Here is a 288,358-nt window from a genome sequence, read left to right on the forward strand (position 1 = left end):
GAAAGGTTGCCTATGAGTTGAGATGGTTCTTAGTTAGGACCATTTGAACAGAACCAGTGCAATTTTGGGCCTTATGTTTTGTGACATATTTCCTCATCAGTGAATTTACAGAAATCCAAATTAATATGTGTCAGAACAATATCTATTCTCAAGAGATAATATATGCAAAAAGTGAACAAATGGGAAGGGCAATCTTTATTTTATAAAGGATATACCTTTATACTTATCATAAAAAATCAGAGCAGGCAGCTTAGAGGAGAGAAAAACTCCTTATACCCCCTAATTAGAAAAAAAGTTATAATCAGATATCATCATTGTAAATCATTTTGTCTGTCAAAAGGAAGCCTTTCACCTCTAAGTGGAAAAGTAGTGATTGGATTCTCTCTGTAGATGAGCGTCTTTTGTCTTCCTTTACTAAGATTGGGATAGGGTCAAATTGAATATCTTCTGGAATTTGAAGAAAAATTTAATAAAAACATTTTTATAGCAAAGAATCCATCCAGGCAATATATAATTATTGCTTCTTATTAGAGAATAAAGAAGGTTTGCAGGAAAATGTTCTTTAATTTGTATCTATAGCTATTTTCTATTTATATCTATTTTATCTATTTTCTGTTTATTTTTGTTTCTATTTATATCTATTTTTTAGAGTTAATACATTCCTTCATTTCAGAAGAATTTAGTGATATCCCGTTATGTTTCAAGCACTCCTCCAGCCTCTAAAACCACATCAAAAAATAAAACAGGAATTCTTTCCCTCCAGAGTTCATATTTTACTAAATATTTCATTCCTTGATTTGCCAAAAGTATCAATTCATTGATTTGTAAATGATCAAATACATGAATTTCCTCTGATCTTTTATTTAAAACTTCTAAAACATGGCTTTGTGTAAATGTTTGCTATAATACTGTTGCATCACTCTCTAAATCTGAGTTAAAACCTGTTATTGTATCAGAACCACTATAACTTTAAGTTACATATACGGAGATTGCGTATTCTTAGAGACACAACAGTTTAATGTGTGCATGCTAAGTCCCATCAGTTGTGTCCAACTCTTTGTGACCCCATGGACTGTAGCCAGCCAGTCTCCTCTGCTCCTCTGTCCATTAGATTCTCCAGGCAAGAATACTGGAATGGGCTGCCATGCTCTCCTCCAGGGAAACTTCCCGACCCAGGGATCAAACTAATGTCTCTTATGTCTCCTGCATTGGCAGGCAGGTTCTTTACCACTGGTGCCACCTAGGAAGCCCCCAATAATCAAATACTAAGAAATATTTCAGATACAGGTTTGTGTCTATACCATTTATATACCTACATATATATCTATATATATCTAGGTAGGTAGATACTAGATATCAGTAAAAGTATAGATAGAGATAGAGATAGCAATTATCTTGCAAGAAATGGTAATAAAACTACTGATGATTTATTTATTCAGCGGACCTTTATCTGTCCTCCAATATATACAAGACATTAGTAAAAGCATTGTGACAGTTTAGGTAGATAAGACTCCTCTGACTTTAAGAAATATAAAGTCTAGTAGATGAGATCAGGCTTATATACTAAGGGTGGGGTCAAGATATAATACATTAAATGACATATAAATTCTAGAGTTGAGATGAGCCCAGGGGATGGAGGGATTATTGATTATAGTTTAAGGGACTGAGAAAGGCTTAATAATTGAACAGGCTATTTGCGGAGCTTAAAATATCCAAATGCTTCAGTCTAACGCTATTTTATTAGATCTTTACCAGAAGGATCTAAAGTCCTTGAGAGAACTTAGCTCTAATATATCCAAATCCAGTTTCAGAGTCTTTCACTGGGCCTTGATGTTGAAAGTGAATATTCAATTGAAGGTAACTTTCAGTTCACCTTCTGAAGTCAGTACAAAAAGAAATGAATTTTTCTCTAATGCTTAGTGACTTCTCTGCCTGCCTCTGAGACGTTTAAAAGGTTTCAGAGAATCAGTAGTCCCACAGTTTTTGTTTTGTTTTGTCTTTTTAATGAACCTGAATAATCTTGGATTAAAAAGAATTGGGTCATTTTTAAAAGGATGTGGAGAAAGAAAAGCACACATGTACACCTGAAAAAATAATTTTTCATGTACTTTCCCACAGTGTATTTTAAAGGCAGAGTGGAGAAGAGAGCTTACCTTCATCCTCTGCCAAGTACAGTGCTGACAAGCCTGGCTCAGTGATCCAATCACATGCACAGGGTCATCAAATTAGTTGTCCCTGGTTTCAGTTTTCTAGGTGCAAATTAGAATAACATAACCAGGAAGAAATAGAATATCTTAACAGACCCATCACAAGCACGGAAATTGCAATCAGAAACCTTCCAGCAAACAAAAGCCCAGGTCCAGACGGCTTCACAGCTGAATTCTACCAAAAATTTAGAGAAGAGCTAACACCTATCCTACTCAAACTCTTTCAGAAAATTGCAGAGGAAGGTAAACTTCCAAACTCGTTCTATGAGGCCACTATCACCCTAATACCAAAACCTGAGAAAGATGCCACACAAAAAGAAAACTACAGGCCAATATCACTGATGAACAAAGATGCAAAAATCCTTAACAAAATTCTAGCAATCAGAATCCAACAACACATTAAAAAGATCATACACCATGGCTAAGTGGGCTTTATCCCAGGGATGCAAGGATTCTTCAATATCTGCAAATCAATCAATATAATACACCACATTAACAAATTTAAAAATAAAAGCCATATGATTATCTCAATTGATGCAGAGAAAGCCTTTGACAAAATTCAACATCCATTTATGATAAAAACTCTCCAGAAAGCAGAAATAGAAGGAACATACCTCAACATAATAAAAGCTATATATGACAAACTTAATGGTGAAAAATTGAAAGCAATTCCCCTAAAGTCAGGAACAAGACAAGAGTGCCTACTTTCATCACTACTATTCAACATAGTTTTGGAAGTTTTGACCACAGCAATCAGAGCAGAAAAAGAAATAAAAGGAATCCAAATTGGAAAAGAAGAAGTAAAACTCTCACTGTTTGCAGATGACATGATCCTCTACATAGAAAACCCTAAAGACTCCACCAGAAAATTACTAGAGCTAATCAATGAATATAGTAAAGTTGCAGGATATAAAATCCACACACAGAAATCCCTTGCATTCCTATACACTAATAATGAGAAAATAGAAAGAGAAATTAAGGAAACAATTCCATTCACCATCACAATGAAAAGAATAAAATAGGAATATATCTACCTAAAGAAACTAAAGAGGACACTAACAGATGGAGAAATATACCATGTTCATGCATTGGAAGAATCAATATAGTGAAAATGAGTATACTACCCAAAGCAATCTATAGATTCAATGCAATCCCTATCAAGCTACCAACAGTATTTTTCACAGAGCTAGAACAAATAATTTCACAATTTGTATGGAAATACAAAAAACCTCGAATAGCCAAAGCAATCTTGAGAAGGAAGAATGGAACTGGAGGAATCAACCTGCCTGACTTCAGGCTCTGCTACAAAGCCACAGTCATCAAGACAGTATGGTACTGGAACAAAGACAGAAATATAGATCAATGGAACAAAATAGAAAGCCTAGAGATAAGTCCACGCACCTATGGACACCTTATCTTTGACAAAGGAGGTAAGAATATACAATGGAGAAAAGACAATCTCTTTAACAAGTGGTGCTGGGAAAACTGGTCAACCACTTGTAAAAGAATGAAACTAGAACACTTTCTAACACCATACACAAAAATAAACTCAAAATGGATTAAAGATCTAAACATAAGACCAGAAACTGTAAAACTCCTAGAGGAGAACATAGGCAAAACACTCTCTGACATACATCACAGCAGGATCCTCTATGACCCACCTCCCAGAGTATTGGAAATAAAAGCAAAAATAAACAAATGGAATCTAATTAAAATTAAAAGCTTCTGCACAACAAAAGAAACTATAAGCAAGGTGAAAAGACAGCCTTCAGAATGGGAGAAAATAATAGCAAATGAAGCAACTGACAAACAACTAATACAAAAAATATACAAGCAACTCCTACAGCTCAACTCCAGAAAAATAAACGACCCAATCAAAAAATGGGCCAAAGAACTAAATAGACATTTCTCCAGAGAAGACATACAGATGGCTAACAAACACATGAAAAGATGCTCAACATCACTCATTATCAGAGAAATGCAAATCAAAACCACTATGAGGTACCATTTCACGCCAGTCAGAATGGCTGCAATCCAAAAGTCTACAAGCAATAAATGCTGGAGAGGGTGTGGAGAAAAGGGAACCCTCTTACACTGTTGGTGGGAATGCAAACTAGTATAGCCACTATGGAGAACAGTGTGTAGATTCCTTAAAAAACTGGAAATAGAATTGCCATACGACCCAGAAATCCCACTGCTGGGCATACACAGCGAGGAAACCAGAATTGAAAGAGACACGTGTACCCCAATGTTTATCGCAGCACGGTTTACAATAGCCAGGACATGGAAGCAACCTAGATGTCCATCAGCAGATGAATGGATAAGAAAGTGGTGGTACATATACACAATGGAGTATTACTCAGCCATTAAAAAGAATATATTTGAATCAGTTCTAATGAGGTGGATGAAACTGGAGCCTATTATACAGAGTGAAGTAAGCCAGAAAGAAAAACACCAATACAGTATACTAACGCATATATATGGAATTTAGAAAGATGGTAATGATAACCCTGTATGCGAGACAGCAAAAGAGACACAGATGTATAGAATAGTCTTTTGGACTCTGTGGGAGAGAGAGGGTGGGGATGATTTGGGAGAATGGCATTGAAACATGTATAATATCATATAAGAAATGAATTGCCAGTCCAGGTTCGATGCAGGATACAGGAAGCTTGGGGCTGGTGCACTGGGATGACCCAGAGGGATGGTATGGGGAGGGAGGTGGGAGGGGGTTCAGGATTGGGAGCACGTGTACACCCGTGGCGGATTCACATTGATGTATGGCAAAACCAACACAATATTGAAAGTAATTAGCCTCTAATTAAAAGAAATAAATTTAAATTAAAAAAATAGAATAACATAAAGCTAAGTCATTACTACTCTCCACCATTTTCTTTTTTTTCTGGATGAGATGTCAAGGCTTATCTTGCCTGATGTTTTCATATGATTGGGTTGAAGTTACGTATTTTTGATAAGAATATCACAGAAGGGATGTGTTCTCAGTACATCATATCATTGGGTACAAAACATTAGCTGTCATAACTGGTGATGTTAACATTTAAAACACTTTTTTGAGAATTGTGGTTAAAGTCACATCATGTAAAACACACTATTTTAACCATAAAGTTCAATGGCACTAAGTACATTCACATTGCTGTGCAACTCTCACCATAGTCTATCTCCTGAATTTTTTACCTTCCTAAACTGAAACTCTGTCCCCATTCCTGCTCTGCACCTTTCCAACCCTTGGCATCTACCAATGTACTTTCTGATTCTATGAATTTAACTATTCTAGGTATCTCTTATAAGTGGAATCAAAGAGTATTTGTCTGGACCTAATGCATATTGCAATAAATTTTTAAGGTTAACTTAATATATGTCCTACAAACAGATCATACCTTCTTTTTCAGTTCCCCTGTTCTATACAGTAGGTTCTCATGAGTTATCTATTGTATGCATAGTAGTCTGTATATGGCAATCCCAATTTCCCAATTTATGCCAGCCCCCTTCCCCCCTCTTGGTGTTCATATGTTTATTCTATATGTCTGTGTACCTATTTCTGCTTTGCAAATAGGTTCATTTGTACTGTATTTCTAGATTCCACATATATATGTGAATATATGATGTTTATTTTTTTCTTTCTGATTTAGGTGATGCTAACTTTGACTGCTTATTTGATATGGTATATGTCAGGTTTGAAGGCAATGGCACCCCACTCCAGTGCTCTTGCCCGGAAAATCCCATGGGCGGAGGAGCCTGGTGGGCTGCAGTCCGTGGGGTCGCTAAGAGTCAGGCACGACTGAGCGACTTCACTTTCACTTTTCACTTTCATGGTTTGGAGAAGGAAATGGCAACCCACTCCAGTGTTCTTGCCTGGAGAATCCCAGGAATGGGGGAGCGTGGTGGGCTGCCATGTATGGGTCGCACAGAGTCGGACACGACTGAAGTGACTTAGCAGCAGCATGTCACGTTAAAACACTCTAATGTTACTGTTTCTACATTATGTACTATATTGATAACTATCTGGGGAGAGATACTTTGACACTATACCAATATCCCAGATCTTATTTCTACTCAAAAGGCTGCATAGTAATTTTATCATATAATCTTGCCATCAGTAATAATTGTTGGAAAGTCCTAGTAGAAATTTTTAGTTTTCTTCATTTTTTATTTTTATAAGGAAGAGCTGTCCCTTCTCTCACATCTGTTTACATATCTAATTATTTATAGTAGTTGCATGCATGAGTATTTATATTATATAAATGGGTTCTAATCTAATATTATCATTATTCATCTTATTGCTCAGATTTTTCCAGGCTGGTCATTGGTGCTTTTTCATACAGTTTTCTGTCCCCATCTCTTTCTGAACATTATCTTCCTTTTGAAACCATAAGATTCTCCAGACTAATTTTGTATTTTTCCTTCACTAGACCTGAAATCAATACTTCTCTAGGAATCTCAAATTCTTTTTATTGGAAAGAGCTATATAAATACTAAGATCTGAATGCTTGGTGTGCTCATTGCTGCTGGGGTATCATTGATTCTAGAACTTTTCACATACTAAACTTCTATTAAGTTCATGCACATAGAAAATATTTAGCTTCATTTCTGTATCTAAATATTTGTATATGTATATTAATAACCATGAGTTCATAATATTTCCACTTACAGTTCAACTCCACAGGTCTTATTCTAAACTTTTTCTTTAATATTTTATTTCTTTCTCTGACATCAAGAAACTAGGCTCTCATTATCAGCAATTAACTTAATTTTTCAGCCCTATTATATACATAAATTGACCTCAGAACTCATAACTCATATGCATTTGAGAAACAAATTTATTAAGCATAGTATACTACTTGTCTACTATTCTTTTTATCTTTAGCCTCATATTATTCAAAATACTATTTCCCAGATTTTACCACTAGCTCCACCTTGGGACTTCCCAGGGTGAGTTAGTGGTAAAGAACCTGCCTGCCAGTGCAGGAGACATAAGAGATGTTGATTCGATCCTTGGGCTGGGAAGATCCCCTGGAGGAGGGCATGGCAACCTATTCCAGTATTCTTGCCTGGAGAATCCCCAAAAACAGTATAGCCTGGCAGGCAACAGTCTGTGTAGTTGTAAAGAGTTGGACATGGCTGAAGTGACTTAGCACATTTTCCATAATTAGTTTTTTTCTTTCCCACTCTCTACATTGTGGTTCGTTATTATCTGTAATAAATTTAGGTTCTTATATCTTGGTTTGTATTTGAATATGTATTTATGTTACATTTTTTAAAAATTTATTTTAAATTTACAAACAGTAAAATTCACTCTTTTGGGCATAAACTTTAAAAATGCATGGAGTAATATATCCACCAACATAGTCTTGGCACAAAACAGTCACATTGAGGTCTCCCCATACATTCCCTTGTAGTTAACCACTTTGTTTTCCCCCAATCTATGGCAAGTACTGATCTGTTTTATATCTCACTTATTTGGCTTTTTCCAGGAATGTCATAGAAATACAGATATGCAATATGCTGACCACTGGTTCTCAATGAAGGAAAATTTTGTTTGCAAGGAATATTTAGCAATGTCCGGAGGTATTTTTGTTGACTGTAGTGGAAGTGGTGTTACTGGCCTCTAGCGCATGGAGATCAGTGGCTGTTCAGGTCCTCAGTCGTCTCCAACTCTTTGCGACCCATGGACTGCAAGCTCTCCAGGCTTCCCTGTTCTTCACCATCTCCTGAAGTTTGCTCAAACTCATGTTCATTGAGTCAATGATGCCATCCACTCATCTTATCCTCTGTTGCCCCTTCTCCTCCTACCCTCAATATTTCCCTGAATCAGAGTGTTTTCCAATAAGTTGGCTCTTCACATCACATGGCTGAAGTATTAGAGCTTCAGCTTCAGTATCAGTCTTTTCAATGAATATTCAGGACTGACTTCCTTTAGGATTGACTGGTTGATCTCCTTGCAGTCCAAGGGACTCTCAAGAGTTTTCTCCAACACCACAGTTCAAAAGCATCACATCTTTGGCACTCAGCCTTCTTCATGGTCCAACTCTCACATCTGTACATGACAACTGGAAAAACCATAGCTTTGAAAATACATACCTTTGTCAGAAAAGTAACGTCACTGCTTTTTAATATGCTGTCTAGGTTCATCAATGCTTTTCTTCCAAGGAGCAAGAGTCTTTTAATTTTATGGCTATAGTCACCATCCAGAGTAATTTTGGAGCCTAATAAAATGCAATCTGACACTGTTTCCACTTTTTCCCTTCTATTTGCCATGAAGTGATGGGACCGGATGCCATGATCTTAGTTTTTTGAATTCTGAGTTTTAAGCCAGTTTTTTCACTCTCCTCTTTCACCTTCATCAAGAGGCTTTTTAGTTCCTCTTTGCTTTCTGCCATTAGGGTGGTGTCATCTACATATCTGAGGCTGTTGATATTTCTCCCAGCCATCTTGATTCCAACTTGAGCTTCATTCAGCCCAGCATTTCCCATGATGCACTCTGCAAAAAAGTTAAATAATCAGGGTGACAATATACAGTCTTATTGTACTCTTTTTCCAATTTTGAACCAGCCCATTGTTCCATGTAAGATTCTAATTGTTGCTTCCTAACCTGTATACAGGTTTCTCAGGATGCACATAAGGTGGTCTGGTATTCCCATCTCTTTAAGAATTTTCCACAGTTTTTTTTTTTTTTTTTAATCCACACAGTCAAAGTCATAGTCAGTGAAGCAGAAGTAAATTGTTTTTCTGGAATTCCCTTGCTTTCTCTATGATCCAAAGGATGTTGGCAATTTGATCTCTGGTTCCTCTGTCTTTTCTAAAGACAGCTTTCTTTTCAAGCTTGCATAGTATATCTGAAAGTTCTCAGTTCATGTATTGTTGAAGCCTATCTTGAAGGATTTTGAGCATTACCTTGCAAACATGGGAAATGAGAGCAATTGTGTGATAGTTTGAACATGCTTTGGCATCATCCTTCTTTGGGATTGGAATGAAAACTGACCTTTTCCAGTCCTGTGGCCACTGCTGTTTCCAAATTTACTAGCAAATTGATTGCAGCACTTTAAGAGCATCAGGATTGCTCCTAAATACTCTACAGTACACAATTACTCAGCCCCAAAATTCAAATTCAATAATGCACAAACTTAGAATCTTTGATGTGGATTTTTTTGGATCTAGTTTCTTTCACTTTACAAAGTGTGTTTACGATTCATTCATGTTGTATGAATCAATAGTTTGTTCCTTTTGGTTTTCTTTTTTTTTTTTTTCTTTTGGCTTTCTGATTGGTATTACATTGTGAGTAGTATTTCAAATAGGTTACTTAACCATTCAGTGGGAAGGACATCCTTGTTGTTACCAGTTTTTGGCAGTTATAGATAAAACTGTTAGAAACATTTGCATGCATGTGTTGTGTGGACATAAGTTAAATTTCTCTTTGTTAGAGTAGAATTGTTATTGCTTCAGTCTGTGTCTTTTCATTATTATAACTCTTTAGTGGCACTAAAATATTTATATTTTTATAGAGTCCACTTATTATGGATCATGCTTTGTTATATCTAAATATTCTTAATCTAAACAAAGCTTATGCATATTTTCCCTGAATTTTTATCTACAATTTTTTAGTTTTATTTTTTAAATTTGTCTGTGCTACATTTTAAGTTAACTTTATAAGATTCAAGGCATGAGTTGAAATTCACTTTTGTGCATATGGACATCCAATTTTCAAGTTCCAGTTGTTGAAAAGATTATTCTTTCTTTACTGAAATGTCTTTCTCCAAAAATCTGTTAGTATCCATTATATAGTGGTTAAAAAATCAATTGATTACATTTGCATGAGTCAATTTCTAGGTTTTCTATTTTGTTCCATTGATCTATGATTTAGTGACTAGCTTGCTGTCTTAATTAATCTAGTTTTTTAGTAAGCCTTGATATCTGAAAGTATGTCAATTAACTTTTTAATTCTTTTTAAAAGTTATTTTGATTATTCTAATTTGTATTTCCACATAAATTTTAGAATCAGATTGTTGATATATATTTAAAAGAAAAATTCTCATTGGAATTTTGATATTACATTTAATTTCTAGTTTAACTTGTAGAGATGTGAGTTCTTAATGAGTCTTCAATGAATACAGAATAGCTTTTGCTTTATTTTGGCCTTCTTCGATTTATTTCAATAAATGCATAATTTTAAGCATATAGAAACCTACATGTGTTTTTTTTTAAGTTTCCATGTTACTCTTTCCATACAACTCACCCTTTCCTCCCATCTCCCCATGTCCGTAAGTCTATTCTCTATGTCTATTTCTCCATTGCTGCCCTATAAATAACTTCTTTGGCACCATTTTTCTAGATTCTGTATATATGTATTAGAATATGATATTTATCTTTCTCTTTCTGACTCACTTCACTCTGTATAATAGGTTCTAGGTTCATCCACCTCATCAGAACTGACTCAAAAGCTTCTGAATTCTTTTTCAGGTAGTTTGCCTATTTTGTCTTCATTTATTTGAACTTCTGTGTTTCCAGTTTGTTCCTTCATATGTGTAATATTTCTCTGCCTTTTCATTTTTTTTTTTTTTTTTTTAGTTAATGTGTTTGAGGTCTCCTTTTCCCAGGCTTCAAGGTTGAATTCTTTCTTCCTTTTGGTTTCTGCATTCCTAAGGTTGGTCCAGTGGTTTGTGTAAACTTCATATATATATGGTGAGATTTGTGCTGAGTTTTTGTTTGTTTGTTCGTTATTTCTCTGATGGGCAGGGCTGAGTGAGGTGGTAATTCTGTATGCTGTTGATTGGGTTTGTATTTTTGTTTTGCTTGTTGTTTAGATGAGATATCCTGTACAGGGTGCTACTGGTAGTTGGGTGATGGCAGGTCTGGTTTCCTTTGTGAGTTCTCACTATTTGATGCTGCCTAGGGTTAGTTCTCTAGTAATCTAGGGTCTTGGAGTCAGTGCTCCCACTCCAAAGGATTAGAGCTTGAACTCTTGAAGAGATGCTCCAACTCTTGGCCATCCTAGAGAGGGTTTGGTCCAGGGGCAGGATCCTCCAGGGCAGGACCATAGCTTGTCTGGAGCAAAATCCTGGAGAAGCACCTCACCGTGTGCAGCAGAGAGTGGGCAGAATATGGAAGCCTACCTGTGTTTTTAGTAAATATGTAAGTATTTTATTATTTTGGTTCTATTGAAAATGGTGGAGTTTTTGTCTTTAAAATATCTATTACTTATTTCTAGTATATAGAAATATAGTAACCTTTTATCTTGAAACATTTAAAAATTTACTTATTGGTTCAAAATCTGTAAGGATATCTGGGATTTTATATGGAGATAATCACATTTATGAAGAGAGACATTATAATTTGTTTCTTTTCAACCCCATATCCCTTTAATCTTAACTAAGACTTCCAGTATTATATTTCCTTGTTTCCAATCTTGGCTGAGAACTTTCCATCACCAAAATTATGATGTGTTTAATATGTTTATGTATGTCCTTTAATAAATTAAGGAAGTTTCCTTCTATTCCTAATATGTGGTTTTATTTTCATGAGTAGATATTGAATTTTTTTCAAATGTTTTTCTACACCTATTGAACTGATCATGATTTTTATTTTTTAATATGCTGCTAATATTGTTAACTTTATTGATCAGTTCTTGAATCTTGAACCAGACTTATAGTCTTAGGATAAACTCCCTTTTCTTATAATGTGTTATCCTTTTTATATGTTTTTTGGAATAAATTTGTCAAAATAGTTTGCAAAGAGTTTTACATCCATACTTAGCTGGCAGGGGAGATACCATGATCACGAAGGTGGTTTTCCCAGGGCGAGGCTTATCCATTGCACTCCGGATGTGCTGACCCCTGCGATTTCCCCAAATGTGGGAAACTCGACTGCATAATTTGTGGTAGTGGGGGACTGCGTTCGCGCTTTCCCCTGGAAAAAAAAGAAAAAAAAAAAAAAAGAGTTTACATCCATATTCATGAGGGATCTTGATCTGTGGTTTTATTATAATGTCTCAGTCTAGTATTAATATTATAATAGTGTTGATCTTATACAATTTGTTGGGAAGTGTTTTACTCTTTAATTTTATGAAAGATATTGTATGGCATTGGTGCTATTTTCCTTAAAAGTTTCATAAAGTTTACCACTAAATACCTCTAGTCTTAGGAGGATTTTTTTTTAAATAAGTTTTTCATTACAAATTAAATTTCTTTATCATTTGTCTATTGTCTTTTAGTAAGGTTAGATAGATTGTGTCTTTCCTAAAATCAGTCCATTTTAACAAAATTTTCATATTATGGAAAACCATTTTTAATAGTATTCTCTTACTATCTTTTATTGTGTATAAGTTCTGAAGTGAGGCTTTATTTTTCATTCCTGGTGTTGCTAATTTTGTCTTCATTTTCTTTTCAATTTTGTAAAAAGTTTCATTAATCTTACAAGAGTTTCATCTACTTTATTAATCTTTTCAAAGAACTAACTTTTTGTCTAATTGACCCCTATTATTTTTCTTTTTAAAATTTCATTACATTCTACTTTTATCCTTATGATCTGCTTTTTTCTGATTACTTAGGGTATAAGTGCTTGTCTTTTTCTAGTTCCTAAAGTAGAAGCTCGGAATACTCTTTTGAGATCTTTCTTCTTTTTCTTTTTAAAAACAGAAGCATTGAATGCTAAATTTCCTTCTCAGTACTGCTTTAATTACATGCCATAATTTTAAACAATTTATTCTATTTTAATTGAAAGATAATTGCTTTTTCAGAATTTTGTTGTTTTCTGTCAAACCTGTCAAACCTCAACATGAATCAGCTATAGGTATACATATAATCCCCTCTTTTTTAACTTCCCTCCCATCTCCCACCCCATCCCACCCCTCTAGATTGATACAGAGCCTCTGTTTGAGTTTCCTGAAACATACAGCAAATTCCCATTGGGTATCTATTTTACAGATGGTAATGTAAGTTTCCATGTTACTCTTTCCATACATCTCACCTCTCCTCCCCTCTCCCCATGTCCATAGTCTATTCTCTATGTCTGTTTTGAATGAGATCCTTGCTGGGTACAATAAGCTTGGTTATAGATTTTTCCCTTTCAGTCCTTTAAATATATCCTGCCATTCCCTTCTGGCCTGAAGAGTTTCTGCTGAAAGATCAGTTGTTAAACATATGGGGTTTCCCTTGTATGTTACTTGTTGCTTTCTCTTGCTGCTTTTAATATTCCTTCTTTGTGTTTAGTCTTTGTTAGTTTGACTAGTATGTGTCTTGGCATGTTTCTCCTTGGGTTTACCCTGTATGGGACTCTTGACTGACTATTTCTTTTTCCATGTTGGGGAACTTTTGAACCATAATCTCTTCAAAAATTTTCTCGTACTCTTTCTTTTTCTCTTTTTCTTCTGGGACCCCTATAATTCGAATGTTGGTGCATTTGATATTGTCCCAGAGGTCTCTGAGACTGTCCTCAGTTCTTTTCATTCTTTTTACGTTATTCTGTTCTTCAGAAGTTATTTCCACCATTTTATCTTCCAGCTCACTGATTCACTATTCTGCTTCAGATGTTCTGTTATTGATTCCTTCTGAAGTATTTTTACTTTTAGTAATTGTGCTGTTTGTCTCTGTATGTTTGTTCTTTAATTCTTCTAGGTCTTTGTTAATTGATTCTTGCATTTTCTCCATTCTGTTTTCAAGGTTTTTGATCATATTTACTATCATTTTTCTGAATTCTTTTTTAGGTAATTTGCCTATTTCCTCTTCATTTATTTGGACTTCTGTGTTTCTAACTTGTTCCTTCATTTGTGCAGTATTTCTCTGCCTTTTTATTATTATTTTTTTAAACTTATTGTGTTTGAGGTCTCCTTTTCCCAGGCTTCAAGGTTGAATTCTTTCTTCCTTTTGGTTTCTGCCTTCCTAAGGTTGATGCAGTGGTTTGCGTAAGCTTTATATAGGTTAGATTTGTGCTGAGATTTTTTCCCTCCCTCTGATGGGCAGGGCTGAGTGAGGTGGTAATCCTGTATGCTGATGATTTGGTTTGTATTTTTGTTTTGTTTGTTGTTTAGATGATGTGTCCTGCACAGGCTGCTACTGGCGGTCGGGTGATGCCAGGTCTGGTATTCAAGTGGTTTCCTTTGTGTGAGTTCTCACTATTTGATACTCCCTGGGGTTAGTTCTCTGGTAGTCTAGGGTCTTGGAGTCAGTGCTCCCACTCCAAAGACTCAGGTCTTGATCTCTGGTCAGGAATGATGATTCCATAAGTGATTTGTTATGGCATTAAGTGAGATTAAAGCAAATACCCAAAAAATGAGCAACCAAAGATGAACCCCAGATAATGGCAGTTACAAAATCAAGCAAATAATAATGAAAATAATGGAATATACATATATACATATATACCCATAAGCAAAATAAAAAAGTCCAACAAAAATAAAGTATAATAGTTTGACCTGGTGAACAGAGGAAACCAAAAATTATATCTACCAAGTTAAGAACAAGACTAACAAAAGCACAAACTAGAAAACAAAACTAATTCAAAGTGCCAAGTGGGGAATAAAGCAATGAAAACAAAACAAATATTTTGAGAAGAAAGAAAAGAAAGAAAGAATAGATATGAAAATTTAAATAGAGGTAGTTGAAGAAAATAAATGTACATTAAAGATTAACTGCAAGAGGGAAAAAACAGTAGGAAAAGCAAACAAAGGAATAAATGTTGAAAATATGCTAATAGGTATAGATATTAAAAATTAAAAATAAAAAAGAGAAAATAAAAAAATAGGAAGAGAGAGAAAAACAAAAGGAAAGCTCCATAGAACTGCAGAAGCCCAATGGAGAAGCAGAGGTTTATAACAATAAAGTGTGATTGAAGACAAAATACAAGAAGCTCAAAAGATTAATTAGATTTCATAATTCCAATAAAATCGACAGCTACAATGAGGGTTGGGGGGAGAAAAAGAAAAAAAATCCAAAAGAAACTACAAGAACAAGTCAAAACATAAGAATAAAAAATGTTTTTCTTGAGTCACTGCTGTCAGTGTCCTTTCCCTTGCTGGGAGTCACAGTCCACTTCACCTCCCTAGAATGCCCTCCAATACTGTACTCGTCTCTGGACCTGCTGTGGGGGAAGCTCAGATTCTAATCTGGTCCTACTACTTGTGTTCTTGCCTCCAAGGTACAGCTATCAGAACTAGTGCATTTTCTTTTGTGGGAGCTCTGAATATCCTTTTACATATTTCATAGACACAGAGTCTAACTAGTTGATTGTGTGGATTTAATCTACAGCTATTTCTGCTTTATTGACTATGCCAAAGCCTTTGACTGTGTGGATCACAAAAAACTGCAGACAATTTTGAAAGAGATGGGACTACCAGACCACCTGACCTGCCTCTTGAGAAACCTATATGCAGGTCAGGAAGCAACAGTTAGACCTGGACATGGGACAACAGACTGGTTCCAAATAGGAAAAGGAGTACGTCAAGGCTGTATATTGTCACTCTGCTTATTTAACTTATATGCAGAGTACATCATGAGAAACGCTGGGCTGGAGGAAGCAGAAGCTGGAATCAAGATTGCCAGAAGAAATATCAATAATTTCAGATATGCAGATGACACTACCCTTATGGCAGAAAGTGAAGAAGAGCTAAAGAACCTCTTGTTGAAAGTGAAAGAGGAGAGTGAAAAAAATTGGCTTAAAGCTCAACATTCAGAAAACTAAGATCATGGCATCTGGTCCCATCACTTCATGGCAAATAGATGGGGAAACAGTGGAAACAGTGGCTGACTTTATTTTTTGGGGGGCTGCAAAATCACTGCAGATGGTGCCTATGGCCATGAAATTAAAAGACACTTACTCCTTGAAAGGAAAGTTATGACCAATTTAGACAGCATATTAAAAAGCAGACACATTACTTTGCCAACAAAGGTCTGTCTAGTCAAGGCTCTGGTTTTTCCAGTAGTCATGTATGGATGTGAGAGTTGGACTATAAAGAAAGCTGAGCACCAAAGAATTGATGCTTCTGAATGGTGGTGTTGGAGAAGACTCTTGAGAGTCCCTTGAACTGCAGGGAGATCCAACCAGTCCATCCTAAAGGTGATGAGTTCTGAGTGTTCATTGGAAGGACTGATGTTGAAGCTGAAACTCTAATACTTTGGCCATCTGATGCAAATAACTGACTTATTTGAAAGGACCCTGATGTTGGGAGAGATTGAATGCAGGAGGAGAAGGGGACGACATAGGGTGAGATGCTTGGATTGCATCACTGACTCAATGAACATGAGTTTGAGTGGACTCCAGGAGTTGGTGATGGGCAGAGTGTATTGCAGTCCATGGGGTCGTAAAGAGTCAGACATGACTGAGTGACTGAACTGAACTGAACTGAATCTACAGCTTGTAGCTGGTGGGAAGGTTTTGAATCTTCTTCGTTAGCCACACTGCCCCTGGGTTTCAATTGCAGTTTTATATCCACCTCTGCATGTGAATCATCCACTCGGGTTTGATCCTGAGGCTACCCTGGAGGACTTGGGATTGTTCCTATTAGGGCCAGGTGCAGAGGTGGTACAGCTTCTTTGGTAGCAGGGGTTCTGTCTGCACCAGGTATTTAGGGGCATTGGCAGCTAGGGCAGCAGGAAGTATAGCGGTCTAGGAGGGTATGGCAACCTGAATTGGTCCATACACTCCAGTATTCTTGTCTGGAGACCCCCCGCCCCCCCTGACAGAGAAGCCTGGCAGGCCACAGTCCACAAGGTCTCAAAGAGTGGGACGTGACAGAAGCAAAGCACATGCAAAACTTTTTTTTTTTTTTTTGGCCTGTGGCAGCTCTGTCCCAGTGAGGGCTGAACGTGAAGGTAGCACAGCTTCTTGGGTTGCGGGGACCCTGGCAATGCCAAATGTTCAGGGACACAGACAGCCTCAGGTCCAGGAGTTATGGTCCTATCAGAGTATTTTTTCAAGCCTCTGGTAGCTGGTGACCAGAAGGCCTCTTTGCCTAGTCTTTCTCCATAGCTCCATCCATTCAGGCACCTAGAAGGCTCCCTTGCCTAGGTTACTTCTCTGTTGTTCCACACATCAGGTGCGTAGAAGAGCCTTCCTGCCCCCCGGTTGGGGTCCTACTCTGTAGATCTGCACGTCAGGCACTTAAGGGGCACCCTGGGTGGGGTCCTACTCTTTAATTCGCTGTGTCAGGTGCTTGATGAGCCTGTTTCTCTATTGTTCAGCTGCCAATGCTGGCATGTGGGGAGAAAGAAGCTATGGTGATGGCTCCACCTCCTATGCATGACTCAGCAGTATCACCTTGCTTCCATGGTTGCCTGGCTTTCCTCCACAGGCATTTCCCACCACAATCTCCTTCCTCACATCCCCTAGGTCTGTCTCTCCACAGTCAACAGCAGCCCTCACACTTGGATTGCTCCACAATCCCTAAGCTCCACCTTCCAGCCACTGCGCATTCCAGGGAACATGCATCCCTGTCCAGAGTTCATATGGCGGCAGTGAGGACTGTCTGATTCATTCCATTTAGGTTGACACAGATCAGTTGTTTCACGCTCAGACTTGAATGTTTCTCCTCTGACTCAGACAATTGCCCTGATGTGGGGATCTGACCCGTGCTTCAGTTCCCCAACCCACTGAGGACAGGTCCAGTCTTAGTAACACTCCTGTTTTTCCCCTAGTTCCTTCATCCTAACGTGTTTTTGCATGGTTCTATATATTCTTTACTGTTGGTCAGGTACTCCTGTCTGCTCCCATCTGATGTTCTGCATGCACTTCTGTGTCTGAAGGTGTATTCCTGATGTATCCATGGAGAGAGACGTACTCCAAGTCCACCTACTCCTCCACCATTTTATTCTCCCCTCATTCCGTGAATTTTTGCTTCATTTTCATTCAGCAAAAAAAATTTTTTTTGTATCTTTTGAGACCTATTTATTGATCCCATGTTATTTGATAGTGTATTATTTAATTGTCAAAGTTTAATTTCCAAACATTTGTGGATTTTCCATATATTCTTCTGTTAGTGATTTCTAGTTTTCTGTTATGATCCAGTAACATATTTTTTAATGTTTTCTAGTTCTTTAAATCTGTTAATGTCTGTTTTATGGTCCAGAGGGACCCAATAGAATATAATCTACTTTGGTGAATATTCATTGTGTATCTGGAAAAATAAAAGTGTACTCTGATATAGGGTGAACTGATTTATAAATATAAATTAGATAAAGTCAGTGGGTTGTGTTCTTTAGGTGTTCTGCAGTCTTACTAAATATCTACGTACTCGTTCTATCAATTCGTAATGAAAGATAATTGCAATCTTCAACTATAAGTGTGAATTTTATTTCTTCTTCTTCTCTATCAGCATTTATTGTATCTATTTTGAAGCTCTGTTGATAGTTACACATTTGTTTGGATTTTTGTCTTCTTGGACAATTGCCCGGTTAATCACTATGTAAGTCCCCTTTAATCTGTAATGAGATTCTTTGTTCAGACATCTATTCTAATGGATGTTAATCTACATTAAACTCTTCAGTATCCTGTTCAACTTGGAGATTTGTACCACTTCCACCACAGCTACTATTTCCCTTCTCTTTTCTGTACCAGCTTGTGAGTTTTCACAGAACTCTAGTCTCTTCTAGGAGCACTTGCTGAGGGTTATTTAAAAAGAGCTGAAAGAAATGTGGAGAGTCCCATGGACTGCAAGGAGATCCAACCAGTCCATTCTGAAGGAGATCAGCCCTGGGATTTCTTTGGAAGGAATGATGCTAAAGCTGAAACTCCAGTACTTTGGCCACCTCATGAGAAGAGTTGACTCATTGGAAAAGACTCTGATGCTGGGAGGAATTGAGGGCAGGAGGAGAAGGGGATGACAGAGGATGAGATGGCTGGATGGCATCACTGAGTCTATGGACATGAGTCTGAGTGAACTCCAGGAATTGGTGATGGACAGGGAGGCCTGGTGTGCTGCCATTCATGGGGTCGCAAAGAGTCGGACACGACTGAGCAACTGAACTGAACTGAACTGAAAGAAAATGTGAGTTCCTCCTACATCTGCACTTACCATGCTCACCTGCCAGTGTACATACTACCAGTTTATTTTCTTGCTAAGTTCTTCTTATTGTTATCTGATAACTGTTTCAGCTAGGCAAGGGCTCATATTCTGTTTCTCCCTGTTGACAGGTAACTGTTTCTTCCCAGATGTTATGTTAGCTCATTGCCCTGTGAGTTTCTTTGTCATGATTTTAGGAAAGTGTATGGATTTTTTTGTACATTTTTCTTAAGGTAAAAAAACATTATTTTCAGCATTTACAGTGGAGTTTAAACTGAAAACTGGAAATCACTTTAAGTTTTAAAATTTTAGTGACTGTATTATTTAATTTCTAGAACATTTATTTTCCTTAGTTGTATAGATATTTTAAGAATCATATACACTTTAAATATTATTCTTTTATTATGGTGATTCTAATAATCTTTTTCTTATATCTATTGGCTTTTTCCTTCATGGTGGTTTGTCATCCTGTGTGATCTGTGATTTTGAATATGAACTCATCTCTGGCAAGAGGTCTTTTTCTTTATGCCCAGCTCTCTATGGTGCATTGTGGATGACCTAAAGAGCCTTTTTTGTTCTTGTTGTTTGCTCTGAGCAAACTCTGTGCAGAGAATAAATTTAGAAACTAGCCTGGGATTTTTATCATCCATAAGTGAGTTTTGCTACTTCTATTCACAGCCTTTGCCACTTCCATAGACTCCTTAGTTTTCCTTAGCCAGTTAGCAATTTTTCTAGGCTAGTTTTTACTGAGGAAAATCTTTTGAGGCTACCAGTTTTATAGTGGGGTCAGACATCCTCTTCCCCAAAGTTCTTAGACTATAATTTCTCAGCACTCAAGCTCTGGTCTTAGTTTCAACAGAATGATCTGATACGCTTGTGTTGTCTGGCATGAGCTTAAAATTTCTGTGCTGGCTTGTTGGAAATCGTATGCACCCAGTTTATGTATCTCCCCAAAGTCAATTGATGATGGTGTTCTGCTCAACTGTAGTGATGGCCTTCTAGGAAATTTATCTTACAAGAGGGACACGGTTGCTAGTGATATTTATGGCAGTGTCAAAATGACTAGGTTTCACCTGTGGTTAATTAGAAAATTCATGGATGCTGCACTTGATCATTATGGGTGAAATTGTTCATTATAAGCATTGTGATGAAGAGTGCCTGCTTTATTCCTTGTACAGGGTAATGATTTTTTATATTGTGTCCAGCATTTGTAAGTGTTTATATCAGGTGAGGCAGGCCTTTCCATAGCAGCTTAGTCGACCATATAAATTAACACTCTAGGAACCCACAGATCATCTCTGTGACAATCAATTCAGCATTTGCCAGGAATCGGTGTCAAAATCACTGATCTAAATACTTTTCAAAATAGGCCTTTTGAAAATAGGAAGAAAGATTGCAGGAGAATTAGGACTCTGAAGTCAAGTTGTCTGGGCTTGAATCCCATCTCTATTACTCAAAAGTTATGTGAATTTGAATAATTTAAGTCATTTTGTGCTAGTGTTAGTCCTCTATTGAGAGGATTAAGTGAAAAAAATATGTGTAAAATATTAATATTGGTTATCATTTTATTCCTTGCCAATCTCATGCTCTCTATTTATACACATCATGTATATCTGATAAAATCAGTGTGTGTAGTTGACCCTTGAGCAAAGCCAATGTTAATAGTGCTGACCCTCTGCACAGTTGAAAATCTGCATATAACTTTATTGACAGCCCTCCTTACCCATGGCTCTGCATCTGTGAATGCAAACAACTGCAGATTGTGTAGTACTGTAGTACAAACATGGGCTTCCTTGGTGACTCAGATGGTAAAGAATCTGCCTGCAATGCAGGAGACCTGAGTTCAATCCTCAGGTCAGGAAGATTCCCTGGAGAAGGGAATGACTACCCACTTCAGTATTATCTAGAGAATTCCATGGTCAGAGGAGCCTGGTGGGCTACAGTCAATGGGAAAAGAGTCAGACATGACTGAGTGACTAACAACATAACGTGACACAAACTTATTGAAAAAAATCCTTGTACAAGTGGACCTCTGCTGTTCAAGGGTCAACTGTATATATTCATACTTATGTGTGTTCTTAGTTGCTCAGTCATATCTGACTCTTTGCAACCCCATGGATTATAACCCACCAGACTCCTCTGTCCACGGGGATTCTCCAGGCAAGAATACAGAAGTGGGTGGCCACTTCCTACTCCAGGGAATCTTCCCAACCCAGGGACAGAACCCATGTCTTCTGCATCTCCTGCATTGGCAGGTGGGTTCTTTACTACTGAACCACCAGGGAAGTTCCGTCTATATCCATATATATATAAATATATATATATCAGTTCCATGGCCTCACTTAAACAAATACCCTTAATCCCTGCCACATGAGATGTTTAAGCTAATTTATAATAGCAAGGAAGTCCCTTATCACCTCATTATCAACCTTCACTTTTAATTTTTTTCTCAACAATGTTTGTCTACCTTTCCAGGTTGACCATCATTTTTTTTTAATTGAAAAACTGGTACAAAATATCTGAAGACTTTACATTTACTCTGTTGTCTATTTTATATCGCTGACACCAATCTGCTTTCTCCTTCTCTAAGCACTCTTTATTATGATAGAGTTTTCCACTCTGTTTTTTGCTAGGCTTCCGGTGAAAACAATAAAAAACAATTATATGCAGTTAATATAAAATAAGATATAACATGCTTGAGCCTGATTTGATAAAAGAAGCATTAGAATAGGAGCAAGCCTTCAGATTTATTATCTGGATCTGGATCTTTTACTCTTTATGTGACCTTTGGGAAATCATCAAAATTAACACCTATCATACAAACAGAAAGGGTTGGTGTTTGAGTTAAATGAGAATTTTCTCAGTGTATGAATAGGCATTGGGTTTCCCTGGTTGAGAATCTGCCTGTCAATGCAGGAAGCATGGGTTCAATCCCTGGGACAGGAAAATTGAACCCACTCCAGTATTCTTGCCTGGGAAAACCCCATGGACAGAGGAGCCTGGCAGGCTACAGACCATGGGGTCCCAAAGAATTAGACATGACTTAGTGACTAAATAACAACAACAGCATTCATAGGTACTAATTTTTTGAGGAGCAAAAATATTGAAATTCTTCAGTAATAACAAAAGAAATATGCCTAGACTTTCTCCAAAAATTAATAAATTTTAATTTGTGTTTTTACCTCAAAGTAAAAATAATATAGAAACATATAGTTTTTTTTCCTTCTCAATTATGCCATATATTTTCCCTTTAAAAAATAAGTTTTTAACTTATATACTTATGTAGAGATATCTAAAACATATATTTTGTTTAATTTTTAATGTTTTTTGAAATACATATATATATATATATATACAATACATATCACTCAACATTAAAATTTTGAAATATATATTGATATATACATTGATTAGTTTTCATTAACATAATATCTTATGAATATGGCATATATATAAGTGATTATATATCACTTCACCAACTGATGAAAATAGTTTTTACTTTTTTGTAATTACATAGAATTCTTCAATCAATAATCTTTTGTTCAAATGCCCAACCTTACCTATATTTAGCAGTGCAATTAAGAGAAATGAAAGTAAAATGGTCTCTTAATGACAGAGAAACCTGTATCATCTCTACAAATCACCTCTGTTTTGAATACAGCAAATTAAATTGCTCCACATTGTGAGTAGAAAATGTCACTTTTTCTCGTCTGCCAAATTTTCAAAAATATATCAAAAGGTTTTATATATATACATCTACTTTGAACAATTGACAACGACTCTACCAAATCACTTATAGATAATAAACTCTTATTATTATTACAGTTTAGTTGTACTTTTACATGAGTTAACTTTATTGGATATCTATTAGGTGCTTTTACTGATAACAAAAAAGAAATATATCATAGATGTCTTAAGAAGCATGGATTTTTCAGCAATAGAATATGTATTATGTGATATGAGAATACAGAGGAAGGAGAGAGAATTTCAGATGAAATTGTTATAGAAATGTTATTGAGAAAGTGATTTGAGTCATACCTTGATATTTGGTTTGATGCAGAGAAGAATTGAGTTACCCAATATATCTGAGAACACTGAAAACCCAAATCTATAGACTAAAATGGACTGTGCATAGAATTCAGAGCAGAATTTTTAAGTGGTGAAGCAGACGAAGACATCTAGGTTAGAGCTTTATGAAAAGCTAAAAATCCTGGGCTTTAGTTTTTAGTGACAGGGGATATCTGGGAGAAAAGAGTATTTGAAGGAGAAAATGATATGATGTAATTAGTATTATAAGAATATAATTGATAAATTATAATGGTGTTTAATCACAAATAAGTTTCTATAGAAGATTTTGTGCTTTTGTACTCTATTAGGCTTAAATTCAGTTTAGGTTAACTATATAATATGGCACCCCACTTCAGTACTCTTGCCTGGAAAATCCCATGGACGGAGGAGCCTCGTAGGCTGCAGTCCATGGGGTCGCGAAGAGTCAGACACTACTGCGCGCCTTCCCTTTCACTTTTCACTTTCATGCATTGGAGGAGGAAATGGCAACCCACCCCAGTGTTCTTGCCTGGAGAATCCCAGGGATGGTGGGGACTGGTGGGCTGCCGTCTATGGGGTAGCACAGAGTCAGACACGACTGAAGCGACTTAGCAGCAGCAAACACGTTTAAAAAATTTTTTTTTTATTGTATGATGTTTGCTTTACAATATTGTGCTGTTTTTTTGCCATACATCAACCTGAATCAGCCACAGGTATACATATGTCCCCTCCCTCTGAAGCCTCCCTCCCATCTCCCACCCCTCAAGGTTGTCACAGAGCACTGGGCTGAGCTCCCTGTGTCACACAGAAGCTTGCATGTTTCCATGCTACTCTCTCAATTGGTCCTGCTCTCTCCCTCCCACACTATGTCCCCAAGTCTATTCTTTATGTCTGCATCTCTACTGCTGCCCTGAAATAGGTTCATCAGTAACATCTTTCTAGATTCCATGCACATGTATTAATACACAATATTTGTCTAACATACTTCACTCTGTATAATAGTCTCTAGGTTCATCTATCTTATTGGGACTAATTCAAATGTGTTCTTTTTTAAAGCCAGGTAACATTCCATTTTATATATGTACCACAATCTCTGTATCCATTCGTCTATCAATGGACATCTAAGCTGCTTCCATGTCCTAGCTATTGTAAAAAGTGCTGGAACGAATGTTGGGGTGTATGCTTCTTTTTCAGTTATGGTTTCCTCAGGTATATGCCCAGCAGTGAGATTGCTTGGTCATCAGTTCAGTTCAGTTACTCAGTCGTGTCCGACTCTTTGTGACCCCATGAATCACAGCACGCCAGGCCTCTCTGTCCGTTACCAACTCCCAGAGTTCACTCAAACTCATGTCCATCGAGTCAGTGATGCCATCCAGCCATCTCATCCTCTGTCGTCCCCTTCTCCTCCTGCCCCCAATCCCTCCCATCATCAGAGTCTTTTCCAATGAGTCAACTCTTCGCATCAGGTGGCCAAAGTATTGGAGTTTCAGCATCAATCCTTCCAGTGAACACCCAGGACCGATCTCCTTTAGAATGTACTGGTTGGATCTCCTTGCAGTCCCAGGGACTCTCAAGAGTCTTCTCCAACACCACACTTCAAAAGCATCAATTCTTCGGCACTCAGCTTTCTTCACAGTCCAACTCTCGTATCCATACATGACCACTGGAAAAACCACAGCCTTGACAAGACTGACCTTTGTTGACAAAGTAATGTCTCTGCTTTTCAATATGCTATCTAGGTTGGTCATAACTTTCCTTCCAAGGAGTAAGCGTCTTTTAATTTCATGGCTGCAATCACCATCTGCAGTGATTTTGGAGCCCCCCAAAAATAAAGTCTGACACTGTTTCCACTGTTTCCCCATCTATTTGCCATGAAGTGATGGGACCAGATGCCATGATCTTCATTTTCTGAATGTTGAACTTCAAGCCAACTTTTTCACTCTCCTCTTTCACTTTCATCAAGAGGCTTTTTAGTTCCTCTTCACTTTCTGCCATAAGGGTGGTGTCATCTGCATATCTGAGGTTATTGATATTTCTCCCGGCAATCTTGATTCCAGCTTGTGCTTCTTCCAGCCCAGCGTTTCTCATGATGTACTCTGCATATAAGTTAAATAAGTAGGGTGACAATATACAGCCTTGACATACTCCTTTTCGTATTTGGAACCAGTCTGTTGTTCCATGTCTAGTTCTAACTGTTGCTTCCTGACCTGCATATAGGTTTCTCAAGAGGTAGGTCAGGTGGTCTGGTATTCATATGGTAGTTTTATTCCTAGTTTTTTTTAAGGCATCTCCATGCTGTTCTCCACAGGGTCGCAAAGAGTCAACACAACTGGCGATGGAACTGAACTGATACTGTTTTTCATAGTGGTTGTATCAATTTACATTCCCACCAACAGTGCAAGAGGTTCCCTTTTTTCCACATCCTTTCCAGCATTTATTGTTTGTAGATTTTTTTAATGATGGCCATTCTGACCGGTGTGAGGTGATACCTCATTGTAGTTTGATTTGCCTTTCTCTAATAATGAGTGATATTGAGCATCTTTTCATGTGTCTGTTGTCCATCTGTATGTTTTTTTTTGTTTTTTTTTTTTTTTGAGAAATGTCTATTTAGGTCTTATGCCCATTTTTTGATTGGGCTGTTTATTTTTCTGGTATTGAGCTGCTTGTGTATTTTGGAGATTAATTCTTTGTCAGTTGTTTCATTTGCAATTATTTTCTCCCATTCTAAGGGTTATTTTTTAATCTTGTTTATTGCTTCCTTTGCTGTGCAAAAGCTTTTAAGTTTAATTAAGTCCCATTTGTTTCCTTTCATTTTTATTTCTGTTACTCTGGGAGGTGGGTCAAAGAGGATCTTGCTGGGATGCATGTCAAAGAGTGTACTGGCCTATATTTTCCTCTAAGAGCTTTATAGTTTCTGGCCTTACATTTAAATCTTTAATACATTTTGAGTTTATTTTTCTGTATGGTGTTAGAAAGTATTCTAGTTTCATTCTTTTATATGTAACTGTCCAGTTTTCCCAGCAGCACTTATTGAAGAGGTTGTTTTTCTCTATTGTATATTCTTGCACCCTTTGTTAAAAATAAGGTGGCCATAGGTATGTGCATTTATCTCTGGGCTTTCTATCTTGTTTTTGAATAAACTAAAGTGTTGAGAACTTGGGAATAATGAAGTTTGCTGGTTTAGATAATCTTAATAAGTCATTTGGAGAAGGAAATGGCAACCCACTCCAGTACTCTTGCCTGGAAAATCCCATGGACAGAGGAGCCTGGTAGGCTGCAGTCCATGGGGTCGCTAAGGGTCAGACATGACTGCGTGCCTTCACTTTCACTTTTCACTTTCATGCATTGGAGAAGGAAATGGCAACCCACTCCAGTGTTCTTGCCTGGAGAATCCCAGGGAAGGGGGAGCCTGGTGGGCTGCCGTCTATGGGGTCGCACAGAGTCAGACACGACTGAAGCGACTTAGCAGCAGCAGCAGCAGCAATAAATCATTTGGAATATGAATTTCTAAAATTTTGCATTTTTATGTTATCAGCACAGCATTCCAAATATGGTTTTTAGCTAATATCAGAATCATAATAGCGAACAACACTAGAGGGTTATTGAAGAGGCTAAGTATAGGAATTGATAAATTTGGTACAAGTGAAGTCTTTTTACTGATATTTACACTTTTAAACCTGCCAGGGAGATCTTAATTAAAATGCATGTTGAAAATCCCATGTTTTCTAATATCAGTGTTTTGATAAAGTACATTTCAATGTCATGAACATATATTATTCATAACACTTTAAAAAAATAAACCCTAGCATATGCTTTACAACACGAGTTTTCTTTTTTTAATCATTCAAAAAATCCATTGCTCTTGCTTATTCCATAAGACTGCAAAAGGAAAGAGATGCTGTTTTGTCTCCCTCTTCTTGTCTGTGACTACCATGTAGCCGGATGAACTTGATGTAAGTTCTCACTCGTCTAGACAAGTTAGGAGCTTCTAACTTTTCTCCATAATATTCCTATGAAGGAAAAATACCTGTTAATACAATTTAGAAATTTGTGGTGTACTTTGAAAACAAACATGATTCTTGGATGAATGAAAAAGTAAACCATAAAAGCAAGGAAGACATGTTACCAGCATTTGGTATCTCTAGTGCTTAACCAGAATATATAGAAATAGCATTATAAAGTAATCCAGTCTTATAGGGTAACCAGCTTAGTTTTAAAACTAAAAGTCTCAGAAAGTCCCTCATTCCTGGGCAAAGTAGGATAATTAGTCATTCTAGAATTGCTGGCAATTTTTTTTAATGTTACACATGAAGCAAAGTTTAGATATAAGAAGAATTTATATATAAAACTTTGGCAGGCCAGTGGTTAAGACTCTGTGCTTCCACCACAGAGGGGGCAGAGATTTGATCCCTGGTGGAGAACTAAAATTCCACGTGTTTCTCATCATGGCAAAAAAAAAAAAAAAAAGAGAGAGAGAATATACATTTGATCTTTTTTCTTTGAAACTCATAGAAATCCCTATCAATATTACTCACTTGTAAGTGTGAATGTTTCCATCATCAATTAAGAGAATGCTTATCAAAATGGGCACTTATGGTGAATTTTGAAGTCCCACTGTATTAAAAGGACATAGGAATTGAGTTGAATATTTAACAGGTTCTCAAAGTTAAACTTGTACCTTTTATTTCTTTATATTCATGTAATACCTAGCAATAGATGATTGTAGAATATTTTGGATTGATAGAAAGGAGAGATATTATGAGAATAGGCCTAACTTTAAGGTGGGCATCAAGGTGACTGGCAAACATGCATAATTTCCCATAAAATAACATTGGGGAGCAAGATTTTCAGAGACAGATTATATTGCTAGACATTTTTTCATATTTTAATGAATAATATTTAGAAAGTAGGAAGGCAAATATTTAGTAAATTTCTTATTTCTCTCAGTTTCTACAAGACAAAAAGAGAAGAAGATATCTTTATCCAAAAGACACCCTGAGAAAAGACTTGCAACCTTAAAAAAGCCTTTTGAATATTTCCTAAACAATTCTTCTGACTTAATTTAGGTGAAGAAAATGTCTAAAGATGCTTTTGTGCCAAATATGAGAGATATGCTGCCTGTTTCTAATCATCAAAGGCAATTTATAGAAAGTTAGCCCACTATTCCGATTAAATACAAATTTTACTCAGTGGTTTAAGCCACATTACAACTACCATAAAACAACTTGAAAATGTTATTATGTCAAAATTAGAAAAGCATCAAATTAAAAGAAAAGCAATATCCTTCCACACTAAAGCATAACAGATACATCATTTATTTCCTAAAACTACATTCTTTTTCTCAATTAACATTCTTCTCAATACATAAAATATAGGTTAAACCATGATGCTCAGCTTTAGTTTTGACTCATTCTCAAATCATTGTAATGACTTAGGACTTTTATCATCTTGCCCCACTTCTACCATCATTAATTTATATGAGGTATTTGCCAGCTAAGGCACAAATGTCGCTAAAACAATGGATTTCCCCCCTTCTAGCTCCCCCTCCAATATATATCACATTAAATGGTAAACCTAATCTAGCTAAAATTTATCACGCAATATCTGAAAAACATGTGGATCTTTCCTTCCTTCCATACAACTTAAGACTCTGCCTAACCTCCATCTTTGTTCTTTTTACTTTTCAGCACAAAATCACAGTCCAGGAAGGTTAATTTTCACATCTACCCTAATTCATTTTTTTTTTCTAAATCTTCTTTACTTCCAAACTTATTTTCTTCCTATCTACAGAATAGAAATAAGTTATTTACTGCTCTCAAACTCTAGGATGTTCTCCTCATCCAACTTTACCCTCATAGATAAGTCTCATCACTTAAAATGTATAATTAGACTCTGAGACAAAAGATTTTTATTCTCTAGTTGTTTTAATGTTTGTAATCTGTTCCACCCCACCCCCAAATGAGAAATTCTATACCTTAAATACATAGAAGTTAAATTTTATATTGTTTGTCACCATTTGCATACTTAGAACCCTTCCAGGCATGTAATATGTAAGTCAGTAGTATACTTACTGCTTTAATGACTGAACTATAGTTTCCAATCATAGACAAGAGTATGGTGTTCAGGGAAAACATGACTTTTCTGTTAGAGCCACTAGAATAAACTGAAGTACAATGTTTAGAACTAAGACAAGATACTAAATGTTAATACTTATTACTCACCACTGAAGAACTTTAGGATAAATTTTGTTGTGTTTCCTGGATTTTATATGTTGAGTTTCCTTCTGAGACTTTAGAAAGTCACTTGATTATTGATCTGTCTTCTAAGTTTATAAATGACAAGTAATAATTTTAAAAGATAAAGCTATAAGGAGTGTCAGAAATCAAGCAGTGTAAGTGTAACATCGGAGAAGGCAATGGCACCCCACTCCAGTACTCTTGCCTGGAAAATCCCATGGACAGAGGAGCCTAGTGGGCTGCAGTCCATGGGGTCGCTGGGGGTCGGACACGACTGAACGACTTCACTTTCATTTTTCACTTTCATGAATTGGAGAAGGAAATGGCAACCCACTCCAGTCTTCTTGCCTGGAGAATCCCAGGGACGGGGGAGCCTGGTGGGCTGCCGTCTGTGGGGTCACACAGAGTCGGACATGACTGAAGTGACTTAGCAGCAGCAGCGGCAGCAAGTATAACATGGTATTTGAAAATTTCAAATTAGACAAAATATAAAATGTGTACAAAATAATTTTTAAGACTATGTAGCAAAAATTGTTTTTAATATGAAAAATTGTAAGGCACACAAAATTTGAAAACAACCCCACAGTTACTACATACATAAAATATGTGAAATACTCATAATTAAGAAAAAGTTAAATAACTGAAAGGAAAATGAATTATAACAGCATATCATAAAAAATAAAAAATACTGTAGGTAAATTATGGAAATAAGTCATGAAAAGAATATGACAAATCTATTTGTGACACTCTGGAAAACACATCTCCATTTATTTTGAAATATATGTATATAGATGTGTGTATGTGTACACATGCATGCAAACAGAAATTTTCTGAGAAGACACATAAACTATTATCCCAGATCTACTCTAGGAATTTGAACCAGATGACTGAGATGAGAGGAAAATTAACTTTGTAGTATATATATATATATATATATTCTTAATCTTTATAATTTTTGCTGTACAAATACATTATTTTATAAGTACAAACTGTTTGACCTATTATGCATCTATAAGCTATGTATCTACTTAGAAATTATATATCCATAAACTAATTTCATGTATTTATGAACCTTATATACTGAATGTTATGTATGTGTGAATACGGGTGTACACATACCTATATGAGTATGTGTATGACTATATACACACACATTGTACAAGTGTACATATACATGTATCAGTTCAGTTCAGTTCAATCGCTCAGTCGTGTCTGACTCTTTGCAACCCCCGTGGACTGCAGCACGTCAGGCTTCCCTGTCCATCACCATCTCCCAGAGCTTACTCAAACTCATGTCCATTGAGTTGATGATGCCATCCAACCATCTCATCCTCTGCCGTCCCCTTCTCTTCCCGCCTTCAATCTTGCCCAGCATCGGGGTCTTTTCCAATGAGTCAGTTCTTCGCATCAGGTGGCCAAAGCAAAGTGTTGGTGTTTAAGCTTCAGCATATACATGTATGTTTGCTTTTTATAAAGGTTATAAATGGATATTTATTTACAGTATATATATATATATATATATACACACACACATTAATATGTATACAGAAAAGTCTGTAAAGTGGAAAAATATTTAGTGTTTGTGATTCTAACTTAACCAGTAAAAGATTGAAGAGGTTTTGACCTACCCATGTTAATTTTGACAGCATATTAAAATGACCTGAGATTAGAATCTATATAAGTCAGTGTAGGGTCACTTCCACATTTTTCGCTATAAATACATATTTTTATTTATATAATGTGACTTTAGATTTACTTTCTCACTTTCCCTTTTGTAATTGTTGTATCAGTGAAATTTTTGTGTGATATTTTTCCTTTTTAAAAATTTTTTATTTTTGGCTGTGCTGGGCCTTTTTTGCTGTGCAAAGTGTCTCAGGTTGCGTTGAGTGAGAGCTACTCTCTAGGTGCGATGTGTGGGCTTCTCATTGCGGTGGCTTCTCTTAATGTGGAGCATGGGCTCTAGGTGCCTGGGCTTCAGTAGTTATGCCTCCCCGGCTCTAGAGTACAAGCTCAGTAGTTGTGGTGCATGGGTTTAGTTGCTCTGCACCATATGGGATCTTCCCAGACCAAGAACTGAACCTGTGTTTCCTGCATTGGCAGGTAGGTTCTTTATCACTGAGCCACCAGGGAAACCTGGTATTTTTCTTAAATATTTCCAATTCATTACATTTCATCTCTAATTGAATTTGGTTTTTAAATTCTTATTTCTCATCAATTGTTCATGTCCATTACCTTCCACAAAAGTGAGGTTTTAAGGTAGTTTTTTCTTTGGTCTTATTCTGCTTTGATAAAGTTCTAAAGTCAGCAAGATAACTTCGCATTTTTATCACTTTTATCAATTTTCTTCCCAGGTGTACTTCCACTTTGGCTGGTTTTTATTGGCACCAATGTGGATTATTATATTGAAAATTTGCATGAAAATATTAGAAATACTATTTTCTAGGATTCCCTCTGGAAAATGTTAAAGGTAGCCTAGCCATTTCTTAATATCAGTTTACTTACATGGAAATTGCATGAGAGGTTTCAATTGACTTATATAGCTTAAGAATTTATTAAGGGAGCCAAGGATAGATATTATGGAAGTAAATGACTAAATGTTATATATATTTGTAAGAAGGTGTTGGCATGGCAAACCTAAATCACAAACATTTCAATATCGCTGAGGTAAGTTTTTCTCAAGTTTCAGGAATGTACATATGGGTGTGGTAAAATACAGATGACTACACATTTTTGGCTTTTTCTCTCATTAAGCAGTGAGGACTGATTCGCTTTCTTATATCTAGAATGCTCTTACCACTTCTTTGGCCAATAGAAGGCTGTGGGCTTCCAGGATTCTGGGCATCCCAAGGTTAGGTCTTAGAGTCACAGTATTCACCCTGGCCTTTTGGGATATTTGCTTGAGGTAGACAGAGGGAAGAAACCACCACCCACCAGATAAGAAGCCTGACTACCTGAGACTACTGTACTGTGAAGAAGCCCATGCTGTAAAGAGGCTCAAGCTAGATATGTGAAGGTGTCACATGAGGACAGAGTGAATGCCTTGTCCCAGATATTTCAGAAGACCGACTTATACATCAGACATCTCTACATGTGAGTGTAGAGACCATACTGAACATTTCATTCCTAAAATATGTGAAGCTGACTGGGAACAAGAAAGCCAAATGTTAGTCAGAATTGAGGCCCTATATATGAAAAGGTAGTCCAGAGGAAAAACTGGTAATGCCTTTGTTCAGAAAGCATGCAGAGATCTGAGACACCCATAGGGAGATGTCTCCTGACACTGGGAAAAATAACTATTATATTGGTGATTATTTCACACACGTAACTGAACAGGAAACAGTGAAGATGAATATCTTTTGTTGTTCAGTCACTCTGCTGTGTCTGACTCTTTGAGACTCCACAGAAGGCAATGGCACCCCACTCCAGTACTCTTGCCTGGAAAATCCCATGGATGGAGGAGCCTGGTAGGCTTCAGTCCATGGGGTCACTAAGAGTCGGACACGACTGAGCGACTTCACTTTCACTTTTCACTTTCATGCATTGGAGAAGGAAATGGCAACCCACTCCAGTGTTCTTGCCTGGAGAATCCCAGGGATGGTGGAGCCTGATGGGCTGCCGTCTCTGGGGTCGCACAGAGTCGGACACGACTGAAGTGACTTAGCAGCAGCAGCAGCAGAATGCAGCACTCCAGTCTTCCCTGTCCTTCAGTATCTCTCAGAGTTGTCTTAAACTCATGTCCATGGAGTCAGTGATGCCATCAATTCTCATTCTCCGTTGCTCCTTCTCCTCCTGCCTTCAATCTTTCCCAGAATTAGGGTCTTTTTCAATGAGTTGGCTCTTTGCGTCAGATGGTCAAAGTATTGGAGCTTCAGCATCAGTCCTTCCAATGAATATTCAGTGTTGATTTCCTTTACGATTGACTGGTTTGATCTCCTTGTAGTCTGAGGGACTCTCAAGAGACTTCTCCAGCACCACAGTTTAAAAGCATCAATTCTTCAGTACTCAGTCTTCTTTATGATCCAACTCTCACATCTGTACACCACTACTAGACAATCCATAGCTTTGACTATACAGACTTTTGTTGGCAAAGTGATGTCTCTTTTTAATGTGCCTTTTAAAGTGCTGTCTAGGTTTGTCATAGCTTTTCTTCCAAGGAGCAAGAGTCTTTTACTTTCATGGCTTCAGTCACCATCCAGAGTGATTTTGGAGCTGCCAAAAATATAGACTGTCACTCTTTCCATGTTTTTCCCATCTATTTGCATGAAGTGATGGGACTGGATGCCTTGATCTTAGTTTTCTGAATGCTGTGTTTTAAGCCATCATTTCCCACTCTCCTTTTTCACCATCAAGAGGCTCTTTAGTACTTTCTACCATTTGGGTGATCTCATCTGCGTATCTGAGGTTTACTGATATTTCTTCCTGCAATCTTGATTCCAGCTTCAGCTTCATCCAGCCCAGTATTTCTCATGATGTACTCTGCATATAATTTAAATAAGCAGGGTGACAATATACAGCATATATTCCTTTCCCAATTGTGAACCCGTCCATTGTTCCATGTCCAGTTCTAACTGCTTCTCCTTGACCTGTATACAGGTTTCTCAGGAGGCAAATAAGGTAGACTAGTATTCCCATCTCTTTAAAAATTTTCCACAGTTTGTTGTGATCCACACAGTCAAAGGCTTTGGCATAGTCAATAGAGCAGAAATAGATGTTTTTCTGGAATTCCTTTTCCTTTTCTATGATCCAACTAATGTTGACAATTTGATCTCTGGTTTTTATGCCTTTTCTAAATTCAGCTCGAACATCTGGAAGTTCTCAGTTCACATATTGGTGAAGCTTACCTTGAAGGATTTTGAGCTTTACCTTGCTAACATGGGAAAGGAGTACAATTGTGTGGTAGTTTGAACATTCTTTGGTATTTTCCTTCTTTGGGATTGAAATGAAAACTGACCTTTTCCCACCTGGTGGCCATTGCTGAGTTCTCCAAATTTGCTGGCATGTTGAGTGCAGCACTTTAACAGCATCATCTTTTAGGATCTGAAATAGCTCAGCTGGAATTCCATCACCTCTACTAGCTTTATTCATAATCTTTAGATTTTATTGGATAGGAAACCAATAGTTATTCACTGATAGTATCAAATATAGTTTCTTTATGAAATTTTGAAAAGCTTTAAAGTTCTGTACATGACTTTTCATAAATCATCTGAGTTTTTTTCTAGTTATGTGTGCAAAGTGAAATTCACCATAGAAAATTATTCAGTTGTCTCTTTAAATATTACTGCACTGTTAGGGTGGGAGATAGCAAAATTTAAACAAAATATAAAGAGAAATAATGTATTTTAAAAATTCATTCATGTCATGAATAGATACCTGTCCTAGGCTTCTGAAAAGCTATTTGTTTTAATTTATCTTTAATTGGAGGATAATTCCTTAACTGAGGAGCTATTTACACCACCACTTCAGCACTATCACTCTGAGAAAAAAGTAAGAATATTACTATTAGCATATATCCTCTATTGGATGTCACAGTTGGATGTTTCATAATGTTAATAACATTCAATGTGGAAGAATAACATCAACTGAGGATGGGAAAAAGATTTATTATTTTCTGCAGTTGATCTGGTGGCTCATATTTCAAAGAATCCACTTGCAAAAAAGGAGACCTGGTTTCTTTTTTTTTTTTTTTTGGTTTTTTCTCCAATTTTATTTTATTTTTAAACTTTACATAATTGTATTAGTTTTGCCAAATATCAAAATGAATCCGCCACAGGTATACATGTGTTCCCCATCCCGAACCCTCCTCCCTCCTCCCTCCCCATACCATCCCTCTGGGCCGTCCCAGTGCACCAGCCCCAAGCATCCAGCATCATGCATCGAACCTGGACTGGCAACTCGTTTCCCACATGATACTTTACATGTTTCATTGCCATTCTCCCAAATCTTCACACCCTCTCCCTCTCCCACAGAATCCATAAGACCGTTCTATATATCAGTGTCTCTTTTGCTGTCTCGTACACCGGGTTATTGTTACCATCTTTCTAAATTCCATATATATGCGTTAGTATACTGTATTTATGTTTTTCCTTCTGGCTTACTTCACTCTGTATAATAGGCTCCAGTTTCATCCACCTCATTAGAACTGATTCAAATGTATTCTTTTTAATGGCTGAGTAATACTCCATTGTGTATATGTACCACAGCTTTCTTATCCATTCATCTGCTGATGGACATCTAGGTTGCTTCCATGTCTTGGCTATTATAAACAGTGCTGCGATGAACATTGGGGTACACGTGTCTCTTTCCCTTCTGGTTTTCTCAGTGTGTATGCCCAGCAGTGGGGTTGCTGGATCATAAGGCAGTTCTATTTCCAGTTTTTTAAGGAATCTCCACACTGTTCTCCATAGTGGCTGTACTAGTTTGCATTCCCACCAACAGTGTAAGAGGGTTCCCTTTTCTCCACATCCTCTCCAGCATTTATTATTTGTAGACTTTTGGATTGCAGCCATTCTGACTGGTGTGAAATGGAGACCTGGTTTCTATCCCTGGTTCCAGAAGATCCCTTTGAAAAGGGAATGGAGACTCACTCCAATATTCTTGCCTGGAGAATTCCATGGACAGGGGAGCCTGGCGGGCTACAATCAATGGGGTCACAAAGAGTTGACCATGACTGAATGACTAACACTTTCACAGTTAAATTAAGTTACTGTTAAGCAAACTAAGACTCAAATTTTCATGTCTACATGTATGTGATAAAGAAGTATTGAACACTATTGCTGTCTCTATAACTGGAAACCAAGATGCAAGGTAATTTTGGTTATTTGGTTAAATTATCAATGTATGATCCATGGCGTGTAGACTAGAAAAGGCTCATCAAGATCAGAGGGCAGGGCATCAGCACTTGTGGAACACTCTTAGTTGTAAGTTCTAAAGCAGATTTTTCCTTCTCAAAACGTGCTAGCATCTATATGCAGGTTTACAGAGACTTAGTTCCTCAGAACTGATGACAAACAGCATTACCTGTGAGATTTTGTTCAGTGTGGATGAAAGCTCTGAAAAAAGTGAGTATTATCAACTCACAGATAATGATTGTGTGTCCTTTCAGAGTACTATGTGAAGAAATGTACAGTGACTAAAGTTTATTTGTTTTGAAGGAAAAATATTCTCATAATTTCTGAGCTGAAAATAGGCTTTAAAAGAATCTTGATGCTATCTTCAACTGACATACTAGTGAATCTTAGTGATGTATTTTGAATCGTGAAGAGTCTGATTTACTTCTTCAGAGAAAAACTACTAGAATTTGTTTGTTAAATATATCAGTATTTTAAAGATAGAGTTTGACTGTATTATAATCCATTTGTATATTGCACTCTTTTAAAATATTTGCAATAAAGTTTCTGAAGAGCAAAGAAAGTAATTCTGATTAAGGTTTAACTCCTACCACTCAATCATTGTTTTTTGCCCCTCAGAAACTTTATTATTCATATTTTAAAATCACATTTGAATTATATACCACAGAATATGAAAAAATAATTTTCCAGGCCAAATTCTCCCTTATTTAATATGTTCATCAAATTAGTGTATACAGAGGACAAGTTTTCTTCAATGAGAAATCATTGTGCTATTCTCAGGCTTTTTTTTAAAAATAATGATGCCCAGAAAGATGACAAAGCCACCAAATGTTTATGCTGAATTATTGTGAGTTAAGGTTTTCTAACTTAATAGAAGAAATATAAGAAACAAAATCCATCAGGTGTGGACATTCACTTATAGCTATTTGCCGTTAAACTGAATATAGGAGTCATGATGAAAAACGTTGTGCAATTTATCCAACATTTATGTGAGCCCACTTTTGTTATTACCATTACTAGTGACTATTAGAATTTTCAATATATTTTTATCCTTTAAAAATGGAGATTTTTGTGCTAAATTTTTTGTTTTGTATGTTCATTAAATGTCCAGTGGATGTTTAAAATCTGAGAAACAATCTTCTGTTAGCCTCCTTCATGACACTATCATGATGGCACACCAGAATGCCTCTTCTCTCAGCATGGATACTTGTTGGAGAATTCTTTTTAACAGGTTTTACTCATGCACCAAAAGTTATTCGAATGTCCCTTCACCCTTTTGCTCTTTCCTGACCACATTTATCAAGAGATTCATGACTGTGTAGAACATTAATGCTTATATCGATTTCTGGTTTTTAAGGTCAGTTTAGTAAAACAGTGAGTGCTTATTAGGTACAAGCTATGTATAACAAGCCTTCTTTTTGCAGTTATTTTTATACATAAAAACAGAAAAAGCGGGCATGCTTTTGTTTTAAAAAAAAAAGGAAGGAGGAGAGTGTGTCTTTCAGGGTTTGTTCCAGATAGAGAGGCCCTGGGTGTGACACAGGTGTGTGTGTGCTCAGTTGCTCCACTGTGTCAGACTCTTTGCGTCCACATGGACTGTAGCCCACCAAACTCCTATGTCCATGGGATTCTCCAGGCAAGGATACTGGAGTGGGTTGCCATTTCCTTCTCCAAGGGATCTTCCCTGACCCAGGGACTGAATCTGTGTCTCTATGTCTCTTGCATTGGCAGGCAGATTCTTCACCACTAGCACCACCTGGGAAGATGAGTGATTTATTACAGGGATCTGACCTTACACAATCACAATTATTGGTGAAACTTATTGGTTAAATATGCATCTGCTTCTGAAACTTGGCCTGAAGTCCACAAGGCAGCCATTTTGAAAGAAATGATGAGTGTGATGCAGGTCTATTATTATTTCGAAGCCCTCTACAAAGAAGTCTTGCTATATTCTATCTATAATTTTGAATAGAAACAACAGCAGGCTTCTATTTTGAGGTTAAAAACATCATGATGATGAGTTATAGAAATAATGAGTTATAGAAAATTTTAGATAATGAAAAAAAAGTCAGTGGACTCAGCAGATCTTTACAGTCATGCCAATACTTCTTTCCTGTTCCTACCATTCTAACTATGAGTACAAATGGGCTCAGGAAGTAGGAAACCCTATGTAATGGCATGACTTACAATACTAACATGGAATCCATTCATTGTTGTTCTTCCTTTTTAGGGACCAGCTCTGAAACTACAAGTTACAGACAGTAGAGGAGGGAAATGATTCATAGAAGAAAGAGAGAGAATGACAGCACTAGCAAAAGTAGGAGGTAAGAAGTTTCAATAAAGAGTTTATGTAGTTGCTGGCTAATAATGTGGATTAGGTAGTGGGTTATATGAATGAGTCTTCATAAAATTCAGAGTTGGAGGGCACAAAGGTATTTGTCTTTCTTTTTTTTTCTTTAATACTCTCTAAGGTAGGGACATGGAACAACAGACTGGTTCCAAATAGGAAAAGGCTGTATATTGTCACCCTGCTTATTTAACGTCTATGCAGAGTACATCATGAGAAAAGCTGGGCTGGATGAAGCACAAGCTGGAATCAAGATTGCTGGGAGAAATATCAATAACCTCAGATATGCAGATGACACCACCCTTATAGCTGAAAGTGAAGAGGAACTAAAAAGCCTCTTGATGAGAGTGAATGAGGAGAGTGAAAAAGTTGGCTTAAAGCTCAACATTCAGAAAATGAAGATCATGGCATCTGGTCCCATCACTTCATGGCAAATAGATAGGGAAACAGTGGAAACAGTGTCAGACTTTATTTTGGGGGGGCTCCAAAATCACTGCAGATAGTAATTGCAGCCATGAAATTAAAAGACGCTTACTCCTTGGAAGGAAAGTTATGACCAACCTAGATGGCAATATTCAAAAGCAGAGACATTACTTTGCCAACAGAGGTCCATCTAGTCAAGGCTATGGTTTTTCCAGTGGTCATGTATGGATGTGAGAGTTGGACTGTGAAGAAAGCTGAGTGCCGAAGAATTGATGCTTTTGAAGTGTGGTGTTGGAGAAGACTCTTGAGAGTCCCTGGGACTGCAAGGAGATCCAACCAGTACATTCTAAAGGAGATCGGTCCTGGGTGTTCACTGGAAGGATTGATGCTAAAGCTGAAACTCCAATACTTTGGCCACCTGATGCGAAGAGTTGACTCATTGGAAAAGACTCTGATGCTGGGAGGGATTGGGGGCAGGAGGAGAAGGGGACGACAGAGGATGAGATGGCTGGATGGCATCACCGACTTGATGGACATGAGTTTGAGTGAACTCCAGGAGTTGGTGATGGACAGGGAGGCCTGGCGTGCTGCAGTTCATGGGGTCGCAAAGAGTTGGACACGACTGAGTGACTGAACTCAACTGAAGGTAGGTGTGACTGAGAAGGATGAGAAATTCAAAGAGCCCTTGAGTATAGACAAGTAGGCATGGAGTGCCCACCCCAAGTTTGTAGACTATTTCACAAGATTTTTGAGAAAGACTGAACATCTTGACAAATCCATGTAAGAACAATCATGAGAGTAGGGCTTCCCTGGTAGTTCAGATGGTAAAGAATCTGCCTGCAATGCGGGAGACCTATATTTGATGCCTGGGTCAGGACGATAGATCCCCTGGAAAAGGGAATGGCAACCCACTCCAGTTTTTGCCTGGAGAATCCCATGGACAGAGGAGCCTCGTGGGCTACAGTCCATAAGGTCACAAAGAGTTGGATATGACTGAATGGCTAACACACACACACACAGTAATATACAAAGCAGTGACCTATACATTAACAAAGGACCTTCCCCCATTCCATTTTCTCTACACTGCATAGTCCCCAACAACCTGAGGAAGAATGAAAAAAGTATTGGAAATTCTGAATTAGCAAATCTTAAATTTTAAATTCTTGGATTTATTAACATTAACTAAGCTTTTGTTTTCTGCCTTTTGGCATAACATAGTTGCTGAGTAGGGATCCTACAAATATGAGCCCCACATATGCATCTGGCATTGTTTATTCACTGGGGATATGTCAGTGAACAAAGTAAAAATATTTTTTTTTCGGAGAAATGAAGATAATATATACATGGTAATATACAGAAATATAAAAAACACATAAAAGAATATAAAGAGAAAATCAGAAAATTTTATACATTTATATTTAGAGAAATATTTAGTGATTATGGTTTTAATGTTTAAAGATAATATAGAAAGATAGTTATGTATATAAACTACAGTCCTACATGCTTTCATTTTATAATATTAACTTATACTAGTTGTTCAAAAGACATATAGAAAGTGAAAGTGTTGGTTGCTCAGTCTTGTTTGACTGTTTTGTGAGCCTATGGACTGTAACCCACCAGGCTCTTCTGTCCATGGAATTTTACAGGCAAGAATACTGGAGTAAGCTGCTGTCCCTTCTCCAGGGGATCTTCCTGACCCAGGGACTGAACCACGGGTCTCCTGCATTGCAGGCAGATTCTTTACCATCTGAGCCATCTACCCTAAAACACATATACCAACAAAAGTACAAAAATACCAACATAATTTTGAATGCTGTTGAATTACTGAGGAGAAAGTGTTTATGAAGAAATGCATCATGGTTAGGTCAGTGATATCTGACATAGATCTATAGGGCAGGAAGGATTTAGGCAGGCATAGAAGGGGATGAGTGGTGTCATTCAGTGATGAAGATACATAGGGCCAAAAAAAAAAAAAGAATTCAAAGCATGTGATTTCACTGGAGTAGAGGACTTATGAAGGGAATTAGCATGAAAAAAACATGCTGGAAGTGATTTGAAAGGATCTGAATGTGAGTGGAATGAGACTTTTGAGTTTCATTGTTTTCCCTAGCTTGGATGTATATATCTTTCAGGGCTTCCCAGATGGCACTAGTGGTAAAGAACCCACCTGCCAATGCAGGAAACAAAACGAGATCAGGGTTCAGTCTGTGGGTTGGGAAGATCCCTAGGTGGAAGAAATGGCAACCCACTCCAGTATTCTTGCCTGGATAATCCCATGGACAGAGGAGCCTGGTGGGCTACAGTCCATGGGGTCACTAAGAGTCAAACACAACTGAAGGGACTTAGTGCACGCATATGTCTTTCCATGAGTTTCTGGTGGGCTTTCTGAAAAACTATTGGAATTTATGCACATTTTAATAGACTGATTTATTTTACAATGTCTAACACAATCACCATAGCAAGTTACAGAAAATATTTTTCTACCATTTCTAAATGAACATAAATAATGTTTAAATATCATAATTTTATACAGCCTAATTCTATAGGTAGAAGACTACTGAAAAGTTATATCAGCTAATTAAATAGTGTATTCCCAATGTATCTACCCTATATTAGACATGAGTATAATAAAACATGTATAATAAAAACATCTTACTTATAAGCCAAAATATAAATGTTATTTAAGGATATATAAGGATTTATTTTTAATAAACAAGTATATATATAATAGCTTCAATGGCAGAATTGTGTTTTAGAAAATACCATAAAATTTTTAGGACTAAATCAACCTGGGCTTCTCAACTTGTGTTTTAACCACTTGAGTCCTATATTTCTTATCTATAAAATGGGGATAATAATGTCTGATTCTTTATTATTTGAAATGCTAGACATCAAAATATCTTTCTCCCTTAGCTCAGATACTTCTGTTCTTGTGATTTATTTGTCATTAATTCCTTGATAATGGCAAACACTCAAGTTCAGTTTTAAAAACAGTTCCTTATGCTTGAAGGCAGGAAGTTGATTTAAATAACTTGTAGATCATATGATTTCACTTTAAAATTGTAAAATAGTTACATTAAAATGTATGATTCCCATTTTACTTTCATCATACATTTTTTTGCCCCATGGTATCACGGTGGACTATTATTCAAACTTGAAGTCAATTTTAGGAAACACTGACAAAATTTACAGAGTTGTTTTTCTATATTTGAAAGATAAGAAGAAGCAACTCTTCCTTTTAATAAATTATTTTTTAGAATTCTAGAATTTTACTCTTATGGAAATGACTTTCCCAAAACTGTGCTGTCACCTACAGAAATAAGTTTATGTGCTTTTGGTCTTTCTACAGAAAATTAAAATTTAAAATTTTGCTTAGAACAATCACAACAAACATTTATTGAATTAAAAAAATTAGCAAACAATTATGTTTCTGTTGGATAGGTAATAGAGATGAAATAGGCTCTGATTTACAAATGGTCATTCATGTGTCTATATTTGTAGAAAAAATGTAGACACTATTCTATTAAAACTAGAATTTTCTAATTTTCTAACACAGCAACTATTGATTTATTTACTTCACATTGTAAAAATAGGTGTGAGTGATCAACAATTGGTGGATCAAATTATTCAAGTTCTAAAATATAGGAAACCTAGAAATTTATAAAGATACATTATTGAAAGCTTAATTGCCTTTACTTGGATTTATCACAAAAGCTTTGATTTATTGAAGGTAATATTGGCTTTCTTTTGTCAATAATTGGTAATAAAATGATGAATGGTTGATTTTACACACATCTTCAAGTCAAAAAGACAATTGTCTTACTGATCTTAAAATGAATGGCACAATAATTATTATAATTATTACAGATACTCTCTTATGATTGAATTTTATAGCATCATAGTTATAAATGTGATTGATATTGAAATATGAAATTATAGTTACGAAGTTATGACAGTAATGTTCTTTTCCTTACTATTACTGTTAAGCTATAATATTGTCATTAAGCTTGGCATTAATGAATAAATGTAATCATCTTTAAAAGAAGAAAAAAAAATAGTATGAATTATATAGTCCTCAGTGTTGGACTCTAAAGAGTTAGTTGTCGTTGTTTTGTTTTAATGGAAATACTACACATTTCTTCCTAAATCCAGTCTTCACACAGAACAGCTAATAAACTCATGTAATTCCCCTACCTCAAATTCCTTGATGGTTTCTCATTACCCTTTTATTATGATCTCTAAACCTCATATGATTTGTCCCTGACTCACGTTGTAACCTGAATTCTCCCTTCTCTGTCTCACTAAGCTCTAGCCACGATGACCTCTTTCTTCTTCTTTGAACATGCCAATCTTGTCTTTCAGCTTTGGTACTTAGCATTCCTCCTCCCCCAGATTTTTGCTTGGTTGGCTCTGTTGTATTGTTTAGGTCCAATTTATGTCTCCCCCAGCCCCAGTGCAAAATAGACGCCTCACCTTCAAGTCACTAACATGCCACTCAATTTTATTTTTGTACTTAGCTTTATCTGAAATTATCTGTTTTTTTGTTTGTTTGTTTACTTGGTTTCCCAGTAGGATGTACATTTTATGAGAAGAGGTACCATTTCTGTCTTGTCACCACTCTATTCCCAAAGCCTAAAAAAGAGAAGATAATTAATATGTGGATTCAGTTCAGTTCAGTTCAGTCACTCAGCCGTGTCCAACTATTTGTGACCCCATGAATCGCATCATGCCAGGTCTCCCTGTCCATCACCAACTCCCAGAGTTCACTGAAATTCACGTCCATCAAGTCCGTGATGCCATCCAGCCATCTCATCCTCTGTTGTCCCCTTCTCCTCCTGCCTCTAAACCCTCCCAGCATTAGAATCTTTTCCAATGAGTCAACTCTTTGCATGAAGTGGACAAAGTACTGGAGTTTCAGCTTCAGCATCAGTACTTCCAAAGAACACCAAGGACCGATCTCCTTTAGAATGGACTGGTTGGATCTCCTTGCAGTCCAAGGGACTCTCAAGAGTCTTCTCCAACACCACACTTCAAAAGCATCAATTCTTCAGTGCTCAGCTTTCTTCACAGTCCAACTTTCACATCCATACATGACTATTGGAAAAACCATAGCCTTGACTAGACGGACCTTTGTTGGCAAAGTAATGTCTCTGCTTTTGAATATGCCATCTAGGTTGGTCATAACTTTCCTTCCAAGGAGTAAGCACCTTTTAATTTCATGCCTGCAACCACCATCTGCAGTGATTTTTGAGCCCAAAAAAATAAAGTCTGACACTGTTTCCACTGTTTCCCCATCTATTTGCCATGAAGTGATGGGACCAGATGCCATGATCTTCATTTTCTGAATGTTGAGCTTTAAGCCAACTTTTTCACTCTCCTCTTTCACTTTCATCAAGAGGCTCTTTAGTTCCTCTTCACTTTCTACCATAAGGGTGGTGTCATCTGCATATATGACGTTATTGGTATTTCTCCTGGCAATCTTGATTCCAGCTTGTGCTTCTTCCAGCCCAGCAGTTCTCATGATGCACTCTGCATTATTTAAATAAGCAAGGTGACAATATACAGCCTTGATGTACTTCTTTTCCTATTTGGAACCAGTCTGTTGTTCCATGTCCAGTTCTAACTGTTGCTTCCTGACCTGCATATAGGTTTCTCAAAGGGCAGATCAGATGGTCTGGTATTCCCATCTTTTTCAGAATTTTCCACAGTTTACTGTGATCCACACAGTCAAAAGCTTTGGCATAGTCAATAAAGCAGAAATAGATGTTTTTCTGGAACTCTTTTGCTTTTTCCATGATCTAGCGAATGTTGGCAATTTGATCTCTGGTTCCTCTGCCTTTTATAAAACCAGCTTGAACATCTGGAAGTTCACGGTTCACGTATTGCTGAAGCCTGGCTTAGAGAATTTTGAACATTACTTTACTAGCATGTGAGATGAATGCAATTGTGTGGTAGTTTGAGCATTCTTTGGCATTGCCTTTCTTTGGGATTGGAATGAAAACTGACCTTTTCCAGTCCTGTGGCCACTGCTGAGTTTTCCAAATTTGCTGGCATATTGAGTGCAGTACTTTTGGAAATCAATCAAGATCTATTATTTTAAGAATGTGTTACTAAAAGTAGGGATCACACTGCTTGCTATTCTAAGCCAATAAAGAGGCAAGGATGGTCGAAAGGAAAGTTTGCTTTATTTTGGAGGTCAGCAACCTGGTGGGGATGAGGGCTGGAGAAAGGTGCAGAGGCAGACTCCTGTCAAAGGCCTACTCCCTCAACACTGACAATCAGTAGGCAAGAGCTTTTATAAAGAAAGGGAGGTACCTACATTCAGAAACAGCAGTCTGCTCTGACAGTCATCTTGAAATTGATCTTGCAGTGGTCTGATCAGGATCATCTTGTTTATGCACATTTATTCTTCAGTCAAGGGTCAGTTTGCTTGTCTTCTTGGCAACAGTCTGGTCATCATGTAGTTAACTTCTTCCACTTGTTGGGGGTTTCAATATCTATAAGATACTGAAAGATATATAAAACAGCTCAAAAGGAGAGGATCAGAGTATTACCTATAGCTTTTGAAGAGGTATTAAAAGTCCTTGACTTTGTTTAATGACTAAATTATTAATATTTGGTCTCATTTGACTGTTTTCCTTTGTTTCTGCATTTTTTTCACTTATCTGATTAAACTTATTCTTTGGCTAAAGGTTTTCTGCAGACAAAATACAGGCTGAGGTCTTGGGATCAAGGATAATAGGACTGTGCTCCATTTCAAAAGGACACATCAGCAGAGTGACCGTTTTGACTTGAGGTTGACCAGTGAAGTGAAACCATTTGCTTCATTCACTTTTGAAGTGATTCTCATTAGCTTTGCATGCTAAGTCACTTCAGTCATGTCAAATTGTGTGTGACACTCTGGACTGTAGCCCACCAGGCTCCTCTCTCCATGGGATTCTCCAGGCAAGAATACTGGTTTGGATTGCCATGCCCTCCTCCAGGGGATCTTCCCAACTCAAGGATCAAACCCATGTCTCTTACATGTCCTGCCTTGGCAGGCATGTTCTTTACCACTAGAGCCACCTGGGAAGCCCTAGCTTTAGTCAAGTAGTAGTCAAATTAGTTGCATGTCATTTTTAGGGTACTGTGTTTAAGAAAAAAGAAGAAACTTTAAATAAATTCAGCTCTCTCCAACATAGATTTCCAAAGTCACATCAACTTGAGGAAAGAAAAGTGAAGTTTTGTTTTTTTTTTTTTTTTAATATAATTGCTTTAAAATGTTGTCTTAGATTCTGCTGTACAACAGTGTAAATCATCCATCAGTTCAGTTCAGTTCAGTCACTCAGTCGTGTCCGACTCTTTGCGACCCCGTGAATCACAGCACGCCAGGCCTCCTTGTCCATCACCAACTCCTGGAGTTCACTCAAATTTGATGACTCATGTCCATCGAGTCGGTGATGCCATCCAGCCATCTCATCCTCTGTCGTCCCCTTCTCCTCCTGTCCCCAGTCCCTCCCAGCATCAGAGTCTTTTCCAATGAGTCAACTCTTCGCATAAGGTGGCCAAAGTACTGGAGTTTCAGCTTTAGCATCATTCCTTCCAAAGAAATCCCAGGGCTGATCTCCTTCAGAATGGACTGGTTGGATCTCCTTGCAGTCCCAGGGACTCTCAAGAGCCTTCTCCAACACCACAGTTCAAAAGCATCAATTCTTCGGCGCTCAGCTTTCTTCACAGTCCATACGCATACATATATCCCCTCCCTCTTCGACCTCCTTCCTCCTTAGTTATCACAGAGAACTTTGCTGAGCTTCCTCTGCTTTACAGCAGCATACACTACCAGAAAAGTGAAGTATTTCAGGCATGTTGCATGTATATATGAACGTACTCTTTCTGCTGCCCTGTGGCATGTGTTATTTTCCTTCTTTCTGGGACCCCCTACATTGCACTGCCCTCCAAACAGCTTTGCAGTACTTTCTGCCATGTGCTGAAGCTGTCACTGCTGCTGCCAAGTCATTCATTGCCAGTCCTGTATGCACAGGGTGGTTCTGCCAAGTCACAGTTGTGCATGTCCCCTAGAGCCCCGCAAAGGCCAAAACATGCAGCTTTCTTCACGGACAATGGGAGAATACCCTCTGTCCCTCCTTTGGGTGCTTCTGTTAGCTAAGTTCCCATACCAAGTTCACAGCTGTTTGGGTTCAGAGCATCTTTCTTTATTGGGTTTGGTTTTGATAATGGTTTACATTTTTTAATTTGTTAGCCTTTTCCTTTGTTTGCTGATACCGAGTCTCTCCAAAGAATTCAAGAGTAATTCCTTTAGGACTTTTTCAGATAACACAGTAACTTGAGGGAGGTAGATGTGCTACTTGGAATCCTGTCTCCTCTATGAGAAATTGTACTAAGTCAGATTTGTCTGTTGTTTGTTTTCCTTTCTTTGACCCTCATCCAGTTACACCCCGGGCAGACCTAACCACCCCAGAACTCTGATGTCAGCAGTTTTTAAAGTACAAGCAGACAATTGTGAATCTTGAGATAAAGACTGCCTGATTTCAAGTTGATGGTCCTACTATATACAAATGGCTTGTTTTGTAAAAACAGTAAAATTCTGTTTTTGACTCACTGAAATCCACTAAAATACCTTTGTTGTATGTCAAAATTCATAAATATCATTTATTTTTGTGAGTCTTCTGCCCTCAGGGCTGTTTGGAGACATTCAATCAGTGAATAAATTACTAAATTAAGATTGTTGTTAATACCATCAAGGAAATATACAAAGTACATCATTGTTTCCTTTTGCTTTAAAATGGATATTATTTAAAAGTGAAGATATGAAATTTCTCAATGGCACCCCACTCCAGTACTCTTGCCTGGAAAATCCCATGGATGGAGGAGCCTGGTAGGCTGCAGTCCATGTGGTCGCTAAGAGTCGGGCACGACTGAGCGACTTCACTTTCACTTTTCACTTTCATGCTTTGGAGAAGGAAATGGCAACCCATTCCAGTGTTCTTGCCTGGAGAATCCCAGGGACGGGGGAGCCTGGTGGGCTGCCGTCTATGGAGTTGCACAGAGTTGGACAGGACTGAAGTGACTTAGCAGCAGCAGCAGCAGAATAAAGATACATTGGACTTGTCACACAAATTTGAACTTCACTCACAGCTATATAATAAGGCTTTCTTTTTATAAATCACAGGCTCTCTTGAGACTCAAATAAAAGAGAGTTTTAAATTTTCTATTTTTAAAGAATAATGTAAATGTTAGTTGTTGTCCATCCTTATCTTGTGGGCCAGAAATTAGAGTTTTCATTTTATAGAGGAACTGCAAGAGATCCACAGAGATTTCCTAGAGGGCTCTGGTGAGGATTCTGGGGCAATGGAGGAATCACATGGGAAAAGAATGCTACTGTTATTTTGTGTTACATGATACTGAATACGAGCAGCAAGGAAGCAAGGTCCCGGCAGTCTCAGTAGCAAGATGAGGGTAGTATACTTGCTATTCACAGACAAAACAGATTCCCTACCATCAAAGAGCTTACAGTTGAGTATAACTAATTGGAAAAGCATATGTTGGAGATCACTTTGGGAATAGCTGAATAACTTATGAGGATATAGAATTAAACCTATTAACAAAGAAAATCATTGAGGGATATTATGGTCCCTAAATCAGTCGTTCCTTGCCGTGTGATTCAGGCCAAGTCATGGCCCCATCCAAATGTGGAGTTTCCCAAAGTTTATAAATTGAACTGTCACAATTATCTGGATTTCCCTGGTGGTTCAGATGGTAAAGAATCTTCCTGCAATGCAGAAGACCTGGGTTTGATCCCTGGGTTATGAAGACCCTCTAGAGAATGGAATGGCAACCCACTCCAGTATTCTTGCCTAGAGAATCCCAAGGTCAGGCTCTAACACATCATAACTAACCATCTCAGCAGGATCTTCCCATCTTGTGGAAAGCAAGAAAGTATAAAGAAAGAAACCATTGATATTTTTCTGTACAAAAATTTCCTTAATATTGCTATTCAAATTAGGTCCTAAGCAACTCACTGGTGTCCAATTAGGAAAGCTTCCGGGACCGATATTTTGCAAATCATTGGGAAAATACATCTCATCCTTTCTAATGTCTCCTTTTTCTCCTAGAGTGAAGATTCTTAAGAGCTGAAGGAAGAGGTACCCCAGGGAGCACTAGACAAAGTCTGGAGATATTTTGGATTGTTATAACTGGGGAGATGGTGTGTGTGTGTGTGTGTGTGTGTGTGTTGCAGGAAGTGGGAGGGGTTTCTAGTATCCAGTGGGTAGAGGCCAGCAATGCTGGTAAACATGCTGACAATTCATAGGACAGCCCCTCAAAACAAAAAACAGTGTGGCCTAAAATGCTAATAATGTAAAGGCTGAGAAATCTTTGAAAGTTTACTTAATAGCAAAAGTCTCAGGCCATTAGTGGAGGATGGAAAAGAATGAAAGGAAGTCATTTATGCAGATGACTGGTCACATATAATCATTCTTGCTTTAAAAATACTGAGAGAAGAATGATAAACATCAAGTTATCTGTCTGAAATCATCTCCAAATCTACTTTGATATTAATCTCAGTATACTGAGTATCAGGCCTTTGTAAATATGAATATGATTCCTTTGATAAATGTAAAGCACCCAGCAAGCACAATGATAGATTATTTTCCTTCCACAACAACCATGACTGTTCATTGGCTCTATTTTAAAGAGTGAACTCTTTATTTTATATATTTTGGGCTGTGCTGGGTCTTCATTACTGCGTGGGCTTTTCTCCAGCTGTAGTGAGTGGGGCTACTCTCTAGCTGTGCACAGGCTTCTCATTGTGTGGTTTCTTTTATTGTGGAGCACAGGCTCTGGGGCACAGTGGGCTCCAGTTGCTGCAGCTCCTAGGCTCTACAGCACAGGCTCGTGTGGTGATTGGGTTTAGTTGCTGCACAGATGTGGGATCTTCCTGGGCCAGTGTTTATACCCTGTGTCTCATGAATTGGCAGGTGGATTCTTTACCACTGAGCCACCAGGGAAGCCCAAAGTCCATTAACTCATAACTTCAATATAAGTTTAGATGATAGAAGACCCAAATGTATTTTAATTTATAAGACTTGACCCTTGCCTTTCTTCCAACTATTCCTTGTGTGATTCAGTTATATAGTTATTTACAAGTTCAACTTCAGTGGCTGTTCATCCCTTCATAATTATAAATTAAATGATACAAGCTTATGTGAATATTATTCTGTTCAAATTCCACTGGTAATTAAAATGTTATGTAAAGATTAATTTTTCCTCAAATTGCTATGGCATGTTAGCTCAAGGAAATGATTGTATGACATCTTTTTTTTATTCTTGTCACTAGGAACCAAAATAAACATGAAAATATTCACGCTTACAAGTTTGTTTTCAATTAATGTAAACAACCATATGAAAGTTTAAAAAAAAAAACAAAAAAAATAACCCCTAAAAATAAAATGCTAGTAATTTTGTGATTGATCTTTTTAATTTAGTTTCATTTATTAGAAATAAATGAGTTCAGGAAGAGAATTAATTTATTTTCCTCTTTACTTTTTCTATATTTTTTTTTTTACGAAGTTCCAAGTCAGCTTCATTATTTAGGAGTTTTTACATATTCTTTATTTGCCAAGATAATAATTTAATTTCTTTAATTTGCCTCTGATTATTCTTTCTATTTTTCAATAAATCATAGGTAGACAAATATCAAGTTGTTTTTCTGACAAATCAAACTTTGATATATTTTCAATGGGATATTTGTTTAATATTTAAACACTTATATTTTAAGTCTTTCCATAGATTTTCTATTGTTTCTACTATCACTTAAAAAAAAAAAGTGTTGTCAGTAAAGTTTTTTTCTGGAGAGTGAGGAACCCAAGGAATCCCTAAATATTTCAGGGGTTCATACATTTAAATTTATATATAGGAAAGCGATCTATAAAAGGACAAGATAGCTCATAGATTTCAGTAGATGGAAAGCTACACACTTTAAGCCACATCAAGCTAGATCACTTGGTTGATTAGGCTCATTTTCTATCTTCTGTAGAATTATAGGTGAGAGTCTTGCTAAGCTTTCTACCAGTGCATGATAATTTTTTATTCTTCTAGTTTCTAACAAGATTTTCCTCACTCCTCACTGATAGCCTCCTTAAAGTCCAAATTTTATAAATAATGCTTTCAAGCCTCTTTAAATGTTTACTAACATTAGTCTCAAAGTTCACAGCCTTATTCTAAAGCAGTGTTCATATTATGAGTGTTTGTGATGGTAACACTACGGTTCTTAGCAAAATCTATGTTAGTTCTTTATTGTTATGTAACAAATTATCCCCAAACTCAGCATCTTTAAACAACAAATATTAATTACCTCACACTCTCTGTGGGTAAGAGATTTAGGAGTACCTTAGCTGGGAGGTAGGATTCCAGAGTCGCTTATGAAGTTGCTATCAAAATAATGCCTTGGCTGCCATCATCTGAAAGTCAACTGGTGATGGGTGATCCAAGTCCAAAGTGGCTCACTAGCCGACACTGGTAAATGTGCTCATGTCTTTGCTATGTGGGCCTCTCCATGAGTTGCCTGAATTTCCACATGACATGGCAGCTGACTACTCTTAGAGGGGGTAACCTGAAGAGAGACCAAGAAGGACCTACAACAGAAGTTGTGGTCTTTACTATTCTAACCTGGGAACTGGCACACCATCATTATGCCCTATTGGTCATCCCGACCAACCCTGATGATTGTGGGATGAGTTTCCACAAGAGTAGGAATACGTGAAGCAGGAAAATTTGCAGGCCAACTTGAAAGCTGACTTCAACATACTCCTTGCAGTCTGCGTGTCCCTCTGTCCCTGACCCTGGGGGAACCACTGGTTTGCTTTTTATCACTATAAACTAGTTTGCACATTGGAACATTTTTTTCTAAAAATTAATATGCATTCTTTTGTGTTTGGATCCAGTCATTTGGCATAATTTTGATATTTATTACAGTGATGAGTGTTATCGATCATTTGAGTTTTCACAAGTATTCAACATTTACTTATTCTTTGACATTTGGATTTTTGCAAGGCTTTGCATATTATGAACATTGTATATTATGAAAGTTCCTGTAAATATCTGTGTCCACAATTTTATGTAGACATATGATTTTATTTCTTTTGGACAAGTGTGCATGATGGAGTCCCATGGTAGGTGCATAATTAACTTAAAAAAAACTTTCAAACTTTTCCAAAATGTTGTACCATTGTACAGAGATATTTGAGTGCCAATTATTCCACATCCTTGACAGCATGTGGTATTTGTATGTCTCTTAAGTTTAGCCATTCTAATGTCTATATAATGGTATCATGTTTTTACTTAAATCTGCATTTCCCTGTCAGTTGAGCATGCTGAACATATTTTCATTTGCTTAGTTGCTATTTGTATAACTTATCTGATGAACAAGGCATGGTATTAAAATCCTCTGCACTTTGTAAGACTGTTTTATAAATTATGAATGAAAGTTCCATGTAAGAAATGGTATTGGAAATATTTGCTCTCATTCTGTGATTTTCTTTTAATTTTCTTAAAGACTTTCAAGAAAAATATTTCACATTTTAATAAACACCAATTTTTCAATATTTTATTTTATGTTTTTTAACAAATTGGTCCATACTCTAAGGCTGTGAAGATTTTGTCTTAAGTTTTCTTGTCAAAAAGTTTTATAGTCTTAACTTTTACATTTAGGTATATTCTCTTTTTTGAGTGAATTCTGTGTATATTTTCATGTCAGTGGTTTTTTTTTTTTTTTTTAATACAGATACCAATTGTCCTATCAAAAAGTTTTAAGATATCCTGAAAAAAGTTTGCCTTAAAATCCTACTTAAGAATCATTTGACCATACATTTTTAACATCTTCTGTATTCTGTATTGTCCAGTTGAGCTATATGATCTTTATTATGCTAATACCACAAAGCCTTAACTATCATATGCCTTTATATTATTTTAAATTACTGTAAGTCATCAAAACTTAATTTTCTTTAATAAAATTGGTTAGACTTTTCTGGATCTTTTTTATCTCATTATGAATTTTATAATAAGCTTATCAATTTCTTTCAAAAAATTGATTGGAATTTGGAGGGTGGTGGTATGATTGCTTTCAATCTATATATCTGTTTGGAGAGAAATAATATATAAATAATATTAAGTTTTCTGCTTAATGAAATAGTATCTCTCTTCATTTATTTAGGTCTTTAATATCTCTCAGCAATATATTTTAGATTTTAGTGGAGATGACTTGTATACATTTTCTGAAATTTTAGGGTTTTTTTTTTTAATACTATTGCAAATGAAGTTTCTATAGTTTAATTACCAGTTGTCTGCTGTTAGTATACAAAATACAAGTGATTTTTAAAAATTATTTTTATTTGTTTATTTTTGGCTGTGCTGGCTCTTCACTGCTGTGCAGACTTTCTCCAGTTGCAGCGAGCATGGACTTCACACTGCAGTGGCTTCTCCTGTTGCAGAGCACGGGCACTAGAGCACACGGGCTTTAGTAGTTGCCGTTCCCTGGCTCTGGAGCACAGGCTCAGCAGTTGTGCGAGAGCTTAGGTGCTCCCCAGCATGTGGGATCTTCCCAGATCAGGGTTGGAACCCATGTCTCCTGCATTGTCAGGCAGATTCTTTACCACTGAACCACCAGGGAAGCCCACAAGTTTTGTTTTTTTTTTTTAAGCTTAACAATGCCCCTACATTAGTCTGGGTTCTCGAGAGAAACAGGCCCAGTAGAAGATTCATATATAGATACATAGATTTATTGTAATTGGCTCACATACTATACCTGAGAAATCCCATATCCATCATCTTCAAATTGGGGACCAGGAAAATGGCATAAGTTCTAGCTCAAGTTTCAATATAAATGTCAGGGAACAAAGAAAGAATGCTGATGGTGTAAGTTCCAGTCTGAAGACAGAAGACTGATGCCCCAGCTCAACTGTCAGGCAGAGAGAATAAATATTCCTTTCTTCATCTCTCTGTTCTATTTCAGACGCTCATTAGAACGTGATGCCCATCAACATTGGGGAAGCAATCTGCTTTACTCAGTCTATACCTTCTAATGTAAATCTCATCTGGAAACATCTTCACAGACACACTTGAAAATAACATCTAGCCAAGTATCTGGGCACCCCATGATCTAGTCAAGTTGACATATACAATTTACCTTCACAGCTACATTTAATCCTTAGTTTAGTCATTATTTTATTAATATAATCCTTAGTATTGCTATGGTCAACACTCATGCCAAGCAAAAAAAAAAAAAAAAAACCTGGAAACTCAAACATTGTTGGTCCTTTCTTCCAAATTTGGGCCATTCGACATAGACTGCTTTAATTTGTTCAGTTTCTAAACCTCAGATAGTTGTGGGTATGTGTTTTCTTTGTATTTTATCATGAATTGTAGCTGCTAGCTGCAGCAGGCTTTTCATAAGGTCACATTCTACTATTCTAGAAGCAGAGTGCTACTATTGCTTAGTATTTTACCTTCAAACTGATAACACATTCCTGGAAGGCATTAAAATGAAAATTATGAGGTTGGACGACATTCTCTGCTTTTCAGTAGTAAGAATTAAATGGGGACTCAATACAACTATATCTTGAAAATCATATCTAATATAAGTTCTATGATCTCCCAAGATGCTTTCAAGAGAGTGGCTGAGTGGATTTGAAGATAGACTTGAGAGGTTCAATTCAGTTGTGTGTCATGATATACAAGGAATGTGTATGCAAGGAATGGAAGAAGAAAGAAATAGAGTCAGCTTACTGGTGAGAAAAAATATATAAGAATATTGGCAGAGAACACTTGAAGGATATAGACAATTAGGTCCTTGGTTTAGATGTGTGTAGGGTGACAGCAAATTTGGAAAGCTCAGCAGTGGCCACAGGACTGGAAAAGGTCAGTTTTCATTCCAATCCTAAAGAAAGTCAATGCCAAAGAATGCTCAAACTACCGCACAATTGCACTTATCTCACATGCTAGTAAAGTAATGCTCAAAATTCTCCAAGCCAGGCTTCAGCAGTACATGAACCATGAACTTCCTGATGTTCAAACTGGTTTTAGAAAAGGCAGAGGAACCAGAGATCAAATTGCCAACATCTGCTGGATCATGGAAAAAGCAAGAGAGTTCCAGAAAAACATCTATTTCTGCTTTATTGACTATGCCAAAGCCTTTGACTGTGTGGATCACAAGAAACTGTGGAAAATTCTGAAAGAGATGGGAATACCAGACCACCTGACCTGCCTCTTGAGAAATCTGTATGCAGTCAGGAAGCAACAGTTAGTACTGGACATGGAACAACAGACTGGTTCCAAATAGGAAAAGGAGTGCATCAAGGCTGTATATTGTCACCCTGCTTATTTAACTTATATGCAGAGGACATCATGAGAAACGCTGGACTGGAAGAAGCACAAGCTGGAATCAAGATTGCCGGGAGAAATATTAATAATCTCAGATATGCAGATGACACCACCCTTATGGCAGAAAGTGAAGAGGAACTAAAAAGCCTCTTGATGAAAGTGAAAGAGGAGAGTGAAAAAGTTGGCTTAAAGCTCAACATTCAGAAAACGAAGATCATGGCATCTGGTCCCATCACTTCATGGGAAATAGATGGGGAAACAGTGGAAACAGTGTCAGACTTTATTTTTCTGGGCTCCAAAATCACTGCAGATGGTGACTGCAGCTATGAAATTAAAAGACGCTTACTCCTTGGAAGGAAAGTTATGACCAACCTAGATAGCATATTGAAAAGCAGAGATATTACTTTGCCAACAAAGGTCCAGCTAGTCAAGGCTATGGTTTTTCCTGTGGTCATATATGGATGTGAGAGTTGGACTGTGAAGGCTGAGTGCCAAAGAATTGATGCTTTTGAAGTGTGGTGTTGGAGAAGACTCTTGAGAGTCCCTGGGACTGCAAGGAGATCCAACCAGTCCATTCTGAAGGAGATCAACCCTGGGATTTCTTTGGAAGGAATGATGCTAAAGCTGAAACTCCAGTACTTTGGCAACCTCATGCAAAGAGTTGACTCATTGGAAAAGACTCTGATGCTGGGAGGGATTGGGGGCAGGAGGAGAAGAGGACGACAGAGGATGAGATGGCTGGATGGCATCACTGAGTCGATGGACGTGAGTCTGAGTGAACTCCGGGAGTTGGTGATGGACAGGGAGGCCTGGTGTGCTGTGATTCATGGGATCGCAAAGAGTCAGATACGACTGAGCGACTGAACTAACTAACCAACTAGGGTGACAATGATAATGTGGAAAAAATGGCCATAATAATTTACAACTAATGTTTATTATTCTTTTGTGTGTCAAACATTGTGCTAAATTCTTTACACATTTTTTTAAGATAGCTTTCACAGCAATGTTGTGAGGAGGGAGCTGTAATTATCCACTTTTGTTGCTGCCATTCATTCTCTCAGTCGTGTCTGACTCTGCATCTCCATGGACTGCAGCATGTCAGGCTTCCCTGTACTTCACTTTACAAATGAGGAAATCTATATGTAGAGAAATTAGCCAATTTGCTCAGACCCTAAGCTAGTAGAGAGTATGAATTTAAACACTGTGTTGCACTTTAGCTATTTTTAAAATGCTATACATCAGATGTTTGACTCAATATCTCATTGTGGTGCTTACCCAACAAGTCATTTTTCTATATATCCCTGTCACTAGGGCTAGGATGACATACTGTCACTTCCTATTAGCCCACATTAATGAGTCAGATACCACATTATAGTCACGTCTAAAAGGACATTTTAGCCATCCAGTCATGTAAACTTAGGATTTCTTTTTCAAAATTACTTTCTTTGTACTTCTCTGAAAATCTTGTCAATAGAAATAGCTTTTTGTTTTATCTCAAGCGCAAAATCTATGTGCCAGGTGTTGGCCTTGTTAAATTGCGGGTTAAAAATGCTTACGTGAATTGCTGGAGGAAACAAAAGTTGATTCCTCTGCTTCGACAATTAATGTTATAAACTGAAGCGTGTAAGATGTGAAAATGAAAGGACATGTCAACTAAAATTGGAGTCAGGAAGACCAGTAGAGGGCGCTCTCTCGCCCTCAATTCAGTTTAGTTCAGTTCAATCGCTCAGTCGTGTCCGACTCCTTGCGACCCCATGAATCGCAGCATGCCAGGCCTCCCTGTCCATCACCAACTCCCGGAGTTCACTCAGACTCACGTCCATCGAGTCAGTGATGCCATCCAGCCATCTCATCCTCTGTCGTCCTCTTCTCCTCCTGCCCCCAATCCCTGCCAGCATCAGAGTCTTTTCCAATGAGTCAACTCTTCGCATGAGGTGGCCAAAGTAGTGGAGTTTCAGCTTTAGCATCATTCCTTCCAATCATCAATTACCCCAAAGAAAGTGTTGATTATTGCAAAGGGAAGACGTCAGTCACAGGCTTCACCAGAAAGAGAGGTATCTTGCATTCCAAGATGGGAAGTATGCAACTACTTTACTATCCAAGCAGGAGGAAGGAAGACTTCCTTCTTGCCCATTAACAAGTCCAGACAGTGGGAAATGCTGCAGCTAGGCCAATGAGAAGCCACGGTCATCTGACCTTTGACTTTCCTTCAAAGGACTTTTAATTTTTTTAAATTGCTGATGACTCTTTTCTTGTCTCACCCTCTCTCCCTCTCAGTATGAAAGGTTTCCATGTTGTATAACCTCATTTCTCTGTTTGCCAGATGAGATGCTGCCTAATTCATGAATCGCTTAATAAAGCCAATTCAAATTTACTCAGTTAAATTTTGTTTTTTAACAAAAGTCAAGAGCAGCATGTACAGGCAAGCTAATTTGTACAAATATTGAGTAAGAAATAAATACCAGAGCTTAGGGAAACAAAGGTGCTATTAATAGGTGTAATCAATTTTTAAATTTTTCTTAAAATTCAGATTAAAGGAAAAACAATTGGTAACCTAAAGAGTAACTGTTATTAACTAAGAGCTTTGAAATTTTCCCTGCCTGGAAAATTAGATTTTTGTCAGCTTTATATGAGGGTGAATTCTGAGCTTATTTGTGTGTTAAATTTCTCTCCTGCTCTTTTCTCAATTGTGTATTTACTTTGTTAGTTTTTCTATCTAATATGAAGGATGTGTATCCAGCTGCCAAAAACTTCTTCTGCATACTTTTAAAAATGTTTTCTTTTAAAGATGAAATAAAAGAATGGCATAGTACAACTGTATCTTTTATATAATTGTTAGCATTGGTTTATTTGTTTGGACAATACTTGTAACTATTTTCATTACACAGGGACTTTATTTTTCTTCTTCCTTTTGGAAAGGATGAATCTATAGCATACCTCAAGAAACAAAATAATCCATGTCAGGATGTTATGTTTAAAGTTATATAACAAGCTTAAGGTTTCTTTCAGAAGAATACAAAAAATGTCACTCTCATTGGAATTAAGTGGCCATTTCAATCAGGTAGAGTTATAAAGATTGTCTTTAAAGAACTGATGAAATAACACATAAGGTCTATGTAAGTCTCTGAATGAATGAACAGCATGCTCTACTCAGTAAGATTTTTAGACTCCTTTCTCTGATAAAATAGAGAAGAACTGAACAAGAGATAGGCCTTCAGACATAAAAACAGATCATGTTCAGATCTCTTTTATCTGCCTACTGGTAGTGGCATTATGTGTGATAGGTTGGGAGAGGAGTTGTTCAGTCACCAAGTCATATCCGACTCTTTGCGACCCATGGACTGTAGAGCACCAGGCTCCTCTGTCCTCCACTATCTCCTGGAGTTTGCTCGAATTCATGTCCATTGATTCAGTGATGCTCTCTACTCATGTCATCCTCTGCTACCCTCTTCTCCTTCTGCCTTCAGTCTTGGAAGGTGAAAACACTTAAAGGAAGTTTGTCCCCACAGAGGAGTGAGAACACGTAGTTTCAAGTGACAGGAAGAATAAAGGGTGTGTGCTAAGTCGCTTCAGTTGTGTCTGACTCTTTTTGACCCTGTGGAAAGTAGCCCACCCCTCAGTCCATGGGATTCTCCAGGCAAGAATACTGGGGTGGGTTGCCATGCCCTCCTCCAGGGAATCTTCCCTACCCGGGGATCAAACCTGTACCCCTAAAGTCTCCTTCATTGGCAGGTGGGTTATTTACCACCAGCACCACCTGGGAAGCCCCTCTAAAGGATAAACTTGACCTTTGTCTCTTCATAAATGATTTATTTCAAGTGTAAGGCAGAAAAAAGTTCTGTATGAACCATACCAGAAAATGAAAGACTAAGAATACGGCACTGGAGTCAGATGGTCTGGTTTTGAATCCAGAGTCAATGCTCAATTTCGGACCTCTTTGTGCCTTGGCAGCCCCATCTATAAGATGGGCCTAATAAAAGTAGTTAGTCCATAGGATAGCTATAGGAATTAAGGCATATAATTCACACAAGACATTTAGAACACTGCCTAGCACTTACTAATAAATTAGTAAATACTGTTGTTATTATAAATTCCACATTACTCTTTTCAAAGTAAAAATTTTTGTTTGAACTACCCAAATATGCTTGATATTTATACTATTTTCCTCAGTTTCTAGTCAGTGGACAAGAAGCCTCTCAGAGATGCTGTCTCCCACTTAGAGTAACGAGTTCTATTTGGAAAGTTATGTTGAGTGGAGGAGCTAACACAGGTGCTTGTCAGGGTAAAGAGAAAAGCTGAGGATTTACAGTGACAACAAAAGACTTGGTTGAAGTATCCATGGCAAGAAAGAGAAAGGCGGAGGGAGAGAAGGGAAGGAGGGAGGAAGGCATAAAAGGAAAGAAAACAGAAAAACGGATTCCTGGTAATGCTATAATATCTGGAACACTCTCAAAAGAGAAGTCTGGATCCAGTGAATGCATATTTACGCTGCTCTATAAATGGTCACATCAGCAGTACTACATGTGCTGTGGGAAAGAAAATATCCATGGCACTGCTGGAATACAGCATTCAGTATTAAGCATTTGGTAGATTACAGTGGCTAGTAATCCCCTTCCCCTCAAAAACATCCTCTAAATCTATTACTAATACTGACACCATTTGTGTAATAGAATAAACATCTCTTAGTTTGCAGTTTTTAACAAAATATTTCACTGGAATCAGTCTGGGAGGGACTTAGCATATATTCTTTACACGGTGTTGTTCAGTCACCAAGTCGTGTCCGACTCTTTGCGACCCCATGGACTACAGAATGCCAGGCTTCCCTGTCCCTCACCATCTCCCGAGTTTGCCCAAGTTCCTGTCCATTGAATTGGTGATGCACTGGACATATTCTTTACATACAGAATGTTAATGTTTTTTAACTTCATAATTTAGAGAACAGTAGAGAGAAGGGGAGAGCAGTGTCCAAGCAAACACTGCCCTGGCAAAGTTGAGCAGGTGAGGAAGACTTTACTCAAGGCTATTGCAGCAGGATGCACCCTGAGCTCAACTCTGCTAACAAAGGGCCTGGGAGTTTCTAAGAGCAGGGATGGGTGACGAGAAGTCAGGGGCAGAATAGAGGCTACCTGCATTTGCTAACTGACCTCACCCTAAAAGAAAAGTGAACTTCTAAATGTTTTAGAGACAAGAAGTATTTTTACAACTTGGAGTGAACGACCTATTGAACTGGGGCTCTTGCCCTCTGGCAGAGACTGGAAGAAGAGACATTATCTTCCTCGAGGATTACGTTTCAGCGTGATGGCTCCTAGGTCCTTAAGACAGTGTCAGGATCCAAGGTTAGCAAAAGGCCTTTAAAAAGATTGACATGTTAAGGGGGCAAGTGAAGTATTCAGTTATAACTCTAAGAAAAGGAAGAGTAGAGACCTCTGTGGTTAGACTGTCTTAATAATTTAAGGACTTTAGTAAGAGGAAAGTCAGGGGCCTAGAGGCAAGAAGAATCCTGTCAAAAGGGTAGTCAATCTGAAGGAAATATTAAGACCATCTTGGTTGGCTAATGGTGGTCCTAGTAAGTGTTAAAAGGAAGCTTTATTAGGTCAAGATATTAAGCCTCTGACATTTAAACAATTTATCCCTATCTCTGTATATCAAGTCCTCTTAAAATATCCAGTCAAGCATCCTTTAAAAGTTGTTAGTTTTTAAAACATGAAATTTATACAAAAAGTAAATATTTGTTCTAGAGCATTAACTTAGTAGAAACTAGAAGAGAATGGAAATATTAACAGTGATTTGAAAATATCAAAGTACTATATAACTGTCAAAATGCCCCAGTAATGGAGAAGGATAGAATGTGTCAATATTTATAGCAAATTGAGAGTTTAATTAAATACAAGGATTACTTCTTTATCGATTCAGTTCAGTTCAGTTCAGTCACTCAGTCGTGTCCAACTGTCTGCGACCCCATGAATCGCAGCACGCCAGGCCTCCCTGTCCATCACCAACTCCCGGAGTTCACGCAGACTCACGTCCATCGAGCCAGTGATGCCATCCAGCCATCTCATCCTCTGTCGTCCCCTTCTCCTCCTGCCCCCAATCCCTCCCAGCATCATAGTCTTTTCCAAAGAGTCAGCTCTTTGCATGAGGTGGCCAAAGTACTGGAGTTTCAGCTTTAGCATCATTCCCTCCAAAGAAATCCCAGGGCTGATCTCCATAGTTAAATATCAGACACATACTTATAACAATCTTCCAAATACACCATGTTGGACTCTTCCTTCATCCAATTGTTAGTGAGTCCCTTTGTATGTCCTGGCTAGATTCAATAACTTTGCAATTCCTTTTTTTAAAACAAATCAAAACAGAACAGTTTCACTTTAGTATAGAGATTAAGTCCTATTAAGTTAAACACTTGAATTTCCACCTCTTCTCTTCCTCGCTGCCTATCCTAACTAGGTTTATCTTGATTTAGGGCTAGCATAAAGGGGAGGCAGGGTTAATCTTTTTATAAACCTCTTTATATTCCTCTCCGCTTTAAGGTGTGTTGCCAGGATAGAGACAGAGGGAAGAAACAGAGGGATGTGTAAAAATATCCAGTTGGTAAGCTTCTTGCTCTCTCCTTGCTGGGCATAAACACATTCTGATTATCTTTGTGACTGTCAACTAAAAGGGAGCAGGCAACAGTTCCAACAAGCGTCATACTAAGTTTTTTTGGAGAGTTATTATACTTGCTGCTTCTCTACAAGCGTGTGTTATCTATTCCTCCACATCTTTCTGCTGACCTTATCTGGTGACATTCATGTCTCCTCCCTCTAATATACACTCTATATCCCAGTGCTATGGGAGTCCCAACAAAGTTGGAGCCCCGAATTTATCTAGCTTTCTTAACCAACAACCCAGATTGCATTGGCTTTTAGCTTTTACCTTCTTCTTCTTCTTTTTTTTTTTTTAGAAACAGAACTTATTGAGGAGCATCTAGTTGTATTCTTATTTGAGATCCCCTGGGAAATAACCCAGTTCTCTTTCCGCCTGATCAGTTAGTCCAGGGACAGATCATCAAGTAGAGACTTTCAAACCCTAATTGATACCCTCACCCATAACAAAATGCTACTGTTCACTTCTTTTAGGGATTGCTTCTTTGTATGAGTGATTCTCTATGGAGCTCATTTCTCTTGGCTTTTGGAGGCATGCTGCTGCTGCTGCTAAGTTGCTTCAGTTGTGTCCAACTCTGTGTGACCCCATAGATGGCAGCCCACCAGGCTCCTCCGCCCATGGGATTTTCCAGGCAAGAGTACTGGAGTGGAGTGCCATTGCCTTCTCCTTTGGAGGCATGGTAATAGCTAATAACCACTGCACTTACCAAAAACCTAATAACATCCTTACTTTGCAGTAAGTTGACTTGAGTTGGACTAGGTAGAATGGACATGATTTTAATAAGGCAGTTTTTAATAATGCTGCTGGGATGTGGCTTATTTCAATTGATGGTGACTTTCTACACTTGAAAGGGGTAGAACGTAATGATTTTTGCCTTCTATTTGGGTCTTAGGCTAATTTCTTGAATAGGAAAATAATCTCATTGGCTGTGTGGTTAGATGTAAAATATTTCCTCCCAGGATTGTTGAATGTACTAAATGAGATACTGAAAATCAGGCTTAATGTGTGGAATATTCTGGACACTCAATATAAGTTACCATGATCATACTTCTCCCTTGTATCTTGATATTCTTTCTTACTCTGGCCTTTGTTATACTGTACTATTCAGATTATCTTACCAGTTTAAAATTGGGGGATTTTCTAGTTCCTTTAGTGAAAGTTGCTCAGTCGTGTCCAACTCTTTGTGACCCCATGGACTAAATACTGGAGTGGGTAGCTTTTCTTTTCTCCAGGGGATATTCCCAACCCAGGGATCGAAACCAGGTCTCTTGCATTGCAGGCAGATTCTTTAACAGCTGAGCCACCAGGGAAGCCCATTTCCTCTAACTCAGGGGTATGCACTGAAATTTTAGCCTTCATTCACTACCATGAGAATATATATATATATATATATATATATCCATATTTTTTCTATATACCATTTCTTTCAAGTTCCAGATTTGTAAGACAAACTGTCTCTGCAGTCATTTCAACCCATTCTCATCTTAAAAACCAAAATCTCTTCTAGACCGAAGTACCTTTTTCCACAGTGATTTCTATAATTTCTGTCTTTGACAAAATTTTTTCTCTTGAGCGATTAGGAGGAAAAAACTCCAAATTCTCTGTGAAATTTTCTTTTCTATAATCCCCCAAATTAGCCAAATACTAATTTTACTAATTTGTATCATTGACCAAGTTAAGTTATTCCTTATTGTCACTTCTTACAGCAAACGTTAAAGGCAAACTCTTACAAACTCATGTATGCATGATTGTTTCCAGCCCACTCCAGTCCTTTTGCCTGGAGAATTGAAAGGACGGGAGAGCCTGGTGGGCTGCCGTCTATGGGGTCGCACAGAGTCGGACACGACTGAAGCGACTTAGCAGCAGCAGCAGCAATGTAATCCGTTCAAATTTTCAGATCATACTGCTTAATGCTCCTCTAAACCAATCTACATTAATCAATAAAGTCACCCTCCTGTCAAAAAGGAAACTTCGAAGTTTTTCCTTTTCTCAAGACAAAGTTTAAACTTCTTGATATAGCAATCCAAGATTCAAATCTCTAAATCAGCCCCCAGACTTTTTCCCCTGAATCTCTACTTCAGCTGAGTTGGTCTGTTCACCACTTCTACAGTATGATTTTCTCACTTATACATAGACTATATTCCTTTTTTTCATCTTAGCTTAACCGAAGCCTGTCTTTTAAATAGCTAACGCAAGTTTTACACTTCCAGTGAAACTTTCCAGCTACTGCTGCTGCTAAGTCACTTCAGTCGTGTCCGACTCTGTGGGACCCAAAGGACGGCAGCCCACCAGGCTCCCCCGTCCCTGGGATTCTCCAGGCAAGAACACTGGAGTGGGTTGCCATTTCCTTCTCCAATGCATGAAAGTGAAAAGTGAAAGTGAAGTCGCTCAGTCGCGTCCGACTCCTAGCGACCCCATGGACTGCAGCCTACCAGGCACCTCCGTCCATGGGATTTTCCAGGCAAGGGTACTGGAGTGGGGTGCCATTGCCTTCTCCAGGCTACCATCCTCTAAACCCTTAGAGGACCTGTTGCCTGATGACGTTTTCCTTAAAACTTCTTTAGGAGTTTAATATGTTTTAGGCTCCTTTTATTTGTTCGGCATCCATTATTTCATTTAATTCCTCCCAACATATACATATTGTATCTTTTGTCTTTCAGATAGAACCTGCAAGTGCAAGTTAGTCGCATAGTCGTGCCCAACTCTTTATGACCCCTTGGACTGTAGCCTGCCAATTTCCTCTGTCCATGGAATTCTCCAGGGAAGAATACTGGAGTGGGTTACCATTTCCTTCTCCAGGGGATCTTCTCGACCCAGGTATCAAACCCCCCGCTCTCCCGCTTTGCAGGCAGATGCTTTACCAACTGAGCCGCTAGGAAATCCAAGGAGTCAGAGGTGGCTGGGGGAAATTGCTGCCACCTTGTGGAAGCGTTCTGTAACTACAACCGCCCCTCTAGCACTTACTGGCACCTCTATTTTTCAAGCGTTGGGGTTTGTTAATGACAGCTGTCCTCGGGACATGTCTTGGGGCATCAATTGCAAAAATAAATTCCAAACCCAACCAGCTTTCAAAATACCAACAAGCTTCTTTATATGGCAAGTCCAGGATTCAAACAATGGTGTGTCTGATTATAAAGTCTTCTTATTTCCATTACCTCATATTGAGATATTTGAGAGATCAAAATAAATGGCGATGAAGAAAATGACTTTTAATTTCATGACTTAGAATAATGTTTCAGTAGAATATAGGGGGCTACAAGTGGGTTAAAAAGTGCTAACCTGTAAATGGGTACTAAAGAAATGAAGTATTAAATTAGCATTTTGACTCATTCTATATCATTTTACTCCCTTTACAGAAAAAAGGAATACCTAAAATTGTTCCATGTAACTGCCTTAGGGCTTAAAGGAAAAAAGAAAAGGGGTGGAGAAGGAAAGTAAATAGAAGGACTTTCTAGATAAAATAAAACTATGTTGAGAAAGTCATTTTGTGGATAGCCATTTTCACGGAGGACATTATATTATTAGATATGCTTTAGTTAAAGTAAAATCAAATAGCAGCATATCACAGATAATAGTGTTATAGTAGCACAGAAACTATATATGTCTCCTTCCAAAGACCTTTGCTATACATTGTCTTATGTTTGCCACAGGACCATTAAAAAGCATGGCTAAATGAGAATTGAAATTCATGGAAGTGTGCCTAAATTATTTCTAGAAAAGTTAAAAAGTACCAGAGCCATTAGGGTTTAAAATTAATGTGTGCATTTTTCTTATTAATAATTATGCCCATTTAAAACAACCATTACTCCTATAATGTGAATTTAATGAGAAAAATATACGAGAATATTATTAATTTTCTTTCTGTTAATTTAAGAAGACCTTTTGCTGGCATCTGATGTAGGTATCATTAATAGGAAAAAATCAAAGTCAAAAAAGTTGATAAGAATTCAAAAGTAAGTTTAACTCACATATAGCGTAACAGCATACTGCCATTAGAATATTAGAAAATAGTATACATATACATGTGTCTGTGCTGTGCTGTGCTTAATTGTGTCCAACTCTTTGAAACTCCATGGACTGCAGCCCACTAGGCTCCTGTGTCCCTGAGGATTCTCCAGGCAAGAATACTGGAGTGGGTTGCCATGCCCTCCCCCAGGGGATCTTCCCAACCCAGGGATGAACCCGGGTCTCCCACACTGCAGGCAGATTCTTTACCGACTGAGCCACCAGGAAGGCTCATACATGTATCTACTCTTTTCCAAATTCTTTTCCCATTTAGGTTATTATGGAATAATGAGTAGAGTTCCCTGTGCTATATATGCTATAGAGTAGGTTCTTGTTGGTTATCTATTATCCTGAAGTAATTTCAGAACAGAAAAGCCACAAATACAGTACCAATAATACAGGGGTACTCTCTATCAAGATTCCAGGAGAATTATTGTTTTTATTAACACTTAATTAATTTAACTTTCTTTATTATTGGTTCTTTTTCCCTGCTTCTCTCACATTTTCTGACCTCTTTGAGAGTAACTTGCAGAATCATGCCTTTTACCCCTAATTCTTCAGTGTATATTTCCTAAATAAGGATATTCTTATACAAAGCCACAGTACAGTTATCAAAATAAGACAATTAGCATTGATACTATATTATTATATACATACCTTATTCAAATTTCCCTTAGCAGCATTTTTTTCCAAAAATAATGCTATATGAAACTTGCTATATTCATTTGTTTCTGGTAAATTTTAAGGCTTCAAGAAATGCTGTTCTCATACTAGAAAGTTACTCTGATATTTTTAGTAATGGAAATCTCCCCACCAGTAAAACTCATCTAATCTTAAAATGCTGTTAAGTAGATTTTGAACTGACAGACTCAATTTAGAAAATATAGACAAAATTTGAGGTTCAAATATAAATGAAAAATAAAAAGCATCACAGACTTCAAATGGCAAACTAAATCTGCTGTAATACTACCACTTAAAAATATGGCTATCATCTGTTATGCATGTTATTCATTTCTCTTCAAGGGTATATGCCAGCAATCTTCTGCACATTTCTGGAAAAATATGCACAGTCAAGCTGCTCAGGTTTAACTTCATTCTTTAGCTATTGGTTAACATGGTTCAAAGTTATTTATGTTGGATTTTAATAAACTAAAAATGAATAAGACTTAGAGCACAGGTCAACCAATAAGCTTTTTAATTTAGCCTTAACATGTAACCCATTTCTAGAAAGTTTTATTAGGTCTTATTCCTAAGACCAAGTTACCCTTTCTGTTATTTCCAAGAGCAAATCTATATTCCAAGCAGTTAAAAGCCAGCATTGTTTTTCTCTACGGGGATTCTTTCCTGGATAACTTGCCCAGTGCCTCAGTCTTCTAATAGACTGCACTCCTATTCTGAATTTGAAGCATTCTCTCCAGGAAATAGTATATTTCTTGAAATCTCCCCTCTCTTACTGAGTGCCTCGTTTTTCCAATTATCATCACTATCACCATCTGTACTATCGCCACTGCTGACCTTTACTGAATATTTGCTGTGTGCCAAATGCTTTAGCTACTTATTTTCATGTATAATCTCAATTAATTTTCCCAACAACATGAAGGTCATTAGTATTTATTCACTTTACAGATGCCAGGGCTGAGGCCCAGAGTTTAACTTACTAATCCATTGTCCTAGACAACTAAAATGTATGGTTAGAATGTATCCCAAGTGTATGCGGTGCAAAGCAGAGCCAAAGCTCTTCCATTCTGTCTTTTCTCAGCTACAAGATCCCCACTGCCATGGCCTCTCACCCTCCTGTCAGGCTTTGCCAAGCAGCTACCCTACCAACCCTTGCTTATTTTAGGTAACCCTGACTGCAGTGTTCCCTCCACTTCGGCATACTCTTTGTTATCTGAGGTTGATTTTGTCCTCACTTAACTGGAGCCATAAATTTGAAACCTTGTTCATTAGAAATGTCTGCCAAACTGTGCACCATTAGCCTATCCACACATGGCACATAATAAAATGTCGGGGTAAAAAGAGAGAAATCTGAGCATACTGCCACAGAAAATGATCAAATCACAACAAAGAGACAAAGGAAGAGAGGATCAAAGGAATTTCAAAGCAGCCAGAAAGTAATAAAATGGCCCACACCCATTGATAATTACTTTAAATATAAATGGACTAAAATCTCCAACAGACATAGAGTGGCTGAATGGATGAAAAACAACAGCAACAAGACTCAACCCTACGCTGCTGCTAAGAGACTCACCACACAGCAAAAGCAAAGGCAGCACAGGAAAAGGCAAATAAGCGGGACAAGAGCAAACTAAACAGCTTCTGCGTAGTTAGGAAAACCATCAGCACAGTGAAAGGACAACCTACCAAATGGGAGAAAATATTTGTAAATCATATCTGAGATGGAATTAGTACCCCAAATGTATAAAGAACTCATTCAACATAATAGCCAAAACAGCTCCCAAAATCTGATTAAAAATAGGCAGAGGAACTGAATAGTCAATTTTCCAAAGAAAACATATGAAGGGCCAACTGGTATATGAAAAGATGGTCCACATCACTAATTATCATGAAATACAAATTAAAACCACAGTAAGATATCACCCCATGACTAACACAATGACTTTCATCAAAAAGACAAGAGATGACCAGGGTTGGTGAGGATGTGGAGAAAAGGGTACACTTGTATACTCTTGATAAGAATAAAAATCAGTGCAGCTATATGGACAGTATGGAGAATCCTCAAAAATTTAAAGCTAGAACTACCATGGTCCAGCAATTCTACTTTTGCATATATGTTCATGGGAAACAAAATCACCATCTCAAACAGGTATCTGCAACTATCTCAGAGATATCTGCAAGAATATGTGTTATGGACATCACCAAATGGTCAACACCAAAATCAGATTGATCATATTCTTTGAACCAAAGATGGAGTAGCTCTATACACTCAGCAAAAACAAGACTGGGAGCTGACTATGGCTCAGATCATGAACTTCTTATTGCCAAATTCAGACTGAAATTGAAGAAAGTGGAGAAAACCACTAGACCATTCAGGTATGACCTAAATCAAATCCCTTATGACTAAACAGTGGAAGTGAGAAATAGATTTAAGGGACTAGATCTGATAGACAGAGTGCCTGATGAACTACGGATGGAGGTTCGTGACATTGTACAGGAGAAAGGAATCAAGACCATCCCCAAGAAAAGAAAAGAATGAATGAAAAGAAATAGAGGAAAACAAAAGAATGGGGAAAGATTAGAGATCTATTCAATAAATTAGAGATATCAAGGGAACATTTCATGCAAAGATAAGGGTTGATAAAGGACAAAAGTGGTAGGGACCTAACAGAAGCAGAAGATATTAAGAGGTAGCAAGAATACACAGAATAACTGTACAAAAAAGAGCTTCATGACCCAGATAATCATGATGGTGCAATCATTCACCTAGAGCTAGACATCCTAGAATATGAAGTCAAGTGGGCCTTAGAAAGCATCACTATGAACAAAACTAGTGGAGGTGATGGAATTCCAGTGGAGCTATTTCAAATCCTGAGAGATGATGCTTTGAGAGTGCTGCACTCAATATGCCAGCAAATTTGGAAAACTCAGCAGTGGCCACAGGACTGGAAAAAGTCAGTTTTCATTCCAATCCCAAAGAAAGGCAATGCCAAAGAATGCTCAGACTATCACACAGTTGCACTCATCTCACACACTAGTAAAGTAATGCTCAAAATTCTCCAAGCCAGGTTTCAGCAATACGTGAACTGTGAACTTCCAAATGTTCAAGCTGGTTTTAGAAAAGGCAGAGGAACCAGAGATCAAATTGCCAACATCCGCTGGATCATGGAAAAAGCAAGAGAGTTCCAGAAAAACATCTATTTCTGCTTTATTGACTATGCCAAAGCCTTTGACTGTGTGGATCACAATAAACTGTGGAAAATTCTGAAAGAGATGGGAATACCAGACCACCTGATCTGCCTCTTGAGAAATTTGTATGCAGGTCAGGAAGCAACACTTAGAACTGGACATGGAACAACAGACTGGTTCCAAATAGGAAAAGGAGTATGTCAAGGCTGTATATTGTCACCTTGCTTATTTAAATTATATGAGAGTACATCATGAGAAACGCTGAACTGGAGGAAGCACAAGGTGGAATCAAGATTCCCAGGAGAAATATCAATAACCTCAGATATGCAGATGACACCACCCTTATGGCAGAAAGTGAAGAAGAATTAAAGAGCCTCTTGATGAAAGTGAAAGAGGAGATTGAAAAAGTTGGCTTAAAGCTCAACATTTAGAAAACTAGGATCATGGCATCCGGTTCCATCACTCCATGGCAAATAGATGGGGAAACAGTGGAAACAGTGGCTAACTTTATTTTTCTGGACTCCAAAATCACTGCAGATGGTGATTGCAACAATGAAATTAAAAGACACTCCTTGGAAGAAAAGTTATGACCAACCTAGACAGCACATTATAAAACAGATACATTACTTTGTCAGCAAAGGTCCGTCTAGTCAAGGCTATTGGTTTTCCAGTGTTCATGTATGGATGTGAGAGTTGGACTATAAAGAAAGCTGAGTGCTGAAGAATTGATGCTTTTGAACTGTGGTGTTGGAAAGGATTCTTGAGAGTCCCTTGGACTGAAGGAGATCCAACCAGTCCATCCTAAAGAAGATTGGTCCTGGGTGTTCATTGGAAGGACTGATGTTGAAGCTGAAACTCCAATACTTTGGCCACCTGATGCGGAGAGCTGACTCATTGGAAAAGACCCTGATGCTGGGAAAGATTGAGGGCAGGAGGAGAAGGAGATGACAGAGGATGAGATGGCTGGATGGCATCACCAACTCAATGGACATGGGTTTGGGTGGATTCCGGGAGTTGGTGATGGACAGGAAGGCCTGGTGTGCTGTGGTTCATGGGGTTGCAAAGAGTTGGACACTACTGAGCAAATGAACTGAACTGATTATATACATTAACTAAGACATGGACACAATTTAAATGTCCATGACAGATGAATGGATAAAGAAACTATATATGTAAAATTCAGTACCCCAAATATGTAAAGAACTCATACAATTCAACAGCAAAAAAGCCCCCAAACCAAAAAACAATCTGATTAAAATATGGGGAAGACCTGAATAGACATTTTTCCAATGAAAACATACCAAAGTCCAAATAATACAGGAAAAGTTGGTCAGTCATTAAAAAAGGAAATCCTGCTAGTTCTGACAGCATGGATGGACCTTGATGGCATTATGCTAAGTGAAATGAATCAGATAAAAACAAATACTAAATTATCTCACCTTCATGTGGAAATGAAACAAACAAAAAAAAACCAAACTCAGAGAGAACAGCATGCTGGTTGCCAGTAGTGGGGGATGGGTAGTGGGAGAAAGGTGTCAAAAGATACAAATATCTAGTCCTAAATATGTTCTGGGGATGTATTGCACAGTATGGTGACTATGTTTAACAATATCATTGTATATTGGAAAATTGCTGAGAGAGTAGATCTTAGAAGTTCTCATCACAAGGAAAAAATTTGTGAGGTGATAGATGTTAACTAAACTTAATGTAGTAATCATTTTGCAGTATATAAACATATCAAACTATTACTAATAATATAAAATATATTACATGATACATAATATATTACATAATATGATACTTAACATATTACACATTATATATCTAATTTTATCTAGACAATGTCAGATAAAACGAATGCAATGTTATGTGTTAAGAATAAAGAGAACGTTGGACAAGAGGTTGGAATTGGCAGGCATTCTGTAGCTGGTTTCTTCTGTTGCTGTCTGTTCCTTTTTTCTATTGTCCTTTATTTATTTGTTTGTTTTTTGTTGCCCTTATTATTTGGTTTTTTTTTTTTTTTTTTGCCCTTAAGATATAAATTTGGTTTGTGTAAACCCTAACCCCAAGTGAAGTCACAAAATCTGACTTAGAACCCTAGCACGTCACTTATGAAAATTTATTGACCCCCTCCCTTACTATTGCTTATTTTTTTCTGGAGGTTAAGTTCTTTATAAAATGTGTATCAAAAAGATTTCTAGTATAATTTACTCTAGGATATTACTTCAAACACTACTTTCATATCTAATTATCTTGAGAGTAGGAAGAAGGGGCTTCTCTTGTAGCTCAGTTGGTAAAGAATCTGCCTGCAGGGCAGGAGACCTGGGTTCTATCCCTGGGTTGGGAAGATCCCCTGGAGAAGGAAATGGCAACCCACTCCAGTATCCTTGCCTGGAAAAATCTCACGGACAGAAGAGCCTGGTGGGCTGCAGTCCACAGGGTTGCAGAGTTGGGCATGACTGGGTGACTTAGCAGGGCAACTAACACTTAGGAGGAAGAAACTTCCATATAAATAGAGCTTTTCATATTGATTGAATGAAATCTTTGTAGTTAAGTGGGATTACCTATTAAAGACTGAATTTTTCTTGCATTTTCTTTTCTTTTTTAAGAGATTCTCACAGAAGCTCCTTAGAGTGTAACTTTAATTTCCTCTTTGCCCTGACTTGGTGGCTTGATTTACATAATTCATAATTTTGATTCATATATAAGTCATTTGCTTTTCCCCCTAAATCCAGAGAACTTCCAAATGCAAAGATAGTGCCTGTGAGCATGCACGTGCTGACACCTAAAAGCAAATAGGAATTAATAATACATACAGGCAAAGCATGTTTAATTTACAAAGTTAGACCTGCATTTGTAAGGTTGTGTGCCTGCTGACATTACCTCTACTAATTTTTAATGAGATGGTGAGAAGCTTGGAAACTGTATCAAATTCCTTAGGACAGAAGGGCAAAAATAAAATGGGCTGGGATCAATTTAGAATATTCTGTATTCTCAAAAGGCTTGCCTGGTCGTACTGTAGGAAAGGAATATAGAATACATGTTAAAGAAAACTGCATAGTAAATGTTTTCACATGAGTGGATTTGAGTGATTTCTTTTTATTAGAAACAACGTATTTATAATACTGAGTCTGTGCAGTCACTAAAGCTTAATGGTTTAAAATATAGATAATTGTAGATACTTACATGAAGAGAAAGTGTTATTTTATTTTTCTTTAATAGTCTTTTGGGGGCTTTTTAAAAAAGCTTCAGTTTGAAGAGCTACTTAAAATAGATCTCTAAAAATAACAAGTAATAAAATCAAACACCAAAAAAATTGCATTATATCCTGGAAAATCACCTGAATATTCTCATCTGGGGAAAATTTTTATAAAAATATATGTGTTTACATTGATATGTACTATAGAAATATAATTTCCTAAATAAAATAAAGTTAAAAGCAAATTATATACATATATGTATACAATGTTATTTTGATATTAAACTGTACAGATATTATATGAAGAAGAAGTTATTAAATAAGGTATTTTTTATTTGCAACTGCACCAAATGATTTTCATACCTTTCACTGAATAAGGCTACCAAATGGTCAAATAAATATTTTAAGGCAATTAAAATGATAAATATCAAATATTTTATAGATCTAGTGTTATTTAAGCAACAAGAAGTAATTTTTTCAAGTCAAAGTCTATAATATTCTCTTAACAAATCTCTCATTTTCCAACACCCTTGATGTCCAAAATATTTTTCATTTCCTCTGAAAGAATCCATTTCTGTGTATCTGTGTTGCTTTTGAGCTCTATAATGATCTTTTAAACACAGGAAATGCTTTTGCCCTGATTTGGAGGATGGGAGTAGAACAGTAGTTATTTATTTCATGCTCAGAAGGTTGGAACAAGGGCTTTTGTAATTCTCAGGTGTTACCACTTTTCTGCTGCCTCACTCACCACCGGGCAGCAGGCAGAGGAACACACCCCCTTGCCCTGGATCCTCCTCTAGCTTTGCTGACTGCTGGGTCAGTGTGTGCTTAGCACTGTGAAGAGTGACAGCTTCTGAGACTCAAGGTTCCTGTCTATCCTGGTTTCCAGCCAGATGTGCTCAGGGACTCCACACCATGGATTGGGGGTTTAAGCTTGGTCTTGCTCTCCCCACTTTACACATTTTTCCTGCTTCATTTGCCACCCTGTGGACCTCAAGCAACAGAAGTAAACACCTCACACTATTTAACCACCCTGTGTTTAAAGCTTAGTCATTCTGCTTTTCTGGTTGACCCTTAACTGATTCAAGCATAATCATCATCAGAAAGAGTAAAAGAGAAAATAACACTGATAAAAATGGAACCTAACATCATAGAAATGAGTAGCCATAAACTATTTTTAACTATTTTAAATTTACAAGAACCTTTATTCCTTGACATTTAAATGTTCCAGACAACTTAAAGGCACCTATAATTAAGCCACTGCTTCCTACCTCTGCTGCTGCTGCTGCTGCTAAGTCGCTTCAGTCGTGTCCGACTCTGCGCGACCTCATAGATGGCAGCCCACCAGGCTCCCCCGTCCCTGGGATTCTCCAGGCAAGAACACTGGAGTGGGTTGCCATTTCCTTCTCCAATGCATGAAAGTGAAAAGTGAAAGTGAAGTCGCTCAGTCGCGTCCGACTCTTAGCGACCCCATGGACTGCAGCCCACCAGGTTCCTCCGTCCACGGGATTTTCCAGGCAAGAGTACTGGAGTGGGGTACCATTGCCTTCTTCTAGATTTATCTTATCTGTGATTTTCTACCTGGAGTTCTACAAATTATATTTCCATTTTGTTGGCTGGAATTCTATTGGGTTCTATAAATTGCAGCACTAAGGGATACTAAATGGCAAGAGAAAGAAGGATTTGCTTTTTCCCGTTTGTTTGCTGTTTTGCCAGCGTTGCCCTAGTGATGGTTCACTGCTTTGGCAACAGTAAGCAGCTACAGTAGCCAGCTTCTTCCATAATCCTAGAATCAGTTTACCAAAACCTTTCATAAGAGCCAGCCAGCCAGCTCTATCCTTCCGTGGAAGTCTCAGCTCTCTTTCAACAGAACCTTCCTCTTAGCTGTTGAGGCACTAAAAAAAAAAAAAAAAAAATTCCCTCCTTAGAATTCTGAGTATCCTTTCTTTAGTCCTTCTGAGTTCTTTAAATTCTCCCTCAAATGCTTTTGTTTTTTCTCTGAATCCTAGCAATGGTAGCTACTTCTTGTGTCAGTTGAATATTTATTTTTTCATTATTCCAACACTTGTTTAATGAAGTCCCTGTATTTAAATTATCTCTGTTGAAAATAGTGCTTTTTGAATTCTGACTAGGATGTAAGTGGTGCAAGACAAATACAAATTCCTTTTTAAAAAGTATTTTGTATAGGAACATCATTTACTACTTTATGAAATACTGTATCAAAAGCTAAAACTTATTATTTGGATTTTATATGCAAACCCAGAAAAACTGTGTGACCTTTATTTAGGTAGTTAACAAAGAGTCACAATACTGAGTTGAAGTAAATCAGAGTATTTTTGCATTGTTCTACATGACTACAAAATAAATAGCTTAATATTTTATTACTGATTTTCCTTTCCAGATTTTACTGTAGTAATCCATTTATATGTCAATTTTTGGTTTATCACATGATTCATTTTTGTAATTTCTCAGTTATTCTTTGTTTCATTAATATGAACATATTAGTGGAATATACTGGAATGGGATATTTACTTGTATTCCACAATAATTGAATAATTATTTAATTGGAAAGTTTTCTTTAAGCTTACTCTTTTACTCTTATGCCCAATAAGTAAATTATCATTTAAAACATTTTAAGTAAGAGTTACATCAAAATCATCAGCATTCTAAAACAATTAACTACTGAAATCATCATTCAAAGGCCCAAATAATTTTCATTGCCTTTTAAAATTATATAGTGGATGAATATTTACCTTGTTTGAACCAGTTGCTATATCTGTAGCTGCTATTTCTAACAGATTTTTTTTTTCATGTGAACAGACCATATTTTAACACTTTATCAAGGTGTTATTTTATGGATGGTTGCATTTGCACTTTGTAGTAAATAATATATTGGATTATAGAGGTATGAAATGCCACCTCTCTGATGTGTTTGAAACAGACAGTGAGTAAAATAAATGTATTTTATTCTGAATTTCATATATATAGATGTATGTATAATGTCATTGAGTTTTCACTTGCTGGAGAAGGATAAAAGCCCCTTCAGGATGTGTGTGTGTGAGTGTGTATAAGAAAGCAAGAAGGAAACACGTGAGCTGCTGAATACTATGGAAATAAAATTGTGGCATTCAAAAATGAAGGGAAAATGTCAATTTACCTCGGGCCCTGAAAAACAATCTTTCAAAAGCTCAGACATGACCATTTTAAAAAGCAGTGATCTTTAAATAGGTTGGACTATTAGTAATATATGTATACTTCCTTCTGTTTTTTTTTTTTTATATTTTTGGTAATTATTTTGGGGGTTTGCATTTCTAAAAAGTACACATAAAACCATTTTTAATTATGAGTCTTATTTCCTGGGTTATGAACATGCCTAAGGAACAAAAACAGTATCACAAAGGAAGTCTTGATGTCTTAAAGATGAAAGGTCAATTTTTAAAGCGCCTTCAGAATGAAAAATAAGAATTTTATAGAGAAGTTAGAACATGACAACAACCCAGTTGTGCCTGGATTAGTTAGCAATGTGGAATATTTAAAACTCAACTTGCCCCCAGTTTTTTTGTTGTTGTTGCCTTTTAAGTCAGTCAGTCTTTCTCCTATCACGTGTGTACATGGAAACAATGTCTTCTGACAGCTTTAGCATTATATGAGCCTTACCTCTTAGAATTACATATTAAGAGGCTTTTACCACTAACTTTAATATGTCAACTTTCAGAGAGGGACTGATTGGCTCTGTTTGGCTCAAATGATCTTCTCTTTAACCAATCACTGTAAACTACAGAAAGAGGCACTCTGATTGAGTAAGTCTGGACTATGAGTTTAACCTGAAGTCAGATTACATATGTCCTCTCTATATATATTTATTAACTTTTATAAAGGTAGTAAGATGCCTGTGATGTACAGGCATATCTCAGAGATGTTGCAGGTTTGGTTCCTGACAGCCACAATAAATTCATTGCAATAGAATCATATGAATTTTTTGATTTTCAAGTGTATACAAAAATTATGTTTACACTGTAGTCTATTAGCTGAGAAAAGGGGAAGCAAAAGGCAAAGGAGAAAAGGAAAGATTATCCATCTGAATGCCGAGTTCCCAAGAATAGCAAGAAGAGATAAGAAAGCCTTCTTCAGTGATCAATGCACAGAAATAGAGGAAAACAACAGAATGGGAAAACTAGCAAAGCAATGCTCAAAATTCTCCAAGCTAGGCTTTGACAGTACATGAAGTGAGAACTTCCAGATGTTCAAGTTGGATTTAGAAAAGGCAGAGAAACCAGAGGTCAAAATGCCAATGACCATTGAATCATAGAAAAAGCAAGAGAATTCCAGAAAAACATCTACTTCTGCTTTATTGACTACAACAAAGTCTTTGACTGTATGGATCACAACAAATTGTGGAAAATTCTTCAAGAAATGGGAATATCAGACCATCCTACTGGCCTCCTGAGAAACCTGTATGCAGATCAAGAAGCAACAGTTAGAACCAGACATGGAACAATGGGCTGGTTCCAAATTGGGAAAGGAGTACTTCAAGGCTGTATATTGTCATTCTGCTTATGAGGGCTTCCCTGGTAGCTCAGCTGGTAAAGGATCCACCTGCAATGTGGGAGATCTGGGTTCGATCCCTGTGTTAGGAAGATCCCCTGGAGAAGGGAACAGCTACCCACTCCAGTATTCTTGCCTGGAGAATTACATGGACAGAAAAGCCTGGCGGGCTACAGTCCATGAGGTCGTAAAGAGTTGGACACGACTGAGTGACTTTCATTTCACTTCATGTAGAGTACATCATGTGAAATGTGAGGCTGAATGAAACATAAGCTGGAATCAAGATTGCCGGGAGATAACCTATCAATTGATATGATAACATATCAATAACCTCAGATATGCAGATGACACCACCATTATGGCAGAAAGCGAAGAGGAACTAAAGAGCCTCTTGACAAAGGTGAAAAAGGAGAGTGTAAGAGCTAGCTTAAAACCCAACATTAAAAAAACTAAGATCACAGCATCCAGTCGCATCACTTCATGGCTAGGTGTAGCTAGGTGAAGTAATATAAAGCACAATAAAACAAGGTATACCTGCACTATAATACTTAATTTCATATTACCCTAAGAGAAGAAAGAGAAACAAAAAAGTCTGATCTAGTTGGCTTTTGTATTAATAAATGGAGAAGTCATTTATTTCATTTAATATGATTTGTCAAAGTTCAATTGCTTTTTTCCCCAAGTTTTTAGCTCTCAAATAACAGAATTACTAGCCCTGTGAGTAAAGGTTAATTCTTTTTAATGTTACCATTTATACTAATTAAGATGATATTTTTTGATTTTATAAAAAGTACATGAACTGATCAAATATATCTGTTTCATATCTATTATTCCATTTTGTGAATGTGCTTGAAAACTAGTGTGCTGTGCCTTTAACATGGCTTAGCTAATCATTACTGGAACACATAGTTCAGAACTTTACATAATCTAGATTTTCTTAATCATAAATTATTCATTTGGAAATATTTCACAAGAGGAAACGCTGAACTCCTAAATATCTTATAATAGGCAGTTGAAATCCTGTCAATGATTTTTTAATCACTGAAGTAAAAACTATTTAAAACTGTTTCTATAGCACATAATATGAACCACTGATTTATTTCTAAACATTACTGACTTTATCATTCATTTTAATGGCATTATACTTAATCACCTTATTTAGACTATAAACTTTGTAAAGATGTATATGTTTGTTAAGCACTGACCGTCGTAGGATATAACATATATGGATGATTTCTACTGGCCTTCATGTACTGAATGTGCTATAGAGGAGCCATGTATGTAACTCCATTTTACCATCCCTGGTCTACTCCATGATAAGATGTCATCTGTCAGACCCTGAAAGTATTCAGGAAAATCATTGTTTCCATGAGATACCTATGATTCAAAAGGAAATCAACAGCTTAATTTTAATAATTTAAGCACAGACTTAGTTGCTCTGGGGCATGCAGGATCCTCCCAAAACAGGGAGTGAACCCATGTCTCCTGCATTGGCAGGCAGACTCTTTATCACCGAGTCACCAGGGAAGCCCGAAACCACCTATTTTTAATAAGCTGTGCCAAAAATATTCATAGAATATATAGACAACAATCTTTCTTTGCACAGGTTACTTCGGGGGATTTTATCCCCAAGAATACTGAACATTCATTAAAGAATATTTCTATAAGGAATTTAAAACAATCATATCCCAAATTGGTGATTCTGTGTTTGCCAACTTTCAAAATTGTATTCTGTGTATTTAAAATGGTATTAAATTTAAGAAAGATAATTAACATAACATTTGATAAGGTGCCCAGATACAGGGAACACAATCAGCTATTCGGTTATATTATTTTCTGCACCGCATTCCTTTTTGTCCCAAGTATGACTTTTGCTTCCACTGCTCGAGATTTACCCCAAATCAGTACTCTTGCCTGGAAAATCCCATGGACGGAGGAGCCTGGTAGGCTGCAGTCTATGGGGTCGTGAAGAGTCAGACACAGCTGAGCGACTTCACTTTGACTTTTCACTTTCATGCATTGGAGAAGGAAATGGCAACCCACTCCAGTGTTCTTGCCTGGAGAATCCCAGGGACGGGGGAGCCTGGTGGGCTGCCGTCTATGGGGTCGCACAGAGTCGGACACGACTGAAGCGACTTAGCAGCAGCAGCAGCAGAAGTACATAACAAAAAGATTCCTCTTTACAAATGTTAAATCCTAGCTCATTTTCTTCTGAATCCACCAGCCCCACAGCTTTTCCTTTCTCAACATCAATGACAGGGCTGTGAAACAAACAGTTGTCCCTCCATGATTATTATTATTATTTTTTTTTCATTATGTTCTACAGACCGTCACTTGCTCTTATAAATTCAGGTTGAACTGAACAGGCTGAAGAAGTTCAGTTCAGGGTCAAGCTCCCTGAAATAGCATGAAATTGTGCATTGCTGGAAATAGAGGGTTTAATCTTTGTGCCAAGGGTCATAAAACAGAATCATCTGGTCTTTCAATCATTACTCTTCCACTGCAGCTAGTTCCTAGACTATTTGTAACTTTCTCTGGTTGAAAAAAAATAAATGAAAACTGTCATTTGGTTAAAAACAGCAAGGGAAAAGTGCTATAACCTACCTACTATTTGGACTTGATTTACTGAAGTTCTGCTTCACTGACATATTCAATAAATTGCAATTAGTCGTCACAGACTTAATATTCAAAAACCCATGGTTACTGGAGTATGCTTTGTAATATTCAGTCATGCAAACCAGGGCAATATATTGATGCACATGTGGTACATATTTTAGTGACATTATTTCTATTTGATTTGATGTTCTCGCTGCACAGCGATATTTCAGCAGTTCTAAAAATGTCCTCCTTTGTAGTTCACAACATAAAAAATCACTTTTTCAACATCAGGCAGAAAGTAATAGAATTATGCTTGAAGATAACTAAGGGAATATCATGAAGCTAAACTATAGAAGAATAGCTTTTTAAAGCTTTTTAACAAACATTTTTGAGGTAGTGGTTATAATTTCCTGTACTGAATGGAAATCATACTCCATTAATTGCATTTTTTATATAACTAAGAAAAAAATACAAATATGGAAAAAATACAGGAAGAATTAGTCTAGGTGGTAAATAGATTGTTAGTTACATATCAGTTGACATTTTCCTGAATTTCCCTTATGATAAAAGCTAGAATATTATTGTGAGGGTTATATTGTATTTTATGATTTTGGCCACTTTAGAGTATATCTGTTGGAGAAATAATTATTTTAGGGTTTATCCTTACTTTAAAAAATCACGACTGTATGTGAAACGCTCACACATGTGCGTGCACATGCACACACACACACACGTGCACAAAGAATGATAAAGGCTCAATCACTTGATGTTCTATTTCTGCCTTAAGCTACAAATGTATCTCTTTAATTTTTTTTTTTTTTAATAGAAGCCCATATAGTAGGAATAGTTATGACTTTCTGTGTCTGAGGACACATGCTGGATTTCTTCCTATCCTTCTGTAATATATATATTCTTTTAATTGTGCACAGAAAATAAAATCAATCAGGCATGATGTACTTGAACATATCGTTTTTTGGCCGTAAGTCACTAAAAACCCATATTCTCTGCTTTATCTCCTAGCGTGAATTCCTAATCACCAGTTTTTACTAAAGATAGAGCCAATGGAATGCTGTTTGTTTGAAGATTATTAGACAAACATTAGACAAACAGAGCATTAGACAAACAGGGAATTTAAATGGACTATAATTTGCTTTCAGGTGTATGTACCCACTCTGGGAAAATGTATTTATTGAAAAATCAAAGTTAATTCAAAAGATGTTCAGAAACTCTGTGATCTATGAGTAAATTGACTAGAAACTGAAAAAAAAGAGTAAAGCATACCTGAAAATTAAAAAAAAAAAAAACTTTCTAAAATGAAAGTGAGTTGGGTATATTTTACTTAGATTCTTAAGATATGTATTTTTATTTTAATAAATTGCAAAATCATCTTTATTTTTAGTAAATATATTTTTTCTATACATTCTTTTTTTACATAAACAATTGAGGATTTAAAATTACTAGTTTATCTAGATTAAACTTTAAGTCTAAAATCTTTAAATATTTCATAATTATCAATGAAAAACCTTTTTCTTGATATACAAGTACTACTCAATCTTTGGAAATATGTAAAACTGCAGAAAATCATGTATTTACTTCACAATATTTGACTTGTACTAAGCATACCTTTGGAAAACTTTTGTTTTCCTTCTTGGGTATGGTATTTTTCTACTTTCTTTAAGTAGTAACATTTTAAAATATATATTTAGTTTCAAAAATATTTCAAAAATATAGTTGAATGAGTTGATGTGCTGAAATTTAATACATAGTAGTTGTTTCAAATTCATCATAGATGTATTTTGTAGAGACACTTAATTGAAAACATTTTTATTTATTCAGATATTTCCAAATATACAAGCTGAATGTTTTCATGAGGGATGAGTAATAATATAACATGTTTTTAAAATTGCTGCTAATAGTTCAACCTCACAGTCTTTGTTGTGAAAAGTAAAGAAAAAGATTGTTTTATATTCATAGGATCTCTGCAGCAAACTTAGGCTGACACAAATTTTATGTCTAGAAGGCAGATTTGACTGTTTAAACAGTAATTTGAAATAGCATTCACCAGCTTTATGAAACATTACTGTGCCCTTTATATTTATAATTTTTTCCCCCTTGATCTCTATGCCTTTTTAGGGTCTCAATCTGTGAGTTATAGTTTGGAATGTTTCATATTAGGTTATTTGCCCCAAAATTTAACGAGACGATTTTGCTTGACCCCTCTTTTCAACCTATTCAGATGGCACATTTTTATAAAAGTAAAAAGATTGTTTTCTAGGCTAGTCAGAGATGCTGTTGTCTTGTAAAAGTTCACTTTTATTTTTTTAACCTGTCTCTAAACATTTCTTTATATTTAATTCAGTGGTGTACAATTAGACTATTACAAATGCTAATAGTCTAATAGTGCTACTGATTCCTTTAAAATTCAGAAGAATGTGCCTTTCACCAAATCATAATATTGCAAGTGAATGGTTTTACATCATACCAATTAGATTGTCTTACTTTCTGCCTAGTTATGACTTTATAAATCAACAGTGCCCATATTCAAGGAAGACTTTCTCTTCTGTGTGAATATGTGAGTAGTTTAAAAGAGGTACTTGTTTAAAACGTTTTTCTGTAGCATTTCCTTTGGTTAGTCTCCTGATTTTTAACTATGCTCTTTTTCATTCAATACCAGTTCTCATTTACTTCTTATAAGATTCATCTTTGTCAAAGAATATTTTTATAAATGAGTTGCTAAAATAATAAAGATAACTGAATTTTTAAAAAAGGAGTAAGGTGACATAAGATGCTCCCCATGTCCAGTCTTAAAGATATCTCATCATATCATGTATGTCTAAATCTTAGAGGTTTGATTTAATAACATTATTATATTTGCACACAAACATATATAAGTTTTGGAGAAGGAAATGGCAACCCACTCCAGTATTCTTGCCTGGGAAATTCCATGGACAGAGGACAGAGAAGTCTGGTGGGCTATAGTGCATGGGTTTGCAAGAGTCAGACACAACTTAGTGACTAAACCATATATATGAGTTTATGTATATATATTATAGTACATATCAAATATACAATTATAAAAGAAAACTAATGTTCAGATCAGATCAGTCGCTCAGTCGTGTCCAACTCTTTGCGACCCCATGAATCGCAGCACGCCAAGCCTCCCTGTCCATCACCAACTCCCGGAGTTCTCTCAGACTCACGTCCATTGAGTCAGTGATGCCATCCAGCCATCTCATCCTCTGTCGTCCCCTTCTCCTCCTGCCCCCAATCCCTCCCAGCATCAGGGTCTTTTCCAATGAGTCAACTCTTCGCATAATGTTAGCATTACTTTTATAAAAATGTGGAAAAATTATAAAGGAGATGGAAAATAAGTTTTCAAGTTATAGAATTTAAAAGTGGTGTTTAATTGGTGCTTTCTAAATGTTGCTTCTCTTAATTTCCCTTTAAAATTGGTAGCAATGTATAGAAGCACAAAAATCCAATACCCTGAAGAGAAAACTGCATCATTATAAATATTAGAAATATTTAGGACTAATATAATTGATGAATCTGTTTTGTTTTACTGAGTGCATTTTCTGTATTAGGAGGTGTGCTGGTGCAGGGGCTCTGAGGAGGAGTAACCATTCATCCAGCCCTCAAGATTTCTACACTAACAAAATACAATTAAAGTGGATAAGTGCTCTTTTTCATGAAACTAAATTTAATTATTTCTGACTGTCTGGGGATATTATTCCCCTGGAGAGATGACAGTTCATAAATTAAAACTCTGTTTTCTACTTAAATGATTGCATGCAATCACATAGTTATGACTTCCACATTAGTCCACTATGGCAATGAAAAGAGAGTTTTACAATTTGGTGAGAGGAATCTTCTGTGACAAATTGAGGTCCTAATCAGTGAATTTTTTCTTTCTGTAATTTTCCTATAATTGCCGACATTCATCTTGCACTGAGTATTAATGAACACTAACTTTTTATGTAGTTTAAATTGGACAAAAATAATCTATTATAGGTTGCTTGCTCAGTGTGAAAGAACATTTATTTTCTGTTCAAATGCTATATGTAACTATTTGCATCAATTTTGCTTTTAATGAGAATCCTTGGAACTAAGATTTAAATATCTTCGAACTAAATAAGTTGAAGAGTTTAATGATTAAATTAGAAAATTTTAATTTCTTCCTGCAGACATTGTGCAAATCTTTTAACTATTTTCTGATCGTTCTGTGTTAATTCAAACAGAATAATATTGTACACTTTTAGAGCATAGGTCCAAAGCTTAGCTGCCTTGGTCTCAATGTATGTATTTACTCCTTCTGGGATGCCCTTCCTGAGTCCACACTATAGATTTGGATATTCCTTGTAGATTCCCCTCTGATGTCTCATGCTGCTTCTTTTCAATTCTTGCTATTTATTTTATGCTTCTTTATGGACAAGCAATGCACATGTCTTATTCATATTTTGATCTCTTGTGCTTAGGAATGAGAAAATGATCATCAATGTTGCAATATTATGTTTTGTTTTTGTTCACAAGCTTTAACAGCTATTTCATTGAATTATGAGACTCTCTTGCTTACTGTTTTGAGAGGAATAGCTTAATTTGAAAATGAATTTCTTTTAAAATATTCTAATATTTGTAATATTAAGTTGCACCTAATTATGTCTAATGAACTTGACATATTATTAGGATTTGTATATTTAAATAGTCCATAAAGATCCATGAAAAAGACATGGAGGGGACTTCCTTGGTGGTCCAGTGGCTAAGACACCACGTTCCCAATGCAGGGGGCCCAGGTTTAATTTCTGGTCAAGGAACTAGATCCCACATGCCACAACTAAAACCTAGCACAATCAAATAAATAAACAATAGGGTTTTTTTTTTAAGACATGCATGATGAAACAGAATTATTCAGAAATGTATTTCAGGAATCCAATTTTCATACTTTTTTGAATTATTTGTATTCAAAAACATGAACATTGATAGTTACTGCTCTATTACAGTGGGCCCTAAAACGTAGCAGTGGCAAATGGTTATTCATAATTGTCAAGCCAAAGACCAAATCCTATGTGGAAAACTATTTGGAGAGATTAACAAAGTTAGTTATGTTAAGTTAGTCTTAATCTTCAAGAAAATAAAACTCAGTAAAGAGATGTTAGGTATGTGAGAAATGAACAAATTGACTGGTTCAAGGAAGCAAAGGTGGGAGGAAGGACACATCTGCTTACAATGTAATTTTAAGAATTAGAAACACTCACCCAACATACAATCTTTTGCCTGAAAGAGAAATATATTCCGTGTATCAAAGGGACATCACACAAGTTATCAAGTCATATCACATCTTTAAAAATTGGGAAATGTAACTGCCAAGATCTTTCTCTTATAACTCCCCAGCCTCTGTCAAAGACACACCCTACCTCCTATTGTGAATCAGCAGCCAGACTGCCCAAGTTTGAGGTCACACGCCAATGCTTTCTCTGTGAACTTAAACTGTCTACACTCAACTTTATTCTCTGTAAAATAAAAATTGTAATAATTTATCTATATTGTAGATTTGTGGTGAGTACTAGGTGAATTTATTCAAGTAAAGCTCTTAAAAGAATGCCTGGCAGGTAGAAAATTCATTGTAAGTGTTTACTACTCTCCCCCGCTGGCGGGACCATTGTTTAAACTGGTAGAATCTTTAGTATACATATGGCACACACATACACAAAAGATTACCAGTTGAATTTTGAATGTCTAAGATGACATGTTTTTTCCTGTCTTTTTACTACTAATAATGAACTTTTATAACTTGCCGAGGGACGAAATTCTTCTTTCAAAATTTATTTTCAGTTCAGTTCAGTTCAGTTGCTCAGTCATGTCCAACTCTTTGCGACCCCATGGACTGCAGCACGCCAGGCCTCCCTGTCCGTCACCAACTCCTGGAGTTTACTCAAACTCATGTCCATTGAGTCAGTGATGCCATCCAGCCATCTCATCCTCTATCGTCCCCTTCTCTTCCCGCCTTCAATCTTTCCCAGCATCAGGGTCTTTTCAAATGAGTCAGTTCTTCTCATCAGGTGGCCAAAGTATTGGAGTTTCAGCTTCACCATCAGACCTTCCAATGAATATTCAGGACTGATTTCCCACTTTAGTTCATTTTATGTTGAAGTATGTGTGTATGTGCTCAGTCGCTCAGTTTGTGTCTGACTCTTTGTAATCCCTTAGACTGTAGTCTGTCAGATCCTCTGTCCATGAAATTTTCCAGGCAAGAATGCTGGAGTGGGTTGCCATTTGCTACTCCAGGGGATCTTCCTGACCCAGGGATTGAACACACATCGCTTGTGTATCCTGCATTGGCAGGCAGAGTCTTTACCACTGTGCTACTTGGGAAGCCCTTAGTGAAGTATACTTGATATATTATGTCTCACATGCACAGCAAATACATATATATATGTACATACATATATATATATATATACATACATGTATATTCTTGTGTGATATATAACTTGTGAGATGTCTCTTTGATACACGCAATATATTTCTCTTTCAGGCAAAAGATTGTATGTTGGGTGAGTGTTTCTAATCTTTAAAATTACGTTGTAAGCAGATATGTCCTTCCTCCCACTTTTGCCTGTCTTGAACCAGTCAACTTGTTCATTTCTCACATCCATATCAGTTCAGTTCAGTTCAGTTCAGTCGCTCAGTCGTGTCCGACTCTTGGCGACCCCATGAATCGCAGCACGCCAGGCTTCCCTGTCCATCACCAACTCCCGGAGTTCACTCAGACTCACGTCCATCGAGTCAGTGATGCCATCCAGCCATCTCACCCTCTGTCGTCCCCTTCTCCTCCTGCCCCCAATCCCTCCCAGTATCAGGGTCTTTTCCAGTGAGTCAACTCTTCGCATGAGGTATATATATACAAACATACATATTCTTTTCAGATTCTTTTCCATTGTAAAGTTATTACAATATATTGAATATAGTTCCCTGTCCTATACAGTATGTCCTTGTTGTTTGTCTATTTTATATATAGGAATTTTAATACAAAATTCCTAGTTTATCCCTCCCCTCCCCTTTGGTAACCATACATTTGTTTTATATGCCTGAATCTATTTTTTTAATAAATAAGTTCACTTGTATCACTTTTTAAGATTCTGCATATAGATGATATCATATATTTCTTTCTCTTACTTCACTTAACATCTTAACCTCTAGGTCCATCCGTGTTGCTGCAAATGGCATTATTTCAGTCTTTTTATGGCTGAGTAATACTCCATTGTGTTTGTGTGTGTGTGTCTGTGTATGGATGCTTAGGTTGCTTCCCTGTCTTTGCTTTTGTGAATAGTATTGCTGTGAATATTGGAGTACCTGTATCTTTTTTAATTAGAATTTTTGTTTTTACCAGATATATGCCCAGGATAGGGATTACTGGATCCTACAAAGACATTTTGATGACGACTATTCTGACAGATTTGAGATATCTTGTTATTTTGATTTATGTTTCTCTGATGATTAGAGATGTTAAATATCTTTTCATGTGCCTGTTGGCCACATGTATGTCTTTTGGAAAAAACTTCTGTTGAGGTGTTCTGCCCATTTCTTTTGCCATGTACTTTCAGCTTTTTTGTTTTTATAACTGAAGTATAGTTGACTCACAATATTGTGTTAATTTTTGCTATACAGCAAAGTGATTCTGATATACATACATATATTTACACATTTTAAAAATATTGTTTTCCATTACGGTTTATCATAGGATATTAAATATAGTTCCCTGTGTGATACAGTAGGGCTTTGTGCTTGATTCATTCTATACACAATAGTTTTCACCTGCTTAGCCTAAACTCCCTCTCCATCCCTTCTCCAACCCCACTCCCATGGCAACCACAAATCTGTTCTTTATGTCTGTGAGTCTGTTTCATAGATTCCACACATAAACGAAATCATATGGTGTTTGTCAATCTTTTTCTGAGTGAATTCACTTAGTATGATAATCCCTAGTTGCATCTATGTTGCTGCAACTGACCTTATTTCATTCTTTTTTATGGCTGAGTAATATTCCATTGTATATATGTACTACACATTCTTTATCCATTCATCTGTCAGTGGACACTTTGATTGTTTTCATATCTTGATTATTGTGAATAGTACTGCTATGAATATAGGGGTACATGTATCTTTTTGAATTGTAATTTTGTCTGGTTATATGCCCAGGCATATAAGCTCAGGAGTGGGATTACTTGATTATATGGTATTTCTGTTCTTAGTTTTCTGAGGAAGCTTCATACTGTTACATTTCTATATAAATTTGAAAATTTTTTGGTTTTGGTCTGTAAAAAATGCCTTTTGTTGATTCTTCTTCAAATAGATGGTGAACAATTTCTAAACTCAATTTTTTGAAAGTTTTAGTGTGAATTTATGTCAAGTTTGAGATACAGTCAGATTCTGTTTAACGTCTGAAGTTCATTCACTAAGTGCTGCTTTACTTGCCAGCAGAAGAGCAGTATTTTCACATATTTAAACTGTTCAATGACTAAGATAACAAGACCCCAAATGAAAACTTTCCTATTTACTGAAGCAAACAAAAATGACCTCCTCCAAATATTATACAATAGAATCACCAATGGCACAATCACAATGCCAGAACTGCATTTACTTTCCTCGTGTACATAGGATGGCCTTTCACGGCTATGTAGTAATTACAAAAATATGCAGTACAAAGTCAAATGACAGGCTTATGGAGTCACTTTGAGTTGAGCCCATCTGCTGGGTACTTCAGTTGTCCTAAGATATATCCTTAGATACTTAAATCATCTCTTAAATAACTTTTGTTCTCAGCAAACCATAAGAGAGAAAAAAATAATCCAAGTGGTTTATAAGGGAAGGCGGGGCAGAGAGGGGATATGTCATACTACCTTGGAGCTAATTTCTTAGCATTCAGATTTAAAAAAAGTGTACACACACACACACACACCCGTGCCTGGATCACCAGAGTAGCCTTCTCTATTCTTGACCACTACATTCTCTTCACCTTGATTGACCAATTGTTAAGATTTAATATATTCATTTTCTCCCCTCCCTGCCTTTCCTCCCTCAATTTTTTGGGATTTAGTTGCATACTTAATAACTGTTCTTTCTTAAATAGTCCATCATTTGTTTTTAAGAACTAGGACATTCTCTTACATAGCCACAATGCAATCATCATGCTTTGAGAATTTGACACTGAAAGAATACTGTAATCCAGGATATCGTCCATATTTAAATTTCCTCCGTTTTTTCCTAGCTGGTTCTTTTCTTCTTTTGGATTTAATCAAGGAAAAATCTCTGCATTTGATTTTCCTGTTCTCAAATATATTTCCATATGACAGCCACAGTAATCTTTTTTAAAAGCCTCAAATGCATTATGGCATCTCTTTGAATCTTTTCATTGAGCTTAAAATGAAATACAAATCTCTTATTTGTTAGCTCTCCAGTTCCATCTCATTCATTATCCACCTCAAATTATTTTTCAGTGATAATGAATTAATTTATTTTTCCAGAAATCACTTTCCTGTCTGTTATGTCAATAGCTTTGTGAATAATGTTCCTCCTATCATAGTATTCTACTTTAATTTCTCTTTTCACTTAGATAACTCATCCACGTTCTGATGCTACAACTAAGACATTATTGCTGGTGAAAAGCACCTGCCAATATCAGACTGAGTTTGGTGTTCCACTTTGTGCTCACATAGCACCCTATAGTTACAGCTAATGAGCATTTATCACGTCCTTTGGAGTCATCTGTTTACTAACCAGAAACAGTCTAAGTCTTTTGAAGAAAGGAAACTGACGCTTTGTTCACCACTATATACCTCAAGTCTACTGAGTATTTTTCCCACAGTTATTTCAATGAGTGAACATAAACACAAAAAAATCATAACTGCTACTGAAAACCCTAGGGCTAAATCTGGATGAAATTATAATTGAGCAATCTGTAGGAGTCCTAGGTTATTTTCAAACTTAGAAACAGGACTGAAAAATTAAGTTGTTACTGTTATCTGGGGTCCAAAAATATTTTCACAATTTATCCGCTTTTTAGTTACTGAGTATACTTGTGCTTTATTGTTACACTGTAACCATAACATTGTTCATGTACATACTGTAACACTTACTTTAACACAGAACTATAAAAGTTTGTCTGAACTTCAGGATTTGAGACAACCCAAATCCTCACCTCTTAGAGATCTGAATTCAGATCTGGTAATTAAATTTTAGATTTAAAACTTGTTACCAAAGTAGAAGATTCCCAGGAAAATGTGACTATTATTAAGTTAAAAAAAAAAAGAAAAAAAAAAAACTTCATTTGGGTAGATGAAAATAATGACTACAAGAAGACAACTCATTGGGTCTTCAGGGGTAAATTTTAACACACAACTCTAAATTCAGTTAGACTAAGACATATTCTTTTAAAGCAATACCTCCAACTTTTTTTTTTTTTAATTTTGAGGAATATTTAGTATCTAGGTTTAGGTAATAGGAGCTTTTATTTTTAAAAGTGAACAACTAGTTACCTTATAAGTTTATACTCTTCCTGATTTTTATTTAATCTTTGCTCAATATGCAACAGGTTAGTTTGTCAAATATTTAGCAAAAGAATGAAAATAATTTGCTAGTTTTGGAAAATTATTCACTCAACATTTTTTCTTCGTATGTAAATATTAAAACAAATCCATTCTATAGATTTTGGTTGCCATCATCTGAAATTTTATTTAAAATTGAATTAGGGCTTCCCTGGTGAGCCAATGGTTAAGAATCTTCCTTGCAATGCAGGGGACACTGGTTCGCTACCTTGTCTAGGAAAATCCTACGTGCTGTGAGGAAACTAAGCCGGTGCACCCCAACTACTTGAACCTGCACTCTGGAGCTCACCAGCCATGACTACTGAGACCACGTGCAGCAACTTCTGAAGCCCGCCTGCCCTGGAGCCTTTACTCCTGCAACAAGAGACTCCACCGCAATAGGACGCCCACACACAGCAATGAAGAGCCAGCCCAGCCAAAAAATAAAAAAAATGGAAGTAGTAGCATGGTAATTACTTAATTAAAAAGGTAATTGTCAAATTAAAACAAATATGAATAGCCAAAATTTCTTTTGAGTTTTAAAATTAATTAGTAATGGTGTATATGGTGTATGTATTTATTGCTTGTGTAATTTTATTTTTTGATTATTCTATTTGTGGTTGTACACTTAGTATAAATGTCTACCTAGTATAAATTGAAAAAATGCATTAATATTTAATTAATGTGCCTAAATGTAAGTATTCTAAGAAACAAAGTAAATTTTCACCATTTTGTACATAAAAAATATAGTGATTTATCATTTTATACATATGATAAAATGTTTGCTAATTTACCAGAGTTTACCAATTGTTTGACTATCCCACTGATTCTACTCTCAGAGGCACAAAATTAAAGAGAAAGTAATTCTTTAAAAGTACACCTATGATATAGTTCATAAAATATAAATTACAATCAACTTTAAATTTCTGCACAAAGATTTTTCAAGAACCCACTATGTTATTCCATAAATTATACAAGACAGAATTTTAGCCTGAAATATTTTTATGAAGCAGTTGTCCCAGTAAATTCTGGTACCTAAAAACCTATGTGAAAGTGAAAGTGAAGTCTCTCAGTCGTGTCCGACTCTTTGAAACCCCATGAAGTGTAGCCTACCAGGATCCGCCGTTCACGGGATTTTCCAAGCAGGAGTACTGGAGTGGGTTGCCATTTCCTTCTCCAGGGGATCTTCCTGACCCAGGGATTGAACCCTGGTCTCCCTCATTGTAGGCAGACGCTTTATGGTCTGAGCCACCAGGGAAGTCCAAAAACCTATGTAAGACCCTGATAAGAGCCAGTTTTGGTCTTAATCCTATCAAGATACTAGCTGAGAAGGTTAGTTTTAAAGTGAAGAACTAAAGTTAGAACTAGGCAGAGGACATCTGACCTAGCGTTTCTCAAACGCTTCAGAGAAACAAATGTTTCTTTAAAAAGTTAGATTCCCACAGATAAAAGAGATTTTATAATCATGTTTTGTAAGCAATATGAGAACTTTAGTTTTCATATTAACTTTAGTTTTAAAGTGAAGAACTAAAGTTAAAACTAGTTGTAACTAAAGTTAGAACTGGGTAGAGGGCCCTATTCCTAGGGCAATGAAAGGATTTATATGGGTAATTAGTGAGCCAAAAATATCCAGTTTCATTTCTTAGGTTGTGCTAAAGTTTGTTCTTGCAGTAAAGTTTCAAATTCTTCAGATAAAAGAGGATATTATAAAATTGTATATTACATAAAATCTAAACATTAAAAGGAAAAGAGTACAAAAGTCATGCTTATAAAGGAGAAAAAATAAGTACATTTCATCTTATTCAAATATGGCTCTTTTTCCAAATTTATTTTAAACTTTGATCTGGTTAAGAGCTGTAGATCATTCCACCTATAGGATATTTTGATTTGGCTGCCCCTGTATAACTCAGTTTTATGTCCTAATGTAAATGACTATGCTTCTCTCTCAAAGCTCTTTTCCAGAAATTATACCACCATTCATCTGACCCAGCATTTCCCAAACACTTCAGAAAAACAAGTGTTTCTAAAAAAAGTTAGATTCCTTCCTGTGGATTAAAGAGATTTCATAATCATGTTTCATAAGCAATATGAGAAGATAACCACATAAAGTTGGCAAAACTCTTCTGATTAAAAATTAACAATTCTAACCCTAGCAAAGTCTGAAAGATGTGATCTTGCTTGAAAGATACAGAATTTCTATATGAGGTTTTCTATGAAGAATTTTCTATAAGAGGTTTTCTGAAGAATTTCTATATGAGGTTTGTTAGCACTTTTAGGATACGAAATGCTATAAATTATCTGTGTAGGACAATGATACAACCCTCCTTGCAACACAAAACTTTATTAAAGCCTGCAGATGTTGTACTATTAATATATAGATGTTGTTTTGAAGACTAAGTGAATCAAAGTTTCATGGATACTAAAAAAATAGGATAAAAGATTACTAGATTTCTTGGATGTTGACCTAGCATTTGAATTTTTAAAAAATAACTGAAGAACAAGGTGACACAAGTTTTCTCAGTAACATCAGAAACTATCTTACATTCTCCTTCGATGGCAGTTAACTTCCTTTGCTTATAATGCTAACTACTGCCTACATTTCCATCCACAATCCATCCTCATCTCACCCTCACTCCCACCTCATCTTCTGGAAATTTCCTACATTACAGATGCTAAACTGATTACCCATCATATTTTCTGTGAAGATTTCCCTGGGCCACATCAGGCTAAACTAAACCATTATAGTCTCTGGTAAATCTTTTTGTTATACTGTAAGGTCTGTGATGGTGGAGACTGTATTATATTTATCTTTATACTTTATTCTGCACTTCATTTCCTCATTTATGAAACAGATAATAATAGGACTTATCTAAAGGGAGTTTTCCTGATTAAATTAAAAGGGATATATAAATTGGTTTAAAGAATTTTGGGTACATGAAATAAATATGTTTTAAGTCTATTTAACTAGCTGTCATACATTACTACTATTATTTGATCTAGTACTGGGAACAGCATCTCTCATGAAGTAGGTGCTGACAATGTTTACTCACTGAGTTAATTAAAATAACTCAAAGAAATATTTGAAGGAGAGACACAATGATAGAATAGAAGGATTTGAGCTTACCTCATCCCATGAAAACACCAGAATCACAACTAACTGCTAAACAACCATTGACAGAAAAGACTCACACCTACCAAAATAGATATTCTACAATAGAAGATAAAGAAGCAGCCACAATGGGACAGCAGGAGGGGCACTTTCACAACAGAATCAAATCCCATACCTGCAAGATTGGAAACCCACAAACTGGAAAACAATTTACCAGGGTCTCCCACATGAAAGGGAAAGTTGCTCAGTCATGTCTGACTCTTTGAGACCCCATGGACTATACAGTCCATGAAATTCTCCAGGCCAGAATACTGGAGTGGGTAGCCTTTCCCATCTTCAGGGGATCTTCCTAACCCAGGGAATAAACCAGGTCTCCAACATTGCAGGTGGATTCTTTACCAGCTGAGCCACAAGGGAAGCCCAATGAGTGAGAGTTTTGATCCTTGTCAGGCTCCCAAGCCAAGGTGTCCAGCATAAAGAGGAGGAAAAGCCCCCAGAGTATTTGGTTTTGAAGGCCAGCAGGGCCAGAGAGAAGGAGCTCTGTAGGACTGGGGGAAACAGAGACTTCATTCTTGGAGGGTGCAGACAAGGTTTCAATGCACTGGGACCCAGGGCAAAAGCTTGAGCCAGTTTTACCTGGGGGTCTTAGAGGATCTCCTGGGGAAACCAGGGTCAACTGTGGTTCACTGTGGAGGCAAGGACACTGGTGGCAGATGCCTCAGGGATTGTTCATTGACCTGAGCTCCCACAGAGGTCACCATTTTGATATCGGGAACTGGCCACACTGACAGCCTTCAGGCTCCAATGCTGGGGCATTCAAGCCAAATAACCAACAGTGTGGGAACACAGCCCCACCCTTTAGCAGATGCTGCTGCTGCTGCTAAGTTGCTTCAGTCGTGTCCGACTCTGTGCGACCCCATAGACAACAGCCCACCAGGCTCCCCCGTCCCTGGGATTCTCCAGGCAAGAACACTGGAGTGGGTTGCCATTTCTTTCTCCAGAAAAGAAAGTGAAAAGTGAAAGTGAAGTCACTCAGTCATGTCCAACTCTTCGCAACCTCATGGACTGCAGCCCACCAGGCTCCTCCATCCATGGGATTTTCCAGGCAAGAGTACTGGAGTGGGGTGCCACTACAGATAGGCTGCCTAAAGTTGTCTTGAGCCAATAGTTGTCTCTAAACAGATGCCTTGACACAGTCTTGCCACCAGAGGGACAATATCCAGCCCCACCCAGCAGTGGGCATGCACCAATCCCTCCCACAGGGAAGACTGCACAAGCCCCTGAATCATCCTCACCCACAAAGGGGTGAGAAAACCAAGAAGAATCACAATGTTGATCCTGAGGAATGGAGACCAGAGACACAGAACGGTAGACAGAATGAGATGGCAAAGAAATACGTTCCAAATGAAAATATGAAACTCCAGAAGAATGACAAAGTGAAGTGGAGATAAGCAATCTACCTGAAAAGGCATCCATAGTAACAATAGTAAGGATTATCCAAGATCTTGAAAAAAGAATGGAGTTAAAGACCAAGAGTAAAGAACACTAGAAATGCATTCGAAATTAACAGTAACAACTTAAAACTATCTTGTGTGTACATATGTGTGTACATATGCACACAATACATACACTGCCGTATCAGAAGTTCATGGGGAGGGGAGTGAAGGAGAGGGTGCAATGAATGGAGAGAGTTGCATAGAAACATGTACATGGCCATTTGTAAAACAGATGAAAGTGAAAGTCATTCAGTCATGTCCGAGTCTTTGCAACCCCATGGACTATAAGTCCGTGGAATTCTCCAGGCCAGAATACTGAAGTGGGTAGCCTATCCCTTCTCCAGGGGATCTTCCCAACTCAGTGATCAAACCCAGGTCTCCTACATTGCAGGTGGATTCTTTACCAACTGAGATATCAGGGAAGGCTGCAATAATAGATAGCCAGTGGGAATTTGCTGTACGACTCAGGGAACTCAAACTGAGGCTCTGTGACAACCCAGAGGGGTAGGATGAGGTGGGAGGTGGGAGGGGGGTTTAAAAGGGAGGGAACATATGTATACCTATGGCTGATTCATGTTGATGTATGGCAGAAACCAACACAATATTGTAAAGCAATTATCCTTCAATTAAAAATAAATTAAAGAAATATATATATAAAAGTTCATGGTAACTGCAAACCAAAAATTTACAGTAGGTAACACACGGGAAAGAATTCAAACACAATACTAAAGTGAAATTGAAGTCACTCAGTCATGTCCGACTCTTTGTGACCCCATGGACTGTAGCCTACCTGGCTCCTCCGTCCATGGGATTTTCCAGGCAAGAATACTGGAGTGGGTTGCCATTTCCTTCTCCAGGAGATCTGTCCAGCCCAGGGATTGAACCTGGGTCTCCCTCATTGTAGGCAGAAGTTTTACTGTCTGAGCCACCAGGGAAGCCAACAATACTAAAGATAGTCATCAAATTACAAAAGACAGAAAAGATGAAGGGAAGAAAAAAGACCCACAAAAACAAATCCAAAGCAATTGACAAGATGGCAATAAGAATATACATATTGATAGTTACCTTAAATTTAACTTGATAAAATGCTCCAATCAAAACACAAACTGTTGAAGTTAAACAAAAACAAGACCTATATCTATACTGTCTACAAGAGATCCACTTGAGACATATGAACACATACAGACTGAAAGTAAGAGGATAGAAGAAGATATTCTACACAAATGGAAATCAAAAGAAAGCTGATATGAATAACAATATTCATATCAGATAAAGTAGACTTTTTAAAAAAGACTGTTGTAAGAGGCAAAGAAGAACACTACATAAAGATCAAGAGATAAATCTAAGGAGATAAAAGATTTTAAATATATATGTACCCAATATAGGAGCAATCCACTATATAAGGCAAACACTAACAGCCATAAAAGGAGAACTTGACAGTAACAATAATAGTAGAGGATTTAACACCCTACTTACATCAGTGGGAAAATTGTAAGACAGAAAATCAATAAGGGAATACAGGTCTTAAGTGATAATTAGGCCAGATGGACTTAACTGATATTTATAGAAAATTCTATACAAAAGCAGCAGAATACATAACTTCTCTCTCTTTTTTTTAATAAATTTGTTTATTTATATTGGAGGTTAATTACTTTACAATATTGTATTGGTTTTGCCATACATCAACATGAATCCACCATGGGTGTACACGTGTTCCCCATCCTGAACCCCTCTCCCTCCCCCCTCCTCGTACTATCCCTCTGGGTCGTCCCAGTGCACCAGCCCCAAGCAACCAGTATCATGCATCAAACCTGGACTGGCAATTCATTTCATATATGATATTATACATGTTTCAATGCCATTCTCCCAAATCATCCCACCCTCTCCTCTCCCATAGAGTCCAAAAGACTGTTCTATACATCTGTGTCTCTTTTGCTGTCTCCCATACATGGTTATCATGACCATCTTTCTAAATTCCGTTATATGTGTTAATATACTGTACTGGTGTTTTTCTTTCTGGCTTACTTCACTCTGTACAATAGGCTCCAGTTTCATCCACCTCATTAGAACTGACTCAAATGTATTCTTTTTAATGGCTGAGTAATACTCCATTGTGTATATGTACCACCACTTTCTTATCCATTCGTCTGCTGATGGACATCTAGGTTGCTTCCATGTCCTGGCTATTATAAACAGTGCTGTGATGAACATTGGGGTACACGTGTCTCTTTCAATTCTTGTTTCCTCAGTGTGTATGCCCAGCAGTGGGATTGCTGGATCATAAGGCAGTTCTATTTCCAGTTTTTTAAGGAATCTCCACACTGTTCTCCATAGTGGCTGTACTAGTTTGCATTCCCACCAACAGTGTAAGAGGGTTCCCTTTTCTCCATACCCTCTCCAGCATTTATTGCTTGTAGATTTTGGATCACAGCCATTCTGACTGGCATGAAATGGTACCTCACTGTGGTTTTGATTTGCATTTCTCTGATAATGAGTGATGTTGAGCATCTTTTCATGTGTTTGTTAGCCATCTGTATGTCTTCTCTGGAGAAATGTCTATTTAGTTCTTTGGCCCACTTTTTGATTGGGTCGTTTAATTTTCTGGAATTGAGCTGTAGGAGTTGCTTGTATATTTTTGAGATTAGTTGTTTGTCAGTTGCTTCATCTGCTATTATTTTCTCCCATTCTGAAGGCTGTCTTTTCACCTTGCTAATAGTTTCCTTTGATGTGCAGAAGCTTTTAAGTTTAATTAGGTCCCATTTGTTTATTTTTGCTTTTATTTTCAATATTCTGGGAGGTGGGTCATAGAGGATCCTGCTGTGATTTATGCTGGAGAGTGTTTTGCCTATGTTCTTCTCTAAGAGTTTTATAGTTTCTGGTCTTATGTTTAGATCTTTAATCCATTTTGAGTTTACTTTTGTGTATGGTGTTAGAAAGTGTTCTAGTTTCATTCTTTTACAAGTGGCTGACCAGTTTTCCCAACACCACTTGTTAAAGAGATTGTCTTTAATCCATTGTATATTCTTGCCTCCTTTGTCAAAGATAAGGTGTCTATAGGTGCGTGGATTTATCTCTGGGCTTTCTATTTTGTTCCATTGATCTATATTTCTGTCTTTGTTCCAGTACCATAGTGTCTTGATGACTGTGGCTTTGTAGTAGAGCCTGAAGTCAGGCAGGTTGATTCTTCCAGTTCCATTCTTCTTTCTCAAGATTTCTTTGGCTATTTGAGGTTTTTTTGTATTTCCATACAAATCGTGAAATTATTTGTTCTAGCTCTGTGAAAAATACCGTTGGTAGCTTGATAGGGATTGCATTGAATTTATAGATTGCTTTGGGTAGTATACTCATTTTCACTATATTGATTCTTCCGATCCACGAACATGGTATATTTCTCCATCTATTAGTGTCCTCTTTGATTTCTTTTACCCGTGTTTTATGGTTTTCTATATATAGGTCTTTAGTTTCTTTAGGTAAATATATTCCTAAGTATTTTATTCTTTTCGTTGCAATGGTGAATGGAATTGTTTCCTTAATTTCTCTTTCTGTTTTCTCATTGTTAGTGTATAGGAATGCAAGGGATTTCTGTGTGTTGATTTTATATCCTGCAACTTTACTATAGTCATTGATTAGTTCTAGTAATTTTCTGGTGGAGTCTTTAGGGTTTTCTATGTAGAGGATCATGTCATCTGCAAACAGTGCGAGTTTTACTTCTTCTTTTCCAATTTGGATTCCTTTTATTTCTTTTTCTGCTCTGATTACTGTGGCCAAAACTTCCAAAACTATGTTGAATAGTAGTGGTGAAAGTGGGCACCCTTGTCTTGTTCCTGACTTTAAGGGAAATGCTTTCAATTTTTCACCATTGAGGATAATGTTTGCTGTGGGTCTGTCATATATAGCTTTTATTATGTTGAGGTATGTTCCTTCTATTCCTGCTTTCTGGAGAGTTTTTATCATAAATGGGTGTTGAATTTTGTCAAAGGCTTTCTCTGCATCTATTGAGATAATCATATGGCTTTTATTTTTCAATTTGTTAATGTGGTGTATTACATTGATTGATTTGCAGATATTAAAGAATCCTTGTATCCCTGGGATAAAGCCCACTTGGTCATGGTGTATGATCTTTTAATGTGTTGTTGGATTCTGATTACTAGAATTTTGTTAAGGATTTTTGCATCTTTGTTCATCAGTGATATTGGCCTGTAGTTTTCTTTTTTTGTGGCATCTTTCTCAGGTTTTGGTATTAGGGTGATAGTGGCCTCATAGAATGAGTTTGGAAGTTTACCTTCCTCTGCAATTTTTTGGAAGAGTTTGAGTAGGATAGGTGTTAGCTCTTCTCTAAATTTTTGGTAGAATTCAGCTTTGAAGCCGTCTGGACCTGGGCTTTTGTTTGCTGGAAGATTTCTGATTAGTTTCAATTTCCATGCTTGTGATGGGTCTGTTAAGATTTTCTATTTCTTCCTGGTCGAGTTTTGGAAAGTTGTACTTTTCTAAGAATTTGTCCATTTCTTCCATGTTGTCCATTTTATTGGCATATAATTGTTGATAGTAGTCTCTTACGATCCTTTGTATTTCTGTGTTGTCTGTTGTGATCTCTCCATTTTCATTTCTAATTTTATTGATTTGATTTTTCTCCCTTTGTTTCTTGATGAGTCTGGCTAATGGTTTGTCAATTTTATTTATCCTTTCAAAAAACCAGCTATTGGCTTTGTTGATTTTTGCTATGGTCTCCTTTGTTTCTTTTGCATTTATTTCTGCCCTAATTTTTAAGATTTCTTTCCTTCTACTAACCCCGGGGTTCTTCATTTCTTCCTTTTCTAGTTGCTTTAGGTGTAGAGTTAGGTTATTTATTTGACTTTTTTCTTGTTTTTGAGGTATACCTGTATTGCTATGAACTTTCCCCATAGCACTGCTTTTACAGTATCCCACAGGTTGGGTTGTTGTGTTTTCATTTTCATTCATTTCTATGCATATTTTGATTCCTTCTGTGATTTGTTGGTTATTCAGCAGCGTGTTGTTCAGCCTCCATATGTTGGAATGTTTAATAGTTTTTCTCCTGTAATTGAGATCTAATCTTACTGCATTGTGGTCAGAAAGGATGCTTGGAATGATTTCAATTTTTTTGAATTTACCAAGACTAGATTTGTGGCCCAGGATGTGATCTATCCTGGAGAAGGTTCCATCTGTGCTTGAGAAAAAGGTGAAATTCATTGTTTTGGGGTGAAATGTCCTACAGATATCAATTAGGTCTAACTGGTATATTGTATTGTTTAAAGTTTGTGTTTCCTTGTTAATTTTCTGTTTAGTTGATCTATCCATAGGTGTTAGTGGGGTGTTAAAGTCTCCCGCTATTATTGTGTTATTGTTAATTTCCCCTTTCATACTTGTTAGCATTTGTCTTACATATTGCAGTGCTCCTATGTTGGGTGCATATATATTTACAATTGTTATATCTTCTTCTTGGATTGATCCTTTGATCATTATGTAGTGACCATCTTTGTCTCTTTTCACAGCCTTTGTTTTAAAGTCTATTTTATCTGATATGAGTATTGTTACTCCTGCTTTCTTTTGGTCTCTATTTGCATGGAATATCTTTTTCTAGCCCTTCACTTTAAGTCTGTATGTGTCCCCTGTTTTGAGGTGGGTCTCTTGTAGACAACATATATAGGGGTCTTGTTTTTGTATCCATTCAGCCAGTCTTTGTCTTTTGGTTGGGACATTCAACCCATTCATGTTTAAGGTTATTATTGATAAGTATGATCCCATTGCCATTTACTTTATTGTTTTGGGTTCAAGTTTATACACCCTTTTTGTGTTTCCTGTCTAGAGAATCTCCTTTAGCATTTGTTGGAGAGCTGGTTTGGTGGTGCTGAATTCTCTCAGCTTTTGCTTGTCTGAGAAGCTTTTGATTTCTCCTTCATATTTGAATGAGATCCTTGCTGGATACAATAATCTGGGCTGTAGGTTATTTTCTTTCATCACTTTAATTATGTCATGCCATTCCCTCCTGGCCTGAAGAGTTTCTATTGAAAGATCAGCTGTTATCCTTATGGGAATCCCATTGTGTGTTATTTGTTGTTTTTCCTTGCTGCTTTGAATATGTGTTCTTTGTGTTTGATCTTTGTTAATTTGATTAATATGTGTCTTGGGGTGTTTCGCCTTGGGTTTATCCTGTTTGGGACTCTCTGGGTTTCTTGGACTTGGGTGATTATTTCCCTCCCCATTTTAGGGAAGTTTTCAACTATTATCTCTTCAAGTATTTTTTCATGGTCTTTCTTTTTGTCTTCTTCTTCTGGGACTCCTATGATTCGAATGTTGGAGTGTTTAATAGTGTCCTGGAGGTCTCTGAGTTTGTCCTCATTTCTTTTAATTCGTTTTTCTTTTTTCTCTCTGATTCATTTATTTCTACCATTCTATCTTCTAATTCACTAATCCTATCTTCTGCTTCTGTTATTCTATTTGTGCCTCCAGAGTGTTTTTGATCTCATTTATTGCATTATTCATTATATATTGACTCTTTTTTATTTCTTCTAGGTCCTTGTTGAACCTTTCTTGCATCTTCTCAATCCTTGTTACCAGGCTATTTATCTGTGATTCCATTTTGATTTCAAGATTTTGGATCATTTTTACTATCATTATTTGAAATTCTTTATCAGGTAGATTCCCTATCTCTTCCTCTTTTGGTTGGTTTGGTGGGCATTTATCCTCTTCCTTTACCTGCTGCATATTCCTCTGTCTCATCTTGTTTATATTGCTTAGTTTGAGGTGGCCTTTCTGTATTCTGGCAGTTTGTGGAGTTCTCTTTATTGTGGAGTTTCCTCACTGTGAGTGGGGTTGTACAGGAGGCTTGTCAAGGTTTCTTGGTTAGGGAAGATTGTGTCGGTGTTCTGGTGGGTGGAGCTGGATTTCTTCTCTCTGGAGTGCAATGAAGTGTCCAGTAATGAGTTATGAGATGTCAATGGTTTTGGAGTAACTTTGGGCAGCCTGTATATTGGAGCTCAGGGCTGTGTTCCTGTGTTGCTGGAGAATTTGCTTAGTATGTCTTGCTCTGGAACTTGTTGGCCCTTGGGTGGTGCTTTGTTTCAGTGTAGGTACAGAGGCATTTGATGAGCTCCTGTCAATTAATGTTCTCTGGAGTCAGGAGTTCTCTGGTGTTCTCAGGGTTTGGACTTAAGCCTCCTGCTTCTGGTTTTCAGTCTCATTTTTACAGTAGTCTCAAGACTTCTCCTTCTATACAGCACCATTGATAAAACATCTAGGTTAAAGATGAAAAGTTTCTCCACAGTGAGGGACACCCAGAGAGGTTCAGAGAGTTACATGGAGAAGAGAAGAGGGAGGAGGGAGTTAGAGGTGACCCGAATGAGATGAGGTGGAATCAATAGAGGAGAGAGCAAGCTAGCCAGTAATCACTTCCTTATGTGCACTCCACAGCTGGACCACTCAGAGATGTTCATGGAGTTATACAGAGAAGAGAAGAAGGAGGAAGGAGACAGAGGTGGCCAGGAGGATAAAAGGGAGGAATCAAAAGGAGAGAGACAGATTCAGCCAGTAATCAGTTCCCTAAGTGTTCTCCACTGTATGGAACACACAGAGATTCACAGAGTTGGGTAGAGAAGAGAGGGAGTAGGGAGGAGACCGGAGAAGGCAATGGCACCCCACTCCAGTACTCTTGCCTGGAAAATCCCATGGATGGAGGAGCCTGGTAGGCTGCAGTCCATGGGGTCGCTAAGAGTTGGACACGACTGAGCGACTTCACTTTCACTTTTTCACTTTCATGCGTTGGAGAAGGAAATGGCAATCCACTCCACTATTCTTGCCTGGAGAATTCCAGGGACGGGGGAGCCTGGTGGGCTTCTGTCTATGGGGTCACACAGAGTTGGACACGACTGAAGTGACTTAGCAGCAGCAGCAGCAGCAGGGAGGAGACAGAGGTGACCTGGTGAAGAAAAAGGAGAGTCCAAAGAGGGAAAGAGAAGTCAAGCCAGTAATCTCACTCCCAAGTAAAAATGGGCACTTAAGATTGGGTTCTTAAAGGTACAAAATTGACAACAAATACCAAAAAGCACAGATTAAAAATCTAGAGTTTGGAATTTCAAAAATACAATATTAAAGAAAAGAAGAAAAAAAAAAGAAAGAGAAAAAAACAAAGTCACAGAAATTATTTTAAAATATATATATATATATGAAGTTTACTTTTAAAAAATAGGGTCTTTTTTTTTTTTGCAAAGTAACAGTAGGTTATAAAAGTGAAAATTAAAGGAGTAATAGAAGACTTAAAATTAAAAAAAAATGATTGTAAAATAGTAAAATATATCTAGGACTTTCTCTGGTGGTGTTGTGGGTATTGTGGGGTCAGTTCATTTTTGGATAGTTCCTTGGTCTGGCTGCTGTCTATGGGGTCGCACAGAGTCGGACATGACTGACGTGACTTAGCAGTAGCAGTAGCAGTAGCAGTAGCAGTAGCAATAGCAATAGCAGTAGCAGTAGCAGTTGGTCCGGCTTATATTTCTCAAGATCTATAGGCCCCTTCCCATGTAGTTGGTGCTAATGACAGGATTTTAATCTATTGCACTTGTCACTTCCAAGGTGGTTCCCTCTGTTTTAGCTTCTTCTGTTTGCTGGTCTCTTCAGTGCCTGATTTCTGCCCTGATACAAAGGGGACGGTGGTGGACACTTTCTTTTAGGCTCACTTGTTCAGTCGCACTGTGGGGAGGCAGGGATGCTGCAAACAAATAACACTGGTGTGTGCTCGCAGTGCCTCAGCCACACTGGGCCTGCCCCTGCTCATGGCGCATGTGCCCTCCCTGTCCACACTGCTCAGGCTCTAGGTTGCTCTGCCGGGAACCGTCCGAGGCCAGCCCTGGGCTCCATGCACCTCCCGGGTCTAAGCCGCTCAGGTTCAGGCACTCGGGTAGTCCTCAGAGGTGCAGACTCGGTTGGGCCTGCGTTTTGTGCCCTTCCCAGGTCCGAGCAGCTCAGGTGATGAGGTGTTTGGCGAGTGTGGTCGCTGCGGCTTATCACCTCCCCTGTCCCTGCCACTTGGTTTTCTGGGTGTACAACCAGCGCACCTTCTCAGACAGATGTTGACAGTCCAGAACCCTAAGAAGTCTTAGTTAGCAAAGAAGCCTGCTTGCAGTTTTGTAGATAATGTCTCTCTGGGGCTGCAATTGCCCCCTTCTGGCTCTGGCTTCCTGGCACTGGAGGGGGCAGGTCTGCAGCCGGCTATCTCTGTTCAGTCCTTTGTTCTCTGCATGGGCCTAGCGGTGTCTTAGGTTAGGGCTGGCTTTAAGTGTGGTAGCTATCCAACAGTCTGGTTTGCTAGCCCAAGTTAGTTCCCTCAGATTGCCCTTGAGGCATTCAGGCCCAGTCCACACTCTAAGCAATGCAGCCCAGGCCTCCCTGCCCAGCCCCTGCTTGCCAGTGGCAGGTGCAGGCATCTGTGCTGCTTCTCCACTGGGGGAGTTACCATTAGGCTCGTAATCTGTGACTTTTAATTATTTATTTATTTTTTCTCCCTGTTATGTTGCCCTCTGTGCTTCCAAGGCTCGCCACAGACACGGCAGTGAGAGTGTTTCCTGGTGTTTAGAAACTTCTGTCTTTAAACTCCCTTCCTGGGATGGAGCTCCATCCCTCCCTCTTTTGTCTCTATTTTTTGTCTTTTATATTTTTCCTACCTCGTTTCGAAGACAAAGGGCTGCTTTTCTGGGTGCCTGATGTCCTCTGCTGGCATTCAGAAGTTGTTTTGTGGAATTTACTCAGGGTTTAAATGTTCTTTTGATGAATTTGTGGGGGATAAAGTGGTCTCTCCATCTTATTCCTCCACCATCTTAGACCACCTCCCCTGGAATGTCAGAATACACAACTTCTTAAGTGCACATGAACATTCTTCAAGATAGATCAAAGGCTGTGGAACAAAGCAATACAATCCTACCTCAGGAAGCAAGAGAAATCTCAAACAACCAAACTTTACAAATAAAGCAACTAATGAAAGAACAACAACAAAAACCCAAAGTTAGTAGAAGGAAAGAAATAAAAAATCAGAGGAGAAATAAATGAAATAGAGACAAAGAAAACAATAGCAAAGATCAATGAGATTAAAATCTGGTTCTTCAAAAAGATAAACAAAATTGATAAACATTTAGCAAAACTCATTAAGAAAAGAAGGGAGAGGGCTCAAATTAATATAATTAGAAATGAAAAAGGAGAAGTTACAATGGACACCACAGAAATACAAATGAAGGACCATAAGAAACTATTACAAGCAACTATATGCCAATAAAATGGACAACCAAGAAGAAATGTAAAAATATTTAGAAAGGTAATCTCCCAAGACTTAACCATAAAAAATAGAAAATACAAAGATACCAATCATAAGTACTGAAATTGACACTGTGATTTTCAACAAACAAAATTAAAGAACCGGTTAGCTTCTCAGGCAAATTCTATCAAACATTTACAAAAGAGTGAATACCCGTCCTTCTGAAACTCTTCCAAAATTGCAGGGGAAAGAACACTCCCAATCTCATCCTATGAGGCCACCATCACCATCACCTTGACACCAAAACCAAACAAATATGTTACAAAAAAGAAAATTATAGGCAAGTATCACTGATGAACATACATACAAAAATCTTCAGAAAAATACTAGCAAGCCAAATCCACCAATATAGTAAAAGAATCATTAAAAGTGGGATTTATCCTAGTGGTATAAGGATTTTTTTAAATATTAACAAATAGAATTAGAGTTTTATTCTTCACATCAACAAATTGAAGAATAAAAATCATATGAACATCTCAATAGATGCAGGAAAAGCTTTTCATAAAATTCAACACACATTTATTATAAAAACTCTTCAGAAAGCAGGCCCAGAGGAAGCCTACCCCCACATGATAAAGTCCATATACAATAAACCGTCAGCAAACATCATTCTTAAGGGTGAAAATCTGAAAGCATTCCCTCTAAGATAAAGAACAAGACAAGGATGTACACTCTCACCACTTTTATTCAAGATAATAGTTTTAGAAGTCCTAGCCACAGTAATCAGCAAGGAAAAAGAAAAGGAATCCAAACTAGAAAAGTAGTAGTAAAACTATCACTGTTTGCAGATGACCTGATAATATATATAGAAAATCCTAAAGATGCCACCAGAAAACTACTGGAACTCATCAGTGAATTTGGTAAAGTTGCAGGATTTAAAGTCAATGCACAGAAATATCTTACATTCCTATACACTAACAATGAAAGGTCAGAAAGAGAAATGAAGGAAACAACCCTATTTACCATCACATCAAAAAGGATAAAATAAATAGGAATTAATAATACAGACAACACACTGTGGAGAGGGTGTGGAGAAAAATGAACCCTTGAACACTCTTGGTGTGTATGTAAATTGGTACTACAATAATGGAGAATAATATGGAGGTTCCTTAAAAAACTAAGAACTACCACATGACCCAGAAATCCTACTCTTTTTGAATTAAGTAATAATTTAAAAAGATACATGCACTCCAGTGTTCATTGCAGCACTATTTACAACAGCCAAGACATGGAAGAAAACTCAATGTCCATTGATACATGAATGGATAAAGATGTAGTACATATATGTAACTGCTGCCGCTAAGTCACTTCAGTCGTGTCTGACTCTGCGCAACCCTTTAGATGGCAGCACACCAGGCTCCCCTGTCCCTGGGATTCTCCAGGCAAGAATAGTGGAGTGGGTTGCCATTTCCTTCTCCAATGCATGAAAGTTAAAAGTGAAAATGAAGTCGCTCAGTCATGTCTGACTCTTAGCAACCCCATGGACTGCAGCCTACCAGGTGCCTCCATCCATGGGAGTTTCCAGGCAAGAGTACTGGAGTGGGGTGCCATTGCCTTCTCCACATATATGTACAATGGAATGTTATTCATCCATGAAAAAGAATGAAATAATGCCATTTGAAGCAACGTGGATGGACCTAGAGATTGTTATACTGAGTGAAGTCAGACAGAGAAAGACAAATATGACATCACTAAGATGTGGAAGTTAATTAAAATGATACAAATGAACTTATTTACAAAATAAACATACTCACAGGCTTAGAGAACTTACAAGTCTTTCTCCCAAAGGGGAGAAAGGTGGAAGGAGGGATAAATTAAGAGTTTGGGATTAATAAATACACACTACTACATCAGGAGAAGGCGATGGCACCCCACTCTGGTACTCTTGCCTGGAAAATCCCATGGACAGAGGCCTGGTAGGCTGCAGTCCATGGGGTTGCTAAGAGTCAGACATGACTGAGCGACTTCACTTTCACTTTTCACTTTCATGCATGGAGAAGGAAATGGCAATCCACTCCAGTGTTCTTGCCTGGAGAGTCCCAGGGACAGGGGAGCCTGGTGGGCTGCCGTCTATGGGGTCGCACAGAGTCGGACATGACTGAAGCAACTTAGCAGCAGCAGCAGCAGCAGCAGCACTACTACATATAAAATAATCCACAAGGACCTACTGTATATAGCACAAGGGACTCTACTCAATAACCTTTAATAACAGAAAAAATCTGAAAAAGAATTCATATATGTAAATGTATAAGTGAATCATTTTGCTGTACACCTGAAACTAACTAAATATTGTAAGTCAACTACAAAATAAAACAAATTAAAAAAATAAAAGCACTGAGCAAAAAAAAATTCAATTTATGGCCATATAAAAAGATTTTGTAAGCTTGAAGTTAAGAAATTCCAATTATTTAGTAATCTGCTTGAGCTCCTTTTACAGAATTTGTAATAAAGAAAATCACACAGTACATTGAATTTCACTCCTCTGCTTAGAAAAATGGCAATTTCTGCCTGAGGATGTGCATAGAAAAAACGCAGCTTTTCTCCTATGTGTTTCTCCTTTAAGTCTCACGTTACTACCATACTCATAACACTTATGACACCAGATGTGTAGGGTTTTTTCCCCACATGAAGTAATTATAGGATATACCAGCTGTGTATCCTATAATTTAACTCAATTCTAACACTGTTTATCTGAAGATAGCATCAGTTTCCACAGGTTAAGAGTTGCATCCTACAAGACCATGAGAAACAGCAAAGGAATGTCTCATGTAAAGATGGACACAATAAAGGACAGAAACAGTATGGACTTAACAGAAGCAGAAGATATTAAGAAGTGACAAAAATACACAGAACTATATAAAAAAGATCTTCATGACCCAGATAACCACAATGGTGCAATTACTCACCTCAAGCCAGACATCCTGGGATGCAAAGTCAAGTAGACCTTAAGAAGCATCACTATGAACAAACCTACTGGAGGTGGATGGATTTCCAGATGAGCTATTTTAAATCCTATAAGATGATGCTGTGAAAGTGCTGCATGCAATATGCCAGCAAATTTGGAAAACTCAGCAGTGGCCACAGGACTGGAAAAGTTCAGTTTTCATTCCAATCCCAAAGAAAGGCAATGGCCAAAGAATGTTTTAACTACCACACAATTGCACTCATCTCACACGTTAGCAAAGTAATGCTCAAAATTCTCCAAGCTAGGCTTCAACAGTATGCCACCAAGAACTTCCAAACGTTTAACCTGGATCTAGAAAAGGCAGAGGTTACAGAGATCAAATTGACAACATCCGTTGGATCATAGAAAAGCACAAGAATTCCAGAAAAACATCTACTTCTCTTTCCTTGACTATGCTAAAGCCTTTGACTGTGTGGATCACAATAAACTGTGGAAAATTCTGAAAGAGATGGGAATACCAGACCACCTTACCTGCCTCTTGAGAAAGCTGTATGCAGGTCAAGAAGCAACAGTAAGACCTGGACATGGAACAACAAACTGCCTCAAATTTAGAAAAGGAATATATCAGGGCAGTATATCGTTATCCAGCTTATTTAGCTTATATGCAGAGTATATCATGTTAAATGTAGGGCTGGATGAAGCACAAGCTGGAATCAAGATTGCCTGGAGAAATATCAATAACCTCAGACATGCAGATGACACTACCCTTAAGGCAGAAAGCAAAGAGGAACTCAAGAGCCTCTTGATGAAAATGAAAGAGGAGAGTGAAAAAGCTGGCTTAAAACTGGGAACATTCAAAAAACTAAGATCATGGCATCCAATCCCATCACTTCATGGCAAATTGATGGGGAAACGATGGAAACAGTGACAGACTTTATTTTGGGGGGCTCAGAATGGTTCCAAATAGGAAAAGGAGTACGTCAAGGCTGTATATTGTCACCCTGCTTATTTAACTTCTATGCAGAGTACGTCATGAGAAACGCTGGGCTGGAAGAAGCACAAGCTGGAATCAAGATTGCCGGGAGAAATATCAATAACCTCATATATGCAGATGACACCACCTTTATGGCAGAAAGTGAAGAGGAACTCAAAAGCCTCTTGATGAGAGTGAAAGAGGAGAGTGAGAAAGCTGGCTTAAAGCTCAACATTCAGAAAATGAAGATCATGGCATCTGGTCCCATAACTTCATGGGAAATAGATAGGGAAACAGTAGAAACAGTGTCAGACTTTATTTTTTTGGGCTCCGAAATCACTGCAGATGGTGATTGCAGCCATGAAATTAAAGATACTTACTCCTTGGAAGAAAAGTTATGACCAACCTAGATAGCATATTCAAAAGCAGAGACATTACTTTGCCAACAAACGTCCATCTAGTCAAGGCTATGGTTTTTCCAATGGTCATGTATGGATGCAAGAGTTGGACTGTGAAGAAAGCTGAGTGCCAAAGAATTGATGCTTTTGAACTGTGGTGTTGGAGAAGACTCTTGACAGTCCCTTGGACTGCAAGGAGATCCAACCAGTCCATTCTAAAGGAGATCAGCCCTGGGTGTTCTTTGGAAGGAATGATGCTAAAGCTGAAACTCCAATACTTTCGTCACCTCATACGAAGACTTGATGTATTGGAAAAGACTCTGATGCTGGGAGGGATTGAGGGCAGGAGGAGAAGGGGATGACAGAGAATGAGATGGCTGGATGGCATCGCTGACTCGATGGACATGAGTTTGAGTGAACTCCGGGAGATGGTGATGGAAAGGGAGGCCTGGTGTGCTGCGATTTATGGGGTCGCAAAGAGTCGGACATGACTGAGTGACTGAACTGAACTGAAAATCACTGTGGATGGTGACTGTGGCCATGAAATTAAAAGACACTTGCTCCTTGGAAGAAAAGCTATGACAAACCTGGACATCATATTAAAAACTAGAGACATTACTCTACCAACAAAAGTCTTCTAGTTAAAGCTATTGTTTTTCCACTAGTCATGTATGGGTGTGAGAGTTGGGCCATAAAGAAAGCTGAGCACTGAAAAACAGATGCTTTTGAACTGTGGTGTTCAAGAAGACTCTTGAGAGTCCCTTGGACTGCAAGGAGATCAAACCAGTCAACTCTAAAGGAGATCAGTCCTGAATATTCATTGGAAGGACTGCTGCTGAAACTGAACTTCCAATACTTTTGCCACCTGACGCAAAGAACTGACTCACTTGAAAAGACCCTGATGCTGGGAAAGATTGAAGGCAGGAAGAGAAGAGGATGACAGAGGATGAGATGGTAGGATGGCATCATCTACTCAATGGATATGAGTTTGAGCAAGCTCCAAGAGTTGGTGATGGACAAGGAAGCCTGGCATGCTGCCGCCCATGGGATCGAAAGAGTTGGGCACAACTGAGCGTCTGACTGAACTGGGTTCTCTGTCAAAAATCAAGAACAGAAATAGGAATGTTATTTACTTACTCTTTCATGGGGTGATTTTGTGTGTGTGTGTGTTCTGTTGCTAAGTCATGTCTGATTCTTTGTGACTCCATGGACTGCAGCATGCCAGATTTCCCTCTCCTTCACTATCTCCCAGAGTTTGCTCAGGTTCATGTCCATTAAGTTGGTGACGCTATCTAACCATTTCATCCTCTCCTACCCTCTTCTCTTTTTGCCTTCAATCTTTCCCAGCATCAGCGTTTCCTAATGAGTTGGCTCTTCACATCAGTTTTAAAGATTGAAATTCAATAGATCAGCCACTGTGGCCACTATATCTCTCTTTGTGGCTTAATTCTATACAACCTACTTTGCTCAATACCATTCAGTATTTTCTATTAGGGAAGAAAGTGTTCAATATTATCCACATTTTGATTATGCATATTGAAGTTCTTTCATGGTAACATCACAAGATGGGAGAAAGAATTCGCAAACATTCTTCTCCTGAGAGGCATCAACTTAATAACAATATACTGTCTAAAAAGAATTTATGAGAACTCCAGACACCAGCTAAGTCACAATAGCCCCAGACAAGAATAGCCACATTGAAATGCTGAAAATAAATACATAAATAAAACAACTATTATTTTTTACACATGATCTCATTTTCCCCAAGCCAACAAATCTGAGCTTATGGGGAGAAAAAGCCCAATTGGTGCCTCTTCCATTGTTGACAAGAAGAAAAAAGAAATGCACTTTCCAGCTTTTCAGGGGGCTGCCTGAGGGACTGGTTCCTGCCTCATCTAGCACAGAGCATTGCTTGTAAACTAGCATGTTTTGATGCCCAGAAGGAACTAAGAACAGAGAGCTCTGCAGCTTGTTGCAGCATCAGAGAACCTGCAGTACCATAGACAAACACAAGAGAGAGCAAGAAATTACAAGCTCCTAAGAAGAAACTTACGAAAGGATATGCACCTAACAGAAGCAGAATATATTAAGCAGAAGACTGGTATTATACTAAGAAGAGGTGGCAAGAATACACAGAAAAGCTGTACAAAAAGGTGTTAATGACCCAGATAACCAAGATGGTGTGGTCATTCACTTAGAGCTAGACATCCTGGAATGTGAAGTCAAGTGGACCTTAGGAAGCATTACTACAAACAAAGCTAGTGGAGGTGACAGAATTCCAGCTGAACTATTTCAAATCCTAAAAGATGATGCTGTGAAAGTGCTGCATTCAATATGCCAGCAATTTGGAAAACTCAGCAGTGCCAACAGGACTGGAAAAGGTCAGTTTTCATTCCAATTCCAAAGAAGGGCAATGCCAAAGAATGTTCAAACTACCACACAATTTGTGCTCATCTCACATGCTAGCAAGGTAACACTCAAAATCCTTAAAGCTAGGCTTCAACAATACATGAACTGAGAACTTCCAGGTGTACAAGCTGGATTTAGAAAAGGCAGAGGAACTTAAGGTCAAACTGCCAACATCCACTGGATCATAGAGAAAGCAAGGGAATTCCAGAAAAATACCTACTTCTGCTTCATTGACTACATTAAAGCCTTTCACTGTGTGGATCACAACAAACTGTGGAAAATTCTTCAAGAGATGGGAATACCAGACCACCTGCCCTGCCTTCTGAGAAACCTGTATGCAGGTCAAGAAGAAACTGTTAGAACTGGACATGGAAGAATAAACTGGTTCCAAATTGGGAAAGGAGTACATCAAGGTTGTATATTGCCACCCTGTTTATTATTTAACTTATATGCAAAGAACATCGTGTGATGCACAAGGTGGAATCAAGATTGCTGGGGGAAATATCAACAACCTTAGATATGAAGAGGAACTAAACAGCGTCTTGATGAAGGTGAAAGAAGAGAATGAAAAAGCTGGCATAAAACTCAACATTCAAGAAACCAAGATCATGGCAATTGGTCCCATCACTTTATGGCAAATAGATGGGGAAAAATTGGAAGCAGTGTTAGACTTGATTTTCTTGACTCCAAAATCATTGTGGATATTTAATTAAAAATTTTTAATAAGTATGAAAGAAGCTCAATGACCTACCCAGAGACCACAGATAGATATCTAAAGAAAATCAGAAAATCAGGAAAGTGGTGAAAGAACAATAAAGCAAATAACCAGCAGGCAATATAGAAATAAATCCACAAAATGGCAATAGTAAGCTCTTTCTCAGCAGTAATTATCCTAAATGTATATGGATTAAATTCCTTAATCAAAACACAGAGTAGACTAAATAGATAAAAAACTTATATTTAACTATATACTATCTACAAGAGATTAACTTTATATGTAAGGACACGTGCAGAATAAAATTGAAAGGATGGAAAAGGATATTCCATAGAAATAGTAACCAAAAGAAAGCAGGAGTGATAATACTTATATGATACAAAGCAGACTTTCAGTCAAAAACTATAAAGAGACAAAGGATATTATATAATGATAAAAGGATCAATTCAACAGGAAAATATAACAATAATAGATTTATGTGAATCTAACATGGGTTCCCAAATAAATGGTGAAAACACTGACAAAATTGAAATAGAGAGTAACACAAAGCAGTAGATTTCAACACCTCACTTTAATAGTGGATAGAACAATCAGTTATAAGGTCAGTTAGGTAACATGACGCTTGAACAGCAGTGTAGATTAATTGGACCTAATAACCTCAGATATGTAGATGACACCACCCTTATGGCAGAAAGTGAAGAGGAACTAAAAAGCCTCTTGATGAAAGTGAAAGAGGAGAGTGAAAAAGTTGGCTTGAAGCTCAACATTCAGAAAACTAAGATCATGGCATCTGGTCCCATCACTTCATGGGAAATAGATGGGGAAACAGTGGAAACAGTGTCAAACTTTATTTTGGGGGGCTTCAAAATCACTGCAGATGGTGATTGCAGCCATGAAATTAAAAGACGCTTACTCCTTGGAAGGAAAGTTATGACCAACCTAGACAGCATATTCAAAAGCAGAGACATTACTTTGTCAACAAAGGTCCGTCTACTCAAGGCTATGGTTTTTCCAGTAGTCATGTATGGATGTGAAAGTTGGACTGTGAAGAAAGCCGAGTGCCAAAGAATTGATGCTTTTGAACTGTGGTGTTGGAGAAGACTCTTGAGAGTCCTTTGGACTGCAAGGAGATCCAACCAGTCCATCCTAAAGGAGATCAGTCCTGGGTGTTCTTTGGCAGGACTGATGCTAAAGCTGAAACTCCAATACTTTGGCCACCTGATGCGAAGAGTTGACTCATTGGAAAAGACTCTGATGCTGGGAGGGATTGGGGTCAGGAGGAGATGGGGATGACATGACAGAAGATGAGATGGCTGGATGGCATCACCGATTCGATGGACATGAGTTTGAGTGAACTCCGTGAGTTGGTGATGGACAGGGAGGCCTGGTGTCCTGCAATTCATGAGGTCGCAAAGAGTCGGACACGACTGAGCAACTGAACTGAACTGAACTGAACACAGTTACACAATATTCCACTCTAATACGGAAGAATACACTTTTTTTCTTAAGTGCACATAAAACTTCTTTCATGATAAATCACGTTAGGTAACAAACGAGTCTTAAGAAATTTAGGAAGATTAAAATCATACCAAGTTCTTTTCTGACCAGAACGGCATGAAACTAGAAAGCAACACTAGAAGAAAAACTCACAAATATGTGAAAATTAAAAAAAAAAAAACACAGTTAAACAACCAATGGATTAAAGAAGAAATCACAAGGGACTTTAGAAACTATCTTGAGATAAATGAAAATGAAAATAACAACAAAATTTATGAGCTTCATAAGTGAGTAAAAGCAGTACTAAGAAGGAAGTTTCTATCAGCAAATACCTACATATAAAAAGAAAAAAGATCTCAATTGTACAAGCTAATTTTAAACCTCATACAGTCAGAAAAAGAATAAATTAAGCTCAGCAGAAGGAATAAAATGATACTAGAAAGGCAAAACAACAACAACAAAAAATCAACAAAATAGTTAAAAAGAAATTGACAAGCCTTTAGAAAGCTGACTGAAAAAACAGAAGATTTCAATAACAATATCAGAAATGAAAGAGGAGCTATTTCAACTGATACCACAGGGGAAATAATACGTACCAACAAATTGGATGTTAGAAGAAATTAATAAATTCCTAGAAACATACAACCTACAAAGATTTAATCAAGAAGAAATAAAACCCTGAACAGACCTGTCACTACACTAGTAAGGAGAGTAAATCAATAATCAAAAATTTCCTAGAAAAATATTCCCAGGACATGGTGCCTTCATTGGATAATTTAATGAAACTTTTAAAGAAATACACCAATCCCTCTCAACATCTTCCAAAAATTTGAAGATGGAGCACCTTAGAATTCATTTTATTAGGCCAACATATCCCTGTTACCAAAACCAGATGCAAATAGTCTAAGAAAAAAAAAAAACCTGTAATATCCTTGATAAATACAGGTTTTAAAATTCTCAATAAAATACTAGACTGAATTCTACAGCACATTAAAGTAATTATACACAATTATCAAGTGAGATTTGTTTTTGGAATGTGACGATGGTTGAACATATTAAAAAATATATTAATATACTACATTAACAGTTCAATTCACTTCAGTCCCTCAGTTGTGTCTGACTCTCAAAAAATTAGTTGTGTTTTTATATATACATATAACCATGCATACATATACCTATTATTTAAACTGTGTTGTTTATGTTTAAACATCAGTTCTTTCCAAAAGTTCCATTCAATATTCATTTTATCATAGAGTTCTAATACGTATTATATAAACTGCCATTCAAGCATTTAAAATATCCAAATAATTGACACAGCTGATATATTATAGAACATGACACTTTATAAGCCCAGTAAAAATATGCTGGAGCATTGGGCTACCTGGAGATTAAGAGGGTTAAGTGACAGCAGGAGTGCTGATGCATGGAGTTTTTCAAAGTGTTTCACTTGATATTTATGGATAGTATTAGAGATGTTTTTGAGAAATACTTTTGGTAGTTTTAATGACTTATATGAAGATTTTCATAAAAAAAGCGAACATGAATTCCTTCAATATTTCATTCCTCTTTTACATCTACTGTGTTAGGAATTGACAACATTAGTGCATGCATCAACTGAACATAATAAGCAAACCACTCTATGGAAAAATTTAAGAGAAACAATATTAAAATCATCAGGAGTTTTCACCTTATTTTTTAAATGGTATAGTCTTCATTTTGTCTATTTTATCTGATCAAAATTAATTTGACATTTGTATTAATTTGACATTCCTCCAAATAATTTCAATACTTAATTCAGATAGCAACTTTCATTATTTTTCTGAAATGAAGCATCTTATGTGGCCATTTTCAAGGCTGGCATATCTACTGCAATTAAGCAGCATTCCATAAAAATCTCCTGAAAATGAATCACACCTCTCTTATAGTCTGCTCAGATATGCAAGCTGACCCAAGTCTAATGGGTAAGCTAGACTGGTTTCCATTAATCTTGGGAACTGACCATCGTTTAATTTCTGATTATTGTTCCACTCTAAATAGGTCAAAGTCAGTACCCTCTTACTCATTCGTGCTATTATCCAAGTAAAAACAGCTTTACAGTACTGAGGAAGAGGTGAGTAATGCAGGTTTTAGAAAAGGAGAGCCTGTGGGGTTGTTCAAGCTCTAGGCAGTTATTTGGAGCTCTGCTGCTGTTCTAAACACGGGCAAGTCAAGCCAGCGAATAACTCTGTTAATTCTCTCTAATTTTTCCCATAATGGCCTCAATGCTTCATTAGAACTATGACATTAAAAGCCAATATATTTTATAGTATATTTAATTTTTTACATGGCATGTGTGATAGTTAATTTCACTTTTCAACTTGGCTAGGCTATCAATCATACCCAGTTATTTAATCAGAAACTAACCTAGGTGTTACTGTAAAGGTATTTTGAAGTTGTGGTTAACATCTACAATTAGTTAACTTTAAGGAGATTAATGTCAGTAATGTAAGTGGGCCTCATCCCATCAACTAAAAGACCTTAGAACAAAAACAAGTTTCCTGCAGAAGAAGAAATCCTCCCTCAAAACTGAAGCATCAGCAACTGCCTGTTTCTAGTCTGCCAACCTTCCCTATGAATTTCAAACTTTCCAGTCCCCTGCCCTGTTGTCTAAGCTAATTCCTTAAAATACCTCTCCTCTCTCTCATAGTGAGAAAACTGAGGCTCAGAAACATTTAGAAGCTCACCTAATGTCATGCAATAATTAAGTGGGAACAGAGAAACACAATATAAGCATTCTGATTCCGAAGCCATTTTATTCCCACTTTACCAAACTTCTTCACCATGTAACTCTAACTTAGCTATTAATTTCATCATTGCCTTATATCACTCTGGATTACTGTAAGTTTTTTTTTTTTTAATTTAATTTTATTTTTTAACTTTACAATATTGTATTGGTTTTGCCATATATCGAAATGAATCCGCCACAGGTATACATGTGTTCCCCATCCTGAACCCTCCTCCCTCCTCCCTCCTCATACCATCCCTCTGGGTCATCCCAGTGCACCAGCCCCAAGCATCCAGCATCGTGCATCGAACCTGGACTGGCGACTCGTTTCATGTATGATATTATACATATTTCAATACCATTCTCCCAAATCATCCCACCCTCTCTCTCTCCCCCAGAGTCCAAAAGACTGTGTGATTACTCTAAGTTTTAAGGGCAAAAATATTTTGGTGTGTGGGAAGAATATTGAGTAGGACTTCTAAAAGACATGCAAATCATATTCACTTTTAATATAACAAGAGACTTATAAATTCAAAAAATATTTTTGAACCCTGTTAAGAATAATCTTGCAATAGAAGGAGCTACTCTGGAAAACATTAGGGTAGTTCAAAAAGTTTAAAAACAAAAATCCAGGTTTCTGAAATCTGCTTTTAGTATGACTGAACAAGCTCTTATTGGACTGATCCACCTAGAGATAAAAATGCTGAATTCTGGGCAGAAAAAAAAAAGAAAATTCAAAACAAAACACCCTTCTCCAATTACTAAAAAGTGGAAAAAATGCACTCAACATCTATAGGAAAATAAGCACACAGTAAAGGGGAACAGGAAATGGAGAGAATCTAATTTCTATGGCTTTTAGACTAGAAGAAAGCTGCAGCTAACAATTCAGAGTCTAAGACTCCAAAGGAAGAATCAAAGAACAGAGTGTGGGGCAACAATATCTGTTGGAGAGTAAAACAGTGGTGAGTAGGAACTTTGGGTGAACCCAAGCTTCTGGAAAGAGACAGCTTGGGCAGGGGGACTGCATGTTGTGGATATAAAGTGAGCTCAAATTTTTGGCTGACTCACAGGAAACAATCTCTTGGCGATCTAACTAAAAATAAAAGACCTGAACTAAAATTTTAGCTGCTACCCCAAAAGCATAATGTATAGTTTGTAAATAATCAAGTTGCTTCTTGAAATAAAAATAAATAGCAATACTTCTCAGAGAAATATAGCATAATCTGGGTGTGCACAGCATAATTTTCACAATGTTACAGACACAATCCAAAATTACTTGCAATAAAGTAAGCAGGAATATGTAACTTAAATATCAACATAGAAAGCCTCAATATGAATTATTTTAATTATTCAGACAAGGATTTTAAAGTAGTTCTGTTAACTCTGCACAATGATTCTAAAGGAAAATATCCTCATAATGATCGAAGACAAAGAAAATTTCCAAAAAGATGCCAACAATGAAAATTTCACTGCATGGCTCACCACAAAAATGGAGACAACAGAGGAAGTCAGTAAACTTGAAGATAGATCATTAGAAATTACCTAATCTAAAGACAGAGAGAAAAAAGGATAAAATTAAAAATTCAAAAGAGGTTTATCATATGTTTAACTGGAGTCCCAGAAGAAGGGAAATACAGTGAGGTAGAAAAAACATCTGAAAAAAGTAATATTTTAAAATTCTCCAAATTTGTGAAAGTCACAAACTAATAGTTTCAAGAAGTAAAGAAATCCCAAGAAGAATAACCAGAAATAAAACTGGGCCTAGACCCATTGTAATGAAATGGCTAAAATCCAAATGATGAGAAAACTGAAAATGCAACCAGAAGTTACATCATATGACATACGAAAAAAATAAAATTGAATTAACAATTGCTTCTTATCAGAAACCATGAACACAAGAAACTGTGAAAGAAATATAATAAAAGGTGAATTGGGGAGAAACAACACAACACAAAAACAACCAAAATTCTCTATCTTATATTAATAAAATGTCCTTTATAAATGAAAGTGTAATAAAGATGTCTTCAGGTTAAAACAAAAAATAAGAAAACTTGTAACCAGTATTCTTACACTACAAAATTATGAAAGGAAGTTATTCAGGCTAAAGGGAAATGATACTAGTGAAAACTCAGATATTCTGGAAGTAATGAATCACTCTAGAAATGGTAAACATATAGATGTAAGTAAGTATAAAAGAGGCTTCCCTGGTTGGTAAGCCAGAAAAGAGGCTCAGTTGGTAAAGAATCTGCCTGCAATGCAGGAGACCCAGGTTTATTCCTAGGCCTGGAAGATCCACTGGAGAAGGTTTAAGCTACCCACTCCAGTATTCTTGGGCTTCCCTGGTGGCTCAGCTGGTTAAGAATCCACTTGCAATTTGGGAGACCTGGGTTGGGTAGACCCCTGGAGAAGAGAATGACTACTCACTCCAGTATTCTAGTCTAGAGAATTACATGGACTGTACAGTCCATGGGGTCGCAAAGAGTCAGACACAACTGAGCAACTTTCACACACACACACAAGTATAAAAGACTGCTTTTTTCTTAATTTCTTTAAAATACATATTATACATTAGAGATATTAAAACATGGCCTTGTAGGGTTTATGCAATATGTAGAATTAATATATATGAAAACTACAGCATAACATGAATTTGAGCAAATTCTGGGAGATAGTTGAGGACAGAGGAGCCTTGTGTGCTGCAGTCCATGGTGTTGCAAAGAACCAGACGCAACTTAGCAACTGAACAACAACAAATAACATGAAGTGTGAAGCAGGGGTCAGCATATTAGGGCCTATTTTTATAAATACTTTTATTGCAACGCAGCTATGCCCATTCTTTGATATGCTATCTACAGCCACCTTTGTGCACCAATAACAAACAAACTGGCAAAAAATAAACCTGTTGTATTTACATGCCTCTAGAATAAAAGATGGAAGGAGGCCAACAACCTATTTAATTGTTATGTTGCTATACTTTACAAGAAGTGGTATGACAATAAGTCTAAGTAGACTGAAATAATAAGGTTGCATACTGTAATCACAAAAGCAAATTTTAAAATAATATGAAGTACTGCTAAAACTCTAATATATAAATTCCCATTTGGAATTCTACATTAATGTTTAATTCATCTAAAAGCATGCAGAAGAATGGAAGAGAGGAGCACAAAAAAAAGAGGTTAAAGAGAGAACAAATAATAGAGTGTTAGATAAAACTCCACCATACTAGTAACTACGACAGTAACAAAATAAAACTTCAATTAAAAGAGATTATCCAAATGAACTAGAAAAAAAGAAAGACCAAACCTTATGCTGTCTCCAAAATACACACTTCAAATACAAGCAAGCTAAGAGCTAGAAAGTAGTTAAATGGAAAACAATGTACATTTGATACTCATTATTTATAGATTCAATATTTGTGATTTTGCCTACTTGCTAAATTTATGTGTAACCCCCAAATCCATACTTGCAGGACTTTAATAACTATTTGCAGATACACACAGAACACAGCAAAACTTCATTTCTAACATGCATACTACCAATAGAGGTCAAAACAACATTCTTCCTTCTTATTTTTATATCTCCTACTATAAATATATCAAGCAAAGTACATCATGCAAAGAGCCAGGATGGATGAGCCATAATCTGGACTCAAGATTGCTGGGAGAAATATCAATAACCTCAGATATGCAAATGACACCACCCTTATGGCAGAAAGCAAAGAAGAACTAAAGAGCCTCCTGATGAAGGTGAAAGAGGAAAGTGAAAAAGATGGCTTAAAACTCAGCATTCAAAAAACGAAGATCATGGCATCCAGTCCCATCACTTCATGGCAAAAAGATGGGGAAACAATGGAAACAGTGACAGACTTTATTTTGGGGGGCTCCAAAATCACTGCAGATGGTCACTGCAACCGTGAAATTAAAAGATGTTTGTTCCTTGGAAGAAAAGCTATGACAAACCTAGACAACATATTAAAAAGCAGAGACATCACCTTGCCAACAAAGCTCCATCTAGTCAAAGCTATGGTTTTTCCAGGGTTCTAAGCACATGGTGTATTGATGAGAGAGTTGGACCATCAAAAACGTTGAGTGCCAAAGAATTGATGCTTTTGAACTGTGGTGTTGGAGAAGACTCTTGAGAGTCCCCTGGACTGCAAGGAGATCAAACCAGTCCAGCCTCAAGAAATCAGTCCTGAATATTCATTGGATGGACTGATGCTGACGCTGAAGCTCCAATACTTTGGACACCTGATGAAAAAACTGGCTCATTGGAAAAGACCCTGATGCTGGGAAAGATATTGAAAGCAGGAGGAGAAGGGGATGACAGAGGATGAGATGGTTGGATGGCATCACCGACTCAATGGAGATGAGTTTGAGCAAGCTCTAGGAGTTGATGATAGACAAGGAAAGCCTGGTGTGCTGCAGTCCATGGGGTTGAAAAGATTCAGACATGACTGAGTGACTGAACTGAACTGAACTATAAATAGGTGGGCTTCCCAGGTGGCTCAGTGATAAAGAATCCACCTGCCAATGCAGAAGACACAAGTTCAATCCTTGGGTTTGGAAGATTTCCTGGAGGAGGAAATGGCAACCCACTCCAATATTTGTGCCTGGGAAATACCATACACAGAGGAACCTGCAGGAGCTACAGTCTTGTATGCACAAAAAATTAGACATGATTTAGTGACTAAACAACAATAATAAGGATCTTATTTCTTGTCTATTTAGTGTCATGATTTTTATTTTTATGTGTTTTTTAATGGTGACCTAGCTATGTACACCAGGGTTCCCTGGTGGCTCAGACGATAAAGAATTCACCTGCAATGTGGGAGACCTGGGTTCAATCCCTTGGCCAGGAAGATCCCCTAGAGAAGGAAATGGCAACTCACTCCAGTATTTTCTCTGAGAAATCCCATGGACAAAGGAGCCTGGCAGGCTACAGACCATGATGTTGCAAAGAGTCACACACAACTGAGTCACTAAGCACAGCATAGCAGCTATGTACAATGACCTCCAAGCATAGTGATTAAGTGTTGTCCACGGTTCTAAGCACAAGGAATCTGTTATATGCATTATGGAGAAAATACATTTGTTACATCAACTTCCTTCAAGCATGAATTATAGCAGGGGTTCCCAACCTCTGGGATCTAATCCTGATGATCTGAGGTATAGCTGATGTAATAATAAGAGAAATAAAGTTCACAATTAATGTAATGTGCTTGAATCATCCCAAAACCATCCTCCCCTCCCTGGTCTGTAGAAAAATTGTCTTCCACAAAATTGGTGCCTTGTGCCAAAAAGTTTGGGGACCACTAAATTACAATGCTGTTAGCCTAAGTAAAACGTAGAAAGCCATAAAAACTGACATAAAGGCAACAAAATAAAAAGGAAAAGGAAAATAGAATGATAAGTCATTATAAATATCTGTATTAATAAGAAAACTTTCAGATCACTAAAGACTTTGACTGTGTGGATCACAATAAACTGTGGAAAATTCTTCAAGAGATGGGAATACCAGACCACCTGACCTGCCTCTTGAGAAACCTATATGCAGGTCAGGAAGCAAAAGTTAGAACTGGACGTGGAACAACAGACTGGTTCCAAATAGGAAAAGGAGTACGTCAAGGCTGTATATTGTCACCCTGTTTATTTAACTTCTATGCAGAGTACATCATGAGAAATGCTGGGCTGGAAGAAGCACAAGCTGGAATCAAGATTGCCATGAGAAATACCAATAACCTCAGATATGCAGATGACACCACCCTTATGGAAGAAAGTGAAGAGGAACTCAAAAGCTTCTTGATGAAAGTGAAAGTGGAGAATGAAAAAGTTGGCTTAAAGCTCAACATTCAGAAAATAAAGATCATGGCACCCAGGTCCCATCACTTCATGGGAAATAGATGGGGAAACAGTGGAAACAGAGTCAGACTTTATTTTTTTGGGCTCCAAAATCACTACAGATGGTGACTGAAGCCATGAAATTAAAAGACGCTTACTCCTTGGAAGGAAAGTTACGACCAACCTAGATAGCATATTGAAAAGCAGAGACATCACTTTGACAACAAAGGTTCGTCTAGTCAAGGCTATGGTTTTTCCTGTGGTCATGTATGGATGTGAGAGTTGGACTGTGAAGAAGGCTGAGGGCCGAAGAATTGATGCTTTTGAACTGTGGTGTTGGAGAAGACTCTTGAGAGTCCCTTGGACTGCAAGGAGATCCAACCAGTCCATTCTGAAGGAGATCAGCCCTGGGATTTCTTTGGAAGGAATGATGCTAAAGCTGAAACTCCAGTACTTTGGCCACCTCATGCGAAGAGTTGACTCATTGGAAAAGACTCTGATGCTGGGAGGGATTGGGGGCAGGAGGAGAAGGGGACAACAGAGGATGAGATGGCTGGATGGCATCACTGACTCTGATTACCCCTCCTAATTGTCTCATACAATTAACTTGAATAAGGATTGAGTTTAAAAAAAAATCAGATATCTGTAAATAATTTCAATTGATAAGTGCATAGAAACTCATTGAGTTAATCACAAAATACCAAATAATAATTTGTGGTATGATGGTTTCCATTCATTTTACAACATATTTTCTATGTCTTGCTATAATTTCCCTTTTTCAAAGAACACAAACACCTATTTAGTTTCTCAGTGTACATCTTCCAATATGATATAATAGTTACTATCAAATGTGTTTTTTCAAATTACTTTAGCTATATTTTGAGACATGAATTCCATAGTTAAATACGTATGGCAAACCCTTTATAATTTACCTACATTTGTAAGTCCAAAAATTATTTAAATCTATATTTGGAAAAATTCAGATCAGTGTAATATGTGAAATAGTTTAGCTCTGAAAATTTGTGTATCGTTCAAATTCTCAAACTGCTTTATTGTGTTGTAAGTTTTTATTTAAAAAAATGGGGATTTCCATTAGTGGGTAGAATTGCTAACATTTGAGATAAAAGAAATCTCTATTTGAGTTATACATAATAGGCAGAAGAATCTTTGAAAATGGCCTGTGGATGGCAGTGTTTTGGTATTCCAGAAGATAACTATCCCAAGTTGTTTTCCTTCTATGATTCATGTTTATATCTTGTCTCTGAATCATATATAAAAACAACCAGCTGAGTGTATGTTGTCAGCTAGTAAGCATTTTTTAATGAACCAGACCTCACTTTTGTTTGTACATGCATCAATGTTTATGGTTTTATTTCAGAACATCGCCAGAATAAGGAGCATTTTGGCCAAGAGAAAATTAAATCAGCCAGTGATGAGAACTCATGAACAAGAACAGGCATCTCTAACGGTTCACTAGCTTATTTTATCTGTTGCTCTATTTCTCCTCTGTGTAGTGTGTTGTGAAGTGTATGATTTATTCATAGAAGACACTGTCACTGTCGAAGGATTGTACTCTCAAACCACTAAAAAATCTTGACAAAACCCATTAAAGAAAGGGAATAATAATCAAGCTATCACTGTATTTACAGACCATGTTTTATTTATTCCCTTGAATAAATCCTACTTATCGTTAAATTTGAGCTACATGAAAATGCCAGTGTGCAACCATTTTGAAACTACAAAAACTGGCAACTTTATATCATTTAAAGTAATTTATCAGATTTCAGTCTGTCCAATGCTGATGGTTCTTAGTGTTTCATTTCAGTATGAGAAACCAGTAATAACAGAAGTATTATCTGCATAACAGTCACAAATGAATGTTAGCCATAAGATAAATGCATTGGTTATAAAAGTGAAACTAAGTTTTATTTAAGGAATCATAATAGGATATCTGTCATGAAGGAAACATGTCTTTTATACTACTGGGTACAACTGTCTACACCTGTTTAGTGTTAATCTCGAGTTACAGAGTTTCAATTCTGGAAAATATGTAAAACTAGTTTATTAGATGTTTGAGGTTGCTGTAACAAAATACCATGTACTTTGTGGCTTTAAACAATTTAAAAAAATTATTGTCTCACATTTCTGGTCTAGAAGACTGAAATTTAGAATGGTCAGATCTGGTCCTAGATTTTTCTAGCTTCTGGTGGCTGCCAGCTTCCTTGACTTGAGACTAATCTCCTATCTCTGCCTCTGTCTTTACATTGCCTTCTCTCCTATGTCTGTTTTCTCTTCTGTGTGTATTTTTAAAAGGATACATGTCATTGGATTTAAAACCCAACCAGGATAATATAGAATGATATCCTCATCTCAAATCCTTACCTCAATTACATTTGCAAAATCCTTTTTTTTTTTTTAATACAAACTAGGCAACATTAACATGTTACTTTAGGGAACTGAGACATGAGCATACGTTTGTGGGGGCTATTATTCAGTCCACTACAGTAGTCCTGAGTTTCCCAGGTGGCTCAGTGGTAAAGAATCTGTCTCCAGCGCAGGAGACCCAGGTTCAATCCCTAAGTCAGGAAGATTTCCTGGAGAAGGAAATGACAACCCACTCCAATATTCTTGCCTGGAGAATTCCATGGACAGAGAGCCTGGCAGGCTATAGTCCATGGGGTCACAAAAGAATTGGACACAACAGCTAAACAACAGTAGTCCTGGATTTATTTTGAAGAACTCATATGATTCTTAAAGAAAAAAATATTATGGTACAGTTTTGTTTTAGTCTGCTTCTACTTATAATTCACTGTCAATCTGAGGTCTAATGAAGCTCTTTATCCATATTCACTTTCCAAAAAATAATAATAATAATTAAGAAAACTTCCAGAGCCATACCCAGATGAGGAAAAAGCAAAAGACAATTAAAAAGCACTTCCACCTCTACCATATGACTTGCTGGTCCATGAAGTCTTTGGTTCTCAGTGGGATAAGGAGCTCTCACCAGAATCTAAATCTTTACCAAGAAAGTCCTGCTAGGAAGAACATGTCAGTTGAAAACAAATAGTAATCTTAGAAATATAAGTGATTTACATTCTGGTGTAAGCTGTCTACCTTGTAGCAGACTGAAAATGGTTCACAGAGCAGAACAATGTGCACCATTGTTTTAGAGGGTTTTCTAATAAAGCTGCCTTGTAATTTTTCAGTTCTATAAGAGGATGTATTCTTGTTTGAGTAACAGAGATAAAAGTCTAAATCTTGTATGTAGTGTCTTTTAACTTTTGATGTCAGTTTGTAAAAACCTCTGTTGTGATATATGTATTTACTTTTTCAAAGTAACCACCCTAAGGTCTTAGTATTGTATCAATCTTATTTCTAACTTGATATTTTAAATTCAGGATTCCTCTTTCCCACTGGATTCATTATTTCCTTATCCTTAAATACTATCTTGTCTTTCTGCTGATTCTTAAATAACAAGTGATTAAAAATTGACTTGTGATCATGCTTTTTATACTTCCATTCAGATGAATCCAATAATATAAAACTATCTAGAAATATTTGTATATAACTTCTCCCTTTCCAATTAGTAGACGTATTTTCACTGTTAGATTCATAGGAGACAATTAGTATTTCACAAATCAGTATGAATTACTTCATTTATTTATTCAAGAAGCATTTCTTGATATTGTGGATACTGAGCATCATTAGGCATATTTTACTTTCAAGGATTAGCAGACTGGTAAGGGATATGAAGAAATATACTTATGGTTATAAAAAAAAAAAGTTGTAGTTGGATAACTACAAATCCATGAGAGAACATAGGGGGAATTCCTAATTCAAGGTGAAGGACTCAAGATTTCCTAGAGGAGATGGCTCTCCAGGTATGTATATATATATGTATGTGTGCCTGTGTGTGTGTGTGCATGCACACTAAGTCACTTCAGTTGTGTCCAACTTTTGGTGACCCTATGGACTGTAGCCTGCCAGGCTCCTCTGTCCATGGGCTTCTCCAGACAAGAATACTCGAGTGGGTTGCTATGCCCTCCCTTCAGGGGATTTTCCCCACCCAGAGATCTAACTTGTTTCTCTTATGTTTCTTGCATTGGCAGGTGTGTTCTTTACCACTAGCCCACCTGGGAAGCCTCTTGAAGCAGGTATGAAAGAGCAATTAGGAATTCCTCCACTGCTGAACGCTCCTTGGCCATTATCTACTATTTTAAAACAATGGTACTTTAGTTTGACTACAAAAAAAAAAAGTAACTCTAACACTTTATTCTTTCCCATCCAGATCTGGGATGGTCTTTGGAACAGTCACAGATCAGCCTGGTTACCTTCAGAAGCTAAAGATCTGGAAGGATGTAGCAGAAGGTATTTAAGGGAAGTGGAAGAATGCTGCTACTACTACTAAGTCACTTCAGTCGTGTCCGACTCTGTGTGACCCCATGGACTGCAGCTTACCAGGCTCCTCCATTCATGGGATTTTCCGGGCAACAGTACTGGAGTGGGGTGCCATTGCCTAGGCAATGCTTTACTTCTTTTATATTAATAATACATCTTGACCTATGGACACTGTTATTCCCATAACCTTTTTGAAATTAAAAAAAAAAAAACAAACACCTTAGACTTCCCTGTTGATCAAGAATCGGCCTTGCAATGTAAGGGACACTGGATCAATTCCTGGTCTGGGAAGATCCCACATGCTGCGAGGCAACTAATCACGTGTGCCACAACTGCTGAGCCCAAGCTCTAGAGCCCACAAGCCTCAACAACTACAACCTCTGTGCCTAGAGCCCATGCTGAGCAACAAGAGAAACCAGCACCAAGAGAAGCTGGTGCAAAACGGAGTAGCACCCCGCCCTCACTGCAACTAGAGAAAGTCTACGTGCAGCCATGAAGATGTAGCACAGCCAAAAACAATAAAATAAGTACATAAAAATTTAAAAATGTATTTAAAAAAAGACAAGTGGTGCATATCAGACTGACAAAAGTAGCTTACAAACCAAGGGACATCAAAACTAATTGTGATTACTGCAACTTCTTGCCTTATGTATCCCCCTCCAGTGTTAGTTTCCCTGATCACAAGAAGTAGTAAACTCTTAAACACCTTTTCTTATTGACAGCTTGTATTGATGATGCTTAGGGAGCAACCATTTGACAAGATTCAATGCCAAAGGTATGTCTGACAATCGTGATTTAGCAAATTCATAAGCAGCATGGTTTGGGCCTGGATTTAAAGATAGAATAGGACCCTTGCCTTGATTTCTAAAGTCTGAATTTTTGATTCAGTGGGATGATGGGATTCCCTCCAGGATAAATTTTGTGAAAGCAAAGTGTGAAACTAGATGGAACAACTTTTTGTTGCTGTTGATGTTGTTACTGGCACACTGATTTACTGATTAAAGGGGAATTGCTGTTCAGGCAGCTGGATTGGCAACTCAGTATGTGGTTTGCTTATAAGCCTGTGAACACTTGAGAAATTTCTGCTCCTACTAGTTAAGGATTTTATCTTTTCTTAATCATTAAAGATGTGTTTGCATTAGCATATGGAGTGAAATACAAAGGGTCCGTTTTAAATAAATGAAACAATTTGTCACTGCATGTGACAAGACTTCCTCCCTGTGATAATGAATACTTGTATAGGAGAGGAAATGCAAAGAACTGGGAATTGAAGTACAAAGAAGGAAGCTGAATCTCACCATACTGAAGACAGAGCTTTTGCTTTTAAGTATAAATTTACCATTTATTATGTTCCTCCAGTGAAATAAAGGTATTGTTCATTGTGTATTAACTACGACCTTGAAAATCACAAAGGAATGTACACAAAGGAGAAAAAATGAATTAGTCTTAACAATAAAAGATTTTCTTTAAGTTATCTAAAGTAAAGTGAATCTTTAAGGCTTTGTAAAAATGAACTTTGACTCCTTTGCTAATTATCAAGTAGAAATTCCCATAACTATTTGCCTTACAAAGTTAAGTTTCCAATCCATATCGCACTTGAAATAAAGTTTATTAAATGACAGGATTGTTCTGCTGAATTATTTCTTAAACTTATAGAAAGGAAAAGTTTACAATTATTTCCATACATAAAATGGGAATAATCATACTCTGAAGAAATCTAGCAAAACAAAAAACAGTAGAACAGTTGCTATATTTTATATTGTACAGCATCTTATAACCCAACACTGTGTAAAACTCTGAAATGTTAAATTATTGTTTATAAAATAACTATAAATAGGATTTGAAAAAGGAAAAAAATTATCATGAGAATTACCTGTTAGAGTCTGACTATGAGAATAAGACCTTACATAATTATGTGTCAGGTGAGTGTATTCTCCATGGTTCTGTCTCGTCATAGCAAAGATTTGGAGTGACAGACGTTAAAGCCCTCGGCACGTCACAGCTCTCAGGTCTTGGACGGACAGTGTTATAGCTCTTCAACAGATCAGTGTTATAGCTCCGTGTTACAGCTCTATTTTATTTAGAAAATAGCAGGAAAATCCATCCTTGAGGCGTGAGGGCATGCTGACCCAAAGACGCGAAGATTAGAGTCAGGGGAGTGCATGAGAGCGTGGGGCAGGGGGCAGACAGAGAGAGACAAAGAGTGCGCACCTGTGGGAGAAAGAGAGCTGGCTCCTCTTTTGTGTTTTTTCCTCCCCCCCGCTCCCCCGGCCTGACCTATGTAAATTGGGCTAGCCAGGAGTGCTGTTTGTTCTACCTGAGGTCCTCACTCAGGTCCTCAGACCTTTGACCTTCGTTTGTTCTATTTTCATGGGCTTTTCCCTTCCTTGTCTTTTAGCCACCACCATTTTGGACTCCTGTTTCCTATTTTAACTACCTAACATGTGGAAAAGACTAGAGAAGGAAAGGTATGAAAGGGAGATTTGGGAGATCGGGGGAAGTCACTAATCAGTACTACTACGTAACTGACGTGAGCACAAAGTCAGGAATTTCAGAGGATCCTGGGAAACCAGTCACATCCAGCTACAAAATAAAATGAGGACGTAAAAGAAGTTAAGGAAAAAGGATAGGGCAAATTATTCAAATTGCATTACTGTTCCTTTTAAAGGTCTCTAGGCAAACATCTGATGGTGGGCTTTAATTGCTGTTAATCAGCATGGCTCGCCATGATAAGACTAAAACAAGATGAAACCTGCTTTTTTCTGTCTCTCACAGCATCTAATCCAATGATCTTCAAAGGGGAAAAGCAGCTGCTTCATTTCTGCCTCCCAATTCTCAAGCAATTCCTTATCTACCAACTTTAATATAGAACATATAGGGCACGGACTTCTGAAAAACATAATTTTAGCTTGAAAGTTAGTCGCTCAGTCATGTCTGACTCTTTGTGACCTCATGGACTGTAGATTTCCAGGCTTCTCTGTCCATGGAATTCTCCAGCCAACAATACTGAAGTGGGTAGCCATTCCAACCTCTTGGAATGGGATCTTCCCAACCCAGGGATGGAACCTGGGTCTCCTGAACTGCAGACAGATTCTTTACCATCTAAGCTCCCTTAACTTTTAATAAGTTGACAAGAGTACAAACTGCCACAAAGTTAAATATAAATTATAAATACTTTTAAGTATTTATAGTAATAATTAAATGCATTAAAATTTATCTTGTACTGACCACATTTCTGCTTTTGCACTTATAAGAAAGTATAAATTTACACATGATATAAATGTGTGTGATGTTAGTAAATTTGGACTGAATTTAATAGTATCTGAAAACAATCTATTACAGAAAAAGGTAGAGACAGCTACAGTGAGGTCTAAAAGAATAAGCACATTTATTATCTGTCACATTACAGAATTAATAGAAAATAGTTTCTTTGATATACTCCAAGTTAGCAAAATTATTACAGAAATTACTCTAAAAACTATCTTAGGCAAACTGATCCACAGGGTGATTCTGCATGGCAATTGAATTAGAGTAGAATGAAGACTACATTTGTCCAATTCACATCTTCCTGTATATGGATAGATCCTCCTATACAAGTATTCACTAGAAGCCCAGAATGAGGATAGCTTTTGAATGATTTTCTTATTATGTGAGGATCAATGAGGGAAAAATTAATCAGAGCGAAATAATAAGAGGAGGTAAGATTTTTTAAAATCTTATTTCATTTTTAATTTTCCTCAATTAAAAATTTTAATTGTACAAAACTTTACAATAAGTATTCATAACTCTACTTAGAATGACAAATTGTTTAAAAGGAACATATTTGTTTTATCTATGGATAGATGGATAGAGGGATGAATGGGTATTTAGATAATGCACAGATAATAGATAAACAGACAAATAGATGATACAGTGAGTTTAAAACAATGACAGAAGTTTTCAGCTTCTCATGTCAAGAGATGAGGTTGGCTTCCAAACCTGTGAATCTAGGATGGTCTTATGTCTTGTTTTGACCAATAGAATTCCATATAAGTGCTATCATGTGAGTTATGAATCTAGGCTTTGATATTTCCTCTCTTACTGTTAAAATTTTTCTATCATTTGAACCTGTTCTAGCCAACCTTCTGAGAGGCCAAATAGAGGAAAATCAAGGTGCTGTAGTCAACAACCAGACAACCACTAGGAATGTGAATAAGATGATCTCAGATCATCTGTTCCCAGAGGAGGTGATACATGTCAGTGTCATGAGATAACCCAGGGAGAATGAGCAAAATTATCCATCTGAGCTTTGATCCAATTGCTAATCAGAAATTTGGACATTAATAACTGATTGTTATATTAAGCCAATGCACTGAGTTTTGGGTGGTTTGTTTACAGAAAACAAATGGATACTTTATTTTAAGCCATTTGTTAGTGAGCAGCAGACCAAATAATAAATATTTCACCCTTACAATTTAGCATACTAACTCCCAAGAAGAAAAAAATCTATATAATCCTAGTGTGATCACAGTCAAGAAATTTAACTTTGAACAATATTACCTAACATACATTTTAAAGGTTTCCTATTCCAATAATGTTCATATTACCTTCATTTTTTATTCCAGTATAATCAAGGATCAAAGAAAAGAAAAATCCTAAGGATGCCTCTAGAAAACTACTAGAGCTCAGTAGTGAATTTGATAAAGTTGCAGGATACAAAAATAATGCACAGAAATCTCTTGCATTCCTATACACTCACAACAAAAGATCAGAAAGAGAAATTATGGAAACAACCCCAATTATCATTGCAACAAAAAGGATAAAATACCTAGGAATAAATCTACCCAAGGAGGCAAAAGATCTGTGCTGAGAAAAACTATCAGATACTGATGACAGAATACAAACATGACACAAACAGATGGAGACATACCACGTTCTTGAGTTAGAAGAATCAATATTGTGAAAATGACTGTACTACCCAAAGCAATTTATAGATGCAATGCAATTCCTATCAAATTACCAATGGCATTTTTTACAGAATTAGAACAAAAAATTTTACTACTTGTATGGGAACAAAAAGACCCTGAATAGCCAAAGCAATCTTAAAAAAACAGAGCTGGAGAAATCAGGCTCCCTGATTTCACATTATACTTCAAAGCTACAGTAATCAAGTCACTATGTTACTGGCATGAAAACAGAAATACAGATCAATTGAACAGGATAAAAAGCCAAGGGAGAAATCCATGCAACTGTGATCACATAATTTATGACAAAGGAGGCAAACATATATGGCGCAGAAAAGACAGTCTCTTTAATAAGTGGTGCTTGGAAAGCTGAACCATATATGTAAAAGAATGAAATTATAGGGACTTCCTTGGTTGGTGATGCAGTTGTTAAGATTCCATATTTCCAATGTAGATAGTACGAGTTCAGTTTCTGGTAAGGGAACTAAAATCCCATATGTGGCATGGTGCAGCCAAATATAAAAAACAGAATTAAATTAGAACACTCACTAACACCATATACAAAAATAAACTCAAAATGGATTAAAGACCTAAATGTAAGAGTGGATACTATAAAACTCTTAGAGGAAAACATTACAAGAAGATCTTTTTGACTCACTTCTTAGAGTAATGAAAATAAAAACAAAAATAAACAAATGGGACTTAATTGAACTTAAAAGAGTTTTCACAGCAAAGAAAACCATAAATGAGATGAAAAGACAACCCTCAGAATGGGAAAACATATTTTCAAATGAAGCAGCTGATAAGGGAGTAATCTCTAAAATACAAAAACAGCCATGAAGCTCAAAAAGAATCTGCCTAAAATGCAGGAGCCACAGGAGGCATGGGTTCAATCCCTGGGTCAAAAAGGTACCCTGGAGGAGGAAATGGCTACCCACTCCAGTACTCTTGCCTGGAGAATGAACAGAGGAGTTTGGCGGGTGACAGTCTATGGAGTCACAGAGAGTTGGACACAACTGAAGCAACTTAGCATGGCATGGTACATGAAGTTCAGTGTCAAAAAATGTGTGGAAGCCCTAAATAGACATTTCTTCAAAGAAGACATACAGATCACCAAGAAGCACATGAACAGATGTGCAAGATATCACTAATTATTAGGGAAATGCAAATCAAAGCTACAATCAGATATTACCTCACACCAGTCAGAATGGCCATCATCAAAATATCTGCAAACAATAAATGCTGGAGAGGATGTGGGAAAAAATGGAATCCTCTTGTACTATTGCTGGGAATGTATGGAAAATATTATGGAGGCTCTTTAAAAAACTAAAAATAGAATTACAATGGCTGTGGCTTAGTCACTAAGTCATGTCCGACTCTTGCAACCCCATGGACTGTAGCCTGTCAGGCTCCTCTGTCCATAGGATTCTCCAGGCAAGAATACTAGAGTGGGTTGCCATTTCCTTTCCACTACGATATGACCCAGTAATCCCACTACAGAGCATATACCCTGAGAAAACCCTAATGCAAAAAGACACATGCACCCCAATATTCATTGCAGCACTATGCACACTAGCTAGGACATGGAAGCGAATTAAATGGCCATTGACAGATGAATTAAAAAGATGTCATACATATACACAATGGAATATTGCTGAGCCATAAAAAGGAACAAAAGTGGGTCATTTGTAGAGGAGTGGATGGACCCAGAGTCTGTCATACAAAGTGAAGTAAGTCAGAAAGAGAAAAACAATTATCATATATTAACACATGTATGTGGAATCTAGAAAATAGTACAGATGAACCAATTTGCAGGGCAGCAATAGAGACACAGACATAGAAAATGGATGTGTGGACGCAGGTGGGGGGGGGTGGGATGAATTGAGAGATTGGGTTTGAGGTATGTGTAAAGCATATGTAAAGCAAATTGCTAGTGGGAACCTGAAGTGTACTACAGGGAGCTTGGTTTAGTGCTATGGTGACCTAGATGGGTGGGATGGGGGTGGGGGGTGGGAGTGTGGGAGGGAGGTTCAAGACGGAGAAGATGTATGTATAGCTCATCCACTTCATCGTACAGCAGAAATGGACACGACATTGTAAAGAAATTATCTTCCAGTTAAAAATAAGTTTTTTAAAAGGCACAAACTTCCAGTTATATGATAGGTACTAAGAATGTACTGCAGTATAAATATTATTAGCACTGCTGTCAGTTATATATGAAAATCACTAAGAGAATAAATCCTAAGTGTTCTTAACACAAGGAAAAAACATTCATTTAAAAAGTAAAATATTTTATTATCTTACCTTGAACTCTACACAGAATAGTTCAACAAAAAGAGGAGGTTAATATATGATCCAGCAATCCCACTCCTGGGCATATATCCAGACAAAGCTATAATAAAAAAAAATACATATACTCTATGTTCCTAGCGGCAATACTCATAGTAGTCAAGATATGGAAACAACCTAAATGTCCATCAACAGATGAATGGATAAAGAAGATGTGGTGTATATACATATATATATATATATATATATATACACACACACACACATACATACACATACATATATACATACATATACATATATATATACATACATACATACATATATATATATATATATATGTACAATGGAATACTACTCATAAAAAGAATGAAATAATGCCATTTTCCGTAACATGAATGGAACTGTAAATTATTATACTAAGTGAAGTAAGTCAGAAAAAGAAAGACAAAGAAAGACAAATACCACATGATATCACTTAGATATGGAATCTAAAATATGACACAAGTGAAGTTCTCTACAAAACAGAAACAGACTCATAGAGAACAGACATGTGGTTACCAAAGGTGAGGAAGAGTGGTGGAGGGATGGACTGGGAGCTGGGATTAGCAGATGAAAACTATTACATATAGAATGGATAAACAACAAGGCCCTACTGTTTAACACAGGGAACTGTATTCAAAATCCTGAGATAAACCATAACGGAAAAGAATATAGAAAACAAAGTATATATATATATATATATATATATATATATAATTGAATAACTTTGCTGTAGTCGGACACGACTGAAGCAACTTAGCAGCAGCAGCAGCAGCTGTATAACAGAAATTCACATTGTGAATCAACTACACTTTGATAAAAAAAGTCAAAAAAGGGGATTAATTTAATATTAGAGAAATCGAAATTATAAGAAAATCTTCCATTGATTGCTCATTACCTTATATACTGACATAGGCATTTGTCTTTTAATTTGATCCTTTATAATTTAGCCATTTGGATTTCCATAAAACTTTGGGATGACGTCTATATAAGTATTAACTCCCAAGAACCACTAATGCAATGTATTATTACATAGGTTGTCTGGAAAATGGTCAATGACAAATTTCTAAACAGTGTTTAGTCCAAAGATAATCTCAGCAATAAATAGTAAAGTAAAGTGTTTTTGAAATGTACTTATCTATAATAGTTGATAAATAGAAGAATTTAGGAAAATAATACTTATCTCAGATATCAGAATATGAAAAAGAATATGAAAATTATATAAAAACCCACTATAATTCTATCACCCACAAAAAACTGAATGTTTTGCTCCAGTTGCTTTTAAATTTTAACATCAGAATGTACAATTTTTCATAAATTATGATCATATTGAATGTATTTTTTGATCTCTAAACTTTTTTCTTTTTACATTGTATTAGGAGAATTTCTAACAATAAAATTTAATTTTTAAAAACCCAGTTAATGACTTTTCCAAATGATTTAGCATTAATTCAGTTAATCAATAAAGTTTTGAGAAATTTCAACTGTTGATAATTTAGTATTATAAAAAAATGCCCACAATGGATATATAGAAATATGAACAATTGTATTTTTAAGCTGATTTACTGATTCAGAAAAGTATTGTTTAGAAAGAGTATGTGAACTTAATGTCTCGCTAAAAGATTATGGTATCTTCCTATGTACACAGTATTATTATTTTACATCTTTTTATTCAGTAGATAAAAATGGCATATTTCTGTTTTTCACTCGAATTTCCTTTAGTACAAAAACAGCAATTTCATAGTGCAATTTATATTTCTTTTTTAGTATTTTCAGAATTTTAAAAGCTTAACCTTTTTGAACAACTGAAGTTAAATTTATATAGAAAAACATACAAAATATTGAGTGTTAACAAATGCATATACTCAAATAAACACCATTACAATCAAGGTATAAAAGCTTTCTCTGATGACAAAAATTCTCATGTCCCCTTCAAGCAACCACCATTTTGATTTCTAGCCAAACGGATTAATTTTTCCTGTCTTTGATCTTCATATAAATGAAGTCATAATATATCTATTATTTGTGTGTGGCCATTCTATCAAGTTTGAGGTAGTACCTCATTGTGACTTTGATTTCCATTTCTCTGATGATCAATGATATTGAGCATCTTTTCAGGTACCTATTTGCCATCTGAATGTTTTCCTTGGAAAAATATCTATTCAGATCCTCTATTTTAAAATTTGTTTTTCTGCTGTTGAATTTTATGAGTTCTAAATATATTTTGGATATTAACCCCTTGTTAGATATATGATTTGCAAATATTTTCTTCCATTTCATAGGCTGCCTTTTTTAAGACAAAGGGATTTAGAGAAAGAAAAGCAAAGTTGGAGGTAGCACACTTCCTGATTTTAAAGTTAGTTTTACAAAGTATTACAGAGTACTTGTAATACAGAGTATTACAAAGCTAGTTCAACAGTAAGATACTGTCACAAAAAAAGACTCATAGACTAATGGGATAGAATAGAGAGCCCAGAAATAAACCCATATAGACATGATCAATTAATTTTTGACAATAGGGTCGAGAATATACAATGGAAAAAAGACAGTTTCTTCAATAAATGTTGTTAGGAAAACTGCAGAGTCATGTGCACCTATTTAGTATTCTGGACTAATCAATTAAATTTAATATAACAGTCTCACTGGAGATGGAAATAATAATCAGTTCTGCAATTTAGAAAGACTCACATTGAAACTGTGCAGAAGATGGACACAAGGGCAGGAGCAGAGAGGAATCAGAAAATGAAGGCAAGATATTAGACACAAAGCTTTAAAGAATTATTATTATATTCACAGTGTAATTGAGATTCAGAAGCAGAGAAATGGAAATAGGATTAGAAAAGGGATTTCAGAGAGATTCAAACAATAGAAGGAATGGTAATTACTGAAAGACTTTTAAAAGTAAAATAAGAAGTCAAAAATGATGTTTGGAAGTTATTGGTTGTTCTGATGTTAGCATTTTGACAAATATCAGGAAACAGGAAACAATAATTTTAGAGTGGCTGAAGAAAAATTAGATCAATTTTGAACTTAAAACTGTATGGCCTTTGGATGTGGCCAACTGGAAATATGAAATAACAGTATATTTTAATTTCATGTAGCTCTTAAAATATTTTCTCAATCTCTGAAATTACACAATCTTAGTACAGAAATATCCAAAATAGAAGCAAATTGGGCAACCTAAAGAATTTAAGAATAATGAAATAACATCTCACAGATGTATTCTCTGGTCATTCTCTTCTTTGGGGAATACATATTTCTAAGCTACTTAATGTTGACTCCACTATTACTTTTTTCCGCTTGAGTCTTCTGTTTTCTGTCCTGGTCAGTCCTTTTGCTCATTCCAGTTCGCCAGTACATTCAGTGAATAGGGCTCTCAAGTAGCCTGTCAAATTCAATTAACTGAAGCAAGCTGTCCATGGTGACACTTGCTGTAGTTAATTGAGAAAACCAGCATAAAGGCACCCTTCAGAGTATTCTGTAATTGAGTGTGAAGTCTCATGAGATCAGTTGCTCAATTCCAAGTGTATGGAGTTTTGGGTGGGATTTGGGTTGTTTCATGGAAACCATTTATGAATTTGTTATACGCTATGCCTAAAAATCTATGTACCAACAGATTTGCTTTCAAGAGACGTTGCTTGAGAAAACTATCAGTTTTCTGTGTCATTAGAATGTTTCATCTTCTTTTTTTCTTCATTTATCCCAACAGCTATTTCAGATTTTTCCTTTTTCCTTTCTCTTAACTATCCATAAAAGAAAATTATTTTAACCTTCTATAATGACCAGTGAATTGAGCATAGTTGTAGTCTAGATAATAATGATAAAGATTTAATAAAAATAATATATTTTTGAAAAATTTGTGTCCAACATTAGATATCTTCCATTTTCATAGTGTTCAGGTCCATTAACTCAATCTATTAAAATAGAGCATATTTGAATATGCAGAAATAGGCTACAACATTGTTAATTGAGTATAATATGCTATTCTGATATTATTCAGCAATCTGATTATCGTCCACTTAATAAAATTCCTTAGTTTTCTTCCCTGGGTGCCAGAATAATTCCCTGGTACCTGACAAAAGCTTAAATTAATCACCACTAGATGGTAGCCTTGTCAGGGATCATTGATCCATAAAGCAATGCCTTGGATGGTTCTGATGAGACAAGAAGAAAATGCACGTATCATAATTACCACAAATCCAGCACAGAATGAATGTAGAGTAAACACCAGTCATTATTTTCAGTTTTAAATTAATGTTATTGAACATTTACTGCATATTAGTCAAGGTATCAGATAATTTAAAAACTAATTTAATAATCAACTATTTAAAATCTTTCAATTTTATATTTTTATTGAACTTTGATTATTTATGTAATTAGTCAATTATATAGCCACACATTTAATTTTATATACTTTAGAAAATTATTTTAACAATCATTTGGTATTAATTATAAAAGAAAGGAAGCAAAAAGCAAAGGAGAAAAAGAAAGATATATCCATTTGAATGCAGAGTTCCAAAGCAAGGAGAGACCAGAAAGCCTTCCTCAGCGATCAATGCAAAGAAATAGAGGAAAACAATAGAATGGGAAAGACTAGAGATCTCTTCAAGAAAATTAGAGAACCAAAGGAACATTTTAGGCAAATTACTGGGCTCCAAAATCACTGCAGATGGTGATTGCAGCCATGAAATTAAAAGACGCTTACTCCTTGGAAGGAAAGTTATGACCAACCTAGGCAGCATATTAAAAAACAGAGACATTACTTTGCCAACAAAGGTCCTTCTAGTCAAAGCTATGGATTTTCCAGTGGTCATCTATGGATATGAGAGTTGGACTATAAAGAAAGCTGAGCATAGAAGAATCGATGCTTTTGATGTGTGGTGTTGGAGAAGACTCTTGAGAGTCCCTTGGACTGCAAGGAGATCCAACCAGTCCATCCTAAAGGAGATCAGTCCTGGGTGTTCACTGGAAGGACTGATGTTGAAGCTGAAATTCCAATCCTTTGGCCACATGATGCAAAGAGCTGGAAAAGACCCTGATGCTGGGAAAGATTGAGGGCAGGAGGAGAAGGGGATGACAGATGATGAGATGTTGGATGGCATCACCGACTCAATAGACATGGGTTTGAGTGGACTGCAGGAGTTGGTGATGGACAGGGAGGACTGGCATGCTGTGGTTCATGGGGTCACAAAGAGTCGGACACGACTGAGCGACTGAACTGAACTGAACTGATAGAGACCTTTTAATGCAACAAATATTCTGTAAGGCTATTAAATGAATTTTAATTTTTTTTTTTTTTACTTAAACACCTTCCTAATGTTTTGTGACTGTCAAAGCTCAACATAAAGCTTTTCTCCAGTTACTCACCACATTCATTTCACACTCTCATACTATTAGTGATCGTATTCTCCTATGTTGTAATGTTTCATGATCACAGCAAACTGTGGATAATTCGTAAAGAGATGGGAATACTAGACCACCTGACCTGCCTCCTGAGAAATCTGTATGCAGGTAAAGAAACAACAGTTAGGACTGAACATGGGGCAACAGACTGGCTCGAAATCAGGAAAGGAGTATGTCAGGGCTGTATATTGTCACCCTGCTTATTTAACTTATATGAAGAGTACATCATGCGAAATACTGGACTGGATGGACAAGCTGGAATCAAGATTCCTGGGAGAAATATCGATAACACCAGATATACAGATGACACCACTCTTATGGCAGAAAGTGAAGAAGAACTAAAGAGTCTCTTGATGAAAGTGAAAGAGGAGAGTGAAAAAGTTGGCTTAAAACTCAACATTCAGAAAACTAAGACCGTGGTATCCGGTCCCATCACTTCATGGCAAATAGATGAGGAAACAATGGAAACAGTAAGAGACTTCATTTTCTTGGGCTCCGAAATTACTGCAGATGGTGATTGCAGCCATGAAATTAAAAGATGCCTGCTCCTTGGAAGAAAAGTTATGACCAAACTAGACAGCATATTAAAAAGCAGAGATATTAGTTTACCAAGAAAGGTCCGTCTAGTCAAAGCTATGGTTTTTCCAGTAGTCATATATGGATGTGAGAGGTGAACTATAATCAAAGCTGAGCACCAAAGAATTGATGCTTTTGAACCGTGGTGTTGGAGGAGACTCTTGAGAGTCCCCTGGACTGCAAGGAGATCAAACCAGTCCATCCTAAAGGAAATCAGTCCTGAATATTCATTGGAAGGACTGATGCTGAAGCAGAAACTCCAATACTTTGGCCACCTGATGTGAAGAACTTACTCATTGGGAAAGACCCTGATGCTAGGAGAGATTGAAGGTGAGAGGGGAAGGGGATGACAGAGAATGAGATGGTTGGATGGCATCACCAACTCTATGTACATGAGCTTGAGTAGGCTCTGGGAGTTGGTGATGGACAGGGAAGCCTGGCGTGCTGCAGTCCATGGGGTCACAAAGAGTCAGACATGACTGAACAACTGAACTGAACTGAACTGAATGTTTTATGCAGTGAACCAAAATAAAGCAAAGCAAAAGAAAACAAACAAAAACTCATGGATCATGAACTCCTTTCCAGACTCTGCTGAGGATACAAAAATGGATGATCCTTTCCTTAAATATAAAAATAAGTTTTAAGTATCTCCCTTCCATTTTAATTCCCTGATCTTACAAATTCAAAGTATATAAATTTAGATATACATACATAAAGACATTGAAGATTTATAACATCCACTAGATATGAAATATAGGAAGTAACAATGAATCACAAAGTATCTGATTCTAATATTTTAACATTAATCCTTTAATTAAAAAAATTAAAATCATGTATCTATGTTGTAAAAATATCACACTAAATATTACACACATTCAGATAAGAAAATTCTTCCTTGCCCATCACACTGTATACCCCAGAAGAAGTCACTCATTTTTTTCTTTCTTTTATTGTAACCATAGCACATAAATATTAATACATCAATCTGTATCCAATCCTGTTTTGTGCTAGTCACTCAGTCATGTCTGACTCTTTGTGACCTCAGGGACTGTGCAGCCCTCCAGGGTCCTCTGTCCATTAAATTCTCCAGGCAAGAATATTGGTGTGAGTTGTCATTTAATTCTCCAGAAGATCTTCCCAACCCAGGGATTGAACTGGGTCTCCTGCATTCAGGAAGATTCTTTACTGTCTGAGCCACCAGGGAAGCCCATATATGTGAATATAAGTAGATATATTTATGTATACTTGTATATATTTGTGCACATGCTCAACTATCAGTTCAGTCGCTCAGTCGTGTCCAACTCTGTGATCCCATGAACTGCAGCACGCCAGGCCTCCCTGTCCATCACCAACTCCCAGAGTCTACTCAAACCCATGTCCACTGAGTCAGTGATGCCATCCAACTATCTCATCCTCTGCATCCCCTTCTCCTCCTGCCCTCAATCTTTCCCAGCATCAGGGTCTTTTCCAGTGAATCAGCTCTTCACATCATGTGGCCAAAGGATTGAAGTTTCAGCTTCAACATCAGTCCTTCCAATGAACACCCAGGACTGATTTCCTTTAGGATGGACTGGTTGATCTCCTTGCAGTCCAAGGGACTCTCAAGGGTCTTCAACACCACACTTGAAAAGCATCAATTCTTTTGCTCTCAGCTTCTTTATAGTTCAACTCACATCCATACATGACTACTGGCAAAACCATAGCCTTGACTAGATGGACCTTTGTTGACAAAGTAATGTCTCTGTTTTTTAATATGCTGTCTAGGTTGGTCATAACTTTCCTTCCAAGGAGTAACCGTCTTTTAATTTCATGGCTGCAATCACCATCTGCAGTGATTTTGGCGCCCAAAAATATAAACTCAGCCACTGTTTCCACTGTTTCCCCATCTATTTGCCATGAAGTGATGGGGCCAGATACCATGATCTTAGGTTTCTGAATGTTGAGCTTTAAGCCAAATTTTTCACTCTCCTCTTTCAATTTCATCAAGAGACTCTTTAGTTCTTTTTCACTTTCTGTCATAAAGGTGGTGTCATCTGCATATATGAGGTTATTGATATTTCTCCCAGCAATCTTGATTCCAGCTTGTGTTTCCTCCAGCCCAGCATTTCTCATGATGTACTCTGCATATAAGTTGAATAAGCAGAGTGACAATATACAGCGTTGACTTACTCCTTGTCCTATTTGGAACCAGTCTGTTGTTCCATGTCCAGTTCTATCTGTTGCTTCCTGACTTGCATACAGGTTTCTCAAGAGGCAAGTCAGGTGGTCTGGTATTGCCATCTCTTTCAGATTTTTCCACAGTTTATTGTGATCCACACAGTCAAAGGCTTTGGCATAGTCAATAAAGCAGAAGTAGATGTTTTTTCTGGAACTCTCTTGCTTTTTCAATGATCCAGAGGATGTTGGCAATTGGATCTCTGGTTCCTCAGCCTTTTCTAAATCCATCTTGAACATCTGGAAGTGTACGGTTCATGTATTGCTGAAGCCTGGCTTGCAGAATTTTGAGCATTATTTTACTAGCGTGTGAGATGAGTGCAACTGTGTGGTAGTTTGAGCATTCTTTTGGATTGCCTTTCTTTGAGATTTGAATGAAAACTGACCTTTTCCAGTCCCATGGCCACTGCTGAGTTTTCCAAATTTGCTAGATATTGAGTACAGCACTTTCAGTGCATCATCTTTCAGGATTTGAAATAGCTCAACTGGAATTCCATCACCTCCACTAGCTTTGTTCATAGTGATCCTTCCTAAGGCCCACTGACTTCACATTTAGTATGTATTTGTGCAAATGCTCAAATATTGCTGAAATAGTGACTTTTCAGAAGTTGATTTTGCTAGTGCATTTTGCTCAGTTTTTTTTGGGTTGTTTGTTCTTTTTATATTCATTGGTAAGAGATCTCTATATATTGTTAATATAAATAATTTTTGTAATTGCACATTTCAAATTTTTATGCCAGCTTTCCACTAGTGTTTTTTATTTCATCATTAGTTCTTTCTTAAGTAAAGATGGATAATTTTATGTTATAAAGTCTCATATGTTTATTTACATATAGTATATATAGGGTCATTTTTAGGAAAACTTTCCACATTCCAGCACTACAAAATAAAGCCATCTGCTTCCTTTAGTATATTTATGCTCTATTATTTGTATATAACAAGTTTCTAATGAATTAAAGATATAAAGCTTTGAACAGTTTAGCTTTTGTTTTTTTCCAAATATGCGATCAGATGTCCAAACTCTCATTATTAAATAGTCCATCTTTCTCCAGCTAAACTTAAAAGCCAATTTACCAAATAGTCAACTAATTTATATGCCTTTGAATGTCTTTCTGACCCAATTTCTGTTCCATTTATTTATGCTTATATTTTCAAACCAATCAATACTAACTCGTTTTAATAAAGTTGTTTAAAAAATTTTTAAGATAGCTATTTAATGGACTAATTCTTTGGATACGACTGAGAATCCCAATTCCTATGATAGTATAATAATTAAAACACTGTATATCAGAATCTAATATTTAAATATAAAGCCAATGGGACTTCCCTGGTGGTACAGTGGATAAGAATTTTTTTGTCAAGGCAGGGCATATGGGTTCAATCCCTGGTCCATGAAGATTCCACATGCTGTGAAGCGACTAAGCTTGTGTGTTACAACTACTGAGCCTGTGGCTCTAGAGCCTCGTGCCTCAACTACTGAACCAGTGTGCAGCACTGAAATCCCCAAGCCTAGAGCCTGTGCTCTACAATAGGGAAGCCACCACAACGAGAAGCCCATTCACCACAGCTAGAGAGGACCCATCACTTGCCACAGCTAGAGAAAGCCCACACGGCAATGAAGACCCAATGCAAACAAAGATAAATAAATAAACATAAAGCCAATGATCATAGGAAAACATGGCCTTAAACACTTAATCATATACTATGTACATATTCACACACACACACATATATATAAGACAAATTAAATCTCCAAACTTGGGAAAATTATTAAAAAAATAATAAAGATAAAATCTCATTACTGAAGCAAAGAGAGTAAATCAAGTTAAATGATATTTAAAATATATATATTAGACAAATGTTCAGCTCAGTAAAAAAAATGCATAATTATACAAAGTGTATAAAATGTATATTTGTTGCAATTTTTAGTAGAAATTTCATATATGCCTGATTTGCTAAGTTTTTATTTTTTTAATATCAAGAAGAGTTGTTGGATTTTGTAGAATAATTTTTCTGTTGATGAGGTAAGTTGCATTGATAGATTTGTGAAGGTGAATTGCTTTTATAGTCAGAAGATTAGTACTACTTTATCCTGATATTGAAGGCAGGAGAAGAAGGGGGCCAACAGAAGATAAGATGGTCAGATGGCATTAGTGACTGGATGGACATGAGATAGAGCAAGCTCCAGGAGTTGGTGATGCACAGGGAAGCCTGGCATGCTGCAGTCCATGGGGTTACAAAGAGCTGGACACCACTGAACGACTGAACTGATCCTGATATATTGTTTTTGGCACTCTTCTTGATTTTGTCCGAAGACATTTTTATCTGGAGTTTTTTTAGGTTTATATTTATAAATTTAAAAGATTACAAGTTATTGTCACATTTTTCACTTTACATAAATGTTGTACATTTCTTTGAAAATTAGTTGGATATCTTTCACACTTCCTCTGTGAAATATTTTGTGCAAATTATGAATTAATTGCCCTTGAAGATATGATAAAAATGCTTAAGAAAACTCTTTCTGAAGGCCCTTATGAAATTTTTGAATGTAAGTTCAAATTCTTTAATGCTCATATTTCATTTAAGTGTGCTGTACTTTTTGAATCAAATTTGGTAATTTAAAATTTCCTGGAAAGCTATCAATTGCACTTAGGTTTTCTAATTTATTGGCATACAGTTTATTCTGGTTATTGTTTCAAATCTATTTTCATTTCTATTTACCAGTTTTGATTTGATTTCTTTCATTCTTAATTGTATTTATCTGTGCCTTCTCCTTTTAATTCCCTATAACTATTATTGCTGGACATTTGTAATTTTTTCTTCAAAGAACAAGCATAAAATTTAATCTTTGTTTTTGCATCTATTTTTTAATATCTGCTTTATCTACATTATTTGCTTGTATGAATTTTCTTTCAACTTGTTCTACTGTGAAATTTTTTGTAGTTATTTTCTGTTTTCAAAAATATTTTGTGATAAATTTATTTTTTGCAGTATATATATCTACAGTTTTCATGAGTTTGACAAAGATTTTCTTAAATATTACTTTATTTTAATGTGGCTATAATTGATAAATTTTTATTTCTATTTTTCTGACATTGCTTCTTTTCAGACTTCATGGCCTATTTTTATTTATAGGATGTCTTTTAAAAATAAATGTTAATAATTTTATTAGTATATAGTATGATCAATAAAGTTAGTAAGATAAAAAAAACAGGGAGGGAGTAGTATTATTGTCTTAGTGGAGGAATCTGAGATATTTTTAGATAGCTTATAATGTTATTGTGTAAAGCTGTATTTAATGTTCATCTTAAAAACATAAAAGGTTTCTACAACAAAAAAGAAGGCAAAGTCTTAGGTGCTCCTTATGTAGTGATTCCTTATGCACTCAGTTTTCTACAATTCTTTAAATTTGAGAAATCACAGAAAAATATATGGAATTGTAATAAATTACTGGGCCACCGTCTGACAACTCTCCTAATTTTTATCAAAAGTGTTAAACTTAAAAGCTTCTTCACAACAAAGGAAACTATAAGCAAGGTGAAAAGACAGCCTTCAGAATGGGAGAAAATAATAGCAAATGAAGCAACTGACAAACAACTAATCTCAAAAATATACAAGCAACTCCTGCAGCTCAATTCCAGAAAAATACACGACCCAATCAAAAAATGGGCCAAAGAACTAAATAGACATTTCTCCGAAGAAGACATACAGATGGCTAACAAACACATGAAAAGATGCTCAACATTACTCATTATCAGAGAAATGCAAATCAAAACCACTATGAGGTACCGTTTCAAGCCAGTCAGAATGGCTGCTATCCAAAAGTCTACAAGCAATAAATGCTGGAGAGGGTGTGGAGAAAAGGAACCCTCTTACACTGTTGGTGGGAATGCAAACTAGTACAGCCACTATGGAGAACAGTGTGGAGATTCCTTAAAAAACTGGAAATAGAACTGCCTTATGATCCAGCAATCCCACTGCTGGGCATACACACTGAGGAAACCAGAAGGGAAAGAGACACGTGTACCCCAGTGTTCATCACAGTGCTATTTATAATAGCCAGGACATGGAAGCAACCTAGATGTCCATCAGCAGATGAATGGATAAGAAAGTGGTGGTACATATACACAATGGAGTATTACTCAGCCATTAAAAAGAATACATTTGAATCAGTTCTAATGAGGTGGATGAAACTGGAGCCTATTATACAGAGTGAAGTAAGCCAGAAAGAAAAACACCAATACAGTATACTAACGCATATATATGGAATTTAGAAAGATGGTAACAATAACCCTGTATACGAGACAGCAAAAGAGACACTGATGTATAGAACAGTCTTTTGGACTCTGTGGGAGAGGGAGAGGGTGGGATGATTTGGGAGAATGGCATTGAAACATGTATAATATCATATATGAAACAAGTCGCCAGTCCAGGTTCGATGCACGATACTGGATGCTTGGGGCTGGTGCACTGGGACGACCCAGAGGGATGGTATGGGGAGGGAGGAGGGAGGAGGGTTCAGGATGGAGAACACATGTATACCTGTGGCAGATTCATTTTGATATATGGCAAAACCAATACAATATTGTAAAGTTAAAAAATAAATTAAAAAAGTGTTAAATCAGGAGGGTTCAGGATGGGGAACACATGTATACCTGTGGCGGATTCATTTTGATATTTGGCAAAACTAATACAATTATGTAAAGTTTAAAAATAAAATAAAATTTAAAAAAAAGTGTTAAATCAGAAAGAATATCATTGCAAAAGAAATCCAGTGGGAAAACAAAGCCAATAAGAAAAGTATCACTATTTCCAAGAACAATATAGCTAGAACATACAAAATTCAACATAAGGGGAAAAAAAAAACTGATTTAACTGTCTCATTCATTGCCCAAATTTTTGTACACATGCACTGTAGGGCTACTGTGTTGCTTGATAATGTTCACCAAAGAATTTATGCATATATTCTAAAGATTAGAGGGCAGATATTCTACATTCAGAAGAAAAGAGAGAGATGAGTTTTATCTGAAGCAGAAAACTATAAAATATCCTCACTTAGAACACTTTAAGATGTTTAAATGAGTTACAGGGAGAATACCTAACAGGAAATTTAAGGAAAATAAAAATTACAGTTTAATATGAAACATCACTGCTTGTAAATATCTCTTCAGGATAGAATTCAAAATGCCATATTTATAGAAACATTCTTTTTTTAATCTTACAAAAGCATTCCACATACTCAATATAATCCTTTTTGCCAGTATGAATAAAATATAAACATTGTATGAATGAAGGCATGTGGAATTATTTCTCTTTATACTATTAAAAATCAGGAATCCCCCTGTAAAATAGTTTTTAGGTGACAGAAGTGACTTTTCTACCTTTATATTTCTATGTGTACCTGTTTCACAGGACCTTATAAAACTGTTTATTATGAGTACTGCAGAGGACTAACACAGTTATTATTGGATAGATTTGAGTATCTAGAGTTAAGCTAGTAGCTGAAATGAATTAAGATTTTAATAAGACACTTTATTCTTCAGTTAAGGAAACAAAAATTTGAGAGTGAAATCTGTAATATTATAATTCAAAGATGCTCATAAGTTGTTCTAATTTATGTTTTTGCTGTGGTGCTGGGGATTAGAACAACCTCGTGGTTGAATGTGTTTGCACTGCATGCGGGGTCATTGTTGTTAGGTGGGTAAGTCATTCTTTCATGGTCATTGTATCAGTGTTGGTCATTAGTTCAGTGAGCAATATGCTATAAACTCTGTTCCAAGCACAATGTTAGGTGTGTGATCATTCATGCATGTGCTTTCTAGCTTTATCACATTCTGAACCCAGTCTTCTTTTGTTGTCAGGTGCTTTGCTAGAAAATTGAAGAGCTGGATAATGCATTTGGACTTCAGATTTGGGAGAGAATAGAAACCATAGTTTGTTAAAATGTAAACATGCCTAGATTGTTGGCAAATGGGTTTGGAACTTCCTGTCAGGTACTTTAATGTTTTAATAATGGGGGAGGGGAGAGGTGGTGTGAGATGATTTGAGAGATTGAGATTGATGTATGTAAACTGCCATGTGTGAAACAGATATCTATTGGGAACCTGCTGTATAGAGCAGAGAGCTCAGCTTGGTGCTCTGTGGTGACCCAGATGGGCGGGATGGAGGCGGGAGGTGGGAGGGAGGTGCAAGAGGGAGAGGATATATGTATACATATAGCTGACTTATTTTATTGTACAGCAGAAACTAACACAACATTGTAAAGCAACTATACCCCAATTTAAAAAAAAATAAATAAATGAGGTTGAAGCTTTGAGTTAAGAAGATTCTCTTTGCTTGATCTAAATCAAGTTTCTTTGTCTTTCAATTAATAATTCCATCAGAAGTAACTTCAAATGTCTCACAATTACTTTCCTATAATCATTCTTATGTGCTCTTTAGTTTTCTATATCACTAATACCATAATTGGTGGTAAGCTACTGTGATGATTTCTCTATAAGCATACATCAGATAACACAAAGAATATTAGAAAGTTAACTATTTGAAGTACAAAAGAATTTCATTGAATTGTTTACAATAAAGGAGCTAGTCAGTAAATATACATTTTTCATGGCCAAACATTACTCGAAAATAGTAAAGGAGGGAATTAAAATATACTTAATACTTCCACAAATACTCTTTACATTAAAACATAAAATAGAAATAAAAATCATCTGTATGAACATCCTCATCCATATATAATAATTGAAGATTGAATTGCATAATCATTATTTATGATTACATCAATTATTTCTTTGTATTTTACTTGAATTCTACCCTATGAAAGAATAGTAAGCAGTTTGGATGTTAAAGAAGCTGAAACCATTGTGGAAAGAGAAAGCATAGATGAATACTTATGGGGTAAGGAGGGACATTTAGAGATTCTGATTTGGGAGAATGTAAACTGAGCACCATTTACTGCTTTAAGCATTTTTCCTTGTATATATGCCTTCACCAGCTTAAAATTTTGTATAAAAACAGGATTGTGCTGGACAAGGTCAATTGTGTCTGCATTAAGAAAATAGGTACATTTTTAAATGAGAAGAGATCAATGTAAAATACTATAATAAGGATTATAAAATAGAAAGAAAGGTAAGATTTGAAATCAGCTTGACTTACAAAGTGATAACAACACGTACTTGTGAAGCTAGAATGATAGCAATTACTTTTCAGAGAGAGAATAACCTCTATTTCTGGAGGTGAAAATCATTATATATTTACATATTAGTTTAGTTTGACCTCTAAGTGTCTGTTTTTACATAGCTAACTTTGTAAATTCACTCAGGTTCATGTATTCTTCATTTACTGTATGTTCATGATTAAGCTTAAACTTAATGTAATTAGAGCTCCAGGGTCAATACAGGGTCAGATGAAAATCCTGCTAATGAAGACAATTATTTCAGCAGAGCTCAACTTATGAACTGTTTACTCTTTTCTGAATCAGGAGGTATTATGGTAGAGTTCCAGTCAGCAAAACCAGGGCTTTGTAATAGTAAAATGTCCTCTTGTATCTTACTACATATTCCAAAGTTTGCCTCTAGAGGGGCCAAATCATTTTCTCAGAAGGCTATTTATACATGCAAGAAGGCAATAGGAGTTCAAACTCCAGTCTTTTGAATTTTATTACACTTACCTCACAATTAGAAGAAATCTATTTAAAGGCTACTTTCCATATATTGCTGTGTAGTAAAATATGTTGACTATTATTTATAAATTAATCATAATTCATGTGATCACATAGTCATCATTACAAAAGAAAATGAAAGTAAAAAAGCTAAAATAATTTTGTTCAACAGTCTCGAAAATTTTTTATTCAAACATTTCCTAATATAAGCTCTAGCATATGATTATTCATTATGGTAAATTTAATGACCACTTCACTTCTGATTTCTGCTGTACAACATCCAACAGCTATTGAACATGGATATATGAGAATGTCAAAGTATTTTTATATGAATTACTTTATGCAACCACTTCATTTTGTAGAGGATGTCTAAATACTGGAAGGACTGATTTATCTAGTATCAAGTAATTCACTGTGAAAATATGATTACAGCCTACATCTTTTGATTTCCAGATTAAGATTTATTCCTCTACATAACACTGTATCTTGATACTATTTTAAATTCTTGGTCTGTAGATGACTTAACATGGTGATTTTTCTGGAGTAATGTCAGTTTTCTTTCCAATCCCAAAGAAGGGCAGTGCCAAAGAATGTTCAAATGATGGTACAATTGTGTTCATTTCACATGCTACTAAAGTTATGCTCAAAATCCTTCAAGCTAGGCTTCAGCAGTGAACCAAGAACTTCTAGATATACAAGCTGAGTTTAGAAAAGGAAGAGGAAGCAGACATCAAATTGCTAACATTCACTGGATTACAGAGAAAGCAAGGGACTTCCAGAAAAACATCTACACATCTGCTTCGTTGACTAGACTAAAGCCTTTGACTGTGTGGATCACAACAAACTGGAAAATTCTTCAAGAGATGGAATACCAGACCACCTTATCTGCCTCCTGTGAAACATGTATGCAGGTCAAGAAGCAAGAGTGAGAAGCAGGCATGGAACAGTGAACTGGTTCCAAATTGGGAGAGGAGTGATCAGGTTTATACTGTCACCTTGTTTATTTAACTTATATGCAGAGAACATCATGCGAATGCCAGGATAGATGAATTATAAGCTGGAATCCAGATTGTTGGCAGAAATATCAACAACCTCACATATGCAGATGACAGCACTCTAATGGCAGAAAGTGAACAGGAACTAAAGAGACTCTTGATCAGGGTGAAGGAGGAGAGAAAAAAACTGGCTTAAACTCAACATTCAAAACACTATGATCATGGCATCCCATTACTCCATGGCAAATAGAAGGGAGAAATGTGGAAGCAGTGACAGATTTTATTTTCTTGGGTTTCAAAATCATTGCAGACAGTGACTGCAGCCATCAAATTAAAAGACACTTGTTGCTCCTTGGAAGGAAAGCTATGACAAACCTAGACAGCTTATTAAAAAGCAAAGATATCACTTTGCTGACAAAAGATTGTATAGTCAAAGCTATGATTTTTCCATTAGTCATGTAAAGATATGCGAGTTGGACCATAAGGAAAGCTAAGTGCCGAAAAATTGGTGCCTTCTAATTGTGGTGCTGGAGAAGACTCCTGAGAAGTCCCTTGAACTCTCAAGGAGATCGCTCAAGGAGAACTCTCATGGAGATCAAACCAATCAATCCTAAAGGAAATCAATCCTGAATATTCATTGGAAGGACTGATGCTGAAGCTGAAGCTCCAACACTTTGGCCACCTAATGCCAAGAGCAGACTCACGGGAAAAGACCCTGATGCTTGGAAAGATTGAGAGCAGGAGAAAGGGGTGACAGAGGATGAGATGGTTGGACAGCATCACAACACAAAGGACATGAATTTGAGCAAACTCCAGGAGATGGGATGGTGAGAGACAAGGAAGGACTTGGCCTGCTGCAGTCCATGGGGTTGCAAAGAGTTGGGCAAACAACAACAGCAAATGCAAATAGGTAATTTAAAAAGAAAAAGAAAATGAATTCCTCGTTTGAGGGCTACTTAAATCTTTGACAGATAGCTGATAGCCCAGTGTAGGGGCTTCCTACACTGGGGCTTCCCTGGTGGCTTTGTGGTAAAGAATTCCTCCTGCAATGCAGGAGCTGCAAAAGAGTGGGACATGACTTAGCAACTAAACAAAAACAAAGGGGTGACATTGCTCTTGATGTAACACTTTGATGGCTCATTTGATTGTGTGTTGTGATTTCAGCTTAGAATTTAAAATGTTGCTTGAAAATAATTCATGAACTAAAAAAATATACATCGTGTATAATATAACAAAATATAAAACCTGTAGTATCACTCAGGTGATAAACACATTTCTAGAAATTTCAAAAGCAAAATAGTAAATAAATGTATAGGATTCCTCTCTGAGCCAGGAAATTTTAAAATACAAATTGGTCATACATTCAAAAGCTGGCCCAGTAACATTATTCAATTTTGTTTTCAATTAGAAGCACAGCAGTACCAATAATATAGCAAAGAATTACATCCCCATTGAGCCAGCAGATAAAATTTTTCCACTAGTTCTGTAATACCTCAAAAATACTTCCCCACATCCATCTGAAATTTGTTTCTGTATTTTTCATGCAATTGCTATTTGTAGCTAAAATAGAGGCACAAAAGGGCAGATAATACTATTCTATTACCCCATCAAATATGAATTGCCATACTAGTCACATCAGACTAGAAAGAAATGTGAAAATAGAAAGCTGAATGTAAATTATCTGGACCAATTTCTAGCTTATGAATATATTTCTTTATGAATATACAAAAGGAGAAATTGCAGGAAAAAAGCACAACGAACTGTGAAAACGTTCTGGGTTCAGGTCTTTTTTAAAGAGATAATATTGCTTAAATGGATAGTTTAATTTTATTTGAAAAAGATCAGTCTATCTTCTATGGTTTAAATATTTATTGTTTAGTTGCTAAGTCATGTCTGACTCTCTTGCAGCCTCACGGACTATAGGCAACCAAGCTGTCCTGTCCATGGGATTCCCCAGGCGAGAATACTAGAATGGGTTGCCATTTCCTTCTTCAGGGGATCTTCTTGACCCAGGGATTGAACCTCTCCTGCACTGCAGGTAGATTTTTTACCACTGAGCCACCAGGGAAAGTGAAAGTGAAGGTGCTCAGTCACATTCGACTCTTTGCGTCCCCATGGACTGTAGGCTACAAGGCTCCTCCCTCCATGGGATCTTGCCGACCTGGGATCGAACCCGGGTCTCCCATATTGTGGGCAGATGCTTTAACCTCTGAGCCACCAGGGAAGCCCGAGCCACCAAGGAAGTCCCTGCATATTTATGTCACCCTTTGGGAGGTGATTAGGTCATGAGCACAGAGCCCTCATAAATGACGTCAGTGCCCTTATTAAAAGTGACTCCAAGTGACTCCCAGCCCCTTCTGACCTATATAATGAGAAGTCTGCAACTTGGAATAGGGCCCTCACCTGACCATCAGTTCAGTCGCTCAGTCGTTTCTGACAATTTGCGACCCCATGAATTGCAGCATGCCAGGCCACCCTGTCCATCACCAACTCCTGGAGTTCACTCAAACTCACATCCATTGAGTCAGTGATGCCATCCAGCCATCTAATCCTCTGTTGTCCCCTTCTCCTCCTGCCCCCAATCCCTCCCAGCATCAGAGTCTTTTCCAATGAGTCAACTCTTCACATGAGGTGGCCAAAGTACTGGAGTTTCAGCTTTAGCATCATTCCTTCCAAAGAAATCCCAGGGCTGATCTCCTTCAGAATGGACTGGTTGGATCTCCTTGCATTCCAAGGGGCTCTCAAGAGTCTTCTCCAACACCACAGTTCAAAAGCATCAATTCTTCGGCGCTCAGCTTTCTTCACAGTCCAACTCTCACATCCATACATGACCACAGGAAAGACCATAGCCTTGACTAGACGAACCTTTGTTGTCAAAGTGATGTCTCTGCTTTTGAATATGCTATCTAGGTTGGTCATAACTTTCCTTCCAAGGAGTAAGCGTCTTTTAATTTCATGGCTGCTGTCACCATCTTCAGGGATTTTGGAGCCCAAAAAAATAAAGTCTGACTCTGTTTCCACTGTTTCCCCATCTATTTCCCATGAAGTGGTGGGACCGGATGCCATGATCTTCGTTTTCTGAATGTTGAACTTTAAGCCAACTTTTTCACTCTCCACTTTCACTTTCATCAAGAGGCTTTTTAGTTCCTCTTCACTTTCTGCCATAAGGGTGGTGTCATCTGCATAGCTGAGGTTATTGATATTTCTCCCGACAGTCTTGATTCTAGCTTGTGCTTCATCCAGTCCAGCGTTTCTCATGATGTACTCTGCATAGAATTTAAATAAGCAGGGTGACAATATACAGCCTTGATGTACTCTTTTTCCTATTTGGAACCAGTCTGTTGTTCCCTGTCCAGTTCTAACTGTTGCTTCCTGACCTTCATATAGGTTTCTCAAGAGGCAGGTCAGGTGGTCTGGTATACCCACCTCTTTCAGAATTTTCCACAGTTTATTGTGATCCACACAGTCAAAGGCTTTGTCATAGTCAATAAAGAGGAAATAGATGTTTTTCTGGAACTGTCTTGCTTTTTTGATGATCCAGCAGATGTTGGCAATTGGATCTCTGGTTCCTCTGCCTTTTCTAAAACCAGCTTGAACATCTGAAAGTTCACAGTTCATGTATTGCTGAAGCCTGGCTTACAGAATTTTGAGCATTACTTTACTACAGTGTGAGATGAGTGCTGGATGGCCTCACTGACTTGATGGGTGTGAGTCTGAGTGAACTCCAGGAGTTGGTGATGGACAGGGAGGCCTGGCATGCTGCAATTCATGGGGTCGCAAAGAGTCAGACACGACTGAACGACTGAACCACTGAACTGAACTGAACTGAGATGAGTGCAATTGTATGGTAGTTTGAGCCTTCTTTGGCATTGCCTTTCTTTGGGATTGGAATGAAAACTGACTTTTTCCATGCTGGCACCCTAAATTTGGACTTTCAGCTTCTAGAACTGAAAGAAATAAAATGTTGTTTTTAAGCCTCCCCGTCTGTGGTATTTTGTTATAGCATCGTAAATGGATTAAGACAGTCTCTTTAGAGATTTCCTGTATGAAAACAGTCCCAATTCTGTTCGTTAAAACATTTGGGAGAATGGCATTGAAACATGTGAAACGTCATGTATGAAACGAGATGCCAGTCCAGGTTCAATGCATGATGCTGGATGCTTGGGGCTGGTGCACTGGGACGACCAGAGGGATGGTGTGGGGAGGGAGGAGGGAGGAGGGTTCAGGATGGGGAACACATGTATACAAATTAAATAATTTTCTATTAAAGAAAAAAAAAATAAAAAAAAATAAAAAAATAAAGAAGAGACAGCTAAGTGCAGGAAAAATACATTAAGGAGGAATTTCCTCATTAAAAAGCAAAATGCTAATCTTTAATTTCAAATTTGGGTCTCTGAAATGTTATATTGTCACCAGAAATAATAATAAACTGTATATTCGATAAGTTCTGTATTTATGTGATTAGCTCTGTAAGAACAGTCTTATGGACTCTGTGGGAGAGGGAGAGGGTGGGAAGATTTGGGAAAATGACATTGAAACATAAAATATCATGTAAGAAATGAGATGCAAAAAAAAAAAAAAAAATGTAGTACTCTTCAGGCCCTTGATTTGAAAAATTTCGTTTGTGTTTGTGTGCTTAGTCATGTCTGATTCTTTGCGGTCTTTTGGACTGAAGTCTGCCAGGCTCCTCCGGCCATGGAATTTTCCAGGCAAGAATACTGGAGCAGGTTGCCATTTCTTACTCTAGGGAATCTTCCCGACCCAGGGACCAAACCTTCATCTCCTGCTTGGCAGGCGGGTTCTTTACCACTAGGACTACATGGGAATACCTAGAAAGTCCATTGAGTTCACAGTGCATGGTTTCCCAAGGTTTGAACTACTTTTATACACTCTATATTTTCAACATCTTCAATCCAAAGAGATCAATCACAGCTTAAACCTTGCCAAAAGTAAAACAGTGTTTACTAGTTTACTGTATTCTACTGGATTAACTGTGATTCCTGTAGGATCTATCAATATTCACAGTTTGCCTGAAATTCAGATATCTGAACAGTGATATCTAGAGTCAAGTCTTTTTGATAATGATTCTTTAAAATTATATTTCATATATTATAAAATTATGCCTTTTAAAAAGTGCAACACTGAATCAAATGAGATAGAGCAACTGCATGTATTAGCCAGGAAAAGCAAATCTATAATTGAAGGTGAGGACAGTTGCTTGAAGAAAATGCATAAAGCATCACATAATAATGTACTGAATCTCTAGGCTAGATATTTATTCTTCCTCTTTTTAATGTTATCTCTTTATCCATTTTTATTTTTATTTATTTGCATTCACTAGGACAAGTTCCCTTCATGTACTGGTTATAAGTTCCTTATTATGTTCACATTGCACCTGGTAACTGGTCATAAATCTTAGTTTATGAATAAAAATATCTGGATGAAATTGGACCTAGTAGGCATAAATGGAGAAGGAATTGGAGAAGGAAATGGCACCCCACTCCGGTGTTCTTGCCTGGAGAATCCCAGGGACAGGGAAGCCTGGTGGGCTGCCGTCTATGGGGTCACACAGAGTCGGACACGACTGCAGTGACTTAGCAGTAGCAGGCATAAATGGATAAAGTATAATGAGACATTTTAACAAATGGCCTGGATATAAGACTATCTCAAATGACTACTTGTGAGAATAACTTTTCTGGATACCAGCAATAAAAATTTACAGTGAAAAAAATCTTATCCATAACCCACCCTCATAAAATATATAAAATAGTACAACATTATGTAGAGCCTGAGTGAAATAAGATTTTATTAATATACAAGCACTGAATCAATGAAAAGACAAATCATGCTTTGCTGGATGGAAGGCCTAAGAATATAAAGATCTCAGTTCTAGTATTTACTTATTTAACTTGAGGTCAAAGTGTCTCAAATAATAATAATCTCAAAATGTCATTTTTTCTTATTCAAAAACTAAGGTGCTTCTAAAATTGTTCTTAAATAAGAGGCAAAAATAGCTACAAATAGTTTGAAACAGGGTAAAACTAAAATTTTCCTACCAGATATGAAAACACAACTCTTTGCGACCCTATGGATTATACAGTCCATGGACTTCTCCAGGCCAGAATACTGGAGTGGGTAGTCTTTCCCTTCTCCAAGGAATCTTCCCAACACAGGAATTGAAACAGGGTCTCCTGCATTGCAGGCAGATTCTTTACCAACTGCTATGCGCTAAGTCACTTCAGTCGTGTCCGACTCTGTGCGACCCCATAGACGGCAGCCCACCAGGCACCCACGTTCCTTGGATTCTCCAGGCAAGAACACTGTAGTGGGTTGCCATTTCCTTCTCCAATGCACGAAAGTGAAAAGTGAAAGTGAAGTCGCTCGGTCGTGTCCGACTGCTATAAGGGAAGCCCATTTAACCAATACTGTAGTTAAAAGAGGGCTTCCCAGGTGGCGCTAGTGGGAAAGAACCCATCTGACAATGAAGGAGCGGTAAGAGAGATGGGTTCTTTCCCTGGGTTGGGACGATCCCTTGGAGGAGGGCATGGCTACTTACTCCAGTATTCTTGCGTGGAGAATCCCCATGGACAGAGGAGCCTGGCAGGTTACAGCCTTGTATAGGGTCCATAGAGTCATAAAGAGTCAGACACAACTGAACCGACTTAGCACACATACACACCCATAGTTAAAAGAAGTTGAACTATTTTAAGAATAAACAGGAATTTAACACAAACAGAAAAAGATAAGAAGAAGCAACATTATTATCAGCATTTTTGTGTTAGAGTTAATCATATTTTTAAGAACTTGGAAATTAGCTTACTCTCAAAGAGCTGAATTGTGAAATTAGCATATACTTAAGCATATAAAATGACCGTAAAGTAGTCATACAATTTGGTACATTGTAAAGTATCAGTTGACTAATGACAAACAAAGCAAGCAATTTTGGGGGTTTTGGGGGTTTTTTACCATGTCCCTTGGCTTGCAGGATCTTAATTCCCAACCAAGGATTGAACCCAGCCCCAGGAAATGAAGGCTTCCCTGGTAGTTCAGTTGGTGAAGAATCTGCATGGAATGTGGGAGACCCAGATTCAATCCCTGGTTCAGGAAGATGCCCTGGAGAAGGAAATGGTAACCCACTCCAGTATTCTTGCCTGGAAAATCCTATGGACAGAGGAACCTGGCAAGCTACAGTCCATGGGGTCTCAAGAGTCATACATGACTTAGTGACCACCACCACCAAGAAGTGAAAGCACAAAGTCCTAACGATTGGACTTCCCGGAAATTTCCATCCCAGCCATTTTTTATCATTTTTCTGAGCTATGTGCCCCTCTGCCTTATTGAAATAAAAGCACTGATCCTGGTGACATGAGTGCATGGTCATTGTGGCAGTTAACACTTCTCACTATAAATAAATTCATTGACATATGACTTTGGGTACCAATCCTGTGTGAATTTGATTTAGATATATCATTCCTAGAAGAAAAACCTATTTTTGATGTGTTGACAAATCAGGACTTGGATGATGGCAAGCAGAAAGTCAGACCCTGAAATACAGCAAATTCATCATGGAATTGCCTTTCTAAGAAAAGCTGTAGGAGCTGCCTGATAGCTTTCTTTTGACTATGCCTGACTTGACTGCTGGCGCACATGATTTTCTTTAGTAAATATCATAGTTGGTGAAATTTTGTTTCATTCAGTAAAATACATTGAGAAATTAGCAAGAAATTGATGCATTCTCTCACATTCACAAAACAATTCCAATTGTAAAAAGTATTAACTGAAAAAAAATGAACAGTTTAAAAAGCTGGAAACAATGTAGGTGAATATTTGCCTTATTTCTGAATGGGAATAACACTCTGTATGTCAAAATGATAGAATGTATCATAAAATGAAAGATTAATAGACTTGACCTAAAACATTAAAAATATATGAATAAAAAATTAGAATACAAGATGAAAATAAAATATTAACTATTGGTAATCAATAAAGCAAGCAGATAATACCTAGAGTCTATGAGGATATTCTAAAGAAAGTGTCAAAACCCACAAATAATGGAAATGACAAATGTGGAGAGAGTTCACAAAAGAAGAAATACATATGATTAATAAATTCATGAAAATGTACTCATTCTGATAGAAAAAAAGTGCAAATTAGCAGAAATGAAGTAAAATTTTAAACTATCAAATTAACAATAATTAACAATATTTAAAGCTTCAGTGATACAGGTCAACTATCATACTGCTTGTTCAAAAGTAAAATAATTTAAACTTTTTGGAAAACAATTTGTTGATATTTATACAAGTTTATTGAACTTTTCCAAAAAAGGGAAAGAAAAGTAAATTTTTTTTCCTACAGGAAAGAAAACATTTCTAACTCAGGCAATGTAGGGTACTCATTCAAGTAAAAAAAATTTAAAGAGCTGAGACGTCCCTGTTGGTCCAGAGGTTAAAAATCTCCCTTGCAGTGCAGGGGATGTGGGATGGTTCCTGGTTGGAGAACCAAGATCTCCAACCTTGGTGGGTGGGTTATGGGGAAGATTTTTTTCACTGTAAATTTTTATTGCTGGTATCCAGAAAAGTTATTCTCACAAGAACTCACATGCACTGCGACTATTGAGCCCACACGTTCCGGAGGCCCAACCCCACAACTAGAGTGTCCAGCACTGCATCCAAAGATCTCACACAAAGCAACAAAGATCCCACTTGCTGCAACTAAGACCTGATGCAGCCAAAGAAATAAATCTATTTTTTAAAGAGAAATTCTAAATATGTAAATCTGTACTGCTTGTATTTCAATGGTACTGGGGCCTCTGAAATTATTGCCAAGCTATTTTCAGAACAGGTTTGAAGGCAAATCTAATCTTCTCTGGATCTTTCACTCTCTCTCGCTCTCTCTCTCTCTCAAGGTGGTAGTGAGGAAACAGATAAGGAACTAGTTCTCTAAGATGGAACATTCACACACACACATATACACACACTGTAGCTTGGATTCTTTGGGAGCATACAAAGAATACACATATACACACAGGGGTTAATTCCCAGTGTTGAGGTTCCTGAGTGCTCTCTACAAAGTAATTCATTTTCATAATAACACATTATTCTCACTCTGTTGATTCACTTTTCCTTCCTTCTCTTCTGATCAGTTCATTACAGCAGGTGGCACATTCTCATAGATAAATGTCAGACATGATTTTAAGAAGAGAAATGATTTTTAAATATTTGGAATTTTAACATACAGTATTATAATTCTTCCTTGGAGACTTTTTGGAAGTGTTAGAGATGTGGTGTTTGCCAAGGGTGTGCCTGTGGGGAACGTGCAAGAAGGAAGCAGATTTGACTTCAGTAATTGTTGAGGTAATCAGTAGCTTTTACACCCCATGAAACATGTTCATGTTTAATACAAGTTCTGTCATATCTAGTATTAGACTCAAATCTCTCTGTGTGCTCTGTGGTACAGAAAGAGCATATAACTCAGCAGAAGACACATGCCTGCCAGATCTTGTATTCCTCAATCATTAAGGATTTCAATGTTTCCCAAAAGAGAAATTTTGTATTTAAAGGATTTAGATATGTTTATTACATTCTTTTACACAAAAAAGATTTCTTTTGAATCTAGGTTCTACCACCTCATGGACAAATTATTTATCTTGCACATGTTTCTCATCTGTAAATGATGATGATATTCCACTGGGTTGTAATGACAATTAAGTGATGATACACTAGAATGTCTAATGCAGATGGTAAATAATAGATGTTTTATTGTCATTACTATTATTGTTATTATCATAATTATTACCTGTTTATTAAAAAACAGTGGGAGATTAGAAGATAGAATCCAAAGCCACCCATAATATAGTTATAATCCCTGGGAGACTTGATATAGAGAGGAGCATAGACAGATTGAGGTAACATAACTAAGCACAGACTAGGGAATGAACTAACCAGCTTCAAGTTTCCAAATCATAACATTTTAAATAAAATTGTTTCCAACTGTAAGATTTCTCTAGAAGGAAGTACTGTTTTCTGTTCAAAGGGCTATTTGAGTTTGGATTGGACTTTGAGGGTGCATTTTCCTAAAACAGTTCAGTTTAGTCACTCAGCCGTGTCCGACTCTTTGCGACCTCATGAATTGCAGCACGCCAGGCCTCCCTGTCCATCACCAACTCCCGGAGTTCACTCAGACTGACATCCATCAAGTCAGTGATGCCATCCAGCCATCTCATCCTCTGTCATCCCCTTCTCCTCCTGCCCCCAATCCCTCCCAGCATCAGAGTCTTTTCCAATGAGTCAACTCTTCGCATGAGGCGGCCAAAGGACTGAAGTTTCAGCTTCAGCATCATTCCCTCCAAAGAAATCCCAGGGCTGATCTCTTCAGAATGGACTGGTTGCATCTCCTTGCAGTCCAAGGGACTCTCAAGAGTCTTCTCCAGCACCACAGTTCAAAAGCATCAATTCTTCAGTGCTCAGCTTTCTTCAGAGTCCAACTCTCAAATCCATACATGACCACAGGAAAAACCATAGCCTTGACTAGACGGACCTTTGTTGGCAAAGTAATGTCTCTGCTTTTCTATATGCTATCTAGGTTGGTCATAACTTTTCTTTCAAGGAGTAAATATCTTTTAATTTCATGGCTGCAATCACCATCTGCAGTGATTTTGGAACCCCAAAAAATAAAGTCTGACACTGTTACTTCATTATATCTTTTAATATGCTTACACTGCTGGCTCAGATGGTAAAAAGTCTGCCTGCAAAGCAGGAGACCTGAATTCGATCTCTGAGTTGGGAAAATACCCTGGAGAAGGAAACAGCAATGCACTTCAGTATTCTTGCCTGGAAAATCCCATGGATGGAGGAGCTTGGTGGGCTACAGTCCATGGGGTCGCAAAGAGTCAGACATAATTGAGAAACTAACACACTTCCAAGTAAATGTTCAAAAGTGTGAACAATTATAACACTGCATTAGCCCATTTGTGTGTGTGTGTGTGTGTGTGTGTGTGTGTGTATATATATATATAGCTTTTTCTGATTATAAAAGCAATATATATGTTTCTTTTTTATTAAAGTACAGTTGATTTACAATATTATATTTGTTTCAAGTATACAGCATAGTGCTGTATTTTGACAGACTATACTCCATTATAGGCTATTACTGCCTTCATGGATCACAGCTTTGTCATGGTGAAAGGGCTTGTGTAACTCAGTGAAGCTATGAGCCATGCTGTGGAGGTCCACCCCAGACAGGCAGGTAATATTGAAGAGTTCTGACAAAATGTGGTCCACTGAAGGAGGGATCAGAGAAGGCAATGGCACCCCTCTCCAGTACTCTTGCTTGGAAAATCTCATGGACGGAGGAGCCTGGTAGGCTGTAGCCCATGGGATCGCGAAGAGTCGGACGTGACTGAGTGACTTCACTTTCAATTTTCACTCTCATGCATTGGAGAAGGAAATGGCAATCCACTCCAAAGTTCTTTCCCGGAGAATCCCAGGGACAGAAGAGCCTGGTAGGCTGCCATCTCCGGGGTTGCACAGAGTCGGACACGACTGAAGCGACTTAGCAGCAGCAGCAGAAGGAGGGATTGGCAACCCACTCCAGTATTCTTGTCTGGAGAACCCCATGGATAGTATGAAAAGGCAAAAAAGATATGATACCAGAAGATGAGTCCCACAGGTCATAAGGTGTCCAATATGCTACTGGGGAAGAGCAGAGAGCAATTACTAATAGCTCCAGAAAGAATGAAGCAGGACCAAAGCAGAAAGGACACTAACTTGTGGATGTGTCTGGTGATAAAAATAAAGTCCGATGCTACAAGGAACAATGTTGCAGAAGAACCTGGAATGTTAGGTCCATGAATCAAGGTAAATTAGATGTGGTCAAGCAGGTGATGGCAAGTGTGAACATCAACATTTTAGGAATCAGTGAATTAAAATGGATGGGAATGGGTGAATTTAATTCAGATGACCATTACATCTACTACTGTAGGCAAGAATCCCTCAGAAGAAATGGAGTAGCCCTCAGAGTCAACAAAAGAGTCTGAAATGCAGTACTTGGGTACAATCTCAAAAATGACAGAAGAGCCTGATGGACTACAGTCCCAGGGGTCCCAAAGAGTTGGACATGACTGAGCATATTTAGTAAAATTTAAACTGTTATCTAGTTATTGTAGGAGAAACTAGTAAATTATCATCGTAAAACCTGTATAGATTCACAAAAACACACTAATATTCTTTACTTGCTTAATTCTGGACAATTTCTGCAAAGCCAAGGGTTACCAGTGCAGAGCCCTTTTCCATGTGGGCTCAACCCACAATACAGGACAAGTTGGGGGTCAAACTGCTCCAAGTTAATTTCTGGAAATTCTTCTCACTGAATGCTCCTCATGGTTCATGGAAGAATCGTGATCTGAAGAAGAGGAGTAACTGTGATCGCCAAGCCTGGATAAACCTGTCTCCTCTGAGGAGGGGCACAAAGCTGGATCTTGTTTGCCAGCAGATGGTGAGCCAGTGAGCTGGATGACAAGGGGAAAGGCACTTCTTACCCCTGAACCTCCAGGACCTTATCTCTATAATGATGTCATTATATCACTTCTTCAAATCCTGTCCAGTAAGAAAAATTGATGCACCTAAGTTTCTATGAATAGTCTCTAACTGAATCTCTGACTTTTCTAGTCAGAGATGTAAAAAACAATCCCTTTGCGCTTGAAGACTATTACATTCAATAAAATGCTTACAAGGGATTCTGAAAATGTCAATGTATTATTCACTTATTTTTAATTTTTTTCCTGGCTTAAAATAGAAAACATCATCTTTCTAACTCTAAATCTTTTGTCTTTTGCTATGAGTGGGGGGGAAAAAAGTTAATAAGGATGAAGAAAGAGAGGGATGGAGAGTGAGAAGAGAGGAGGAGAGAAAGAGAAATAGATGAACTTGTAGCATTACAGGAAAAAAGATAAAAGCTAACTATGAGCAAGTTTGAGATGGATTGCATTTTCCATTTAGGTTAGGAATTTCACTTACTCAAAATGTTTTTTGAAGCAATCAGATATTTAGTTAGTCCAAAGAAAGAAAATGTATGTCTTCTTCAAAGAATGAATTAGGTTCTGATTAATGAATAGCAAAGAGCTAGATAATTTTAATTTTATACTAAATTTCATGACATTGAACACTCTTGATAGAAAAATCAATCATGTGAAATACCTCCTGTCTTCAGAGAGAGAATGATTAAAAGTTCTTCTGAAGAGAAAAGCATTACATTTTAAATAATTGAAAACAATTTTTAGACAATTTGTCTTCCTTTACAATTGTTTTCTGAATAAAGGCTTAGAATAAAAATGGAATTGCACATTAGAATTATCTTTCCTGAAAAGAATATTTTCAGGAAAGGATCAAGGGAAGGGTAAAATAGGGAGGTATATGAAGGATTTGAAAATAGGACATGGTGACAAAGAGCACAGTTATTTGATAGAGAAAAATGTGTAGTTTTTGATGTTGTTTTGGATTTTGTTTTAAATTTTTTTGTTGGAAAATACAATCACAGATGTCTGGAGTGATTGTAATACAACTTTAAGATTGTTTGATACTATGAAGGGAAAAGAACTAAGCATAAAAGTAATAGGTGTGATCAAACATATAAGAACAATTACTGTCCCAGAAATGGACAGATGATGGAAGATTAAAAAAGCTAGGCAGGAAAGCAATTTGAATAGTTTCAAGATCAGTTGGTTTTAAATATATTCTTCTTTTCAGAAAAGGGAAATGACTTCAGAAATGTATCCATAACTCTATCTGATGCTACTGTTAAGGAAATTTCACTAGATTCTCTGAAGAGTCTCTTCATGTTTTTCTGTGGAAAAGAATTCTTAATCCTAGAATTTAACTTATCCTCCTCTACTCTGAAATTTCTTTGAAAGTAAGAACAGGGCATTTTTTTCCTGTTTAGCTAATCCCTACATAGTATTTAGTGAATAAATATTTGTTTAATGGATTTTAAATTATGCAGCTTTGATACTTTTTAATTTTTTATTAAATTAAGAATTCGAAATATTTTAAGATCATATGGCATTATCCACTGGGATGATCAAAATAATCTTTTTGACAAGCATACTATTTTGTAACCACATTATTCCTTATTTCATGCAGTAGAAATCATCTGAATGTATATAATTAGTTTGATTTGAGGGATATCTTCTACTCTAAATCCAACTTGCTATGCTTTACTATGATTAATATATGGAAGATGATGAAAATTCTCTTAAATGATAGAAAGGATTTTATACCAATGTAAAAATACCACCCACTTAGAGAGGACAAACTGATACTCACATGTTGCATTACTGTCTGTCAGCAGAAAGATCAATTTCAACGCATTTGTCTAAAGACAGTGTCTATGTGACTATTTGAACATTACATTGTATTTTTCTTTATTAGGAATAAGCAACACTAGTGAAAAGTATTAATAGTATGCAGTATCTCATAATCCGAATGTGAATTAAGCAAAAACAGAAATCTGTGCTTTTCAAGGGAATCCCAGGGGGCATTAGTGGTAAAGAACCCATCTGCCAATACAGGAGATGTAAGAGACATGGATTCGATCCCTGTGTTGGGTAGACCCCAGGAGGAGGAAACAGCAATATCTTCAATATTCTTGCCTGAGAAGTCCCAAAGACAGAGGAGCCTGACCAGCTACGGTCCACGGAGTCGCAAAGAATCAGACATGTCTGAGCACACACGCATGCTTTTCAATCTTTAGCCTCAGTCACACGGTGCTTGGGATTAAATATATATGTTCATTTATGAAGGAAAAGAAATAAATTATAGAATGTGTAAAATTTTAAAAATTATCAATAATTGGATCTAAAATTAGAGTTAAATATGGAGTTTGTAATATTTTTAAGCTGCCTAGAAACAAACTTTACTCATAGCTTTCAAATATGTTGTTTAATATTAACCTTTCAAGAAAAATTTAAGAATCCATTATTACTGAAATTAACTATAAAAAGACAGCAAGTACATTATTTCTTTGTCTAGGCTAGAGCTGGGCCTCAGTAAATATAAATGAATAAAGAGTTAATGTTTACCATGTAAATAATTTAATGAAAAAACTAAAATAAAATTAGCACATGAAAGGGAGCAGTCTCACTGAAAAGATGTGAAATGTAGAGTCAGTGTATAGCCTCCCCTATGAAGCTGTCCTCAGTTCTCCTAGAAAACATGAAGAGTTTACTCTTTCTTCTTCATGCACCCCTGTTTTAGTATATATTAGCTTGAATCATAATTATTTGCATGCCTTTTTCCTTAATAAGACTTTAAATATTTTGTGAGAAGAGCCATTTCTGTATTCCTTCATGTATCCTTATTACCTAAAATAAAGATGTATTTATTAGATGCTAACAGCACGTATTTGTGTCTGTGTGCACGTGCTCAGTTGTGTCCAACTCTTTGTGACCCCATGGACTATAGCCTGCCAGGCTCCTCTGTTCGTGGAATTTTCCAGGCAAGAAGACTGGAGTGGGTTGACATTTTCTATTTCAGGGGATCATTAGAACCCAGGGATCGAACCCATCTCCTGCATTAGCAGGCAGATTCTTTACCACTGCTCCACCTGGGAAGCCCAGCACACATTTAATAGAGGTTTTAAAAAGAATTATTGAGAGATAAAAGACACAAGAAAGGAAAGACTTAAGAATCTCATAAATGTTAATATTTTCATATATTTGCTGTGAAGTATAAGACAAAGGTTAGAGACTAAAAACAGCTCATATTACATCTTAAAAGTATGTCCTATGAGGGTTGCTAGTGTTTTCACCACCTCTGGCTTTGTAAATAGTTCAACAGGGAATGCAAGAATAGCTTGTGTGGTTTGTGGAGAGAGAAAAATGTTAGGTAATTAATTTGTAGCCTTGACTGGATGAAAGATGTACTCTAATCTTAGTAAATGTTTATTGCAAAGTAATCAGGCTATCGTGTGCTAAAATATTTTCTTGAAACAAAATGTTGTGAACATTTTATCTGCAACCGATGAGTTTCCTGTGAATTATTAAAAGGCAAAACAGGGGGAAATTGTTTAGTTAGCAAACTAATCTATACTGCATAGACTGTAAATTTCTAAAAAGCGCAACCTTTCTGCTAAAGATCTTAGGTCACTACATTCATATTTTGATCTCCATGACATTCAGATAACTGGTTGAAATGTTAAAAATTCAGTCAATGCTGAAGTTGTTTATACCCATCTTATGCCAAACATCTAGTCTGACATTTTGGACTAAATTGTCTGAATTGATCGTTTGTCTTGACATCAGATACACTGATATTCACACATACAAACATACACACACACCCATATACACATACACCTATACACATTTAAACAGTGGCAGTTTTTCTGCTTTATAATAGTTTTTATTCATTGTAGAAAAGTACAAAATTCCATGCAACTGTGAATATGACTAGTTCATAGCATGAGATGATCTTCTTAGGTTGCAAGCAGAAAATAATTTTTAAACTTCTCTAATTTCAATTTCTGGGCATAGAATGAAATACCAGGCTTTTTCGTTATTTTTTGAAATTACCAACTCTGATCATGTTAGTTGCAGAAGCAGATTTTCGGTAATTAATCTCCATCCAGTGCATAAACAAAAATTCCAAATTCATACCTTCAATGAATGTGAATGCTTGCCTGCCTCAGACTGGGAAGCCTATCCTGACAAAGGGCATGGCTGCCTCTGTCTGGCTCTGACTTCTCTCCCTCCTGCTTAGACTGTTTTTGATTCCTCCAGAGTCAGGGCAGAACATCAGGTGAACAGATCAAGCTCTTAATTAGCTGGATCAATTGCAATCTGAGGTTGGCTCTCTGTATAGCAGGTGGACAATTCCTAGCTCTTTTTCACGAGTTATCCTGGGATTTCTCAGAGATTATCTTCAGAAGGACTACTCTGATCTCTGACATAGACCTGCCTCTTCTCTGTATGGTTTCTCAGCCTGCTCTTCAGGCTTTCTGGCAGTGCCCCTTTCATTTCATTCCCTTAGTACCTAGTAGTCTTGTTGGCGATGTCCCTTATAAGGTGACTGCAGTCAGTCACTTTGACAGGGTCCACATTTGGACCCTGGGAACCACAGGCCTTTGCCTAGTCTTCATTGGAAGTATAAAACTCACTGAGGATAGCACTACATTCTTATTCCTTACCAGATCAGAGATGCTCCAGACACATAACCTTGCCTCTTGGTTTGTAAAGTGTGTCAAATGACATACACTTTGTCTCTCACATTCTAAGATTACGCTCTGAATGTTCACTAGAGGCAATGAGAAGCCATCTCCATGTGCAGAGCATAATAACAAATCTCTCAGAAGAGAAACTTACCTTACCTCGTCCTCTCAGCCTCCTAAACACCAGCCTCTTACATAAAAATAGCTGGGCTAAATAGGCTGCGTTTAGCAAAACTGGATTTGAATTATTCCCTTTGTGAATCCTGCAAAGGAGGTACAGTGACTCTTAAGGATGCAAGGCACATTAGAAACAATTCAGTTTCTCTTAGAATCTGTAGCCTCTGTCAAAATGCAGAACAAAGAGGAAAATTCGCTTTTAATGTTCAATTACATAAAGAATCACTGCACATGTTGCCTATTTTTCACTTTCTCCCCATTAATACAAATAAAACAGTTCATACTATAGATAGTTATATATCATTAATTGTTATTTAAGAGAACATGATTATGTCCCCATGTTACTAAATATTTATGCAAAATGGAATTGTTTAAATGATTGAATAGTATTATTGGATTGGGTGTCTGGAGAAATAGACGGTTTCTGAGCCATATGGAGCCACATCTTAACCAGTTAAAGGGGACACTGAGCCATCCAATGACTGAATAGATTTCTGGATTGGCTCATCCAGAGAGAAAGTGAGTGTTTTCTAAGTGTAGGTGGGTGTGAGATAATAGGGGGAAAAAACTACATATATATATATATATATATATACACACACATAATCTCTGTCCCTAGTTGCTGGCACAGAGCTCCTAAGAACTCTTGTAATTTCTTTAGTAATAAGAACTCTAGGAACACTTTAGTTCTAATAACTGTCTTTGTCCCTGACAGGGATTCTAAAACCCTTTTAAATTCCTTAGTAATAAGAGCACTGGGAGCATCTTTGATTCTAATGAGACAACTCTTGGTGGGTTCCTGGATAGGGGCTGGTCACCAGAAAGGTCAAGCTATGATTCAGTTCATTTCAGTTGTTCAGTCATGTCTGATTCTTTGCAACCCCACGAACCGCAGCACTTCAGGCCTCCCTGTCCATCACCAACTCCCAGAGTCTACTCAAACCCATGTCCATTGAGTCAGTGATGCCATGCAACCATCTCATCCTCTGTTATCCCCTTCTCCTCCTGCCCTCAATCTTTCCCAGGATCAGGGTCTTTTCAAATAAATCAGCTCTTTGCATCAGGTGGCCAAAGTATTGGAATTTCAGCTTCAACATCAGTCCTTACAATGAACAATCAGGACTGACTTCCTCTAGGATGGACTGGTTGGATCTCCTTGCGGTCCAAGGGACCCTCAAGAGTCTTCTCCAACACCACAGTTCAAAAGCATCAATTCTTCAGTGCTCAGCTTTCTTTATAGTCCAACTCTCACATCCATACATGACTACTGGAAAAACCATAGCTTTGGCTAGATGGACCTTTGTTGACAAAGCAATGTCTCTGCCTTTTAATATGCTATCTAGGTTGATCATAACTTTCCTTCCAAGGAGTAAGTGTCTTTTAATTTCATGGCTACAGTCATCATCTGCAGTGATTTTGGAGCCCCAAAAATAAAGTCAGCCACCATTTCCACTATTTCCCCATCTATTTGCCATGAAGTGACGGGACCAGATGCCATGATCTTAGTTTTCTGAATGTTGAGCTTTAAACCAACTTTTTCACCCTCCTCTTTCAGTTTCATCAAGAGGCTCTTTAGTTCTTCTTCACTTTCTGCCATAAGGGTGGTGTCATGTGCATGTCTGAGGTTACTGATATTTCTCCCAGCAATCTTGATTCCAGTTTGTGTTTCTTCCAGCCCAGCATTTCTCATGATGTACCCTGCATGTAAGTTAAATAAGCAGGGTGACAGTATACAGCCTTGATGTACTCCTTTTCCTATTTGGAACCAGTCTGTTGTTCCATGTCCAGTTCTAACTGTTGCTTCCTGACCTGTATATAGGTTTCTCAAGAGGCAGGTCAGGTGGTCTGGTATTCCCATCTCTTTCAGAATTTTCCACAGTTTATTGTGATCCACACAGTCAAAGGCTTTGGCATAGTCAATAAGGCAGAAATAGATGTTTTTCTGGAACTCTCTTGCTTTTTCAATGATCCGGTGGATGTTAGCAAGCTATGATTACAAGCTTGGAATTTCCAACCTACCATCCTTCCTCCAGAGAAGGGAAAAGGACTGGAAATAGTTAATAATTGATCACGCCTAGGTGAGGAAGCCTCCATAAAATCACAATAATACAGGGTTCAGAGAGCTTCCAGGTTAGCAAACACCTCCACACATGCAACATCAGACACCCCAACTCCATGGGGATACAAGCTGTTGTGCTCAGGATCCATCCAGTCCTTGTTCCATGTACCTTTCCATCCAGGCCCTTATCTGTGTTCTTTATCATATCCTTTAATAAACTTGTAAACAAGTGTTCCCTTGAGCTCTGTGAGCAGCTCTCGCAAATTAATCATACCCAAGGAGGAAGCTGTTGGAACCTTTCAGCTACAGCCAGGAGGTGACAGTCTGTGGTTGTGACTGGCTTCTGAAGTGTGTGTTGAGGGGTAGTGGGGGGCTGGGAATTGAGGTGGGAGGATAGTCTTGTGGGACTGAGCTCTTAATTTATGTGATCTAATGCTAGGCTATTTCTGGGTAGATAGTGTAAAATTGAGTTGAATTGGAAGACACCTAACTGGTATCAGAGGCATGCTTGTTGGTGTGGGGAACAGCCTCCAAATATTTGGTGACCAGAAGTGAAGTGCTAGGTGTAAGTCGTAAAGGAGATTCACAGGGAAGACACAGAGTAGGGAAGTATTGAGTTTTTCCACATGCAGGTAGAAAACTGGGTAGGTCTTCCTTTACAGTGCTTGTGTGCTTAGTCACTCAGTCGTGTCTGACTCTGTGCGACCCCATAGATGGCAGCCCGCCAGGCTCCTCTGTCCATGGGATTCTCCAGGCAAGAATACTGGAGTGGGTTGCCACTCCCTTCTCCAGGGGATCTTCCCAAGCCAGGGATCAAACCCAGGCCTCCTGCATTGCAGGCGGATTCTTTACTGTCTGAGCCACCAGAGAAGCCCTCCTTTACAGTAGTAGAATGAAATGAAAGTATGGGCTGTTTTCCTTTTCTTTTGAGAAAAACAAGGTAACATTTTCTAGCCCCCTTTTCAGGGAGGGCTCAACATTCAGAAAACTAAGATTATGACATCCAGTCCCATCACTTCATGGCAACTAGATGGGGAAACAGAGGAAACAGTGAGAGACTTTATTTTCTTGGGCTCCAAAATAACTGCAGGTGGTGACTGCAGCCATGAAATTAAAAGATGCTTACTCCTTGGAAGAAAAGCTATGACCAATCTAGATAGCATATTAAAAGGCAGAGACATTACTTTGCCAACAAAGGTCCGTCTAGTCAAGGCTATGATTTTTCCAGTAGTCATGTATGGATGTGAGAGTTGGACTATAAAGAAAGCTGAGAACTGAAGAATTGATGCTTTTGAGCTGTGGTGTTGGAGAAGACTCTTGAGGGTCCCTTGGACCATAAGGAGATCCAACCAGTCCATCCTAGAAGAAGTCAGTCCTGATTGTTCATTGGAAGGACTGATGTTGAAGCTGAAACTCCAATACTTTGGCTACCTGATGCAAAGAACTGACTCATTGGAAAAGACCCTGATGCTGAGAAAGATTGAAGGTGGGAGGAGAAGGGGATGACAGAGAATGAGATGGTTGCATGGCATCACTGACGTGATGGACATGAGTTTGAGCAGGCTCTGGGAGTTGGTGATGGACAGGGAAGCCTGGTATGCTGCAGTCCATGAGATCACAAAGAGTCCGACACGATTGAGAGACTGAACTGAACTGAACTGATAGCCATGGCCTAAGGGGGAAGGGGTGACAGAATGTTAGCAGCCTGTCTTATGAAAACCTTCTGAATGATTACTATTCTTTTGTTTCCTCTATTCAGTCTAGAAGTTCACACCCAGAGCCACATTGAAGAGCCTTGTGTTGAAGATAGTAGAGAAGTCTTTAGCTTGGGGGTCCATAGCAGATTCCTTTTCCCATCCTCTATCCTGGCTTTGCCTTACAAATAATTATACTGCTTGTGTGTGAGAAATAAACTTTCATTGTGCCAACTGAGATAAGGGGCATTTCCATCCTGTTTCTGTTTCTACATTTTATATTCATATTATCACTTTGGTCTTATTGGATGTTAATATTTCATAGCTTTGAAAATAATCCAACCCTGAATCAACAGATCTTCAAACAAAGAAAACAATACTTTCCCATCAACACTGTTTTGCATTGATTCTTAGTAACCATTGTTTCCTTCAACTCTTAAACAACCAGAAATACATTATAATATTTTGGCATTGGGTTACCAATCACTGCAGTTAAGAGACCAATCTCTAATGATTAGTTTTGAAAGGAAGTCAAATTATAAAACCATAAAATTCACAGAAGAAAAAAGAGAATTTATTTTTTGTGTTCAAACTATTAGAATTTTTATTTGAATCCAAATTTAGTCCAGTAGATTGCTATTAACAAATATTTCTGGGAGTGATGGGGGAGCTCTTGTATTCACAAAGAGAATCTATGCTGCTTAGTGACTTTAAATTATCTACCTTGGTAGGGGGTTAATTTTTGACATACAGATATTAAACAAGAATTTATTTTTATTAGTAATTAAAGCTAAGTCAAATACCATGATTGAGTTTTTAGAATTATTTTTGCCTTATTGACAAAAAACAGATATCAGGACAAATTTTCCACATAAACCACAAGAATGATCTTCTGGAAGGAGCATGTGAAACACCTTTTATTATGTAATATAAGAAAAAACCTAGATAATGGAATTCTCCTTAGAAACCTTGGGATATCTGCCACACCCACATCCCTTTTTGAAGGATTTTGCAAATAAAAATGCTTTTGTACTTTACACCATGGCTTTGCCAATGCTCAATGGGTCTTGGCAGCCAAGTGTACACTGATAGGTAAACAAAGAGATTCTAAATTATCCTAGTACTGATTGAGCTAATGAATCTCTCTTTGGGGCAGTAGTTAAATTTGACCAAGAGATTTAACAGGAAGTAAATTAATGCAGACTCAAAGGAACATATACAGAAGGGGCAGAAAATCAAAGGAGTGAAACCTCAGAAACCATAGCAAAAAAACCATAAGCAAAAACCACAAAGTGGATCAATGGAATAGAGAGGAGATGGACACTGAAAGAAGCAGCAGACATAAAAAGCAGAAGCAGAAGTTGCTGAATCACCATCTTGGGAACTACAGAGCTCTCAGCATTGGACACCTGCTGGTGAAGTGAGGTATGATTCCTAGGTGGCTAGAAGTATAATGCAATCTAAATACAATTATTCTACTTCATTATACATGAAGCTATGCAGCCATTGAGGCTTTCTATAGTTCTTTCTTACTTCTGAGTGGCTTTAAACCAATCCTCTCTCAACTAAAATAATGATAACATATCTCTTACTGGAAATAGCTGACAATTCTCATGTCAACAGCAAAAATGTTTCTTTCTGAGTAGTCATTTTTGATTTCTAAAGGAAGATTTTAATTATATTCTTTAATTCTTGATTATAATAAGTCAGAATATTTTCACAGTAATATAACAAATCACTGACCAGAGACATATTAATATGCTTTTTGTTATTCCAATGTTATTGACTGGAGTGTTTCAATATTCACTTATGTAACAAATAGCCAGCCACAGGCATTAGTTTCTGTGAAAATCTCCCAGTAAATAATGTGTTAATCTGCTATTATCATTATTCCATCTTGTGAAAATGTATTTTTCTTATAGATAAGAGAGAAGACTTTGCCCAAATCCTTATGATAATTAAGTAGAGAAGAGGGGTGCATGCATGAATATGAGTGTACAGAATTATTTACAAAAGCGAGAATATATGACACAAATTGTTTTAAATTACTATTTTTATCAATAATGTTATATGAGTATTCTTCCATGTGAATACACAGATGTTATCCTCAATCTTGTTAACTATTTAAAGTATTCTATATCATTGAGGCCTAAGGATTTATTTAACCATTTTACTGAAGGCATGTCTATTATTTCCAGTTTTTATCTTTTGGAAATGTACTATGATACTGAGTAGGACTTTTCCTATCATTTTGATATAAATCTGAAGACAAAAAAGAACTAAGCAAGCCATACTCTCTAGAAAGTTACAAAAATCTGGGACCAGACTACCTCTTAAGATAACTTAGAATTGGCTCAATCCAATGAGTACCAAAAAGAATAAAGAGTCATTGGACTTGTATGTTGTCAGTATATAGAAGAGTACTATAGAAACTGGGAAGGACAATATGCTGGAGTAGAAGGACTCTGAGCTCACTTCCTTTCATGACCACACCAAAATCACAACTAATGCTGAATAATCATTGATACAAAAGACTGGAACCTACCAAAAAAGATCTCCTATGTCCAAAGACACAAAAAAGAAACCACAACAAGATGGTAGAAGGGCAACACTTGCAATACAATCAAATCCCATACCACCTGGGTTCTCTACAAACTGGAGAACAATTAGATTGCAGAAGTTTTCCCACATGAGTGAGAGTTCTGAGCCCCACTCAGAACTGGGGAGTCAGTCTCGCCAGCCTAGAGGTCTGGTATCAGGAGGAAGAGCTCCCAGAGTATTCAGCTTTGAAGGCCAGTGGGGCTTGATTGCAAGAGCTCAACAGAACTGAGGGAAAGAGAGACTCCACTCTTGGAGGACACACACAAGGTCTCATGTGTACCAGGACCCAGGGCAAAAGCAGTGACTTCATAGGAGCCTGGGCCAGACCTACATGCTGGTCTTGGAAGGTCTTCTTGGGAGGTAGCAGGTGGCTGTAGCTCATCCTGGGGACATGGACACCAGTGGCAGAGATATCAAAGAGTGTCATCTACATGAACTCTTACTGAAGGCAGATAGCTTGCCTGGATCATAAACACCTGGCCCCACCCAACTGCTTGAAGGATCCAAACAACAGAGTGAGAATACGGCTCCACCTATCAGCAGACAGCCTTCCTAAAGACTTCTTGAACCCATAGAAAGAAAGTGAAATCGCTCAGTCATGTCTGACTTTGCGACCTCATGGACTGTAGCCCACCAGGCTCCTCCATCCATGGGATTCTCCAGGCAAGAATACTGGAGTGGGTTGCCATTTCCTTCTCCAGGGGATCTTCCCGACCCAGAGATAGAACCCAGGTCTCCTACATTGCAGGCAGACGCTTTAACCTCTGAGCCACCAGGGAAGCATTCCCCTTAACATGGCCCTGCCCACCAGAAGGCCAAGACACAACTCCACCCACCAGTGAGTAGGCACTGGTCCCTCCCACCAAAAAGCTTGCAGGAGTCTCCAGACCATCCTCCAGACCACCAGCGAGTAGACCCCCAGAAGCAAAAAACCTGCACTCCTGCAGCCTGCAGAACTGAATCTGTAATCTCAGGACAGAGCCTACCCTGGGAACAGCTGGCCTCTGGATCTCATTCAGGTTTGATGGACAAATCAAAAGCTTTACAGATAAGCAAAAGCTAAAAGATACTACTCAGTCATAAAATAGAATAAAACAATTCCATTTGCAACAACATGGATGCAACTACAGATTATCATACTAAGTGAAGAATGTCAGAAAGAGAAAGACAAATATCATATGATATCATTTGTATGTGGAATCTAAAATATGACATAAATGAATCTATCTATGAAAGAGAATCACGGACATAGAAAACAAATCGATGGTTGCCAAGAGGAAGGGAGGGTGGGGAGGGATGCATTGGGAGTTTGGGGTTAAGCTTTGATACAGAATGGATGAACAATAAAGTCCTACTGTATAGCACAGAGAACTATTCTCAATATCTTATGATTAACCATAAGGGAGAAGAATATTTTTAAAAAAGAATGTGCATATATATGTATAACTGAATCACTTCACTGTATAGCAGAAATTTACACAACATTGTAATCAATCAACTATGCTTCAATAAAAAAAATTGATAAAAAATAATTAAAAGTTAAAAAAATGTATTAATTAAAACAAAGTTAAAATAATTCAGCACCGCCAAATCAACTTTACAACAAATGCTAAAAAAACTTCTCTAGACAGAAAAGAAAAGGCCACAACTAAAAACAAGAAAATTACAAAATGGGAAAGCTCACTGGCAAAGGCAAACAGTAAAACAGGAAATCATCCATAAACAAATATGATATCAAAACCAGTAATTGTAAGATGCCACTGCTGCTGCTAAGTCACTGTAGTCGTGTCCGACTCTGTGCAACCCTATAGACAGCAGCCCACCAGGCTTCCCCGTCCCTGGGATTCTCCAGGCAAGAACACTGGAGTGGGTTGCCATTTCCTTCTCCAATGCATGAAAGTGAACAATGAAAGTGAAGTTGCTCAGTCGTGTCCGACCCTCAGCGACCCCATGGACTGCAGCCTTCCAGGCTCCTACATCCATGGGATTTTCCAGGCAGGAGATGAGGCGCATACAAATGCAAGATATATACAATGAATGTGAAATTAACAGATGAGCAACTTAAAAGAACCACATTTATATACAGAATACTATACCAAAACGACAAACCAAAAATCTATAATAGATATACACACAAAAAGAAAAGAAAGAATCCAAACACTATGCTAAAAACAGTAATCAAATCACAGCAGAAGAGAACAAAAAAGGGGGAGCAGATCAAAGTCCTCCAATATATCTAACTAAGCACTTGTTCTTTGAGCATGTGTGCTTCCTTCTGCTCAGATCCTTAACAAGGTGTTACCCTAGCCACCCAACCCTCCAACCAGTCAGGTCAGAATTCAAAGAACCTGGAGCATCCCTGAGGTCCACAGGCTCATGTAAGAATATGATTCCCTCTTAAAAAAGTACTGATGAAGCTGTTTGCAGGTCAGGAATAGAGATGCAGACAGAGAGAAAAGACATAGATTCAGTGGGGGAGAGGGTAGCACAAATTCAGAGGGTAGCATTGAAACATATATACTACCATGTGTAAAACAGATAGCTATTGGGAAGCTGTACAACACAGGAAGCTCAACCTACTGCTCCGTGATGACCTAGAAAGGTGAGACTGGGGAAGGGGATGGGAGGGAGGCTCTAGACAGAAGGTACGTATATGTATATTTCTGGCCGATTCACACTGTTTCACAGCAGAAACCAACACAGCATTGTAAAGCAATTATCTTCCAGTTAAAACTAAATTTAAAAAATGAATATGATTTTCTCTTGAAATAAACAAAATAGTAACTATCATTTAATTAAGCATCTCTTATTCAAGTCCTTTATTAGACCCTGGACATGCATTTTCATTTGCCTAGAAAGATCATCTGAGGAAAAAGTTACTCAAAGTCATCTAGACCCATGGATTCTAGAACCCATATTCCTTCTATGGCACTTCTTATCCACCTGGGTCCAAAGGCTTGTCTACCTGGGTCTCCAGGTTAATGTGTCAGTTTCCTCCTTTTGGGGATGTAGCCCTATCCTGAATGTATGCAGTTACTGACTGAGACTCTAACACTTCATATATGTCTTATTAGTCCCTTCCCTGCAATGGTTGGACCTAACTTGTGGACTCAGTCACTGGCTGGAGTCCTACTCCTTCAGGGATGGATTTATGGCAACAAACCATTTACTGGTTACTGTCCAGACCAGTACTGCTGGCCCTACCCACCACAGAAGTTCTTGGGTTGAGTCCACCCAGACTGGTCTAATTTTAACACCTTCTCCATAATAAATGCTGATGAAATGTGTGTTGGATGATCACCTACTGTGGACCAAATTAGGTGCTTAATGAAGCACCTAAATAGTTTCATTGAACTTGAGTATACTCATCCATCATGGATCCTCAGGCTGCCTGTCATGCAAGTCCACATCAGATCATGGCCAAAAGCATGAATAAATATTCCTTTGGTATGCTGACATAGTTGAAATGACCTTGTGCCAAAGATATACAAGGAAACAATGGGGGCTATCCTCGTGGCTCAGTGGTAAAGAATCCATTCATCAATACAGGAGACACAGGTTCTATCTCTGATCTGGAAAGATCCCACATGCCACAAAGCAACTAAGCCACAACTACTGAGCCTGTGCTCTTGAGCCTAGAAGCCACAACTACTGAGCCCATGCACATAACTAATGAAACCCACATGCCCTAGAGCCCATACTCTACAAAGAGAGAAGCCACGGCAATGAGAAGCCCCTGCACCCAAACTAGAGTAGCACCCTCTCACCACAACTAGAGAAAGAGCCCACACAGCATTGAAGACCCAGCACAGTCAAAAATAAATAAAAATTATTTTTTTAAAAAGAAACAAATGTGAGATGTACATACACAGAGACACTGGGTTCCTGCACAATCATGGGGTGTTGGTCATAATTCACCTTGTCAATGGGAAACTCACCCAACACAGGTTTGTAAAATTACATTAGTGGCAGTAAGGAAGATGGAAAAGTAGTGATTGGTTAGGTTGAGAGTCACAGTCTCAGGTGGGAGGAGTTCATCCTAAAGGCACTACACCATTTATCAGTTCTTTAAAATGTGCATGAAAATCACCTGAGTCTGTTAGTACAAGGCAGATTGTAAGTCCGTACACCTGAGGTGGAGCCTGAGGCTCTGCATTTCCAGCAAGTGTAGTGACCCAAGGACAAAAGAGCAGATGAAACCAAGGAGGGTCTTGAAATGCAGGGACAGAAAAACCAGACCCTTACCACAATGCTTATTCAACTTATATGCAGAGTACATCATGAGAAATTCTGGACTGGATGAAGCACAAGCTGGAATCAAGATTGCTGGGAGAAATGTCAATAACCTCAGATATGCAGATGACACCACCCTTATGGCAGAAAGTGAAGAAGAACTAAGGAGTCTCTTGATGAAAGTGAAAGAAGAGAGTGAAAAAGTTGGCTTAAAACTCAACATTCAGAAAACTAAGATACAGCAGATGGTTCCATCATTTCATGGCAAATAAATGGGGAAACAATGGAAACAGTGGCTGACTTTATTTTTTGGGGCTCCAAAATCACTGCAGATGGTGACTGCAGTCACGACATTAAAAGACGCTTGCTTCTTGGAAGTAAAGTTATGACTAACCTAGATAGCATCTTAAAAGGCAGAGACATTACTTTGCCAACAGAGGTCCATCTAGTCAAAGCTATGGTTTTTCCAGTAGTCATGTTTGGATATGAGAGTTGGACTATAAAGAAAGCTGAGCACTGAAGAATTAATGCTTTTGAACTGTGGTGTTGGAGAAGACTCTTGAGAGTCCCCTGGACTGCAAGGAGATCCAACCAGTCCATCCTAAAGGAAATCAGTCCTGAATATTCATTGGAAGGACTGATGCTGACATAGAAACTCCAATACTTTGGCCACCTGATGCAAAGAACTGACTCATTGGGAAAGACCCTAATGTTGAGAAAGACTGAAGACAGGAGGAGAAGGGGACAAAAGAGGATGAGATGGTTGGATGGCATCACGGACTCAGTGGACGTGAGTTTGAGTAAACTCTGGGAGTTGGTGATGGACTGGGAGGCCTGGCGTGCTGCAGTCTATAGGGTCGCAAAGAGTTGGACATGACTGAGCGACCGAACTGAACTAATATATTGAGATTCCAAGTGAATGATATTTGATGTTATTGTTTGTCTAATGTCATGATGGTAATATAGGAGAAGAAGAAAAGTTTGGATGTAGATGTGTTAAGCTTGTAAATCTGGAATTCTGATGCTCCTAATGAACGGGTCTTTTCTCTGAGAACCATGAGGGCATGGCAGGTGCTGATAGCTATTGTGGGCTCTGAGTTAAAGAAAATGAAGAATATTTGAAAAAGCTATTTTTGAGAATGAGAGGGAAAAACCATCTGACTTGGCAAAATGGAAATTTAGCTGGATACGGCTAGCATCAGTCACTTCAGCAGTGTCTGACTCTGTGCGACCTTTTGGACTATAGCCCGCCAGGCTCCTATGTCTGTGGGATTCTCCAGGCAAGAATACTGGAGTGGGTTGCCATGCCCTCCTCCAGGGGACCTTCCCCACTTAGGGATCAAACACAAGTCTCATGTGTCTCCTGCGTTGCAGGAGCATTCTTTACCACTGAGCCACCAGGGAAGCCCTGATATTGCTAGAGGCTTCAATAATCAGATCAGATATCCCCAGTCCAGATATCTCTATATAAAGAAATAACCAGAGGATTTCTTTACTTAAGTGCCTTTAAAGATATTATAGGATTTATTTAGTATATTTGAATCAGCATTAAGAAGTACAATATTTAAATGTAATGTGATGGCAAATCTACTACATTTACTACTCCATACTCAGAAAATATGCTTTCTTTTTTATGATCAAACTAAACTTTCCTTTTAAATATGCCATGATGGTCAATAGGGAAAGTAGAAGAAACACATTTAAACTTGCCAGTTAATGGTATCAGCATCATTTGAAGGGAACTAATCTGTTTTATTTGGCTGTTTATTTCAGATAATTCCTAGCTATGCTCTCTCTCACATCCTCACCGCTCGTCTCTTCTCTACCTCCTCCTTTCTGAGAGGTTGTCCGGGTATATAGGTAATTTTTACAACAGTTACAAGGCATGGTTTGGTCCCTCAAGTTGATAATAGCTGGGATGTGAGTGGACTCAACTAGTCTTTTTGATCACTGTTCTGGCACACACCACTGAAGACTTTGATCTTTTTTCTATTGAAAAATCCCTACATATGGCTAACCAGGTTTCTGTTAGTTCACCCTCTCCTCTCAGCACTTTTTGAGGTACATGTGAATTTGGGGAAATAACATAGATGATGGCGCTTATGGGGAGTTCCTCTGTCTTGGGTTAATCACTGTGGAACATTGCATCTGGTATCCCTCTCCTTCAGTGATGAGTGAGTGATACCCATGTGAATGCATCTTCCTTCTGCAGTCCTGCAACCCCTTCAGGCAAGGCCAGAGGAAGTCAGCCACTAGCTTGCTATCCTCAGGATCCTTCATCCCTGCTTTGATATTTTCTAGTTCTATTGGCACCAGGGCAGGATGGTAGGTACAATAAGTAGAGATGGATAAAGTCCTCAAATAAAGGAATAAGACCTAAAGCATCGTTCCTTTGCATCTGTTTTCCATAATGTGCTGTGTATGCTCAGTCGCTAAGTCATGACCGACACTTTGCGACCCCATGTACTGTAACCCACCAGGCTCCTCTGTCCGTGGGATTTTCCAGGCAAGAATACTGGAGTGGGTTATCCTTTCCTTCTTCAATAAATTTAACCATAAATACTGAACCATCAAACAAAGATTGCATGAAACTCTAAAATAGCCAGCTTGCAGTGCTTCTTCAGTAATAAGTAGGTGAAAACGCTTAGTTCTATAAAGATATTTAGAATCCAGGATCTTTTATGGCTCACTCTGGATTTTTCTTCTTTCACCTTCTGTTATTTCTATTTTTCGTCTCCCAGTTTTTGGCCCAGTGCTTGACTTTATCATCATATTTTTATTTACAGCCTGTACTTTTATTGAAAATATTGGTGCTGTCTTGATAAGAAAGTTATCTTATCCAGCATACTGTTCAAAATACAGATTGTCTGCTTGAATTGTAAACCAAAGAATGGTTGCAGAATATTTCAGTTCCTTTCTTCATCCTTCTCTCTAATTTGAGAACTCTACTTCCATATTTGAATACATCTTCAAATACAAACATTACATATTCTATGGTAATTTTAAATAACCCCAAGGTGGAGCTAATTATTGTTCAGGTCTAAACTCACAGTAGATTTTCTCATTAGTTGAATACTGGATGAAGTGACAGTTGTGTGTTATCTTTAAACCAGGGTTAGAGCATTCAGGGTGTGTTCCTATTTAAGGAGGTTGGGGGCTTCCCTGATAGCTCAGTTGGTAAAGAATCTGTCTGCAATGCAGGAGACCCTGGTTTGATTCCTGGGTCAGGAAGATCCACTGGAGAAGGGATAGGCTACCCACTCCAATATTCCTGGGCTTCCCTTGTGGCTCAGGTGGTAAAGAATTCATCCACAATGTAGGAGAACTGGGTTTGATCCCTTGGTTGGGAAGATCCCCTGGAGAAGAGAAAGGCTACCCACGCTAGTATTCTGGCCTGGAGAATTCCATGGACTGTATAGTGCATGGGATCCCAAAGAGTTGGACACGACTGAGCGACTTTCACTTTCCTAACAATTACATGTCATGAATATCTGTCATCATGTTTGCTTCTCAGCATCCACCTCTGCTTTCTATTTGTGTCAATGTTGGAATAGACGTGGCTCACCCACCAAGGAGGGCCCCATATGCCCTATTTCTACCACTTGACAGCTAGAGCATGTGCGTGTTATCTGGGACACTGAATCCTAGATCCCTGCTAAAGAATAACAAAGACCAAAAATGCATTCACAGTGGCCAGCCTAATCAAAGTGGTACCCAACAGTAGTGTTCAATTGTGATAGCTGTGGATTACTGACAAATCCTGTTTCTCAGTTTTAGATTTTCTCCCTTTAAATCTTACTCTGGGGGAAAAAAAAACAAGAAAACATTAATTTCTTTCACACAAAATCCTTTCCACATAGATTCTGGGTATCACTTTTTCCAATCTACAAAGTTAACCACTGCATTTCCTCTTTCTGGGTTCTAAAGATGTCTTTTCTTTTTTTCCTTCCCAATCTCTTTGTCCTGTGGATTTGACCTTTGAAAACTATGTTCTCACATTAGTGTGGTTTGAGGAGGGTATGTTCATGTACGCTCAGTCGTGTCTGACTCTTTGTGAGCCCATGGACTTTAGCCCTCCACATTCCTTTGCCATGGGATTTTTCAGGCAAGAATACTGGAGTGTGTTAACATTCCATTCTCTAGGGGATCTTCCTGACCCAGGATCCACCTGGCATCTCGTGTGTCTCTGGAATTGGCAGGCAGATTCTTTACCACTGAGGCACATGGGAAGCCTGGTTTGAGGAGACCAGGATTCAAATATGTGTCTAAGCGACCATGTTTAACTCACTATCTGATTAATTTAATGTGCAATTACTGTTTCTCTGATTTTTATCCTCTTATCACTGGTAACATAAATATTAATAACAACTAGGATCATTAGTGTTCAGTTCAGTTCAGTTCAGTCGCTCAGTCTTGTCGACTTTTTGTGACCCCCATGGACTGCAGCACGCCAGGTCTTCCAGTACATCACTGACTCCTGGAGTTTACTCAAACTCATGTCCATTGAGTCAGTGATGCCAACCAACCATCTCATCCTCTGTTGTCCCCTTCTCCTCCTGCCTTCAATCTTTCCCAGAATCAGGGTCTTTTCCAGTGAGTCAGTTCTTTGCATCAGGTAGCCAAAGTATTGGAGTTTCTGCTTCAGCATCAGTCCTTCTAATGAATATTCAGGACTGATTTCCTTTAGGATGGACTGGTTGGATACCCTTGCAGTCCAAGGGACTCTCAAGAGTCTTGACAAACACCACACTTCAAAAGCACCAATTTTTCAGCTCTCAGCTTTCTTTATAGTCCAACTCTCACATCCATGACTACTGGAAAAACCATAGCTTTGACTAGATGGATCTTTGTTGGCAAAATAATGTCTCTGCTTTTTAATATGCTGTCTAGGTTGGTCATAATTTTTCTTGAAAAGAGCAAGCGTCTTTTAATTTCATGGCTTCAATCACCGTCTGCAGTGATTTCAGAGCCTCAAAAAATAAAGTCTCTCACTGTTTCCACTGTTTCCCCATCTATTTGCCATGAAGTGATGGGACCATCTGCCGTATCTTAGTTTTCTGAATGTTGAGTTTTAAGCCAACTTTTTCACTCTCTTCTTTCACTTTCATTAAGAGGCTCTTTAGTTCTTCGCTTTGTGCCACAAGGGTGGTGTCATCTGCATATCTGAGGTTATTGATATTTCTCCCAGCAATCTTGATTCCAGCTTGTGCTTCATCCAGTCCAGAATTTCTCATGATGTACTCTGCATAGAAGTTAAATAAGCAGGGTGACAATATACAGCCTTGACCTACTCCTTTCCTGATTTGGAACCAGTCTGTTGTTCCATGTCCAGTTCTAACTGCTGCTTCCTAACCTGCATATAGATTTCTCAGGAGTCACATCTCTTGAAGAATTTTCCACAGTTTGTTGTGACCTGCACAGTGAAAGGCTTTGGCATAGTCAATAAAGCAGAAGTAGATGATGCTTTTCTGAAAATTTCTTGCTTTTTTGATGATCCAGTGGATGTTGGCAGTTTGATCCCTGGTTCCTCTGGCTTTTCTAAATCCAGCTTGAATGTTTGGAATTTCATGGTTCATATACTGTTGAAGCCTGGCTTGGAGAAGTTTAAGCATTACTTTGCTAGCATGTGAGATGAGTAGAATTGTGCGGTAGTTTGAACATTCTTTGGCATTGCCTTCTTGGGGGATCGGAATGAAAACTGACCTTTTCCAGTCCTGTGGCTACTGCTGAGTTTTCCAAATTTGCTGGCATATTGAGTGTAGCACTTTCACACCATAATCTTTTAGGATTTGAAATAGCTGAACTGGAATTCTATCATCTCCATTTGCTTTGTTCATAGTGATGCTTCCTAAGGCTCACTTGACTTCACATTCCAGGATGTCTGGCTCTAGGTGAGCAATCACACCATTGTGGTTATCTGGGTCATGAAGATCTTTTTTGTATAGTTCTTCTGTGTATTCTTGCCACCTCTTCTTAATACCTTCTGCTTCTGTTACGCCCATATCATTTCTGTCCTTTAATGTGCCCATCTTTGCATGAAAAGTTCCCTTGCTATCTCTAATTGTCTTGAAGCGATAGCTAGTCTTTCCCATTCTATTGTTTTCCTTTATTTCTTTGCATTGATCACTGAGGAAGGCTTTGTTATCTCAAATACTCAGAAGAACAATGAATATTTACTATAATTTATAAAATTCTAGTGAAGTCCTAGAACAATACTAAAAAGGATAATTTCTAGGACAATGAGGATAAACATAATATTCTTCTGCAATTCATTTAACAGTATTAAACATTTAAAAGCAAAAATCCACTGTTTTGTTTTCATTATGTTTCTTACAATGTCTAGATATTAACTACAAAATCTTAATTGACTCAGTGCATTTGTTTAAAACTAAGCTTCAGTAGGCCACAAATTGTGTATTGTGGATAATATCTATACTATGTAAAATTTAGATATTTAATTCAATATTGCCCTTGTATAGTTATTCTAAAAACATATTATTGAGACATTTATATAAAATTGAGTGATTTTTGAATATAAGCACAGTCATGTAATCACTATCACAATAAATTTTAGAATGTTTTTATTACCCCCCCCCCAAAAAAAAGCTTAGCAGTCACTCCTCATTTCCGCTAACATCTCCAACACATGTGGCAACTACTAATCCACTTTCTATCTTAATATATTTCCGTACTATGACCACTTCATATACATAGGATCACACAATACAGTCCTTAGTGACTGGCTTCTTTCACTTAGTATGTTTTCAAGGTTCACTCGTGATGCAGCATGTATGAATACTTAATCACGTTTTATTGATAAATACTGTTCTATTTCATGAATATACCACATTTTATTGATCTGTTCATCAGTTGATGATATAGTATGTCTTTATTTTCATTTAACCCAAAATGTTTTCTAAATTTCTATTTTTATATTAATTTCTAACATATGATTTCTCATTTGATACACTGAACATTTCAAAATGGGCTAAGCCCCTCATATTTTCCAGCTGGTTTCTCTCTCTTTTTTCCTAACCTTTCTCTGAAGCATAAATGATTTCACAATCTGATCCAATTAAATGTTGACACCATTGCAGGAGTAGGTTTTGAAGTCATTCTGTGGGATTTGTTCTGACCCCAGATGGCAGTTTTTAGCTATATCATTCCCTGGTCAATGGTTTTCTCTTATCAACTAGCAGTTTAGCTTTCTGAGCTCAAAGACCTACTAGCCTCCTCTTAGTTGCTTATCACCTAAATCTCTATTGTGTTTGAGAGGCCCTTAGGCTTGAAATCCCCCTTGCTCTGCTCTGCTGCTGCTGCTGCTGCTAAGTTGCTTCAGTCGTGTCCGACTCTGTGTGACCCCATAGACAGCAGCCCACCAGGCTCCCCCGTCCCTGGGATTCTCCAGGCAAGAACACTGGAGTGGGTTGCCATTTCCTTCTCTAATGCATGAAAGTGAAAAGTGAAAGTGAAGTCGACTCTTTGCAACCCCATGGACTGCAGCCTACCAGGCTCCTCCATCCATGGGATTTTCCAGGCAAGAGTACTGGAGTCGGGTGCCATTGCAAAGTCAAGTCCTTTGGAGTGAGATTCAGTGCATTCTGTTCCTATAATATGATTCCCCTTGAGCAAAATTTCTGATTCATTCTCCCAGAGCTAGGGGCAAGACAGTGGCCAGTCTCATGGAGTGACATCCCTACATCTTGAGCAGGGTGCTGAGTAGGAGCAGTATCCTCTGGTCTTCCCAGCTTGCCTCTCCTATGTGGAACTTTCATATTGTAAGAAATTGAGGTGAAGATGTTGGAGCCTCATTTTTCTTGGCCTGTGGTGACTGTGGTAGTCTTTGCCTTATGAATGAGCACTGGGTAAAAGAATGGAGTCTGACATATTGGCCAAACACACTGAATTTAGCCTTTGAGAAACAAGCATGGAAAGACTGAGAAATTCTGGCAACCTGCTTTTCCTGGTGAGATACTAGTCTTTGACAGGGAGCTGAGGAGAGAAAGAGCCTTGTCTCTTGTCAGCTCTCCTAAGGTGGAGGTTCTATCATGCTGAACTGGGGAGCAGAAGGAGAAGGTCATGGCTCTAGTCTGATGCACTAGCTGTTCTTACAGAGATTTAGTAGATTTTCACGATTAAATGGTTTTCATTTGTTCTATTCCTTTGTGACAGTTCAGAGATTTTTGAATGGTTGTTTCTGTTGTTTTTATTTTTAAGAAATTTTCACCAGTTAATGGTTTCTTCACTGGGAAGCAAGTCTACAAATCTATGTTCCTGTCATTCTGACATAAATCTTTCAAGAGATACTTGTTTTAAGGGTTAAAACTAGAAAGTACTTTATTTTGTAAGATTTGGCTTTCCTGAAAAAGTTAGAATGACATCATCCTTCATTTACATTTCTTCTATGAATGCTTGGAAATAGAGTAAATTTAATGTCTAAACATAAAAATATTTCATGGTCTTATAATAGATTTAATGTGGTTAAATTATTCTTTTATGAAATAGATGTATTTTATATATCTAATTTGACACTCACTAAAAGTCTTTTTTAATTTTTTTAAGACACGCATCAATTCTAGCTATCTGTTGAGTATGCATTCATATGAAATATTTTCTGTTATTAATTCCAAAAATACATATACTTCTTTCTATGATTTAGATTTTCTTTCCTGTCTCAGTTTAACAGCTCTATTACGTTAAACCTTTTAGAAGCATATACATTTTATTTTTTTATGTATCACATCATTCTAATTCTGAGGAAGGGAAGCAAAGATTTTTGCAGTCAATTTCCAGAAGAATATAACTCAATGATTTCTAGGATAAATGTTCATTACTTTATTTCTTTTTCTGTAAAATGGTGATAATTGTTCAGTGTTGCTTTGAGGATTAATACATGCAAAATGTATGAAAGGAATGCCTGGCATATAGTATGCACTCAATAAATGTTGTCAGTTTTTGCAGTCATTATTGTTGTTGTTATTCTTTGGCACCAAGATAACTTGGCAGTGAAACACAGACTTTGCAATAAAATATTTTTGTCAGTATGAATTTTAATTTTAAAACATGAGGAGAGCTTCATTTTCCTTTTCACTCTAAACATTAAAGTTTCCTGAGAGAACAGAGATGTAAAATTAGCATTGGCTCATATTCATTCTTTCACAAAGAACAGTTTTTGATACCCTTACCCTCTGATTTAAAAGCTCACTTAAATTCAAAGGAATGTGGTATTTCTTTGATTCCATTTCACATCATGAGGCCATCTTTTGAGAACTTCCATTGCTTAGCTTTGTAAATGAATAGAGTTTCTTTTTGAATGCCACTACATCCATATTTCTAATCTGTTTTATATACTGGTCTCTTTGAGATTAAACAATCTTAAATCAAAAGCCTTATTTATTTGAGCTTATAGAATAGGCTGAAATTATTTAAGAATTACAGGCTTCGTTTGTAGTTAGCATCTGGAACAAATTTTCAGAAAAAGAACTCATGAATACAAAGGGACAACACAAACATCAAATATGTTAGGAAAATTAGCTTTCACTTAACTGTGATACTGTATTCCCAACAATTTACCTTATACAGAATATAGTATTAGTACTTTGTTTCTAGAGAAATAACATGTGATCAAGATAATTTATTTAAATTGTGAGTAGGAATCTTCCACTATAATAGAATATAAAAATAACAATCCACTTAAATTCTGATTTGTTTTTATTGTATTACAATGCACCATAAAGATTTTCCCCGATCCTAATATTTAAAGTTCTTCATTCTTTTCCAAATATCCTGTCCATTCTTTCATCCCATTCTGAGTTAAGTACAGAAATGTTTGAGTAAAAAAATAACTCTTTCAACCTTGTTCTCGGTTTTTATTTTTCATATCCTTTTGTTTCATTTCTGTGAAATCAAATCAGTTTTTCACTGTATTTTTAAGAAAGTGACATTTAAATCTTTTTTTCTTGAGTATCTACCTCTTTATCAAATCATTTCTGTTCCTTGTAGAATAGTGAAGATGACTATTATGGACTGCAATCTGATCACTTAAGCATATGGTTTTAAGATACTAGTTTATTTTCAGGGGTAAGTCATTCCACATTTCATTGTGCACTTATTATTTTTTTCCAAAAACACAGTATATATACATTTATAAAATAAATTTTTTCTAAAAGGAAATCTACCTGTGTTCTACTTTTTGCTATTTCAGTGATACCAAATTTAATTCCCTTTTTAAATAATAGACCTAGTCACTAGTTTATGAACTGATTTTTACTGTTCTGGGAGGTTTAGAGCTTACAACAAATGTAAATTGATTATTTCATTAATATTTCGAGGAGAGAGAGAGAGACTGTCTATGAAGGATGTATGTATGCTAAATCACTTCAGACATGTCCAGTTCTATGTGACCCTATGGACTGCAGCCTGCAAGTCTCCTCTGTCTATGGGATTCTCCAGGCAAGAATACTGGAATGCGTTGCCATGCCCTCCTCCAGGGGATCTTCCCAACCCAGGGATTGAATCTGGGTCTCCTGCATCTTCTGTGTCATAGAAGGATTCTTTACCACTGAGCCACCAAGGGAGTCCATCTATGAAGGCTAGAGTACGTGTAATTCCATTCTGAAATAAGCTATTTCCTCACAGGTTAGAAATAGTCTGCAGATGGGCACTGGTTTGCAGACCCCATTTGAGTAGCTCTGCTACTGAGGATTTTAACATTCCCCTTAAACCCGTGCAATGAAGACAAAGTTTATATTGCAGTATCTATATTAAAAAAATAAATAAACTTACTCACTTTCACCTAAGAATGAAGGATGTTTACTTATGGGAAGTTAGGGGCATCCAAGTTTCACATGCACGCATCAAATATTGGTCTATCAAGTCTATTCTTTTCTTGAGCATGTTCTGGCATTCTTAAAATGATAAAATATACTGATTATATCAGGTATAAATGATTTGATTATAATTTGTGCTTTTCTTTCAATGTAAACATGATTTTATGATTTAGAAATTATATCCACCAAGGTGCAGCTAGGAAATTAGAAACATGCTACCTATTTAAAACAAAGGCAAGTGAAACAGGAAAATGGTTACAATGTTAGAAAGACACTGCTTTAGGGAAAAGGAGAGGTGCTGGCAGAACAAAAAGGATCATATATGTTACCTTGAGTTCAGAACGCTACTAATGCCACTGGACTAGAATCCATGAAGCAGCACCTACTGCCTGGCTGCTGGAGGGCAGCTGTGCAAGGGCTGAAGCTGGTAGAGCTCCACAGAGAGCAGAGCTGGAAGCAAGCACCAAAGTTCAACTATGATGGGACTCATGGAATTCTCAGCCAAAGTGTCTCATCTGTCCTGTAGCAACATTAGCAATGACCAGCATCTATCACCGCTGTCTGAGCTAAAACCTCTCCATCCTTCCAGCTTTCAAATTACCTGCCAGGGTCTGACAATGACAGAACATCAGAAAGCTGAAGGGAGTCTGGGACATGCAGCTTGCAGACTTTTAACTGTAACAGTTCAGTGTCAAATGTAAAAGGACGAGGGTAGAACAGGTGAGATACATACAGCCAGCTCAGTCCGCCCCTTTGTCAACTTTTCTTTTAAGATTTTTTTTTTTTTTTGATGTGGACTAGTTTTACAGTCTTTATTGAATTTGTTATAATATTGCTCTTATTTTACGTTTTGGTTTTTTGGCCCCAACGCATCCTAGCTTCTGATCAAACCTGCACCCCCTGCATTGGAAGTCAAAGTCTTTTTGGAAGCAAAAGATAACTGAAACACAAGAAAAATGTATTCTCTTCAAAAAAGGCAAGAGAGTCTGCTTTTGCTGCAAGAGGGTCATAGCAGGGGTTTAACATTCCAAGATGTTCAGTCACCAGAATCTACCCAAATAGTTACCTTTCTACTCACTGGGTTCCACTGATTTCCAGGTAATGCACTAATTTTCACCAAAGACACACAAAAAATTAAAACAAATATTTTAATTCTGAAACCCTCAACATTAACTTTGACATTTCATTTTCCAGATATTTTAGCCCCATATCTACAGAAGATATGTGATTAGAAGCTATCTGGTGTTCTCATTCTACCTTGGGCTTAATAGTAAGCCCTGAGTTTGATACTTTTTTCGTAAGCTTAGAGTGCAACTAAAAATGTCCAGAAGACCTCATAGTGTTAAAGCCATTGTTGTCCGTTTTATTTTCATATTCAGCACACACTTCGTCTCCCACAGCCTTGCATCTGGTGACATCCAGATATCAGAAACCTACTAAAACCTCTAGATGACGGTGTAGGAATCTAAACCACCTGTGATGCAGCTGGAGCCACAGCCACTGGACATGCCAGAACTGCTGAAGGACAGTAGTCTTGAGGTCACATTCTACCCCTACTGCTATCATGAGCCTATACTAAAACAAAGACCAGAAGCAGAATTTGTCTTCCTTTTTCCCAACCTCTCTTCACCAAAAATCTCTTCCCATTGCTATTAGATAATAAGAAGCCACTTGGCAAGCCTGGGAGTCTTTCCACTTCAGAACTGTGAGATCAAAATGTAGAAGAGATGATCTGTGATAACAAATAACCAGAAGAGAAATATTTTCCACTGAAGAGATTGCTTTTAGTTTCATCAAAATGATTCTTCCTTAGCTATCAATGTCATCATGATCAAAGCTAACCTCTCTGGAGTTAACTTTTACCATCTGTTAATAAAGGAGTTGCTCTAGATTGACTCAGTCTCCCTTTATCCTCTAAAAATGGTTGTTAATAAACATTGATATGTCAGCTTAACTTTCTTAATTTAGTGAGCACTGTCAATAGGAGGAGATTGCAAGCCATAAATGCAACCACAGTTGTGATTTAAAGAGAGCAATATTGCATACGAACCTGGAATGTTAGGTCCACGAATCAAGGCAAGTTCAGTTCAGTTCAGTTCAGTCACTCAGTGGTGTCGGACTATTTGTGACCCCATGAATCGCAGCACGCCAGGCCTCCCTGTACATCACCAACTCCCGGAGTTCACTCAGACTCATGTCCATCGAGTCAGTGATGCCATCCAGCCATCTCATCCTCTGTCATCCCCTTCTTCTCCTGCCCCCAATCCCTCCCAGCATCAGAGTCTTTTCCAATGAGTCAACTCTTTGCATGCGGTGGCCAAAGTACTGGAGTTTCAGCTTTAGCATCATTCCTTCCAAAGAAATCCCAGGGCTGATCTCCTTCAGAATGGACTGGTTGGATCTCCTTGCAGTCCAAGGGACTCTCAAGAGTCTTCTCCAACACCACAGTTCAAAAGCATCAATTCTTCGGCACTCAGCTTTCTTCACAGTCCAACTCTCACATCCATACATGACCACAGGAAAAACCATAGCCTTGACTAGCTGGACCTTTGTTGGCAAAGTAATGTCTCCTCTTTTGAACATGCTATCTAGGTTGGTCATAACTTTCCTTCCAAGGAGTAAGCGTCTTTTAATTTCATGGCTGCAGTCACCATCTGCAGTGATTTTGGAGCACAAAAAAGTAAAAGTCTGACACTGTTTCCACTGTTTCCCCATCATTTCCCATGAAATGATGGGACCAGATGCCATGATCTTCATTTTCTGAATGTTGAGCTTTAAGCCAACTTTTTCACTCTCCACTTTCACTTTCATCAAGAGGCTTTTGAATTCCTCTTCACTTTCTGCCATAAGGGTGGTGTCATCTACATATCTGAGGTTGATATTTCTCCCAGCAATCTTGATTCCAGCTTGTGCTTCTTCCAGTCCAGCGTTTCTCATGATGTACTCTGCACAGAAGTTAAATAAGCAGGGTGACAATATACAGCCTTGATGTACTTCTTTTCCTATTTGGAACCAGACTGTTGTTTCATGTCCAGTTCTAACTGTTGCTTCCTGACCTGCATACAAATTTCTCAAGAGACAGATCAGGTGGTTTGGTATTCCCATCTCTTGAAGAATTTTCCACAGTTTATTGTGATCCACACAGTCAAAGGCTTTGGCATAGTCAATAAAGCAGAGATAGATGTTTTTCTGGAACTCTCTTGCTATTTCCATGATCCAGCGGATGTTGGCAATTTGATCTCTGGTTCCTCTGCCTTTTCTAATTGGAAGTGGTCAAACAGGAGATGGCAAGAGTGAACGCTGACATTCAAGGAATCAGAAAACTAAAATGCACTGGAATGGGTGAATTTAACTCAGATGACCATTATATCTACTACTGTGGGCCTTCTACATCCCTTAGAATATGGAGTAGCCATCATGGTCAACAAAGAGTCCAAAATGCAGTACTTGGATGCAATCTCAAAAACGAGAGAATGTTCTCTGTTCGTTTCCAAGGCAAACCATTCAATATCACAGTAATCCAAGCCTATGCCCCAACCAGTAATGCTGAAGAAACTGAAGTTGAATGGTTCTATGAAGACCTACAAGACCTTTTAGAACTAACAACCAAAAAAGATATCCTTTTCACTATAGGGGACTGGAATGCAAAAGTAGGAGGTCAAGAAACACCTGGAGTAACAGGCAAATTTGGCCTTGGAATACAGAATGAAGCAGGGCAAAGGCTAATAGAGTTTTGCCAAGAGAACACACTGGTCATAGCAAACACCCTCTTCCAATAACACAAGAGAAGACTCTACACATGGACATCACCAGATAGTCAACAATGAAATCATATTGATTATATCCATTGCAGCCAAAGATGGAGAAGTTCTATACAGTCAGCAAAAACAAGACCAGGAGCTGACTGTGGCTCAGATCATGAACTCTTTATTGCCAAATTCAGACTTAAATTGAAGAAAGTAGAGAAAACCACTAGACCATTCAGCTATGACCTAAATCAAATCACTTATGACTATACAGTGGAAGTGAGAAATAGATTTAAGGGACTAGATCTGATAGAATGCTTGATGAACTATGGATGGAGGTTCATGACACTGTACAGGAGACAGGGATCAAGATCATCCCCATGGAAGAGAAATGCAAAAAAGCAAAATGGCTGTCTGAGGAGGCCTTACAAATAGCTCTGAAAAGAAGAGAAGTGAAAAGCAAAGGAGAAAAGGAAAGATATAAGCATCTGAATGCAGAGTTCCAAAGAATAGCAAGGAGACATAAGAAAGATCTCTCAGCAATCAATGCAAAGAAATAGAGGAAACAACAGAATGGGAAAGACTAGAGATCTCTTCAAGAAAATTAGAGATAACAAGGGAACATTTCATGCAAAGATGGGCTCAATAAAAGGACAGAAATGGTACGGACCTAACAGAAGCAGAAGATATTAAGAAGAGGTGGCAAGAATACACAGAAGAACTCTACAAAAAAGATCTTCATGACCAAGAAAATCACAATGGTGTGATCACTCACCCAGAGCCAGACATCCTGGAATGTGAAGTCAAGTGGGCCTTAGAAAGCATCACTATGAACGAAGCTAGTGGAGGTGATAGAATTCCAGTTGAGCTATTTCAAATCCTGAAAGATTATGGTGTGAAAGTGCTGCACTCAATATGCCAGCAAATTTGGAAAACTCAGCAGTGGACACAGGACTGGAAAATGTCAGTTTTCATTCCAATCCTAAAGAAAGGCAATCCAAAAGAATGCTCAAACTACCGCACAATTGCATTCATCTCACATGCCAGTAAAGTAATGCTCAAAATTCTCCAAGCCAGGCTTCAGCAATACGTGAACTGTGAACTTCCAGATGTTCAAGCTGGTTTTACAAAACTCAGAGGAACCAGAGATCAAATTGCCAACATCTGTTAGATCATGGAAATAGCATGAGAGTTCCAGAAAAATATCTATTTCTGTTTTATTGACTATGCCAAAGCCTTTAACTGTGTGGATCACAATAAACTGTGGAAAATTCTTCAAGAGATGGGAATACCAGACCACCTGATCTGCCTCTTGAGAAACCTGTATGCAGGTCAGGAAGCAACAGTTAGAACTGGACATGGAACAACAGGCTGGTTCCAAATAGGAAAAGGAGTACATCAAGGCTGTATATTGTCACCCTGCTTATTTAACTTATATGCAGAGTACACCATGAGAAACACTGGGCTGGAAGAAGCACAAGTTGGAATCAAGGTTGTTGGGATAATATCGATAACCTCAGATATGCAGATGACACTACCCTTATGGCAGAAAGTGAAGAGAAACTAAAAGGCCTCTTGATGAAAGTGAAAGAGGAGAGTGAAAAAGTTGGCTTAAAGCTCAACATTCAGAAAACTAAGATCGTGGCATCTGGTCCCATCACTTCATGGGAAATAGATGGGGAAACAGTGGAAACAGAGTCAGACTTTATTTTTTTGGGCTCCAAAATCACTGCATATGGTGATTCCAGCCATGAAATTAAAAGACACTTACTCCTTGGACGGAAAGTTATGATCAACCTAGGTAGCATAGTCAAAAGCAGAGAAATTACTTTGCCAACAAAGGTCTGTCTAGGAGAAGGCAATGGCAACCCACTACAGTACTCTTGCCTTGAAAATCCCACGGATGGAGGAGCCTGGTAGGCTGCAGTCCATGGGGTCACTAGGAGTCGGACACAACTGAGTGACTTCACTTTCACTTTTCATGCATTGGAGAAGGAAATGGCAACCCATACCAGTGTTCTTGCCTGGAGAATCCCAGGGACAGGGGACCCGGTGGGCTGCTGTCTATGAGGTCTCACAGAATTGGACATGACTGAAGCAACTTAGCAGCAGTAGCAGCAGCAGTCAAGGCTATGGTTTTGCCAGTGGTCTGTATGGCTGTGAGTTGGACTGGGAGGAAAGCTGAGGGATGAAGAATTGATGCTTTTGAACTGTGGCGTTGGAGAAGACTCTTGAGAGTCCCTTGGACTGCAAGTAGATCCAACCAGTCCATTCTGAAGATCAGGCCTGGGTGTTCTTCCAAAGAAGACAAAAGAGTCTTCTTTTGGGGACAAAGAGAGTTGGACATGACTGAGCAACTGAACAACAACAATTACTAAAATAATGTTCACCTGTTTGTTTTTACTATCTTTAATGTGGCTACTCAGTTCGGTCAGTTCAGTTCAGTCACTCAGTCGTGTCCGACTCTTTGTGACTCCATGAATCACAGCATGCCAGGTCTCCCTGTCCATCACCGACTCCCAGAATTTACTCAAACTTGTGTCCATTGAGTCGATGATGCCATCCAGCCATCTCATCCTCTGTCATCCCCTTCTCCTCCTGCCCCCAATCCCTCTCAGCATCAGGGTCTTTTCCAATGAGTTAACTCTTCACATGAGGTGGCCAAAGTATTGGAGTTTCAACTTTAGCATCAGTGCTTGAAGCTTTGAAGCTTCAGCTTCAGCATCAGCCCTTCCAGTGAATATTCAGGGTTGATTTCCTTTAGGATTGACTGGTTTTATCTACTTGCAGTCCAAGGGACTCTCAAGAGTCTTCTCCAGCACAATTCTAAAGCATCAATATATAATTATTAAAATTATATGTTTTAATGATATGTTTTATTTAATTCAATAGGTCTAAAATAGTATCTTTCAACATGTAATGAATATAAATTAATCATATAAATATGATCCATGGTACATTTAATGACCTATGTGTACCAGTACTTCACAATTCACAATTTTGGAGTAGCCACATTTCACATGCCCAATAGCTGCTATAGGTAGTAGCTACCACACTGAAGAGTGCAGATCTAGATAATAGGTTTTTCCCTGGACTAATGGAGTAATAAAATTTCTTGTATGCATGCTCATGTCAGTTGTGTCCAACTCTTTGTGACCCTATGGACTTAGCCCACTAGGCTTCTCTGTCCAGGGATTTTCCAGGCAAGAATACTGGAGTGGATTGCCATGGCCTCCTCCAGGGGATTTTCCCAACCCAAGGATCAAACCTGTGTCTCCCGCGTGTCCTGAACAGCAGGCAGATTCTTTACTGCTGAGCTACGAGGGAAGCCCCAGTATACTTTTTTACTTTTTTCCATTTTCTATCTTTCTATATTATTCTTTATCGCTAATGCCTATTAAAGTACTTTTATTTGTAAAAAAAAAAAATTAGCTATAAAATAGTAGCAATTAAATAAGCTACAAATAATACAAATACTAAACTTTAAAATTATTATATTGAGAAGCCGAATAATTAAAAATACCACTTTATAAGTATAATAAGTCTTTTTAATAAAATAAAAAGATGAATTTAGAAATCAAAACTTTCTAAAACAAAGTTAAAATGATGTTTAGCAAATAGCAAAAGCAAGTCCAAGTTTTGAAATCATATTCTTGAACCTTATATCAACATTTCTAGTTCTGTTACCTTTGAAAAGCTAACTTTCCTTCTCAGATTCCTCATCTGTAATATATAGGTAAAAGTGCCAACTTTAACAATGTTGTTATGATAACTGATTGAAATATTGAATGAAAATCATGTGCTCATTCTTTACAGATGATTTTATATTAATTTTTTAAATAATTAAATCTTGTATTAGTAACAGAGAATAATATATACATGAAAAAACTAAAAACATATGATGTAGAGGTGAATATATGACATGGCATAAAAACTATTGTCACAATCCATCATTTATATGTGTGTGTGTGTATGTGTGTGTGTGTGTGTGTGTTATATGAGTCCTTATAGCAACAATGTATATATACACTTAGATATATATTTAAATATATACACATATGCATATATACTTGGAGAAGGCAATGGCACCCCACTCCAGTACTCTTGCCTGAAAACTCCCATGGACGGAGGAGCCTGGTAGGCTGCTGTCTACGGGGTTGCATAGAGTCAGACATGACTGAAGTGACTTAGCAGCAGCAGCAGCAGCAGCATATATACTTACCCTGTATATATTGACAAACCTAGGCAGCATATTAAAAAGCAGAGACATCACTTTGCCTACAAAGATCTGTAGGCAGTTAGAGCAATGGTTAAAGTAATGGTTTAAATGGTTTAAATAGTTAAAGCAATAGTTTTCCAGTAGTGATGTACAGATGTGATAGTTGGACCATGAAGAAGGCTGAACACCAAACAATTGAGGCTTTTGAATTGTGGTGCTGGAGAAGGCTCTTGAGAATTCCTTGGACAGCAAGGAGATCAAACCAGTCAATCCTAAAGGAAATCAACCCTGAATATTCACTGAAAGGACTGATGCTAAAGCCAAAGCTCCAATACTTCGGCCACCTGATGCGAAGAGCTGACTCATTGGGAAAGACCCTGATGCTGGGAAAGACTGAGGGCAAAAGGAGAAGGGGTCAGCAGAGGATGAGATGGTTAGATAGCATCACAGACTCAATGGACATGAATCTGAGCAAACTCGGGGAGATAGTGCAGGACAGAGAAGTCCATGGGGTTGCAAACAGTCAGATATGACTTAGTGAATGAACAACAAATGTATACACTACACATAACATACATACATGTGTACCTATGACTGTATGGCTGCTTTATTGAATAGTGCATGTGGATACAGTCTGATTTGGAATCCTGACTTTGTTCACTTTAATTGATCTCTGTGTCCTTTGCCAAGTTATTTATGTATTTTAGTTTGTTGATCAGTTTACAAAAAAAGACAGTAGTACCCACTCCACATAGTCAAGAAATCTACATAAAGTATGATATTTAAGCAGCTTATAATGGTGCCTGGCATATGTTAAGCACTATATTAGAGTTTGATATTATTAAAGGGTAATTTTTAACAGGCAAGTGATACATACCTGTGTTTAAGATAATCCCTCAAATATTTTGTGGAGAAAATTTAGAAGAATGTTGTGATATTTGGGTTTGATTCATCGTGGCATGAAATATGATAGAAACCACAAGGATGGAGATAAATGCCCAGATTTGAAATCTATATATAAAGTAGAGTTGACAGGACTTGGTGATTGCTTATATGAGCGAGAGAGGTGGTAAGAGAGAGTTGTGACAAGAGTGATACCTAGGGTTTTTCACTGGAACAAAAAGTGAGGAGAAGGAGGGGCAACATGGATGAAAATATAATTATCTTTGTTTTAAGCAAGTGCTTTAGATTTCTGTGGATTGTGAAGTAAAGATATCTTGAGAGGCACATTTTTAATTCTATGGCATATTGCAGATGACTGAATACTTGAGAGTTAATGAAATGATACAAGAAGGGTAAATAAAGAACTTAGAAGAACCAAGAGGGCTTTCCAGGTGACATAGTGGTAAAGAGTCTGCCTGCCAATGAAGGAAATGCAAGAGACACAGGTTTGATCACTGTCTTGGGAAGATTTCCTGGAGTAGGAAATGGCAATGGTTTTCCAGGATTGTTGCCTGGAAAGTTCCATAGAGAGAGGAGTCTGGTGAACTACAGTCCATAGGATTGCAAAGAATCAGATATGACTGAGCACATACACACACACTCAGAATATCCAAGAACTCAATAAAATAATAATATTACATTGTACTGTATAGTCATAAAAAATCTTCATATATTTTATCTCATTGTGATGAGAGTTGTGACAAGATATGTCACAACTGATATCTTAAATATATGATATCTTACAGCTATCTTGTTTGCAAAGCACCCTTTATTATTGTTTAAATGAGATAAATGAGACTCAGGGCTTAGTCTCCTTGCCAAGGGTAGCTTCAAAATTTCTACAGAGGAGAGTTAGGAGGGGCACTCTGTAGAAAGTGAGAATGGAAGCTGGAGTTAAAGGTTATAAGGATGAAACTGTCAGAGACTGAGAAGTGACAAAGACTATGCAAGATATGATATCTTCCATCCTCATCTCCCTTTGTACAGCCATGGGCTATTTTGCAAGACTTCAATATAAATAAGTTACAAACTGCAGGAGTACTTGTTAAAAAAAATATATGACTTCACGAGACAACTTATTTCAATAAACATGGCATTCATGCTTCAAGCAATGTATTACATTTTTCAAGAAGATTAAAATAGTGAAGTAGGGAATCACTCTTTATAGTTTTGGGGAGACAATCTGAAATATGTTTTATTTTCCAATTAGGAACTATGAAGAATGATCACATTTTTTTTTTAGGAATAAAATGAAATCCAACAGAACATAAAAAACTTGTTAAGGGTTGGTTCATCCCCATTTTAAGAAAACCTTGACAAAAATCCAACTGACGTCTTCCAAAGAAAATTACAAAGGGGTCACTTTGAGTTGTGACATATCACTAACTTGTCATAAATTTCACGAAGCTCAAATGACAAAAATCATTAGAGATTGAAATTTTCATAGATGAAGTTCCCTGGGAAATAGCCTGTGGCAAACATATAAATACTAAGGTATATTGGGAGGTATAATCTAGAGCAGCAAGATCTAGGGAGAGAAGGGATATAAAGTAGGGAAGAATGGAAAGCAAATACAAGATGGTGTGTTCCCAAGCTGGCCAAGAGCATCACAAAAAAATGCTGTGTTTTTTTCCTAACAGGTCATGTGGAAACGCTGTGCCATAGAACAGTCCATCAGGGAAAGGAAGGAAGGAAAATGTACTGTCAGCCCCTTCTCATCTCCATATTTTCTTTTTTTTTTTTTATTTGTCCATTCACAAATATTTATTAGTTGCCACTAAGTTAGAGACTGGCTTCTGTACACCTAATCACATATATATTTTCATATGAGGTGCTGCCAAAGCAAATAACCCAATAATTTGCTTTTACACATTTACTTAACCTAAATTTATAGCTTTGCCACGTTAGTGTTTCTTTTTTTTTTTTTTTCCTTTGTACAGTTTTATTTATTTTTTTATTTTTTTTAATTTTATTTTTAAACTTTACATAATTGTATTAGTTTTGCCAAATATCAAAATGAATCTGCCACAGGTATACATGTGTTCCCCATCCTGAACCCTCCTCCCTCCTCCCTCCCCATACCATCCCTCTGGGTCGTCCCAGTGCACTAGCCCCAAGCATCCAGTATCGTGCATTGAACCTGGACTGGCATCTCGTTTCATACATGATATTTTACATGTTTCAATGCTATTCTCCCAAATCTTCCCACCCTCTCCCTCTCCCTCTCCCTCAGAGTCCATAAGACTGTTCTATACATCAGTGTCTCTTTTGCTGTCTCGTACACAGGGTTATTGTTACCATCTTTCTAAATTCCACATATATGCGTTAGTATACTGTATTGGTGTTTTTCCTTCTGGCTTACTTCACTCTGTATAATAGGCTCCAGTTTTCATCCACCTCATTAGAACTGATTCAAATGCATTCTTTTTAATGGCTGAGTAATACTCCATGTGTATATGTACCACAGCTTTCTTATCCATTCATCTGCTGATGGACATCTAGGTTGCTTCCATGTCCTGGCTATTATAAACAGTGCTGCGATGAACATTGGGGTACACGTGTCTCTTTCCCTTCTGGTTTCCTCAGTGTGTATGCCCAGCAGTGGGATTGCTGGATCATAAGGCAGTTCTATTTCCAGTTTTTTAAGGAATCTCCACACTGTTCTCCATAGTGGCTATACTAGTTTGCATTCCCACCAACAGTGTAAGAGGGTTCCCTTTCCTCCACACCATCTCCAGCATTTATTATTTGTAGACTTTTGGATCGCAGCCATTCTGACTGGTGTGAGATGGTACCTCATAGTGGTTTTGATTTGCATTTCTCTGATAATGAGTGATGTTGAGCATCTTTTCATGTGTTTGTTAGCCATCTGTATATCTTCTCTGGAGAAATGTCTATTTAGTTCTTTGGCCCATTTTTTGATTGGGTCATTTATTTTTCTGGAGTTGAGCTGTAGGAGTTGCTTGTATATTTTTGAGATTAGTTGTTTGTCAGTTGCTTCATTTGCTATTATTTTCTCCTATTCTGAAGGCTGTCTTTTCACCTTGTTAATAGTTTCCTTTGATGTGCAGAAGCTTTTAAGGTTAATTAGGTCCCATTTGTTTATTTTTGCTTTTATTTCCAATATTCTGGGAGGTGGGTCATAGAGGATCCTGCTGTGATGTATGTCAGAGAGTGTTTTGCCTATGTTCTCCTCTAAGAGTTTTATAGTTTCTGGTCTTACGTTTAGATCTTTAATCCATTTTGAGTTTATTTTTGTGTATGGTGTTAGAAAGTGTTCTAGTTTCATTCTTTTACAAATGGTTGACCAGTTTTCCCAGCACCACTTGTTAAAGAGATTGTCTTTAATCCATTGTATATTCTTGCCTCCTTTGTCAAAGATAAGGTGTCCATATGTGTGTGGATTTATCTCTGGGCTTTCTATTTTGTTCCATTGATCTATATTTCTGTCTTTGTGCCAGTACCATACTGTCTTGATAACTGGTCACAGCTGAATTCTACCAAAAATTTAGAGAAGAGCTAACACCTATCCTGCTCAAACTCTTCCAGAAAATTGCAGAGGAAGGTAAACTTCCAAACTCGTTCTATGAGGCCACCATCACCCTAATACCAAAACCTGACAAAGATCCCACAAAAAAAGAAAACTACAGGCCAATATCACTGATGAATATAGATGCAAAAATCCTTAACAAAATTCTAGCAATCAGAATCCAACAACACATTAAAAAGATCATACACCATGACCAAGTGGGCTTTATCCCAGGGATGCAAGGATTCTTCAATATCCGCAAATCAATCAATGTAATACACCACATTAACAAATTGAAAAATAAAAACCATATGATTATCTCAATAGATGCAGAGAAAGCCTTTGACAAAATTCAACACCCATTTATGATAAAAACTCTCCAGAAAGCAGGAATAGAAGGAACATACCTCAACATAATAAAAGCTATATATGACAAACCCACAGCAAACATTATCCTCAATGGTGAAAAATTGAAAGCATTTCCTCTAAAGTCAGGAACAAGACAAGGGTGCCCACTTTCACCATTACTGTTCAACATAGTTTTGGAAGTTTTGGCCACAGCAATCAGAGCAGAAAAAGAAATAAAAGGAATCCAAATTGGAAAAGAAGAAGTAAAACTCTCACTATTTGCAGATGACATGATCCTCTACATAGAAAACCCTAAAGACTCCACCAGAAAATTACTAGAACTAATCAATGACTATAGTAAAGTTGCAGGATATAAAATCCACACACAGAAATCCCTTGCATTCCTATACACTAATAATGAGAAAACAGAAAGAGAAATTAAGGAAACAATTCCATTCACCATTGCAACGGAAAGAATAAAATACTTAGGAATATATCTACCTAAAGAAACTAAAGACCTATATATAGAAAACTATAAAACACTGGTGAAAGAAATCAAAGAGGACACTAATAGATGGAGGAATATACCATGTTCATGGATTGGAAGAATCAATATAGTGAAAATGAGTATACTACCCAAAGCAATTTATAGATTCAATGCAATCCCTATCAAGTTACCAACAGTATTCTTCACAGAGCTAGAACAAATAATTTCACAATTTGTATGGAAATACAAAAAACCTTGAATAGTCAAAGCGATCCTGAGAAAGAAGAATGGAACTCGAGGAATCAACCTACCTGACTTCAGGCTCTACTACATATTTTATTTCAAGAGACATTCATCTTATCCCTCAGCTTCATTTGCAGTTTGTGTTGCCTGATACCTTGGGGCATCTACTACAGAAGCCAAATTTCATGCCCCATGTTGGGAGAATTGATCATAACTCAGAAGTAGTAAGAGAGACCATTAGCTTCTCTAAGTGCCTGATGGTTAGACTCCCTGAAGATGACCAGCCCTCACTTAAAGTGTGGCCGAGAGCCAGCAGTGATAGGTGCTAAGGTAGTATGGACAGTAACCAACAGGTCTCCAAGAAGCTGCCAAAGCCCAAGTTGCTAATGGAGTCAGCAAACCCAAAGTGGCTCACGTGGCTGCAATATACGAAATTAAATAGAAATTAAATAATAACATGTAGAAATTTAACAAACGTCTTGCTCACTTGCTATGTGTCACATATGATGTTGGATTCTAGCAAAATCAAAGATTAATAAACCAACTCTGGACTTCAAGGTGCAAGTAGTCTTTTGAAAGTAAACAGCATCAGATCAGATCAGATCAGTCGCTCAGTCGTGTCCGACTCTTTGCGACCCCATGAATCGCAGCACGCCAGGCCTCCCTGTCCATCACCAACTCCTGGAGTTCACTCAGACCCACGTTCATCGAGTCAGTGATGCCATCCAGCCATCTCATCCTCTGTCATCCCCTTCTCCTGCCCGCAATCCCTCCCAGCATCAGAGTCTTTTCCAATGAGTCAACTCTTCGCATGAGGTGGCCAAAGTACAGGAGTTTCAGCTTTAGCATCAGTCCTTCCAAAGAAATCCCAGGGCCTATCTCCTTCAGAATGGACTGGTTGGATCTCCTTGCAGTCCAAGGGGCTCTCAAGAGTCTTCTCCAACACCACAGTTCAAAAGCATCAATTCTTCGGCACTCAGCCTTCTTCACAGTCCAACTCTCACATTGATACATGACCACAGGAAAAACCATAGCCTTGACTAGACGAACCTTTGTTGGCAAAGTAATGTCTCCACTTTTGAACATGCTATCTAGGTTGGTCATAATCTTCCTTCCAAGGAGTAAGCATCTTTTAATTTCATGGCTGCAGTCACCATCTGTAGTGATTTTGGAACCCAGAAAAATAAAGTCTGACACTGTGTCCACTGTTTCCCCATCTATTTCCCATGAAGTGGTGGGACCGCCATGGTCTTCGTTTTCTGAATGTTGAGCTTTAAGCCAACTTTTTCACTCTCCACTTTCACTTTCATCAAGAGGCTTTTGAGTTCCTCTTCACTTTCTGCCATAAGGGTGGTGTCATCTGCATATCTGAGGTTATTGATATTTCTTCCAGCAATCTTGATTCCAGCTTGTGTTTCTTCCAGTCCAGCGTTTCTCATGATGTACTCTGCATATAAGTTAAATAAGCAGGGTGACAATATACAGCCTTGACGAACTCCTTTTCCTATTTGGAACCAGTCTGTTGTTCCATGTCCAGTTCTAACTGTTGCTTCCTGACCTGCATACAAATTTCTCAAGAGGCAGATCAGGTGGCAGTAAACAGCATAGTACTAAGCAATATCAGAACCCAAATACAAAATATCATCTGGTTATACTGATGTTAAAAAGAGTAGCATATCTAGGTGTCAAAGAGGAGAAGATGCATAAGATAACTCAAAAAGAATAATTATAAATATTTCAGGTTGAAAGTGTGACCAAGTATTCTGGGTCAATTGTGGTCTCAGCTGTGTTATTGATATATTTTAGTTTTAGTGCCTCAGGGAGTGATGTATTCTCTTGAGGATGTGTTGCCTTTATGTATAAAATTAAAAAAAAATTAGATTAGGGTATATCTAAAGTCAATCTAGGCCCCAAATTTCTTTGTGTTTTAAAAATACTTCTATGCAATCTAAGGTCTTGTATTATACCTACTGCACAATAATTTATCTTTATATGTTTCTCCACTTACTTTACCTTTGAAAATGTTCTTTTCCTCCTTTCTTTTTCTAATATTGAAATTCCTCACTTTTTACCATTACCAGCCCTTGACATAAGTCTTTAGTACTAAATCAGCTTTTCTGCCTTGGAGCACAGGATTTAGCTTTTGCTTACCTTTCAATCAGTGTCTTGAAGGGCTCCTAATATTCCTCACATAAACTCTGCTTCCCTTTATTGCCTTCTTAGGTTTCCTTCTAGATGCTCTTTTACTCTTTTATTTCTTTTATCTTTCCAATTCAATTTTCAGGTATTGCACAGCTCTTCAGGAAAAAGAATTTATCTTCCCTTTGAGAAGTTGCTACCTTGGTGATGATTTAGTTGTGCATTAGATTAGTGGCTGTTACAAATGATGTTAAGATAGAGTTGCATCTATACAGGGTGAGATAACTTGGAGTGATCTCCTGACAATTTGATTGCTTTATTGTCTCTCAAAGTTGAAAGACCTGGTTTTCCAATAGAGCTGCATATGACACCATGATGGGAAGCCAACACCATCTTGCCACATATACTATTTAGTTATAAGGTTTTGATATTTGACAAGACTGACGTATGTGCTTCCATAGCATCAAGCACTACTGGCATCAATAATCTGTAAATGTATTGCTTCTAAAGATCACATAGTCACCCTAGCAAAATGAAGTGTTTGACAAGTGAAGTATGAGAACTTTTTTTAGATCATATTTGGTGAATTATTTCATAAAACTCACTCAGTGGCCGGTTGAGTTCCTCTTGACAGGAGGAAAATGAATACTGAATTATGAAGTGCTGGTTCCCTGAGCTTACTCTCTCAGAAGCTATTTGCTTTTATATGGCATTTAAGTATGAAAATTAGGAACAGAGAGCTGGAATTTTGATAAAAATTCCTGGTGACATTTTCACACATTATACATCTAATTTCTGGAGTTAAATATTGCCAGATCAATGTATAGACTAGCAGATAATATGTTTTAAGAAGTATTGATAAAATATTGGTACAGTCATTATGGAAAATAGTATTGAGATTCCTCAAAAATTCAGTGTAAAAATACCATATGATTTAGCAGTTCCACTTCTGCATATTTATCCAAAGGAAATAAAAGTATCTCAAAGAGATATTTTACTCCTATGTTCATTGTAGCATTATTCACAATACCAAGGATATGAAAACAACTTCAAGGTGATGAAAAGAATGTGATATATATATATAGATATCTATATCTATATATGCATATTTTTCAGCAATAATAAAAGAAGGAAATTCTGCATGTGGATGATATCAAGGACATTATGATAAGTGAAATAAGCCAGTGTTCGCGAGACAAATACTACATGATCCCACTGATTGAGTTATCTTAAATAGTCAAATCATAGAACCAAAGAATGGATCTTTGTGTGGCACAATCACTAATTATCCTGGAGACTATCCTGGAGGTACCTTGCCTTTCAGGCTTCTTTCTCACCCACTCCAGCCTCTGCCAGAGCCACTGACAGTTGGTTTTATCACTGCCACCTGTACCCAGTGAGGAGCAAAGGAAATGCTCAGAGAAGCAGCTGGATTACCTGGCATCCACTACTCCTTTTCCTGCAAACCCTCCAGACAGAACTATTCTGCAGGTCACAAAATCTCCCTCCCCTATGAAAAGCAAAAACCAAAGCATTTAAGAACTCCAGATTTGGGGTTTATTTTTCCATTCTATTCTTCTTTCTTGAGCATCAGTAGCCTGTAGGGCACTGCTGCTTGCATGCTTAAATGTACACAGTTTGAATTCTTACAGAGGGGCAGATGGAGTGGAGAAGGAAATCGCAACCCACTCCAGTATTCTTGCCTGGGAAATCTCATGAACAGAGGAAACTGGTGGCCTCCAGTCCATAGGGTTGCAGGAGTCAGACATGACTTGGCAACTAAACCACCACCACCAGGGGTGGGGCATACCACCCAGGTGTATGAACATGTTCCTGTTAGGCTAATATCTTCTCTTTCCTTATTTCCTCCCCCTTTCCTCTTAAGTTCTAATCCCAGGTCTAATTAGGGTCCTAATTTATCTCCATCTTTCTCAGATATGGAACTACCAAAATGTACATGGAACACTCTGGAACCTGGACATCCCTTGTTGTTATAAACAAAATGGATGATTTTCACAAACAATGTTAAGGAAAAAAAAGTCATACTTGATTCAATTCCGTTTTATAAAGTTAAAAAACTGACAAGCCATTTTAATGCCATTTGCAACAACATGGATGCAACTAGAGATTATCATAGTATGTGAAGTAACTCAGAGAAAGACATATATCATATGATATCACTTATATGTGGAATCTATGATACCAATGAACCTATCTATGAAACAGAAATAGATTCATGCACATAGAGAACAGACTCATGGTTGCCAAGGGAGAGGTGCTTGAGGGGAGGGATTGAGTGGAAGGTTGAGGTTAGCAGATGCAAACTATTACATTTAGAATGGATAAACAACATCCTACTGTATAGCACAGGCAATGGTATCCAATCTTGGACAAATCATAATAGAAAAGAGTATTTTCATAAAATAAGAATGCATATATGTATGTAACTGAGTCACTTTGCTGTATAGTAGAAATTAATACAACATTGTAAATCAATTATACATCAATATAAAAAAACTTGACAAGACTAATCTAGTAATTATACCTGAGTACAGTTAGATATAACCAGGAATGAATATAAGCAGAATTTCTCTGGTGCAGATAGTGTTCATTCTTTTTTGGGGTACTGGAAAAGCAAATATATTTGTTTTTTTTTAAATCAGTTTTACAAAATCATTGAGCTGTACATTTTTGTTTGTGTATCATACTCCAAGTATTTACTATAAAAATTATCATACTTGTGGTAGTTAGAAATACAGTCTGGAAGTTGAATGTTCTGTCCTACAACTTATAAGTTCTGTGATCTTGGGCAAATCATTTATTTTTCTCATTTTTAGTTTTCCCATACTATCACCTACTATTCACATTTATTGAGAATGTATTTTTGTACATGTAGAATACTAAGAACCAGAAATTACATGGATAAATTTAGATAGTCTTATTCTAAAATATGGGCTTCCCAGGGGGTGCAAATGGTAAAGAACCCACCTGCCAGTGCAGAGGCGTAAGAGACACAGGTTCAGTCCCTGGGTTGGGAAGATCCTCTGGAGGAGGAAGTGGCAACCCACTCCAGTATTCTTGCCTAGAGAATCCCATGGTCAGTGGAGTCAACCCATAGGGTCAAAAGGAATAGGACACAGCTGAAGTGACTTAGCATGCATGCATTCCAAAAGACACCAATTGTGCAATACATGCATATTTACATTTCTGAAGAATATTCTATATATATGTGTGTATATATAACCTCCGTGGCAATTTTTCTTCTTTTGTTCATCCTAATAACTTGCAGTCTTATCTTTTTGTGCTTTATTTCTCTCTTGCAGTTATGTACATAAAAACATGGTACTAAAATGTAGTTTATGACAGTGCTGTGAGGAAAAGACATTGAAATAGCCCCCTTTATTTCTGTTTTCAGGCATAACACTAAATTCTATGTAACAGCCTGAAGGATAATATTGTGTCACTTTTAATTCATATAGCTGGAGGATTAAGCTGTATCATCATTGTAAAATCCATCTTTACTACTTGTAAACAGTTCACTGGACTGCTATCCTAAGGCAAACCCGAATGCTCTTAGCATATTATATATTATTTATTACTATTGTGGAGATTGGGTGATTGGCATTAGATTAGAAGAAAATAAAATACCAGTGGTAAGCCTCAGAACAATGAATTGGTCCAGCAGTTGAGGAGCACAGCAGAACAAAAACAGGAGTGTGAGGATGCATTTATTTTTTTCCCCAGCATCCTGGAGACTACATAATGGGCAGGAATTCAAGTTAATTTTACATGGAGTGGCCATATAGTGTTTTTGACTAACCCAAGATTTTCCAGAGGAGAAAGTGAGGTGTTTTTATTAATACTTTGGCTGGAACATCCCAGGGTTAACTAGCATTCCTCAAGGCAAACTGGAAGTAGAATCATCTTAGTTCTAAGTTTTCCTTTGAGGGGAAACTTAGTATTAAGTGCTGTGTATGATGGGAAGTGGTGAGTTGGGGCATGGATTACTGGTTGTCTAGGCAAGATGGCAAAGTCTAAACTGTAAATGGAGTTGTAATCTGAAGGGGCCCCAGATAAGGCAGCACAGATGTTTTCTACAGTAGTATCTGTATTTTATACATAGTCCAGCTGCAAGTGCCTTCTCACTCCAGGTAGGATTTTAATGAGTCCATGAATCTTCTTGCTTATAAAAAGGTAAAATTGGAAAGTGTAATTGAAGCAACAGGTTCCAATACTCATGGTTAAGTAAATATCACTATGACATGGAAATATTCAGGTCAGAAATTTTGGTATTAACTCACAATGCTTATACCCAGTTATCTATGACTATAACTCCCAAAGCAGTCTCTCTTCTCCAAGGAAGCTTTCCCTCACCCTGAGCCCAATATAGTCACTTCTCTGTATCCCAGGGCACCCTTTGCACACATCTCTGACAACATTTTTCATAAGCTTTCTCAATTTTTTAAGTATTTACGTATTTGGCTGCATGAGGTCTTAGTTGCAGCATGTGGGATCTAGTTCCCTGACCAGGAATTGAACCCAGGCCCCCAGGAGAGTCTTAGCCACTGGACCACCAGGGAAGTCCCACAAACTCGCTCAACTGTTGATTAATGTGTATGTCTCTCTGATTATTCATTAAGGCGTTTGATAGTACAGACTATGTCATCTTGACGTCTGCATTCAAACATACCATCCACTGCCCAAGGGTCAGTAACCACTGAAGCTTTTTACAATACATGACTAATGTTTGAATAAAGCTTTGTATTTTACAATTCATGTTCACACCCATTTGTTCTATTCAAAAATTCCTTAGAGTAGATGCCTAGTGAATATATTCAAGTTGACATTTTTTGTTATCTATTCAGAATAATGCAAAACCTCTGCTAAGTTTATATTTCAACAAGTCTCTATTATTTATTAAAGGGAAGTTTTAAAAGTTTATTTGTTTACTGGATATAATTCTATTTGCATTAGCCAGAGGACAAGTCATTCAGTCTTTCACATGTCTGGTAGAATGGCCCTCTCAGCAGCAATGATTAATAGATTTGTTCAACATATTCAAGGAACCTTGCAATGTAACAATGAAAGAACACCAAAAATCTAGTATACTGCATTGTTGATCTTATGTTTTATACATGATGTCTCAGCTCATTCCAGACACATCAGAGTTCATTGCTGACCACTGATAACACATTTATCCTTGTCTAAGAACTTTACAAGAGCTTCTTTAGCTTTATTGTTCTTATTTAATATACTCTAGCTAACATCATCCCAGTGGGATCTGTTGTCTTCATGCTTCCAGTTTTTGCTTTGTAGTATTAGTTTCTCTTTGTGCACTCATTTGAAGCTGGCCTTTCATAATATTAGATTTCTCCCTACACATATTATTCCAGTGATTTACATGGATGATTAGACATGGATATTTTAACTCAATTACCCTAGGACGTGTTTATTTAGTTCTGGAATTTCATTTTCTAGTTAATTTCTAGTATTTTAATTTTTATATTACATAGGAAAATTTTAAAAGTTTCAGTGGAGAAGTGATTTACCCATAAATAGTTTTAGGATTATCTTCAATATGTGTTGTTTGTTATTTAACTTTTCATTTATAATGTTAATTATATAGTCCTCTGTTATAGCCCAATAAAAATGGACATTTATGATAGATAATAATCCTGGTGGCTCAGATGGTAAAACATCTGCCGGCAACGCAGGAGACCTTGGTTTGATCTCTGGGTTGGGAAGATCCCCTGAAGAAGGGAATAGAAACCCACTCCAGTATTATTGCCTGAAGAATCCCATAGACAGAGCAGAGTGGCAGGCTACAGTCCATCGGGTCTCAAAGAGTGGGACATGACTAAGTGACTAATACTTTCACTTCACTTTCAATAATCAGATACATCTATTTGATTCTGCTTATACAGCGATCAAGCCAGTCAATCCTAAAGGAAATCAATCTTGAATATTCATTAGAAGGACTGATGCTGAAACCTAAGCTCCAATACTTCGGCCACCTGATGCAAAAAGCTGACTCTTTGGAAAAGACCTTGATGCTGGGAAAGATTGAGGGCAGGAAAAGGGGCAACAGAGGATGAGATGGTTGGACAGCATCATTGACTCAATGGACATGAGTTTGAGCAAACTGCAGGATATAGTGAAGGAGAGGGAAACCTGGCATGCTGTGTTCCATGGGGTAACAAAGAGTAAGACATGACTGAGCGACTGAACGACCACAAAATATTATGACTAAAAGTTGTTGTGGGTCAGAAACATTAAAATCAATAATTTGTGTGTTAATATAAGAAATATAGTGAAAGCAAAATTCCTAAAAATAAAAGTAGGAAATTAAAACACAATATGATTTGCTTATGAGTTTAATAAATATTGAAGATCACCTTTGAAACTCTGTTCACTGACTTTTGCAATAGAATTATGACAAGAGTCAGAATTAACATACTATTTAAATGGTATTTTACATGAATACCAGTTTGTGTTCTTTCTTTAATTTTCACAATTTTGTAACATGGTACAATATCTACCCACTTTTCATTTTACTTTTCCAATTTAAAAAACTTTTGCAGTTGTTTATATACAATACTACCTATTCTAGAATTTGTTTTGGAACTACTCCTGACTTTATGCCAGAACTTTGGTTGATTCATTGAAGCCGAGGCTGTTAAAGAAACCCATCGAATTCAATGGGTGTGGATGGCCAGTACATAATGGAGCTTCCCTTTCATACTCAAAGCTAAAGGTTTCCAAATATCCTAGGCATAGTCATCAAGCAATCTAATTTTGTGCTTTCTATTATTGCTCCAGACCTGTGGATTTCAGGAAGAAGTACAAGCTGGAATCAAGATTGCCGGGAGAAATATCAATAACCTCAGATATGCAGATGACACCACCCTTATGGCAGAAAGGGAAGAGGAACTAAAAAGCCTCTTGATGAAAGTGAAAGAGGAGAGTGAAAAAGTTGGCTTAAAGCTCAACATTCAGAAAATGAAGATCATGGCATCCGGTCCCATCACTTCATGGGAAATAGATGGGGAAACAGTGGAAACAGTGTCAGACTTTATTTTTTTGGGCTCCAAAATCACTGCAGATGGTGATTGAAGCCATGAAATTAAAAGATGCTTACTCCTTGGAAGGAGTTATGACCAAACTAGATAGCACATTAAAAAGCAGAGATATTACTTTTCCAACAAAGGTCTGTCTAGTCAAGGGTATGGTTTTTCCAGTGATCGTGTATGGATGTGAGAGTTGGACTGTGAAGGAAGCTGAGCACCGAAGAATTGATGCTTTTGAACTGTGGTGTTGGAGAAGACTCTTGCGAGTCCCTTGGACTGCAAGGAGATCCAACCAGTCCATTCTAAAGGAGACCAGTCCTGGGTGCTCATTTGAAGGACTGATGCTGAGGCTGAAACTCCAATACTTTGGCCACCTCATGTGAAGAGTTGACTCATTGGAAATGACTCTGATGCTAGGAGGGATTGGAAGCAGGAGGAGAAGGGGACAACAGAGGATGAAATGGCTGGATGGCATCACCGACTCAATGTACATGAGTTTGGGTGAACTCCAGGAGTTGGTGATGGACAGTGAGGCCTGGCATGCTGTGATTCATGGGGTTGCAAAGAGTCGGACATGACTGAGCAACTGAACTGAACCGAACTGTGGGTTTCAAGCTAACATGGAGACCTCCTTTGATTCCCTTTCTATTGACTGGACTATCATATGAACTGCAACCTATTTAATAATACACCCATTAGGGAGGTGATAAGATGCACCACCCACCTGGAAGAGTGCGCTTCTCAAGCAGCTGGTCGCCTGAGCTGCTGGGAACTGGGAAGGACACAAAACACAGGCCCAACTGAGTCTGTGCCTTTGTGGAGTACCCAAGAACCTGAACTTAAGTGGCTTAGACCTGGGAAGTGCACACAACTCAGGGCCTGCTTTAAACAGTCCCCCTGCAGAGCAACTTGGATCCTGAGCAGTATAGACTGGGAAAGCACACACAATGTGAACAGGGGCAAACCCAGTGTGGCCCAGACATTGCAAGCACCCCACACACATGCCAGTGATTTTTTTTTTTTTTTGCAGTGTTCTCCCTCCCCACAGCACAACTGTACAAGTTAGCCTAAATAAGTGACCACCTTCGCTCCCTTGTGTCAGGGCAGAAATTAGACACTGAAGAGACTTGCAAACAGAGGAAGCCAAAATAAACAAAGAAGAGGGAACTGCTTTGGAAGTGACAGGTGCAACAGATTAAAACTCTGTAGTTAGCACTGACTACATAGACCTTGAGAAGTATAAGCTGGAACAAGGAACTATCTGAAGGTGCAACAGATTAAAACTCTGTAGTTAGCACTGACTACATAGACCTTGAGAAGTATAAGCTGGAACAAGGAACTATCTGAAACCGAACCCCACACCACCCTCGACAGCACCAGAGAAATTCCTAGATATATTTTACTATCATCATTTTTTCATTTTTTTAATTTTCAAGTTCTTTCTTACTCCTTTAATTTTCATTTTTATAATGTACTACTACCTTGCAAAAAAAAAACCCCTATTTGTAAAGCAACTTTCACATATATATTTTTATAATTTTTGTGTTTTTTTTTTAATATTCTATTTTTGAGAGTCTAACCTCTACTCTAGATTTTTAATCTTTGCTTTTTGGTATTTGTTATCAATTTTGTACCTTTAAGAATCCAATCTTCATTACACAGTTTTACTTAGGAGTGTGATTACTGGGTTGATTGCTCTCTCCCCCTTTTGACTCTCCTTTTTCTCCCAGGTCACCTGTATTTCCTCCCTCCCCCTTCTCTTTTCTACCCAACTCTGTGAATCTCTCTGGGTGTTCCGGGCTGTGGAGAACACTTACAGAACAGATTACTAGATCTAGAGGCTATATCTGTCTCTCTCCTTTTGATTCCACCTCTTATCCTCCTGGTTACCTCTATCTCCTTCCTCCCTCTTCTCTTCTCTACGTAGCTCCATGAACCTCTCTAAGTGTTCCAAACTGTGGAGAGCACATAGGGAATTGATTACTGGCCAGATTGCTTTCTCCCCTTTTGACTCCCCCTCTTCTCCTCCTGGTCACCTCTATCTCCCTCCTCCCTCTTCTCTTCTCTGTGTAACTCTGTGAACCTTTCAGGGTGTCCCTCACTGTGGAGAATCTTTTCACCATTAACCTAGATGTTTTACCATCAGTGCTGTATGGATGGAGAAATCTTGAGGCTACTGTAAGAATAAGACTGAATGCCAGAGGTAGGAGGCATAAATCCAAAACTTGAGACACCAGAAAACTCCTGACTCCAGGGAACATTAATTGACAAGAACTCATCCAAAAGCTTCCATAGCTACACTGAAACCAAGCTCCACCCAAGAGCCAACAAGTTTCAGAGCAAGACATACCAAACTAATTCTCCAACAATGTAGGAACATAACCCTGAGCGTTAAAATACAGGTGGTCAAAAGTCACACCAAACCCATAGACACCTCAGACCTCACTACTGGACACTTCATTGCACTCCAGAGAGAAGAGATCCAGCTCAACCCACCAGAACACTGACACAAGCTTCCCTAACCAGGAAACCTTGACAAACCACTCATCCAACCCCATCCACAGGGAGCAACCTCCACAATAAAGAGGAACCACAAACTTCCAGCATACAGAAAGGCCACCCCAAACACAGCAATGTAAACAAGATGAAAAGGCAGAGAAATATTCAGCAGGTAAAGGAACATGATAAATGCCCACCAAACCAAAGAAAAGCGGAGGAGATAGGGAGTCTACTTGAAAAAGAATTCAGAATAATGATAGTAAAAATGATCCAAAACCTTGAAAACAAAATAGAGTTACAGATAAATAGTCTGGAAACAATGATTGAGAAGATGCAAGAAATGTTTAACAAGGACCTAGAAGAAATAAAAAGGACTCAATCAATAATGAATAACACAATAACTGAGATCAAAAGCACTCTGGAGGGAACCAACAATAGAATAACTGAGGCAGAAGATAGGATAAGTGAGGTGGAAGATAGAATGGTGGAAATAAATGAAGCAGAGAGGAAAAAAGAAAAAAGAATTAAAAGAAATGAGGACAACCTCAGAGACCTCTGGGACAATATTAAATGCCCCCAACATTTGAATCATAGGAGTCCCTGAAGAAAAAAAGAAAGACCATGAGAAAATACTTGAGGAGATAATAGTTGAAAACTTCCCTAAAATGGGGAAGTAAATAATCACCAAAGTCCAAGAAACCCAGAGAATCCCAAACAGGATAAACCCAAGGCAAAACACCTCAAGACACATATTAATCAAATTAATGAAGATCAAACACAAAGAACAAATATTAAAAGCAGCAAGGGAGAAACAACAAATAACTCAGAAGGGGATCCCCATATGGATAACAGCTAATCTTTCAATAAAAACTCTTCAAGCCAGAAAGGAATGGCAGGACATACTTAAAGTGATGAAAGAGAAAAACCTACAACCCAGATTACTGTACCCAACAAGGATCTCATTCAAATATGAAGGGGAAATCAAAAGCTTTACAGACAAGCAAAAGTTGAGAGAATTCAGCACCACCAAACCAGCTCTTCAACAAATGCTAAAGGATCTTCTCTAGACAGGAAACACAGAAAAGTTGTGTAAACTCAAAACCAAAACAAGAAAGTAAATGGCAAAGGGATCATACTTATCAATAATTACCTTAAATGTAAATGGGTTGAATGCCCCAACCAAAAGACAAAGACTGGTTGAATGGATACAAAAACAAGACCCCTATATATGCTGTCTCGGAGAGGGCAATGGCACCCCACTCCAGTACTCTTGCCTGGAAAATCCCATGGACGGAAGGGCCTGGTGGGCTTCAGTCCATGGGGTCTCAAAGAGTTGGAGGCGACTGGGCGACTTCACTTTCACTTTTCACTTTTATGCATTGGAGAAGGAAATGGCAACCCACTCCAGTGTTCTTGCCTGGAGAATCCCAGGGACGGGAGAGCCTGGTGGGCTGCCATTTATGGGGTCGCACAGAGTCGGACACGACTGAAGCGACTTAGCATTAGCATTAGCATATATACTGTCTACAAGAGATCCACCTCAAAACGAGGGACACATGCACACTAAAAGTGAAGGGCTGGAAAAATATATTTCACACAAATGGAGACCAAAAGAAAGCAGGAACAGCAATACTCATATCAAATAAAATAGACTTTGAAATAAAGGCTGTGAAAAGAGACAAAGAAGGACACTACACAATGATCAATCCAACAAGAAGATATAACAATTATAAATATATATGCACCCAACATAGGAGCACCACAATATGTAAGGCAAATGCTAACAAGTATAAAAGGAGAAATTAGCAGTAACACAATACTAGTGGGAGACTTTAATACCCACTCACACCTATGGATAGATCAACTAAACCAGAAAATTAGCAAGGAAACACAAACTTTAAATGATACAATGGACCAGTTAGACCTAATTGATATCTATAGGACATTTCACCCCAAAACAATCTATTTCCTCTTTTTCTCAAGTGCACAAGGAACCTTCTTCAGGATAGATCACATTCTGGGCCATAAATCTAGCCTTGGTAAATTCAAAAAAATTGAAATCATTTCAAGCATCTTTTCTGGTCATAATGTGGTAAGATTAGATGTCACTACAGGAAAAAAAACTATTAAAAATAAAAACATACGGAGGCTAAACAACACACTTCTGAATAATCAACAAATCACAAAAGATCAAAAGAGAAATAAAAATATGCATAGAAATGAATGCAAATTAAAACACAACAACTAAAACCTATGGGGTTCAGTAAAACAGTGCTAAGGGGAATGTTCATAGCAATACAGCTTACCTCAAAAAAAAAGAGAAAAATCAAATAAATAACCTAACTCTACACCTAAAGCAACTAGAAAAAGAAGAAATGAAGAACCCCAGGGTTAGTAGAAGGAAATAAATCATAAAAATTAGGGCAGAAATAAATGAAAAAGAAACAAAGGAAGCCATAGCAAAAAATCAACAAAGCTAAAAGCTAATTCTTTGAAAAGATAAATAAAATAGACAAACCATTAGCCAGACTCATCAAGAAAAAAAGGGAGAAGAATCAAATCAACAAAATTAGAGCTGAAAATGGAGAATCAGACAACAAACAACACAGAAATATAAAGTATCGTGAGACTACTATCAGCAACTATATGCCAATAAAACAGACAACTTGGAAGAAATGGACAAATTCTTAGAAAAATATAACTTTCGAAAACCGAACCAGGAAGAAACAGAAAATCTTAACAGACCCATCACAAGCTCAGAAATTGAAACTGTAATCAGAAATCTTCCAGCAAACAAAAGCCCAGGTCCAGACGGCTTCACAGCTGAATTCTACGAAAAATTTAGAGAAGAGCTAACACCTATCCTACTCAAACTCTTCCAGAAAATTGCAGAGGAAGGTAAACTGCCAAATTCATTCTATGAAGCCACCATCACCCTAATACCAAATTCAAACAAAGATGCCACAAAAAAGAAAACTACAGGCCAATATCACTGATAAACATAGATGCAAAAATCCTCAACCAAATTCTAGCAAACAGAATCCAAAATCATATTAAAAAGATCATACATCATGACCAAGTAGACTTTATTCTAGGGATGCAAGGATTCTTCAATATTTGCCAATCAATCAATGTGATACACCACATTAGCAAATTTAAAGATAAAAACAATATGATTATCTCAATTGATGCAGAGAAAGCCTTTGACAAAATTCAACATCCATTTATGATATTAAAAAAAAAAAAAAAAACCTCCAGAAAGCAGGCATAGAATGAACATAGCTCCACATAATGAAAGCTATGTATAATAAACCCACAGCAAACATTATCCTCAATGGTGAAAAATTGAAAGCATTTCCCCTAAAGTCAGGAACAAAACATGGGTGCCCACTCTCACCACTACTATTCAACATAGTTTTGGAAATTTTAGCCACAGCAATCAGAGAAGAAAAAGAAATAAAAGGAATCCAGATTGGAAAAGAAGTAAAACTCTCACTGTTTGCAGATGGCATGATCCTCTACATAGAAAACTCTAAAGACTCCACCAGAAAATTACTAGAGCTAATCAATGAATGTAGTAAAGTTGCAGGATATAAAATTAACACACATAAATCCCTTGCATTCCTATACAATAACAATGAGAAAACGGAAAGAGAAATTAAGGAAACAATTCCATTCATTATTGCAATGAAAAGAATAAAATACTTTGGAATAAATCTACCTAAAAAAACAAAAGACCTATAATAGAAAACTATAAAACACTGATAAAAAAAATCTAACATGACACAAATAAATGACATAAATAGATGGAGAAATATACCATGTTCACAGATTGGAAGAATCAATATAGTGAAAATGAGTATACTACCCAAAGCAATCTATAGATTCAATGCAGTCCCCCTCAAGCTACCAATGGTATTTTTCAGAGAACTAGAACAAATAATTTCACAATTTGTATGGAAATACAAAAAACCTTGAATAGCCAAAGCAATCTTGAGAAAGAAGAATGGAACTGGAAAAATCAACCTGCCTGACTTCAGGCTACACTACAAAGCCACAGTCATCAAGACAGTATGGTACTGGCACAAAAACAGAAATATAGATCAATGGAACAAAATAGAAAGCCCAGAGATAAATCCACACACCTATGGACATCTTATCTTTGACAAAGGAGGCAAAAATATATAATGGAGAAAAGACAGTCTTTTTAACAAGTCGTGCTGGGAAAATTGGTCAACCACTTGTAAAAGAATGAAAATAGAACACTTCCTAACATCATACACAAAAATAAACTCAAAATGAATTAAAGATCTAAATGTAAGATCAGCAACTATAAAACTCCTAGAGGAAAACATAGGCAAAACCCTCTCTGACATAAATCACAGCAGGATCCTTTGTGACCCACCTCCCAGAGTAATGGAAATAAAAGCAAAAATAAACAAATGGGACCTAATTAAACTTAAAAGCTTCTGCACAATGAAGGAAACTATAAGCAAGGTAAAAAGACAGCCTTCAGAATGGGAGAAAAAATAGCAAATGAAGCAACTCACAAAGAATTAATCTCAAAAATATACAAGCAGCTCCTGCAGCTCAATGCCAAAGAAATAAATGACCCAATAAAAAAAAAACAGGCCAAAGGACTAAAAAGACATTTCTCCAAAGAAGACATACAGATGGCTAACAAACACATGAAAAGATGCTCAACATCACTCATTATCAGCTCAGTTCAGTTCAGTCTTTCAGTCATGTCCGACTCTTTCAGTTCAGTTCAGTTCAGTCGCTTAGTCGTGTCCGACTCTTTGTGACCCCGTGAATCGCAGCACACCAGGCCTCCCTGTCCATCACCAACTCCCGGAGTTCACTGAGACTCACGTCCATCGAGTCAGTGATGCCATCCAGACATCTCATCCTCTGTCATCCCCTTCTCCTCCTGCCCCCAATCCCTCCCAGCATCAGAGTCTTTTCCAACGTGTCAACTCTTCACATGAGGTGGCCAAAGTACTGGAGTTTCAGCTTTAGCGTCATTCCTTCCAAAGAAATCCCGGGGCTGATCTCCTTCAGAATAGACTGGTTGGATCTCCTTGCAGTCCAAGGGACTCTCAAGAGTCTTCTCCAACACCACAGTTCAAAAGCATCAAGTCTTCGGGGCTCAGCCTTCTTCACAGTCCAACTCTCACATCCATACATGACCACTGGAAAAAAGAAATGCAAAGCAAAACCACAATGAGGTACCATCTCATGGTGGTCAGAATGGCTGCTATCAAAAAGTCTACAAGAAATAAATGCTGGAGAGGGTGCGGAGAAAAGGGAACACTCTTACACTGTTGGCGAGAATGCAAACTAGTACAGCCACTATGGAGAATAATGTGGAGATTCCTTAAAAAAAAAAACAACTGGAAATAGAACTGCCGTACAACCCAGCAAAACCACTGCTGGGCATGCACACAGAGGAAACCAGAATTGAAAGAGACACGTGTACCCCAATGTTTATCATAGCACTGTTTACAATAGCCAGGACCTGGGAGCAACCTAGATGTCCATTGGCAGATGAATGGATAAGAAAGCTGTGGTACATACACACAATGGAATATTACTCAGCTATTAAAAAGAATACATTTGAATTAGTTCTAATGAGGTGGATGAAACTGGAGCGTATTATACAGAGTGAAGTAAGCCAGAAAGAAAAACAGCAATACAGTATATTAACGCATATATATGGAATTTAGAAAGATGGTAACAATGACTCTATATGCAAGACAGCAAAAGAGATACAAATGTAAAGAACAGTTTTTGGATTCTGTGGGAGAAGGTGAAGGTGGGATGATTTGAGAGAATAGCATTGAAACATGTATATTATCATATGTGAAATTGAACCAGTCCAGGCTCAATGCATTAGACAAGGTGCTCAGGGCTGATGCACTGGGATGACCCTGAGGGATGGGATGGGGAAGGAGGTGGGACAGGGGTTCAGGATGGGGAACACGTGTACACCCATGGCTGATTCATGTCAATGTATGGCAAAAACCACTACAATAGTGTAATTAGCCTCCAATTAAAATAAATTAATTAATTTTTAAAATAATTATAATACAGCCACTGGATAAAGTAGAAAGTGTTGCCTTATAGACCACTTAGAGTCTAACTATGTATCTAGGCCATTGATACTTTTTATAATTAATTTTTGTTGCAGGATAATTGGTTTACAAAAATTTGTTGTTTTCTGTCAAACCTCAACATGAATCAGCCATAGGTATACATATATTTCCTCCTTTCTGAACCTCCCTCACCTCCCTCCCCATCCCAACCCTCTAGGTTGATACAGAGCCCCTGTTTGCGTTTCCTGAGCTATACAACAAATTCCCGTTGGCTATTTATTTTACGTATGGTAATGTAAGTTTCCATGTTACTCTTTCCACACATCTCACCCTTTCCTCACCTCTCCCCATGTCCATAAGTCTATTTTCTATGTCTGTTTCTCCACTGTTGCCCTGTAAATAATTTCTTCAGTACCATTTTTCTAGATTCCATATATATGTGTTAGAATACAATATTTATCTGACTTACTTCACTCTGTATAATAGGTTCTAGGTTCATCCACCTCATTAGAACTGACTCAAATGTTCACCTTTTTATGGCTGAGTAATATTCCATTGTGTATGCACCTCAATTTATTTATCCATTCACCTGTCGATGGACATCTATGTTGCTTCCAAGTTCTAGCTATTGTAAATTGTGCTGCAATGAACAATGGGATACACGTGTTGTTTTCAATGTGGTTTCCTCGGGGTATATGCTTAGGAGTGGGATTGCTGGGTCATACGGTGGCTTTATTCCCAGTTTTTAAAGGAATCTCCATACCGTCTTCCATAGTGGCTGTATCAATTTACATTCCTACCAAAAGTGCAACAGTGTTTCTCCACACCCTCCAAAGCATTTATTGTTTGTAGACATTTTGATGATGGCCATTCTGACTAGTGTGAGGTGATATCTCATTGTAGTTTTGATTTGCATTTCTCTAATAATAAGTGACGTTGAGCATCTTTTCAGGTGTTTGTTTGGTATTTGTTTGTCTTCTTTGGATAAATGTCTGTTTAGGTGTTTTCCCCACTTTTTTATTGGGTTGTTTGTTTTTCTTTTATTGAGTTGTATGAGCTGCTTGTATATTTTGTAAATTAATCCTTTGTCAGTTGTTTCATTTGCTATTATTTTCTCCCATTCTGAGAGTTGTCTTTTCACCTTACTTATAGTTTCCTTTTCTGTGCAAAAGATTTTAAGTTTAATCAGATCCCACTTATTTACTTTGTTTTTTATTTCCATTACTCTAGGAGGAGGGTCATAGAGGACCTTGCATTTGATTTATGTCATCGAGTGTCCTGCCTATGTTTTCTCAAAGAGTTTTATAATTTCTGGTCTTACATTTAGATTTTAATCCATTTTGAGTTTATCTTTGTTCATGGTGTTAGTAAGTATTCTAATTTCATTCTTTTACATGTAGCGATCCATTTTTCCCAGCACCATTTATTGAAAAGGCTGTCTTTGCCTCACTGTATAGTCTTGCCTCCTTTGTAAAAATTAAGGTATCCATAGGTGAATGGGTTTATTTCTGGGATTTCTATCTTGTTCCATTGGTCTATATTTCTGTTTTTGTGCCAGTACCATATTGTCTCGATGACTGTAGCTTTGTAGTATAATCTGAAATCAAGTAGGTTGATTCCTCCAGCTCCATTCTTCTTTCTCAGGACTGCTTTGGCTATTTGGTGTCTTTTATGTTTCCATATGAATTGTGAATTTTTTTTTATAGTTCTATGAAAAATGCCATTGGTAATTTGATAGGATCGTATTGAATCTGTAGATTGTGCTTCGTAGTATAGTCATTTTCACAATATTGAATCTTCCTACCCAGGAATATGGAATATCTCTCCATCTGCTTAAGTCATCTTTGATTTTTTTCATTCAGTTCAGCCACTCAGTTGTGTCCGACTCTGCGACCCCATGAATCACAGCACTCCAGGCCTCCCTGTACATCAACAACGCCCACAGTTCACTCAAACTCATGTCCATCAAGTCGGTAATGCCATCCAGCCATCCCATTCTCTGTCATCCCCTTCTCCTCTTGCCGCCCAATCCCTCCCAGCTTCAGACTCTTTCCAATGAGTCAACTCTTCGCATGAGGTGGCCAAAGTACTGGAGTTTCAGCTTTAGCATCAGTCCTTCCAAAGAAATCCCAGGAGAGATCTCCTTTAGAATGGACTGGTTGGATCTCCTTGCAATCCAAGGGACTCTCAAGAGTCTTCTCCAACACCACAGTTCAAAAGCATCAATTCTTTGGTGCTCAGTCTTCTTCACAGCCCAACTGTCACATCCATACATGACCACAGGAAAAACCATAGCCTTGACTAGATGGACCTTTGTTGGCAAAGTAATGTCTCTGCTTTTGAATATGCTATCTAGGTTGGTCATAACTTTCCTTCCAAGGAGTAAGCGTCTTTTAATTTCATGGCTGCAGTCACCATCTGCAGTGATTTTGGAGCCCAAAAAAATAAAGTCTGACACTGTTTCCACTGTTGCCCCATCTATTTCCCATGAAGTGATGGGACCAGATGCCATGATCTTCGTTTTCTGAATGTTGAGCTTTAAGCCAACTTTTTCACTCTCCTCTTTCACTTTCATCAAGAGGCTTTGAGTTCCTCTTCACTTTCTGCCATAAAGGTGGTGTCATCTGCATATCTGAGGTTATTGATGTTTCTCCCAGCAATCTTGATTCCAGCTTGTGCTTCCTCCAGCCCAGCATTTCTCATGATGTCCTATGCATATAAGCTAAATAAGCAGGGTCACAATATACAGCCTTGATGTACTCCTTTTCCTATTTGGAACCATTCTGTTGTTCCATGTCCAGTTCTAACTGTTAACTTCCTGACTTATATACAGGTTTCTTAAGAGGCAAATCAGGTGGTCTGGTATTCCCATCTCTTTCAGAATTTTGCACAGTTTATTGTGATACACACAGTCAAAGGCTTTGGCATAGTTAATAAAGCAGAAATAGGTGTTTTTCTGAAATACTCTTGCTTTTTTGATGATCCAGCGGATGTTGGCAATTTGATCTCTGGTTCCTCTGCATTTTCTAAAACTAGCTTGAACATCAGGAAGTTCATGGTTCATGTATTGCTGAAGCCTGGCTTGGAGAATTTTGAGCCTTACTTTGCTAGCGTGTGAGATGAGTGCAACTGTGTGGTAGTTTGAGCATTTTTTGGCATTGCCTTTCTTTGAGATTGGAATGAAAACCGACCTATTCCAGTCCTGTGGCCACTGCTGAGTTTTCCAAATTTGCTGGCATATTGAGTGCAGCACTGTCACAGCATCACCTTTCAGGATTTGAAATAGCTCAACTGGAATCCCATCACCTCCACTAGCTTCGTTCGTAGTGATGCTTCCTAAGGCCCACCTGACTTCACATTCCAGGATGTCTGGCTCTAGGTGAGTGATCACACCATCGTGATTATCTGAGTCGTGAAGATTTTTCTTTTTTTTTTACAGTTCTTCTGTGTATTCTTGCCACCTCTTCTTAATATCTTCTGCTTCTGTTAGGTCCATACCATTTCTGTCCTTTATTGAGCCCGTCTTTGCATGAAATGTTCCCTTGCTATCTCTAATTTTCTTGAAGAGATCTCTAGTCTTTCCTATTCTATTGTTTTCCTCTATTTATTTGCATTGATTGCTGAGGAAGGCTTTCTTATCTCTCCTTGCTATTCTTTGGAACTCTGCATTCAGATGCTTATATCTTTCCTTTTCTCCTTTGCTTTTCGCTTCTCTTCTTTTCACAGCTATTTGTAAGGCCTCCCCAGACAACCATTTTGCTTTTTTGCATTTATTTCCCATGGGGATGGTCTTGATCCCTCTCTCCTGTACAATGTCACAAACCTCCATCCATAGTTCATCAGGTACTCTGTCTATCAGATCTAGTCCCTTAAATCTATTTCTCACTTCCACTGTATAATCATAAGGGATTTGATTTCTGTGTACAGTTCTTTTTTCTCCTTAGATAAGTTTATTCCTAGATACTTAATTATTTTTGTTGCAATGGTGAATGGGAAAGAACTTAATTTCTCTTTCTGATTTGTCATTGTTGTTAGTAAATAGAAATGCAAGTGATTTCTGTGTATTGATTTTGTATCCTGCAACTTTGCTAAATTCACTGATTAACTCTAGTAATTTTCTGATATTATCTTTAGTATTTTCTATGTACAGTATCATGTCATCTGCAAACAGTGAGAGCTTTAATTCTTTTCCAATCTGGATTCCTTTTATTTCTTTTCCTTCTCTGATTGCTATAGCTAGGACTTCCAAAACTATGTTGAAAAATAGTGTTGAAAGTGGACACCCTTGTCTTGTTCCTGATCTTAGGGGGAAGGCTTTCAATTTTTCACAATTGAGAATCATGTTTGCTGTAAGCTTATCATATATGGACTTTACTATGTTGAGGTAGATTCCTTCTATGCCCATTTTTTGAAGAGTTTTAAACATCAATGGGTGCTGAATTTTGTCAAAGGCTTTTTCTGCATCTATTGAAATTATTATATGTTTTTCATCTTTCAATTTGTTAATATTGTGTATCACATTGATTTGCATATATTGAAGAATCATTGCATCCTTGTAATAAACCCAACTTGATCATAGTGTATGAGCTTTTTGATGTATTGCTGAATTCTGTTTGCTAAAATTTTGTTGAGGACTTTTGCATCTATGTTCATCAGTAATATTGGCCTGTAGCTTCCTGTTTTGTGTTGTCTTTGTCTGATTTTGGTATCAGGGTGATGGTGGCCTCGTAGAATGAGTTTGGAAGTGTTGCTTCCTCTGCAATTTTTCGAAAGTGTTTTAGAAGGATAGGCATTAGCTCTTCTATAAATGTTTGATAAAATTGTCCTGTGAAGACATCTGGTCCTGGGCTTGGTTTTTTGGGAAATTTTTGTTCACTGCTTCAATTTCAGTGCTTGTAATAAGGTTGTACATAATTTCTATTTCTTCCTTGTTCAGTCTTGAAAGATTGAACTTTTCTAAGAATCTGTCCATTTTTTCCAGGTTATCCATGTTATTGCCACATAGTTGTTCATAACAGTATCCTATAATCCTTTGTATTTCTGCATTGTCTGCTGTAATCTCTCCTTTTTCATTTCTAATTTTGTTGATTTGCTTCTTCTCTCTTTTTTATCTTGATTAGTCTGGCTAAAGGTTTTTCAATTTTGTTTATCTTCTCAAAAAACCAGCTTTTAGTTTCATTAATCTTTACTATTGTTGCTTTCATTTCTTTTTCATTTATTTCTGCTCCAATCTTTATGATTTCTTTCCTTCTACTAATTTTGGGAGTTTTTATTCTTCTTTTCCCAGTTGTTTTAGGTGTAAAGTTAGGTTGCCTATTGATGTTTTTCTTGTTTCTTGAGGTAGGATTCTATTGCTTTAAACTCCCCTATTAGAACTGTTTTGCTGCATCCCATAGGTTTTGAGTTGTCGTGTTTTCATTGTCATTTGTTTCTAGAAATTTTTTGATTACCCTTTTGGGAATTTCTTCAGTAACCTTTTGGTTATTTAGAAATGTGTTGTTTAATCCTCATGTGCATGTGTTTCTTACAGTTTTTTTTCTTGAAATTGATATCTAGTCTCATAGCATTATGGTTGGAGAAGATGCTCAATATGATTTCAATTTTCTTAAATTTACTGAGGTTTGATTTGTGACCCAAGATATGGTCTATCTTGGGGAATGTCCATGTGCACTTGAGAAGAAGGTGTATTCTTCTGCGTTTGGATGGAATGTTCTAAAGATATCAGTGAGATTCATCTCATCTAATGTATCATTTAAGACTTGTGTTTTATTATTCTTCTGTTTTGATGATCTGTCCATTGGTGTGAGTGGCATGTTAAAGTCTCCTGCTTTTATTCTGTTACTGTCAATTTCTCCTTTTATGTCTGTTAATGTTTGTCTTATGTATTAAGGTGCCCCTATGTTGGGTACACAGATATTTACAATTGTTATGTCTTCCTCTTGGATTGATCCCTTGATCGTTATGTAGGGTCCTTCCTTATCTATTTTTTTTTCTTATCTCTTTTAATATTCTTTATTTTAAGGTCTATTTTGTCTGATATGAGGATTGCTACTCCAGCTTTCTTTTGCTTCCAATTTGCATGGAAAATAGTCTATAAGTATCTTTAGATCTGAAGTGGGTTTCATGTAGATAGCATGTATATGGGTCTTGTTTTTGTATTCATTCAGCCAGTCTGTGTCTCTTGGTTGGAGCATTTAATCACTTAAAGTAAGTATTGATTTACATTTAAAGTAATAATTGAGATATATATATATATATATTCCTATTGGCATTTTCTTAATTGTTTGGGGTTGATTTTGTAGATCTTTTTTCTACTTTTGTATTTCTTGACTATATAAGTTCCTTTAACATTTATTGTAAAGCTGGTTTGGTGGTACTGAGTTCTCTTAACTTTTGCTTGTCTGAAAAGCTTTTGATTTCTCCATCAATTTTGAAGGAGATCCTTACTGGGTACAATAATCTTGGCTGTAGACTTTTCCTTTTCAGTACTTTAAATATATCCTGCCATTCCCTTCTACCTGCAGAGTTTCTGCTGAAAGGTCATCTGTTAAGTGTATGGGGTTTCCCTTATATGTTACTTGTTGCTTTTCCCTTGCTGCTTTTAATAGTCTTTCTTTTTGTTTAGTCTTTGTTAGTTTGATTAGTATGTGTCTTGGCATGTTTCTCCTTGGGTTTATCTTGTATGGGACTCTTCGTGCCTCTTAGACTTGACTGACTATTTCCTTTTCCATGTTGGGGAAATTTTCAACTATAATCTCTTCAAAAATGTTCTCATACCCTTTCTTTTTCTCTTCTTATTCTGCTGCTGGTACTGCTGCTAAGTCACTTTAGCCGTGTCTGACTCTGTGCGACCCCATAGACGGCAGCCCACCAGGCTCCCCCATCCCTGGGATTCTCCAGGCAAGAACACTAGAGTGGATTGCCATTTCCTTCTCCAATGCATGAAAGTGAAAAGTGAAAGTGAAGTCGCTCAGTCATGTCTGACCCTCAGTGACCCCATGGACTGAAGTCTTCCAGGCCCCTCTGTCCATGGGATTTTCCAGGCAAGAGTACTGGAGTAGGGTGTCATTGCCTTCACCGCTTCTTCTTCTGGGACCCCTATATTTGAACGTTGTTGCATTTGATATTGTCCCAGAGTCTCTGAGATTATCTTCAGTTCTTTCAGTTCTTTTCATTCTTTTTACATTATTTTGCTCTTCAGAAGTTATATCCACCATTTTATCTTCCAGTTCACTGATTCGTTCATCTATTTCAGATATTCTGCTATTGATACCTTCTAGCAATGGCACCCCACTCCAGTGTTCTTGCCTGGAGAATCCCAGGGATGGGGGAGCCTGGTGGGCTGCCATCTATGGGGTCACACAGAGTCAGACACGTCTGAAGTGACTTAGCAGCAGCAGCATTTTTACTTTCAGTAGTTGTGCTGTTTGTCTCTGTATGTTTATTCTTTAATTCTTCTAGGTCTTTGTTAGTTGATTCTTGCATTTTCTCCATTTTGTTTTCAAGGTGTTTGATCATCTTTACTGTCATTATTCTGAATTCTTTTTCAGGTAGTTTGCCTGTTTCCTCTTCAATATTTGGACTTCTATTTTTCTAGTTTGTTATTTCATTTGTGTTGTGTTTCTGTACCTTTTCATTATTTTTTTTTAACTTATTGTGCTTAAGGTCTCCTTTTCCCAGTCTTCAAGGTTGAATTCTTTCTTCCTTTTGGTTTCTGCACTCCTAAGTTTGGTCCAGTGGTTTGTGTAAGCTTCATATAGGGTGAGATTTGTGCTGAGTTTTTTGTTTATTTGTTTTTCCTCTGATGAGCAGGGCTGAGTGAGGTAGTAATCCCGTCTGCTGATGATTAGGTTTGTATTTTTGTTTTGTCTGTTGTTTAGATGAGGCATCCTGCACAGGTTGCTACTTTGGTTGGGTGATGCTGGGTCTTGTATTCAAGTGGATTCCTTTGTGTGAGTTCTCACTGTTTGATACTCCCTAGGGTTAGTTCTCTGGTATTCTAGGGTTTTGGAGTCAGTGCTCCCACTCCAAAGGCTCAGGGCTTGATCTCTGGTCAGGAATGAAGATTCAACAAGTGGTTTGTTATGGCATTAAGTGAGATTAAAACAAACCCCCAAAAATGAGAAATAAAAGATGAACCCCAGACAAATGGCAGTTAAAAAATCAGGCAAATACTAATTAAAATAATAGAATATACACATATACATATACACCCATCAGATCAGATCAGATCAGTCACTCAGTCATGTCTTACTCTTTGTGACCCCATGAATTGCAGCACGGCAGGCCTCCCTGTCCATCACCAACTCCCGGAGTTCACTCAGACTCACGTCCATCGAGTCAGAGATGCCATCCAGCCATCTCATCCTCTGTTGTCCCCTTCTCCTCTTGCCCCCAATCCCTCCCAGCATCAGAGTCTTTTCCAATGAGTCAACTCTTCACATGAGGTGGCCAAAGTACTGGAGTTTCAGCTTTAGCATCATTCTTTCCAAAGAAATCCCAGGGCTGATCTCCTTCAGAATGGACTGGTTGGATCTCCTTGCAGTCCAAGGGACTCTCAAGAGTCTTCTCCAACACCACAGTTCAAAAGCATCAATTCTTCGGTGCTCAGCCTTCTTCACAGTCCAACTCTCACATCCATACATGACCACAGGAAAAACCATAGCCTTGACTAGATGGACCTTTGTTGGCAAAGTAATGTCTCTGCTTTTGAATATGATATCTAGGTTGGTCATAACTTTCCTTCCAAGGAGTAAGCGTCTTTTAATTTCATGGCTGCAGTCACCATCTGTAGTGATTTTGGAGCCCAAAAAAATAAAGTCTGACACTGTTTCCACTGTTGCCCCATCTATTTCCCATGAAGTGGTGGGACCGGATGCCATTATCTTCGTTTTCTGAATGTTGAGCTTTAAGCCAACTTTTTCACTCTCCACTTTCACTTTCATCAAGAGGCTTTTGAGTTCCTCTTCCCTTTCTGCCATAAGGGTGGTGTCATCTGCATATCTGAGGTTATTGATATTTCTCCCGGCAATCTTGATTCCAGTTTGTGTTTCTTCCAGTCCAGCGTTTCTCATGATGTACTCTGCATATAATTTAAATAAACAGGGTGACAATATACAGCCTTGACGAACTCCTTTTCCTATTTGGAACCAGTCTGTTGTTCCATGTCCAGTTCTAACTGTTGCTTCCTGGCCTGCATACAAATTTCTCAAGAGGCAGGTCAGGTGTTCTGGTATTCCCATCTCTTGAAGAATTTTCCACAGTTTATTGTGATCCACACAGTCAAAGGCTTTGGTATAGTCAATAAAGCAGAAATAGATGTTTTTCTGGAGCTCTCTTGCTTTTTCAATGATCCAGCGGGTGTTGGCAATTGGATCTCTGGTTCCTCTCCCTTTTCTAAAACCAGCTTGAATATCAGGAAGTTCACTGTTCACATATTGCTGAAGCCTGGCTTGGAGAATTTTGAGCATTACTTTACCAGCGTGTGAGGTGAGTGCAATTGTGCGGTAGTTTGAGTATTCTTTTGGATTGCCTTTCTTTGGGATTGGAATGAAAACTGACCTTTTCCAGTCCTGTGGCCATTGCTGAGTTTTCCAAATTTGCTGGCATATTGAGTGCAGCCCTTTCACAGCATCCATAAGCAAAGTCAAAACAGTCCAACAAAAATAAAGTACAATAGATTGATCTGGCAAACACAGGAAATCAAAAATTATATTTACCAGTTAAAAACAAAACTAACTAAAGCACAAACTGGAAAACAAAACGAAAGCAAGATACCAAGTGGGGAATAAAGCAATGAAAACAAAACTAACAAATATGTTGAGAGGAAAGAAGAAACAACAGATATGCAAAGTTAAATAGAGGTAGATGAAGATTTATATACATTAAAGATTAACTCCAAGGGGAAAATAACAGTAGGAAAGAAAAAAAAAAAGGAATAAATGTAGAAAAAAATAATAGGTTTAAAAAAATTAAAAATTGTATTTATAAAAAAGAGAAAATAAAATAAAAGGAAGAAGAAAGAAAAAAAAAAAAGGAAAATGCCACAGAACTGCAAAAGCCCAATGTAAAGACAGAGGTTTATGACAACAATAAAATGTGTGACTTAATATACACATATACATATACACCCATGAGCAAAATCAAAACAGTCCAACAAAAATAAAGTACAATAGATTGACCTGGCAAACAGAGGAAACCAAAAATTATATCTACCAGTTACAAACAAAACTAGCTAAAGCACAAACTGGAAAACAAAACTAAATCAAGGTGCCAATTGGGTAATAAAGCAATGAAAATAAAACAAACAAATATGTTGAGAGGAAAGGAAAGAAAGGAAAGAAAAGAAAGAAAGAATAAATATGTGAAGTTAAGTAGAGGTAGCAAAGAAGATTTATATACATTAAAGATTAACTAAAAGAGGAAAGCAGAGACATTACTTTGCCAACAAAGGTCCATCTAGTCAAGGCTATGGTTGTTCCAGTGATCATGTATGGATGTGAGAAAGCTGAGCACCGAAGAATCAATGCTTTTGAACTGTGGTGTTGGAGAAGACTCTTGAGAGTCCCTTGGATTGCAAGGAGATCCAACCAGTCCACTCTAAAGGAGAATCAGCCCTGGGGTTTCTTTGGAAAGAATGATGCTAAAGCTGAAACTCCAGTACTTTGGCCACCTCATGTGAAGAGTTGACTCATTGGAAAAGACTCTGATGCTGGGAGGGATTGGGGGCAGGAGGAGAAGGGGACAGCAGAGGATGAGATGGCTGGATGGCATCATGGACTCGATGGACGTGAGTCTGAGTGAACTCTGGAGGTTAGTGATGGACAGGGAGGCCTGGCGTGCTGTGATTCATGGGGTTGCAAAGAGTCGGACATGACTGAGCGACTGAACTGAACTGAACTGCAAAGAGGAAAATAACAGTAGGAAAAGCAAAAAAAGAAATAAATGTATAAAATATAATAATAGGTTTAAAATTTTAAAATTAAAAAGGAGAGAAAAAAAAACTCCACAGATCTGCAGAAGCCCAAAGGAGAGGCAGAGATTTATAGCAACGATAAAAAATGTGATGAAGGAGGGGAAAAGCTCAAAAGCTTAATTAGATTTCATAGTGTCAATAAAATCGACAACTACAACAGAGCGGGAGGAAAAAAGGGAAAACAAGAAAAAAAAAAAATCCAAAAGAATCTGGAGAGGAAGTCAAAACATAAGAATAATAAATGTTTTTTTGGAGTCACAACTGTCAGATTCCTTTCCCTCGCTGGGAGTCACAGTCCACCTCACCTCCCTAGGATTCCCTCCAACACCATGCTGATCTCTGGACCTGCTGCGGGGCTATCTCAGATTCTGGTTTGGTCCTTCTCCTGTGTGTTCTTGCCTCCAATGTCTACAGCTATCAGAATTAGTGCATTTTCTTTCGTGGAAGCTCTCAATGTCCTTTCATACATTCCATAGACATAGAGTCTGCCTAGTTGATTGTGTGGATTTAATCTGCAGCTTGTACAGTTGGTGGGAAGGTTTTGGGTCTTCTGCCTTAGCCACACTGCCCCTGGGTTTCAATTGTGGTTTTATTTCCACCTCTGCATGTAGGTCATCACTAGGGTTTTCTTCTGCCCTGGAGGACTTGGGTTTGTCCCTGTGAGGGCCAGGTGTGGAGGTGGTGCAGCTGCTTGGGTTTCAGGGGTTCTAGCAGCACCAGGTACTCAGGCGGCATTGATGGCTAGGGCAGCAGGAAATATAGTGCTCTAGAAGGATATGACAACTAGTATTGGCCAATACCTTCCAGTATTCTTGCCTGGAGAACCCCCCGCCCCCGACAGAGAAGCCTGGCAGGCCACTGTCTACAGGGTTGCAAAGAGTTGGTCACAACCAAAGTGACCCTACGTGCATAGATCCAAGACATTTTTTTGCCTGTTGCAGTTCTGCCCCAATGAGAGTTGAACAGGAAGGTGGTACAGCTGCTTGGATTGTGGGGACCCTGGTGGTGCCAAACGTGCAGGGACACAAACTGCCTCCACTGCAGGAGTTATGGCCCTATCAGAGTTTTTTTTCGAGCCTCTTGTAGCTGGCGATCAGAAGGTCTCTTTGGCCAATCTTTCTCCGTAGCTCCATTCAGGCACTTAGAGGGCTCCCTTCCCTGGGATCCTTCACTGTTGTTCGGGGCATCAGGCACATAGAGGGGCTCCCCTGGCTGGGGTCCTACTCCGTATATCAGGCACTTAAAAGGGCACCCTGGGTGGGGTCCTACTCTGTAGTTCAGTGTAGTTCAGTGCGTCAGGTATTTGATGGCCAGCCTCCCTGTTGTTCAGCTGCTGATGCTGGTGTGTGGGGAGAGAGAAGCTATGGTGATGGCTCCACCCCCTATGCATGACTTAGCAGTATTGCCTTGCTTCCATCGCTGCCTGGCTTTCCTCCACAGGCATTTCCCACCACAATCCCCTCCCTCACATCCCCTCAATCTGTCACTCTGCAGTCAACAGCAGCCCTTGCCCTGGGATTGCTCCACAATCCCTAAACCCCAGCTCCCAGCTGCTGTACCTTCCAGGAGATCTGCGTCCCTGTCCAGGGTATGTATGGTTGCAGCAAGGACTGTCTGATTCTCATTCCATTTAGGCTGCCACAGATCAGCTCTTTCACTCTCATCCTTAAATGTTTCTCCTTGATTGCCCCCATGTGGGGATTGGATCCCTGCTTCAGTTCCCCCACCAGCTGAGGGCAGGTTAAGTCCTATTAACACTCCTGTTTTCCCCCCTAGTTCCTTAATCCTACAGAGTTTTGCATGGTTCTATATATTCTTTTCCGCTGGTCAGGTACTCCTGTCTGCTCCCAGCTGGTGTTCTGCATGCACTTCTGTGTCTAAAGGTGTATTCCTGATGTATCCATGGAGAGATATGTACTCCACGTCCACCTACTCCTCCGCCATCTTGTTCTCTGAGTTCAATACATTTTAATATAAACTGTACTAGCGTACTCCAACTATATGTTATGTATATAAAATGTATTGAAATTATTCATTTGATTACTACAAAGTTTACTTTACATATAAGAATGAATATATTTTCTTAATTTGTTTTTTAAATCAGGCATTTACAGAAACATAAACATGGATTTTTCTCTTCATGCTAATGAAAACCTAGCAAGATATTTAGAGAACAAATCTCTGTTGCAAACATTGACAGAAAATGGACAAGACTGATCAGCCATCTGTACTAGACATTTTTAAAGCTCACTGAATTAATCAGTTCCATTTTACCGTATCAAATTGCAAAAGGCACACTGGTCCATTGAATTTGCCCTAACTGAAATGATACCCAGGCAGCACTTAACAGGAATGTGCAAGAGAAAGAACTTTCATCACTGAGCTGCTGAATTTGCACTCTCAGGCCTCTAAGGCAAGGATTTTTTTTTAAGTTTGCAGAACTGTGAGTGGAGAATTAGCCTAGGCTCATATGATTCCCACTGATAGTCTTAGATCTAAATGGGTTTATTGCAGTTTTAACTTCAACTCTAAAAGGGAATTATGTTAATAATTTTTTTCCTGATATTTTGAGGTATTATTCATTCAGCTTTGTATTTCAGCTTCAGAGTCACCCAAGTCTGCTGATCTTTCTCATATTTTCTTAATTTTCAATTTCAAGATCTATATTTTTAATTTTAATTTTTTAATAAAAATTTTAATGGTAGACTTTTTGATGGAACTTTGTTAAACGTTTTTTGGTTGTCGTTATTGTTGTTTAATTGCTAAGGCATGTCTGACTCTTTGCAATTCAATGGACAGTAGCATGCCAGGCTCCTCTGTCCTCCACTATCTCCCTGAGTTTGCTGATATTCATGTGCATTGAGAGAGTATGCTATCTAACCATCTCATACTTCTTTAAAAAAGCTTTGAAGCCAGGCATTGACTTCTCCTCTCTAACAGTGAAAGTCTTGGAGTAGAAGGCTGTTTCATCTACACTGAAAATCTGTTTTTCAGTGTGGGCACCTTCATTAGTGAACTAGATTTTCTGGATAACTTGATGCAGATTCTATATCATAACTTTTGGTGCTTCACCTTTCACTTTTATGATATGAGGGTGGGTTTTTCCCTTAATTCTCATTAACCAACCTCCACTAGCCCTAAATTTTTCTTCTGCAGCTTTGTCACCTTTCAGCCTTCCTAGAATTGAAGACAGTTAGGGCCTTGCTCTGGATTAATTCTTTTATATTTATTTTTAATTGGAATATAATTGATTTACAATATTGTGTTGGCTTTTAAGGTAGTGTTTGATCTGATATCCTATCCAGACCACTAAAACTTTCTCCGTGTCAGCAATAAGGCAGTTCCACTTTCTGGTCATTCTGTGTTCATTGGAGCAACACTTTTAATTTCCTTCAAGAACTTTTCCCTTGCATTCACAACTTGGGTAACTAGCACAAGAGGCTGCCTTTTGGCCTATCTGGGCATTCACCATGTCTTCCTCACTAAGCTTTCGATTTAAAGTGAGGGACATATAACTCTTTGCTTGAATGCTTAAAAGCCATTACAGGCTTATTAATTGGCCTAATTTCAATATTGTTGTGTCTCAGAATATAGGGTAGCCCAAGGTGAGGGAGAGAGATGAGAGAATGCTGGTCAGTGGAGCAGTTAGAATACACAATCTATTGATTAAGTTCTCCTTGTATGAGTATGGCTTCTGGGGCCAACAAGCAATTACAAATTTAACATCAAAGTTCACAGATCACCATAACAAATATACTAATAATGAAAAAGTTAGAAATATTGTAGAAATTACAAAAATGACACAGATATAAAGTAGGCAAATACTGTTGGAAAAAAATGCAGTTTTTTTTTGGTGCAGGGTTGCCAAAGATCTTCAAATTGTGAAAAACACAGCACCAGTAAGGTGCAATAAAGTGAAACACAATAAAATGAAATAGGCCTCTATTATTAACTATAGTTTCCATATGCATTATATCCCCATGACTTCTTTATATTATGACTGGAGGTTTGTACCTTTTGACACCTTCACCCTCTTTCCCACTCTACACGCCACATCTCTGGCAACTATTACTACCAATCAGTTCTCTGTATCTATGAACTTTTTTTTTTCTCAAGATTACACATACAAGAGATATCATATGATATCTGTCTTCTTCTTTCAGACTTATTTCACTTAGCATAATGCTATCAAGCTCCATTCATATTGTTGCAAATGGCAAAATTTTGTTCTTTTCATGACTAAATAACATTCCAGTGTGTGTGTGTGTGTATACACATCATAGTCTCTTTATCCATTCATCCATCAATAATGCTGCAATAAGCACAAGGACGCAAATATTTTTACAACTTTTAATGTTTCCATTTTCTTTGAGTAAATACTCAGCTGTGGAATTGCTAGATCACATGGTAAGTTTATTTTTAATTTTTTGAGAAAGCTCCATAATGCTTTTCACAGTGGCTGGAGCAATTTACATTCCAACCAATACTGCACAAGGGTTTCCTTTTCTCCATATCCTTGCCAACACTTGTTATTTATTGTCTTTTTAATGATAGCCATTATAACAAGTGTGAGGTGGTATCTCACACTGATTCCTATTTTCATTTCTTATATGCAGAGTACATCATGAGAAATGCTGGGTTGGAAGAAGCACAAGCTGGAATCAAGATTGCCAGGAGAAATATCAATAACCTCAGATATGCAGATGACACCACCCTTATGGCAGAAAGTGAAGAGGAACTAAAAAGCCTCTTGATGAAAGTGAAAGAGGAGAGTGAAAAAGTTGGCTTGAAGCTCAACATTCAGAAAACGAAGATCATGGCATATGGTCCCATCACTTCATGGGAAATAAATGGGGAAACAGTGTCAGACTTTATTTTTTTGGGCTCCAAAATCACTGCAGATGGTGACTGCAGCCATGGAATTAAAAGACGCTTACTCCTTGGAAGGAAAGTTATGACCAACCTAGATAGCATATTCAAAAGCAGAGACATTACTTTGCCAACAAAGGTCCATCTAGTCAAGGCTATGGTTTTTCCAGTAGTCATGTATGGATGTGAAAGTTGGACTGTGAAGAAAGCTGAGCACTGAAGAATTGATGCTTTTGAACTGTGGTGTTGGAGAAGACTCTTGAGAGTCCCTTGGACTGCAAGGAGATCCAACCAGTCCATTCTAAAGGAGATCAGTCCTGGGTGTTCTTTGGAAGGACTGATGCTAAAGCTGAAATTCCAATACTTTGGCCACCTCATGTGAAGAGTTGACTCATTGGAAAAGACTCTGATGCTGGCAGGGATTGGGGGCAGGAGGAGAAGAGAATGAGATAGCTGGATGGCATCACCGACTGGATGGACAAGAGTTTGGGTGAACTCTGGGAGTTGGTGATGGACAGGGAGGCCTGGCGTGCTGAGATTCATGGGGTCGCAAGGAGTCAGACACAACTGAGCGACTGAACTGACCTGAACTGATGATTAATGATGTACTTTTTTTTCATGTACTTGCTGTCCATTTGTATGTTTTCTTTGGGACATTATCTATTCAGATCTTTTGTTCATTTTTAATTGAATTATTTTTTATTGCTATTGAGTTGTATGAGTTCTTTATATATTTTGGATATTAACCCTTTGTCAGATATATAATTTGCAAATATTTTCTCTCATTTCATAGGTTATCTTTTCTTTTTTTGAATATTGACATTTTATTTTATTAAAGTATATCAATGTTTTTATTATTTTGAGAACTTTTATTTTCTATTGGGATATAGCCGATTAACAATGTTATGTAGTTTGGGGTGGACAGCAAAGGGACTCAGCTATACATATACATGTATCCATTCTCCCCCAAACTCCCTTCCCATCCAGACTGCCACATAACATTGAGCAGGGTTCCGTGAGCTATACAGTAGGTCCTTGTTGGTTATCCATTTAAAATATAGCATTGTATATATTGCCCATCACAAGCTCTTTAACTGTCCCTTTCCCCTGAAATTGCCTTTTCATTTTGTTGATTTTTTTTTTCTTTTGCTGTGCAGAGTTTTCAAGTTTGTTGTAGCTTCACTTGTTTAATTTTTTTATTTGCTTTTGATGTCAAGTACAAAACATCATCACCAAGTCTGATATTGAGTAGCTTACTGCCTATATTTTCTTCTAGAAGTGTTATGGTTTCAGGTCTTATATTCAGTCTTTAATCCATCCTGAGTTAATTTTTGTGTATGGTATAAGAGAGTAGTCCAGTTTCATTCTTCTGCATATAAATGTCCAATTTTCCTACCATCGTTTATTGAAAAGACTGTCCTTCATGTATTGCATATTCTTGACTCCTTTGTGGTAAAATAATTGCCATATGTGTGTAGGTTTATTTATGGGCTGTCGATTCTGTTCCATAGATCTCTGTATCTGTTTTTATGCCAATACCATAATATTGTAATACTATAACTTTGTAGTATGGCTTGAAATCATGTGATCCCTTTACCTTTTTCCTTGTTTCTCAACATTTTGTTTGCTGTTCAAGTTTTCTATGGTTCCATACAAATTTTAAAATTGTTCTAGTTCTGTGAAAAATGCCATTGGAATTTGTTAAGGATTGTAGCAGACATCTTATGTCACTTGTACCTAAACAGTACATTACAAGACTGCTCAGTCAACTTCTACTGGTCAAGAATAACAATGTAAATAATATCAGTCAGTACAGTTGCTCAGTCATGTCTGACTCTTTGTGACCCCATGGACTGCAGCACGCCCGACTTCCCTGTCCATCACTAACTCCTGGAGCTTGCTTAAACTCATGTCCATTGAGTCAGTGATGCCATCCAACCATCTTATCCTCTGTTGTCCCCTTCTCCTTCTGCCTGCAATCTGTCCCAGCATCAGGGTCTTTTCTAATGAGTCAGCCCTTTGCATCCGGTGGCTAAAGTATTAGAACTTTAGCATCAGTCCTTCCAATGAATATTCAGGATTGATTTCCTTTAGGATTGATTGGTTTGATTTCCTTGCAGTCCAAGAGACTCTCAAGAGTCTTCTCCAACACCACAGTTCAAACAATATAAAAGAATCAAACAATATAAGCAATATAAAAGAATTAAAAAGGACTCCTTCTAAATGTTTTTCCAGAAAGCTATTTAATATTGAATGACTAAATGATATATTGATGTTAAAAATTATGTCCATTCATCACTGGAGTTTAGAGCCGAAAACTGCATAGGTTATGTCTAAATTAACATTTAGATAAACATTTAGGTAAACACCTTTCTATAATTATCAAGATTTATTAAGTTTATGCTACTTCCAAATATTTTTTGTTCCTCTGAACCCTGTAGTCTTAATGAGTTATCCAAGCTAGATATAAACAAGATATCTTACAATAAATTTTTATATTTACAATGCTATAGTCCATGGGGTCACAAAGAGTAGGACATGATTGAGTGACTGAACACCAATAGCAAATCAGTTATTGCAACATTCCTGCCACATTGCTTAACTTTATCATTATGGTGACAAGTCATGAGCTGATAAATATGATAATACTATATGTTTAATACTTTAGAAATTATAAATATATTATTTAAATTATTATTTCTCTGGAACTGTTGGGAACAGTGTGGGGTCAGTTCAGTGTCAGATATCTTTTGTTCTGGCTTGTACTTGTTCTCAAAGTCTATAGTTGCCCCTCAGAATAGGAGGAAATAATTGCAAACAAAACAACTGACAAAGAATTAGTCTCTAAAATACATAAGCAGCTCAATGCCAGAGAGCTGGCAAAAAACCTAAACAGACATTTCTTCAAAGAAGACAGACAGATAGCTAATAAACACATGAAAATATGTTAAACATAATCCATTATTAGAGAAATGCAAATTGAAACTACTATGTGGTATCATCTCATTCTCACTGGTCAGAATGGCCATCATCAAAAAGTCTACAAACAATAAATGCTGGAGACGGTGTGGAGAAAAGGGAAGCCTCTTACACTGTCAGTGGGAAGGCAAATTGGTGTAGCCACTATGGAGAACAGTGTGTGGTTTCCTTAAAACCTGGGAATAAAAACCACCATATGATCCAGCAATTCCACTACTGGGTATAAACCCTGAGGAAAACAGAATTGGAAGAGACACATCTTCCCCAATATTCATTGCAGCACTTTTTACAATAGCTAGGACATGGAATCAACCTAGATGTCCATCAGCAGATGAATGGATAAGGAAGTTGTGGTACATATACACAGTGGAATATTACTCAGCTATAAAAAGGAATGTATTTGAGTCAGTTCTAATGAGGTGGATGAACCTGGAGTCTATTATACAGGGTGAAGTCAGAAAGATAAAAAACAAATACTGGATATTAGTGAATATATATGGAATTTAGAAAGACAGTACCAATGATCCTACATGCAGGGCTGTAAAGGAGACACAGATGTAGAGAACCGACTCTTAGACTCAGTGGGAGATGGTGAGGGTGGGCTGATTTGAGAGAATAATATTGAAACATGTACACTACTATATGTAAAATAGATGAACAGTGCAAGTTTGATGCATGAAGCAGGGCACCCAAGGTCAGTGCTCTGAGACAACCCAGAGGGATAGGGTGGGAAGGGAATTGGGAGGGTGTTCAGGATGGGGGGACACATGTTTACTGTAGCCAATTCATCTTTATGTATTACAAAAATCATCACAATATTGTAAAGTAATTATCCTCCAATTAAAATAAATTAATTTAAAAATAATAAAATTATTATTAGTATGAAGGGTTTATATTCATAAAAATACTTCTAGTATTTAATCAAATATGTTTCCTTTCATTCTTCAGCAATTCTTTTTGCCTTTTAGTTTTACTATATTTTCTCCTAAATCATATTCTTCCTGAGAAGTTATTTGTACTTTCTGAGAAGTTGGAAGAACAGTTTTACCAGTTATTTTCTTCCCATTACAGTGCCATCAAATAAACCTCAGACACATTTTAATATCAAACATCAGTGCAAAGCAGAGGAGGCCAAGAGAATATGGAGGAGGCATATTCACCTCTAAAAGCCTTATCCTTAGCCTTGATGCACACATCTTAAGTCATAGTCTGTTAGTGAGCACAAGTTACATGACCACACACAAATGCAAGAGAAACTGGGAACATGTAATCATCTGTTCTTCTGGTCATCATTTGCTTTTAGAGCCTTCTTTAACAAGAGAAGCGTTCAACCCCCACCTCAAGGTAAACAATCCAAAGTCAGACTCCAAGATCTCAGGGTGATACAGCATCTGATCTACCAAGTTCACACATGGTCCCTCATGTGTTAGTGACTAAATGCTACATAATCTGCTGCCCGTGAATACACACATCCATGCACACTCATGCCCTGGCCTGGAAATAATATCTATAATTCACTTTATATTTCATCAAAGTATATTGAATGTCTCACTTGACACTGAAAATTTTAGAATTATTGAGTTGTTTGCTTATCATAACATTTCAGTGTTATAAAGTACTTACTTTTACTGTTATCTGACAAAATGTCAAAATAATTTGGCTGTCATTTTCCTGTTATTTTACTTTTATAATTGACAATATGCACCCATCATTTTATGCAACAGCCTCTGTGTCTTATACTTGGGTTTACACATGTGTATACACCTGTGCATTCTGTTAAAAATAACTATTTCAGTTCATTCAATTGCTCTATGTGTTTATATCTAGTGGCTAAAAGCTATTATATTTTTAAAATGCTAAAAGCAAGGGTAAGACATTTAAATCAGTGAGGCTCTGTCTTTACCACAGATCAATAAAAGTGCCAAAACTTGATTTTGTGGTGCATAAATTTTTAAAAAGTCTCTGGTGGCTTGAAAATTTTACTTTACCTTCATGTTTTTAAATGACCACAAAGTGGTTAAAATAATTTAAAATTATTATAATCTAATTTTTATAGCTCACCAAGTTTCTCTGTTATATTGTTTGCATTTTTTTAGGAGGAAACTTTGTATTACTATTTACTATGAATACAAAATAATTGTTAAAATAACTCCACAAATCCTATCATGGAAATAAATTTAGAAAGGATTACTACTTTACTATATCGTTGTGTTCACAAAGAATCCGTTTCAACTTTCAAGGAGAGAAAAATAGTCTAAAAAGAGAGTGCTTCCATGCTTATTTTCTATCACTCTCTGTCCTTATAAAGATCCCAGAATAAGACACATTAGTTCAGTGCATTCCCTCTCCAGGCAAGACATTGCTCAGGTTCTGACTGGGACCCCTCATTCCATTGTAGCATAATAGTAAAGTGGATCCTAGCCTTTTCATCACAATGTCAACATCTACATTTACTAGACATTTGTACATTATTTGTTATGGAGTCAAAGTTTCCAATGAAATTGAGAGTTTTGGGTGCTCTAGTATTACCACTTGCATAAAACAGAAACAAGCAGAACCTAAAAAATTCCTAATTCATTTTTACTGCCAGTAACCATCTCCACCCCTTGTATTTCAAGCTAGTTATTTCTATATTCAATCATTGTTTTAAACTTAGCTCCATTAGAAAGAGGTGATATACATAGATAAAGAGGTGATATACATATGTATCTATATGTAGATACATAATAATAAGGAATAATATTCAGTGAGAAAGAAGGACATCCTTCTGTTTGCAATAACTTGAATGAAACTTGAGGGCATTTTGCTAAGTAAAGTAAGTCAGACAGAGAAGAACAAATACTGTATGATACCACTCACATGTGGGATCTAAAAAGAACAAATTCAGAGAAATAGAGTAGTTGCCAGGTATTGAAAGTGGGGGAAATGAAGGGAGATTGGACACAGGGTATACACTTCTAGTTAAATTTAAAGATGAACAAATTTAGGGTTCTTGATGTACAACATGTTCTCAAGTGATCTTGTGAGACTGGATTTCCTCAGGTTACACTAAAACTAAAAGGCTGACATGAGGAAGGGAAGAAATATTCATTGTTTTCAGTGCTATTTCACTCAGCTTCTTAACTACAGTTTTGTCTGTTTTCTGTGTATATACATTTGTTTAAAGGCTTTTTGGATATATGGTTCCTAGAGCTTTTACCAAAGACAAATTGTACCAGGCAAGTTAAAATAGCAAGAAAACTTTATTCAATGCTGTTATAGCAGGAGAGAGGCTCTGTTGAAACAAAAGGCATTAAAGTTTATTTTTAACTACTAAAGTGAGCTGGTGAAAAAGTCCTGGAGTACATTGAGGAAAGGTTGGTCAATGAGGAGAAGCCATCTATGTTTGCTAAATGGTGCTCACAGGATAGGCCCTTATTCTCCTATAGAAACTGGAAGATAGAAGTGCCATCTTAAGGGTTAAATTTCACTCTATTGACTCCCAGGTCCTTGCAAAAGACCTTCCTGGGTAATAAAACTAGCAAGAGGCTATGAGAAGATTTACATCTCAAAGGAGCAGAGAAAAATTTACAATAAGTTTTGTAAAGTTTATGTTCTAAGAAAAGTGAAGTCAGGAACCTACAGTCAGAAAGAAGCCTGTCTACTATTTAGTTAATCTGAGGGTGACATTAAGGCTGTCTGCTGCTGCTAAGTCACTTCAGTCGTGTCCGACTCTGTACGACCGCATAGACAGCAGCCCACTAGGCTCCTCTGTCCCTGGGATTCTCCAGGCAAGAATACTGGAGTGGGTTGCCATTTCCTTCTCCAATGAATGCATGCATGCTAAGTTGCTTCAGTCATGTCGGACTCTATGCGACCCCATGGACAGCAGCCCACCAGGCTCCTCTGGCCCTGGGATTCTCTAGGCAAGAATACTGGAGTGGATTGCCATTTCCTTCCCCATTTAAGGCTGTCTATTGGGTACTAAAAATATCGAAGTTGTACATTCAGTCTAGAGTAGAGGAAATTACCATGTTTTTATGTGTAGTCTTCTAATTGTGAAGTCTAAAAATCCATTGGCTGTTTGGGTGACTCATAAATTTATCAAGTTGCTGCTAAGTCACTTCAGTCGTGTCCGACTCTATGCGACCCCCATAGACGGCAGCCTACCAGGGTCCTCCATCCCTGGGATTCTCCAGGCAAGAATACTGGAGCAGATTGCCATTTCCTTCTCCAATGCATGAAAGTGAAAAGTGAACGTGAAGTCGCTCAGTCTTGTCCGACTCCTAGCGACCCCACGGACTGCAGCCTACCAGGCTCCTCCGTCCATGGGATTCTCCAGGCCAGAGTACTGGAGTGGGTTGCCATTGCCTTCTCCATTTCAAGTTAAACAGCTCATATAAATCTCTTACCAAAAATGACTGTGATGATTGGCTTTTAGGACACAAAGGTAAGAAATTTGCTTTGCTTCCACACTGATCCCTTTTTTTAATACTTGATACCTATTTTTTAACACTTCTATTTTTGAGTAAACTTAACGTTTAGTAATCATATATCTTACATAGTCATTCAAAAATTTGGAAAAATATTGAATGGAGAACGCTGAAGTGACAGTGTGTAAGTTATCCATTTTTACTAGAACTCTTAAGCCCCAATTAAGTAAAAACTATTTACATAATTATATCGTATTCAGATTACAATTTTCCACTTGTTCATAAGTATTTCATAAATACTTTCCCAAAATCCAGATGCATAATGTTCATATCATTGCCTAAATCCCAATAAAGAAGGGAATCAGAATAATGTGATTAATTTCAGAGTGGTTTTCTCTTATCGTTGATGATTAGTGCAGTATTTCCTTAATTATCTTTAAGCATTAAGCTTAACCTTTAAAAGTCTCATGTATATTTTCAGCATATTTTGTGAGCTTCATATGATCTTCATGGTATGTCACTTTTATGTTAATTTTTATTTTTATAATTTCATGATTATACATTTTATCTCATCTTCTCAATGATTAGTTATAAACGTTTTATTGGTCAGATGTAATAACTTTTTTCTAAATACAGTGTTATAAAAAAGACACTCTTTGTGTTCCTTTATTATCCCAAGATTGAATCATCCCAAATTCTGGATGCATACATGTGTCTTATATTTCTCCTTTATCATAGAGGTGGTCCTAACCCTCAGTAACTTGTAAAATAATTGATTCCTTACATGATTAATTTGCAACATTAATGTCTCTCATGAATACTTTGAAAGAATTACTTAGCTCTTTGGCAATGCTAATGCCCTTGACTTTGTAGGATACCCTTGCCAGTCCTCAGTGGGCCTATTTATTTCCTTTAGAAGAAAGTTATAATATTCTGTTGGGATAATGACCTTAAGTTTTGACTTTTAATAAAAAAAGAAATAAATTTTTGCCATAGCATTAATTTAATGATCACTAAATTTCAAGAATTTTTAAAGAAGTCTTTACTTAAACCTTCAATTCTGAAAATTCTCTAATTATCCTATATAATTAATTACTATACTACCAATGGAATTTTTATAACTATAAAAATAAGTAAGTTATTTATCCTAATTATGATCATTACTCATATGCTAAATGACAGAGCCATTTAAGTATTCTTATTATTACCAAGTAATAAAAATTCACAATGATTTTTTTTTCTGTCAGATAAGTTTTTAAAAATGTTTTAAAAGCGTCAGATCATGGTAAATCATTTACTAAAACTAAAACTAAAAGCCAATCTAAACAGTCATTAAAGATATCTCCAAACAGGCAGATTTTTTACTCTCTGAGCCACCAGGGAAGCCTTATTTTAAAAAAAAAAAAAAAAATATATATATATATATATATATAACTATTGAGACTGTGTTTGGAGATATCTTTAATATCTGTTTAGATTGGCTTTTAGTTTTAATTTATGAAAAATTGAAGTAAAATTTAAATATTATTTTCTTTTTCTCTAAAGTTCATGAATCTAAATTGACCATCATAATTAGGATAAATAACTGATCTATTTTTATAGTTATAAAATTCCATTGGTAGTATAGTAATTAATTGTATAGGATAATTAGAGAATTTTCAGAATTGAAGGTTTAGTCCTTTGTCATCAGAAAAGTCACACAGATTCTTGAATTATAACAAGGTTATCATTGGATGGAAAATAACGAGTCTATGTCTAACGTCTGTTCTGTGGAATAGTCATTATTAAAGTTCTAAGATATGCAGTAAATTATATTGAGGCACAAATTTGGCTTTTATTGCTTTGCCTAATGTATTGAATCCTTCTCATCCTTCTGATAGTGAATAAGCCTTGTTTACTGGTCAGTATTTACATTTCAATGTGAGTCTGATGCTCTGTTGAATATATGATGCTTCTGTGAAGTGCAAGAAGAAACCACCTGTATTAGTTTCCTAGGGCTGTCCTAACAAATTCCCACAAACTGGGTAGCTTAAGACAGAAATTTATTCTCTCTCAATTCTTGAAGCTAAAAATCTGAAACCAAGGTGTTAGCATGACAGGGTCTGCCTGAAGGCTCTAGGCCAGAATCTTTTCTTGCATCTCCCTAGCTTCTGGTGATTGCTAACAGCCCCAGCATCTCCTGGCTTGTAGCTGTGTCACTCTCATCTCTGTCTCCATCTTCACAGGGCCATCTTTCCTCCTTATGTGTCTGAGTCTTAAGGAAATCTGTCATTGGATTTAGGGCCAACCTGAATTCAGTATGGTGGCATCTTAATTTGATTACAGCTGCAAAGACCTATTTCCAAATAGGATCACATTCACAGGTACCGGAGGGTTAGGACTTGAACTTATCTTTTGAGGGTGGGAGGCATTAGTTCAATTCACACCACCATGAAACTTTATTTCTATGAAAATTAGCCAACTTAGTAATTTAACTACTGTAATGTGACCTTTTTAAAAAATGATGATTCTTAGCTACAAATGGAGATTTTGAATAAAGTGTACAACATTAATCTATCTTTCATCAATGGAAAGAGAAAAATCTTTGTTTTCCGGAGTACACAGGCTAGACTTCCCCCTTCCTGGTCACTGGCCTAAAATTATTTCGTAATCAGACTTTGGTTGTAGCTATATCACCCTGGTGTGTGATGGCAAATATACAATTTATTTGCCTGAGTTATCGGGATTGCTTTTCTAGATAATCTCAAATTAATCAGATTACTGTGAAGTTGTCTTGTATTGACTGTCATCTCTATAAAACTGTTACTCTGGAAATCATTTTTACATTTGGTGAATAATGAGTGATTCCAGTTATTTCACAGTAGATATGCTAAGAATTGTGCATAATTCTTGTCATATTTGTTATAGTATTTGTTTCCTTATACTATAGTTTGTTGGAAAATTTGGGGATGTTCACAGAAGGTGTGTACATATTGAGGCCATTTGTGTAGCAATGAGATCTAAATAGTCAAACTTCTACTGCTCAGAAAAAGTTCCTCCATTGAAAGAAGATGAGAAAAATTGAAATATAATAATAACAAACATTTAAGAGAATGTCAATGAACAAAAATAACTCAAAGTGAATAAGGAAGGAGATTAAATATACATGTAAGCCAAACTGATAAAAGCTTTACTGTGTAATTTCTTAGAACTCATAAAGATTAGAGTCAGCTTTTCTCTTCTTATATGTTAAATCATATCCTTGTTTTAAATATGTGTGCCTATCTGAAAGATAATGAAGATGGTAATTCTCTTACTTGCTAATTTTAATTATATTTTTAAACAGCATGCAGCCACTCTCAAATGAAAGATTAGATCATTTACTTTATTGGAATAGTCTTGAGATTCAGGAAGGATGGATTTTTTCGGCGTGGGGGGGGCATCTTTTGTATTTCTTCACACTTGAACCAAAATTTTACATTCTATCATTTTAAGTATCTGGCTAAAATAAACACTTTCAGCATCATCCTTCAGCTTTGTTCAGAATTTACCATAGTGCTAGACATATACTAGGGACCCACTAAATACCCATTGCATGTTTTCATTAAAGAACAAAATATGGATTTTCTAGTGGTGGTTTATGACTAAAAATGTATAAGGAAATTGATGACATTTTATAAAATCTCCTACTATCATGTTGGAATATATGTTTTTCTTGATACCTCCTATGAGATCTAAAAAGAGTTATGCTGAACAGATATACTTTGCAAATAAACTATTATTTGATTAATCAGTTTATTGAAAATTCTATATCTAAACTATATAACTTTCAGGTTAATGTTACTTAAACTGTGTTCCTAGAACATGTCCACTGGAGTCATTTGAGGTACTCATTAAAAAATACGGATTATCAGACTATACCCAGTACTATATAATCATAATCTATATACAATGTCCAAAATTTGTCATTTTATATAAGCCTCACTAATGTATTTTATGTACCTTCATGTTTTAAAACAACTATTTTAATATAATTTATGCATGTCTAGGAAGATGATGTCAAATGTCTAAGTCATTGTCTTATGGAAGCAGAGGTAATGAAGAAAGCCAGAGCTAATATATCTGGGTTGAATGAATTTAACATACATAAAAACTACATAAAAACTTCAGTTCCCTGAAGATAGCCAGAGTTCAATATATCATTATTCAACATACACACTCTTCTACGGGCACAGTGGTTTCAAGTTAATTCAGTACTTACAGTTTTCTGTGAGAAGTCTAATCTTCTAAGTCAGACATGGTAGTGGCAGCTTTGAAAATGCTAAAATTCTGAGTCATCCAGTCTTGCTCTGGAATGGAATGAAGGATTCACCTATCTACTATAATAATCACTTAGTGGTTAGAGAATATGGGGAGCAGAATCAGATCCTTCTAGATTCAGGGTTTTTTAAGAAGTGGGTAGGACCTCAGGACTATAGTTTCTTTTATGACTCAGGACTTTGCACACCATATTTGTAAACCATGAGAGAGCCCTTTGGTTCAAAGTCAAGTGGAAGTCAAAGCCACAGAGATACAATTCTCTGTTAATTAGAAGCCAGGCATGAAACAGCGAGGTGAGAAATGTAAGTCCTGATTCTAATTTACACAGAAATCTTGGCAAGTCTGGTATTTGAGTTCATTGCAGATCATGCCAGATTTTACAAGGAGAGAGAAAGATGATGCAGGGATTGGCAACATTTTCTAAAATATCTGAAACATGATTTTCTAAAGCAAATCTTCATTGTGGAACCTAATCTCTTCATCAGAAATTTTAATTGAACTATGAGCCCACTTATATGTTTCATAAGATTAAATGTGAACACTCATGAATTCCTATGGTTCCCACACCTAGCTCAAAACCTTTCTTACCTGGTGTTCACAGTTTTTCATACACGTTCATTATGACTTTAAATCCAAAAGTTTTTCAAGGATTTTAAATCCAAAGTAAGGGGCTCTTTTGACTAGTGATATACGAAGGAGAATTTATGTGATGAGTTTGGGGAACTGTGAGTAGCATTAGGTTTCTGGGTGTCTTCAAACATTTGGTGTCTTCTTTGAAAGTAATGAGGGATGGGGAATCTAGAACAAAAGAGCTACAAATAGATGACCCTGTTTATTTGCTAATTTTACATTAATATCTATGGTCTCTCAAAGAAATCACTTAAATACTTATTTCTTCATCATAACTTATTTATATAACTAGAAATAAGTTACCCTACAGAATTATTGTGAGGATCATATAGGAAGTGCTTTCTGAATAATACTTTGGATTCTCTTCAGCTTGTGACAGTGGGACATAAATGGATACACCTCTCTCCAAGAGCACTGCCGTTGAACATGAGCAGAGTTAATCAAGCAGAAACATCTAGTGGACAACTAGATATATTAGACAAGAGTGTAGAACTAGATAGAGATCTGGAAAACATCTGCACAAAAGATTTCACTTTTGCAATTCAATCATAAAAGATTTTGGATTAATGTTAATATTATGGAAGTGTAAAACATGCTTTGAATTATAGACAACCTTTTAAAATATTTGTTACATTTGTTTAAAAGCATCACATAGAGAAAAGGTGATTTTAAATATGGAATCAAAGATAGTGTCTCTGGTCTCTATTTTAACTTGGCAGAAGGGAAAAAACCACAGACACAAAAGTGAAAAGTATTGGCATTTATAAAATGATAGGACCATCATAATTTGTAGATAGCATTTGAAATAAAGATTCCTGATCATCTATGCATTTTGGCAAGGCAGAGCCAAATAAGATATCTGGGAAAAGAAAAGACAGAAAGAAGTAGGAAGAACCTAAGGCGGTGGCTGACTAAGCTATATGGCTCTGATAGTGACTCTATATGTGAATAAATGAATTTCTGCCCACTTGGTTGAGGTCCAAATAGGTTGTCCTTATTCAGACATGCAAGAATTCATTCACTCAGTTACTCACTTATTCAATTCACCTATTAAAAGATTACCACGTATAAGAAATTATGCTACATGCTAAAGATAAAAGTATATCAAACACCATTTATCTTCAACTTGTTTTAAATCTAGTAGAAAAATAATTTTAAAATTTGTGTTATTTATTTGTTAATAAAAGCTTATATTTATTGAAAGTTCACGAGCTTAAAGACTAATATAAATGATTCAAAAACTCTAGGCTGAAAAGTAAAGTGTTACCTTAATTAGTGTCTGCAGTTGCTAAGGGCTATGATAGGGCAGGAACTCAAAACTAGTATTTACTTTTACTTAGGTTTCTACATGTAATATGAAGAAGGAAATGGCAACCAATTCCAGTATTCTTGCCTGGGAAATCCCATGGAGAGAGAAGCCTGGTGGCTACAGTCTCTGGGGTTGCAAAGAGTCAAACATGACTGAAATACGCATACAGGTAATAAGGAAATAATTTTTTTCAGGTCATAAAATCATATATTGAAGTATAAAAAATGAAAACAGCTGACAGAATTGGAAGCTTTAAAGATCCCCCATTTTTTACAGATGGGGAAATAGAAGCTGAGAATTAGCAAATAAGAACGTTTGGTTTAATTATAGTATTGGAGAATATATAGTGATTTTTGTCTTGAAACTGCTTTGTGTTGTTCTATGGTTACTATCTTTGTACATATTAGGTGGCCATAATAACTTTAAACCAAACAAACAAAATAGTAAATTTCAAAGCTCTTTGTTTAAAATCCTTAAGTGAACTTTTAGGCTTTTAAAAAATAATCAACATCTTTAATTGACTCCTACTGCCTGCAGGGCCTGGTCTCCTCTCTAATTACTGGCTTCCTACATCTCGGTCACACTGACTGCTTCTCCTTCTCCCAGCACTGTAATGCTACATCTGTCCTCAGGGTCTCTGTACATACTGTTCCCTCTGCCTGGATTTCCCCTTAACTTGCCTTGTTAACCTCAAGGCCTTCTTCAACTCTCGGCTCAGGCATCGTTTCCTCAGATTCCTTCCATGACCCTTTAGACTTGGTGAACTACTTCAGCAGTATGGCCATATAGCTTTCCAAAATATTCTTTGTAATCATATTAATACATTTATGTGGAGGATATAAACTCTTTACATGTATGTTCTTTCTAATTGCATATTTACTGGGGGGATTATTTGGTCTATATCCCTCCTGTCTTGCCCCAGGTTCCCCCAAAGCAGAACTGAAAGAAATGCTGCGTGCAAGTATTTTAATTGGGAGTGGATCCTAGGGAGTAAGAATGAGAGACCAGACTGAGGGAAAGAAGGAAGGAAGGCCACTAAAGATTACAGGTGTCCAGATAACAAATGCTGAAGGGATTCCCACCACAATGTGACGCCATTTGGAGATGGGGGCCTTTGGGAGATAATTAGGATTAAACTAGGTTTACAGGGGTGGAGTCCTCATGATGAGATTAGCACCCCTATAAGGAAAAATGCCAGAAAGTTTGTGCTCTCTTTCAGCCATGGGAAGATATAGCAAAAATGTAGCAAGTCAAGGAGATAAACTTCACCAGAAACCAACCAGGCTATCCCCTTGGTCTTGGGCTTTCAGCCTACAGAACTGTGAGAAAATAAATTTCTATTGCTCAATCACCAATCCATGTTATTTTACTATGACAGCACAAAATGACCAAGACATCCATTGAAAATATCTTTCAAAAGTAAATGCAATATAAATAGTATATGGGGGCTTCCCTGGTGACTCAGATGGTAAAGAATCTGCCTGCGGTGCTAGAGACCTGGGTTTGGTCCCTGGGTTGGGAATATCCCCTGGAGGAGAGCATGGCAACCCACTCCAACATTCTTGCCTGGAGAATTCCCATGGAGAGAGGAACCTGAGAGGCTTCAGTCTATGGGGTGACAAAGAGTTGGACATGACTGAGCGACTAAGCACAAATATATATGGGATCTAGAAAGATAATACTGATAAACCTATTTGCAGGGCAGCAATGGAGATGCAGATATAGAGAACAGACTTATGGACACAGGGGTCAGGGGAGAAAGTGGAAGGTGGGATGAATGGAGAGAGTAAAATTCGGTAACATATACACTACAATATGCAAAATAAATAGCCAATGGAAATTTGCTGTATGACTCAGGGAACTGAAACCAGAGCTCTGTAACAACAAGAGGGGTGGGATGGGGTGGGAGATGGGAGGGAGGTACAAGAGGGAAAGAATATATTTATACCTATGACTTACTGATTTATAGCAGAAATCAACACAATATTGTAAAACAATTATCCTTCAATTAAAAATAAATTTAAAAATAAATGCAATATAAGACTTATTTAGATATACAATGTAGATAGACTCTATCACATCAGATTCTTACTATAAGAAATTTAAAGGGAATCCTTCAGGGAGATTGAATAAAAAGCAAGACCCACTGATATGAGTCTTTGGGAAGTGCACTTCAAATATTAAAAAAAAATTAAAAGATTAAAAGTAAAAGGATAGGAAAAAATATGCTATGTGTTGAGGCACGGAACTCCGCTTGCCTCTCGAGTTGTTAATGGGGTGTCAGGCCACTTGTTGAGACTCTATGCGACCCCATAGATGGCAGTCCACCAGGCTCCCCCGTCCCTGGGATTCCCAAGGCAAGAACACTGGAGTGGGTTGCCATTTCCTTCTCCAGTGCATGAAAGTGAAAAGTGAAAGTGAAAATGAAGTCGCTCGGTCGTGTCCGACTCTTAGCAACCCCATGGATTGCAGCCTACCAGGCTCCTCTGTGCATGGGATTTTCCAGGCAAGAGTACTGAAGTGGGTTGCCACTGCCTTCTCTGTTGCTTCTCTACCACATTCCAATTTAAGGAAACAGTCTTCAGTCTCATATCCAAAGCCCTCCACAACTGTGCCCCTCAACCTTTCATAAACTCTTTCTACTCACATGTGTTTGAGACTCCAGAACAACTGAAGTACTCACAATTTCCTATACATTTTTATATTTTTGTATCTGATATTCTCTGCTCATCATTTTTATCCTATATCTTTTTCTGTACAGATGTTTGCCTCTATAGAGGTATATGTTGTACATTTTATGTGTTCATAATTCCCTTTCATTAGTGATACCTCCCTCATATGAAGTGCCATCAGTTTGTCACTAGTGTGTGACAGATTATGCTTGCATTATAGTTTGTTGGTGCTAGTGGTAAAGAATCTGCCTACAGACGCCAGTTTGGTCCCTGGGTTGGGAAGATCCTCTGGAGAAGGAAATGGTAACCCACTCCAGTATTCTTGCCTGGAGAATTACATGGACAGAGAGGCTTGGCAGGCTACAGTCCATGGGGTTGCAAAGAGTTGGACAGGACTGAAGTGACTTAGCGTGCATAGTTTATTGCAATTGTCTTATATTCCTTTTGTATCCTTCAGATCAAGGATTTCTGTCATGTTTATTCCCATATTCACCAAACTAACTGGCACAGAGTGATCTACAAGAGAGAGCTAAAATTACTGTTGAATTGGTTTCAGTGATTGTCATTTGAGTGATTATTATAGCCCTGAATGTATGTTTCTCCCTAAAATTCATGTGTTTAGATCCTAGCCCCCAGTGTGTTGGTATTAGTAGGTGGAGGTCTTCTGGAAGTGTTTAGGTCATAAGGTAGAGCCCTTATGGAGATTAATTCCCCTATAAAGGAAACTCTAGGGAGCTCTTTCCACCATGTGAGAGTACAGCAAGAAGTAAGCAGTCTGCAACCTGGAAGAAGTTTCCTATCAGACATCAAATCTGCTGGTAGACTGATCTCAGGCTTCCAGTCTCCAGAACTGAAAGAAATAAATTTCTGTTATTTATGAGCCACTCAGTCTATGGTAATTTGTTTCAGCAGCTTGAACTACATCAGTGATGAATCAAAAAATGTGCTACCCCCAAATTTTATTCATGTTACCTTTTCTTTAAGTATTTCTTTTATGTAGTACTATCTCATGAATTTTGTAATCAGGTATCTGGCTTAGTGTTCTGGCCCCACCCTTGCAAGATGCATAATGTGGCTTAGATATAACCTGACTTCTTTTTGCCTTTGTTTCCAGATTATGCTTTCAAATAGCTCTGCTGATAAATAGAAGAAAAAATAAGCAGTTAGAATCCAAGGATACTTGCAATACTGAGTATAGAAACTCCTGAAGTATTTCTTAATATATACATGATTATGAGTATTCAAACCACAAAAGCTCGTGACTTCACGCCAGCATTCAACTATAAAGTTTAGGCATCACATTTTGAAGAACTGTTTCTTTGTAAATAATAGATCAGTTGATCACAGCATTTTCCAGAGGCAGTGAGTCATCAGAGAGAAGTACATAATATATTATTTTTAAAGTTGCTGATAATGTCCAGAGAATAACTAAATCCTCCAGGAAAATACCTGCAGCAAACAACTCACTAAATAAATTTGCCATACAAAGAATTGCAGCTATATACAATATCTATGTTTGGAATCTTTAAAAGAAACCTCTTGCATTAAATAATATCCACAAAGTCCAAGTTTTACTTTTAGAAGAATTTCCATGTGGAAGGAAGAAGCTGATCAAAGAGTTCCTCTCTCTCCGAGTTTCTCCTTTCCTTTGAAATATCTACTGTGCAGGACAAGAACCCTGAATGTTTCTCTTTTAGATTTCTTGTCCATGTGTGAGAACAAATTGTCTTCCCTTGGTATAATCAGCATAATTTATATTTTAAAAATGTAAAACTCTATATTGTTCTTAAAATAAAAAATAAAATAAAAACGCTAAAATCCTGAGATGAAATTTAAAATTCAATTATTATAGAAGTAATTAAAATGAAAACTATTGTAAGATACCATTTTTCTCACATCAGCAAACTAAAAATTCAAATTATAGAAAGCATATTCTGTTTTTTAAATTGTAGAGAAGTAAGTACTCTTTTATCATTGGAACATCAGAAAATCCACTGTGGTGAAGGACCCTGATTTTGTGTGATTTTTTCTGTGAATATCTATCTATCTTGCATATGTTTCACTAAATCATCTAAAATACTTGTTACTTGCTTCTTATGAGACTCTATCAAAATAATGTTTTCAAGGTAGCATAATTTCATACGGAATGACAAAACAATTGAGATCATCCAATCTGCTCAGCAGACAGATAGCTATATACGTTGGGAAGTTAAAGGAGAGGTCTGGGTTAGGGATGTAATTTTTTTGAGTCTTCACTGTACAGACAGCATTTAAAGCAATGGGACAAGAGCCAATCAACCACTTTATCTAGATTCATTAGAGATCCAAAGAGAAGAGATTCAAAGTCTGAACCCTGAAGCAGGACAAAGGAAATGATTGAGGCGATAAAGAAGAATCAGTAAAGGAGCTTGTGAAGAAGTAGTCACTGAAGTAAAACCAAGTCCATATAAAATTGTGTGTTCTGTGTAAGAAGTGAACACAATATTTCAGGGAGCAGATTGATTATCTGTGTCAAAGGCTGCTGAAGTCAAGCCAGATGAAGACCAGGAAATAACCACTGGATCTGTCTATCAATGGAGAAGACACTGTGTATGTGTGTGTGTGTGTGTGTGTGCGCACACACACATGCTAAGTATCTTAAGTCATGTCCAACTTTTTGTGACCCCATGGTCTGTAGCCCACCAGGCTCCTCTGTCCATGGGATTCTCCAGGCAAGAATATCGGAGTGGGCTACTATGTGCTCCTTCAGGAGATCTTCCTGACCCAGGGATCCTGTGGCTCCTGCATTGCAAGCAGATTCTTTGCGGCTGAGCCACCAGGGAAGCCCTGGGGAACTAGTGACACCCAAAACAACATTTTCTGTGAGTTGTGAGGATGAAAGCCTGACTGGTAAAATTTTAAGAGATAATGGGCAGGAAAATTTAAGAGTGAATATAGACCACTCTTTTCAAGGGAACTGGTGTAATAAGAGCACAGATGTGGAACTACAGTTAATAGAAAATAGAGTGAAATAGATATATTTTTTAAGATGGAAGAAACTATAGGATAGGTGTACGCTAATGGAAACAATACATAAGAAATTTCTGAACAATGTCCTTGGTTATATGAGAAGGCACAAGTAGAGGAGTTGGTCTTGGATAAGTACAACAGTAATACAACCATGGTCAAGAAGGAAATGGGCACAGATTCTGGTTATTCAGTAACTATGATAGTGGAAGTTAAGAATGTTCTCCTCTGATTACCCTATATTCTCACAAAAGTTGGAAGATGATTAGAATGGAGCGGGGGAAGTGTGAGTAGTTTAAGGAGCAGAAGGTGTGCAGTTGTCCATGAGAATAGAAAAATATTGGACCAGCACAAGAGAGCATATTTGCTGAGCAACCTTAGGGACCTCTATGAGGTGATTGTCCTTGAATTTAAGGTAAAAGCAATCAGTCTGGCTGTGTGTGTGGGGGGGGGGGGTACAAATAAAGGCTTGAGTTTTGCCAAGTAAATGTGGCGAAGTGAGAATAAGACAACCAAGTTAAGAGTACATGTAAGGGAGCTATTATAGTAATTGGCCATGGAATTTAAGATGGCTTAGGAGGGTAGGGAAAAGGTGATAAAACCAATGGGTTGTAGTTATTGATGACTGTAACATCAGAGGGTGAAAAATTTAATATAGTGGTAGACACTTGATAATGCTGCAATAAGGAATTCAGCATGATAAAACACATAACTGATATGTCTAGCAGATTCACAGAACAGCATAGAGGGTCAAAAAATTATTCAGTAAACAGCTAACAGTTTACTTTTTCTAAATTTCAAGAAAAAAATCTCAAAATAGAACTTCCATAATTAGTTTACCAGTTCATCTTTCAGTGTTTGTAATTGAATAATGCATTCTGTGGCCATTAACACTAAATCTAACATGTATATTATATTGTATATATATTATAATGTATATATTATATTGTATATATCATATTTTATATACATATATTATATTATGTATATTATATGTATAATATATATATAACAGTTAATCTAAAACTTGTACATGTCAGCTGAAATTTAGCTATAAGAATACTTTATTATTTAAAATATCCATGGGAATAATTAAGAAAACTTTTTCAGGATAATCTGGTTTATATTTATGTCAGTATTAATTTTTGAATAAACAAAGAGCAAAGGCCTTTAAGCTTAATAACAAAAGTTACCTTCATGAATTTATAATTTGCAACATTTGCTATAGTAGCAATATCAATAACAAGATTACCTTCTTTCACATTAAGTAAAAATAGAAGGAAAATTCCTTTTTGGAACTAAACTTCTGGCATACCTAAGAATGAAATAGAAGCATATTGAAAGCACCTACTTTTTAGAATACTTCTTTGGGTTTGTAGATATGAAATAAAAAGGATAACTCAAAACAGTAGAGATAAGCTGTTTTAAAATTCTTCATAAATCATAGTGTATTTCTGTAAACATTAAGCAAACATGTCTCAGGAAAGTGTTGGTATTCTTGCTTAAACAAATAATAAGCCTTTTTACTGGGATTTTATGGGCAGTCATCCATGAGAATAGAAGAATATTGGACCAGCACAAGAGAGTGTCCAGCTTCCAGTGGCCACTTGATGCAAAGAGCTGTTTCATTTGAAAAGATCCTGATTCTGGGAAAGATTGAGGGCTGGATGAGAAGGGGACAACAGAGGATAAGATGGTTGGACGGCATCACCAACTCAATGGACATGGGTTTGGGTGAACTCCAGGAGTTGGTGATGGACAGTGAGGATCCATCTCACTGGACTTTGTCTTGGATATTGACATTTTTGTTATGAAAGTAAATCTTTTTTCTGAAGATAGTAAAAATTGAAATTCCTAAACATGTCATTGTTTTCTGTGGACTAGGATTAATATACAGACCTACAGCAGTGTGGTGGAACAACACCAGAAACTAATCTGATGTCTATAATTGTCAATAACAATAACAAATGAACAACAATAACCAGACTTGAAATATGGTGTCAGACTGCTGAGTGGTGTCGGAGGGAGATATGGAACTGAGTTGTTGGGGTCTGGATGCTGGTCAAGTAGAGAATTGAATTTCCTATTGGGAAGCCAGTTTGGGAGCTGTCCTCGAAAGCAGTGAAGGAGACTACAAACAAACCTACCTAAAATCTTTCCTCTCAGGAATAGATTCTACTGAGTGTAAAGCAAGGAAGCTATCATAACTTTAGTATTATCAACTGGTTGTGTCTTTCAAACACAGAAAGTAAGATTAAAGTTCTCCAAGTACTTTTTAATTTTATAATAAGATAAAAACTACTTGAGTATTCAGATAGGTATCAAATAAATAATTTGCAAGAAGTTATTTTTTGCTAACTGTGTGATGGTAGAATAATATACTTTAAAAGTGTCATAATTAGGCTTAAAAAAAGTCTTCCCCACAAAAGTGAAATTAATTATTTTCTCATAAAACAAAAAAAAATTTATTGTCAATCTAACAGGTGTAAGGCAATGTAGAGCCTAATGATAAAATTCTAAGATCATGACATCTTAACTTCATTAACTATATGCATTTGTACATATGTATTACTCAAAGACACTTTCTTAATCATAGGGAAATAAAAAGGATGTGCTAAACATTAGCATAGTGTTTATAGGAATAGAAGTCTATTCCTATGACTTTAGGTGGTGACAGTTCCCAAATTTATATCCACAGGCCAGACATTGCCTCTGAAATCGAGACAGTCTACTTGACATTCCCATTTGAATGTCTAATTAGGATCACACATTCAATATTTCCAAAATAAACTGTGGCTTCATTTACCAGAATATGTTATTCTTCCTAGATTTATGTTTCAGTGAATGGTCCTAGGTGCTTGTTTTCTCTCCTCTCTCATTTTTTATAACCAACAGATAACCATGACCTCTTCTCACATTCATCTCTAATTCATCCAAGTATTCCTGCCCTACTGCTTCCATATAACCAAAAACATCCATCGTTTCTCTTGGACTATTGCAGAATCTTTTTTACTGATCATGTATTTTCCACTTTTGCCTCCACTTCTCATCCTTTGAAACCCCGTGGGGCTGCTAGATGTGCACATGCCAAGTTGCTTCAGTTGTATTAGGTTCTTTGCAACCCTATGGACTGCAGCCGGCAAGCATCCTCTATCCATGGGATTCTTCAGGCAAGAAAACTGGAGTGGGCTGCCATGCCATCCTCCAGGGGATCTTTCTGACACAGAGATTGGACCCACATTGCTTATATCTCCTGCACTGGCAGGCGAGTTCTTGACCACTATCACCACCCTGGAAGCCATAAGGCAGCTAGGCTAACCTTCAGTTCAGTTCAGTTTTAGTCTCTCAGTCGTGTCCGACTCTTTGCAACCCCATGAACTGCAGCACGCCAGGCCCCACTGTCCATCACCAATTCCCGGAGTCCCATGTCCATTGAGTCGGTCGGTGATGCCATCCAACCATCTTATCCTCTGTTGTCCCCTTCTCCTCCAGCCCTCAATCTTTCCCAGAATCAGGATCTTTTCAAATGAACCAGCTTTTTGCATCAAGTGACCAGGTATTGGAGTTTCAGCTTCAACATCAGTCCTTCCAATGAACACCCAGGACTGATCTCCTCTAGGATGGACTGGTTGGATCTCCTTGCAGTCCAGGGGATGCTCCAGAGTCTTCTCCAACACCACAGTTCAAAAGCATCAATTCTTCAGCACTCATCTTTCTTTATAGTCCAACTCTCACATCCATACATGACCACTGGAAAAACCACAGCCTTGACTAGACAGACCTTTGTTGACAAAGTAATGTCTCTGCTTTTGAATATGCTGTCTAGGTTGGTCAGAAAAATAAAGCCAGCCACTGTTTCTACTGTTTCCCCATCTATTTGCCATGAAGTGATGGGACTGGATGCAATGATCTTAGTTTTCTGAATGTTGAGCTTTAAGTCAACTTTTTCACTCTCCTCTCTCACTTTCATCAAGAGGCTCTTTAGTTCTTTCACTTACTGCCATAAGGGTGGTGTCATCTGCATAGCTGAGGTTATTGATATTTCTCCAAGCAATCTTGATTCCACCTTGTGTTTCTTCCAGTCCAGCGTTTCTCATGATGTACCTATATATAAGCTAAATAAGCAGGGTGACAATATACAGCCTTGACATACTCCTTTTCCTATTTGGAACCAGTCTGTTGTTTCCATGTCCAATTCTAACTGTTGCTTCCTGACCTATATACAGGTTTCTCAAGAGGCAGGTCAGGTGGTCTGGTATTCCCATCTCTTTCAGAATTTTCCACGGTTTATTGTGGTCCACACAGTCAAAGGCTTTGGCATAGTCAATAAAGCAGAAATAGATGTTTTTCTGGAACTCTCTTGCTTTTTCAATGATCCACCAGATGTTGGCAATTTGATATCTGGTTCCTCTTCCTTTTCTAAAACCAGCTTGAACATCTGGAAGTTCACGGTTCACGTACTGCTGAAGCCTGGCTTGGAGAATTTTAACCATCACTTTACTAGCATTTACCAGTTATTTAATTTAGTGACATCTTGAGCCACATAAGAATACATAAACTATTAAAATTATCTTCTCCATTTTGTGTCATGTCTCCTTCTCTGAGGACCACAACTGCTATACTAGCTAAGTTTTCCTTTTTGAATCCTCGTTTTTCTTCATGGTGTTAGTTGGTCTAGTCCTTAAGTCATGTCCAACTCTTGTGACCCCATGGACTGAAGTCTGCCAGGCTTCCCTGCCCATGGTATTCTCCAGGCAAGAATACTGGAGTGAGTTGCCATTTCCTTCTCCAGGTGATCTTCTGGACACAGGAATTAAATTGATTTTTCATTTTCTGCTTCTATTTGAAAATGAAAATTCATATCAGTAATTTTCAAAATACACTGTACTTCAAAATCATGTCCTGGACACAACTGGTTTGTCTTAAGAATCAGAATGCCCAGAGAGGCCTATAAGCCAGTATATTTTGAGAAACTTGCTCAGGGCATTATGAATACCTCTGACTAAGGAAAAGTAGGTCACGTTGACATAGTGATAACTTTTGTGGACTACTGTATTGCATAAATCAATATTTCATTGATTTTCCTTTGTGAGTCTCAGGACGATCTCATCTGTCTTCAGGGAGTGGCAGTGAGACTTGTTTAATATTAAAGCTTAATTCATTCAATGTCTTTTCCTTAACAAGTATAATTGGAAATTAAATGCTGCAGCCCAGCTCTCTGGTGGCTAGGTCCTTAGAACTTCCTAAAGTCATTCAGTTTTCTCTTTACATCATGATGACACCCTCACCTGCTTGCACCTAGAGCCTCTGCTGTGGTTTCTTAGTAGTGGGATTCAGCAAGAGCTATAGTTATAGTTATTAGGGGAAATAGATATACTAAATCACCTTGGTGGCTTTCGCTCTTGATTTTTAACAACATAAAATTAGAGATTTCACCTCTTCTCATTTTCATATTAGCAATATCAGAATCTTATAATAGCTGATTCCTTGCTTTGCCTTTTGAGTGATTCAGTAAATCTAAGGATGAGTAGCCCATGTGGTAAACTTGCTGAGGTCACCCAATTTTATTCAGTTTGTCCCCACACAATTTTCACACAGCTCCCCACCTGAAACTCTACTCTTAACGACTGTTGTCCTTAGGTTGGGATATATTGGTGGGGGGGGGGCATTATTTACATATTTCTGTGGGAATCATTGCTGTTCTGGCATGAGGTCTTTGGTATTCCAGCATTGATGGCCTTTTCTTTCAGCTTAACTCCTTCCACTACATATATTACAGAAATTGTACAGGACTTTCTGAAAGTATGCCTGGTCTAATCACATGCAGCCTGAAAGCAGAGAACCTTTCCCAGCTAGATCAGAGTCAGAGATGTTACTACAGAAAAATGGTCGAAGAAGTGCAGTATTGCTGACTTTGGAAGATAAAAAATGATGACCAAGAACCAAGGAATGTGGACAGCCTCTAGAAAGTGGAAAAGGCAAGCAAGTAAATTCTCCTCTAGAACATTGCCATAGGACTGGAAAAGATCAGTTTTCATTCCAAGCCCAAAGAAGAGCAATGCCAAAAAGTGCTCAAACTATGGTACAACTGTGCTTATTTCACATGCTAGCAAGGTAATGCTCAAAATCCTTCAACTAGGCTTCAGCAGTATGTGAACAGAGAACTTCCAGAAGTTCAAGCTGAATTTAGAAAAGGCAGAAGAATCGGAGATCAAATGGCCAACATTCATGGAACATAGAAAAAGCAGGGGAATTCCAGAAAAGTAATCTACTTCTGCTTCAGTAGCTGAAAGCCTTTGATTGTGTGGATCACAACAAACTGGGGAAAATTCTTAAAGAGATGGTAGTAACAGACCACCTTACTCGCTTTCTGAGAAACCCGCATGCAGATTAAGAAGCAACGGAACTGGACATGGAACAAGGACTGGTTCCAAATTGGGAAAGGAGTATGTCAAGGCTCTATATTGTCACCCTGCATATTTAACTTATATGCAGAGTACATCATGTGAAATGCCAAGTTGGGTGAATCACAAGCTGGAATCAAGATTGCTGGGAGAAATATCAACAACCTCAGATATGCAGATGACACACTCTAATGGTACGAAGTGAAGAGGAACTAAAGAGACTCTTGATGAAGGTGAAAGAGGAGAGTGAAAAAGCTGGCTTGAAACTCAGCATTAAAAAAAAAAAAAAAAAAAACTAAGATCATGGCATCTGGTCCCATCACTGCATTACAAATAGATGGGGGAAAAATGGAAGCAATGACAGATTTTATTGGGCTCCAAAACTACTGCAGATAGTATCTGCAGCCTGAAATTAAAAGATGCTTGCCCCTGGGAAGGAAAGCTATAACAAACCTGCTGCTGCTGCTAAGTCACTTCAGTTTTATCTGACTCTGTGCGACCCCATAGACGGTAGCCAACCAGGCTCCCCCATCCCTGGAATTCTCCATGCAAGAATACTGGAGTGGGTTGCCATTTCCTTCTCCAGCATATTAAACAGCAGAGACATCACATTACTGACAAAGGTCCATCTAGTCAAAGCTGTAGTTTTTCCAGTAGTCCTGTATTGGTGTGAGAATTGGACCATAAAGAAGGTTGAGCACTGAAGAACTGATGTTTTTGAATTGTGGTGCTAGAGAAGATTCTTTAGAGTCCTTTGGATAGTAAAGAGATCAAACCAGTCAATCTTAAAGGAAATCAACCCTGAATATTCATTGGAAGGACTGATGCTGAAGCTGATACAGAGTCTTTTCCAATCCAACTCATTGGAAAAGATCCTGATGCTAGAAAGGACTGAGGGCAGGAGAAGGGGGAGATAAAGAATGAGATGGTTGGATGGCATCATCAACAAAATGGACATGAGTTTGAGCAAACTCTGAGACATAGTAAAGGACAGGGAAGCCTGCTGCTGCTGCTGCTGCTGCTAAGTCACTTCAGTCGTGTCTGACTCTGTGCGACCCCATAGACGGTAGCCCACCAGGCTCCCCTGTCCCTGGGATTCTCCAGGCAAGAACACTGGAGTGGGTTGCCATTTCCTTCTCCAATGCATGAAAGTGAAGTCGCTCAGTCGTGTCCGACTCTTAGGGACCCCATGGACTGCAGCCCACCAGGCTCCTCCAGCCATGGGATTTTCCAGGCAAGAGTATTGGAGTGGGGTGCCATTGCCTTCTCCGCAGGGAAGCCTGGTGTGCTGCAATTTATGGGTTCACAAAGAGTCAGACACAACTTAGTGACTGAACAGCAACAATACTGGATTTTAGTGTAGTGAGACACTTCTCAAACCTATAACATCTGTGACTGTAAGACATTAAGTTTACATTGTTTTGAACCACTCGTTGTGCAGTGATTTATATAAGAAGGACTTGGAAGCTGATAAATATGGTCAGATATCAGCCAGATGTTGAGGTATAGATTAGACACAGAATTTGGTGCTGCTCCTCTCTGACTATCTTCTGTATAGTTATGCATTTTTTCAAGTTCTATTCTGTGGTTCTTTAAGCCAGTAAGACCACACATTTTTCATTGAAGTTTTAGATAACCCACATGGCATAGACTGGTAACTAACCTAAGAATAAGAGTTATAACAATCGATTTTCAATTCCTTTCATTTCCTTTATCCAAGAGTAAATTCTTCTCAGTATCTATTTTTACAGGTTTACTTTTGAATGTCTTCAAGTAGTTGCTATTTAAAATTTGTCAGGTGTTTATACATGCTGTCTAAGAGAGGATTAGTCTATTAAAAGATTACTAGGCCATACTAGAAGTCAGACTACATTGCATTACCCAAAAAATTGAATAAAAATATTTACTTATAAGAAGAAAATAAGAGAAAATAACAAAAGTATAGTCACTTATTTTGTAGGACTTTCATTGTTCACATAGGCATAATTTCATATTATGCAGAATATTAAAAAAATAGCTTGCATGCATTAAAAGTTGCTTCAGTTATATCTGACTCTTTTGCAACACCATGGACTGTGTCCCACCAGGCTCCTCTGTCCGTTGGCTACTTCAGGAAAGAATACTAGAGTAGGTTCCTAAGCCTTCCTCCAGGCGATCTTCCCTACCTAGGGATCAAACTGGTGTCTCTTGTATTGGCAGGCAGGTTCTTTACCACTAGCCCCACCTGTGAAGCCTGTAGTTTGCTTAGCCAAGTCTTATCATTGGCCATTTGAGTATTTTTTTTTAATTTACAGTGATAATATCACTTCTAGGAGTATTTCAATAAACAAAGGACAGAGTAGGGAAGTGGGGGATAAATTTCTTGAAGTGCATGCTCAGTCATGTCTAATTCTTTGCAATTCCCTGGACTATAAACCCCCAGGCTCTTCTGTCCATGGGATTTCCCAGGCAATAATACTGGCATGGGTTGCCATTCCCTTTTCCAGGGGATCTTCCTGATGAGGGACTGAGCTCATGTCTCCTGCATCTCCTGCATTGGCAGGTGGATTCTTATCACTGAGCCACCTTGGAAGCCTAAATTCCTTGGAGTACACTTCCAAGTAACACTTTATTGGTGAAATACATGACTGTATATTTCATATAAAACATAGTAAAATTGCCATTCTAAAATACTGAGACAAATTACTATCAACACATAAGTATATTCATTCTCTCATCACAACAAGAAATTATATGTGATTTACTTTTTTTATTTTAATTGGTGAATAATGATATCTGTACTTGACTGGTATGGCTTTGAGCTGTCCAGTGTCCCATTGTTCTGGTATAAGTCAGATGTTCTGCAGAATCAATCACCTACTTTTAAGTCCATGTGTTTGGGTGGACAGACCTAACATTGGCTCTTACCTAAACATTATGCATTGAGCTTAAGACTAAAAGTGACTGCAATTGATTCATCCTGATGGGTGAATATTGGTAAGATTGTGCTTAAATCTGGACATCCAAATCTCCAGAGCTGCATCACATTGTTTTTCTTGAGCCTGTGTCAGTAGCTTTTCATTTGAATATGAGTAATTTTTTGAATATATGAGTAATTTTTTGAATATACAAATAATGATCCTTTATTTACCTAAATTTGTCAGTAGCTTTCTATTGTTTGAAAGAAAATTATCTAATTTTATACAGAGATTTATGTATGTATGTAGGGTTTCCCCAGTGGCTCATTGGTAAAGAATTTGTCTGCAATGCAGGAGTTTCGAGAGACGCAGATTCGATCCCTGGGTTGGAAAGATTCTCTGGATGAAGGCATTGCAACCTACTCCAGATTCTTGCCTGGAGAATCCCATGGACAGAGCAGTCTGGCAGGCTATGATCCCCAGGGTCGCAGAGTTGGACACTGCTGAAGTGACTTAGCATACATGCACGCATATATGTACATATATGTTTATTTATTTATTTAATATTGCTAATGAGGATATCAAGTTACTTTTTACATTAAGCTTATCATACTCAATTCAACTAGTTATTTTGTACTCTAAATACAACATTCTATTAACTGGAGGCAAAAATCTAACATGATATAAATTCTGAGTCAGGAAACTTACATATTTGCATAATCAGGTATGCAAATATCTAACAATAACAAATACATTCCAACTAAACATTTCTTTTTCTGACTTTTAAATATAATTGAATTTAGCTAATATATTTGAATACATTTTTTACATTTGAATAATGGCAATTCTTTGTTATGTTTCTAACATATTTTCTTGCTTTCTTTTTAATATTTATTTTCATTATGTTTTAGTGTATGTATTTTGTACTAGAATGTTATAATATATAACCATCCTTCTTCTGATTGAATAAAAACACTATGTATCTTCATTTACCTGCTATATAATAATTCTTGACTGACTTTTAAACATAACATTTATGTATTCAATTAGATTATGAATGAGGTATGAGGTCTATTTCACACTGTATCGCTTCTTACGTTTAATTGTACTAATTAATCTCATCACAACACTATTCTCAAAAGTTTTTAATGACCCTTCATTAATTTCTAGTTTTGATTTAAACTCCTCTGCCAAAGGACTCTCAAAACCTGTCTCCATATACATTTTAGGATTATTATTTTTTTAAATTTCTTTGAAATATGCCATTGGGATTTTGATAGTGATAACATTGAATCTATAGATGGCTATGGGTAGTATGGTCATTTTAACAATATCAATTCTTCTGATCCATCAACACAGGATATCTTTACATGTGTTTGTGCCTTCTTCAATTTCTTTCATCTGTGTTTTGTAGTTTCTGTTGTATCATTTTTCATTTCTTTGGTCAAATTATTCTTAACTAATTTATTATTTTTGATGCTATTATAAATGGGATCATTTTCTTTATTTCCTTTTCAGATATTTCATTATTAATATATGAAAACACAGCTGATATCTTTAAGTTGATTTTACATCCTGCAATTTCATTGAATTCATTGATTAGTCCCAATTGTTTCCTCATTGAGTTTTTCAGATTTTCTATATATAAGATCATATCATTTGCAAATAATGACAATTTTATTTCTTCTCTTCTGATTTGGATACCTTTTATTTATTTGTCTTGCCTAATTGCTTTAACTAGGTCTTCCAGTATCATGTTAAATAAGGATTGTGAGAATGAACACTCATGTCTTATTCCTGATCTTAAAGAAAAAGTTTTTACTTTTCATCATTGAGTATGATGTTAGCTCTAAAGTATGGCCTTTATGATGCTGAGAAATATTCCTTTTATATATAATTTGTTGAGAATTTTTATTATCAACTGATTTGTATTTTATCAAATGCTCTTTCTGTATTTATTAAGATGATTATATTATTTTTATGATTTATTATTCTACTAATTCTATTGTATTTATTCTACTAATGTGGTATTATATCACCTAGACAACATATTAAAAAGCAGAGACATTACTCTGCCAACAAAGGTCCATCTAGTCAAAGCTATGGTTTTTCTAGTAGTCATGTATGGCTGTGAGGGTTGGGCTATAAAGAAGGCTGAGTGCCGAAGAATTGATGTTTTTGAGAGTTCCTTGGACTGCAAGCAGATCCAGCCAGTCCATCCTAAGGGAAATCAGTCCTGAATATTCATTGGAAGGACTTATGTTGAAGCTGAAACTCCAATACTTTGGCCACCTGCTATGAAGAACTGACTCACTGGAAAAGACCCTGATGCTGGGAAAGATTGAAGGCAGAGAAGGGGACGACAGAAGATGAGATGGTTGGATGGCATTACGGACTCAATGGACATGAGTTTGAGTAAACTCTGGGAGTTGGTTATGGACAGGGAGGCCCGGCATGCTGCAGTCCATGGGGTCACAGAGTGGGACACGACTGAGTGACTGAACTGAACTGAACTGATATCACATTTATTGATTTGGTATGCTGAACCAACCTTGCATCCCAGGGATAAATCCCACTTGGTCATGATGTATGAAGCTTTAAATATGTTCTTGAACTTACATCTGCTCTAATGTTTATTTTTTCCTCTCTTGCTCACTTTGGACTTAGTTTATACTTCTTTTTCTAGTTATGTGTGGTATAAGATTAGTTTTTGTTTTTTTTTTAAAGATCTATTTTCTTAACAAAATAGAAGGTACTCTTGTATGCTGTTCTTGGGAATGTAAACTGGTTCACCCACTGTGAAAACAATGTAGATGTTCCCCCCAAAATTAAAAATACAACTGCCATATGATCCAGCAATCCCACTTCTGGGTACATATCCAAAGAAAATGAAAACAGGATATTGAAAAGTTAAATGTTTTCTCTTGTTTCTTGCAGCATTATTCACAATATCACAGATATGAATACAACCTATGTGTCTGTCTAGGGATGAATAAATAAAAACTATGTGGTGCAATAGGATATAATCAGCCATGAGAAAAAGAAAATCCTGCCATTTACAACTACATAGGTGGGCCTTGAGGGCATTATGCTTAGTGAGATAAATCAGACAGAGAAAGACAAATATTGTATGTTATCACTTATATGTGAAATATAAAAAGGTTGAACTTGCAAAAACAGAGAATAATAGTAGTTACCAGACCTAGGAGATGGGAGAACTGGGGATATTTAAAAAGTGCCATTGCAACTGGAAGATAAAAATGTTCTAGATATTTAATGCACAGTTGCTGCTGCTGCTAAGTCGCTTCAGTTGTGTCCGAATCTGTGCGACCCCAGAGATGGCAGCCCACCAGGCTCCCCCGTCCCTGGGATTCTCCAGGCAAGAACACTGGAGTGGGTTGCCATTTCCTTCTCCAATGCATGAAAGTGAAAAGAGAAAGTGAAGTCGCTCAGTCGTGTCCGACTCTTAGCGACCCCATGGACTGCAGTGCACCAGGCTCCTCGGTCCATGGGATTTTCCAGGCAAGAGTACTGGAGTGGGGTGCCATTGCCTTCTCTGTAATGCACAGTATCATGATTAAAATCATTAATATTGTAGTATGTACTTCAGAGTTGCTAAGAGACTAGACCATAAATGTTTTCACCTCAAAAAAGAAATGATAATTGATACAGTAGAGGTGTTAACTAAAGCTATGGTGATAATCATATCACAATATATAAATGAACCGAATCTACATGTTGTATACCTTAAACATACAATGTTACATTAAAAATAAAATAAACAACAAAAAAAAACATTTCTTCAAATTATCATTCCAACATTTTCTCTTAGTGGTACTATTTATTTTCAACGAGATTAATTGGTAGTTCCCTTCTACATTCCGTCAGTGCACAGATAATCATATTTACTATTCATATATTTTATGTCATTGCCATTCTCCCAAATCTTCCCACCCTCTCCCTCTCCCACAGAGTCCATAAGACTGTTCTATACATCAGTGTCTCTTTTGCTGTCTCGTACACTGGGTTATTGTTACCATCTTTCTAAATTCCATATATATGCGTTAGTATACTGTATTTATGTTTTTCCTTCTGGCTTACTTCACTCTGTATAATAGGCTCCAGTTTCATCCACCTCATTAGAACTGATTCAAATGTATTCTTTTTAATGGCTGAGTAATACTCCATTGTGTATATGTACCACAGCTTTCTTATCCATTCATCTGCTGATGGACATCTAGGTTGCTTCCATGTCTTGGCTATTATAAACAGTGCTGCGATGAACATATTGTATATATCTGAGCCACTGTTAAAATTTAACTGATCATCACTGTTTTCTTTTCTAAGGATATGAACAAAAGTAGTTTTGAAAGTTATAAAACTACTGATACTTTTTGCCAGAATACAGATATTCTTCAAATATTTTTGCGAGCTATCTTACAGACTTTGCTATAGTAGGTGATCAACAAATGTCAAGGACATTTTTGAAAGGCTGAGGGACTGCTCCTTATAATACTTTAAGAAGTAGCCCTACATCCCTGTATTCTGCCAGTATTGTCATAGAAATGATCTAGTATGTGCAATACACAATAGCAATGGAAATATTCCCTCCATAAGCAGGAAACTGAGGCATTTTGTAAGTAAATAAACCCCAATCTACAGCAACATTTCATTAGGTTCACATCTAGAAGAGTCCAGATTCTCTTTTAAAGTGAGAAGTGTTTATATAGTAATATAAAAGAGTATCCTAACTGCTGATGCTGACTGCAGCCATGAAATTTAAAGACTCTTGTTCCTTGGAAGAAAAGCTATGACAAATCTAGATAGCATATTAAAAAACAGAGACATTACTTTGCCAACAAAAGTCCGTATAGTCAAAGCTGTGGTTTTTCCAGTTGTTATGTGTGGATGTGAGAGTTGGACAATAAAGATGGCTGAGCACCAAAGAATTGATGCTTTTGAACTGTGGTGTTGGAGAAGACTCTTGAGAGTCCCTTGGGCTGCAAGGAGATCAAACCAGTCAATCCTAAAGGAAATCAACCCTGAATATTCATTGGAAGGACTGATGCTGAAGCTGAAGCTCCAATACTTTGGCCATCTGATGCAAAGAGCCGACTCACTAGACAAGACCTTGATACTGGGAAAGAGAGAAAGTTTGAAGACAGGAAGAGAAGGGGACATACAGAGGTGGATGGTGTCACTACTCAATGGACATGAGTTTGAACTAGCCCTGAGAGATGGTGAAGGACAGGGACGCCTGGCATCCCGTAGTCCATTGGGTTGCAAAGAGTCAGACACAACTGAAATGACTTAGCACAAATGGAAGTAGAAAGGTTTATGTCATCTATGCTATACTTAGAACAGATGTAATCTTCAGTCTCCAGATTCTGCACAAATAACCTATTTGGTCCCCAGCCCCCAAATGGTATATAATCAGTCAAGACACAGTTTCCCTTTCTTGGGTACATTTCAGTACTGCAAGAAATAGGCAAAGAGGATTTTGAAGCATTGATCAGAAACTCCCAGGTACAAAGTCTGGGATGTATGCAGACTGTAGCAAAGGCATGAGCCACTTCATTTAAACACTATGTCCATGCCATGTGTCAGCTGTGGTGTAGGAGCTGGAAGACAGGTTCACCTAATATACCTCCATGTTTCCCTTTCTCTGATCCAAGTTCTGAACAGTGACAAAGGAAGTCTGTATTCTCCAGAAAAATTGATAACAAGGTGATATACTGGAACCCGAGTAAACAAACACATGGAACATAGCAGGATCCTGATGCAGGAGTTCAAATATATCGGAAAAACATACAGATACAAGGATTTACAACCAGAAAACAGCCACTCAAGTGAGAGAACACATTAAACTCATTTTGCTACTGCTACTGCTAAGTTGTGTCAGTCGTGTCCGACTCTGTGCGACCCCATAAACGGCAGCCCACCAGGCTGCCCCGTCCCTGGAATTCTCCAGGCAAGAACACTGGAGTGGGTTGCCATTTCCTTCTCCAATGCATGAAAGTGAAAAGTGAAAGTGAAGTCGCTCAGTCGTGTCTGACTCCTAGCGACCCCATGGACTGCAGCCTTCCAGGTTCCTCCGTCCATAGGATTTTCCAGGCAAGAGTACTGGAGTGGGGTGCCATTGCCTTCTCTGAAACTCATTTTAGAGATACCAACTCTCAAAAAGTTTACCGCACATAGATCCTTTCTGAATACGTTACTGGAAGATAAGCGGCATATAATAAGGGAGTAAATCAAGAGAGAGAAAAGGATAGAATTTAGAAAATAGTGAATCTTTGCCAGAAGTCTAGTGAATAAATGTCCTAAGGCCCAGTGTGATATAGAGTAATTAAAATGTTCTTGATCACCATTATCATTAATCATTAGCACATAATGACTAACATTTATTGTCTACTTATGTATATCCTGAAGACACTGTTTTACATGTATTAACTCATTAAATACCCACACCTTCCTATAAATATTGCTGAAGGTAAGGAGCTTGCCTTAGAAAACAGCTAGTAGTTGGGGGTGCCAGGCCACCAATCCAGGCAGTCTAATTCCAGAAACCACATTCTGAGCAGCTCTGCTCCAGGCCTCTTCATCAGTATCATCCAGGAGCTGGCATATCATTTAAATACATCATAAATCACCTGGGTAAATAACTAACCCCAAGAAAAAGAAATAATAAATAAAATTAAGTTATCTAAATTTGGATTAAAACTGAACATAATGTAACTCTGATTTGGCTAATCAGGAAAAAATAGTCATTATCTTGAAATAATTTGCTTGTCTAACTACACAAACAACTTATCCATGAGGGGGCAGATTTTTTTTTTTTTTTCTCTTTGCAGGATCAAGTCTCCTATAGCATACTTGTTTCTCCAGTATTTAAAGTTTCAACATTATGCAGCTTTCAGGCCTGGTCTGTGGGACTGCATTATGAGGGTTTTTTTTATCCTCAATGACTAAATTAACTCACTTGTGTGCCTTCAAGAAGAGACCTATCTTACGATTTTTTTAATGATAAATTTATATAATGTGTATAATAAAAACATTGCCTATAAATTAAACAGTTTTTTCCCCTAGAGTCAATACAAAGCTGTAGCTAATATGACATGTGAGTTTTATTTTTGGTGTTTCATTTTAATTTAAAGTTATTATCATGAAGGAAACAGTTAATTTTTAATCATTTGTTTATAATCTAAATTATTTACCAAATAAGTGGGCTTATGCAAATTTTCAAAATATGTCATTAGTACTAAATAAGAATGAGGAGCTAAGGAAATTGGTACAAGGATAAAAGTAAAAGTAGAAAAAAGTTTTAAATGTATCACAGAAGTATTTGTATAAGTCAGGATTCTTAATTGTTGATCACAGAAATACAGCTCAAGTTGAGCTAATCATGACTTAAGAACACTGGAGTACGTCAGAGATTAAAGAAAACCAGCATCATGAAGCATCAAGATAAGAGCAAGTCTAAAATCCTCAGCTAATAGATCATGGGACAGAAATATTTTAAGGACTATCTTATCACTCATAGTTGTTTCTTTTTTTATTGATTGTTTTTTCTACTGAAATAGTTTTTTTTCACATGTTAGCAGAATGGCTTAACCTGGCCAAGGGTTTATATTCTCAAAAATCCACAACCAGAAAGCAAAGGAGGTAAGCTAAATTAAAATAAAATTAGAGAAGATTGGTGTTCAAGTTGGGTCATGTACCCAGTCATAAAACCATTAGTGTGACTGTAGGGCTAAAATACTAATGCTGGCTACTTTGGGTCAGATACTTTGGCAATTTCTTTTGGGCATTTCCTATCCCTGGATCTAATTCCCTTGGTGACTTTTGGTTTCATCTGTGATAGCAGTAAACAATTCCATGCAAGTTTAGACTTATTCTGAAACTATCCCTCCTTGGGCAAAATCCAGATTTTTTTCCTGCTTTCATTCTCAGGACCCTCCATGAAGTCACAGGAGCCATACACATAAGAAGCCTCATGAGATAGGTGAGTTAGTGTCCCAGGGAACTCCCCTCCATCAACAGAAAAGTAAGCCGATGTGTAAGTGCTCTAGCCATCATTAGTTAATTCTTAGAAGCCCTAGTTCCCCACAGAGGTAACCAGATTAATAGTACCCCTTTATGTAGATCTCCTGGAAAAGGAAGTGGCAACCCACTTCAGTATTCTTGCCTGGAAAATCCCATGGATGGAAGAGCTTGGTAGGCTACAGTCCATGGGGTCGCAAACAGTCAGACAAGACTGAGCGACTTCATTTTCACTTTCACTTTTTATGTAGATCTTTCCTTGATTCTTACCACTCTTGTACTCTGGCTTCATGATTATCTCCCAAACAAACTAGCCTTACCTAACCCTTACCTCAGACTCTGTTTTCAAGGGAACACAAACTAAGATGTCCATCACTTAATCAACTGTTGTATCCAGGAAATTAGTTTTCTCTTGGTTCTTCTAGTTATAACCATAATTGAAAAAAATACTTCTTATTCCCCTTTATTCACCAACTGTAAGCTTGAATGTGGTTTCCATGTCTTCTCTTTTTATACACATTCCTGAATGATGTCATTGTGGTCTCATGTCTTTAAAAATCATTTGTATTTGGGAATTCTTGCTTGTACTTCAGACTTTTGAATGCTTATCTGAAGTCACTTGGCAGTCTAGTAGGCATCTCAAATTTAGCACGTCCAAAGCCAAACTCTCAGTACTCTTTCTGAACCTGCATTTTCCACAGTACCCCCCCCACCCCCATCTCAATACACAGCAATTACATTTTCCTAATTGTTCAGGCTCCAAAACTAATGCGATCCTTGAGATATTTTTCTTTTTTGAGACATCTTTCTTTCCTTTAAATTCCAGTAATCAATCAACAAAATTTCAAAATTTTACTCAGATTCAACCACATATTGCTATCTTTATTTCTAGCAGCCTGAATAGTTCCAGTAGTACCCTAGATGATCTCCATTCTTCACACCTGCTGTCCTAAAATCTATTTTCTACATAGTGCTGAGAATGATCCTTAGAAACATCAGTCAAATGTAACACTCTACTGCTCACCTTCCAACAATTTACTAAACTACTCAGAGGAAAAGTCAGTACTCATGATAGCCTATTAAAATATTCATGACCTGATTATTTTTCTTCTATTCCTATCCCTACTTCACTTCATTCTAGCAACATTGACCTCCTTGCTTTCCTTGAATAAGTCAAGCATATTCCCCCAGATATCTACATAGTTCAAACCTTCACTTATTATACAGGTTCATCAAGTCACAGAATCAGAGACACCTTTTGAGAATACCATGTGCAACAAACTTCCATATTTCTTTAACCTCTTTAGTAAGTGTCGTTGCACTTATTATTACTTGCATATATATTTGTTTGTTTATTGGCTTTCTTCTGTTTCCAAAATGTAAGCTTTATGAAGGGAAGAGATACTTTGCTTTCTTTATTTCTGAGCTGCAAGACCTCCAAGAGGGCTTGACAGGTAGAAGGCTCACACCTTATATTTGTTGAATGAATGAGAGGAGATGGATGAAAGAAGATGACAGTTACAGTTCAGTCTGTATCATTGAATTAATGAGCTACTAGAGAGGAGAGGAGATTCTTCCAAATGGAATCTGGTATGAGTGATTTGGGTAATTAGTAGAAAACAGTATGATCAGGGCAGGGCAGTGCTCTGCTCTGGTGTATATTATAATCTTTAACTGTTACTAGAATTATAAACATAACTAAATTTTTAAACATGACTAAGGGACACACATGCACGATATACAATGTTGATACAAAAAAGTAAATAAGAGCTTTGTAAAAAGCACAGTTAATTTTGGGTTGAAAATGGAGAAAATGTTTTTCTCTGAGATCAAATAAAAGGATTATATAGTATAATGACAGTAAACAGCAATAATATTTATGATAGTGTATACATCAAGAATGCAATGTTTCCATGTGATTTAAATTTTGATAGATTTTTAAAAATAAATGTGTCCCTTATAATTCATCTGAATTAAAATTGATCATTGATAGGAGGACTTTAGGGAGAAAACCTAGTGGCTAAAGCCACTGAATATACTGAAGAAACTATCATAAGTTTCAAAAACTGTACTTTAAAAATAAATCTTCTTTTATAATATCTTCATATTCTCTACATCAAAATGCTGCAATCAACCCATTGGATCATTATGAAAACTGGATTAAAATCCATCCATCTTTTTTTATTACAATTCAGCAGTATTTCTCAAATCAAGGAAAATTTAATAAATTTTTGTAGGACTTAATAAAAGAACAGAAGATTTATATATCTAATAAAAATTTCATTCAGTTCCAATGGTTTTATTTAATTTGTTTCCATATGTCTTCTTATCACCTATTAGACATCACTTTGTTTCTCAAAATTCAAAGGATAAAAATCGCTTCTAAAATAATTTTTTTACTATTCCATATGTTTGTTTTTTAAAATGTTGTTTCAAGTGGTTTGAACAATCAGAAAGCATCTGGTGAAAGTCCTCTTGGTTGCTGAACTTCAGGCCAATTTTGTGATTTTAATAGTCTTTTTCTCAAAACTCACAAAGGGTTTTCTCTAAAGAGTTTCAGAGAATAAGAAAAAATTATATTTAAGCATTTTAAAATGTGTTTGAAATTCATTTTTGTAGCTAAAAAGTGGGATTCAAGCCTTAGTCCTTTTTGTTTTTAGAGGCAAAGAGGCTAGTTTATGATGAATATTTCATAGCGTGTCAGATTATATTGCAATACTTCTTTTCTCAAGGAGAAATAAGTGTAGCTCTCATTTAAAAGCTCTTTTGAGTATTTATAGCTCATTGATTAAGAATTAGAACAAATTAAAACAGAATCTATAAGATTAACTCTTTGTAGACATAACTGGAATGTGCTTACTCTGAATATAAGCTTATGAGGATTTGAATAATGGGGATTGCTTTGCTTCATGAAGATAATATTCAATGACAGTGATAATATAAATTTCTCCCAATGAAGTATGCATTTACATCAAGGACCAGAAGAGAGGTTTAAAAGTAGATAAGGCACACAAATGAGAAGTCAGTTCTGGCATAAGCTTTCCTGAGTCACATAGGTATGTACTCCAACTCTAATTAAGAGCTCTGCAACAACTACCTCAGTACCACTTTGGAAAACCTTTGTCCTAGTCCCTTTTCCCATTTAACTGGTTATTTGATCTTGAGCAAAATATTTGATTTTTTGGGAGCCTTGTTTTTCTTTCTTATAAAATACCAAGAACTTCCACCAAGAAGATTGTTCAGGTAATGCATATGATGTTTTCCTACTAATACTTAATCTCTAAAATATTATATTAAATGTAAAGTATTTTCAATACAAATGCTTTCCATATATTCCATGCTTAAATGATCATTTTGGTCTCTCTTCCCTATTGCAATAGCCTAAAATAAAGTCTTTCTTACCTAGTCAACCTTGCCCAGTGGAAACTTTGCTCTGAGAAGCCTAAGTATGTACTGTGGGGAAAAAATAAAGCAGGGTCTAGGGTACTAGTGCTGTGAGGAGTACTGTTGGGAAGGGTGAACCTTTGTAATTGTAAACAGCTATGCCCCTACATGGCCACAGCTAATGACATAGGGCATCATTTACCATTTTAAAGACTTTTGCTTTTATCCCAATATAGAGAAAAGGGGAGCCATTTTGAGGAGGATTTTGAGCAGGAGCAGGTCATGGTCTAACATGTTTTTAAAAAGTCATTGCTATTTAAAAATAAACATTCAGAGACAAAGGAAGAAGCAAGGATATAAGTTAGATGCGTATTGCAATCATTTAGGAAAGAGAGAAAGAGAAGGTGAGAGAGAGAGGTGTTTTTGAACAAGAGTAGAAGTGGTTGGATTTGGATGTATTTTTAATATATATTTTTAGGTAGAGTCAATAGCATTTTAACATTGGGTTATGAGATAAGATAAATGTAAAGGATAGATTGAAGTATTGTTTTTATTTGGTTCTTGTTATTTAGTTGGTTTTGGTGTTTTATTTTTGAGTATTTGGTGAAAGTTAATGGGGAAGGGGATATGCCTTAGGGAAAATAATCTTCCCTTTGCAGTTATTACAAGGATCTTCAAGCAGAAGAAGATCGAAATCCACATTCAACTGAGAAAAAGCTGGGCTGCTTCAGTGGAAAAGAGAGGGTCAGGAAAGCTTAGCAGTTCAAGGTTATCATTTCTATCCTAGAACAACTACATATTACTATTCCAAGTCTTATGATTCATTACTCCTAATCATTGCCCCAATATTCACAAAAGAAGCATATCAATTTATTTTCTGCAAACTGTACCTTAAAATACAGGTCGACTTTTAGCTATAAATTTATTGTGGCTACAAAAAGTTAGAGATTAAAGTTGTCATAGAATTCTTCCAGTTCTCTGACATAATATTAACAGTTTAAACCCTTTGGTTTCTTGTTTTCTTTTTAAAAAACTCTCTACTGTAGTTAGTGGCAGCCATCACACCTCACAGTCCTTAGCATCAGAATTCCTACCATAATAGTTGAGTTCTGGGACCAGTTGCTTTCCTAAAGACTTGATTCTAACAGTTACTGTATCCAAATTACTTGTGATGATAATTTATGTGAGGACACTGCACGTAAGAGATTACCAGAATCCTATTTTCCATTGGCAAAGGGCTGAGCCAAAACTGATTTTTGTTTCAAGGTCAAAGACAGAAGCAAATCAATACTACCCCTGGAAGATTCTTCTACCACAAATTATAGTAGTTAAGGCCCAGTTAAGAAATACTGCTGCTGCTAAGCCACTTCAGTCTTGAGACTGTGTGCGACTGACTTCAGTTGGGCCGACTCTGTGCGACCCCATAGATGGCAGCCCACCAGGCTCCCCCATCCCTGGGATTCTCCAGGCAAGAACACTGGAGTGGGTTGCCATTTCCTTCTCCAATGCATAAAAGTGAAAAGTGAAAGTGAAGTCACTCAGTCGTGTCCGACTTTTAGCAACCCCATGGACTGCAGCCTACTAGGCTCCTCCATCCATGGGATTTTCCAATCAAGAGTACTAGAGTGCGTTGCATTGCCTTTCCTGTAAGAAATACTAGGTATCTCAAAAATAGGATATTCCATGTACGGAATTTGTTGCAGGGTGTTAGCAGGCTGAAAGAGCAAAAGGGATGCTGAATTCACAGAGAGAACTGCATGAAACATCTACCACCACAAGGACATGACAGAATCTGCTTGACCAGAACCTGGAACTCAGGAGACCTGCAGGGATAGTGCTTGGCTCTTTAGGGAAAACCGGGTAGCTGATGCTCAAACATTGAAGAAGAGATGTGACCCATCAGATATTCATTGGGAGGCTGTGTCAGACTCTGGAAGAAGAGGGATGAGCAAGACTGCACTCTGATTAACAAAGAGGTACAATGAAGGCTAAGACTGCTATAAGCTGGCTGATGAAATGATTCTGATGGGGACTTAAAAACAGGAAGGAGTGTCTTCCTTAGGAGTACTGCCGTCATTCCACTTTCCAATCCCCTTTGTGAACATTCCATTGGTAGAACCTAAAGAAGCATGTGTGTATGTTTGGCCTTCTTTTGGTGTAAAAGTTCAAGAAACGTACTTTACAGAGCTCTTGTTTCAGCATCGCAAAGCAGAGGATAGAATATTTTGGAGCAGAAAAACAATAGGTAAATTACCAGCACTCACATATTAACTCATTTTACCAACACAACTGACAGCAGGCTATCATGATCTCTTTTCATAGATAAGGAAGCTAAAGCAAAAGGAAATTAAGATCCCTAACTCAGGTTTACACAGCTGGTAAATAACAGTGTTGATATTTTATATCGAGCATTTTATGTTGGAATGGCAATACTAAAATAATGTTAAAATGCATACAATTTTTGGCTCATGGTAGAAAACTATTTGGTTTAATTAGATGTTTTATACCAACATCAGTATCCTTGTTTTGACAAAGTTACTATTGTTATTTGAGATATTATATTGGGGAAGTTGATTAAAAGGAATATGAGAACTCTATTATTTTTACAATTTCTTAGATGTCTTAATGGAGAAGACAATGGCACCCCACTCCAGTACTCTTGCCTGGAAAATCCCATGGACGGAGGAGCCTGGTAGGCTGCAGACCACGGGGTCGCTAAGAGTCAGAAATGACTGAGTGACTTCACTTCCACTTTTCATTTTCAGGCATTGGAGAAGGAAATGGCAACCCACTCCAGTGTTCTTGCCTGGAGAATCCCAGGGATGGTGGAGCCTGGTGGGCTGCCATCTATGGGATCGCACAGAGTCAGACACGACTGAAGCGACTTAGCAGCAGCAGCAAAAGTCTTAAACTTTCAAATAAGAGGTTATTTTTAAAATGTAACTCAAAATCTTAAACAGGGGTTTAAAATGGATTCTAAATCTGGGGTTTCCCTGGTGGCTGAAATCTTCCCGGGTGGCTCAGAGGTTAAAGATCTGCTTCCAATGTGGGAGACCCAGGTTCGATCCCTAGGTCGGGAAGATCCCCTGGAGAAGGAAATGGTAACCCACTCCGGTATTCTTACCTGGAGAATCCCATGGACAGAGAAGCCTGGTAGGCTACAGTCCATGGGGTCGCAAAGAGTCGGACACGACTGAGTGACTTCACTTCACTGGTGGCTAAGTTGGTAAAGAATCCACCTGCAATGCAGGGTTGGGAAGATACTCTGGAGAAGGAAATGGCAACCCACTGCAGTATTCTTGCCTGGGAAATCCCATGCACAGAGGAGCCTGGTGGGTTACAGTCCAAGGTATCACAAGAGTCTGAGACAACTTAGCAACTAAACTTCCACCACCAGTATGAGATTACGTTAAATAAGTATGGATAGGTGAAAATTTGTAATGCTAAAATGATTAAGCCACTGGGTGAAAACACAATAGTAGCTACTCTTGAACATTTAATATTCAAAACCCAGTTTTAAGTTTCTACCAAAATTTATAAATCTTACAACAACCCTGACTGTTATTGCTACCCCATTTCATTGATGAATAATCTGAGATTCAAAAAGTTTTCTAGCTGGTAAACATCAAAGCCAAAGCCTATTCCATTTCCATTGCAAACAATTGACTTTCATAGAATTTTAATGTGCTTTGACTGAAAAGGTCATCCTGTCTAGCTCACCACTCAGCGACATTGCCAAATGTGACTTTCTGTACTATTTCACCCTTCTCATCTGGAAAACAGAAGTTAAACATTACACAACATTCACCTTGTTCCTTGTAATGAATTTATGTGTTATACTTGACTTGCAGATTAATAACTGGAATGAGCCAAAAATGAACAGTTGCTTAACAAGCCTGGGATCTCACAAGTTCTTGGAGCATGTCTTTGTAGACTCTCCTCTCCCATAGCTATAAATAAATAAAACCTTTAGGAGAAATATATACCTTCTGCTCAGTACTGTAATTTCTATGTTTAAGTATCTGTCAAAATGTCTTTATAAAGAATGTCATTTTAATTGACCTATAATCAATTATTTTATTAAACTGCTCATCTGACAAATTAACTATCACTAGCATCATATACATATTTGCTTAACAAATATACTACATTGTCTCCCTTGTTATCTGTGTAGAGATACAACCTTATTTATAGGCTATCTAAAAGGTCAAGTGATAATTTACTGTAAAAGCAAATTATTTATATGATAACACTGAATTTAGGGCTTAATCACTTTTTTCAGGTGATTTATCTCAATGTCCAAAAGGTTCATCTATTAAAACAAAATTAAATTCCATATAAATCAATTTCTTTTCCAATATTTTTATCACTGATAATTGGCTTTCAAAGGATAAAGTGAATCTCATCTGAAAATTTATAGTTAGTGTCTCCTACTTATTATATTTAATTCAAAATTACAAGGGAGGGGAATTCTCTAAGATTTTATTATCACTCAACTGAAAATGGGAAAGAACCCACCTGCCAGTGCAGGAGACATAAGAGACATGGGTTTGATCCTTGGGTTGGGAAGGAGGGCATGGCAACCCACTTCAGTATTCTTGCCTGGAGAATCTCCACAGTCAGTGGAGCCTGGCGGACTATAGCCCATATGGTCGCAAAGAATCAGACAGGACTGAAGCAGCTTAGCACACATGTATGCATGTACTATGGAGAAGGCAATGGCACCCCACTCCAGTACTCTTGCCTGGAAAATCCCATGGACGGAGGAGCCTGGTGGGCTGCAGTCCATGGGGTCTCGAAGAGTCGGAAACGACTGAGCAACTTCACTTTCACTTTTCACTTTCATGCACTGAAGAAGGAAATGGCAACCCACTCCAGTGTTCTTGCCTGGAGAATCCCAGGGATGGCGGAGCCTGGTGGGCTGCCATCTATGGGGTTGCACAGAGTCAGACACAACTGAAGCGACTTAGCAACAGCAGCAGCATGCAGGTACTAGGTAATACTTCATGGTAGTATGCTCAGAAATGTGTGACATACGCACTCATCATACCCATTGCATAATTTATGTTGGATAACATCTGCATATTTGATAATATGGTACCTGTTACATATCTGTAATGGTTTCTGAAGTTTACAGGAGTGATTGCAATATGATGGTACGAAGAGACATAATGTCCCTTCAGAGAGTCATAATTAGTACTTGCTCAACAATTCAGTTAGAGGCAAGCAAGCCAAAGTTTAGTAGAGATGAATGGTAGCATTAAGCTAAAGAAAAGAAGCATTATGAGATATTGTGTGTAAGGAGGGTATTTAAATATGAAAAGTACTTGAGCTTGTTCTTATGCCAAAGTAAAGTTGGAGTAGAGAGTTTGAAGACACAGGGAGGAGGAGTGGATAAGACATTAGACAAACCTGAATATGACTTCTGTACTTACTCATCTAACTTTCCTAAGCTTTAGTTTCTTTATTTTTAGAGTGGGAATATTAATTTCACCTCCACATGGGATTCTTCTGAGTATTAATTGAGATACGGTATGTAAAGTACTTAGGGCTTCCCTTCTAGCTGAGCTGTAAAGAATCCACCTTCAGTGCAGGAGGTGGGTTTTTTCCCTGGGTCGGAAAGATCCCCTGGAGGAGGAAATGGCAACCCACTCTAGCATTCTTGCTGGGAAATTCCCATGGAACAGAGGGGCTGGGAGGGTTACAGTACATGGGATCGAAAAGAATCAGATACGACTGAGTGACTAATGCATGTAAAGTGCTTAGCATAGTATGTATTCAATAAATTACTAGTCTGTGCAATTCTTTCTTTACTGGTATAGAAGTTAAGAACACATACTCTGGACTCAGGCTATCTGGATCAAATTCCTGGTCTTCCACTCACTAGCTTTACAACCTTTGGGAAAATTGCTTAAACTTTCTATGCCTTAATTTCCTCATCTATAAACAAATTATCTAATTTGTTTAATTTATCTCTGAGGGTTCAATAAATCAATGCATGTGAATTACTTGAAACAGTTTGTTACATGTTAAGGAAAAGTAGACTTTTGTCATCTTTATTTTTCCACCTCTACTACTGCTGCTGCTACCAGCAGCATCATGAGAGTCAAGTTTGTGAAGAGAATAGTTGTATTTATCGTCTCATCTTTCACATCTCTCACATCTCTCAACCCACTGCTATATAGCCTTAGCATCGCTCATCCCACACTTTCTTGTTCAGTATTAGAATTATTTTTTATCCTCCATTTGTAAAACCCAGTGGCCTCTTTTCAGTTTTTATTTAAATTCTGTGGCACCTCTCCTCCTTATTAATTTCTTCTTCCCTTTTTATAATTCCACTCCTGGTTTTCTTTACATTTCTGACTTTCCCCCCTACATTGTAACATGTTAGTTCTACACTCACTTTCTTTCCTGTGTACAATATTCTTAATAGGCAATAACTATTTTATCTGTCTTTTCTTTGTCGTCACTCTGAACATTATTACTGGGCAATCCCATCAATGCTTGAGGCCTCGACATTGAACACACAAATAAATACTGCCAGTCCACATTTCTCTCTATCTGGCCCCATTATAAATGCTAGATCCTCAGAGATGCCTTTTCATATTTTCCAGATGAATTGGGCCTCATGATTCTACAATATGTAATTATTTTTTTAAAATCATAGCTCTTTTCTCAAGTTGTATGGTCACTACCGTATCTTTACCACTAGCATGTTAGTATACGGAGTGCCAAGTCCATTGAATTCACCAGTGTGTCACAATGGTTTTTAGCATTCTAGGCACATTTCTGACATTTAGCTATGCTTGTTAACTGTTGAACAGAACCTTGACTTCCATAACTGAATATCTACAACCATTTGCAAACAGCAACCTGAATGTACCAAAGACCTAAAAGGCATAAATCCAGATCAAATATTACATACCTTTTCTGATCTTTATATGCTCCCATGGACTCACCGCTTATGTAATTATTTGGTGCAATAAATTCCCTTTGCAACTTCTCCAAGAAATTCTCTTGAAAGTATAACCTAAATAATAATTTTAGAGTAAATCTAATTCCCCACTGGGTGAATAAGTGATTGCTGCTGGTGATTTTTACTTTATATGTAACTTGATGCACTGAAATAATTTCCCTTTGCTGTGAGTAATTCTTTTATAAACATTAATATATTACTCATAGAAGGGAAGAACAGTATATATTTAACATATTTTTGAGTGTGTGTCAAGGAACTATACAAAAGGAGATTCATGTATTTTGACAAACATGATAATGAAAAAAGTGAAATTTCTGTTTGGAGCAGCATTGTGGGCTCTTATACCTCCCTGGCTTCTCTGGTAAGGTCATGGCTCATTCCCAGGTCATCTGTCTGAAAGATAAGGTTCCAAGTCATCTATCAATGGAACTGGGCTTTCACCTTCTGAAACATTAGCTGTGAACTGAATTGTTCCTCATTTTTCTTTACAACCTTGAAATATGCCCCAAATAGGGGTTGAAGAAAAAATTCCATTGTCTCACTTGGAATATCTTTGTGCTGTCCATCCTTTGCTATAGAATTTGCTTTGACATTACTCTTATGAACACTTATAATTTTACTTACTCTAACTTTGTAGCTTTTATTGAAGATGTATCCTTTCCTAAGAATCCATATGGCTTTTTCAAAGAGAAAATTAATTTTTATCATCATCATTGTCATCTTTATCAAAAGGTAAAGGAGTCTCATTTGAATGGTTCTCTGCTAGGCATTCAAAATATGTAAAATAAATACTTCCCCTGTCATAAAAGAGTAATGTGCTATTTTTAATAAAGGAATTATTCCTAATACAGCCAGGAATTTCAATACTCCAAGCTATATGTGAGGAAAAAATCAGCAATATCGATCTTCTAATGGGAAGATTCATTCAATCTTTCAATGGGAAATTCAGGTCATTTAAAATATATATTATTTATATTACAGTTACAAGAAATTTTCTTGCACCAAAATAATTGAACAAACATCAAACTGAGAAAAGGTATTTAATCACAATGACCGTTACTTTTAGAAACATAAAACAGAAGGAGCATAAAATAAATAAAATCTTCAGTTTTTTGGAAGATAAGTTTTTCTGAGTCACGAAATTCAAACAACACATTCTCACCAAAGTAGTGTGAATTTAGAAATTAGACTCTGAGTGTCATAGTAGGAAATGATTTTGTGTAATTTCCATAGTTTTACACTTAGTCTTCGTTACTTTGATTTTAAAATGTATATATTGATTTGGATGACTGTATTTTATTTATTTCTTCATGATACTGTGTGTACCTGACGTTTGTTGCTGTGTCACTTCACCTTGTTTTAGTCTGAAATGTATTTTGATCTAGCTTGAAAAGAAATTAAGGTTAATTCATTTAGTATGTATGTGTGCTCAGCACTCAGGCATGTCCAACTCTTTGCTAGTCTATGGATTGTAACCCACCAGGCTCCTCTGTCCATGGATTTTTCCAGGCAAAAAGACTAGAGTGGGTTGCAATTTCCTCCTTTAGGAGATTTTCCTGACCCAAGGATCCAATCCATGTCTCTTGCGTCTCCTGCACTGACAGGCAGATTCTTTACCACTGCGCCACCTGGGAAGCCCATATTGTTTCAAATATTGGTATTAGGAAGAGTTAAGCCTTAAACTTTTCATATTTGCATTGATTGCTTTTAAATTTTCTCACAAAAGCCCAGAGTTGTGCTCCTTCACTCTGCCTGGTCTCTCTCAGGATTCTCCTTCCTGCCGAGATCAGCGTGCTTTCTGGATGCTATTAGTTTGCAAATCTAAGGCATTTGATATTTATTGAAAAATAAAAATAGATTTGAACTTGCTCATATTCACCTGCTGTTCTCAAGCTGAAAATACCCAGGAAAGCAATTTGGAACTGCATAAAACTTTTTTTTTTTGTTTAATTTAAGGAAATTATTATGTTTAATGAAAGCATGTCAGTTCAATTTTGCAACAGAGAACCAGTAAGCTTTAGATGATCATATCTTGGTAGAAGCATGAAATCTTTGTTGTCTTTTTTTTTTTTTTTAAACCCATCAGTCATGTATAAACTTAATTAAAAGTAAAGCAACACCATGAACAATATGTCATTTTAATTTAACAAAATATCATTTCAATGCATTTTTAATTTGTCCTGAGACTTTACAAAACTTTTGTTGGTAGTTCTATCAAGGAAGTACATCCCATTTCCAGTTCTTCTATGAACACATGTCTCCCTCAGAATGACATGGTACGTGATGAGGAGAGATGAAAATGTATAAAATGCTTGGAGGGACACTTCCAAAACCAAACGTAACAACCAGCCAGCAGCAGTGCGTATGTTACCTATTATTAGAATTATTCGTTTCTAGTTGAATTTTATTTTTGATTGGCACTGGGCAAGGAGATCCAATCAGTCCATTCTAAAGGAGATCAGTCCTGGGATTTCTTTGGAAGGAATGATGCTAAAGCTGAAACTCCAGTACTTTGGCCACCTCATGTGAAGAGTTGACTCATTGGAAAAGACTCTGATGCTGGGAGGGATTGGGGGCAGGAGGAAAAGGGGATAACAGAGGATGAGATGGCTGGATGGCATCACGGACTCGATGGATGTGAGTTTGAGTGAACTCTGGGAGTTGGTGATGGACAGGGAGGCCTGGTGTGCTGCGATTCATTGGGTCGCAAAGAGTCGGACACGACTGAGTGACTGAACTGAACTGAACTGGGAGTCCATGTAAAAGATGAACCTTCTCTTAGGCAAGTTCTGAGCCCAAATCCAGATTCTGCTTCTTCTAAATTGTGTGCATTGGGCAAGAGACTTCTCTCAGAGGGAATGTCTAAACCAGTAAAATGGAAGCCTCTGGCACAAGTAGGTGCAGAAAAGATGTTCTTTCTGTTTCTTTTCTCACAGATGTTTGAATATGTACTGAAGAACTACTTTGAGGGGGGAAAGGCCCATGATCTCCTCTGTTTGTATGTTAATAGTGATAGGTTTTGCCAGACTCAGAAAACAAGCAGGAAAATGGGTCCTGAGGGTAGCTACCGAGGCACTGGAGTAGTGGGATTACAGCGATTACAACAAACACCTCATCCACTTGGTGTTTCCCTCTAGTTGTTTGTGTCCTTTTAAAATCACTCTTACGTGTGAACTTTGAACACATCATCCCAATGACTCCTTCTACATTTCCATTCTTTTGCCTACATTTAAGATCAAACTGTAAGAGTAGCTTTTCCTAGTGAATGAAATGGATAATGGGGAATATATTGTGACACTGTACATTGTCTAACTAGAAACTGTCATTCAGAACAAAGTCAGAAAGAGAAAAACAAATATATATTAATGTGTATATGTAGAATCTAGAAAAATGATATAGATGACCTTATTCGCAGAGCAGAAATAGAGACACAAATATCGAGAACAAATGTATGGACATCAAGGGGGGAAGAGGGTGTGGAATGAGTTGGAAGATTGGGATCAACATATATACCTTATTGATATTATGTATAA

General features: G+C 37.3%; 1 non-coding gene across 1 annotated transcript; it reads left to right on the top strand.

Moving 5' to 3' along the window:
• Positions 1-11,967: 11,967 nt before the first annotated feature.
• On the top strand, positions 11,968-12,131 carry LOC112448627 (U1 spliceosomal RNA). Its single transcript, XR_003037009.1, has one exon. It is a non-coding gene; the product is annotated as a U1 spliceosomal RNA (small nuclear RNA).
• The last annotated feature ends 276,227 nt before the right edge of the window (positions 12,132-288,358 follow it).

This window comes from Bos taurus, chromosome 10 (assembly GCF_002263795.3).
Source record: "Bos taurus isolate L1 Dominette 01449 registration number 42190680 breed Hereford chromosome 10, ARS-UCD2.0, whole genome shotgun sequence".
NCBI classification, from domain to species: Eukaryota; Metazoa; Chordata; class Mammalia; order Artiodactyla; family Bovidae; genus Bos; species Bos taurus.